Below are 288,358 nucleotides of genomic sequence, written 5' to 3' on the forward strand. Positions count from 1 at the left end.
GGTGATGCTGGCAGGGCTGCCCTGTCCTTGCATGGGCTCCCTCCATGTCTGCTGCTGCACCCTGAGCCCTGGGGGTTAACAGGCTTGGTGCTCCTTTCCGTGTCGTGGGGCGCGCTCCCTGCTCGTGGCTCTACCCCTCAGCATCTCCATTGACACCCCAGCTCCTCCCATGGTGCCCCAAACCTCCCTCCTGGGAAGCCCTGCTCCACAAGGGTCATTTGCCCATGTCCATGGATTCAGCCCCTTCCCACATTATCTCTCATGCCCGGTGAAGCCCTCCTGGTGCTCCCTTTCACACGGTGTTTGACAGCACCGCTGCCACCTCATTTTCGGGCCAGTGCTGGGCTTCATGCCGACACATCCCTGTCCCCCGCACCTCGGGTTTGGCTGACGGGAGGCTCTGGCTGTGTGGCTGCTGCAGCCTTGCCTGTGCTGCTCTACCCTCCTTCCCTCTGCCTGCCCGTGGCTACAGCCCGCTGTGCTGTTTCTGCCCGTGCCCCCTTCCAGCAGCAGCTCCCTCCCGCCGGCCCCTTTCAGGCTCCCCGGCACTCGCCCAGCACCGGCTGGCCCTGGCTGCAGGCAGAAGGGAGGTTTTTCTCCCTGCCCGGTTGCTCTCTCTGGCGTGGCACAGCCTCTCCACCTCTCCTCAACGCAGCTGGCAAGTTGTTGTGCATTTCCCCTCCAATCCCCTCCAAAACCTCCTCCTGATCTGCCAGGGCCGGGGATAAAAGTTGAGCGGAGCGCGGCGTGGAGAGCACTGGCACATCCTTCCCGGGCAGCGGAGACTAACCAGGGGCTCTGTCAGGCGGCTGACAATTTCCAGCCTAACCTGAAATCAGTCTGACAGCAGCTGGGCAGCCCACTCACCTGGGGGGTAATTTTTAAAGCCGGTAATTGGCTGTCATTGCCGTTGTGTCAGGCTATGCCACTCACCTCCAGCAAAGCCTGGGAAACGGATGAGGAACCTGCTTGCACAGAGGATGAAGGTTTCTCACGTGTGCCAGGACAGCCACAGGTAGAGCTGCATATGCTGGGCAGGACTGTCCTGGATGCTCCTGCTCTGCGTCTTGCAGCGCTGGGGAAAAATAAAGTCCCTGCTATGAACAGGAGCTGTTTGCAGCCAATGTGAAAGGGGAAGAGATCTTGTGAGCAGCTTTGCTCCAGAGAACTGCCTTTCTAGGAAGGGCAGAGAGACTTGATGGTCTGGTACCAAAGGGAGGGATGCAGGCTTGGATTCGAGGTAGTCTTGCTTCGAATGCTTTTCCCAGCCGCAGGAAGAGGCTGGTTTCTCTTGGAAATGTTGTCCAAATGTGCTACAGGGCTGCAGAGCCTCTGCCAGCAGTGGCAGAGCATGGCACTGAGCAAAACCTGAATGCACTGTCTGCAGGGGCTTCTGACATTTCGGCTGTTGTTTACATCCCCCAGTGGAGGTGAAATATAGAAACTGGGGAGATTTGAGGGGAGCAGAGTAGTTTTTGAACTACTATACCATTTTTCATCAAAGGGCAAACATCTGGACATGCTGTACAATTCTCTTCAGTAGGACATTGCATTTTCCTACCCAGCTTCATTGCCCCTTTGAGCTGCAGTTTACAAACCTGCTGTCCTTGTTCTCCTCTAGTGATCCAGCTTCCCAGCTAGACGAGCCCCAACCCCTGTGTCTCCCATGAGACCCTGTAACCCATTGCTCTCTCCATTGCATTGCAGGAGACATAGGCCAACCCAAGCAGAGAGGACTCAGCTTCTCAAGGAGAATCTGAAGCCTGAACTACGAACCCCACAAGGCTCTGTACTTACAAGGAAGCATGGGTTCAAGACAGAAAGACCTAATGAACCAGTTGTACTCCATCTCCTGGCCCTGCCAGTAGGTACCTGGTTGTGAGAAGAGGACAGATCCTGCCAAGGTGATGCTGGCCCACCAGCTTGGCAAATAGGAGGAAGATAGATGGTGGAAGGTCTCTATCTATCTATCTATCTATCTATCATCTACCTACCTACCTACCTACCTAGCTACCTACCTACTTTTCACTCCAACCTCCCTTTTTCAACAGTTACACCAATCTATTCATCTCCCTCTAGCAGAGAAGTGCCCCATTACACTGTTTGATGGTAGCATTTCCGTTTCTGAGTAGTGTTTCTGTAGGGGCAATCATCACAGTATCAAGGCATCACCTGCCTACACAAGAAAAGACTCAGAAAGTGCTCTGCACCTGTGAAATATGGTGATAAACCATTTTCTAGCTCTGAAAACAGCCAAACAAACATACAACAGATGTCGTCTCTGTAAACAATGGCTTCTTGCAGAAACTAAGTTATTGGCTGTATGGGATCCAGTGCTCCCGCTCCCCTGCAAAAGCCGCACGCTCCCGCGGGACTCAGTCCTGCATTATTTCAGGGATGTGGCAGGGCAGACTTCACAGCCCACATACTCCATCAATGCATTTTGCTGGCCAATTTCTTATCTGTCGGAGTCTAAAATGCCTGCTGCTGTCAGAGTGTTTGAACAAACTGCCAAATCCTCGCTCCGTGTCACACTGCTGGCATCTGTTGCTTGTTCTGGCAATAAACCAGTTTATACTGTCACGATCCAACCCAACAGTTCTCCTGAGTCTGTGCGGGATGACTTGGGAAGGCAGTTTCCTTTTCGTAGGGTTTTTATTAAAAACAACATCGGAGAGAGGAGTTTCTGTGCTGAGATAGTGGAAGCAGTCAGGGGATTGGGTTTTTTTATAGCACATCGTGCAGCCGGTATTTTATGTGCATTCTTCCTGCAGGGGATGGCCTCAATTCTCCTCTTCCTTCTGCAGGTGTAAATGAGGAGTCTTTTTAGTGGAGTTACCCTGCTGTGAAGCAGGTGTAAGCGAGAGGAAAATCAAGCCCTATCTAAAAAGAATTGGCAAAGATAAGGTCTTGGGAGCATGTCGGAGATTGCTGCTTCAGTAGGTACTTGAGGAATATTCTCTGTCAACCCAGACAGCGGGGCCGTCGGCAATAGAAACCAAGTTTAGATAAAAACTTCCTTAGCTATTCAGTGGAAAGCAAGGCTACGGCAGGGCTAGGCTTCAAATACCAGGGCAGCCTCCGTGGGAACCCGTGTACCTCTCAGGGGAGGGCTCGGTGCGACCAAGCGGCTCTCATGAGAAACCGGGGGATCCTGAGGCTGGCTTGAGTACAAAATGGCATTTGAAAACAGGCAGCTCTGAACCTTCCAGCAAAGGAGAAATTATTTCAAAAGAACCAGTGTCACAAGTGAATTAGACACGCTGCTTTGAAACTGAGCTTCTTGTGGCATCTCAGCACCTGAAATCTGCTGGGGGTTGAGTTGTTTCATGCTTGATGTGTCCACAGCAGCGGTTTTAGCTGTGAGCCCTCAGGCGTACGGAGGGGTGTTGCAGACCCTTGTCTGGAAGTTGTGGTCCAAGGGTTGGGGAGAATTTTGTTCAGATCAGAGTCAGCATGAGGTCCTCTCAACTATTACCTGCTAGAAGTCCAGCTCAGGGGGGGATGAGATACTCCTGGTATTTCACCTTGTGCCTCTGTCTTTTGGAAGTCTGGCCTCATTGCCCACTGGGAAGACAAGCGATTGGAAGCTCATCTAGCTCCTGCCACTGGAGTACAAGGGTTTATCTGAGCAAAGGAAGGAGAATGCGTACAGCTGGGCCACAGGCAGTGCTCAGGAAACCCCTGGCTGGGTTATGAAAGGTGGAAGGTTGACACAGAGACCTCAGGTAGCACATGTGAGAAAGGCAGCTACTATACCTTGTGCACACTCTGCCTTTGCTGGAGAAGCCTAATGCTCACCTGCTGCCCTGGGGTGCCACCCCCAGCACCCCTGCCATTATTAAATAGGACAGAGACCTTTTAGAAACTGATCCTAAAATCTTGACCATCTAGTGAACCCACTCTTGGAGACCCACCACTATGAGATGTAAATCAGACCAGAGGTGTGCTGATACAAAGCTGTAGCATCGGAGATGTTTATCCATCAGGAGACTGTCACGCTGATTTCTGTGCTGAGGGTCCTGCCCAGCAGTGTACAGGCTGCCCGCCTCACCTCTTTCCCCCAGCCCCCAAACAGCCAGCGCCTCAGCTCACTTTGCTTGTACCTTACCTCCGAACTTCAGCATCCATTGCTCCTCCTCCTCCTAGGCAACACAGTCCTCTCTCTCCTCCACCTCCTCTAGGGAGGGAGCAGCATGACGTGATTAAAAGTAGAAGGCTGGAAGGAAAGGTGGCTTTTCTGTAGTAGCAGATACAAACAAGAAAACCTACCGAGATCGTGTGCCTGGCTCAGTTTCATAAAGGTTTTTAGCTTTCGCCTGATGACAGGTGTTGAGTTAAATCACTCAGGTCATGTTTTATAGTCATTTAACAAAAAAAAAAAAGAAAAGAACAAATGAGAGATTATAAGCCATTTTCAGGAATTCCGCTCCCTTTGTGTTACGGCAAAATTTTAATTATCTTGCTCTGCACTTTGCACTGATCTTTGGACATTAAAACTGAGACCTTAAGCTAAGGATCATGCTCTAATTTGGCATTGCTGTTGCATAGTAATACAGCTCCCTTGTCACTTTTCGCAAACCTTCAATCCTTCTTCTAATCCTGCACTGGCTGTAGGGGCAGCAGAACTCTCTGCTTTGGCCGTGGCTCTTTTGAACACCATCCTCTGGATCCCTCCCTGTCCTAGGACGCCGTGCAATCAAAGTGACATTCTTCAAAGTCAGCATGCCCTGCAGAAGTATGCGTGCAACTGGTAACCTTCCTACCCACCTGAATTTTTGGTATCAACCCTTCCTTTCCTTTGAAAATGCCTCAAGAACAATTCCCCTGTGGCCTTTATCATCCATCAGAGGCCCGGAGATCCTATGGAGTCAGAAGGAATGTGAAAATATCTGTTTTTCTGTAAGTAGACCCAATGCAGTGAAGATCTGTGGGACTTTGAAGCTGAGGGAATCCTCTCCAGAGGATGTTTAGCTGCCAAAGTTTATATGGGTCTAAAAAGGGCCTGGACCCAGAGGCAGCTCCCAAGGAGTTCCTGTGCTCCTCCTCGGTCCTGACATCCCTTCCTTCTGGCCGATGGGTGGGCTGGGCTGATGCACAGCCTGCAGACACACAAAAGTGGTGTGTGCACCCGTGTCCCGCTTCTCTGCCCAGCTGCAGGGCAAGTACGTTCCTGCAGCGGGTTGGGGAGAGCAGGCGGGTGCATGAATATGTCAAGTCGCTGCAGGTCAATGTGACAGCGCTCATTTTCTGGAAGCCACAGCCAGCCTTTAAAGCACAAATGTGCCTGTCTGCTCCCTTTCATTGGAATTTTGCCCGGCTGGTTTTTGAAAGCTTTGAAAGGGCCCCGAGTTTGTACTGTGTTATGCATGTTCAATAATGCATTTCCTACTCACAATGTTTAAATTGTTATCTTCATTGTTATTTATTAAAACATCTCCAAGAATGTCTGGACATTCATGGCTCTGCATCTCAAGTGATTCATTAAAACACCCACTTTCCCCGTCAGAAACTCCACTCTTGCATTATATTGTGATCTCCGCCGCTGAGTGGGTGAGAGGCCCCGTGTAAGGTGGGATAAAATCTTTGTCCCACTCCACATCCACAGGACCGGGGTGTCTGTGCAGTCTCTTGCAGATGGATGTGAGCTTATGCTTGCAGTTCTCCCCTCTCAGCTACACGTGAGACAGCTCTCCCCTGGCGTTGACCCCTGCTAGCAGGGCACTGAGCTTCAGATGTCCTGCCCCTGTCTCCTCAGCATGGCTTAGAAGTTTGTCACACCCTGATAACCTGGCTACATGGCTTCTGGATTAGAGCTGCCTAGTGCTGAGCTCAGAAGATGGGCAGGCAAAGCTGGCAGGCACTGATACCTGCAATAATCATGATGGGAAGCTCATGTAAGAGCAAAGATAGTATTTGCAAACCCAGGGAAAGCGTGCTATCTTCAGTCAACGCTCCCCTTTCTTGCACTTGTGAGACCACACCTGGAGTACTGGGTCCAGTTTGGGGCTCCCTGGGAAGAGATACCATAAACTGGAGTGAGCCAAGAGGAGGCACACTGAGCTGGTTGGGGGCTGGAGCACCCGTGGGGAGCTGTTTTCTGTCTTCAGCTATCCAAAGAGCCATTGCAAATAGGACGGTGCCAAGTTGTTCTCAGAGATGCACAACAAAGGACGAGGGGCAAAAATCACACCAAGAGAAATTCTGATCAGGCATAAAGGAAAAAAAGATCGTCCCCATGAGAGTGGAACAGGCGCCCAGAGAGTCTGAGGGGTCTCCGTCCTGGAGGTATTCACTGGAGGCTGGACTGGGTGACTTCCAGATGTCTCCACTCTGAATTCTTACCTGGTCAAAGCTGTCTTGACTGTGCTGCTAATTCCCGGCAACATTTCATAACCAGCCCTTCTCCTAACTGTCCCTCTCGATCTCCAGGCAGAGCTTGCTCCTGAAGCTATACCTTTTGCCTCCTGACACCCTTACACAAAACACAAATGGTCAAGGAAGACGTTTCTTCCTTCCTAGTGCCACGCTTGCCAGCAGGCATCCCTGCCTAGATTTTAGTCTCCCGAATGCGAACACCACCTTGCTCTGTTGCAGGTAAGACATCCCTCACCCCAGCCAGGTATCCCAGAAGGAGCTTTGCAGGTCTGGGAATCAGGTTGCAGAGTTCCCCAAAATCTCTGGAGGAATGCCAGTGCCACCAGGTTTTGGCTTGTTCCCTCTATCCTCCAATTCAAGAGCGAGCAGTGTCAAATAAAGCTAGCAGGAGCTGGGCTTGAAAGAAGCAAAAAGAGGTGTCTCTTCCCAAAAGAGGTAATTACTCTGCCTCACTCTCTGCTGCAGGATGTTATGCTAACGTTTCCATTAAGTCTAGAAGAGGAAAACCTATGGGTAGTTACTAAGCACGAAGACACTGCCTCTGTTTCAGGAAGTCTCTGTTGAAAATGAGTGGAGACAAAAGGGATTAAGAGCAAGTTTTGTATATTCCTGCCCTGCTCTGCCGTGGCCACTGTCAGGGACAGGACCCTGGGATCCTGTGGGATCCTGTACAGATGTTCTTGTGGAGGGAATGGCATCTTCCTCACTGCAAAACTCACACCATTGCAAAAGACCTACTAACCATCTTCCATCAGGCAATTAGCTAAGACGATGAGCAACCTCAGTTTGTGTGTTTCTTGGGAGAGCATGCCACTTGCATTTCCAGGCAGCTGTGCAGGCTCTTGCTCTTACCTGGTCAGTAGAGATTTTTAGGGAAAGTGACATTTGACTATAGCTGTGCAAATAAGCACGGCTTTGGTTTGCTACAGGAACAGCAGCATTAAAAAAAACCCCGAACCCACAACTGGGGGGGGGGGGGGGGGTCATTGTGAAAGTAATTATTTTTCAGTTTCCTGCTGAAAAGAAAAGCAGAAAAATCATCTTGTTGAGTAAATGACTCAGTTTGAAAGCAAATGTTCTGTTTAGGGATCTTAAAAAAAAAAAAAAAAAGGTCTAATGGGCTATTAGAAATCTGTAAAAATAAATGGTTATTTCAACAAGAAAACCTGAAACAGCTAATTCAGAAAATGTTGAAATGGAGCCTTTGAACTTCTCAGTTTTCTTCCCCTCAGTTGAAATAACTCGCTGATTTTTGCAGTGATCCCTGACTTGGCTTGGTCAACCCAAAAATGTGTCTTTCAGTGAGAAACAGTGACCCTGAAAACTGGCTCCTTCTGCTTAGGACCACACCTAAAATGTACTCCTTCTCCTGCCACGCTGATTTTCGATTGCTGCAGCTGTACTGCTGTCCTTGCCACTAATGGCCTCTCCAGCACATCCCTGAGACACTGCTTCCCTGGTGAAGGTCTTCTAAAAAACCAAAGCTGTTGCAGGGTTGTCTGCCTCATTTCAGCCTTCTCCTCCTCAAGGGTCTTTCTCACTTTGCTTCTGAAGTGATTGGGTGGCTTTAGATACGCTTTTAGCTGTCAGGCATGCAGCGCTTGCCACGCTCCCTGCTTTGCTGCCTGGTGTGGGAATTGGCACTGCAAAAAAGCAAGAGCAGCAAGGGTTCCAAAAGCCTCGTGGAGGCCTGTGTTGTTTAGGAGGGATTATGCGTGTGCCTTGTCTGGCTGGAGGTCCTAGGTTCCCATGGTGCTCATGCAGACCCCCAAGATAGCTCCACATAGCCGGGCTTAGCTGCTTAAAGAGAGGACAGGGTGGATGCTGAGCATTTGTTTTTAATCTTGCAGTGCTAGGTGGCTACGGCGATACGCAGCAGTGGGGTGCTGCGGATTCAGAGGTTCACTCAACAGCGGCACATTTCAAGCACAGATGAGAGTGCTGGGTACGCCTGTGCCATCATGGTAGCTCAGGGCTTAGCTGTGCACACCAACTCAAGCTCCCTGGTGGCCTGCACTGAGTCCTGCACCTTAAACTTCAAGCCTGCACGTGGATGGCGTGGGCACAGCCAGCTCGAGCCCATGACGGGGTGAAGGTGGGCCCTGCTCGGTGGGCATGGGGAGATGAGCCAGGGCAGAGCAGGATTTTGCATGCTCTGCGGCAAATGGATCGCGTGTCCTTGGAAAAGTAATTTCCTCCATCTGTGTCTCGGCTCCATCTCCTGCGAGCGGAGTGCGGGGAGGATAACCCGTTTCCCTGGGGGCTGTGAGGCTGAATTCGTTAGCGTCCGTGAGGAGCACAGCGGTGTCGGTGAGGAAGGCTCTGGGGAGGGCAGCATGGTGATTAGTCACTTGTAAACACCCTCCAACGCTCGCAGGGATCCAGGCGCTCACAAAACCAGGTTGCAGGCAAGCAGAGTCACTTCTCTCAGCTGCTCTTCCTCTCAGCCCCCTCTTGCCTCCCAGAGCTGAATGCAAAATTAACACATTTATCACACTCCATCTGAAAAAAAGAGAGAGATCAATTTAGAACAGGCTGTATTTGCAAACATCTGAGCCCAAAATAATGCAAACAAACAGTTCCATGACAACTCCGCCGTTGCTTTTCATCCAAAGCCCTCTGCCAGGATGGAGTGTGCTGCCCCCTTGCCTTGCTTTTCACTGTCCTCTGGAACGTGACGCAAAATACTTCTATGCTTGAGTCTCCAGTTATTCCAGAAAAAGCTTTTTAAAAGGCATCAAATAGGATCTCAGCCAATGGCCCAGGAACATCACCAGCTGGCCCAGCAGCCTCACCTGCTGCATGGTGCTTCCCATGGTGGTTCTCTTTACCCAGCGCGGCTAGGGCGTCCTTGGTGGTCTGATCCTTAGGAGAAGATAATTTCTTCCACAGTGGACTCCCACTTCTGAACAACTGGAAGAAGCTGAGAGTGGCTGCATTGCCAGGATGGGAGACACTTTCTCTCCTGTAGGAAAAAGCAGAACCTGATTTTACCGACATTTCCTAATGACAGTCAGAAAAAGCAGTGGCTTTGGAGGTGAACACCCCACCTCTGTGAAGGACGTACAGTGCAACAGGAAGAAGCTCCTCTTCCAAAAACGGTGCTGCCAGTGCATCTAGCCATGCCCTCCAGAGGTCTGGTGGGGATGAGGAGCAACCTGAGCTGCTGTGGCCGTCAGAGCTCCCAGCCAACGCTGTCAAGAGGCTCTGCTTCTCAGTGTGCACAGTGGCGGGACTTGTTTTGCCATGGTGTGGGTCTGCCTCATGGGGCTGAGGCCCTGAGAGGTGTTTGCAGTGGAAGAGACTCCCTGTATGGAGATCTCGGGGGATCTGAGCCTGTGTGAGGGAAGGCAATGCCTTAGGAGGAGAGGAGACCTGTGAGGTGACTTGGTGGACAGTCTCTTAGACCCAGTTCCCTGCTGTAACCAACCCATAGCCATGCAGAGAGCTGACACTGGAAGGATCCCTCTCAGACAGGTTATGTTTACAGGCAGGAGTGGATGTTAAGGTGTGGAGGCAAGCGGGGAGAGCTGTTTATTTTTAATCTATGCCAAACCTTCAGAGCCAGCTCCCTTCACCATGCTTCTTTCTCAGTTCTCCTGCCGTCCCACCCTCCCTCTTGTTGTCACTGTCACAGACTCACAAGGATGATGGATGAAAGGCCTTAAAAGCAGCTGGTTTCACATTTCATCATTGTCACATAACTCGCTTTCCTCTTTGCCTGAAACCGTTCCTGCTGCCAGAAATGCCCTTGGCATCCCGAGGTGTGCTCTTCCCTCGCTGGTGCCCAGCCAGGGACGGTCTGTTGGACTCAGGTGCCTCTGTAGTTTTGCAGAGCTCCCAGACACCTTGAGAGGAGGTATTCATCACAGCCCTCTGATTCTGACAGCTGGAGATGACGGCGTTGACATCCATTGCGGGGTGAAGGGGTGACCCGAGTGTGGCAGGGACATGCACGCAGAGGTGACCGAATGGCTCTCATGAGAGAGGGGAGGGAGCAGGGCTGGGAGACCCTGGTGGCCCAGGGACATGTGGGAATGCCTTTGGGATCTCTGTGTGCTTGTGCAGCTCAGCCTTCTGCTACCTGAGTGCCTGGTAGCTCTGCTCCCCGCTGGCAGGAGCAGGGGCTCACGGGGAGGGGTGGCAGCTGGTGCAGCAGGCAGGAAGGTGACTCCTTTGGGGGATGGCACTGGGTGTCTTGGGTCCTGTTGGCACCAAAGAGGGTTCCAGTCACTGGAAGCGGCCCCCTTGATGCAGGGGGCAGAGGAAAGCAAGTCCCACAGGGACCGCAGCACTGGCACCCCTAATGCCCACGGATAACCGCACCAGGTCTCCCCATCACCTCTGTGTGCCTGGGCATGGCCAGATCTCACCCCGCTTCCCCCTGCGCTGGCAGGCTCATGTCCAAACCATGCCTCCCAGACAAGCCCTGATCCTCAGGAGGGATCTGGGCAGGGACTAGGTAGAAAATATTTCCACTGTTGCTTCTCAGGTTTTCTCTGCTTGCAGTGCAAGCAGGTGAAAAGCTGGGTTGCCACCCCCCTCACAGACAGCTGTGATTGAATGCCTAAGGAGGGGAGGGGAGGGAAAGGAGGAGAAAAAAAGAAATGATTGAATAAAAAAAAAAAACCCACCTAAAGTAAAATAAGAATCAGTGTGAAGCAAGAGAAGACATTGTAAATCAAATTGTGCAAAAGGAGGCAGAGAGCAAACACTTCAGCCAGGTCTGAGCCACCACCAGTTATTTATTCAGATAACATATTATTAGTGAGGAGAGACACTCACATCTGATATATATCTCCCAGTCCCAGAGAAATATGAAAAGGCAGCTGGCTCTGCTCCTATCAGAACCATTCCAGATGTTTTCAGCTGGTGTCAGACGTGCTGCTTGGCATGACAAAGCAAAGGGGGGGAAAAAGAAAAAGAGAAAGAAGGGAAAAGAAATGTCATCATCTTATTTTTAAAACATGAAAGGAAAAAAAAAGTCATGGCTTCCCATATTAAATGTTTCCCCTGGCAGCCCATGGTGTAGTTGTCATTAATAGCTGAAACAGCAAGAGAGTGAGCAGAACACAGGGCTCCTATTTACCATTGTTAATCAAGCACTAATTGGTAGTTTAGACATTCTTAAATTATTGTGGGGAACATTTCAAAAGTGTCAGGAGCCCAAGATCCATTCTCAGAAGTGCCTCCCAAATCCGATTTCAATGTCTGAGTCATTTGGATGCTTTTGAAAATTTTTACCTGAACGGTCACAGCTGAGATTGGAGCATAAATTTTGGTGCCAGGCGCTGCAGCAGCCGTGCCCCGGAGGGTTTGATGAACGTGACGGAAGGTGCAGGAGGAAGTGCAGTCGCCTTGTTCTACAGCTGGGGGATGAAGTTATGCAGGGATTAAGGGTGGCGTCTATATTGCTTTGTTAGATAATTCTGGGAACAACTCAAGCTGATGCGTGTCCGCACACTAGCTGCGAGCGTGCCACCCCACCAGCCCTTTGCAGCGTGCCTCTCGGGTGGTGCTTGCTGATGCCCGCTGGCACCTCCAGGCTCCTGCCAGGCCACAGCCACTCATTTTGTTCTTTGGTGATTAACCAGCCCTGCTGTGAAGCTGTGGGGGCTCTCAGGTGATGAACAGGGAAGGCATTGAGAGAGGTAATGCCTTACCTGCAGAGATCAGCTAGCCTGTGGTTAACACTGCCTGCGGAGAGGGGAGGCTGGAAGCTGTTGCAAGACCACACGTTCTGCCTTTCATCGGGAGAAAGAAGGAGTAAGCTGTGAAAGGAGCATCAAAGATAAACACAAGCAGTATTGAGGAGAGGCAAACATGGAGCTGGGATGCAGCTGGAGACAGTTACCATAGTTACTCCCCATCCCTGCAAGGAGGGAGGCTCAGGCAGCTGCCCACTGCTTTGGCAGGAAGAGCAGAGGTATCTCCCAGAGCCTGGGGGTGCTGCTGGCAGAGGGAGGCAACTCGAGGGGGACGTCAGTCTGCCTGCCCTGGGCTTAACCCCTTAGCTGTGCCGACCTGGGCAAGGAAAATGTCCCTGCCACCCTAAAGCTACCAGCCTTGAGGGTGATGGGGCGCAGTCGGGCACGCAGGACTGGGCGTTTTGCTAAGGGATGGGCGAAACTACAAGAGTGCAAAGAGCATCCAGAGGTTGGTTGCAGACTTAGCTGGGCTGTTTGTGGTGTAGATGTGGGCTTGGGAAGCTGAGGGGAAAAGAGGGCTTCTCTTGAGATTCCTGGTTTGGGATCAGGTCAGGATTTCCAGGATAATTGGCATCTCCCAGTCCACTTGAGGAACTGAGCTTCGCTGTCTTTAGGGCCACTAGAAGAGGTGCATGGAGGATCCCATAAACTGTTCACCCATCTCGATTATGCAGATTGTCTCTCTGCTTTTGGGGTCCCTGGTGCCGAATAAAACAGCCAAACTTGGGCAATGCTTTGGGCCATCAATGGGATGACACAGAGCACACTTTACCTGCACTCAGTATGAGTCTGAACCCCAGAAAAGCCAGCTGGAAAATTGAGCCATGCTACTGGACAACTATGGAGAAAGTGCAGTAACACTGGTGTGTTATCAACAGTTTGCTAGCTACCAATATACAGCACAGCACCATGAGGGCTGCTGTGGGGAGAATTAACTCCATCTCAGCCAGACCCAATACACTTTGGCAAGAAAAGGCCTTTGGGTCACATCAGCCGACGTGCACTGACACCTCCTTGGCCACTGACTGGCTTTTCCTCTCAGTAAGAGTAAGAAAGAGACATTTACATATAAGCAAGAGATAAGCAGCCTACAAAATGAACCACAACATCCTGGAAGTTGCCTGTTCAGCTCCAGCCCACCGATGGCCAACTGCAGCACGCCGGCTTGGGGCTTATCTCCTGATGGGCAGCTCCAGCATCAGCCAGACCCGCTCGTGCCGGCTGCCAGAGTACCACCGCTGCTTCCCTCGGGTGCAAGGCTCGCCTCAGACCGTGATGTGCTCGGTGCCTCGCTGCAACAGAGCTGTGTTGAGCTCACAGCCAGAAAGTTTGCAGATACAGAGATCCGATGCAGGGGTGGCCAGAGAAACCGTCAGCTGGGGAGGGTGGGTGCCAGGCAGCCCTGTCCCCTGGGAAGGGGGCCAGCATGGCACACAGGGTCCCAGGGCTCAGCACCCTCTGCAGCCTGTAGCTGAGAGCCGGGTATCGGCTGGCTCGGAGCGTCACCATGGCAGCAGCAGCTTCTGTATCGCCGCATGGCTTGGGGACACTATAAAAAAAAAAGAAGAAGAAAAAGGAGGAAAAAAAAGGAAAAAAATTAGAAATTCTAATAATTATATAAGCTTGCTGGCAGATCAGGTTTGCTGAATGCCTTTCACCTAGGAAGGGCCCACCCCTGGGCACCAGCTGAAGATGTGATTTCTAGAGGAAGCCAAGCATGTGCTCTGGGAAATCAGGTCGTGAGCATTCAGCTAGAGCCAAGGAAGGGGCTCCGCCGGCTCCTGTGCTCCTGCAAGCTCTCATTACACTAATAGGGAGCATGGGGCAGAGACATGGGTGCCGGCACCCTTGCTGTGCGCTTAATAAAGTGCCTGAAGCTCCTCTACGTATTTTTATTAAAAAAGTGTCGGTGCCTCAGCGAAAGGCGGGGGGAGATGACTAAATCGCTGTTAAGCGACATGTTGAGACATGAAATCAAGCGGAGCGCTACATTTTTAAATTAGTTTTTGACAGTCCTTTCCCCAGCATCTCACCAGGCTGCAGCTCTTGGGAGGATGCATCCGGTCCCTCTCCTGTCCCCACTGCAGCCCCCTCGGCTGGGATCCGCAGTGCCAGTTTCTCCTGTTGTGGGGTTGGGATGGCCACACTGCCTGACCTATGGTCCTGGAGGCTTAGGTACCTGGAAAGAGCTGGGGAAAGCACGGTGGTTACATCAACACGTGTGGAGGCTCCTCAGGGCCTCACCAGCTCATGTGGGTGCTGAGGCTGCTGTGTGAGTTGCCCGTGCCTGCTTCACCCCAACACGCGGCTCATGCCGGGGCGATGGGCTCTCTCTGGGACTGTCTCTCCCAGGAGATGGGTGTATGCCCAACTCCTGCTTGACCTGAGTGGCCCAGTGACGATCCCAAGTTTCATGGCTCTCAGGGATGCGGCAGTCCCATTGCCAAAGTCAACTCTGGGTCCATGCTTACAGACCAGACCCATGCACTGCAGCAGAGGCTGGGATGATGGATGGAGTGTTGCTGGGGGTGGATATAGGTGTGTGGGACTCTTTTGGCTGTGCTGTAAGCAGAGACTGGAGAGACAGACTTGTTCGTGTTGCTCAGCCCTTGCTGGGGGACAACCCCCTACCACCCACCCCCCCAGCAGAGATGAAGTGAGGGCTGAGGGATTCAGTCCAAAATTCCCAGGACTTGGCTTGCTTCAGCTTGTCTGGGGTTTTCACGTAGCGGGTTTAGTGCAGGAAAAATGGCTTCACAAGTTTGGGGGTCAGGGTTAGGAGCCTCATTAGCTATCATGGGGAAGACAGCAGCAATGGAGTGGGGAGGGGGGGGTGGGGATTGAAGGGAAGCACAGAGAGAAGCTGGGGACCTGTGCAAAGCGCTGGGTGTCTTCAGGATCACTCTGTCCCTCCTTCCCCAGCTTGGCATGCTGCAGGGGCTCTGGCGATGTCTGTGGAGGGCTTGCATGTGAAGGGAAGAGGTTGTGAGTGGAGAGTTGTGCCGCTCAAACGCTATAAATGCACGTGGGGTGATGTGCTGGTGTCCAAGGTGCAGGAGGGTGCCTGCCTCCGGAGCTGCTAGCTCATGGAGGGGCAGAGGGGGGCATGGCCATCGAAAGGAGGGAGACACTTGCAGTGGGGAGCTGCGAGTCAGCAAGGGAGGTCTCAGGAACGAGCAAAGGCACTGACGAAGAGCGGGAAGCCCGCACGGCTGTCCCTCACTGCGATACAACACATTGGGCACCCTGATGGCAGCAAGCTGTGTGTGCACGGGTGGGGGGGGGAGGCGAGGGGGGGAGCGGCTTCAGGAGGGGCAGGTCTGCAGCAAATCTGGCCGCCACCGCCACAGCACCCTGGGCTCTTGTTAATCCGTCCATGTCACGTCAAAGTGGTGTTAACACATGCTGCCCTGCTTGCGCTGTCAGGGCTGATCTCGGCTGGTGTTTCCACTAGCTGCAAACAGAGGCGAGAGCATTTCCGTCAGAGTGACAGCACGTCCCTTTCCCTGTCCCTTTGGCCTTGATGTCTTGCTTGCCCTCCTTCATCCTGCGTTTCTGTGTTGGGTAAGACAGTATTTTTGTTTGTCACATGATCACAGAGGGCAAGAGCAGGAAAGACTGGGGGATACCTAGAAATATCTGATGCAAACCCAGAGATTTGCATGTACATGCCCAGCTAGGAGCCAGCACGCGCATCCCTGGCTCTGGTACCTCAGCACACGCGTGGCTATGGTACCCCTCCTGCAGCAAGGCAGCCAGGCAAGGGGCCCAAGCAAGCTCCATGGCACACATACCCTCATCGCTGGCCAAGCAGCAATGTCTTTGAGCTTAAACTTCCTGAAAGCATCACAAGCTGAGATCCTCCTGCTCCCTGGCAGACTTTCTCAGGGCTCTTGGGCTGCATTTCTGGGCGCAGGGAGCTCATACATAAAACTTAAAACCCCATCTGCACTGCATCCCTTGAAAGCTTCTTGGATAAGAGATGTGAAGACAGTCCCCAGTGGGAAGGGAGGGAGCAGGCTGTCATCTCCGATGAGGAGGGTGTCATGAAGAAAGGAAGAGTTTCCTGCCTGACACCCGCTTGCTTCTCCTATCCATTGCTTCTGTTACAGACTATTAAAAATTAACCAAATCATGTTCGTCATTAACACACATTGCCTTTGTTCTCCAGGCTCCCAGTACCCATTTGCAGGGCTTTTGTTATATATTTTTCAGCACTTTGTCTCTTTAATTGCTCGCTTCTCTCTGATGTGCCAGGCTGTGGTTTGCAAGTCAGCTGCAGGGAACAGAGGGGCATTTTTATTGCTCCAGACTGGAAGTCAGTGAAAGAAAAGGCTCTGCAAGTCCCAGCTATTACAGCGGAAGCAGGCCCTGCAGTCTCTGGTGCCTGTGATAGATGGTCCTTACCTACTGGTGGGCAGACAGCTCTGGAGTCTTTAATGCATTGAAGGGGAGAAGGAGGGAGTCTTTTCTGAAACTTGGGCTGCCTTTGCTCCTTTTCACCCCTTTCCTCCCACACACAGACCTACTACTTTTCTCACTCTCCACTCTTGAGCGATGTAGCTGCTTTCGGCACCCCGATGCGCAGCGTGGGGCTGGGATGCGGGTGCTGCTGTGCTGAGAACCTGGGCTTGGCTGCTGGCTTCTCTGCAGGTGCTTGCATGGGAAAGAGCAGCAGGACGAGGCTGGGGGTAACCCCACAGCACTTTCCTGATATCAGTCCCTTCCTCTGAACCTTCGCTGGAGTTTAACTGGGCCAGGCAAGCCTCCTAACAGCTTGTAAGGTCTGGTTCCCCATAAAAAATGGATGCAGCGTGGTAGTCCCAGCAGCTGGGCTGGGACTGAGCAAATGCCAGCAGGAGGTGTGAGCAGCTGCCCTGTGTTTGAGGTTGCGGTGTAGGCGTCGCTGTTGCTAAAGGCAGGTGGGCATGCAAGACCGTGGTGGTCACAGGCCCTGAGATGGTTTCTCCTGCTGAAGGCTCCACGGGGAAGGGGTGAAACCAGAGAGTGCGGTCAGTAAGAGGCACATAGGCTGCTCCTGTCACCAGCAGATCTTTCTGTCTTGCTGACCTCGGAGGAAGCCAGGAAAAGAGGTTGTAGGATAGAGTACCATTGCTAGGTCTCCTGGGGCAGCCCGTCACTTGAAGCGACCAGTCACTCTGGCAGTCAGCTGGAGAGCATGCAGAGGTGGGTCGGCTGTTTCGGTGCTGATGCAGAGTGACTCAGGGCTCTGCCCACAGCTCCCCAGCGGGATGCTGAGCAGAGCTGACAGGCAAAAGCGAAACATCTGCTTCAAACCCCTGTTCTTTGCAAGCTCAGCAAGTCACCAACCAAGAGTTCACCTCTTGGAAGAGAAGTACCCAAGGGAGAGGTACCAGGAGCTGGGGTCTCTGGTTTGGGAGCAGGAGGCTGTTTGGGACTGAATCCTGCCCTTTGGCAGCTTGGGCAGAGAGGAAAGAATTAGTTTCCCTTTGTGTATGGACAGTTTAGTAGCACTAAGGTTGGGACTCAGCTCTCTGATCAACAAAAAAAGCCTGGACACCATGTTTCTGGGCTTAATTCAAGGGTTGCTGACTGCAGTTCGACAAACCGTGCTATTAGGAATGGCAAAGATAATCAGCTATTTCTTCTGCCCTCAACCTCTGTGAATCACTCTGGTGGAGGATGATCTTTGGTCTCAACTACCCTAGTCAGTCTCCTAATGTTTCTTATCAGAAAGGTGGTAGATCCCCAAAGCACTCATGTCGTAAGAGCACATCAGTCTTTGGGAAAGACTCAAGTCCCCCTGAAGATGATATACATCTTTTTCTTGACTTCATTGGGCTTTGGATCAAGGCTGGATTCATCACGGTCTCCGTATGGCAAGGTGAAGTGCCACTGTGATTAAAACAGCCAGGCAGGGCCCCAGCCATGGTGGTGATAGCCGGAAGTTTTAGGAGGGGAAAGGCTGGTGTCAGCATTCCCTCTCAGAGCTTTAATGCCCAACGTGTTGAAATTTAATAATTAAGGAGGTGCTTTCACATTTTTAATAGTCTAATAGTGTGAAATAAGCCATTCAATAATTAATTGACAAAGTCGAACTGCACATGCCAGCACCCGAGCTGAGGGTGTGGGCTCAGCCTTTGCAGACAAATGAAGTGAGAAGTAATTGCTTGATGAAGAAAAGGAAGATATTAACATAAGATTTGTCAGGTCCCTCGTAGGAATTCATCATAGTGGGTCTGGGGCTTCGAATGGGATTTGTGCTGCTAATTCATCACTAATTAACACTCTAAATTGGCCCAGGCGTGAGGGGAGGGAGGGAGCTGTGGCGATTCTAGACTTCAGTGAGAGCAAGAGGAGGGAGACAGAGAAAAATCTTTATTTGTAGGGGATGATTCAGAGGGAATGAGGAGGAGACAAAAATGGACTGCTCATGCTGGACAACATCTGCACATGCGTGTTTGTCATTGGGAAGTGTCTAGCAACGTTGACATCCACATGGATGATCCCAGTATGTCTGGATAGGGACTCAGTTCCAGTGAGAGAGGTCCCAGCTCTGCTCCTTGCTGACTCCAGTTTCCTTCCTTCTTGTCATTCTCAGGATGTCTCTGCTGTTGCAGATGTTACGACTGCTCTGGCTGGGTGAGATTAGCAATTCACCCTGACGCTGGTCCTCTGCTGTCTGACCCTCGCTTCACGTAGGGTCTGTAGAAAGAACCAGATGCCACGGTGAGGGTAGACACCTCTGGTACACAGGCTGAATGTAGCTCTGAAGTGCCACTGTAATACGTTAAATAACAAATCCTCCCAGATGCCACCTAGAAATGGCAGCTCTATGTACAGTAAAAGGTGGCAATAATTTAAGCCTGTCTCACCATGTTATCTGTCTTTCTGTCTCTGCATGTTTATTATGTGACTTGGGTCACTCCTAGTTACTTGTTACCATGTGGGACGGCCTCACCGGGAGAGATAGCTAGGGCTCAGTCAGTGTGCCCTAACCTGGCAGTTAGGGTACTAGCTAAACTTGGGGTGTGCTGTTCCCCTCCATATACTCTAATTCCCTGGCTGTTAGAGGAGTGTCACCTTTTCCATGATTTCTCTTTTCTTTATGAGAAAGCTCAAAAGCCTATTTCAGCATGATAAAACCACTAAAACCTTGAAAAATGTTCCTGAGAGGGCAACTTATTCCTTCCCAGCTCCAAGTTTATTCCCAGGGCAACAGATTAGTAGCGTTTAGGGCTGGAAAGGATCACTAGTTTAATCAATAGATTAAAAAAGATCACAGCCGTTAGTGCCAGACTTTGATTTTTTACACTGCCACTACATTTTATGTGGCTGCCTCCCCAACTGTGGCATTTTACAGCACTCAGGATACCTCTGTGTTACTCCAATCAAATTTATGCTCTAATCTTATACTATTCACTTACCCCTTTGCTGTCCCTTATCTCCTGACATGTTCCTGGATCCATGTCCTGCCGTGTTTCCATCACTCACAGGACTTACGAGGTGGGAAGCAGTCCCACGAGAGGCTGGCACCGCTTGTGTGACATCTCCAAAGCAATGCAAGGGCAGTCTCTGTGCTGTGTGCTTTTTACTTCAGGACCAGAAACTCCTAATTTTGGCTCGAGGCTGACCAGGGAGGGATGATTTGTCTCCCTGGACACTACAGCAGGATTCAGCTTGGAGTCCTGAGCTGAGCCTCTCCAGCTTGAAGGTGATGTGGACAGAGTGCTGGCCAGGCTCGGAGCACGTGAGCCGGCTGCCAGAGTCTTCCTGAATGGGACTGCTGGGATCAGGGTCGTTTCTGGTGAAGAAAAGGTATTTCTCTGCTCTCTCCCTTTCCCTGCCTTACAGCAGCTGAGCTACTCCTCTCTCCCCACCCCACCTATTTTTGATCTTTGGCTCTCCTGACGGTGATAACTCTGCAGCACTCTTAGGAAGGACAGAGTCTCAGACTTCAGACAAAGCACACTGCTGTCAGCTGCTGCTCGGAGGCAGGGAGCGCTGCAGAAAGGGCGGTGGCAAGGAGTATCTCTGCGTATCTTGTTTGTAAAGAAAAATAAATGGATATAAAGAACAAACTTGTTTTCTCAGAAAGTCAGCTCCAAAGGTCCCCTGAACTTGTGTAATCTTTTTGCTGCCTGGATGTGACTAGATATGTGGGTGGATGGATTGGGATGCTGCAGCAGGACAGGCTACAGACAGAAATGAAGGCACTGACAAATTACAGTGTTTCTTTGGTGGAGTTTATTCCGGAGACCTTGCTGCAGCTTCTAGGAAAGGGGTTACCCTTGAGGGAATGCAGCAAGTTTTTAAAGTCTCAGGAGGTAAAACCTCTCATAAAAATGCAATTGGCTTCCAGCCAGGACCCCTCTAAAGAGCATCTTGGTATGCTTTGGGCTTTGGGTTATCTGTGGATTGTATGCACAAACATACCTCTTCCTCATGTCTTATGCACTGAAAAGGAAAATTTAGGTAGCTGTTTTTATGACTTCTGGATTTTTTTTGAGATAGCAAAGCACAGGCAAACTTCACTGAGAGACCCACAAGTCCATTCTCTGGGTTCCCAGTACAAGTCTCTGGATGACTTTTCCCTAGTTCTGCTATAGATGGCTAGGAATTTCTGTCCCAGCTTTAAATTAATTAGCACACTGAAGATCTCTGTTGTTATACTTCCAGGTGGGAAAATGAAAAATCCCCAAAGAGAAGGCTCTGGGGAGACCTTATAGCAGCCTTCCAGTATCTAAAGGTGCCTACAGGAAAGCTGGAGAGGGACTGTTTACAAGGGCATGGAGTGATAGGACAAGGGGTAATGGCTTTAAACTGAAAGAGGGTAGATTTAGACAAGATATTAGGAAGAAATTCTTCCCCGTGAGAGTGGTGAGGCACTGGAACAGGTTGCCCTGGGGAATTGTGGATGCCCCCTCCCTGGAAGTGTTCAAGGCCAGGCTGGATGGGGCTTTGGGCAATCCGGTCTAGTGGCGGGTGTCCCTGCCTACGGCAGGGGGGGTTGGAACTAGATGGTCTTTAAGGTCCCTTCCAACCCAAACCATGCTGAGGTCCCCCTGGGCATTGCTGATCTAGCAGAAAGCCTTCACAAGACTATTTTTTCTACTGATCAACAGTCAGATTTTCTCTTTGGGTTTCAGGGTGAGTTGGGAGTCTTAGCAGGGTTTGAACATCATCTGTAAGCCCAGAGCATCTATGTCATCTGATAACTAATTTCTTGTAAATCTTTTGTCTTAGCTACAGCATGATTTCTGCATTGACTTGTCTCTGCTCTTATAGTGATCTAAGTGATACCCCATTTCCCATGAATGAATAATCAGACGTAGATTTGAGGAGAATCCCAGCAAACACTGAACCTTTTGTGACAATCCTCAGGACTCCATGAGGTCAACACCTCACTTGTAGCTTGATTAGAACACTGAAGCCCTTCTTCCAGAAAGCAACAGGAGATCCTGGATGGTTATCAACCATCAGTGCTATAATTTCACAATGGTGCAAAAGATGACTCTCTCTAAAGCTGATCTGGGATGCACGAGTCAGGACTGATCCAGAGGGGAATCTCCTGCCAGACTGGAAATAGCTGTTACTGAATCCACAAGGCTACCTCTTGCTGCTCCTGGGTTCTGGCAGGTTTCCTGTCCCAGAGCCAACTGAGGACTCAGCCAAGGATGTGAGCACACATAGTCCACAGTATCGTGCAAGCTTCCTTCTTCAGTGGGAATAACAGGTGGATGCAGCCCTGGAGAAAAAACCCCAAACATCTCCATCTACTTCCACAGTGAGGTTTTTAAGACAACAGAGACAGAGAATGGGCTCTGCTCTGTGAAACTGCTTGGGAGCTGTGTCTTGTGACAGTAATGAAGGTGGTTGCAATCTGAGAAGAAATACCTAAATAAAATGCCTCTGCTTTTGGTGTGTGCTGGGTACGTGGCAAGTGGTGGGGAAGAGAGTGTCACAACTGTGGATATTCCTGTCTCTCTAGGTGGGATTTCTGCTGTTTGCCATGTGCTGTGTCCTGCAGCATTTGAGCAAGATGTATGAGGATGAAGGTCTCTGGTGTCTGGAAGGCAGAAAGTCTCTAGTGAATACTTGGATCAAACAGGATTTGGCCAAACTGGGACCCATTGTACTACAAAAGACTCCAGGTTAGGAGGTGGGACTCTGCTGGCTGACAGGGATGCTGTTCCCATGCCTGTCACACCCCAGAAATGCTTCCCTGGTCTCACAGACAAGAGCCCCAGGACACATCTCAAAGTGCTAAAAGTTCTGAATCTTGCCCATTTTAAATGATACAAATCAGATTCCCACTTTCCTAACCACATGGAAGCTGGAGAGTCCTGGTTTTATTATTGCTTTACTGTACCGGCAACTCTTCATCAAGCCTATTACTTTTACATTCCTGTTTTCTGAATAAGGGAAGTGAGTAACAGTACGGTGTACCTGGAAAAAGTATCTGCAATATTAGTTTAGGCTGGTGGGTCCCTGGAAAGACCCAGTGAACTGCAAGCAAAAGCAATACATTGGAGTCTTGCAAGAAAAAGCAATATATTAGCTTAGTACAAGCGATAATGTTTCCCCGCAATAGCCAGCTCAAGCGGCTCTAATAGCTTTCTACTGACTTTCTGCTGAAATAATGACTCTTAGCTCGAACAACAGAGATGTATCTTTGGGTAGGGGAGGTTCCCTCATACCAGAGGCTGCTTTGAGCTCTGTGAGGGACACTCCTACACTTCCAAACTGGAAAATCTGCAATCAAAATGACCCTGAAATATCCACTTCGTTGACATTGAGAAGACACCTTACAGCTTCATAAATCAAACTGTGGTGAGGAAAGGAAGTGGAGGTTGCGAAGCCTGAAACTGGAGGGTTTAACCAATGGAAGGAGCACCTTGGGCTATAATGCTCGGAGTGGGCTTTATCAGTTTTAGGAGTAAGCGATGGCGTCCTGGCTGTGTCTGATAGTACGAGGATGGATGGCCTAGTAAAGTCCGGGACAGGCAGATCTACAGCTGAGCAAATAGGACTGAACGTGCAATATGTATCAGGCCACTCAGCCTCTTTTCCTCCTGGGGGGAATGCCAGCCATCTGCCATTTCACTGAATCCAGTTAGCATTCAAAATAATGGGAGTGACTTGCAGAGTGGGAAGATAAATGCATTTTTTACAAGCGACAGCGGAAGGATAAACTGCAAGGGGCTGATCTGCCATGGCTTGTGGCAAGGCTCTGTCATTACCCCCAAAACTTCTCCTGCCATGCCCAGGGGGAGGATGGCATGTGGCACTGGAAGGAGCTCTCCCTTAGACATGTTTAGTATCTGCTTTGCTTCTGTCAACTGCTCTGAAAATTGCCTGCCATGAATAATCTGTCCAGGAGTGCTCCCCATCTATCTCCCTGGGGGCTGGTGCCTTCTCCTTCCTCCTGGTGATGGGGATCAGGCAGGGGATGGGGATGCTACCAGTGCCATGGGGAGAGGTGGAGGGATTTCCCATGGGTGGCACCACAGAGCTGACACCCATGGGCAGAGTCGACAGAGCAAGACCATCCAGGGAGAAGCAGAAAGGCATCACACGTGCCTGGAGAGAAAGCTATGGTGTGCCACGGTCCCTTCCACAGCCCCGGCTGGGGTGCAGCCTGGGAGGGACCATGGTGTGGGGTAATGCACAAAGGGCAGGAACGATCTGAACCTCCTCGGTCCTGTCCCCTCTTCTCCTTCAGCAAAGCGTGCCCTGGCTGAGCAGCAGGATGGGGGTGTGATGCGGGGATGGGGGTGTGATGCGGGGAAGGGGTGACCCTGCTCTCAACCATCAGCAAAGTTTGCTGGCGGTGGCGACAGGTCTGTAACTCTCCCCCTTGTAAACACGCAGCGGCTCCTTCGTTCAGGCAGTTTTAAAAGGAAATCCAATGCGCGTTTACAAGCTCCCAGCCCATTAACGAACAGGTTCATAAAGCAGCGAACAAAGGCTAATCAATATGCTGAGTGCAGGGGAGAAGGGAGCCTGAAAGCATTTGCTAATCAGGGGGACGCTGCCGGCCTTATAAATAAGAAGGGTCTCTCTCTGATGGGGAGTGGGCCCAGGGAGCAATTTGGCACCTTTCATCTCCGGTCGCCTGTAAACGCCTCTCTCCAGTAATGAGCTCACTGCTCCCCTTCCTCCCCAGCGCGGAGCAGAGTGAGGAGGAGGAGGCAGGCGGAGCTGCCGCTAATGGTGACTTGCCACAGGGATCAATAGACGGGAAGCAAATTAACTGGGCTCCCGTGGGAGGGGATTTGTCGATATGCGGGGTGGCGGGGAGTGACACCGGATCAGATGGCTGTGCCGCTTCGCAAATACCAGCCTGTAATGAACCCCCGAGGGAGCGGGAGGAAGGGGACCCTCCTGCGTGTCTGGGATGCTGCTTTCCCGCACCTCATCCTCCTATTAGCATATGTGCTGCTTTGATTTTTCCCCCTAATGAGTTCATTGCTGCCTCTCTCCCTCTGTGAGGTGCTGCTCCCTCCAACAAAACTTCTCCCATAGATGCTCCTGTGAAGAGGGAAGGGTCCTCGGAGCCCAAACACCCCATGCTCAGGGCCCTTCAGTGAAGGTGGCCCGGGGGGCTTTGCCTTAGGACATCTTTGTACCCCTTCCTAAGAGTCTGCAGCCTCCCACCCTGTAAACGTGACATGTGCTCGGGAAAAAAGCCCTGGGCTTTTTTCTTAGCCTCATGGTCATCGTGGCACTGTGCTGCAAGGTGGGGAGGTGGGTGAGGGAAGGCTTGGCCAGGCGTTCCTCCATCCCTTCCTTCTCCTAGGTCTGGGGGAGGAGGGACTGCTTGTCCAGGTGATGGAGCTGGCAAAGCATGCTCCTTTCCCTGCCAAGCCTGGTGACTTGGTCAATCTTTGATTTTTTTGTCAGCACTCCCAGAGACTGAGGTGTCCTCAGGCCGCTCTGCTGGCAGCTGGCATGAGAGGCTGGACGACGACATTGCTCCCAGCCAACTGCTCCATGGAGTAACTACACAGACGTGAGGCTGCCACAAGGTTGGGGTTATGGAGCAAGTGTCTTCAGCAGAAACCGGTGCAGCCTGTCTGGACCGTTACTTGGCTCTGAGCAGCTCCAGCTACAAAATTAGGGAAAGAGCCCCTGGCTGGGAGCCCTGGGGGGGGGCCTGCCTGCACTCCTCACCTGCACATGGGGAGCCTGGCACTGTGGGCATTAGTCCTGGGGTTCTGCACCTCAACTGGAGCCAGCAGAGCTGGTGGGAGGCGGGTAAGGAGCGATCGCCTGCTGGACCAAGCCTGGCTGGGAAAGGGCAGGAGCTGCAAATTGTGGCAACTGCTGGAGATGTTTCAAACAGGAAATTTGTGCACAAGTAATGCTTATAACAACTTGAACAGATTTCATTATCTTCATGGTCATATTAGGCAGCCCTGGCAGAAAGGTGGGTGGATAGGACTGTGGTTAGCAGCAGGGGAGAACAGTGGGCTAAGAAAAGCAAGTTCTGAGCACGTACAGAGAGTAGGATGACCCTCCCAGAGTGCGAGTCATGTCTGCAGAGCAGATCCATATTTAGTACCTCTCCTTCACTGCAGACTTGAGGGCACAGCGTAGCAAGGCATCAGTCTGCTACTGAGACAGCCAGGGACTGGGTTTCCCAGGGCAGTCAGCCAAGAGGAGGGAGCCTCGGACTCCTGGAAGCCACTGCTGAATTCTTTGCAAGGTGAACCTTGCGTTTGGACAATGCTGAGCATTCCTCCTGGAGCTGACCAAGGAGACCCTCATGGTCCTGGAGCTGGTCCAAAGCAGAAGTCATGAGAGGGGCCTGAGTCCAGTGAGTTTTGTGGGGGACACACAAGTTCCCTGGGAGGCTGGGGAATGTGTGGGCATGTGTGCGTTGGAGGTGCATCCCTGAACACACAGATGTGGGCGTCCCACGCCTCTCGCTCTTGCTGCAGGTGGAGGAGGAAGCAAGATGGAGGCCACCAGCCTCTTCTGTGGCAGGCAGCCCGGGCAGCCTTCTGGCAGCAAGTGCTCTGAAGGAGCGGGGGTGATCTCCCGTCCACGCTGCCTGTGCTGCTCTGCTCTGGCGGGGAAAGTTCTCGCTGTGCTGGGAAGGGCTGCCCCCCCTCAACTGCCTGACAGCTCATGCATGCCCTGGGGGGCTCATTTGGTGCAGATCCAGCAGTGAGTTCAAATCACATTTAATTTTGCCCACACGAACAAAAGAGAAAATCCTGTTGTTTCTGCTACTAGCTGCTTGACTGGCTGCCCAAACAAACAGGCAAGATAAAGTGACCCTGGGCATCTCTGCTGAGCTGTGGCCAAGGCTTGATTGAGCAAATGAACCTGCAGACAGAGACCAGCAAAGCCCAGGGATTTGCTCTGCCTTGGCCGTCCTCCCTCCAAACGCTGCTGGCATGCAGAGGAGCGGAGTCCCCTAGGCACCCTTCTTCCTGGGGGACTGGGAGGGCAGGAACAGGACCAGCTTTATGGTAAGGGCAGAAGGGAAGGGAGTCCTCATTTTAGAGACCAGAGCACTGAATGATCGTCTTGCTCACGGGAAGGAGAACAGCATCTCTTTGGGAGGTACCCGTTGTCCAGCCACTGGGACTACAGCTTGTTTGCCTGCCCCCTTCTCTGCTTCCCTCTCTGCTCATGGTCAAAGTCCCCAGTGTCTGTGGGCATGCTCAGGACCATGCTGTTAACAACTTGAAAATGATCCTTCCTTTCCTCCTTCTCTGCCTTCTGCACCCTGCTTTCTCATCCCTCCATCTCTCCTTCCCATCGTTGCTGATCTCCGCCTGCCTTCCTCATCCTCCCTCCCACCTCTCCCTCCCGTTTACTCTCATCCTCCCTCTGCAGCGGAGCTGTGCCTTTCAAGCAGCCTGTTGAAGGGAATTGCCAAAGGAGCCGTTAGTTGGAAGCAAAGCCGAGGCCTGTGATGCTGAAAACAATAGGCGCGGTGATGGAGAGCGGGGAGGGAAGAGCGGGTTTGTACGATGCAGCGCTTCTCCACTGCCAAGTTCAGTGACCCCCTCGCTATGCATCAATCAGCCACGCTGTGACAGCCATTTGTGAAATGAGTTCAAGCAGTCCCATTTGCATTCCCTAATGAAGACAGTGACTTACAGGGCTCCAGCCACATTCCCCCCCCCCGCTGCCTTCAGCCCCAATATGAGAAGTATCTGCTGGGGTTTCTGCTCCTCTGGAACAGAGCAGCTCTTGCCAGGAGTGAGGAGAGAGGAAGGTGTGTGAGCATGAGGAGAAGGGACCTAAGAGAAACCTAAAGGTGACAGCAGAGGCTGGCGAGCTCCTGGCTATTTCAGGCTGTTAGGAAAGAGAATGAGCACATTGTCCCAGCAAAACCACATTGCCTTGTTGACATAGCGGGGGCTGAGTGTGAGGCTATCTCAACTCTCGGTCACTGTTCAGAGTGAGGAAAAAAGGTACAAGAATGGAAAATAAGATGGGATTGGACTCCCTGCCTCTCTTGGCCAAAGCCCTTTGAGGTTAAAATAATGTCTGGATGTGGAGACAAATTCTCCTGGGACAGTTTGGCAGGATCTTCAGGGCATTATTGCTCTTTCTCTGGTAGCAGTGAAGCCTGGCTCCTTCCCCATCACCATCCGAGCAGTTTCCCTGCACAAAGCTCTGCCCTAGCAAAGAGCCAGTGTGTGCCCTCAGGTCTGCTTGCTCTTCCTGTGGCATCCGTGCTCATGGTGTGCCTTTGCCTGGGCAGAGAGAGGGTGCCTGCACTTCTGTACTGCAGCTGCCTATGTACTGCAGCCAGTAAAGTACTGCGATGCTATAGGTATAAGTCCCTTTAAACAAGTGCTCAAGATGAAAAAAGGCAGCATTTTATCACTCTTCACCTGTTACGTGATTTGAGATCCTTGAATATAACATTTGATATAAATGCAAAATAATTATTATTTTGCAAAAATTTATTCATTTGTTTCTATTATACTCACATGCACCAAGGAGTACATTCCCATTGCCAAGCATTTATGCACAATCTCTAGAGAGAGGCTTGTCTGATGTGTTTATTCAGTGTAAATAAGTTAAATGCAGGGGAATGAATGGTTCTACTAATTGAATTTATTCTTGTAAATTTAATGACATTCTAGCCAAATGTGCCATCAAAAATGTGCATTATTTTGTTCATCTGCATGGTCACCACTGAAATTCAGAAACACATCTGAAATCCTAGTGCACAGCTGGAGGAAATGGTCTTTCCAACAATCCATGGAAATGCTGTGTGGAATTTCAATATTTGTATATCCAGAATGACTACTTGTGTTCTTATAACAGAAGGATCAGTGGCTGCAATTGTAATGATGATATGTGCCCACTGTGACAGAAAGTACAGTTCCTTAGTTTTTCTTACTTCTTGCATACCATTTCCTTTGAGGTTTAGAGTCCCTGTGCTTGTTCTCTGCACAGAGAGGATTTTAAAGTAGAGAGGAAAGGGCCAAGGAAAATCTATAGGTTTTTCTATAACTGTGCTTTATGTACGTTGTGAGAATTATATCCAGGCATAACTCAGCACCAGTCAGGCATATTTTGCTCTAATTCAAGCTGGTTTATAGCTCTTATGGAGAACTGACAGCAATGAATGAGCTGTTTGTGAGGACACTATTAATTGATTTGGAAGTCCTGAGTGGACGAGTTCTTTTTATATTTGAGTGCTAGGAGGGTCTGTTATGTTTCTTGAAGCTCTTCATCTGTGTCTCACACCATGGTGGGTCATAGATCTGCTGCAAACTTGATGTGATCCTTTTGAGCCTGTTGCGTGGCAGTTCAATGAGATGGTTCGTAGGTGGAGGAAGCTCCTGCTAGCCCTGCCGTAGGAAGGAAAATAAAGGAAAGCAGAGAACATTGTTATGCCATTGCCCACGTGCTGAGTAGGGTATACAGCTCTGGCTTCTTCAACTCAAATGGTTTTTATATAGTAGAGCTAAAAAAGGCTCAGAGCAGGGCAGCAGCAAGGATGACCAAAGGTGGGGAATGGCTTGAGTGTGAAAAGTGATTAACTGGGCTAGGACCCCCCCTGCCTGGAAGAGACAGGTGAGGAGCTATGAAATCATGAGTACTGTGGAGAAGGACAACAAGAAACAATTGTTCTGCCCCAGCATCGGGACTGGGGCAGGGGGGGGGTGTGTGTGTGTTAGAGGGAACTGGCAGGCAGCAGTTTCAGAAGAGACCTGAGGAGGTGGCTCCATGGCGGGGGCATTGCTGAGCTGTGGAATGCCTGGGCAGCGGGCATCTGGAGCATCCCAAATGTGACGGGACAACTCTGTGGAGGAAAAATCCGTTGTGAAGTATTAAACAAAGGAATGCCATGTGTGACCCAGGGCGTCTGGAAGCCAAAGGTGGCTGGGAGAGTAATCTGGGGAAATCCTGCCTTCATCTGCTGCCGGTTGGAGACAGGCTGCTGAGTGAAATGCATCTCTCTCTTACCTGATCTGACCATTACTGCATTTTCATGTCCATTACTCAAAAAACACCCTATGGCAGCTCATCTTTAAGAATACTAAACTTTAGAGAGTTACGTAACTATTAACCACTTTATCTATCATTAGGTATTATTTTAATAGTATCATTAGGTCCCTACTATGGGTTTAGCAAAACCTGGATGAGCCAAGAGGGAGAAATAATTGCAGTCCATATGCCTGAAATCATCCATCCCACTAAGGACTGCAGTTCAGCTCATGAGCTGTAATCACACCAATTAACCTTTGTTCCATTTAACATTTGGAAGGCCACAGAATTACAGTTTTCATAATTAACCTCCTAAATAGGGATGCTTCCAAAACAAAGAGAGATTCCTATGTCTCCCAGGCCTGTGAAAAGGGAGAGAGAGAACGAGATGAGAGTTATTAAGCAAAAGGAAAGAGGGATTAGTGTCCACTGAGCTCTGTTGTTGCCTTGCAAGGGGAAGGGCTGCTCTGAGCCTGCTGGGCTCGGGACCCTCCTGGACAGGCAGCAGTGCTGCACCAAGAGCCTTGGATCCAATGCCAGGGGAAGGAGGGACCTGGGATCGGGAATGAGGAAAGGGGGGACCTCCCAGGGCCTAAGTAAGGGTGGATAAAAGAAGCTCCCTTCCCAGACAGGTGGCCCCCAGCCCCTCTGGGAGCAAGTGCCTAACTGAAGACCCATGGGCTACTTGGGATCTGGTCTCTGCTGCCCCATCAGAGGGTCAGATGGCAGAGCTGGCCTCAGGGGGGGAAAAACACGGAGCAGACATTTAAGGGGAAAAATGGAGAAGATTCACTGAGCAGCAATGGGAAAGTAATTGAGCTAAACTGAAACGTAATTGGAAAATAATCATGGTGAACAGCAGTTTAACACATTTTATTGTAATCTGAACAGAAGTTGCTTTATGAGTTTGTGCTCAGCCCCATCTCGGGGCTTGTGGTGTGCTGTCTACAGTGTAGACAAAAGGCTTTTTCTGTGGCTTGGGACTGAAGCCAGAAACAGACTCTGCTCCCTCATCCTCACTGCCACCCCTGTCTCTATATGCAGTTTAGGGGCAGGAGGAGGAACCTGGTTTCTCCAACAGTGTGGGAGAAGGATGGTGGTACCTCCCACAGCAGGAGGTGGCAACTGCTGGCTGGGGGAATGATGCTGGGAGACTCCACTGGCTTACTCCATGTCGGTCGAGAGTATTTTCTGCCCATGCTTTCTGTGTGCTTTTCTGCTCCAAAGCTGCTTATGCAAAGCGTTCAATAAATACCCCCTGAAACGTGGAAGAGATGAACAAGGTAATGTGAAGAATAATGAAATGTCCCTCAGCCTCCGGGGAAGCAGTATTGACCAGCCATGGAGAGAGCTCGTAATGAGGCCCACTTTACCCAGAGAGAACAGTAATAGCCTTGCCTTCCGCAGCCCCCCCTCACCATCCCTGTAAATTGTGTTTGCTCAAGAAAATGATTTGTGCAGGAAAGGAGCCAGGCAGCAAGTGTGGACTGAAGGGGCCAGTGTGGAGGGAAGGAGAAAGGTTTGGGGGAGAGTCATGGGCCAGATGTGGCTCCCCAGGGTCAGTCACTGTTGCAGACAAAGTCTGTTGTGTAAAATGCCCCTCTGGACCCTGCTGGCCCAGGATCCAAGGGGCAGGAGACTTTGGGAGTGTGGGAGCCAGAGCTGGAGGCAGGGAGTAGATCCTGTGCTCAGTGAGTGCGACCCTCGTCCCAATCGTGTTTTCCCCTTGCCTCACTCACGTCTCTCCGTCCAGACCTCTGTTCTTTGTGCAGATGGTGTGATTTCTGCACCAGTGCCACTCTGTCCTGACAATGACCCCAGCTCCTGAGCAATGCCCCTGCCCCCAGCCCCTGCTCTGCTCTGCTCTGCTGCAGGATGCTCGCAGGATGCCTCTGGATTCAGTCCACTTGCACAGTGGATTCACTGGCCGCTCTCCTCTGGCCCCTTAACCCACCTCTGTCTGCTGTGGAGATCCCCTGAGCTGCAGCAGAGCCTCCAGCAGAGATTGTGTTCCTGGGCAAATGATAGCACCAACAGGAGTGTAACCCGGATAAACTGCGTGCTCAGCGACGGGGCTGCAGTTTCCCACCCACAGCGGCTCTTGTTTTCTAGCCCATGACCCGGGTTTCCCAGCAGCCTCTCCCGCACCACAGTGTCTCTTGTTTCAGCAGTCATGGAGATTTCTAGAGCATACCAGCTGCTCACCTGTTAACTGTGCTATCTGTTCAGGGCAGCATCCCGTCTACGTTAACCTTTATTGTGTTATCCCTGTGCCTTCCATTCCTCATTTCCATTCCTTGCCCTTTTGTTATCTGGGGAGGCAACAGGTGTCTGTCACTTTGTCTTGCTGTTCTTCCTATTCATTCCTCTGTCTTTTACTGTCAGAGGTTCCTTTGCCCGCTCCCTCCTTGAGCAGCATCCTAGTTGGGACCGGCATCTCATTAGACTGCAATTCCTTTTGCCTTGGTCCAGTGTACAAAGTGCCAGAACATTTCAAATTGATCTGGGACTCTTGTCTCACAGACAGCAAGGTTGCTGCAATCCAAGGAGCTCCTACGCCTGTGTTATATGAGGCGGCCCACATTAACACAGTGCAAAAGGTAGCTCCGCAAACTTTAGAGCTATCTGAATCCTTAAGCTGGTGCATTCAAGCACCCACACATGGCATCATCTCTTTGGCAGATGGAGAGGGAATAAGGGTTTATTTTTATTATCACTATTATTGTATCATTTATTTCTTCAGTGATGTCCAGAGGAGAAACTCCTTCCTGCTTCCGTGGCAGGTGAGAGGAGGGTACAGAGGAAAGCACCAGACAGCGGAGAGCTGAGATAAGGCTGCTAAGTGTGGCTGGGAGATGTGAGACTTGAGTGTGTGGTAGATCACAGATACAGGGTGGTCTTCTTCCCTGCTACACTCTGATGTAGTCCAGTATATGGTCAACCCAGACCGGATTTTTCAAAACTTTGTGGTGTCCTCCATGGTCTCACCCCAGCTCTTGGACAAGGTCATTCCCCCCCTGAGCTATGGACAGTCCCATGCTGGCACCCTCAGGGGACGTCCGTCTTCCCCCTCCAGGCAGGGAACAGAGGGGTTGGGTTTCACCGTGCCCTAGAGAAAATGCTCTGGAAGCTGTCAGCGTAAAGCAAATTCAAAGACACCCCCCCCCTACTGTGTTCAATCTGTTGATTAAAGCAGCAGCTGATCTTATTGTCATTCCTAACAGATCAGCGCTGAGTTTTCCAAGGCTGCTGCTGAGCCCATTGTTAGTTTGGCTGGTTGCAATGATCTGAATTTATCCTAAGGGTTTTTGGTTTTTTCTTATGGTTTTGAGCCTGCTCAGAAAATAACTTCTTTCTCATTTTGTGTTCATTGGGTTTTCATGTGGAGGAACCTGCCAACCTGGCAAAAAAACTTTGGTCATGAGTTGCTGAGGGATGCTGAAGCAAGTCAAACTAACCCAAACTCCATAAAATCAGAAAAAGCTAAACTAGGGTCAAACCAGACCAAATTCAAACAGACCCCATCAGATCAGCCTTAACCAGGCCAAACCAGAGACCTACCTTGACCTGAGCAGACCAGACATATTTGAATTAATTTTTGAGTTAAGGGGAATAGAAAGGCCTCTGGGCAGGGTAATAGGAAGTCATTTTCTTTCCTGCTTCCGCTGACTCCAGGAAGAGCCCTGCTCTGCTTTCCCTGGGAAGTGGGCCTGCTGCTCAGGTGCAGAGCTCCCTAAGGTGACATTGCTGCTTGGAGAGCTTGCCACAAGGCCACGGCATTTCAGGGGGAACCACTTTTCTTTCTGTAGTAAAAGCCATATGAAAGCAGAGGCTGATCCTTGCCCATTATTCGCTGCCTTAGGAATCTCTGGAAACAACATGGGCAATGGTACCCATCAGTATCGCAGCACTGACTGAGACTTTTCTGCTATGGCTGATGCCAGATGCTAACCTTGATTTCCTCCTACCTGGAGGTGACACACAGCCCTGATCTAAACGAAGGGGTTAGGAAGCGATGTGCCTGTGCCGCATGATCACAGTCAGCATTCATGGCCTTGCTGCTCTCTGCACAATGAGGTATCCAACGGCAATCCCGAACAGGGACGGTGAGTGTTAAATGGAACAGCTCTTTGGAGACTGGGTATTTACCAGACTGTCATTATCCATTGAAGTCCCTTATGGTTTTTTTTTTTCCCATAAAAACGAGGAAACAAACAAACAACCCAACAGAACTAATTTTCCGCAGTCTCAACTGTTAGGATAAAATCTTTGTTTTTAGACCCTCTCTTCTTCCCTGTGCTTCAAGTTGAGCTCGTTACTTTTCCCAGCTAATTAGCACGCAGCCTGCAGGTTCCACAGCATCAGCTAAATAAAAACCATCCTTTTATTTTTTCCTTTTGTTTGAGGGCTGTTGACAGACCTTTTTGTTCACTTGAAAGGTAGAGGATTAGCCATGTGAGGTTCATTCCTCATGTCTGTGTCCTGTCATCAGAGGACAGTGGGTCCCATCCATTAGCCAGGCACACATCCAAGGCAGTGTGTTGGGCCATGCTTCAGACAGGACAATGTCACAGCCAGACTCAAGGGACGAGCTCCTGGGCTCTGACTTGGCCACAGTCTAGTGCTGAGGACAGGAGCTCAGCTCTTGTCAGTCCTGGCTTTTCTTCCCTGCCTCTTGACTGTTACAGAGAAGTTACCTCCCTTCAACGTGCTTTATGTTTTTTGCACGGTCTTTCAGGAACAATCCTGCTTGGGAAGAGTAGATGAGGTCTATGAATAAGAGACTTGCTTGGTTGATCCCAGCCACCAACCTTTTGGTTTAACCAGATGGTACCTGTAAAATTCTAAGAAATTAGCCTCTAGCAGACATGGGGCAATGATACGTGTCCTTTCTGTGTGCTTTCAGGCTTCTACTAACTGACCTGGCCCCTGTATCTGGCTTGTCTACCAGTTTGTAATGGTTTAGGAGCAATGACACTCTAGACTGAGGAAGGATGAACACAGCCTCTGATGTTAATTTCTCATCATGTGGTGCCCCCTGTTTCCTTTTTATACCCATTAGGAGGACAGGGTGACATTAAGGGAGCCACAGACTGCATTTCAAAGCCTAAGGGATCCCATCTTGGCTGAACTGTAGCTGACATTTCACCCACCCTGGGCTTTAATGTGCAGCAAAGACCCTCTGGGCATGATACACAACCGTTTTATGGAGCACTGAAACACAGCATTCTCCAGCTGGGATAATAAAGGAAGGTATTTTTTTTTTCAGTGGCTCCTGTTGGAACACGTTGTGAAACCCTTTGTGAGAGGCTTTAAAGAGTGCCTTTAAAATTAATTCAAATGGCATGAGACTTGGCAGAGATTGAAGTAGAAGAAGAATGTGGGGGATGGAGAACCTCCAAACCAAGGGAAATCATTCCTGGAGCATGAGGAAAGCTGTCTGCAGGATTAGATCTCTTTCCTCTTCCCAACCCATGAAACAGGTGGCAAGACTCAGATTTCCCTCCCTGAACTTGACACACAGTCTGCCAGTTTAGTCCCAAGTCATTGGTCTGGCTTGGTCTGGTTGGTCCCAGCACACACTTAGTACTCTCCAACCACAAACAGTTTGGTGTGGACCCTCAGGGTGACCAGGTGATTTGGCTCTGGGGTGATCCCAGATGAACATCCCTTTGGGCCTACACCACCTCTGCAGCCAAAGGGTTCCCACTCACATCCATCCCACTCTACTGGCAAGGCTCCCACTTATTTCTTTGCTTCCTGTGGGAGGTGGAAACAAACACTGCCATCCCTTATAACATCTGTCCTTCTCCTCTCCAGGGCTGTCTCTGTGACTTCTCTCCTTTTTCTACCCAGTCCCACTTATCTCCTGTCTGTGTCCAGCATCACCAGTGATTTCAGCATGGAGAAGAAAGTTAAAAAATGGAAAAGACCCCCCCACACACAACTCTTTCCAGCACACACTGTTTTGTAGGAATCTATAAAATCAGGGAGTCTGAATCTATCAGTTCAAGAGGAAAGACCTTCACCCTGTTGAGCTGATACCGCCTTGCCTGTGTCCTGCTTGCTGATGCTTCGCCCCAGCAAGCCCACAAAGTTGGGCAGTCCACCTTGCATCCCAGTCCCCTGCTGCTGACCCAGGGCTGTGCTGCCCTCAAGTGAGGACAGCAAGGGATGAGGGACAAGCCGTCTGCTGAGGGGACGGCACCATTGGCAGGCACGAGACAAGGACTTCTGTCTCAGATGCTTGTCTGACTGGCAGCCAGGGCTGTTGGATGTCCTGAAATCCAAGTGTTAAGACTGGTAGAGCCAGGGCTGATGTGTTAGAGGGTTTTTGGTACCTCCTAGTTCTGCTGGGGAGCCCGGTGAAAGAGAAGGCAGGTACTTTCTGATAAAGGCTTGTTTTCTGAGTCAGATTAATGGGTAACTATAAGGAGTAAGGGGATGAAATTTGAAGATATTTGAAGATATTGAAGCATGGGAATCTGTATGGTAAGGTTTTTCCCTACATGTTGAAGTCTTCTCCAGAGGCAAGATATAACTATTAGTCTGGAACTGAAGCACAAGAGAGCTGGAGTGTGCTTTGGCCTTGGGAGAGGAGGGAGTAAGGGAATAGTGTGTGGAGATCTCCATGCTCTGCCAGCAAAGCCTTCCGGTGCAGTACAGGTCTTGTGTCATCTCTGAGCTTTCCAACAGTGGCACAATGGCACATCTATGGTACTCAAAACAAAAAGAGAAGCTAGAAATCCTACAGCTTGACCACTAGCCTGACTATGTCATCTTTTCCTTAAATCCAGCCTCATTGCTACACTAGAGCCACCAGTTTCAAAACCTTGATTCCTCAGTGCCTGCTCAAAAGTTGATCCGTATGTTAACTGTGCAAGCTGGGGTTTTCAAAGCTGGAAATATGTCTCGGGCTGTTTTAATGTTTCATCTAAAGTGGGTCATTCATTTCTGAGGAGAAGATTAGGGAAAAAAACAAACACCGTTGCTTTGACCACACTGAACAAAATTCTGACAGATGGGTGGTTGGAAAGTGCAAGTTTATATATTGGAGATGGGAATCGATGTTTGTAAAATACCACTCAGCCTAGCTAGAGCTGCCCCAGTGAAAAACCATGCATCTTTGAAAACACCCCAGTCCATCTGTTTTCTGTAGAGACCGGTTGCAGCTGGACCACTCTCTCCTCTGAAGTGCCTGTGTACGCTGAGCTTGCTCTGCCTTCCTGTGGCTCCCGCAGTCCAGTTTGACAGCACTTCCAGCATCTACAGCGTGATTATTTTTTTTTTTTTTTGGTGCAGCTGTTACTCTGTTGTATCACGGTAAATTTTTCAGTCCACAAAGCATCTTACTGCTAAAAGGTCTCTCTCCCCACCTCACTGTGCTCAGAGGGAGTCTCCCCTGGGAGTGCGGATGAGTGAGGTAAGGCAGGAGACGGCTTCCTCTCCAAGTGCTACCCTGGCTGCTTCATACGGCGAATGTGAGGAAGGAGTAAATCAGGGGAATGCAAAAAGCAGAAGGATGATCTCATGCTGCCCACCCCAAGGGACTGGCTTGCTTTCTTCCTCCGTCACTGAGCTCCTTGCTGTCAGTGAAAGGTTGCATAAGGTAAGATGTTCATTGGGAGCAACTCATTCCTCCTTTTCTGAGTAATGAGCCTGATTTGTGCTGTCCATTATAACCAGATGGACTCATGCTTCAAACACATAAAATCCCATGTAAGCCCTGAAAAATCAGACTTTAAGATCTTTGCAAATCTAGCATCCCAAATTAATGATAATTCTGCATGAATTTGGCTTTTTTTCTGTCCCTCAGTTCATCAGGTATGAAGATTATAAAACCACCTGATTCAACAGGGAAAGTGCTGATGAATAATACATTAGCACCTGTGGCATTCAAATGCTATCATGAGCAGAACTACAGAAAAGGCTTTGAGGAGAGGCTTTGTGCCCTGCTGAAGGCTGTGAATGAGCCAGAGCCAGAGAGGCTGAGGCAAAACTGGGGAGATTGGAGCAATGAGAGTCAACATGAGTAGAGGGAAAAGACTACCTGTCATTGTGGTCCGTCAGTCTGGAAACCTTCTCCCTGGTCCCTCTGAGAAGACATGGGGATACTCATCTTGGGGCGCTTGGTGATAGGACTGGAAGGATGCTGAGGAACAACCATGCCTGGATATCCAGGAATGGACTAGGTAGGGCTAAATGGGCCATCTCCATCACAGCATCCTGTCCTGTGATTCCCTCCTAGAAAGGAGCACAGGGCTGAAGGGAAGAGACAAATGGCCCTCCTGGAGGCAACGCAGTATTAAAAAAAGGAACTTCACTGAGCCCTGGCTCTGCTCAGTGTGCCAAGCTGCAAGGCAGGACAATGTCACCTAACTCACCTGTTGCCATGCTGCTGGCCTCCATCCCCCTGCTCCTTGTCCACCGCACACCCAGGTGTTAGACTGAGAGCAGTCTGCCTGTGCTCTCAGCCCAAATGCAACTAGCCTGTGAGGGAAGGAAGAGCGTGTGTTAAATATTAAGTAGCATAGAGCCATTAAGCACTTTTGAGAAATTTCATCTTGGGTGTAAAATCTTACTGAACTGCTAATCAGTGGATTATCTGCCAAACAGTAGTTTACGTCAACAGAGTGGATTATATGCTTGTGCACACAGTGCAAACAAAATCATCCCCAGAGCTGTGCTCTTCAGATGGGCTCCCTCCTTCTGTTTCTGATCCCCCCATAGACAGTTTCCAACCCCCAACACGCTCAATCTTTTCCTTTGTGCCTTGAGATGGTAAGTTATTGAAGGGTTTCCTTTCAAATACTGACACTGCAAAAGGGTAGGAGTTTTCTGAGAGGTGGCTCACATATGCAAAAAAAGAAGAGGGTGATTTGGTTCCAGTGGGATGGTTCTCCAGCTGCTGGGCAATTCAAAGCATCTGACGTACTTCTTCATATGGCACAGTGGTAATATGAGCTCCCTCTATCCCACAGAAGTCCATTACTTGTCAAAGAAATCAAAGTGATCTAAGTGATGGCATTAACCCTTCTGGGGGGTTGGATGGAGGTAATGCACATCCTCGGGTGATCCAAGTGTCCGAAACCAGGTGACTCTGACTTCTTCAGTGATATATCACCAGAAACATCAGGACATGGATCTACTAGTGTCTCTTGACTGTGTTAGCTCTTGGTGGACAGCCTAGGTCAGGCCAAACAGTGAGCTACTACTTTGCATCAGGTCAGAAGTACCTGCTTGGGAGAAAAGTATACTTTGCAATAATCTGAGCAATTTGAGCTAAAATTTGATCATGAAAGTGCCACAGCAATGGGGTTTTCCACCAGAAAGCTCCAATTTATTGAAACTCAGAGTGTGTGGCAATAAGAGCTGACTTCAGTGAATGGGAAAAAAATATTAGCGCAAGAGTATGCATTTGTAGGGAAAGAAAAGTTCCCAGATTGTCAAAACCATGATGAAATATTTGGGGCTTTCAGTTTGCAGCAGCTTTCCATTCCTGAAATGTTAGTTAATTCATATGTAGAAGAAGAAGAAAAAAAAAAAAAAAAACCAAATGAAAAAAACATGAAAGCTCTAATGGTTGAAGAGGCTGTGCAAATAAAGGTCTGTAGCCTTGGGGCCATTGGAGAGGCATGCTCACCTCCCAAGAGCCGGGCTGTCTGGCAGGGGAGCGATATCTCCCATCTCCTCGGAGGAGCATCGGGTCAGGCTCTCAGCCCTGTAGTGGCAGCCAGCTGCTGGCCAAGGGCTTCTCCTGGGCACCCTTTCCATTTGGCAGGAAAAAGACACATTGCCACTGGGCAAAGGGAAAGATGCTGCTGCTTCCTTCCCTACCGCTTTCCGCTCCTGAGTCACAGCTGGATCCGTCCCTCTCAGGCTGAGGGTAGGAGAGAGGGGAAGACATGCCGGCAGGGAGGGCTGGGCGATAGCAGCCTGTTTGCAACCCTCGATAAATGCCACGGTGCAGTCAGCGTGAAATGAAGAAATATTGCTTCTGGTAAATATTTATTTTATATCAGAAATTAGCATACCAAATGTAATTAAAAACTTTATGTGCACATTCCTCCCCCCCCCAAGTCTGTCAAATGACATCTTAGAATAACTAGTCATAAAGAATGTGGCCTAATTAGCAAGCATCCCAGCCTACTGTTGCTGTTTGATAATTACCCTACAATGAGCTTCTGAAATTAGGATTTCATTCCCCCTCTCTGCCCTCGTCCAGCCGAAGCCAGCGCTGGCTGGTTTTCACCCTCCCCACTTTTATTTTACCTTTTTCCTGGTGAATTCCTGAGTGCCTACATGCCAGAGCCAGCCTCAAAATCCCTCGCTTTGCTAAGCTGGGGATCTGTGAGTGACACATGTCAGCAGAAGCTGACCCATCACATGGGTGGTTTTTGGGAGGCAGGCACTGGGGTTTCACCTGTGCTCCTCAACTCCTCATCCAGGTGCCCCAGAGCTTGGCTGGGGCAAGAAAAGCAAGGGGAGACAGGAGAGAGGCATAGGGAGGAGCAATTAGAAAGGTCTTAAGGCAAACACGAGAGCGATTAATCCTGATCTGTTGTGCGGCTGCTTAATTGCTCATCCCTGGGCTGCTCGGGGAGCGCCAGCATGCAGTGAGCCTGCTGCCTTGTTATACAAGGGCGTGCGTGAGATAAAAAACTGGTTTTAAAGAGGGCTTACAAGTCTTAAATCCATCAGAAATGACCCATCAGTGGCAGAAAAAAAAAAAAAGAAAAAGAACCAGATGGTGCCTTGTGAAAGCCATTCTCCTTTTGTTGCTAGAGCAAAACCAAGGCTGCCTGCCCCAGCTCTGCAAAGGCTTTTACTGAGCCCAGGGAGAGGGGTTGCTAGCTACCCGGAGCCCAAGGTTCGAGGACATGAGTGGCTCATTTTCTCCTCCTGGGATTTTGGACTATCCTCCAGTGATCCCTGCTGCTCGTGCTCATGTACAGCCCTGTCTCACCCTGGCTCCATCCTTGCAGCTCCATCCCCTCAAGAAGCATCCACGGGTTCCCAGGGGCAGGGTGGCTGGAGGACAGTCCCTGGGGCAGGTCCTCAGGAGAACTACTGGGGACTCACCGCCTGCCTCAGACATCTTCAGTCTGTCTGTCTCTGCCCGAATGAGGGCCTTGCTCCCTCTCTCCCTAGGGGAGAGGACAAGGTGCTTTTAGGACCCGATTCTTCTGACTTATGTTAGACATTGACTTTAGTATGAGACAAATTACGTCATGGAAGAGTCTGTTTTCTTCACTGACTAAGCGGAGACCCCAGGGTGACTTGCTCAGATAAAAAAAAAAACAACAGTGAAATGAATCCCGTTCTGAAATCTTGTTTTCCCACAAATAGAGGCTAACCAAGACAAAGCAGAGGAGAGGGGCAGCTAGTATTAAAGAACAACAGAATTAACCACAATGGGAAGCATTTCCCAAGAGGCTTTTCAAAAGAGGCTTTTCATCAGCACACAAGAGAGGCATTGGCTTTGTCTGGCTTTGTCTGGGATGCTTTAGCAAGAGGAATGAGGGCATGAAGAGCCAAGACTGGAGAGAGCAGCAGCTGAAAGGGTCACACTGGAGCTGAGTTCCCTGGAAATTCAGAAGTGATGCTGAGGGGCATCCATTGGCACGCTGTTGGTTTTGATAGTTTGGTTGGGAGGGGAAGGTGTAAGGGAACTAGAGGCTTTGGGGAGTAACCTTGTGCATGTCTGGGAGGGCCCTAATGGCACCCCACATCTCTAAGGGCAGAAGAAAAGCTTTGTCCTACTCATCCCTTCCATCCCACATGGGAGCAGAGGCCTCAGATCCCAGCACGGGTCACTTGCTGGTGGTACACAGGGACTGGCACACTGGGAGGGCAGCTCAGCAGGAGATGGAAAGAGTGGCTGCGATGATTTTTCTGGGTCTGCAAATGAGGAGGGGCTTTGAGCAGATATGCCACAGTAGGGGCTGTGACCTTCCTTGTTGCCTGTGAATGCTGAGTCTTGTTTTGTGTGAAGTTTGAAACCAGGTTTGGAGTTCCCCAGCCAGACCCTGTTCTGCCGAGGGCGCGCTGGGGCTGTTGCATGTTTCCAGCCCTGGGGTCCACTCTGAGGCTGGGCTCTGAAGGGCTGTGGGTGCCATGAGGAACATGAAAAGCACCATGCTGCTGGTGCACTGAGACCTGCTGGAAGACAGGAGAGTGGAGGGCAGGAAGAGAGGGGAAGGGACTTGGCTGGCTTAGAAAAGTTGTCCTGAGACTCTGCAATAGCCTCTGTCCGCAACATTACGGAGACCTCCTCCTCTTCTCAGAGAGGAGAGACAGGATCTCCATGCTGACATTGCAAATGCAGCAGCCCCAGGCACTGGTTTCCTAATTGCTGTGCATGGCTGGGTCCTCTTGGGGATCCAGCAAGGAGGGCTATTGAAGATAAAGAAGGCTGGCGTTTCATTTAAGTCATTAGAGAGCTCCTCAGGGAGCTGGAGGGGAGACAAAGTGAAAGGGATGGAGTGGGGAGGGGGGCAGAGGCAGCAAGAGAGGAGGGGAGGTAGGAGACAAGGAGGGAGTGAAGGAAGGTGTGGGCGAAACAGGATGGAAATACGTGAAAGTATCTGGAAGGAAGAAAAAAGAGAAAGGGAGAGGAGAGAGGAAGGAGTGTGGGTGAGGGAGACGGGGGTGGGGTGTGATGGAGGAAGGATGCCCCCATGTCAGAGGATGAGAAGAAAAGACCTGGTGCTTACCAAAAGCACTGCAAGCCCCTTCCCTGGGGTGGGGTGTGCTGTGCTGGGGCCCTGCAGCCACCTGCTTCTTCTACCTCTCTTCCCTCCCTTTCACCCTGCTCTTCCAGACGCCTCCCCAAGTCATTCTTCTCCCCCCCATTTCCCCCTTCGCAGCCATCTCCCTCCTCTGGCTTGGGCAGCATCAGGCAGATTTTTAATCTGGGAGATTTTGACTTTCTGACAGCAGTGAGACAGCACTTAATTTCCTTCACCCACTTGTTATTTTCCTTCCCCCTGCTTTCTTTTCTTTTTTTTTTTTTTTATCTTCCTTTTCCTTTTTTTAATTATGGATTTTTTTTTTTTTTTTATTTTTTTATTTTATTTTGGACTCCTAAGCCCTTCTCCATCTCCTGCTTCCCCCTCCCTGCTTGCAGAGCAGGGGAAGGAGCAGACCAGCAGTGGGGTGAGCTCAGCATCACAGCCTCTACTCTCAGGAACTTCTGATTGGAAATGGTTGGCTTGTTTTCTTTGGAAATATTTTCTGGTTAAAAAAACGATCTTTTTCTATATACTTTTTTTTTTTTTTTTGTGGGTAGCAGATTGTTGTTTCTGTCAAACATTATGTTTTGTAGATGGAGGAAAATAACAAATATGTATAACAAATATGTACTCTCTTTTCTTCCCCTTTTTCCACATGGGGGAAAAGAGAGAAAGCTCAACAAAAATGACATGACTGAAAAAGTGAAATATTTTCATGGTTTATTTTGAAGAAAGTGATTTTTTTGTTGTGGTTGCAAAGTAAAAGAAAAAAAAGAGAGAGTTTTGATGAATTCAGCTGGCATTCTGAATAGACAAAGGGAAATACCCTCACTATTTCACTGCTATCTTGCAGCAGGGGAAACTGAGGCACAGACAGCTTCATGGGTTGGCTGAAAGGCAAGCTGTGAGTCTGTAGGAAAGCGAGGCATCCATCCTGCCTTGCAGGCAGTGCCGTACCTGAATGCCTTCCCTGCTGGCCACGAATCCCACCTATCATAGCAGCTCACTGGCTCTGCAAAGCCCAGGGGAACACAATTTTGCTCCTCCCCGAGGATGGGGGAATTGGGGAGGGGCTGGATTAACCTTGGCAGCCGTGGCTAGTTGTCTTACAGACAATTACCTTCTTCCAGTCTAAATTGCGCCGTGCTCTTTCCCCACTGCACACAGTATATTTGTTCCTCACCCGCTCTGGCTGTGTTCCACCCCGGTGCTGGCTGCACCCTTGTGCTCAGTGTGCAGTGAGCACGCCGGGCAAGAGCTGTGCACCAAGGACGTTTCTGCAAATGAAGAGGCCAGGGAGGAATGGGAAGGAGAAGATTTAATTGCTGGAGCTCAGGATGTTTTCCAGAGCTTGTAACGCAGACTTTCTCAAACACGGGATGCATCAAACCTAATTGCTCTCCAGGCTGGCCTGCTGCTTAATTAGAAAGTATTTTAAAGCCCCGTGTCAACTCCCTGCTGATAAAACCGCCTTGCAGTATGAAATGAGAACCAGCTGCCCCAGCATCTTACAGCACTGCTCGGACCAAGGCAGGAGCGCAGGATCCCAGGACCCCTGCCTGCAGAGAAACCCCACAGGGCTGCAGTGTTGTGGGGGTTCAAGGGAGCCCTCTGCCTCCGGCCAGCCCGCCTTCCCTCAGCCTGTTTCCAAACAGGACTGTCCCACAGGATGTGTGTGCTTCCCCAGGGATGAAATCCCCTGGACAGAAATCCCAGTTCAGTGAGGACATGAGGGGCTGTCATGGGTTCAGTCTTGAGGCTGGACAACATGAGAGCAGCAAGGGGCACGCAGGGGAGATGGTCCCTGGCTCTCCCTGGCGTGGAGATGCTGCCGCATCAGCCCTCCTATCTGAGCTGGGCCAAGCTGTAGCACATCCATGGGAGAGAGAGGAAGCAGTCTCCAGTGCAGCCTCCTGCCTCTGAATGTGTCCCCCTCTTCTGCCTTTCCCTGCTCCCCCCTTGTCATTTCCCACTTGGCCAGCTCCACAAACATCTTAATTTCATGCCTGCTTGTCAGGGCTGCTTTGTGAAACATCTGAATGACATTAGCACAGTTTAAGAGTGTGACAGACTGAGGAGCAGCAGCCTCCTGTGATCGCCTATTCCAGATGGTTAAGTGACAAATCTCACTTCTGATATCTTAACTAGAGAAGTACAGGAGGAAAACGTCCCCTGGGGAACACCACCCCAACCCCCCCCTCCAGCTCTCAGCCTTCGCTGGGACCAGGCAGCGGTTAATCCAGACGGAAGGAGACGTGCAGCAGATGCCGTGTTCTTCAGGGACCCTGGAAAGCTTTTCCCCTCCCTCTGACTTGTTGCTGTCTCATCTCAATTACGTGCACAGCCATAAACAGCTCAGGCAGACCCAGTGCTTATTCCTGCAAACATCTTTTGCCCAGTGACTCTTCTCACTAGTGTGAAACTCTATCACATTACCTTCAAATGGTGTTTGCAGTCTCATAGGCATGCTTCAAGCCCCAAACAATCACAGGACATTTTTGGGAAGAAACTCTGCATTCACACTGGTAATGAAAGACAAGCATTGCCAGGGGAAAGTTTAGAGTTAAAACTGAATGTGTGTGTGTGTGTGTGTGTGTGTGTGTAAGGCAAATGTAGTCCAGACTGGTGAAGCCCCTTGCTCAGGGTGACACTGCAAGCTGCTTGCATCTCGATTGCCTTGCTGAGTGCAGCTTTGCTTTCCAGTGCATCCCCTCCTGGGTCGTATCTAGTTCCTGGACTACTCCTTACATTAATGTAAGAGTGTCCTACTACTATTACGTCTGGGAGTGATAGAAACGCATTGTAGGACTACTGCTGACAGGTTCAAACTCTGCTAGCAAGTAAAACTATAAGTTTCTGGGTCAGCACAGGTGATTGTGTGCATGTGTTATTATGGATTGCTATTCTACCTCTTGAAACGCAGCTGACCCCAGCTTGGAGCGTAGCAGCTGGTTGGGAGGACAGGACAGGACAGGACAGGACAGGAGGTGGTAGGGCAGGAAGTGAAGCGAACTGCTGCGTAATTGGGGAGGGGTACTTAGTGATCACCTACAGTCGGAGTCTTGTGCCTGCCCTGCAGTATAGTAGTGTTAAAACACTTTTAGTGAATAACCTGTATAAAATGCTTCCTTTTGTCCATGCAATTTAATGTGAGTTTCCCATCCTGGCTCAGGATCTGGATCCTGAGACGATGGTGTCCTTTCTCATGCTGCAGCAGCAAATGTATGCTGGGTCTGCAGGCCACAGAAAATACAACACAAGAAGTAAATATTGAGAGACTCTGTCTTTCTATGCTCCCAGTGCTGTTCCCATTGCTATAGTTACAGCCATGTGGGTGTTTGCTTGGTAAATGCCCTCGCCTCCCCAAACCCTCCCCTACCCCCAGCATCTATTTCCAAGCTCAGACACCCCGGGGGCAGAGGCTCAGAGAGCCTTTGCTGCCAGCTCACCGTCCTTGTTTGTGTCAGTGACCTGGACAGGGAGCTGAGCAGCTTTACTAGTGTTCAAACAGGGAAAATTGTCCGTCCTTCCTGCCCTGATGCAGCTTCCCAGCCCTGAAGCGAGGGCTCCGTGCCTCCCGGAGCGAGAAGCTGAAGTTATTGGCAATAGGTCTGGGAGGTGGGAATGAAAGACAACAGCTGATTGGGAAAAAACCAGAGAGTCTGGGGAGAGGAAGTAAATCCGGCTTTTACTGATCTTACATAAAATAGCAGCAACCTGGTAGTCAGACAATTGCTTTTGTAAAATGCTTGGATTTCAATGTAATGGTTGAAAGTTTCCTGGTGATGCCACATGAATAAATTTGGAGTCTGCGCAGGTACTGCTTTCCTCCCGGCAAGACATTTGCTTTTGGTGGCAGGTGACTCACAATTGCAGCCAATGCTCTGGTCTGTGCTTGCACTCACCTACTGCAGTCCGGAGGCAAGTCTGACTTGCAGACTCCTGAGAAATGCTCGCAGGAGGCATCCATCAGCATCCTGGTCCCTGCCTGCCTTCCCCCTGTTGTGTTGGAGCACATCTGTTACTTCAGAAACATCCCTTGAGCCTCTTTGAAATGGAAATACATGGGATATGCTGTTGAAACCCTATCTTCTGCCCTCTGCACATGGGAGGCAGAAGTAGGGTTGGATCCAGCTAGGATTACTCTGGATGGTTGGAACGATTCCCAGGCTGGTCCCAAAAGAATGATAGGCAGAAGAATGAGTGCAGGGGGAACAGACCTCCAAACCCAACCTTGCCAGTGGAGAAATGTTTCAAGTTACAGTTTCAAGTACAATTTCAAAGAAGCAAGGTGATGTTCAAGGTGACCTGGCCTGATTTAGTTCCTCTGAGAGGCTCTGGGTATGAAGATTCACCTGTCCCAACCTCCATTGGTACATGGTGTTGCCCATCCCCTCCACCCACTGCCTCCCTCCCCAGGGATCCTGGAGGAAAGTGACAGGCAGAGCAAAGTGGAACCAGCAGGACTCGGGAAGACAGCAGCAAAGTCCCCAGCCATGAGTAAACTGTGCATTTCTCAGCGCTTTTAATCTCCTTATTATGGTAATGGGCTGATAACTGATTGTGTAGTTAAAATGGAATTTGACACCAGGGCTGCAGTTTCTCTGACTTCAGAGAGATGCTGCAGTAAACAACCTGGTAAAGAGCTATAAGAGCTGATGTTCTGCTTCAAACCTGTGCTAATGGGAATCTGGAGAAGTGCAAGAGAATAAAGGGAAGCTGAATTTATGTGGATAGATGCATCAAATGGCCCTGGATAAATAAAGCATTTCTTGGCCTAGAAAGGGGATGGCAAGAGAGGTCACCCTGTGGGTGGAGATGAAAAGGCATGGAAGATACAGGTTTTGTGCAAATAAAAGACTCTGGGACCACTGGCTGCAGCGTACGGTGTCTGCACAATCCTGATGCAGTGTCTGCACGTGTAGCTTCAATAGGCAACTGGCCTAGCTGACACTGATGGTCCCGTCATCTGCTTACCCCTGCAACAGCACATCACCTCCTCGTGACATGGTTCCTCTCTGCTTGGCCCAGCTGATCAGCCAGTGTTTTAACTGCACTTGAGCCTTCTCCTTCTGCTGTTTTATTAATTCCTAGCTGCTGTTTTTGTATTGTCTGCTGCATTGCCTGCTATGAGGTCTGGAGTGGCCCAGCATGTTGGCTAAGCATTTGCCCTCCATGAATTTCCTTTGAATTTTCCAAATGTTTGGGAACTTAGCTCTATTGCTTCACCTGATCCCACAGCTTTGCTCCTACCCTGCCCTGCCGTACCCTACCCTACCCTACCCTACCCTACCCTACTCTGTCCTGCCTGTCCTGTCCCGTCCTGTCCCATCCTGTCCCATCTGATTGCAGATTCTCCCGTTCAGTGTTAAGGCTTTCCCAGCAAAGCACAGTACCGTGGCTAATGTCCGTGTTTGTTCTTGTATCTCACTCTTGCCAGTGGTTTGGCATCAAGCTGTATCTCTGCGGAGGAGGAAAGGGATCTCTCTCATGGTCCTAGCAATTAAATTGCAGAGGATAAGAAACACGAAGGTGACAGGGCTATGAACCTATCTCCTTCTCCATCCCTATAAGTACATTTCTCCCACACTATAGAAAAAAACGGGGAGGAATCTCTCTCCACTCACCCTTCTGAGATAGATAGGTGATAACAGATGAGGCAAACTGTGAACCCCTCTGAACTGCTGAGTTCCCAGTACTTTTCCTGGATCCTGAAATCTGAGGAATTGCAGGTTGATGGCCTGATGGCTGCAGGGAAAAATCCTTGTACAGTCCTGCTGTGTTTACCCCAGTGAAAATCCCTGTTCATGCTCTATCAGCCACTTAGACCACTCTGTTGTCCCTTTGAAAAACAGAAAGAAAAAGATTGTCATTGTGAGGCTCTGCTTTTTTTTTTTTTTTTTTTTTTTTTTAAACTCATGATCAAGTACATTTGTGCAGGGGAAAAAAGACCCATTGAATTTCAAGGTCTTAGGCAGCAGCTATTTCCTCCATTAAGCAGATGGACATGGCGAAATGAGGGAAAGCATATTGATTGATTTTACCAAGGTCCATTATAGGTCATGTGGATATTGAAATATGAATCTGGCTTTGACATTAGGCGAGGAGGAAGCTGGACTCCCGAGAAGCTGCTGTAATCAGAAGGCACAGGCTTGGTTTGTTGTTGGCTCAGCAAGGGGGGGATGAGCAGTGTCCCCAGGTGCCACGTTTGAAGCTGTGTTCTGATGCTGCAGGTACTTCCTCAGTGCTCATAACCACCCTCCCAGCCCATCTTCCTACTCCTGAGGACTACAGGTGTAGTAGGTGTCTGTGAAGCCTCGGCCCCCACCGTGAGCACGTAGGGATGGGGTTGCCCTTGTCCCCAGGCACCCTCCGCCTGTGTGCTAGCACTGGGAATGATAGTAATACAGCTCCTTCGCAGGAGAAGCTCGAGGGCTGCACTCAGCCTGTCCCTGAGTACCGGATGTCTCAAGTGCTTGATGAAAAAGCAGTATTTATAAAGTAGTCCACTGGAACCTAAAGCCTGAAAGGTGCTTTTTAGGGGAAATACTGTCTGTCTGGTATGATTAGCTGGGAATGGCATATTTAGCGTTGAGGCTTTTATCTAGCTGCATTTAGCACCCTCGGGTAATGCGAGGTGAATCTGCAGGGTTGCACTCTTGCTGGCTTTGCTCTGGAAGCACTGGGAAGCAAGCAGGTCTGAGGGGATCAAGCTGCAATGCCCCACAAGGTTTGTGGGCTAATGGATGTCACACACACCCCTTTATTCTCAGGATGTTGACAGCAAGGAGAATTCACTGTGCAAATAAGAGCAAGTTCAGCTCCTTTAGGCAAAGCAATACTGCAAATCACTCAGCATGTGCTGACCTGTGGAACTCCTTGCCACAAGAAATTATCCTGCTAACGATGAGAATAACTTAACAAAGCTTAAGGACACGTGTAGCTAGGCAAACCAGCATGTAGTAATACAATCTTGTGATCCATGGCATAAGAAGGAGTTTCTTTTCTAGCTGTTAGGTCTGAGGGTCTTTCCAAGTTGGTTTTTTTTTTTTCAGCCTACTGAACAAGTGCGTCTTTGCTGTCAGCATTTTTCTGTTTGCACCCATTTTTTTCTCTGGGCATTAGATAGAGACGACAAATGTTTTTCATCTGTGGGATGCTGGTTGGCTGATGTACCCTGAGTCAGAGAAATGGGCTTGTGTAAATGTAGCTACCAGGAATCTATGCACTCCTCTTGCCTTCCCAGAGCTGTCAGTAAGTACACCACCACCATCTTACAGTTCAAGCCCCTTAGCCAGACCAGCTGTTGTTTGGGAGAATTTGTGACCTTCTTCAGTCCTGACAGTCAAGAGCATGCCCTGATCTTCTGCTGGGAGACTCTCCTTGTCCTTTTCAGTCTACATCCCAGTTCCCTCATCCCAAACTTCGCACTTGTCAGACACCGCCCATCAACTTGGAACAAACAGATGCTGTTTGCTGCCCGCTCAGCTGCCTCTTTCGTATCCCTGTCACTGTGGTTGCACACCAGATTCAAGGCAGTGTTCCCTGGTGTGAGCTGGGCTCTTGTCTTTTCCTTCCCCTCCACTGCGCATCATTTGTGTCCTTGTCACCTCTCTGGTGCCACACTGCCTTCTCTCCTTGCCTTCCTGGCCTCTCCTTATTAGATGTCACATCTAGAGGTTGCATCGGCTCCCTGCCTTTACACAGTCCCAGGAGCACCCATTAGCTTTAGACTTTTCCTCCTTGCAAGTCACAGACAGCCCCACTCCTTTTGGACTTAGCCTCTTATTTTAGCATCTCTTTCTCTTACAGCTGCTCTACTCATAAGGTCATAAGAGTCCTTGCCCTGTCAGAGAAGTCATTCTCTTGGCAGCAAGCAGATATTTTGCCATCATACAAGCCAGCCTTCTCAGAACAAAGCAACCTTTATTAGGCAATGGGGATGCAGCAATCCAGGGTCATTTGGCTAGGCTGGCATGGAAAAGCTCACACGCACATCTTTGTTGTGAGCACGTACCTGCAGCTCTGCCCAGCAATGACTGGGGGTCCAGCTCCAGTCCTGCACTGGGCAGCAGAGGGGTCTCCCTTCGCTGGCTGGCACTGCTCTGCGGCAGTGTCCTTTTTTTCTCTTCCCACTTCCCAAGGTGTAGGGAATCCCTGCAGACTCTGCAGAGGTCTGTGCCTGGGGATGTCCCTAAACTTGGTCCTTACCCAAAGGTTATTGCTCTGGTTTTGTGTCTCAGAAATCTACTTAAGTGCTTGGGAGAGCAGAGCCCTCCCCTAGCTCCTCTGGGAGAAAGATATGCTTCCCTAAGCAGGAATTCCCCGGGTCGCTCCACATCTCCTTGAGTATGGCTTTTCACAGAAATTGCCTCTGTCGTCTCCGAATTGACTGACACCCTCTGTGAAGTGAGCTGCCTTTTGGTAGCACTGCACTGCTGGTATGACAGGGCTGTGCATTGAGGTTCTGGGGGAAGAAAGGCAGCCTATGAATTATTTAAGCACCTCTGTTTCCGATTAGCTTATGACTAACGTTCATTGCACTAACCCCTGAGATGCTGCACGTTAAAACTACTGGAGAAAATATAATGGGTTGAATTGCTTTCTAGGTAATAAGGTACACACAGAGCTTTTGTGGACTTTTGTGTGTTTGTTTTGCTTTTAGTTTTAAATAGGCACACTGAAAGAGAACTCAGAAAGTCTGCTTAGGGATTGGGAGTCCACAATGGGCCTGAATCATTTTTCAAGGGCAACAGGGAACAACAGGGAGTGAATACCACAGCAGACAAGGGAATTAGAAAGAAATCTTCTTTCTGGTGTTACGTTAAGGTTTTAAAAGCCTTGAGACCAAGCGGTGAAGCAGGAAGTAGGGATTGCCTTGAGATAGCCTGTGGAAAGAAGGGTGCATGAGCAACACCAGCAAATTTCACATCATGTTGAAAAATAATAAAAAATAGTCTTGGTGGAGCTCAGAAGCCGGAGGCTGATGTTAGGGCAAGTTAATAAATGGCTGATCTGTACTGACCTCTTTGTGGTCTATGGCTGGAGTTGGAAACCCTTTCCTGATGGATATACAACAATCCCAACTACCTACCTCTTAACAGAGGGTGTGAGTCTTACGTAGGAGCTCAGCTACAACCCTCCTTTTAGATTGAAAAGACCAGCCCAGAACCTGAAAATGCGGAGATTTAACTAACAGTTTCATGTAGGATTTGGATACTCAACATTACAGTTTCCCAAATGATTCTTGTATCTATTAGCAGCTCCCCTTGCCAGGTGGCAGGTCTGTCTTTGGGTCATTGGGGACCACAGATATCCTTTTGTCTGCTTCCCTTCTTGCTGTGGGTCAAATGAGTTGAAAACTCTCAGCTTGTACTTCTTTATTCACATGCACTGACTGTTAGCGACGTGTCCCTCTGGATACCTGTGCTGGCTTATTAATCAACTGAGTTATATTTGCAAAATAAGGGTATGGTTCTTGATCACAAAGCCCAAGCAGCGACTAAAAAGGAAACTTCATTATTTGTCGTATTATTCCACAACATCAAAGCCAGCTGCAGCATGTTCCCAATGGTCTGAGTTTGCTGGAGACTTTTTCATTGGCTGAGCTCCCTCCAGGTAAGACAGCTAGAACAAAAGACATTTAGAACAAAAGTTTGGGGTCCAGAAGGAACACCAGAATATCCTCTGTTGGGGACCCCAAGTCAACTCCTGCAACCTCCTTCAAAATTTGCATGTAGTTCTCAAACTTCTTTTGTTTGCACATAGGTCTTTGGGTTCCTTCCCTCTGAAGGAACAATATGTGGTGGGCCTGTCAGGATTGTTTGAGACCCCACTTAGCATCAGGGGGGAAATTAAGAAAAAAAGAAGTGTATAACAATAAAGCCAAGGATTAAGGTCTCAATAACAGAATATGCAATTCATTGCATGATAAGCATTTTCAGAGGGTACTTCATCTGCTCTATTTATCTGGAATAGATGAGATTTCTCTTGTCCTTAAAATGGCTCTTCTACTGTAAGAAGAGCATGAGGTGATTATTTTACATGGAGGCATTTGCACAGTGGACATCTAAAATGTGAGCAGGAGGGGGCAGATTTTGCCCCTGGTTACAGAAGTATATCAGAACGATGAGAGCTATCACCCAACTCTTCTCCTTGCTCTCTCGTAAAGTTTTATGAAGGAATATCTTAGCTGCAGGAACCAAAGTGGTGTTTTCCAGAACAGACCCAACCAGTGAGTTTATGATCCCCGTTCAGACCTGAAAGCTTCCAGCTTCTACTGGAAGCAAAGACAGATTCAAAGCATCCCCCAAGAGCTCCTCAATATCTCTATTCATTTGAAGGATCCCACTGTGCAGTAGCTGTGCCCACCTCTTGGTACAGGCGAGAAAGCCAAGGGAACATCTGATCCACAGCTGGTTTTCCTGCCACGGGCACAGAGAGTGCTGGAGCACTGGCTCTCCCTTCCCTGCTACCCTCGCCTCTGAGGAAACCAGCTGAATCACAGCTCTGAATTTATGTGGGTTTCTGTTGCCGGTCCAACCTCATCTGAGCATCTCCTTGCTGTGCGGCGAGCGCTTGGCTTGCTGGCAGTTTACAGAGACTACGTGTCTCAGACTAATGAAATAGATGTGAGACTTCTGCTTGCTCCCTTCATTAGCTCTGGGGAACTAACTAGGTCTTTTAGCCATTTGAAGTCTCCAGAAGGTCTTCCCGTAGTCTAGATTTCACCAGATCTCCTAAAATAAGCAGGATTTTGCCTGGTCAATGTCCCCATGGGAAGCCTGCAAGGCACATGTGAAGTGCTAAAGCAAACAGCAGTGGCTTTCTGCATCATTGGCGTGGTCTGACATGAAAGGAAGCTTTGCTGCAGGATGAGCAATCTTGTAGCTATACCCTGAAATGCAGACCTCAGTGATGCCTTGACAATTTTTAGCCCTGCTTTTGTGACTGTACCACAAAGTTTGTGACACTGCTTTGTGCACCAGGCTTCCCACTGGGGCTGATATTCTTCATTCTTTGCCTGATTTCTGCAAGTGCTGCCCCATAGTCCACCCCAGGGGTAGCTGCACTGCAGCACTGAGGGACCCCATTACCTGTGGGAGTCCCTTTGAGGTAGAAGGTGCCACAGCAGTGCCTTGATGGTGGCACAAGGGAGACCGCTGCTGGGGACCAGCTGCTCTCTCTTTCTGCCATATGTCTGTTTCTGTATGCAGCCTGAGTGCAAATGCATTTTATTAAATAAAAATGTCTTTAATTGAATGAAACTCCCAAAGCTGGTTGGACTCCAAAAGCACGTCAGCTCCAGGCACTGCTTTCCTTCTCTCTTTTGACTTTTAGCTTCTTAAGTCCAAACATCTCTCAGATATTATGTCTTCTGCATTTTTAATTGGCAGGGCTCACAGGATTAAAACACTTCTGTGCTCAATTCAAGGAACAGCATGGCCTCAGGGCTGCTGCCAGCAGGATGCATGGGTGAGGCCATCCTGCTTCAAGAGAAGAGAGTTTAGCTGCACGGATGTCAGCACCACGCCATGCTGCTTGGTTTACTCACCAGAAAACAGGCCCTGGCCTCTGAGACCAGGAGAAAGGGTGTCTTGTCCTAGTCCAGCACTTCTGGTCTTCTAGTGCTCCCTGTCACTGCTCCAGAATGTAGAGGCCGGGCTGGCTGCAGAGGAAGGCCCTTCACCTCCACAGCCATCCCAGGAATAGGACGGATAGAGCAATTTTTCTGTAGCCCTGAGGCTTTTCTCCTTGCACACATCGCTCCCCAGCCATCATAGCTAGGCTTGACTTGAGGAAGGTAATGTGTTGGAATGGTACAGGCTCCTCCTGCTCTTGGGTTTCTCTGTAAGATCTTCTTCCCAACCCAGCAAGCCTTTTGTGTCTTATCTCATATCAGACAGTCCTTCCTCAGAGCGGGGTCAGCCCTGTGGGGGTACTGAAATGGAGCCCTCCAAGGGAGACACCAGTTCTGCCCTGGCCTAGGCATTTCCCATGATAATAACGCTACCTCACATCTCTGTTGTTCTGTGGAGCAAACCACCAGCAGAAGACGGTGCATGCTAAGCTGGGACTCTGACTCATCTAGAGCCACATAGCTCCTCTGCTTGCAGGGACATGACTGCCAGCCCTGTTCACAGCCCTAGCTGTGTTTATGGCAGCACTGTCCTCACGGGATGCCGAGGACAGGAGAGTGGCAAGGCAGAGAAAGGGCCACAAGCTGTTGAAAGTGTGCAGCAGACTAAAGCACTCAGAGAGGAGATGTACGGTATCTCAATAACATCTTAAAGGCATGGCACCAGTGTGTGGAAGAGAGTCTCCTCCTCCCAGTACAGCTACAGGAGCAATTTTAGTCTCCATTTTATTATGGTCACTTGTAGCAAGGTCATGAGTCTTGCTCGTGCACCCTTGGTGTTGCTTTGAGCTTTTTTTCCATAGCGACCCTGCTATAAAACATCCTACTGAACTTGTCCTCTCCTTGACACTATTAGTGTCACTCGCTAAGAGAGGGAACCTGTCCCTTTGTACTTACAGCCTGCTAAGAAATCCCTCTCCCTGGAGGTCCTCGTCCCCACTCTGCCCATGCCGTGCTGAACTAGCTGCAGCGTAGGCAGCCGCCTACCCCCCCAGCAGCTGCAAGGGACACACATGTCCTGGAGATGGCCAGATGGGCTGGCACAGACCTGGGCCATGCACAGGGTGCAGAGCAGCCTGTCTGGGGTCTTTAGGGGGTAACCAGACTCCAGCAGGACGGTTTTTTCATTCACGTGTCAGTCTCTGGCCGCCACACAAAACTCCTGGCTGGGTTCTTCCCACAAATATGCAGCATTGGAGCATTACAGAGCTATGTGCTCTGGCACTGTGCATTAGGCAACCTTGACGGACACTTAACTGTTGTTTTCAAACAAAGAAAGACAAAGGCAGTCATTAGTGCGCAGACATTATCTCATCCATCCTAGCAGTATCCACTCCCCGCTTCCTCAGCATTTCTCATGGCACCCCCTCGGCCGAGGGCAAGAGGATGGCTTGACTGCCTAATTCCTCTTCATTGCCACTAATTGCCGCTGCCTGCAGCCGGCACCAGAAACAGCCTGTTTTCTCCCAACAGTACTTTCAGGCTTGGGATTAAAGCAGTGAGAAACGGAATATTTCCCTTCTCTACAGTCAGGCTGTTGTCATTGCTAGTCTTTATTTGCCTGGGTTGAAACTTGAAAGCGGAGTGCAGGGATCTACAATCAGAGCGAATTGCTTCTATCACCTGATGCTTTCAGCACTCACCTGGACACAGTCCTCAGCCATTCCTACAAAAACTGACAACGCTTTCACAGTGGCATCATTTCTTGCAACAAAAGCACTTTGCTTTTGACAGTTGTCCACACTGCTTTTTGCAAGCATGTATTGCACAGATCATACGATGCTATCTCAAATCCCTGGCATCTTTAGTACTTGTTTCCAGTGATATTCTAATTTTTTGAGCAGGTTTGGGGTCAAATCAGCCTCACTCTATAATCATTGGTTGGGTGTTGTTTTATTTCCCTGAACACAGAGTACCCAGTTCCTTCATGCATCATTTATATTCCCTGCACCCTGGCAAAGCTCTGGCCACTTCTCTATTCCAGCCACGTTTTCAGAAATGTTCATTTTCTTTCAGATTCTCTTTATAAAAACAGAAGTGCTCTATCATCTCTGGTGACTCTGAGGATAGGTGATTTTGTAGATTTTCCACAATCTCAGCAAATGCTTTGTCTGCAGATTTAATAGACACTGCTAGGCTATGCAGCAGATTATAAATTTTAGCCCCTATTATGGTCAGTAAACTGCCAGATTTTTCTACATGTTGTACATTGCTCACTCTCATAACATAGGGGGAGCAGTTTTCTTCCAAGGCAGTGGAAAAGCCCGTTTTCCCCAAACAGTCAGACATGTTTAATCCTTTTCTCTTTCCCTCTGCATGAGTAGATTACTTACGGCCCCACGCCTGCATCACACAGCTCCCCATGCCGTACGAGTAGGTCTCATGGCACTCCTCATTCATCAGCAGCCCAGGAACAGGGCAGAGCTGAACCACAGCAACTGGTGGGGAAGAAATGGCTGTAAATCCTGAGGGTGGTCTGTACCAACAGTTTTGCAAAGGGATGTTTTCGTGCCCCTGTACTGGTGGAAGAGCTGTACTGTCACCTCGTGTGATGCTACCCAGGCCTCCCCCCACCTTCCCTGTCTTGCAGCATTACAGCAGGAGCTCTGCTGATTCCTGCTGTGGGTTTGCAGGGCATGGGCCAGCGCTCTCATCTTGGCTGGTAACCCAATTATTGCCATGCCTCACACACCATGAAGCTGCCTGCAAGTTGCTAGCAAATGCTGCCACTTCCATGTTGGAAAAATGACAGCCAGGTGGGCTCTATGCAGTTTTTTTGCCTTAGCTGGAGCATCTTTAAAGAGGAGGGTGGCTGCAAACTGAGCAGGTGAGGCATGACATGAACTTTTTTCCTCCTTCCCCATGCGTCTGTTTCTTGCTGATGGCTGAGTGATGCCTGGCTGTTTTGTGAGCCTGGACATCTCTAGCCAGGAGGTAGCTTCCCACCTTTTTACATTTTGCAGGCTGGCTGATGAGGACCTGCGAATGCTCAGCCAAGCAGCACAACTCCAGGACAGCTTCTGAGCCCTCTCCCCACCTCCCCACTCTCTGTGTTCTGGTCCCATTGCTTTCACATTACATTTCCCCCCACAGCTGGATTTTACTCCTGATTAGCTCTCCTACTCGCATGCTTTCTGCAGCTTGCAGTCAGTTCACTGGGTGGAGGGGTGGGGAGATGAACAGGAGGGGGATTGACAGAGCAGGCTGTGGCTGTGAGATGCATAGCCCTCAGCATCTTGCTTGTGCAATGGTGGGACTTATGAGTTATGGTATTGCTCAGTATCATGAAGCTGGGCACAAAATGCCTTTATTCCTGAGCCGTAAAATGGAGGCATTAGACTGGCCAAGTGGTATCAGGCAGAAACCACTGAAGCAGGAGGAAAGGCTTTTCCAAGATCCCTCAGCCCCCAGTCTTTGGGCAGATGTGACGAGGGAGGTCACACTGTGCACATCCCAGGCCCAGCGTCCCTCTGGAGACCTCTCAGCTCTGGGTTGCCGCTCTTTGCTGAGCCGTCCTGACCTCCAGAGACCTGGGAGAGGTGGGTTAAGGCAGAGCATGCCTGAGCTGCAGGAGGCCCTGAGGCTGTGATGCTGCTGAGCAGAAAGGCGGCTATTGAGTCTGCTGAACATTTTATAGTGCATTCAAGTACTGAGCCTGCTATCAAAGCTGGGCATTATCCATTTAGAGCCTTGTCTTTAAAATAAATGATAACTCTTTGAGGATGAGCTGCTGCCAGGTGAAAGAGGCAGGTTGTATGTCTGATACGGGGAGAGAAACTATACCAAGAAGGATAAGCGCTCTCACCTGAAGGGAAGCAGAGATGGGAAATCGGCTCCCAGAGCCTAGGTATCTCTCCAGACCACAGCATCATCCTGAGCAAATTTCCCAGCCAATGGTATTTTTGCATTAAATTGGAGAATTTTGAACCCCACATTCATCCCAGGAGAGAGGTTTTGGTTATGTTTTTTAAACTGCAGAGGTAAGTAAAGTGTCAGTCAGTACAAATGGTTGGGGGAGGAAAGGGGAAATAAAAAGGACTGTGATGGGTGGGGAATGTGATGCCACAGGCTCTGGCATGCAAAGAGAGGCAGCATGGGCCTGGGGAGGGAGCTGTTTTGCCAGGGAATAAATTCTGGGAAGAAGATATTGTGGGTTGTGGGTGAAAAGGAGCTGTAGATGTTTACAGATGTGGGGAATAGGTGAACAGTGGGAATATAGGAAGGTTTGCACAGATCTGCAGGGAGGTGTGGGGCTTGTGAGCCCCGGGGGGCAGCAGTGTGAGGGAGCAGTGTTGCATCTGAAGGAGGTGCATCGAGCAGGTGACCAGCATTTATGTGACAGTAATGCCCACTGTGTGCCCAGCCTGGCTCAGATATACAGGAAGAGACAATTGCTGCCTGGAAAAATGCGAGCAGTGAAACCAACCAGTAAACAAAAGGCATGATGGAAGGGAGAAAAAGCAGCCATTGTGAACAGAGGAGATGCCGCACTGGACAAGATGAATGTCCCTTTAGGCCCTTATCTCGACCCTGACAGTGGCTGATATCAGATGCTCCAGAGAAAGCTGCAAAAACAATCCTCACAACACATCTGGGCATTGGTGTGATAGTATCCCCACGAGGGCTCTTCCTGCCAGACTCCATTTGCTCATCATCCTGCACATGGAAATCAGCAGACTGAGAGCTCTTGTCAGTTTTGCTCTGGCTGATGTTGCAGCCAGAAGGACTTTCACTCATGTAACCTGCTAGCCCAGCTGGTTTCCTTCCCCAGTTGCTCTGTTCTGGGTGTACTATGGGCTCCTCAACCCTTCTGGCAAGTGTAGACCCATGAGCTATGTTCCTAACCCCTGTGCTCCTGCAGACAAGCACAGTCCGAGGTGGGGCTGGACTATACCCTTTCTAGCTATGTCTAATTGCCATGAATTGAGGGCTCACCCAGTCTCCATCCCACAGGTTTAAGCACCTCCCTTCAAGTGTAGGTAGGCAGTTGGAGCAGTGTGCCACCACTCTTCTCCTCTGTGAGGGACCATTCCCGGAGGATGGGTTAGCAGGAGTGTGAAGAACAAACCAGGTGATCCACATACCACTGCCACAGATAGTCATGGAAGGACCAACAATGCTACATGGCCCAACTACAGGGTCTATACCAGCATCTGCAGGTGCTCTAGACATTGATCCTGCTGCCTCCATTGTGCGTGCAAAAGGAGTGTTGAATAGGGAAAATAAATTTGAGGAAGCAGCCCAGGAGCAGACAACAAGCATCTGGGATTGACTGACAATTGCTGAGCAAGTTGATGGAGTGCAGCATTACCCTGAGAGACCTTTGACAGTCCCTAAGATGACGTAAAATACCAGAGTAGGATCTACAGAGCTATTGTGCATAGATCTCTTCATGGAAAACACACACTATCTGTTCATACTCAAAACAGAAGAAAATCAAACAACTAGAGAAAAACGAAAAGAAATAAAAGAACTTTCAAAGTTTTGTTTGGCTGCTAATGACAGTTGCTCTGGGCTCTCTGCGCAGGATGCTCTTCAAGAAGATTTCTCAGCAGCTTAGGTGGCCACCTACAAAAACAGAGGTGGTGAAACTCTGACCTGATAGGTTTTCTGGGCAAAGTCCCCATGGATGTGATTAGACGTGAGCCTGGGACTGCCCTCAGAAAGACCTTCCCTCTCCTCAGTGCTGCATAGGAAGTGGCAGCATAAACCACGGAGGACCTCCTGGCTTACGGCTAGTTCAGTTCCTCTGATGGAGACAGCTGAACACACTGAGGGGTGTGGGGTTTTGGTCTGGGACCTCCCACCCCCTTGCATGCATACACACACACGCATGAGCACAAGTGCCAGTGGTTTCCAAGTGCCATTTCTGCGATTTCCTCCCACTGCAGCATTACATGCCCAGCAAGCTGAAGTGGTTTTGTTCTGTCCCCCCATGCCCTCCCTCAAAGAACTGATTTTGGTGAACACACTGCACCAGTTTATTGCTATTCTTTTACATCCCTACTGTAAAAGCGTTGACCATAGATCACAGATCCACTGGCCTGTTTAACGTGTTCAGGTTCACAGCACTACAATTCCCAGGCAGCGGTAGCAGCCTGCCAGCCTCGCTGTGCCCACTCGATGGACGTGTCCCAGGGAGAGGAGCGCTTGGCTGCTCAGCTGCTGTCAGCCCTCTGCTCACACGTCCCCTCTGCTAGCACCGGGGCTGTACCCCACATGGCACATCATGAGAGGCTGGTTGGGACACACACAGCGAGCACATGGTGTGGTGAGGTCCATCCCAGTCTGTCTGCCCTCCATGCTCTGCTGCAGCCCTCAGAGGAGGTGGCTTTCACTCCTTGACCGCCTGCATCGTAGGGTCAGGGCTGCGGCGTCACCACGTGGCATGCGAGCCCAGTGGAGGACAGCAGGTCATTCATAGGAGTCGTAACGCATGAGACTTGGCTGGGCACTCCAGCTGCATTAAGGTCCTTGGGAAGATAAATCACTGGCTCTCCAGGGATGATCTCTCCATGCACCAGCCCTTTCCCTCTTCTTTCTCCTGGCCTTTAGTGTGAGCCTTCTGGATCTCAGGGAGGTAATTAAGGACACTTGAAAGCTACGATTTACGGATTTAGACTTATGCTGCCTGATTTTTTAAGGCTCAGAATTATTTGCTGCCGGGACACCGCACTCATGCTCCAGCAGCCGCTTCAGTGCCATTATGTGCCACAGCGCCCACGCAAGAGACAGCACCCAAAGCAATGCCTCAGCAAGACCTCTACTCTCCCTGGGTTATCACTGCCTTTCCCTGGGCAGCTAGGGGCAGTGGCAGCTCAGCACTCTGCTTTGCTAAGTGCAAGGCAAGGGCAATGGGTAGTATCCCTCCTTGGGCTGCTAGCAGGTCCTGGTTTGGTTTGTGGGAGCTTTATGGTTTCTGGTGCTTCATTTGGAGCGACTGGCTCAGAATACCTAATGTGGAGCAGTGAGCAAAGCCCGTTCACAGACCACATGAATGCTTGCACTCTCTTTCCCTTAACACTTTCAGGTTGTCAGCATGGAGTTTGGCAGCCTGCAGAGATCTGGGGGGGGGGGGGTTTGCCTTTTTTATCCCCACTTCAGTGTAATTGTTTCTTCAATAAACATTGTTGGTTGTTTTTGGGTTTTTTTGGGGGGCGGGGGTTGTTTGGGGTTTTTTTCAGTAGTAGCAATGCCTAGTTCAAAGCTACTTTTGAAACAAAAAAACCCCAGAATTACTCAGAAAGTTTTTAGCAGACTGGGAAAACCTATAAATGATGCAAAGGTAGCTATATCCTGACACAGGTTATTGAAGTACACTGGACTTCGTCACCCCTCACTTGGAAGAGCAAAGCCTACAGTCAGTGCAGACCACAAATTCATGAAGTGTTCCTTACATAGTTAAAACTGAAGCCCCAACATGTTCTCCCCTTCATACACATTATAACCCCCCTCTCTCAAAATAGCACCTTGGAGCTGGGGCAATCCCACTGTCCACACAACATGGATCCACAGCTCGAGGACTACACCAGCCAACTCTACACCGCTGCTCTCCAAGGCTTGCTGTGGGGCAGGGGTGTCAGAGGAGAGAAGGCTGTTTCTATGCAAAGAGTTTGAAGCAAAGTTTGGGTCTCATGAAGCTGGGATTAAATGGTCTATTAGCTTTGTGGAGCCAGCAGAGAATTTTGAGCTTGGATACTCTGGAAGTCAGAAAAGGCATTTGGGAGAGATGGGAGAAGGGCAGGATTGTGCCTCTGGCAACACAACCGTGTAGAAATGTGTTTAGCTGAATAAATTGAGTAGGATTGTCTCAGTCTCACAGAACAAATGTCCACATCCTAAAAACTTGCCTTCATTGTTGGTGACGCACATGCCTAGATGGAGGACTGAATGATGGATTTGTAGCTCCCCAATTGCTCCTAACAAAGATCCCAGTACTGATCCATGCAGTGCTTGTTATCTGTTCTGTGCATAAACAAGGGAATTCATCCTCCAGGGACTCTCAGTCTAGTTTCTTTCATTAAGAATAAATTAAACATTAAAAAAAAAAAACAACAACGTAGGAGGAAATTAAAAAAAGTGGGTTTTGGATTGGAACACATTTCTGTAAAGCTCTGACTGGAATAAGCAACATGAAGTGCAATGTATTTCAAATAGATAGAAATAATGCCCTAAATATACCAGGCTAATTAGATGTTCTTTCTCTACAAAACCACAATTCTAATGTTCCTGTCTTGCTGTAATTAAAGAACCATTTACCACGCATTGGAACTTTTAATTAGGTCTAACATCTAATAAACTTGAAGTAAACTAACAAATATTTTCTCTGTCAGTGGGTAGTTTTTAATCAGTGTTTAGAGGTTTAAAATTTCAGATAGCAGACATCAGCCAGTGCCTAAAGAGCTTGAAGAGACATTTGAGCATAACCTGGTAGCCATCGTGCTCACCCTCATAGGAACGTGTCGAGAGAACCAGTTCCAGCCTTTCCCCTTTGGTAGTTTAATTCTCCTCTGTGTGTGTGTGTGATTACTTTGCAGGCTGTATTTGCATGAGGTTTGCTGGGCTGTGGAGTGGGCTTGGGTCCCTGCTGGGTGCTGAGTGTGAGCTCCTTCCTCCTTGCAGCAGCCACCCAGAACTTAGACCAGCTCCTTGCACTCCGGCTGTAGTCAGTGGAGGAAAAGGGGATTAATTCCCTCTCAAATAGGTGCTTAAGAAAGGTGAGACCAACCCCCCACCCCAAGATTCCGCTCTTTCTCCATCAAGACAGAGCACATCGGTGGCCATCCCACATTAAATGTCTAAATTATAGATAGATGAAGTGAGGTGAGAGGTGTCTCCCCACCCTGTACCCCAAGAAAGACCCACTAGCAAGAGATGAAGATCTGATTGAGTTTACTGGGTGTCCCTGCACAGAAATCAGAGCATGGCCTACAGGAGAGCTATCAGGGAGGAGAAGACATCTCCTGGTGGCAGTGGGGTTGCAGGAACCCAATGGGGAGAGCTTGTGCTGTCCTGCTGGAGAACTGTGGTCCTTTCCTCAGGAGGAGGGGACAAGGCTGGAGGAGCTGGGACCTGGATGCTGAGGAGGATGGAGGGCCTGTGGCCACAGCTACACCTATGTGCCACATGCCTATGTGGGGTAGGGAAATGGACATGTCTCTTGGTGATGAGAGGCTGTGAGTAGGAAGGCTGAGAGTCCATCCTAAGCAGTTTGCTAAGACTGTGTTGAGCTTCACATGGCAGTAAGACAACCAGGAAAGGACATTACAGTGGCCATATACACGCACAAATGGACAGCAAAAGCGCACAGGCCGAGAACATCTGAGGAGATGAGATCACCAGGACAGACTGCATTGGAGGAGGAGAGGAATGGGCAATGGAGGAGCGCATGCATCTGCTTTCTTGCAGTGGCTCTTTCAGCGGGATCAGACCACTGTGGGCCCTTCAGGACTTGCCCTTTCAGTGAGTTTGCTATGTGACAGGACAGCCCTTTTGAATCATAACCTCCTTTATCTGTTCCTCTGGAGGGCAGGGGCATGACGCCAGAGCAGCAAAGCATAATCAACATACGGTGTATTTGCTTGCAGCACTTTCCCCAAGCATCCTAGACTGCCTCCAGAGATCTGTCATGATATCTTCTCATGTTCTGCATCTTTCAGCTCCTTTCCTTCGGGCAGTTATTTGAAGTTAATGATCCAATGATGGTCTTCTAATACAGCTCCAAGGTAACTTTATTCCAGTGCTAACAAGTCCTGAGAGATATTCCTATCCTACTTACTGTCTTGGGAAAAGAATCCCCTACCATCCTACCCCGTGGGGTGGTGGGACAAAGGGAGTGGGGAAACTGAGTCATGAAATATCTCAGAGATTTCCACATTCTCTGCAGAAGAAGAAGGGGCAGGGGGCATAGAGTGTAGGAATAAAAGAGCTATTGAGGAAGCAAGCAGAGAAGGTGGGAGACACATACACAGGGCAAAGGCTGAGGGAACGCTGTCTGGAGAAAGAGGGTGTAACGCAGGATTTGATGAAGTGGAGAAAGCTGGGAGGATGGGTAAGGGGTAAAGGCTTTCAGATTTGGCCATGGAAATGGGGTTAGGACCCTTTGGAGGGGCAGGATGAAGCCGAGGTGCTGCTGAAAAATGGGAATATGAGACAGTGTCTGTGAAGGAGCCTGGAGAAAGGAAGACTGTAGTATTTGCTTCAGAACAACTGGCAGGTGCCTGTGTTTTTGGAACAGAAGGTCATATATTTTGTGTGAAGTCTCCAGCATCTAGGGAATGACTTTAATGTAGCTTGAAGTACCAGTAAGTGGAATAAGTATGTGCCATTGCCAGTAACAATAACAGCCCTGGAATACTTTCTACCCAAGGATCTCAAAGCACTCCTTTTTATGACTTATTCATTGACTCTTTATGTCCCTAGTGAGTTAGGGGATTATAATGATCACCCACTTCATAAGTGGTGAAAGGGAGGGTAAGTGGCTGAGCTGCGACTAGAGCTGTGACTGTTCTCCTCCAACAGCATCAATTTCCCAAGTCATTGGTTGAGAGGGAAAAAGCTGCAGCAGCTGCCAGGAAAAGCCTCTGGCATCGCAGAGGGTGCGGAGGGTGTACCTGTTGCGCTTTCCTGATGTGACTGCAGTGTGGGGAAGGCAGACGCCTGGGGAACATTGAGGGCAGACCTGAGCAAGCTCAGCCTTGTGTGGGGCAGCGCGTTCCCAGGTGCTCTGGCTCCCGTGGCGTGGGTTCAGCGCCATTCGGAGGTGCCCCAGCTGCAGACCTGCTTTGAGAAACAGACTTACACCGATGGAGTGAGCCAGACAAGGGTGGTTGGTCTGACTTGAGAGTGTAGAGAATATTTGGGGTCTGCTACCTCCAACTGGCTATACCTGATGTCCACGTTGGCTCTTACGCTAGCAGACCAAAGATTGTTTATGGCACAGGTCCACACAGCTATGGGTCACACTGCAGACTGCATGCTATAGTGTGTGCAATACATACAAAGTATATAGATTTAAATGGAAGTTTGTTAGGGAAACTCATCTCTACTTGCATCTTTAAGAAGCCTACTAGGAACGTACTGGGCACTACCAACATAGTAGGCAACTTCCTAAAAGGCAGCTATCCACAGTTGTGGAGGTGGCTGTTTCCAGATGCAAAGCAAAAGCTTAAAATATTTGTGTTACAGTAAAAAAGGGCTCAGGCCCTTGGAGAAGATACAGTTAAATGGCTTGGCCAAAGCCATTGAGGAAGCCTTTGTAGTTAGTGAAGCCTATCTCTTGCCTCCTGACCCTTTCCACCAACACGACTCCCTCTTTCCCCACCTGCTGCCTTTACTGGACCTGACTGATGACAGACACGAAAACCATAGACAATCAGAGCCAAGCTCCTCAAAACGTTTGTCCAGTGTCGGCCAGCAGTCTCAGGCCCATCCGGGGGGCAGGAGGTGGCCTTGTCCCTGCCTGCGCCGGCTGGTTCCGTCTCTCAAACATGTCTAAAGCAAAAAGCCTGAACTTGCCTTCTGCAGCTGAGGAGGGGCTGGGGGAGCTGCGCGGCAGTGCTGAGAGTTATTGTTATGGTATTCATGGAGCATGTTGCTATGAATCGATATCTCACCATAATTACCTCATTTACCCATTTTTCAAATTAGATAACAAGGTTGAATGCTTGACCAGACCATTCCTCATCCATTTACATTTCCTCCTCTCCTTGGCAGAGGAGGGGAGCCCCTCTTCTATTAATTAGCAGGCCTTGGGGTAAGTGGGGTTACACCCTGAAAACCCACAGCTCCTTTTTGCTTCTTACGCCAGGACATCATCCTCAAAAGGTAGGAGGCCAGGCCAGACTGCCTGCTTGGTGAGGACAGGGGCCGTATGTCCTGGCTGGCTGCGTGCTGAGATCAGAGGCGGAGGGGAATGAGCTCACGCTCCATTCAGACGGTGACATTTCCATGGGGCAGGGCTCATCCATCATGATGTGGTGGCTGAGGAGAGCTGTTAACTGTTTCGAGCTGGTTGGCTGCTTCCTGCGCTGCAGCCAGGGCTCGCTCCCCTGAGCGGGGGATGGTAAGGAAGACAGGACACCCCCACCATGATTCAGTGTTTGGGGAACACAGAGCACCCATTTCTAGGGGCAGTGCTGCTGTTTCACCCCCCATGGTGAGCACTGGGGAGGGGTTTTTTTTTCCCTTTGTACCTGCTATTTTCTTCACGGAGGACAGGCAGACTCCCCCCAGCACATTCCCTGCCTTTGTGGGTGCTCACAGTCTGCACCGCAGACTGACATGCCCCCCCCTCTTACCTCAGGGGTGGCTGCACCCATCATCCCCCTCCATGCTGTGGCTGGGGCTTTCTTGTTTCTGTTGCTCAGCAAAGCACTCATGCTCATCTGGGTGGCCACTTGGCTTTTGTGAAAATGACACTTGCTTAAAATCAGAAGTTTTATCAGCTTCTGATTGCATCCTCGCCCCTCTCTGTGCCCCATCCTCCTCAGCCAGCCTCCAGGGCCATACCTGTTATGCGGTATTACGAACAAAGCAAATGCTTGTAGTGAGATGGTTATTAGCTCCTGCTTCTCTGGGGATGCTCCTGTGCCATTCCTTTGCTCTCCCTCCCCTGTGATGAGCAAAGGACCCCACCTTTGCAAGCGCTAGGTAAAGAACAATTAGAGAGTCATTAATCTGCAGAAGGGAGGGCAGGAGGGGCACAGGCTGCTGAGCTGCCTTTACATGGCTGAAGTGCTGCGTTTCAGGGGCAGGCTGGAGTGCAGCTTGGATCAGAGATGGGAGAACTGTCTTGTGCCTCTCCCTTCCTGTCAATTAGTCCAAGAGGTTAGCCGTACCTCCAGGGACCCAGGAGACCTTGGAGCAGCTCTCAAAACCACAAGCAGGCTCTTTGGAGACTAATTGGGGTCTTTCACCTCTTTTTAGCTGCTTCTGAGCGATGTGCTCAGGAATGCAAGCAGGAGAGGATGCACTTAGTTTGCCAGATGCTGGGAGCCAGCAGGGCTTTACCAGTGCCCTGGAGCCCAAGGGGTAATAGAAAAAGAGACCTGGGAGACACGGGCTTGAGGTGCTCTGCGGCTGGGAACAGACCCTCGTGTGGCAGGGTGGTGTCTGCAAAGGCACAGCACCCCCAGCTTCCAAACCCTGCATGGTCACCTTCAGAGCCTGCCTGCTCTTATGTCCTTCTCCATGCCCAGGTCCTCAGGTTGGCATTTGTTCATTCGTTTCTTTCACTTGGCCTCAGAGTCCTGAAACATATTGCCTGACTCCTCTGCCAGGCCTCTGCACTTTACTCAGTCCTTGCATGGGTAAAGGGGGAGCTGGGGTAGAGTGGACCCTCAGGTGGAAGCATACCCCCCACTGGACCCAGAACATAAAGGATTTGGATCCCTAGAGCTGTTGCCTCCCCCTTCCCTTTCCACCACCCCAAACACCACACTACCTGCTTAGGCCCCATAAGGAGGCTTTGTGCACAATGTTTAAGGGACCACCTGCTGCCTTCTGCACCTTTTCTGGTGGGAACATGCGTGGGGAGGCATTTATGTGTGTAGGGGAGCTGGTGTTCTGGCAATGTGCTGCAGAGGAGGAACACGTACATCCATGTGGGGAAGCACCCCTTACCCCTGCTGCTGGAGAGGGCTGATGGTCACTTCCATCGGAAGGTGTCCTACGAAAAGCGAAGGGGAAGGGCTGTCCAGAGGTGTCCTCCAGGAAAGGCATCTCCACCTGAGGAGAGGAGCAAGAGATGGGCTGTTCTGAAGAGGCACTCTGGACTGCACCAAAACACGCCACGCGACGCGTTTGAATGGCGGCTGGTTATGAGCCCCAGGGGGAGGGGGGGGCAGCAGGATTCAGGCTCAGTTATTAAGACCATAAATCATGGAGACAGTCATGGGGAAGGCTGATGAGGCGGGTGCGTGCAGCCAGGAATGCCGGGAGGGAGAGGCGGTGGGCATTGGAGGCACACGGCTTCTCCACATTGCATGTTATTTTAAGAATTTTTCATTTTTATGGCAGTGCTGTCAGTTTTCTCAGAAGAAGGGACCAAATGATTTTAGGCTCCCTGCTTTCCTGAAGACCCAGGCATGAATTCCAAGTTGCTCCTGATCAAGAGGAAGGGATGGGGAGTGGGAGTGAAACGGCATTGGCAAGGGGTGCAGGGCAAGAGCTGGAGGCAGGGACAGGGCTGGGGTGAGGTACTGAAATACCAGGGGAGACCCCACATTCAGGGCAGGGAGATGGCAACGTTTTCACCACCAAAAGCAGGAGGCAATTTTTGGTGAGGGTGGAAGTCAACCTGCAGCGCCGCTTGCAGTGGAAGATGTTGCTGTTTGAGGTGGCTGGGAGTGAGGCTGTGCAAAACCAGGTGAGCTCCAGCCCTTCGCTTTGGGCAGACCACGTGGCGCTGCTGGCTTCTCTGCTGCCTGCCCTGCTCCAGCTCCCAAACCCTGTCGTTTGTGGTCAGCTCTGATATCTCTGTGCGACGCTGTAGATATGTTGCCTGAATACCTGGAGGATACAACAGGCAGATCCTTGCCCACTTGCAGCTGTCCAAGCCTCCCGTATCTCTTTATGAGCCTTCAGCCCTTTCTGGTTAGATGCTGGGGTCTCTCTGAACTATCTGGAGCATGGAGAGGTAAACAGTCACTCAGAGCTGTGCAGCCAGTGCTCCTGGCTACTGCACTTTGCTCAGGGAGAGCCACTGTTGGGCTCAAGACTGCTCTGCGTGGCTCTGGCTTGGCTCTGGCTTTGTTTTTGGCTCTGGTTCAGAGCACCAGGCATGGCTGGAGCTGCATGGGAGGCATGCAGTGAGCTTGAGACGCAGCTCAAGTACTGACAGCAGGGCACAGGGCTCAGGCATGCTGCAAAACCTATCCAGGACATAGGGGTAGCAGAGGCTGAGTCTTGTGAGTGTAAACCTATTGCGAAAAGGACATCCCAGTGATTTTCCCTCCACAGTCTAGCTCTTTTCAGAGGCAGATAAAGCTGAGATCAGCCAGGGCAGCCCATGAGAATGTAAAAACTGGCCCTGGCATTTGAGCTGACACCCAGGCTGACACAGGGCAGGAGCCTGGCCAAGGACTGCAGCTCAGTCATCAGGCATGGGGTGGGACCCCGTCCTCCTCAGCTAGTACAGAGTGTTTTCTGATGCTCATGCAGGCAGGAGGTGATACCTTGACCTGTTTTGTGGTCTTCTGACAGACTTGACTTGCAGTCCTGCCCTCTGAGGAGCAGCCCTAGCCCTCCTGCCTCATCCACTCCCAAGGAAAGCCCCCGGAGACATGTCAGTCTGTGCTGCATTGCTCTTCCCTTGCACCCCGGGGGCTCACATGGGATGTAGAAAGGCACTGCTGTCTCTGGACTCATGGCTGGGCTGTCATGATGGAGGAAGGGGATGCCACTGAGGAAGGAAAACAAATACACAGTGCTGTCCCATACACCCCCATCACCACTGCATCCTCTTGCCTGTCTGTGGCTTCCTCTGTCCCAGAGCAGGCTGCATGGCAGTGTCTGCCTGAGGGTTTTTCATAGGAGTCTGCTGTGGGTGCACCAGAGACACCTCTGGGCTCGCCAGAGCAGCCAGGACCCTTATAACTACTGCCTTCACAAAGGACTCCCTCCCCAGCCCGCTGCCCCTCAGGTGAGCTGCAGCCCTAATATAAATATAACTGGCAGCCATGTGAGATGCAGCACCCTGCTCAATGTCGGTGTGTGCCCCAGTGGGCTCCCATGCCATGCACACACACCGGCCCGGTGAGCAGGTGAAGGCTGATCCATCTCTGTTACCCCAGGGAGCGATGTCCCTCTCCAGCAGCATGCTCCTGTGAGGAGCGGGGATGGATGGGGCAGCTCCAAGCTCCACCTGCAAAGACCTTCAGTCTGCCTTGGCATCCCCCCATACCCACCAGCTGTGAGGTATCAGGCACTGAGCTAACCTGTCCCTCCTCAAGGTAATGTGAAGTCATTAGCTAATTAAGCCCCATTCCCTCTCTACGGCAGGGAGGAGTACTGGCTCCATGCCAAACCCAAGGTGTGGGGAGCAGGCAGTGATTTCACCTTATGCTGGATGAGGTAGCAGAGCTAGCGTGGAGGGCTCCAGCATCCCGAGCCCTTGGTGCAGCAGGGGACAGGGCAGCGAGCCCAGGGGACCAGACTGCACCATCTGTCTCCTCCCATCAAGAGTCCCCAGGGCAGCAAAGAGGATCAAGATGCAGCCATGAGAGACTGAAGGGAGTCAAGGTGGCTGTCCCCACGCAAGGGGGGACAGTGCAGGTGGCAGGCCACAGAGGGAGGAGAGTTTCCCAGAGATCAGAGATCTGATGGGAGCAAAGAGCCAGGAGCAGATCTGTAGCTGGCATCAGCACAGGGCTATCGCTGACAGAAAAGGGCTGGGGGAGGGAGCCAGGGACAGTCAGAGCCCTCGTGGGGATGGATGTGTGGCGGGTGCAAGGGACCACATGATGGAACAGCATGACAGCATGTGTGGAGAAAGGCAGCTGGAGGGAGGTGCCCGCTCCATCACCAAATACCCAAGCATAATCTAATCCAACACATCTTCCCTTTCCCCTGCATGCCCAGCTGATGGACAAGGCTTTCCCAGCCAGAATCATGACCCTGCTCTGCTCTGGGGCTCACATGGGCTGGCGGGATGCTGCTGTGGTGGGCTGTAGCTACAGCCTGTATCTCTAAATCTTCTCTGCTTTTTAGGTCACTTTGTTCTGCTTATAAATCCTGGCCTTGTCATACAAGCCATAAATCTTTCTCTCCAGTCAGCATCATTTATTTTTTTTTGCTGGTATTGTTAAAATAACAGGGTCAGAATGTTTAAAATCCAGATTGTTGCATTTTCTGCAGTTTTGGCTCATAATAAGTATTCTCTTCCTCTCTGGGAAACTGCCACAGACTCATGGCCAGACAGGATTGCTTGGGAACTTGAGGGGAGAGATGAATGGGCGAAAAGGAATCCAAAGGATGTGCTGAAATGATCTGCCACTCACATAGCCCCCACACATATGCACAATCCCACGCATGCATGTAGCACACCCAGTGCACCTACACGCACACAGCCTTTCCTTCCCTGTTTTCACACACCTACTGCCTTGCTGGCACCCTGCACCTGCCTTCTCTGAGGCACAACTTTGCACAGATCAGAGCTGCATCTCCTCCCTCCATTTCTGACCCCCATATCCACCCCCAGATGCCTGGCAGGGTACCACACAAGTAGTTCCTATCCTCCCCCTTGCCAAGAAGGGCTGTACATGCAAACCTGGTCCCTACCATCCCAGCTCAGTGCTCTGCAAATTTCCACCCTCCCCAGTGCCAGAAGTACCTTCTCAGCCACACCTCTACCCAGCTGTACTTCTCACCCCTTCCTACAAGATGCTGCTGGGTCCCCATCTGGGAGGAACAGCACCTCTCCTCTGCTGCCTGCCTGGGCAGGGGGACAGACTCTGTGAGAGTTGGGTTCATGCATTGGCACAGTGGGGAAAAGCCGCTGCTAAGCACCAGGTACCAGGGCATCCCTGCACGGGATCACGAGCCTGCCAACAAGGTGTGTGTGATGGTGCAAAGCCAGCGCTCCCACGCTCAGCCAGCCCGGAGCCCACAGAAGTGCAGTGAAGCATCCCTGTGTATCTGCATTACAGTCCTCTTCTAAATGACCGTACCGCTAGTGTTTCTGCAGGTTTCATGTGAAAGGCTGTACTCACTTGAGCATGCAGTCGATACTCCTTTCGATCTTCATCACTCACTGTCTGGCTCCAGGCTTTATTTATTGCACAGCATCAAATCACTGAGCCAAAGACAAAAACGGCTTGCTCCCTTGTGGCCTTTTTGGTGGGCATTCCCAGTGACCAATCTTTAACAAAATTAGCATTGCTTCTACCTTTGGAGGTGATATTGCTGCCTGCGGTTCATGCAGGAGGGGCTGAGCCATAGCAGCTGTACAATCAATAGTACAGAGCACCGTGCAGGAACAGCCTGGACCTGTCTAGTTTCTAGCCTGCCAGCACATCCTCTTCTCCCTCAGGGAAGAATTGCAACATAAAGTCCAGGAATATACTAGTGTGTGAGAATGACTGCAGATGGGGTGTAAGGCATAGACACAAACTAAAAAGTAAAGCCTGGGTTATCAGAGGTAATTCTCAATGGTGGTGCCCTGTCCAAGAGAGCCAGAGCCTATGCTTTTAGACTATATATCATTTTATAGTCAACAACACACTGTAAGATGTGGGTGCTTCTGCAAAGCAGACCCTAAAGTTGGGGCATCTAGAACAGGTGGAATTAACAATTTACGACAAAACTACAAAGTGACAGGACAAAAGATCAGTGGCTGGAGCAGACTCCAGCTCTCTGGGTGGTATTTAACAACCTTACATGTTCCTTCTCTGGCTACCCCTCCTGCCTCATTTACCTCCCAGCCTGTGCAAGAAATAACGCCAAGTTCCTGCAAACTGGAGCCTGCTTTCCTGCCCAGCCCCTTGCCCATCCCCAGGGCTGTTCTGGTGTGTGTGCTGAAGTAGGGGGGCCCTGAGGAGAAGGTACGGCAGAGTTGGACTCTGTATCTCAACATGCGCATGACAAGGGTGAGCTGAACTTGTGCAGGTGTGAGAGAGATGAACTCTATGTGCATGCATATATATGTGTATATATATGCATGTTGCATACATATATATGTGTGTGTGTGTGTATTTGTTTAGTAGTACTTTCCCTCTTTAAGACCTGAAGATCCACAGTAATTCCAGTATCCAGTTCCCTCCAGATTCCCATCTGGAGCAGTTGTTTTTCATTATGAGAGACAAAAAAGGAAGCATTTACTAGGCATGACTACTTTGCCCTGAAGGAACCAGCCATATGTTTTGCCAGCGGGCTTCACAACTGCTTGCTGGGAGGGAAGCACAGGAGACAGAAATGCTGGGTTGGCTTGGAGGACTTTTTTGCCTTCCTTTGAGCCCTGTCCCAAACTTTGTCCAGGCAGCCCAAGATGCCACTGACTCAGCATCACTAACACCAGCAGAAGCAGAGGAGCTGTAGCTTATGTGATCCACTGGCCTACAGTCAGGGTAGGTATTGGTGCTGTTTTAATGTTTTAGCATCTGTGGAGCTTCAGCCAATGATTGCAACTTGTGGCATGTAAAACAAACCTATGTTTGGCACTCACATCCAATTCTCTTAGGTGTTGCTCTAACTACAGTGCTGGGATGAGGCAATTTTTACTTAGGCTCTAGCTGAGTAGCCCTGAAGATCTTCCAGCGCAGAAAAGACACCTTCACCCAAGAACATCTAAGGCATCGTGCGGGCCATGGCTGGCATTGCCCATTCCCTGATGGGTCTGTGGAGTAGCTGGATCCACGTTGGAGACCCTGGGGTGGAGGGGAGTACCAGGACAAGGGGACCTGGTGCCACACTGACATCCCATGGCTGCCAGTTGTTTCACACCCACTGGTTTTGGAGCTGCTGTCCCATCTCCTTTCCTTGCAGAGAGGCCAAGAGCAAGGGACAGAAGCAGACCAGCTTTGCTTAGTGGCAGCAGGAGCCAGCAGCCTCAATAGCTGCAGGCCTGGAGCTGGAAGGAGAGGTTTGGGGAAGGTGGCAGCGGTGCTGGGTAAGGGCACATCAGGGGAGGGCTCTGCTCCCTTCACAAGGTCGCCCAGCACTAAGTGCCCCAAACCTGTCTGCGCCATGTCCTGTGCCCAGCCACCATGGTGGGGTTTGAGCAAAAACTGAGAAGCCTTCCCCAGGGACCGAACCAGATGTTTTGGGAAGACCCAAGGGTCGAACACTGGTACGGACCTCAGTGTTAGGCAGCAATATGAGCTCCTCCCTGCTCCAGCCACTGTGAGCACAAATTGCAGGCTGCACCTTGTCATCCCAACCCGGCACAGAGGGACACACAGGCTCACCCGCTCGAGTACTGCAGCTTTATTTGAACGAATCAATCCATGTTGAGAATCTATAGGTTACATGGCGGGTGCATCAGGGTTGGAGGGGGTGTGGATGAGGCAACGCTTATAAAACATCTCACCCTGTTTAAAAGGTTCAGTTCAGTCCCTTTGTGTTTTGTGCTTTTAACATTGTGGACGGCTTGGTATCGTGGCGGCGAAAGGGTCCCAGCTCCGCTCGATGACGGTTACGGCACCCTACGAGATGTGGAGCGGGGACAGGACAAGACGTGGTGGCAATGAGCGAGGTGGGTGGAGAATGGGGCTCTATCCCAGGGTCCCCACCCAGGATACCGATGGGAAAAAAACCCAATAGACACCAGAGGAAACCCCTATCCTCCACAGTATCCCCAAATACACAGAGTCTGTGTGTAGCTCCTTTTGGGGGTGTGTTTCTAAACGCTTCTGTCAGGTCAAAGTATACTTTCTACTGGCCTTGGTGACCTGGCAGCGTGAGGGTGGCGTAGTCCCACTGGCACTGGATCCCACTGAAGTGGCTCACTGTTGGGCCTGAGCTGGTTCTCCCTGCCCCTTGCAAGTTGAGGACGGGATTTTGGTGTGATCCCCTCCTATGGGATCCAGGGATGACGTCTGCTGATGATCTCTCCAGGCTGGAAATGAAACACTTAGTGAGGATACATATGGAGCAGGGGGATGGAGTGATGAAGTGTGGGAAACACTGTCTGACACTCCTGGCCAAAGGCAGGAGTTGCCACAGTTGCTTCCCCATGAGACAGTCGTATGTTGGGTGATGGCCCCTTTCCTCCACTAGGAATTGTGATACAGGCAGGATGGTTCTGGCTGGGAAAAAAGACCCAAGCAAAACCATGCTGACATCAAATTTATCATCCCATCTAGAGATCAGAGATTGTCTCCATGCTGTCAGGCAAGGGCTATGACCAAAACCACAAAGAAAAGCCATGTATCTCTAGCACCCACAGCTTTTGGGGAATGTCCTGAGAGATGAATGCATGCTGTGGAGCCCTCTGGGTGAGATCGTAAAACTAGAAGTTCCCAAGAACTGGGAAAACAGGCCAAGATCATCTATTCAAAAGCACTGACACTAGGCCACTTTACCCGGCATTGATGCCACCAGTTACATCAATGCACAGAGAAGCTGGGGATGGGGAGCAGAGAAGGACAAACATCAAGGTTCGATGAGAGCAGGAGGTCACCTCCAGCAAACTCTGAGAGAGTCTTCTCCCAGGATGTTATACACCAGGGCATTCTGGAAACAACCAAATAAATGCACAGGAAAGCTCCTTTGCTCCCAGTCTGTAAATACGTTTCCCTACCAGCATCTGAATTTTTCCAGGGGAACCTCCAATGCTCACAAGTCCCTTGCTGCTCAACCTCTGTGCGGTACATGATGTCGCCTATACAAAAGACCTAAAATACTGACCCCAGCCAATGCTTGGGGCATTTCAAAGACAGAACAAAATTGATTTTCTCCTCTCTCCACAATTTAGGTGCTGAGATGACCATGCCACTATAGCCTCTCCTGGGTGTTGCTCTGTTTATTGATACCTTCACAGCTCTCCACAAAAACCTCTGTTCGCCCATCCTTCCTTTTATAACAGCTGCCAGCAAAGATGACATTTTTCCCTCTCTTCTTCTCTTGTTCTCTGCCCCATGCTGGAAAACCCTCACCACAAAAGGCAGGAGAGGGAAAGGCAGCGCTCGTGTGCTGGGACCTGAGCACTACCTCCCTTTGCAGCTTCCCCGAGGGATTACCCGTGTGGGCACAGTGGGTTGCTCGGCTTCTTTATGCACAGATGTGCTGAGGATCTGGAGCTGGATCGGCACATTTTACTAGTACAGGTCCATCTGGGAAATCTGGTCTAAAGGCTTTTCTTTAGTCTGCATCGCTGCAGGTCAAAGCCCGCTGCCTGCCACCAGTGAAACAAAGGACAACGCAGCGTGGAGCTCATCTTTCCCCTCTCCTTCTCACAAAGAACACAAACGAGCTCTGTTCCATCCTCTCAGTCACCCATGGGGCTGTTGTGAACCCTTTTCTACCTCTGAAGAAGCCATGATGTGACCCACGCTACGTCCCTGATGGAGCCAACACATGCTCTGAAGTGCTCCTGTCTTGCCGTTCCACCACCACCACCTCAGGCTGTGTCAGGGCTGGGGGGAGCAAGACGGAGAAGGTGCCAGACCAGATGTAGGTGATGCAGACTGTAACAAGTGCCTTATCAATGGGACCGAGCCCCCCATCTCCTGCAGCCACACAGCATGGAGACATGGTGAGCCCTGCTAACCTGCTGTTGGTCTCTGGAGCTTTCTCTCCTTTTGAGGAAGGATGCTTGATGGCAAAGAAGCTGAGCATGCACCTTATACCAAACCCAGGATCTAGATGTCAGGCACACACCTCACTCGGTCATAGAGGAGCAGGATGGCACTGCTCTTCCATTGACAAGAGGTATCCTGGAGATTACAGCTCACTGCAAGCTGTATCCTGTCCCTCTCTGGAACTGCATATTGGGTGAAGGTGGCCCTGGGCTGTCCTGCGGTACTCCTTGGGATGTTTAAGGCCTCCAGGGCACAAGTGGTTGTCTCCAGTTTAATGTGACCATACCAGGCTGTAAGTAGCCGTCAGAAGACTCCAGAATCCCTCTGTGGTGGGCTAGGTGGTGATGGCTAGCAGATGGTGAGCCAAACTGGCATGTCCCTATTCCCAAGGGGAGTCCTGAGAAAGACATATATACCACAGCTATCATTTGGGATGCTGAATGTACTGGGGCTATTCAGCTCCCTGCTGGAAACCACCAGCTGCCAGTTATTACCATGGTGTGTAAATTGGGCCCTGTTAAAATGCAATTTCCAGAGCTCTCCAGCACTTGTTTTTCTGCAAATGCCTTTTGTCTGCATTAAATGCCTTCCCAGGCTGAATGGGATGAGCAGTTATCAGTGGGGCTAAAGCAAAAACGCATGGTGGCAACACCTTGCTTCTCCTGCAGCCTGCATAGAGTCCTGCTACTGTACACTTGTTCTACGAACAGGGGTGCACCTGCATTGAGGGCAGCCTGGAAAAGACAAGATGTCAGGGCAGTTTAAAGGAAAAAGAGTGAGGGACCAAAGCTGGTCTCTGCCAAAGCCAGCAGTGTGAGAAGGCCTCTCTTTCGCACAGGAGATACAATGCAACTTCTTGTCCTCACCATAACGCAGGGTCCTGCTCCCTGGGTACAAGAGCTGGGCATCACTTGGGCTGTGGTACTGTGTCCCACCGCACCCAGCTTAAAGCACAGAGCCCACGGTGATGCGTCCCTCCATGCCGTTGCTGGGCCGTCCAAAGGCACACAGGAGGCAAAGGGGTGCTGCAGCATTTCCAGGGGAAGATGGATATCTGCTTGGCTCTGACAGACAAAGGGGACTGAAACAGCAACACCCTGAAGCAGCAACACCCTGAGCTCTCTGCTTTAAGGCAAAAGTTTACCTCTTTGAGTAGGGTGAGGTGACAGCCTTTACCCCATCTAGGAGTGCAAGTGTACTGGTTCCTTTGTCACTGTCAGGGGCAGGTGGGGTCCCTCAGGGCAGCGTGAAGGACCCCCTGGCTCTTCCCACAGGTAAAACTCCCTGCCTCAGCCTCACTGAGAGCTAGTGGGGAGCAGGGCTTGCTCCTGCCAGCACCTTGCACAGCGACTGATTCACACTGGAGACAGGGCTCACGGCAGCAACGGTGCGATGGAAGGAGGGAGGGATGCTTCTCCCAGCTGCGCCGCTTGCTGCTGCCAGTGACTGTCCCTCCCAGGCTGAGAAGCGCAGGGCACCAACCCAAAAGCAGGGTGCTTTTCCTGGCACACAGTGATAGGGATGGGCTGAGGAGGAGGAATCCAGACCCTGCTCTCCCTTTGGTACTAAAGCATTTTAGTGTCATTCTGGTGTAGTGCGCCCACAGGCTTTCATATAGAAAGAAATTAAATTTCCACATAGCAATAGGGAATAAAATACAGTTTGTATCATGTTTACTACACTCATTCATACATCCATAAATTATTTTTGCAAGAAATTTACCAGCCTAAACATCTGAACTTTTTCCCTGATTGCTGCCCTATTTCCTTCCAGAATAAAGCTACTTCCCGGAAGAAGGGCTCCATATTGCTGCTGCTGCTACAGCTGCTCTTCAGGCAGCACGCTGCGTGGCTCTGCTGGGACAGCTCTGCACGCATGCCAATCATAGCGCTTCACTTAAGGAGTTTCCAAACCGTTTGTACACTAAGGAAAGTTTTTCATATAGATGAAATGTTTTTTCACTCCCATACAGCTGGAAAGAGTTGCGCTCAGGTGTTCCGAATTACTTAACTCCACATCAAATGAAACATATTAGCTCCATCGCTTTCCAGTGGCTGATCTATGTGGAAGAAAAATAGTCTATTACTATTACCAGCCAGGAGTTGCCTTTTAGAGCAAGCGGCAGGAATTGATGTTCATATTGTTAAAAGCCATGGATTAAAGTCCTGTTGATGACCTGTTATTGGGACTTGCACTGAACTGTGGAAAATTATAATAAAAAAGAAGTATATTTTTCAGAATACAATGAAAAACTACAAAAAGAGGTTTCAAATGGAAGTTTCTTTGTAAGCCCCACTTGTAACTACATAGTAGCACTCACTACTTCTAATATCTACAACTTATACCCAGGAGCCTGCACACTCACATATTTTCTGCTTTATACCCTGAAAAAAAAAAAAAAAAAAGAAATTGAGTATATATCGGCTAACACCCACACAGCATTCTTCCTAATGTATTTCTACAACTACCAAGCAGAGGTCTCCTTGTAAATAAAAGCAGTCTCTTAAATTTATATTGCACTCTTCTTCTGCAGGGACTTTCATACTATGTACAGGAATAATCTCCACCATCACTGAAATGCAGCCAATTCTGGAGTGGAATAAAGCAGCTACTCGATAGGCATAGAGCAACATAAAACACCAGGAAGAGAAACACAATGTACCCAGTTGGGACTACAATAGATATTTAAGAAGACAGTCTGTAATTAAGTTTAAGGACTGTAATTTAGCCAGAACACTGTGAAAAGTGTGAGGGGATCTTTAATTGCAAGGGGTAAGGAGCATGGCTTTACATCTCACCTGGGATGCATTGCCACTGCAACGAGAATTGCCCCCTCAGGCATGGGGCTGGGGTACTAAACCACAAATACCACTGTCCTCAGAGAGGAGGGACACTGCCTCCCCCGCACCCTGTCATTGCACAGCTTCTCCTCTTGCTGCTGAAGTGCCTCTTTCCTCTGCTACACTCTCTCAGCACATCTGCCAGGGAAATTAGGTCCTTCCTTTGTCTTCAGTACTTCTGACAAGCTGAGGCACTTGGGTTAATGATTTTCCCCCAAACTCACCACCAGCTGCTTTCTAGCCAGAGATAAAGGAGCAGAGGTCTAAGTGGAAAGGGGGTCCCTGAGACTTTTACTGAAGTTGATGGGCCCATGCCTGAGAGCAGGAGAAGGCTTCACATCTGACTGGGGTGATCTGCTTGCTCTGCCCTGGACCCACTGCCACCTACGGGCTTCTTCCCCCTGCGCTGTGGGTCGGCTTGGTGAGGCACTTACATCCTCCCTCGCAGGAGCTGGCAGCAGGGCACAGACACCCTCCCTGCAGGTGTCCCTTTCTAAAAATGTGGTGCCCCTTTGCTGGCTCTTGCCTCATAGAAAATGCTTTGTCCATGATGCTGAACCTTCAGGCTGCCCCTCCCCAGCCCACAGCGCCTCTGCTGCCCACCAAGCATCAGCAAAATGTGCTTGTGCAACCCTGGCTAAGCAGCCAGTAGAAGCAAGGCCACAAGGGTCTCTGCCTCAGAGCCTAGAAGGTGAGATGGTTGCCCTGGGCTATCTCTTACCAATGGGGAAACGCTCCTGTCTCCACCTTCTGCCCAGCAGAAGCTCCCTGGAATCAGCAACGTAACACAAATGTTTTGCCGCTGACAGATCAGGAGCCATCATGAAGCACCCAAGGGCCCCTGGAAAGCACTGTCCTAGGAGTGAAAGCGGACTCTTATCAGGAGTGGGGTGATGACTTCTGGCCTACAACAATCATGGAAGAAAGGAAGAGCATCAGACCGAAAGACCTCATCTAAAAGATGACAGTGGCACTGGCTGCCTGTGAAAATGGCAACAGACAGCAAGAAGCAGAATTGCTCTTGGCACCCACAGCATCCCACAACACTGCCTGGCCCTGGGAGACAGCCAGAGGTCTCCCGGTCAAATATGTAGTGTGATTGAGGTCTGGGCTCTGGAGGGAGGTGTGGAGACAGAAAAGACAGAGTCCTCATTCTGAGAAGTACAGAAAAGCAACAGGAGCAAGGGAGACCCGTACCATCCCCTCTCTCTGGTCCCTCAGAGCTGATGTCCTTTCTCTCTCCAGTGGTGACCAGGGAGCATTAGTGCAGATGAATGCCCTTCCAGGAGCTAGAGAAAGCTGGGTTTCAAGACTTCAAAGTGGATCTCTTGGGAGTTAAATAAGAGCTTTCTCCCTCCATCAGTGGAGAAAATGAGGCACTAGCTGTTGCTGGAAGCTGAGCAATGGAGGAGGCAGCTAATACATTCAGGTGATTTTAGACAAACACAATTGTCTTGGAGAAGCTGATATATTCATCAGAAATGGGGAAGGAGCCATGGGTACTGGGGGCTCCGGTGAGAGAGCTCATCGTATATCTGTAGTGCCCAGATATGGAGTTTGGATGGGGCGTCCCTTAGGGGGAAGAGTCCCACTTAACTAAACTGCCAGAGCGTGGGCTAGTAAACCCCAGTCCAGTCCTGTGGGGCTAAGTCTGCCCTGTGCAGGGAGGTAAGTCATGCCCAGAGCTGCTGACACTTGCAACAAGGCAATCGGCTCCCATTTGGCCAGTGTGGGGCAGAACCTTCTCCTGGGCGTTCATCTGGAGCAGCATGTGCCTCCACCCTGAGGAGGTGTGCAGCAGAGGGAGACACCAGCTTTACCATTTCACGATGCCAGCAAATAAAAGGTGAATTTCCCCGTTCTTCAGTGGCAAACAAGGCCACAGTTCAGCACAAGCCCCTCTTTTGGGTCAAGCTTCCTGCCTCCATTCTTCTTGGGGCACTTTCCTGCCTGTTCCACCTTTCAGCTCCTCTGCCCACTACTTTGGCAGCAGAAGCCGAGCGCCTGCAAGACTTCACATGCTGACAAAATTCAGCCACCTCTCCCCTGAGCAGCGATGCTGTTGCCACACTTTGCCCACCCTACTGCTAATGCACTTTGCGTGCTAAAAGGCCTCAGAAGGTGAGAAGACAGTATCGGAGCTGCCTGAACTGCTGGCCCAGGGTCTGGTCATGGACACGGGACCCACTGTTTGCCTGAAGAAGGTTGAAATGCCTGACTCTTCCCACAATCCAAAAAGCTTGAGGTGGGGGAAGTTAAGCAATGGGATAAAAGACCAAAATAAATAGGTAACAAAAGAGAGGCAGAGAAGCAATCCTGGGCTTAGGGCTGAAGCAACTGTCATCCCAGCATTCACAGGGGAAAGACAATGTGCAACTGCTCACCCCTTCCCATCCCACCCTGCCCCATCCCTCAGCCCCACAGAGACACCTTTCTGTCTGCAGCTCAGACCTGCTCTCATAGTTTCTCCACCCAGCAAGAGTGCTGAGAGAGAGAAAGAGGCGCTCAGAGGCCAACACTGCAGCCGGATCCAGCCGGGACTTCTCCACCACTCAGCGTGGTCCACGTGATGGGTCCATTCCTGCTCCATCTTCTTCAGGCTGGCGGGTGAGAAGCACAGAGCGGTGGGGAAAGGTCAAAGCAAACCACACAGGGGGTAATTAAATACATGAGAGCCTGGAAGATGCGAATGGATGGAGACACTGAAGCACATGCGGTGCGAGGCAAGATGCTCCGGCCACTGGCAAGTGGGGCGGCTGCTGCCCCGCTGTCGAGGCCGGTGTTACTGCAGGGAGCTGCAGCTGGAGCGGGGCAGCCCCAGCCAGTGGGAGAGCATAGGGAGACCAGGGGAATACTGCGGTATAACATCCACTAAGCTGTGGGCTCTGCAGTAAAGAAGGTAACTGTTCTGGTAGAAATTTGTGCTTTAATATATTTTTGTTTGTTTGTTTTTTTAAAACAAGTTCCCACTTCCCTGAGGAAGCCCTGTCCGACATTCCCGAGGAAACATGGGGGTGTTTTTTTCCTCCTTCATTTGCTCTTCACTTTTCTTCATTCCTATTTTTTGTCTTTCATTCCTTCTCTTCTGTATGTTTCTGTTTCTTTCCTTCCTTCCTCTCTCTCTCTCACTCTCTCTCATGCACGTGCTTTTAAAAAAATTTTGTCTTTATTTTTTAATTTTGTTCTAGACATTACGACTTTCTCAAGGAGTGCTCCAGTTCTGAACCAGATCCCTTTGCGTGGTCATGCCTGTCAGTCTTTGGTAACATATGGACACTTTGGTGTGCCAGTGAGGAGGGGAGGAAGAGGAGCAGAGGTGGCTGAGTAGGAAAGGAGCAGGAATGTCTCGGTCCGAAGACAGGAGCGCTCGCTTGCCATCATCTGAGCAGCACGTAAAGGAAGAAAGTCAATGGGCCACAAACACAAGGGCTGTGCACAGCCGGGGCACTGCTTCCTGGAAGAGCAACCGCTGCCAGCCAAGGAGAGAGAAAAAGAATTAGTGATGGGATGGATCCAGACCTCATCAAACAACTCAGTGCACATCAGCGTTTAGCCTCTCCTCCCACCTCGAACCATGAAGTACCTCCCAGATCTACTGGAAGACCTTTCTAGCCTTCCCTGGACATTTTCAAGGCCTCCCAGAATTATTTCTTTTTCAGCTTGGGAGAAAAGGTTGAATCTCAGTTACTTTTGCAATTCAACCCTCCTTTCTTCCCCATCTTTCTTCAAGATTCAACTTGAGTGAAAAAAAAAGAAAAAAGTTTTGTTTGTGTTTTGGTTACACCTTGGCCATCTCAGGCTGAAACAGACATTTAACTGCACCCGAAATGTTGAAATTTTTGTGTTCTATTTTGATGTTTTGTTTCCCTCTTCACCTTTGGAATTAAGAAAATTGCTGAAAGTCACTCTTCCTCAACAGAGTTTTTTCCCTTCAAAAATAAGTAAGACAAATTGAACTTTGCTCACAAGTGCCTGTCTGGCTCTGGCTTGCATACTCTGAACATCTTCTCTCCTGCCCACCTGAGGGTGTGCTATCAAGGGCACAGGCAAGACTAAGGCACAAGGCACACCAGTGATTCCCACCCAAGGACTAATGCCTATGTAATCTTGCTATGGCTTCAACCTACGGTGCACCTCAGCGAGAGTGCGATTGTCTCCATTTCTGCAATGCTGTCACCAGGATGATGTGGATGGACTGGAAAGGGGCTGGTGAGATTTAGCTCAAGCACCCACTGTCAAGATCAGGAGGGAGGTGATATACAGCTGGAGTAGCTTGCTCCCATCCTGCACGTGCAATACCCTGCCTGGCTGTGCCTCTCTGCTCAGAGGGCAAGGGGAAGAAGCCCAGCCCTGCCTGGCTCCAGGCTCCAAAAGGCAGATTTTTTCCCCTGGAGAAGGACTGACTTAATGCTACGGGGGCACTTAGAGCCTGCAGAAGGTCTTTGCCCCTCCAAAGCTCCCATATCTAGGCTTTCCAGGAAATGAGATATTGCAGAAGCCTTCAGCTTCTTGGGGATGACATCCCCAACCCAACATACTGGTGCAGGTTTCAGCATGCTGGTGTCTGGCAGCACAGTCCCTACAGGATCTGGTTGTTCCTGTGAGCTCATGACTATAAAGAACAAGTTCAAGGTCCTGACAGCCCTTGTGCTAATGGAGTCGACCCATCTTGTTGAGTGCCACCAACGCCTCAATGTGCTCTGAAATTAGCTGCACATCCCTAGCATGTGCATTCGTGTATACACTCCCACCGACGCGTTTTTTCTCTGAGGCATGCACACTCTCACCCTTATTTGGTCCAATTGGCTTCCTTGGACAGTCCCCCTTTTTCAAAGTGACGTCATCGATGGCAATGTCCCCCTCGTAGCTCGTGCCCCGGACACCTTCGAAGATGATCTGCAAACAGAGCACGGGACAGAGCCCAGCATGAAGCTGCAGTTGTGGGGGACCCTTCCCGTGCTGGGGGGCACTGCGGAGGTGAGCAGGGCACAGACCATATCTGATCAGGTCCACAAGTGAATGACTCCTTTCCGTGTCTCCAGTACACACAGGATCTGAGACCCAGACCCCACTGCTTACAGGACCAACCCCTGTGTGCTGAGCGTCTGTAGAGTAATAAATGAGCATGCAGAGCTCTGCTTTATTAAGTGTGCTGCACTAACAAACCAACCAATACTGAACAGTGCTCGCAAGAGTAACTAAATCCTTATTTATTATTTTAAAGTACCCAAAAGCAAGCTGGGCATTTTGCCACAGTGCCACAACTTATCGGCCTGCACGGACCCAGCTCTCACAAAATAACATACTGGGCAAAAACATCAGCAATAAAACATCCAGTAACAAAGCAGCCCACTTCCTGGGTATGCATAAACAACTGGATGAGCAGATCCAGAGTGCCCGGCTCATATTCACAAACTGTCCTACAGTCCTAAACCAAGAGGACAGTGGGGGTGGGCTCTTGCAGCACATGCTCAAAGCACCTCTAGCGCTCAAAGTCACTTTATACCAACAGGGCAGCATCCCCCAGCTGCTCAACACCGAGACCTGTCACACAGACCTGGTACCAGAAGGAGCTCTTTCCAGACCAGCAAAAATCAGAAAATTTATAGTGCCAAACGGATGCTTGCACATAATGACGTTGAATGGCTTCAGAGAGAAGTGGATTTGATTTCTGTGCATCCATCAAGCTCTTGCCCTGCCCCAGTGACCCTGGGGGTGGAGAGGTCTCAGTGCCCTCCCTGTGCACGACCAGCCCCTGTGCCACGGAGTCAGATGTCTGCTGAGAAGTCTCCTACAGCCCATGGCACATGGACAGGACAGGTGGCAGGTGGCTCCTTGGCTGTGGACCTGACTTACCTGGAAGGGCCCGGGCGGGTTGATGGGCACATGTGCTTGCTGCCACATATTCCCCCGGTTCCCACTGAGTGACCAGACCTGGGTGTCGATGGCTCGCTTGTTCCGCACACGAACTAGCAGGTTCAAGGAGCCTGTAAGAGAGAAACCAGGTGCTGGCATGATAGGGCAGGCGGGTAGCCCAGCCTGCTGGGCTGGCACCCGGCGTAGCTCTGGGGCTCAGCCTTGAGCCACAGCTGTATGCCCCAGCCGGCCCAGGGACAGCCTGCAGAACTGGTAACCTCTGGAGGGAACCAGCTTTCTCCTGGCTTGATGGGTAAGTGCTATTGGAGCATTTCATCCATCTCGGCTATCCAAGGGAGGACACAGACATAGAGGAAGACAGAAAGGACAGGATGAGAAAGAAGTCTGTAGCATGGCACAAGAAGGGGGTGGCAGAAATGCCAGCTGCAAGGGACCTCTAGAGGCATCCCATCCAACCTCCTCCTTGAAGTTGTCTCCAGCTCTACATGAGGGCATGTAGAGCTTTGCCTGGCCAAGTCTTGAAATTCCCCGAGGAAAGTGACTTTTCCTAATGTCCAGTATGAACCTCCAGTGCTACAAGTTGTGGCCGCTGTTCCCTATTACATTGTCTAATACTACTGATAAGATTTTGGCTCCGTTATCTTCGAAATTGCCCTTCAAAGAGTTGGGGGCCAAGGGCTGATAGCAGCCTCCTCTTTGCCAGTCTGGGCAAGTCCAGATCCCTCAACCTCTCTTCCCCAAGACTTCTGCTCCTGGCCCTTGACCCTCCTGACCGCCCCTCTGTTGGACCCACACCAGTTTCTCTACATCCCACTTGAACTGTGGAGCCCAGGACACATGTTTCCCTCTCCCCGTTCACCACTAACACCTGACGTATGCTATGCAGATTACAGCCCTCTCCCTGCCCTGGCCCTGCCCATCAGCTGCAGCAATACGACTTGTGTCCTCAGTCGCCAGCTGCCCTGGAAGCAGCCTTGGAGTGAGCAGCCGTTCTTTGCTTGTGCTAGGTGGCATTGCCTGTACCACACACACTGCCTGTACCATCCCAGCCCCGTGTTTTCAGAGAGACACAAAGACCCTGTGAATCAACGCTGACTTTAAGTTCTTTCAAACAAAGCAATTCCCACAAGGTTTCATCTGCCATTAAACCAAAACCAAAGCCAACAAATCTCAACACATTTCCAGTTCTCACTTTGAAGTGTCACAACCTCCTACCCTCCACCACCAAATGAAACCATTTCAGTTTGTCTTCCTGCAGCATCTTTTTAGTAATCCCCTCAGCTGACTTTTTTTCCTTTTTTTGTTTCAGTGAAAAAATATTTTTAAACATTAACTCAGGGTTGACCTGAAACACTTTATCTCTCTCTTTTTTTTTTTTTCCTCCAATTCAGCTGGCAAACCAAAAGATCAATCACAACTCTAGTCATGCTGTTGCTCATCAGAGTTTCTGGTCTCCATACACAGACATATTACACCTGAGAGCAGAGAGGCAGTAACAACCCTTACTTATAAGTCCATAGTCTGTCTGTGCCTGGGATGCTGCATTCCCACCTGGGGAAGCCCTTCTGAGAGACATCAACGAGAGCTCAGGGGAAGAGACAGGGAAAGAAACTTTCCTATATAACCTCCCTCCTTCACGATCCCCTGAAATTCTTCATTCTTGGCATATCGGCCTTGGGGGCACTGTGTGAAGGACAGGGACCTGGAAGTACCCCCATCGAGTACCTGGCTGTCAGAAAGCTCTGATACATCACAGGGAGTTCAGAGATGCATAATAAAGACGATAAAATGTTTAGATTCTGAGTGGCTGACTTTTACAAGAAAAGGTTAAAAGAATGAAATATGTGTATAATTTAGTGAACTGAGAAAAGAGAGGCATGTTATTGCCTGGAAATATTCAGAAGCGTTAGCAGTAAGTCTGGCTGAGAAAACTAGATGAAGGCCTGACCGGACAGGGAGAGTGTGTTCAATTCCTTTCCCCGGTGGTACCCAGTTTGGGATGCACACCACAACCCAAGAGGAGGAGTGAAATAACTTGTTTCTCTCTCTAGAGAGAGAGACCAGCTCACACTGCATGACCTTGGGGAGACAAAGGCAAGTGAGTGGGATCTTCTCCTGGAAACACAGTGCCAAGGACGAGAGAAGTCACTACAGGAGCCTCTGGCAAAATCAGCTTTGAGCCGCTGGTTTCCTGGTGTCCTCTCTGCCCTCAGGAGCTTCCTACGAGGGAAAGCCTGTCTTAAGAAGGATACCTAGTCCTCATGGAGACCCTTGGCCAAACTGATGGCCAACACAGGATCTACATAACCCCATAGATCAGTGTCAACAGGAGTGTGTTCAGAACAGCTAGTTACAGATGCCAGAGCTGGTAAGGTGAGGGATTGAGAGTGAATGGAGAATATGAAGCTGCTAGCAAGCAAGGATTAAAAACAACCGTTATCTATTCTACCCTCATTTGGGGACTTGCAGTTAGGATCTGCCGTGCAAGAGCCTGGCTGAGTAGCCAGCACTGGGACAAATCAGGCAGCAAATGAACTTTGATGCCCTAGGAAAAAAACGAAGGCGAGATAGAAAGAGACCCAGAGAAGCATCTGGAATGCAAATTAGTGCCCCCAAAGCACTGGCTGTGAATGCCTGGCCTAAACCCAAACCAAGCCTGAGCAATATCCTGGCTGACAGCTGCATGTCCTGACAGCATCAGGAAAAAAGTTTCAACCTTTTGGCCCCTAAATTCCCTAATAGAACAATACTGAATATAAGCAGGCATTCTTCAAATGGTTTGCAATTGGAAAGGAAGCTCCCTTATCTGCCCACAACATGCAGTATTTCACCACCCCTGTCTACACATGGAAAAGTGAAAGTCAGAACAGATGAACAGTGTGCCCATGACTTACAAATCAGAGTTGTGGAGTCAGATCTCATAGCCCTACCTGCAATCCCTGCCAAGTTACAGAGCCTCCCTGAGGCTGGGAGAGAACCACACCACCCCCCTTTCCCAGTAATGCTGTCACTGGGAATGTGCTTCTGGGAGGCATGGCAGAGACTCCAGGACCTCAAACTAAACAGGGATGAAGTCTCTACCCCATCTGAACTAGGTCCACAGTGTTGTAGATGTGAAAGATTCTGCAGGTCTTCTAGTTTATTCCCTTCTGCCATGTGTCAGTCTCCCACAGGCTGCCAGTCAAGTTTAAGCGCATGTAGCCTGTGAAGGAGGTACTTGAAAATGAACCTTCAGGTCTGAGCTCCAGGCAGAGCCATAAAGCATCGCAGTCCTGGACTGCAGAAAGCTCCAAGTCATCTTTCCAGTTCCTCAGAGCTTCTTTATCTCCATCTTCCAGTTTGGCCCCAAAAGCCAACTGCAAGATGGAACAAGTGCTGCAGGCCTTTGTGTTTTCCAAGGGAAAGCTTTGGGTTCAGGCCACTGCCCTAAAATCAAATGTTGTTCCAGGATCCCACTTACAGTCATGAAAATCCATAGATTAAGTCTCAGGCTAAAAAGGAGGTGGACACTATGTAGATATTGACATCTGTAGCTCTTGACCTCTGGTGAATTCACACCTGCCCATACCCACCTCCATGCAATCTAGCAATACCCATCTTGTGCCTTATTAACTATCTTTGCTCCCTGTGTAACTTTCAGCATGTCACACAAGTTCAGACCAAACTAGCCACCTGATGCTTGTAAGGTGCCCTTCCTAGAGCACAGACTATATATCCAAATCCCACTTTGCAGGAGGTGGCCAATGAGTGGTCCACACATGTGTGGGGTGTGAGGAGCCCATTCACAGCTGTGAAATGACTTGCCACGTGATCCTTAGCAAACTGCTTTTACCTACTTTTATCTGCTGACATGATAGGATGATAATTAAGAAGGATAATAACATTCATTCACTTAGAGGGGAACTCAGAAGCATAGCAAACATTTTACGAGACCTGAGCAAGAAGACAATAGGGAACAGAAGTGCCTGAGCTCTTCTACCTTTCCAGTGGTCACAAAATGACGAAGAACGAAAGTGGGACCTGCTGTCCAACCTCCATGCCTCCATCAGTGGAGATGTGAAAGACCCATCTGGGTTGTTCTCCAGTGCCAGCTGTTGCAGCCACCCCTTTTGCCTGGTTTTATATTACAATCATGCCTAGTTTCCTGTATCAGAGTCCAAATCCAGCTGGCCGGTTTTGTTACCTACTTCTGTCATTGTCTCCCCTTCCCCATCTCCCCCATCAGATGTGTCTGGCATTTCCTAAGGGCACCTGCTGGTGAGGGACACACAAAGACAGACCATCTATCTGCTGCTAAATCTCTCCAGCTGACCAGAGACAGACAAACACAAGGGAAATCCCAGGACACCAGCAATCCCGTTGTTACCTCTCCCCATACAAGGCAGTCTTCGCATTTGTCTTGTAATCTGTATTATCCGTTCTTTCCAATCAAAAGGGTGAATAAAGGCCAGTGACGAGTGATGAGGAATCAATTACAGGGAGAGTGAGCTGTACCTTCTGCTGGCTGCCTTTAAGACCAGACTTGGCATTTCAAAAGAGTGGCACTCACACAAAAGAGCACCAGCTGGGCTGCCAGATAGAGTAGCCCAAGGGATGCCTTTAAATGTTACCTTCTCACAACAAGAAAAGGTCTTCTCTCAGTTTCCATGGGATGGGGACTTCACTGTTGCACTGAATAGCAGTGTAGATCCCGAAAAGCTGGCGCAGGCAGCACTGGGAGGGAGGCAGGGTCTGTAGGGGCAGGGCCGCAGGCACAGTCCCTGCGGGATGGCAGAGAAGGTAGAGGTTTCCTCAAGAGCTCTCTGTGGGGCAGCTGGGGGGGTGGTTAATGAGGGGTGATGGGTGGGGAAAGGCCGAGGCACAGCTCAGTTTATGTAGCTTGGATGAAAGGTGGGCAGCTGGAGCGGCTAAGAAGCAAAGGGAGGACAACGCTGAACGCTGAGAGATGAGGTGCTGTGCCAAGTGCAGCAGAGCTCCGTGGGATGCATAGGGAAGGCTGTCGGGATCCACAGCCAGGAGCTGGGCTGGCTGCAGGCTCGCACATAGCCTGGTCTCACCGTGACTCCCTGCTGTGCTCCTGCAGGATCCCTGCTCCAGCATGGCGTGATCTCAGGAGATCAGCTATCCATGCGAAATCCTGGCTGCAGCCCCAGTATAGGTCTGGTACCTAACTGGGAATCCAGGGCTAGAAGCCCCTGTGGAAATTCCCATGGCATATCAACTGCAGGCAAGACAGATTGAGATAAGAAGAAGAAACTGATTCATAGCAAGAGATGTCCAGTGGATGGAAGGAGATACATGGTGTGGGGAGGACTCAGACCTTGTATAGCCTGGCAGAGTCACTTGCAGACCCAGTATGAGAGCTAAAACCAGGCCAGGGAGAAAAGAGCTCTCACCTTTCTAACAGGGGCTCTGAGCACTTCCCTAAGTGTGGTTTAGTGTTAACACCACTGATCACAAACTAAAACCCCAAAGCTTAGTGTAGGCAAATGCTAGGACTGAATGACGGTCCCCAGAAAGAATCTATTACTGTTCATAATCCTCGCAACAAACACAGGTCTCTCTCCCTCTCGCATTTAAATGGATGTTGATGAATAGCAGTCAGTGTCAGGCTGGTGTTCTCAGTTACAGTGCTGTGGGGGAAAGTTACTGCTCTGAGAGCTAGAAAGCAGAGGGTGGAAAAACAGAGATGGAGAAATAATATCAGCTTGTACTGACTCATAATTTCTAGTTGCCTTTGTGCCATGATAGGATGTATTTACTCTTTCACAGTCTTTCATGATGCTTCATACATTAGCATATGTGGAGTAAGAATTAAAGCCTCTCGGCTGCTTTCCACTCCTAATTACCGAAAACTTTCTCTCTACATGTCTTTAACTGATGTCAGCTTGATGTGCAGGGTCCCCTGTTTCCAGTCACAGGGTCAGTACACAGACCCCCTTCCTGCAGCCACTGCTTCAATAACTTCAAAGCGGGACAGTTCAGAGAGCTCATCGATAGGAAGAGAACGGAGTCTTGGTCAGAGTTTGGAAAGCACCACTATCCCACCTCTATTCACGAGGCATCCCCACTGGCTTAAGAGAGGCACTGAGCATGTTCAGTGCTGTGCTGCAGGCCGGCTAATTGCTATGGGACACTCTTTCTGCTTCATTACGGTGGGGAGGCTATAGTGAAAGGGATCAGGGGAATCAAAGCCTCCAGTTCCCTGCTGTGCCTGGGACTTTCTGGGGATATAAACAGCAATATGGTAAGTTTTGATTGGCAATGTTTCCCCTACAACAAACCTGTGAAAATTACTTATATCTGGCTACAGGGAATTTTCTTTGGATTTTACTGTGGATTTAAAAAAATCAAAGAAACAAACACATTTCCACCTCTGACCTCCTAAACCACCATCAAATGAGGATGGGCTTGAAGCAATATCCCCTGACACGGCAAAGCCAATTGCACAGATTGATCTATGATCCATCGCTATCTCACCTGTCTGGCATGCATATGAATTTTGGGACAGAGGGAATGGACCAGCAGAGAAGCAACAACACTCTACTGTAAAGAGGAAAAGCGGACACGTGGCTGGACCCCCGAGGGGGGACATGCTTGTTGGGGGGGACCTGGGGCATGCAGGCAGTGTGGTAAATGCAACGGTATGGTCATGTCTGCCTCGTGATGAGGAATGGGAGTGCTAACGGGGGGGAAGGCAGGCAAACTACAGCTACAGCTCCTTCTCGCCAGCATATCCCCACCTGTCTGTGTACATAGAGAGCAGATGGTGATATGGTAGGAGCAGACTTGCAATGAAGCTATGCTTGAGCTCCTTTGCTCATTTGATCCATGGTCTAATTAGAGAAAGTGTTAGCACAGAAAGATGAACGATACAAGACTTCCATCTTTGATGCTGTGTACGGAACAAAATCCTGCCACCCCTTTTCATGGAAAATTCCCTCAGAGGTTGTTTGTGACCAGTAACAGGCTTTATATGCATGGACAACAGGATGTGGTTTATGGAATTCAAAAAAGGGAGAAAAAAAATCTCCATGCTCCATAACGTTAAATTTATGCTATCTCAGAGTGACAAAGGCCCATCCAATATGCAGCCAGGGCAGAGTAGAGAGGTGGGTAGAGAATCTGGCATTTAAAAGACAAGAATCAGGAGTCCTCGGGCTTTTTGCCAACTTCACGTCTCATCCGCTACACCATCTTGCTTAATCCCATCCCTTTCCCATACTTAAACATTTTGCAGGGGACACTGTGGACAGACTATGTCCTTTCCTACAGGACAGATGGGGTGTCTGACTCTCAGCCCCAAGCCCAGCTGTGTTTTCAGACCCCCCGGATGCTGCCGCCAGCAGCAGCTCTGCTCCCATGTGCCAGCTCACCGTGCTGCTGTGCTGCGTGGTGCCTGCCCACGGCCAGCGCCGGAGTCATCATGGCAATTCGCAGCAGATCTGACCACGGGATCAGGCTAGGAGCAGGTTCCCTCTGCCTATCACCTGCCGAGTAGTGGTCCCGCTTGCCTTCAGTCCAGACACTCAGCCGAATAGTGACCAGGTCCTCAGTTTCCCCACACCTTCTGGAGACCTCCTGCCCTCTGTAGGCAGAGGGAGGCAAGCGGGCAGGATGGCGCATACTACTCTCTCAGCTGGACGCGTGCTTGTTTACAACCCAGCAAAGCAGAAAACAAACGGCATTGTGAGCTGAGCGAGTCTCCAAACACCTGTGCTCCAGCACACGTCCCCCTCCCTCGCCAAGCCCAGCGGGGAGAGCGTGCACTCAGCCTGTGGGGACCAGGCAGCCTCTCCAGAGATTGCTCCTCCCAGCCCCAGCTCAGGGGACAGAAATGCTTTCCCAGAGAGGGAAGCACCCAGTAATCTCAGCGTCAGTGATGGGAAGGACCTTAGTGAGTGTCCCCTGCTTGCTTACTGAGTAGGATGGTGCTTGACCTGCCTTGTTGGTCTCTTTGACCCCTAGCAGACCCAAATATGCTGCCAAGCCCTGTTCCAGCACGGTGATGCTCCATTGTGAGATGGAGATCCCCCCTGGGGTTCATCCTGCCTTGCTATGACCCCCTCCATGCTGATATATGCAGCACGCTGTCAGAAGGTGCTGTCTGGATGCAAAGAAGCCCCCATTTGCTCTGTGTCCTCTGTGCCATGATAATTCATGCTAACACTCCAGCTCCTTGCGTGACTCCCTCCATAACCAATATGTGTGGTAATTTACAGTATCTGTCTGTCCATATACCTCACCACACAGAGATTCTTTCTCATGGGATTTCTCACTCTTCAGGAAATACCATCAACCCCAAAAGGGAGGAATTTGCATTACAAGAAAAAACATATATTTGTTGGAAATGTCTCCTGTTGTTTTATGCTCCAGACCTGCCTCAACAGCTTGTTTTTATCCAGAGATCCTTGTAAAGGCTAAGGATGTGCACCCTCTCTAAGAAGGAGAGGATATAGCTGTGGAAAGAAGTTCTCCTGGACATTTTGAGCAGAACTCCATCTCCAGAGATTGAGAACAACCTGTACCACCCCTGAGCTAGGGCTTGCTTTTGCTCCTAGCAAGGATCTCCCATACAAAAACACAGACAGGATGTTGCCTGCCTGAAGTCATGGAGCAGGACGAAATATATCCTGGTCTAAATGGAGTTGTACAACTCCTTTTCTATCCATCCAGCCCTAAGAAAGGAGCTATGACCTTTCCATAGCCACTGCTTCTACCTACATAGCCAGAGAGTTCGTCCTTGCTCTTTGGGAGCTCTCCAAGCAAGCCTTCAACAATACAATCTACGTTAAATGCAGAGCAGGCAGAAATAGACCCTTCCCAGACAGCAGTGTTGCATTCCTTGCTGAGCTTGAATAGATAAACTAGACAGTTGGATCAAATCCTTGGTTTTGTCTGTTTAACAGAAAAAAAAGCCTCATCAGTGAAATTCTGTTGGGAGGGAAGGTGTACTAAAGGTGCAAAGTGTCTGGTCAGGGAAAGCTGGCTGTAGTAGCAGAAGGAAACACGGTTTCAGCAGAGCAAGGGGAAAGGGTGATTCAGGGGTAAGTTCAGAGCTGGTCACTCGTCAGGGCCACGGCTATGTATGAGCCCAGCGCTGCGTCCGACTCGGCCCCAGGCAGGGCAGAGGGAGCCCCGGGTGCTCAGCACCAAAATGGATGCCACTGCCTTTGTGTCTCTGTGCAGCTCCTGGCAAGCTGGATGGGACGTGCCCGTGGGGATGCACCCGCAAAGCCCTGACTCCTCCAGTGCAAGGTGGGCAGCTTCTGTGGGCAGCAAAACAGACCAGCCCTGCTGCCTTTATTGTGGCCCTAATCCTCCCAAATATGGCACCATCTTGCCCTTAATTTAATGAGCAAATGTTTGACTATTTCTGCACCACTTCTCGTGGACACATGGGACAGGGGGACAGAAGACATGTGAATTAACCTTTATGGGGCATGTGATGGGGGGCCCCGGCTTCAGCTGCCAGCAAAACCACCTGCACAAGGGCTTCGTATGTACAGACAGGGTTCCAAAGGAGGCCCAGAGGGTGATTTGGTGGGATCAGACTCCTGTTTGTCCTGAGTAGAAAGACAGCTAGTGTTGGTCTTTGTCAGATACCTCCCTCTTCTCACCTGGCAGCCTGCATCGCTCACCGTTATCCTGAAGTTGACTGCTGTAGATTCGAGCATCTAAATTAATCTGAAACCCCAGAATGGACTGTCTGGATTATGGTCCAGGTGAGTGAGCTGCAGCAGCCTATATCTTTCTACCCCTCCGATGTTTTCTGGAATCAAGCTGTCTGAAGGCAGCCAGGCAGCTCCTTCCCTCTTACTGTTGCTGTACCTGGTGGTCCCCAGAAGTGCTGGGTGCTACCTTTGGGAGGAGAGGCCAGCCTGGGGGAAAATGGAAGTACGAGGAACATAGCAAGAAGGAGACCATGTGTAGGCAACTTTTCCCACCAATTCTGCAGACTCAAGAAGCGGAGTGAACCATAGTTGCTGTAAGGTCTGCTTGCTCCTTGTTCACCCTCTGTTTCGTGACACGCCCAGATGCCTCCAGGCAAATGCTCTCTCTTCTCCCAGCTTTGATAACGGACCCTTTCATCTTTGCCACCAGAGACAGCTGGGTCCTTTGCGCAATTCATGTGCTCAGCTCTCAGACTGAGAGCATGCACTGTGCTCAGCTCTCTCAGACGAGCTGAAACAGAAGTCTGCTTCATAGACACTGCCAGGTTTAAAAGAGCACAACAGCCAGGCAGGGGGAGCGTGCCTGCCTCCCTTCTGTGGGCAGGCTTTGCAAAGACCTCAGCTAGGGAGGAGGGAGCCTCCCAGAGCCCCGAAAATTCAAGTGGTGTGTGTGGAAGGGTTCCTGACAAAAAAGCCTGCAGAAGCAGATGTACTTATCCTGAGGAATACTTTGCCTGTCTCTTTTCTATCCCTGTTAACAACCTGTTTCCCCATCATCACCCAGTCTGTGGTCTCTGAGTCCCAGGAGCCAAGCACAGGGCAGCTGCAGGGCTGCAGGGCTTGGAGCAGATGGGCTGTTTCAGTGCGATGCAGAAGCCAGCAAGACAGCAGGAACGAGCAGCTGAGATCACATATTCTTCCTGTTGAACTGAAGACACTACTCAAAATCTGTTCTCCGGTCTCCTCCTCTGCCAAACTCAAGGAGATGTGAGAGGTGAATGTTTCAGGCCTGGGAAGTGGTTTGCTGCAGGAAGGCTTTTAGAGTAGTAGTAGTTCCCAGCTTTGAGGCAGGATACATTATAGCAAGAGACTTCTTTCCCATTTCACGCCTGGCTGTACTTTCACCAGAAAACTTCCACTGGACTAAGACAGTGAGACTCCCAACCTGGATCTGCAAACTCCTTCAAGTGCTGGGGTGCCTGTCCGCCCTGCAGAGCTCTCTTTGGGAGAGGCAATCACTCCTGGAAGTAATGGTGATGACTGACACTTGTTGAGCATTTTTTTTATTTTCTGGGAAGCATTTTAATACATGTTACAAAGTCATGTCTTGTTAAAGTTCAAGAACAGATTGGGATGGTTGCACAAGTAGCACAAGATAGTTGTGCACTCTGCCCACCCCCCTCCCCAGCCTTTATCCTGTCAGAGCACCCAGAGGGGTCTCCAGCTGTGCACCCAGAATGACCAACTTCAGCCTCCGCTTGTACAATTGTGAAATTGTACACTGGTGAAATATTTACACTGGTGAAATAGTTAATGGTCCATAGAGAGAACAGAAGAGTGACCTGGGAATGCTAAGGAAGTAGCTGGATATGCACTGAGAGGTCCTGTTTCCTTTTAAATGTCTGTTAAGTTTTGTATCTAGCAATTTCACGGCCTGAATAATTGATGCAACACCTAATGTCTCGGGAGATGATCAGGTTGGAGTACATCCTTACAGCTACTCAACCTTGTGCAAGACAGCTGCTGCAAGGCAAGTCTGAATGGAAAGACATTTTGCTGTGAGCCTGGAGGAGGGGAGGGGGGATCATAGCCACTTCCCACCAGATGAGTAACAGTGACTCAAATCAGGTGAGCAGGAGCAAAGATGATATGTGGGGATTTAGGGCATCCGCAAATTGAACTGGTGTCAGCAATCTGTGCCCCTGACAACCTTCCCAACAAGTTCTGCAGCAGGAAGGTGGTCAAATCATGACTGGTCAGACAGAAGAAGAGGACTTTTGAAGAAGGCAACATTTCAGTGGCTATCTGCACTGGGAACTTGATTCAGTGATGCACTTTTAGTGAGGAGCAAGGAATGGCGGGAATCAATGCACCCAGATTCAAGATACTAAGCAGGATTCCTGCATCAGCATGAAGACACGTTATTCGTGGAATAAAAATGACACACAGTCAATCTACATCTGAATACCTTTCCCTCCTCTCCATACCTTCTTCAGCTTTACACACCAAGCTCTTTGAGGGATGAGTCAGTCCTACATCTGCAAGGTGTGTCAAGCAGGCTGTTGGTGCTCTTTGTAAGTAAACATCCAATGAAGGTATAGACACATAGTATTTACTGGGCTCCAGCAAGAGTAACTAAAGGGAGTTCTCTGCCCCTTGTTATGCAGGAAGTTTGATTAGATGATGTATTGGTCCCATCTGGTCTTAATAATCTTTAAATCTATGGCTCTAATCCAAAGTTCACTCAAGTCTTTAGAAAAACAATGACTTCAACAGTCTTTGGTTCAGAGCCACTGTATTGAACCTACAGAGGCTGAATGACACTTTACAAATACGTGGTTATCTTGCCAGGTATTTATAATCCTTGCTCATGATCATGGTATTTGACTAACTTCCAAAAAAACCAAACAGATACTACCAGAAGAGACCACAATCTATCCAAACGGTCCATACCATAGCCCACAGGAAGCTGCTGGATGTCTGCATAAAACATTAGTCAAATACACATCTATTGATGGAGGAATGAGTAAAGCCAAGAACCCATCTGAATAAATGGAAAGAGTATTAAAAAAATGGAATAATTTTTTTCATTACAAACTGTTCACTTAAATCTAACTGCAACTTGTTTTCAAGAGCCTAGAGGGAAATGAATCATACTCATTAGGAAAATCAGCCTCCCTTCAATTTATCCAGTGATGTAATCTCTACCGTGGAGATAATGGCATGGATTTCACGAACAATGCCTTTGTGTATATGGTAAACTTTATATATCCAACAGAATGCAACAACCTCCAGGATGCCACCTGTATAACTGTGTGCAGTAGCAGGGTGCTGTGTTCATAAACAAGGTTTGTGTAGGAATGAGGGAATCTTAAAAAAACGATGTCTTCAGGGTTCAAATTTCTTTGACATTGACATAGCTGGTACCTATCAGTCTGTGTGACCTGACAGCTCTGACTACTGTCACTTGTCAGAAACAAGATGCATCCACATGGCATCCATGCTAGCACTCGCTCCTATGTGTGATCATACACCACAATCTCTCAGATACACCTTTGCACTGGTCGCATTATCTGAGTTGAAGAAGTAAAGAAGCAATTCAGTTTGGCAGGCCTTCCAGATCTGTGTTTCCTACTCAGCAGGAGGGCATCAGTGGTGACACCACCAGTGTAAGTGGCCTGCTTACAATCCAATTACCTCTGTGAAACAGCTTAAGGCTTTCTTGAACTGGGATGATGTGGCAAGTGATCTGATCAGGTCTCATTGTTTCTAGTGACTCAGAACCAAAATCTCTCTTAATCAAGCCCAAGCACTGTTCCTCACAGTGTCATGGAATGAAATGGAATGGAATGGAATAGGATAGTTCAGTTGGAAGGGACCTACAACCATCATCTAGTCCAACTGCCTGACCACTTTGATCACCTCTCTAGGAAGCCTGTTCCAGTGTCTGACCACCCTCTCAGGAAAGAAATGTTTCATAATATCTAGTCTGATCCTCTCCTGGTGCAGCTTTGAACCATTCCCACACATCCTATCTCTGGATACCAGGGAGAAGAGCTCAGCACCTCCCTCCCTACTTCCTCTCCTCAAGATGCTGTAGAGAGCAATGAGTAGTTTACAATTCCATTAGAAGCTTCCCATCCTGATTATACATAGGCTAGATCTAGCTGGGGTGGTCAGATAAAGTCTATGTCAAGACTAAGCTGGAACAAAAGCACCTTTAACTTTCCATTAGTTTCATGGATGCTGGACACATGCCAGAAAATAATCCTGTTCCCTGATTTCTGGGAGAGGAACTGGCCAAGGTAAGACCATGACACTGCTAGCCCAGAAAGGAGGCTCAAAGTACAAAAATTGCAAGCCAAGAGCAGGGACTTCAGACATTGCATTCAATCAGGCCCAGCTCTTGAATCCCAGGACTTGCCAGTTTCACTACAGGAAGCAGCTGAACAGTCCCATCTTGGGATGTACCCCAGGGCAAGAAGGAGTCTTTGCCTTCTCCCTTCTCTGAGGCCGTATCTTATCACAAGCCTGTGTGCAGTGATTACTGCTATTAAAAACACCACAAACATAGTTTGAAAACAGTCTACTAGTGGGCTCACAAATCAGAAGGCTAAAAAAATTGCTGCTTGGGTGCATCTTACATCACTGCTTTTATGTAAGTACCCCTGCGAGCAAGTAAACTCTTTGACCCAAGTGTTTTCCCCACGAGCACAGTCACTGGCTCATGAGATAGGGAGCTATAGCATTAGTAATCACTGTGTACCATGGGGACCACAAAGGCTACACAAAAAGTTAAATCCACTGTGGCTGAAATTTCCTTGTCCCTCTGAGCATCCTTCCTCCTGTGGTCTGACCATGACGGCATCTCTTGCTGCAGGGTCTTCAAGAGCATCCAGGAGTGGGCAGGAGGCTGTGCAGATCATAACCTGGCTACCACCAAGCTAGGAGATAAGAGAGAGGTGGCAGGGGACTGCGGTGCGAGCAGTCTGTCGGGGACAGTGTGTCCTCAGAGCATCCCCCTCCTAGGCAGCCCCTGAGAAGGGAGGAAGAGGACTCTGATGGCTGAAGCAAGGATTTGAGGATCTGCTCCCAGCTGCGATGCTGACTCACCAGGTCAACTCAACAAAGAGGCTTTTTGAACTTGGTGACTGGTTACTGCCTGCCATGGCTAGCTTCCTCTGCCAAAGAAAGCAAGCGATTCCTCATTTGATATATCTGCGCCTGCCGCAAGCAAGACACCCTCATCCTTGAATGCCTGGTGGAAACGAAATTTCTTTCCTTCCCCTCCCTCTGATTTTGGTGTTTGGGCTGGCGGGGTCATAGGGCAATGCAAATGCTCGCTCTGCAGGGGGCCAAAGGAAGGAAAACCGATGACCAAATAACTCCAGAAGAATGGGAATTGCCTCCAGGGAGCTCCCCTTCACCCTGCTCTCTCATCAGTTGAGAGATATTCAACATCACCCTGCTCTGCTAGTTGCTGAATATTTTATACCATGGCTACAAACGCTCCATTTGTATTCTGTTTCTCTCTTTCGTCATATCTATTATAAACGAGTAGTGTCTGGGAACTCTCCCAGGGAAGATTTGCCTGGATGGCTATGGATATTTTATAGTCAAATTGTGAGAGTAAACCAGCTTTGAAGTCCTATAGAGGGGGGGGGGGAAGGTAATAAAAGGGTTATTAAAAAAATAAATAAATGTCGGGATTTTATACTGCTTCTTTTCATAGTGACAGAGCTTTGTTTTGCTCCATGATGGAGCTGGAGCTGCTAGGAGAGGCTTGGTCTGGGAGATGTCCTCTTTCTGGCACTGTCTGCCAATGGGAGCAATGTGATATGCTCTTGCTAAGTGCTACAGCTGGCTGAGCAGGGCTGGCATCTGGCTTGGTAGGACTGGGCTGGCACTAGGTGAGCCAGGGGTTGGGGCTGTGTCTGCAGGCACCAGGGATAGCTGGCTATATGGGAAGCGGGACATGAACCAGGGTTGTAGACACTCCATTTTTATCTTCATGTTGTCACATATGTGATACAGGTAGGAGGCCAGGGTCTGTCTCCTCATTTGACAGAAGTCCTAGCCAGGAGCCCTGTATCTGAGAGAGGGCACTCTCCTCCAACCCAGAGCTAAAGAAGAGCTGAAGAAACCTGCTTTGCCCTCAGGCAGGCTGCCACTTCCCCAGGGGACTGAGAGGACTTCAGCCACCAAGGGCATTGAGCCTGGCACCGTCCGAACAAGCTAAAGCTTTCTGGCAGGGTTTCACAACCTCCGTGCAAGCAAAACCAGCCAGGGAGTAACCAACGTGCATTAGAAATGTAGACCAAGCCATTAGACCTGCTGGTGAAACAGAGCGTGTCCCAAACGCGGGTTGTGCCAGAGTGCTGCCAGCGTGGCAGTAAGGAAAAGGACCAAGTAGCCTAAGACTTAGTAAGTAGCATAGCAGGAATGATGAAACCCAGACAATTTTAGGATTACTATGCATTCTGATTTTTCCTGGAGAGGTCTCAGTTTCACCCTGGTGCCCCGATAGGTAGAAGAGAAGCCAAAACGATTGCAGAATATCATGACTGGCCCTGAAAGAAACTCTGGAGTAGAGAGCAGATACAAGGTTCTGAATTTCAATTTGCAGACAGATATATTGTGGGTTCACTAGACCAAGCCACATATTCCACAGGCCAAGAAAAAAAGAAATTTTTCTCATTTCTTTCTCTTTCATTCTCTGACTCTATCGTCAGTCTAATTTTAAAATAATTTATTCACTCTCAGCTCAGCAGCACCCACCCTGGAAATCATCATATGGCATTAAATAGTCTACCCACCTCGCACAAATTTATCAGTCCCTTTGTGCGACAAAGGGAAAATGGGGAGCAGGCAGGGGCAGCAACATAAAGTATGAAGGAAAAATCAACATGTATAAAAGGTGTCTGAAGCCAAGGAATAGAAAATGGCACTCAGCAGCTTCTTACATCTTATGAGTCACTGTATTTTTTGCTCTGGGCAATTTGTGGGTGGAGCAAATGAATAAAGAGTTAAAATGCTAAAAGCCAAAAACCCGTAATGAAGTCCCTGGCATTTCCAGTCCACCCCATCTCCAGATAGACCACCACATGAGAGCTGAAAAACAGAGTTCTCTTCCAAAAGCAAGCAAAAGCTGACAGACTTTTATTTTCTCTGTGAAATGAACTTGGAAATATGACACATAGCTGTATTCCTAAAGGAAACAAAGCAAGAGACACCTCCTCCCTCCTCATCTTCTTTCCTTGCCTGTCTCCCACCGGTCTGGGCCACCCTTCATTGCAATCACAAAGAATGAGATCCTTTTCAAAGCCTCCAGGACAAGATGTGCAGGAATTGGGCAGCAAGGCTGACTGACCACAACAGACAACTGCAGGGAACAAGGGAGTTTGCCAGCCAGCCTTAACAGCTGGACTCGGTCAGCTAAGCAAGACCAGCAGGTCCAGGAAAACCGGGTGTGAACCAACACTGACAGTGCTCTGCCTGAGCAACCTGCCACCGCCGGCGTGAAGACAGCACGGGGCAGCCTGTCTGCAGGGGGGAATACAGGTGCGTGCAAACACCTCCGACCTAGCTGGACTCTGAGTGCAGAGAGCAAATATGAGCCCTCAGAGGTAAGACAGAGACGGAGACCTGCTCAGCGAACCACAGCCCCTTACACCCTTACACCCACGGGGTCAGGGTTTCAGCTTCGCCCCCTCTGAGAGAAGGACATCCCAGATTTTGCAGCTTAACCTCTCTGCCGCACCACACACACGCAGAGACGTGATGGCTGGACTCGGGGAGCATGTTCGCTCCCAATGACATCAACGGTGCCAAGGCAGAGAGCTGTTAATTAACCCCGTTTATTGAAGGGCGGACACATTCCTGCCTGGGCCCTGATTTTTCAGTCAGGCTCCAGTCCAGCAGGTGATTAATAACCCAGCGTGCTGTGGGAAGAGTGCATCTATTATTCAAATTAATGAAATTATAATCAAGAGGTGACGAATTAGCAATTGCTCCTTGACTGGATATGGAAACTCATTAGTGTGCCAGGCGCTTCTGGGGTGCTCGCTGCACTCGTAGGCTTATGGTTAGAGAGGAGAGGGTCAGGCAGAGCAGACAGCCCCTCAGCACAGCTGAAGGAACACGCATCCTGCTCACCCCAAAATAGCTGCGGCCACTGAAAAGCCCTCCAGTCCCACGAAGCCCCTCCACCTCCATCTCCTCTCCACGAAACAGACTGCTCACCTGGTGTTCTGCTGCCTGGAGCAAGGTGGCTGTGGCCGTGAGCAGGGGAAATGTGTGCACAGGGGAAATGCTCTTTTTTGTGGAGGGTAGGGAGCCTTATGCTAGAGAAAGAGCGAGCCAGAGGAGGCAAGGAGTGATGGCTGACTGCAAGATACTGCCCTGAGGATGGGCTGCAACAGCCTCACAACCCTGACACTGCTGGGGTGTAGGTAAGGGACAAGTATCTGAAAGCAACAGCCCATCCTGTCGCTTTGAGCACTGGAGTAGGGCTCATGAATCACTGGCCGCAGGCATGGCCGGTGGAGCAGAGGCTGGAGGTCTTTCTCGACAGCCTGCACCAGGCTGGGGTTACCCTTCCCTGGAGGGTACTCACCTATGTGCTTCCCATACATGTGGTAGTAGAAGGAGACGCAGTAATACTTGGCAGTAATGTTGTAGAGGGGGCTGATGAGCCGGGCTTTGTCTCCCGTCACCCGGGGCCGGGACGCCTCGATGAACATGTAATAACCTACAAAATGAGAGGGAAAAGTGGGGAAAGGCAACGTGCACTGGGTCTCCCTCCCTGAAGCGATGGGATGCTGGAGGCCACTGCTCCTCTGAGAGACATGGCCTTGCTCAGCACCCACTGTGATCCCAGCCAGAGACACTTCCAGGATGTCCGCATTGCCTCCCCTGCCTCTGCAGTATTTCGGGGCGAGCAGGAGAGCCGGGCATCAGCAGATCCACTGTGAGTGCATGCACCAGATGAGTCCCTGAACATGCACACACACATCTGTCTGGGTGCAAAATGAATCCTCCTCCTGCAGCACGAGGAGCCCCAGAGCTGACTGCACTGTGTAAGGAGAAAACCAGAAAGAGGAGGGAGGAAACATTCCAGCCTAATTTCTCTGCCTCAAGCAGAGGGAGAGAGGATCCGGTATATCTGGCCTAAACAATATTGTTATCTAAAGAGAACAATACCAAAGTAGTTGTTAACGACCCAGGGAGGAACAGATTAGCTATTTGTTGGCATCGTTTTCAATGCTCCATCGGGCGGGTGTACACTAATGGGAAAAGCCATTTCCTTAGCTGGCCATTGGATGTTTCCCATTTTTTCTGAGTGCAAAAATTTGTGCTTGCATACAAATTTACTTTCCTCATTAGAGAAAGGGGAAAGTAATATCCAGCTAAAATGTGAGCATGTACTCCATGCATAGCTAGCATGAGCAATACACAACACCAGTCTCCTCCAGCTAGAGGTGAGGCACTTGCTGCCACCCTGCAGGCAGCTCCCGCCTGGTCTCTCATGCTCCTGCTTGGTGCTAAGGAGATCTGTTTGCCTCCCAGAGACCTTCTTTGAGTAAACAGCTGGCTAAAACCAGCAGGGCCGTTTCTAGGTGTTAGAGATGTTCTCCTACTTATTTATCCTTTTTTGACTTCAAAACAAGCATCAAATGGGACAAGGGCATTAGGCATCAGGCAATTAGCTGGTAACAAGAACTAATGCTCACACTATTCCCTTAAACAAAGTCGTGGGCGTTTTAATTGTGTGTTTAATGCCAATCAGTAACATGCAAATTAACTGCCTGCTCCCTGCACCCCGTGCAGAGGAGAATCGTGTTGTGCGGAAAGCAGATCAGCACTCCACCAGCTCCCAGAGCCACAGGGCTCCTGACCAGCCAAAAAAAACCCAGACGTGTGCCTACCCTCCGGCGTACCACTGATGTCCGTTGGGGGCCCCGTGTTGACGGTGCGCTTGGGATTCTGGGTCAGGGCATTCTGCCGGGTCCAGTCAAAGTTGTCCATCTTGTCTTGCACGAAGCCACAGATCTTTTCATCCTCAAAGCGGCAGGTGTTATCTGCGGGGAAGGGAAGGGGCTGGTCAGCTGCGGCTTTTTAAACCTCCTCCCCACGGCTGCCTGGGTGCTTGCAGCAAGTTGCACAGCACTGCTACGCCACCACCACAGCTCTGCGTCAAGCTGGGGACAGATGGGCAGCCCTTGACCTCAGGAGGAGGCTGAAAAGGAATATATCCATGATTAGTAGGAAGGTTTAATCCAGGTTGGTTGATGGCTGTGATGTCGAAATGGAAGAAGGTTATTAGGGCTAAAGAGAAAGAGAGATTCTGCTTGTAGGTCTGAAGGGGTAAACGTAAAGGAGGATAAAAAGACAATTGAAGGCAAACAGGCCACAAGGGCTTTTAAACCAGAACAACTTGATGGTAGAATAATTTCCTCAGGAGAGAGGAAAAAGCACCAGCAGATGACCCCCCCACCCCCTTGGGCTGTGTATTAAACTAAACTATGGCACACATGAAAAAAATCAGCTGTGGAGAAGAGGTCAGCTCAGTGCTACAAATATGTCATTTAGCTGGAGTACATCCAATTTATACCAGCTAAAAGGCACATTTGATATTGCAGCCTATGCTGGTTCCCCTAACAAAATAACTCGTGTAGGTAAAAGATTTTTATGTAGGATGAACCACATGTGCAATAGAGCTCAGTTTTATTACTACCAAAAGACAGCCACACCCTACAGCATTATTGTAAGATAGGTGAAAAATCTTGTGCATAGACATAACCCAATATGGATTTGCAGAGATTGGAATGAATTGTACTTGACTAGGCTGAAGATGGTAACCTTTGTAGTAAAAAGGTAGTTCCTGAGACACAAAAACAAAAGCCAAGAACCAGCTTTGCACTGCTGACACAGCAGGAGAGGGATGGAGGAAACAGGCAGAAGAGAAAGAGAAAACAGGTCCAAGACCTGATGTGAAAATTGCTTTGTGTTCTGAAAGATCCCTGGGCAGAAACTGGAGCTGGAGAATGGGCTGGGAGTGGGATCTCAGACCTCGCGAGTGGCGCAGACACGGTAAGCACAGATCTCTTTACCTTCTGCCTCTATACAAGAGTAAGGAGGTGTGCTATGAAACTGAAAGATAAAGTACTTAAAAGCCAAGAAAGAACACATACAGAAAGGAAAACAAGGCTCTTGCTAAGGGCTTGGGCTGTGCTAGAAACCTCATCCATGGCATGTTGGTGCAAGACTCAATTTTTTGGGGTTCACACCCACACTGCTCCTGTTATCATGCCCCAGATGAAGAGAAGCCCAAATGCCTGCTCCTGCACTCCTGTATCTTCAGTGACGGTTTGCTCTGGTTCCTGGACAGGAGACTGTCTGTCCTGGCATGGGTGACTCTGGCAGGACATGCAGAGCAGAGTGGAGTCAGCAACCTATGGGCTTGGTGCCAAGGATGGGATGGGCAAGGGAAGCTTTCTGCGATGCCAGGGCCGAAAGCTCCAGACATGGCACATTGTGATGGTAGGAGCTTCACACACCTGCCGGCACACCAAAATCTGCCATCTTGTACCAGAGAAGAGAGACTACCCATGAAATGAACAGCATCTTGACTCTGAGATGCTGCACCTGCTGGTTCCTATCCTGCAGCTAAGGCCCTCTCCATCCCCTCCCATTTGGAAGTGAAAATGACTGTTATCCAAACAGACATCAAAAACCTGCAGACACGTGTGGTAGGGAAATGGGGTGTCCATGCTGTTGTTCCCCCATCTTGCCTCTCTCCAACATCCCATCAAAGCAATGAGAAAAGAAGAGGCAGTCTCCTGCTGTGGCCTGCAAAAAAGGTCTTTGCCACCACAGGTTGGGCACTGTGCTGCAAGCCACAGGCTTGGTTCACGGACCAGGGCAGCTGGGTTTTCTGTAAGCTCAGCAGGAAACGCTGCTCCTGTGAGCTGAGCACAGCCATCGGGAGCTTGGCTGGGCTGGCCACTTAACTGCTGATTAACCCTGGCTAAGTGCTTTCCGTTCAATCCACTCATTTCTAATTAGCATCCTAATCCAAATTAGCCACTGCTCCGAAGTGCGGAGCACAGGGGGCCACATGGCAGCTGGAGCTGAAGAGGAGGGAGAAGCGGGCAGCAGAGGACGGGGCAGATGTCTGTGGGGTCTGAGGCAGGGCCCATCCCCAGCACAAGGAGACTGACAGGGAAAAAGGTGAGGAAGCAGCTTTTAAGGGTCCTTCCCCAGCCCTTGTGGCTGAACCAGACACCCATTGGTCCTCAGAGGAGGGGCTGGAGCCCACAAGCTTTCTGATATTGCCAGGTTGGTCTAACAGCCCAGCTTCTCTCCATAGGACTGAGGACAAACATTTGCATGGCTCCAGCTCACAGGTTGCCAGCTGCACTTAGAAGACACTAGTTTTCTCTTAAAATTGCATTATCCTACACAGCAGGATTCACCATGACTGTCCTTTTGCAATCAAAGGGACTGGGATGGTTTGCAACTCTGACCCTGTTGTGCATGTGGACCTTCAGGGGAAAAAAGTGACATCTTTCTCCAGCACAAAATTCCCTTAGCAGGGAACATCAGGTGGAAAGCAGAGCTGAAAGGTGTAACACAGAGGCCAGCCAGGCAACTGATTGAGAGGGAGCAAACCCACAGCGGATGAGGCACAGAAACCAAAGGAGAGGCAGATTAAGGAGTGTCCTGGTTTTGGCTGGGATATAGTTAATTTTCTTGCTAGCAGCTGGTATAGTGCCGTGTTTTGGATTCAGGATGAGAATAATGTTGATAACACACTGATGTCTTTAGTTGTTGCCAAGCAGTCAAGGACTTTTCAATTTCTCATACTGGCCTGCCAACGAGAAGGTGGGGGACACCCAAAAAGCTGGGAGGGGACACAGCCAGGACAGCTGACCCAAACTGGCCAAAGGGATATTCCATACCATATGGCATCATGCTCAGTATATAACTAGGGGACTTGGCTGGGAGGCAGCATGGCTCAGGAACTAGCTGAGCATCCGTTCTGGGTGGTGAGCAATTGTGCTGTCATCACTTGTTTTGTATATTCTATTCTATTTCTTTTTTTCTTTTTTCCTTTACTGTCATATTAAACTATCTCAACCCATGAGTTTTACCTTTTTCTTTTTTATTCTCTCCCTCATTCCACTGTGGGGGGAATGAGCGAATGACTGTGTGGTTGTTTCAGCTGCCTGCTGGGTTAAACCATGACAAAGAAAAAGCCCAAGCTCAGGTGAAGATCAGAGCGAGCCGTGCAAGACAAGAGGATTGAGGATAATATTCCTGGCTCAGCGTCAAGGCCTGGTCATACCAGCTGATGGACTACTGTGCCTCATTTGTAAAAAGCCCCACACACCCATGGGATGAGACTGCTCAGACAAGAAGGCTTGAAAGCTTGAAGAGAGCTCTTTTAATGCCAAAACAGGGCCCTGACTCCATCCTCTCACTCAGGTGCAGCTACTTCCAGAAGGCAACACTTCTAGCAGAAAGCATAAAACAGAGAAGGGTCCTATGCACCATAGATACCACAACATGGTCAGACTTATGTGCAACACCATTTGTGGTGTGGGAGTTTTATAACTACAGCACATTGCCTCTGCTTTGCTTGGGATCTCAAGGCACTTTGCAACAAGCAATGGACAAGGCTTTTTAACATCTCTATGAGGTAGCAATGCTTCCTTCTATATACCTCCTGTATTACACGTGGGGGAACAGATGCATAAAAGTATAGAGACACACGTTTAAGGTCACAGCAGGCAGTGCCAAAGCTGGAAACAGAACCCAAGTGCTCTGACTCTTCGTCCTTTGGTTTAAAATGAGCCACAGGAAGGCAAAGATCTGGCATTTCTCTGAGCTAGAAGTGGAGGTGCCCCAGAATAGCTAGATGTTCAGTGTGGTTTGGGACACGGCCAGCATGTTGCCTCTGGATGATTATCAGCAAGGTTCACCAGGAGAAACCTGGCAGATCCAGCCAAAAAGAAAACCTTTAAATGACCTGCTGTGTCTCAGAGGCCACAGCGGTGATCTAACTGTTGACCTCAGTTGTGTGAAGCAAACCTTCTTGCGGATTCACAACATCTGCCAGGGATCCTGGCTCAGCACTGCAGCGCAAAGGAAGCTTCCTGTTTAAAAATTAAACAGTGGATTTAAATATTGAACACAGAAGTTGTTCTTTGGATTGTTAGAGGCGAGGTGGAGGTGGCAGGGGAGCTGGTTCCTCAAAGGCTGGAGTTAGCGCTGTCTTCACCAAACAGATTTCCTTGGCAGGCTTTGCAGTGGCAGCAGCTCAAAGTGCAGAGATGTTTGCTCCTGGTTACAGACACCTCCCTGCATTCCCAGGGGAGGTACCCTCTGCCATGGCTATTAGCATTTCTTGTTGCTTTGCCTTCTTGAGAAACATAATGGAGGTTTTCATTTCAAGTCCTTAGGGGGAATCCATCCCTGGTCCTGAAATTCTGGCTGCAAGATGAATGCAAAAAATAATAATCCTATTCTAGCTGCAGACTATGGGTGAATAGCAGATGGAGCGCACTTGAATAAAATTGCCTTCGTCATTTAGCTGTGGTCTGATGACTGAAACTGGCTTGGAGCATAAGGGACCATGCTCTGAGCCTTAGCTCTGTTGCAGACCTGCTGCATGACCCACAGGCTATCGCCTTCTCTCTGGAGATCAGTTTCCCCATCTAAAAGATGAAGACAATGAAAACTGTATTGCAAACTCAAAGTACATTGGGATCTAAGAAACAGCATTTAACAGCCTTTACCATGGTAAGTTTCTAAAGCATTTATAACCAGTAATGGAAAAAAGCTTCACAATACCGTAACTGGTTGGGTCATACTGGATTGCCATCTGCTTTAATATCTCCATCTGCAACTGGGAATAATATGGCCCAGACAATCCTACTTGCCATCACGATACAAGGAATTGGTGGCTTTCACCATTTTTAACCTTCACGTTACACACATTCCTGAGGAATGGGCACAGATTTCAGGAATCCAACTCTAAACACCAGGCTCACATCTTATTCTCACATGTTCATACCGGGGCAACAAGCTCAGATTCCTCTAGACTATGAGGTGTTATAAGAGACAGGACACACAAGCACCAGACAGTAAGCAATGAGCCAGGGTAATCTACAAAAACCAGCATCTGGTACTGATAACCACCCACTGCACTTGTCCATGATCCCAAAACATTTTAGCACCACACACAGCCGGACTACAGATATGAGAAATAGCATTGCTTCTCTGGAAGGGCAAGACATACTGGCCAAGAGGAAAAAAACCAAAACCCAAACCAGCAATCCCATACGCTTCCTAATGCCCTCATCACCAAGGTTGCAAGACTACATCTGCTAGAACCAGGGAAACCAAACCATCCACTGCTGATGAGCTGGACCAGCTTGTGGGAAAGCACTGCAGGGTTTGGATTAGAAAATGAAGACCATATCCAAATTAAATTGCAGGGGAGACATAAGAAGGACACAGCAGATCCCCCAGCACTGGAATTTAGTCATGACATTTAAATGATTGGTTATTCTAAGAGATCTTTAAGGTAACATCTTAGATTAAGATAATTCTAAGACAGGTTTTTTAAAGACAAAGTCTGGTTTTTAGAACCAGATTAACTGATTTTTAAGAGTTACAGTCAGTCTTACTGCTCACCTCTAAATACTTGAAATCCTCAGTGTCTTTTGTTCACTTCCTCTGCTTTTACTTTACTTTTGCTTTATAACCCCAGTACCTGGCTCTGTAAGCATGCCACATGCATGCCTGCCCCAATGTCATTAACATCTTATTAGGCTGAGAGAGAAAACGCATGAAGAAATAATTGTATTAAGTGACTCTCAGAGTTTGTAAATTAATCACCATTGTGCATGCCCTTGGATCAGGCTGCCAGAGGCATTAATCATCTAATCTTTGCCTTTCATTTGAGAGCTCTCAATGTTTGCTCCCAGAATTTGGCTGGGCAGCCTAGCGTGAGGATACCTTTACAATCTTGTCCCAACTCTTTTCCCTGGGGGTGGTGGTACCAGGGGAAGTGGGGGAAAAAAAGAGGTAGTAGCAGGGATTTCCATGTTACTGGGATGAGAGTCTGGGAACTGAGCTGGGGCACAGAGACAGAGCTGAGAGCCTTTGGGCTGATATTGCACTGGCAGCAGGTCTGAAAGGAAGGGTCATCTCTGAAAGGAAGTGTGGTGGGTGTAACTCCAGGCAGTCAATCTGACGGTGTGAACTCATGGGCAAGACCCTGATGACTGGCCCAGAGGTCCCAAAATCCAGCACAGGCTGGATAACTTGTATCAAGGTGAAACCCTAAGTGTTGGGTTTACTGTATGAAAAACAAGCGTGGCTGAGTTATCCTCCACCATAGGCAAATTACATGCAGTCGTTCTGGTCTCAGTCAAGCTGCCAAAGCAACCCCAAGTGAGCAGTCTGAAGGCCCAGTTTACAAAAACCCCAAGAGATTGATACAATTAGGACTGAAGTTGCTCTGGCTTTACCAGTGATTTATGTAGTGTAAATGCAAGTGGCCAAAGGCCAGATTTTGTCACTTCCTCCAGTGGACTGGGATGCTTGCCTCCTCCAGCGAGTACTGACAGACACATTCTGGAGTGAGTCCCCAGCAATACACTCAGTGTTTCCCAGTGACGCTTCTATGGAGAATCATAGAACCATAGAATGGTTTGGGTTGGAAGGGACCTTAAAGATCATCTAGTTCCAACCCCCCTGCCGTGGGCAGGGACACCCTCCACTAGACCAGGTTGCTCAAAGCCCCATCTAGCCTGACCTTGAACACTTCCAGGGATGGGGCATCCACAACTTCCCTGGGCAACCTGTTTCAGTGTCTCACTAACCTCACAGTGAAGAATTTCTTCCTTATAGCTGATCTAAATCTACCCTCTGTTAGTTTAAAGCCGTTACCCCTTGTCCTGTCACTACTTGCCCTTGTAAATGTTTAAAGAAGATCAGAAAGTGGGGAAAAGCAAAGCGAAGGGATCAGGAATTAGAGCCACAAAATCACTCTAAGAAGCTCCTGCTCTCAGACAGAGTATGGTTCATCAAACCATTCTCAGACTGTGAACTTGCAAGAGTGAATGCCTCATGGCTGACTTAACAAGATAATTCCATACCCTGACTCCTGTCTGCCATTGCCTAATCCTGGCTTCTCCTTCCCACTGCTACCCTGCAGTGCAGCAGTACCATTTGCCTACACATACACAGAGTAATAGATAAAAAGGCTGAACGGTGATTCAGCAGCAACAGGGAGAAAGAAACAGCTACATGGAACCACCTGCTCTTCATGGACCACTGGCAAATAGTCTGCCCATCTCTGCCCAAGAGCTTTGCCTGGGCTTATATGCAACAATCAAAGCAAAGGGACTTCATTTCACCCCCTGAAGATCACTCCACCACTACTTACAGCACACTAGAAATCATCTTTCATGCTCAATGGGCACCATCATGTTCTTGTTAAAGACTGTGCTTCTGAGACATTCTGCTCTCAAAATCAAAGGGAACTCCGAGTGCTCAACAAAGATGGGCCTGCATCTTGGCAGGAATCACTAGAAGGTAAATAAGAAAGTAAACAGTGATGACACTGGAGGGAAAGAAGAAGGGGACTGTGCTCAAGGAGTGTGCAAGAAGAACCAGATCTTAGCTGGATGTGTTGGTTTTGTGTGGCAAGGTTTTGGCAGCGGGGGGGGCTACAGGGGTGGCTTCTATGAGAAGCTGCTAGAAGCTTCCCCTGTGTCTGACAGAGCCAATGCCAGCCGGCTCCTAGACGGACCCGCCGCTGGCCAAGGCCAAGCCAATCAGCGCCTCTGTGATAACATATTTAAGAAAGACAAAAACAGTTAGAGAGCGCTTTTGCAGCCAGAGAGAGGAGTGAGAAGATGTAAGAACATCTGCAGACACCAAGGTCAGTGAAGAAGGAGGGGGAGGAGGTGCTCCAGGCGCCGGAGCAAGATCCCCCTGCAGCCCGTGGTGAAGACCATGGTGAAGCAGGCTGTTCCCCTGCAGCCCATGGAGGGAGGATGAGGGGGTGTAGAGATTCCACCTGCAGCCCGTGGAGGACCCCACGCCGGAGCAGGTGGAGACACCTGAAGGAGGCTGTGACCCCGTGGGAAGCCCGCGCTGGAGCAAGCTCCTGGCAGGACCTGTGGAGCCGTGGAGAGAGGAGCCCACGCCAGAGCAGGTTTGCTGACAGGACTTGTGACCCCGTGGGGGACCCACACTGGAGCAGTTTGCTCCTGAAGGTCTGCACCCCGTGGAGGAGACTCACGTTGGAGAAGGCCGTGAAGGACTGTCTCCCGTGAGAGGGACTCCATGCTGGAGCAGGGGAATGATGAGAGGAGTCCTCCCCCTGAGGATGAAGAAGCGGCAGAAACACCGCATGATGAACTGACCGTAACCCCCACTCCCCGTCCCCCTGTGCCGCTGGGGGGGGCGGAGGTTGAAGCCGGGAGTGAAGTTGAGCCCGGGAAGATGGGAGGGGTGGGGGGAGGTATTTTAAGATTTGGTTTTATTTCTCATTCCTTTACTCTGTTTTGCTTAGTAATAAATAAGATGAATTCCCTCTCTAAGTTCGGTCTGTTTTGCTCATGATGATAATTAGAGAATGATCTCTCCCTGTCCTTATCTCGACCCGTAAGTTTTTTTTCATTGTACCTTTTCTCCCCTGTCTAATGAAAGAGGGGAGTGATAGAGTGGCTCTGGTGGGCACCTGGCCCTCAGCCAGGGTCAACCCACCACACTGGAGAATGCTCCATACCAGCCTGCAGAAATGTCCAGTGGTATCTTTCCTGGCCAGAAGAGGATGGGGGGATATATATTCCTCAAACACAGCTATTTTGGGGAATATTTAATAAGCTGCTTACTGGATGCAGATTACTAGTGTTAGGGACAGGGTGCGTTCAAGATCACAGCCTATCCAGTCACTGAGATATCAGGTGTGAATGGGAGGCGTATCTCTGGTATATTTCTCCTGGCAATAACTTGAGGTCCAACAAATGGCATTACTTACTAGAAGCATTAGTTTATGCAATTTCATCCTCTTTTGGGGAAAAAGATTTGGCAAAGCCAGCTGTGTACTCCAGCTGTTTGACTTCCCTGATCTGCTGGAGCACTTCACTAACATGCATTACATTCAAAACATAAATACAAAGGTCTTGGTGCTTACCTGTTGGGTTGGGATAGTTGATTGCTGGAAGAGGAAACAGAAAAACAAGTCAGAACAGCTAATACTCCCTCAAATCGCAAATGACAATCAAAGTCTGAAAATAAAACACACATCAAGAAAGATCACAGATGCACAAATCTGCTAGCAGCATCCCTGTGAAACAGCAGTGCTTAGTGTCTGCCTTGGTGATGGAACAAGATACTGTCTCTCTGATCCAAGCAGCAACAGATCTTAAGAAAACTGCACCTAAGGGGTCATCCCAGGATCGCACAGGGGAACCTTTCTGGCAACCCAAGCAGTTTCCTTCTTCCTGGAGCACCCACTGGGACAGCACCCACTTAGATACCAAAGCTTGGTATATAAGAAGGAGATCAAACCAGTTTGAAACACTGTGGAAGTTTAAGATAACAGGTATGCTGGGGACACCAGACATTGTCACTCCACAGGACAAGAGGGTTGTGTAAAATCATGCAAACATACGAGGAGGTGGATCTGTACTTTCTGCTGAAATACAGGGTCCAGACTCCTGAGGGGAGTAAAGAAATCATAGGGTTGTGGGAATGGGCAGAGTTGTGAGCTGTTGGGATGCTGGGGAGAGAAGCATGGTCAATGTATATCAATGGGATGATCTGGGACTCAGGCTATTGGACAGAGCAACAGGTTTACTAGCGACTAGTCAGGAAAGGAATTGTGCATTCAGCTCTGGAAAGAACTGAAGACCCCTGAAATCCTCTCACTTTTATGGGCATGTGGCTAATATGCAGTGTCCAATGGCTATCCTCTAAAAAACATGCCACTGTGCCACGGGAGGCTGTAGCATGGCTTGACTGGGGACTGGGATTTTGGGGATCTGCTGCCCACAGAGCAGAGAGTGCAAGTCAGAGCTTCTGAGCAAAGGATGAGTGGAGACTGGCCCTCAGAGGTCTCTACCTATTGCTCTGCATTGATGGCAACAACCAAAATATAGTCAAATGTGATAGCACTGTGCCATCAAAACTCCATAGAGCAGAGACATTCACCCAAGGGTCACAGGAGACAACGTCTATGCATGCCCATGTCCCTAGGCCTGAGGCTCGGACCTGCTCTCGTAGCCAGGACCGAGGAGGAGACACCTACGTTCCATGTACCGGATGATGCGGGCAGCCATATCTCCAGCCCCAAAGCTGGTGATGGGTGTCAGGCGAACTTCATAGCTCTGAGGAACTTTCAGGTTGGGCAAGATGTGCTCCAGCAACAGGCCCTTCTCCATTTTCTTCACGGGAATGAAGGTTTGGATAGTGTTTCTCTGAGCCAGCTGTATAGAAAAAGAACCCACAGTGTTACAAAAATCCTGAAACTGGAAACCTCGGGGATCCTATCCACCATCTAACACCCAATTCCTCCTCTTCCTACACAGATAAGTATACCTGGTTTATCAATGATATCTTAATGTAGAATTGGTTTGAAAATTCCCACCCCTGGTACAGAACAGTGACCAGGAGCGTGAGCTCTTCCTGAAGGAAAGCCTTGGGGTCCTCCTGACTGGGGGACAACTTGAACTACAGGTCCTGGAGCAACTCTGTTGGAACCAATGTCTCCAAGAGGGGAGGAATTAGCCCAACTCACGCCCACTAGTACAAAGGTCCTGTGCACATACAGTGTGACATTTTGCCAAGATACCCATCAGTTCACAATCACCGCTGCAGAATTCATTCATTTGCTGTCTGGGCCCTGTGGCATTTCACTTGGTGCCTTGCTGGGACCTGTCTACTGCCATGCTTCCTCTGCACCCTTCCACAGGATCCACCCTTAAATCCTAGCCCACACTGCCTCCGCAGACCAGAGCAAGGGATCTAGTTCAAGTCAGTGTCCTCTGGAGTCACCCATAGGCTCCCTCTTTCTCTGGTGCCCACTGAGGAAGAAGCTGAACCATGCTAGCTAAACCATACCGTGCTGAACATTGTTCAGTCTGCTAAGGCAGCAGGGAAGTTTCAAGAAAACAATGGGAAAAATATCATTGTCAAAATCACCACCACTAAAAATGATGAATTACGTGTCAGTGAAACTTCCCTGCCACAGTCATGCTTGCTTGGCGGGGGAAGGACAAGAACAAGGATTGCATCGTGAAGGTACAATTTCCTGCCTGTTGCTGTGAGTGCCTGGATCCTTGTGGCAAGATTCAGTCTTGATGTGTTATTGAGGATGATGGTCCTGGTAAAAAGACCTTTGTAAGGGCTCTCCATGGCGCAGTGTTCACTATCCCAGATGCTAAGCCTCCCCCTGCCTTTGATACATCCTCTAGGCTGACAGGTTTCATCGCAAAGGCAATTCTCCTGACAGGCAGGCTCAGCGTTCATCATTAACTCCAAAACTACAGGATGACTGGTACAGGGATACAGGGAGGAAGGTTTACAGCAAAACTGTCAGTGTGGAGAGTGTGGGGAAAGAAGATGGAGTGAGGGCACGGCAGGAGTGAAGGTCATCAGCAAGGCAGGGCAGGGGAGCAATGCAGATGTGGTGCTTGGTAAAAACAGGCACATGCAATCCTTCCTCTGCCTGCCTCCAGCCCTAATGCATAGAACCGTAAGTTCAAACTCAGAAACGATGTTTGCCACTGGAGAGCTTCCCGTGCCAGAGCCCTGTTCATTTTCAACATGGCCAGGACCCACCTCCTCACCTGAGTTGATGTGCCCACAGTTTGGAAGATGCTCCCAAGTGAAGAAGGGCTGGACCAGATCTTGCCATAGTACCGTGCTGGGGCAGGGACTAGCTCCTGGAAATCTACGGCTGCATGTGGTTCTCACAGTGAACAACAACTTTATACCGGTCATATAGATTGTACCTAAGAGACTTTTGTACCTAAACAGATCAGGGTGCAAGTTGCTCAAGAACTGCTTTCTGCACCCTCCTCCTCCTCCCCTGGGCAAGATGGGTCAGAGGGCCAGTGACTGCCCCGGTGCCTTCCCCCAGCTCGGTGCCTTCCCGCAAGGCACCTGGGAGCAGTCCCAGCGGGCAGGATCAGGGCAGTGCCTCTGGGAACCAAGCATGAACTTGGCACCGGGATGCTGCCAGGATCCATTCCTATCACCAAGGCCCCATCTGCATGCACACGAGCTGGGTGCTGATCCAGCTGGCATGCCTACCGCTCAGCCTTCCCATCTGCCAACCCTCCGCACCGCCGCTCTGCCAAGCAAGAGCAGAGCTGGCTCCCAGCGGCAGGAACCTCACCTGGGATCATTAGCATCAGACCCCCAGTTATCTGGGAGGAGAGGAAGGGTCACCAGCCAGAAGCAGGAGGCTGGAGTGGTACGGCTCCTGGCATGGGGCTTTTTGGGGAGCGGAGCCTGACTGTGGGGGGCTGGCGGCAGCTCCTCCCCACAGGCTGCCATGAGCCAGGGGTGCTGGGAAGGCAGACAGCAAACAGGGGGAGGTCAGGAGCCATTTCCCTTGTCTAGACATAACCTTTAGAAGAGAAACAAAATGGAGAGCTGGAGAGAAGCCTGAGGCTGAAATTCAGACAGTGTAAATTCCACCTCAGCTGGGAGTTAAGTGGAATTTGGCTATCTAAAGCCTCTGGGAGCAATGTCAAATCACCTACTCTCCCACATCACCTAATCCAGGAGAAACAGAGACGTCAGCCTCCAGTCTGGACTGCAAAGCTCTAGATCCCCCAGTTGAGTCTATCCTCAGGGGCACGTGGGTTTAACCAAATAAATATCTGGCTGCCACCCAGACATGGCTATGAAACAGAAATTAATAAAGGCACATATGGCCCCCCAGGGGGCACATCCTGCTTCCCAGGAGAGACCTGGATCACTAGGTAATGGTAACGGCAGAGCCTGGGCCCAGCATGTACCTCCCCGCGGAGCACAGGGGAAAAGTTTTGCAAGGGTCTCTTCCCTCCACCAAATACTTCGGACCCAACTCTTCTCTCAGCCTGTGTCCTGTCTCTATTTGACCTGCAACATGGGCAGACACAGCAACTGGCTGCCAGCAAGGCTGCCCTCCGCACATCCTTACTACAGTCCCTGCAGTCCTGGCATCCTGACAGAACTGGCCCGGGATGTCTTTGGACAGACTGGCTCTTCTGGGGGAAAAGCAGCATGGGCCAAATGTCTCCCCTGGGCTAGCTACAGCCATCAGGAGAAAGGGCCAGGTGTGCTGCCAGCACAGCTCAAAGGGCATGAAATCAGTGCAAGGGAGAAAAAGGGAACAGGTCCAGCTAGCCACTTGCTGTGTGCATGTGGAGCATGTGGAGCAGGTGCCAGCTTGTAGTCACTAGCACAGGTCCAGCAGACAGAGACGTTAAGGCCAAGGTCTGGCTCTGCCTCCCCCTCCCTAAACAACCTTTGCCTCCCTGATTGCCAGCAGCAGGTCTGTGCAGAGCTGCATGCATCAGTCCAGCAGGAACCCATTTTTTAATCCTCTGCTTCAATTGCCCACTGTTGCCCTCATTCTCTTGCTCCATGTGTCCTCTTCTCCCATGCTACCCTGGTATCTTCTTCCCTCCATCCCCTCCTCAGCCTCCTTCCTCTTGATCACGCTGGCCCAGTGCTCCAGCTTAATATTGCTGTGGTGCAGTTAATAAAGCAGAGGCAGGCACAGAGGACAGTGAAATGCTGGCCACCTTATTAGAGATGCTGAAGCCTCAGTGGAGGATCTCACGCAACAAGCTCATTCATCACCAGGTTCAGGATGCTGCCAGTGGGGCCAGAACAAGAGCACAGTGCAATGCACTGCCTCATCTCTGCCTTCACCTCCTTTCATTTCCAATAATCAGAGGGAGGGGATGGGAAGGGAAAAAACAAACAAACCCACAGTTGCCACCAGCTGGCTGTGAATAGCACACAGGCTGCAAAGGGGAGAATGTTCTTACAGAATGCATTTGCTAAAAACACCTTACAAAGGGCAAAATCAGCTCCACATGGGACATATGTATTCACACGCACAGTGTGCAACCTGTCCCTTTCCCCTGTCGCTTGTAAGCAGTATTAGTGACTAAAGGAGAGCACACTCACATGCTCACATGTACTTAGCCATCAAGCCTCCAGGACCCGCAAACTAGGTCTGCCCTTTCTCTTTCCTCACCATCACATTCTGTTGGTAGGTATTGTCTGCCCAGTGCCCCGTCTTATCATCTGAGCTGGCTCATGATGCTTAGAGAGTGCTTGACCCACTGTGGCCAGCCGAGACAGCTCATGGTCCAGGAATATACACAAAGAGCCTCAGAAAGAAAAGCAGGATGCCACACTACCCCTGCCCCCTGCTTCAATCCCAGCTGGGATGCTGTCACAGCAGAGGGCTCTGAAGTATGAGACTGCCACATCGACATTTTCTCTTTATGTAGGTTATTAAAGGAAAAAAGGATGTTGTTTCAGACTGCATGATATTTAAACCAGGTACTTATCAGCTAACAGACATAATAAAGCCAAAGGATATTAATAAACACATCTGTCAACAGTTGACATTCCAGTCCTGCTCAACAAACCGCAGCACGGATTCACGAGACCATGATAACCTACCTGTGCTGGGACTTGGCGTGACCTGCGTAGCCACACATGTGGTCTCACAACCAGCTGCACGTCAAGCAGCTGCATGCTTGTTTGAGGGAGAAATTAGAAAGAAAACCTGTTTCATCAGCAAGCCCCAGGGAATTGTTGCAAACACCAGCTAGAAAAACGTACATTAAAATCATACCGATTCTCCAACAAGCTGATTGGAGCAAAGGAACTGCTCTGCGGGCATCCAGCTTCCCAGCATTGCTATTCACTCCTACCACTCTCTCCTTACTTGTCCCGCTTCCTCAACAACTTCTCAGCTCAGGGCATGAGCGCTAGCTCTGCTTTGCAGTATCTCCCTCCAAATCCTTTTCACACACACTCACTCTCTCTCCCTTTTTTCTCAGCCTCATTCTAATTCCCCCGGTTGCTCCTTCCTGCAGCGCAAACAAGACGAGGGTGGCTGCACACACTCCCACTCCATCCTCGCCCGCTAACCACAGACGTGGGGCACTGGGAAAGCTCCCAGCTCCCATCCCCAGCCACACCAGCCTCTCCAAGGGGAGAGGAGACGGCAGACGAAGGCAGGCTGGTGTGGCACAGCAACCTCGCATGCAGGCTCCCTCCCTCCGACAGGCTCTTCCTTGCTCCCCATACAGCTCTGCAGAGGAGCCCAATAGACCAATGCTGTGGGGCATTAGGCTGAGTGCCCCCCACCCCAGCCCTCCTCTCTCATCTGTGAGAGTCAGGACACTCTGGAGAGCGGATGTGCACAGGACCGGGAGCTGTGGGGAGCCTGGTGGTGCAGGAAGCACAGGTATCTCAAAAAGGTCGGAAAAAAGCATGGGGCAATAATGTGGACAAAATAATCTTCAACTGCCCATGCAGCTGGTGGGCTGCACTCTTCAAGAAACCAGCAATCTAGGTGGTCTTCAAAGCTCAGTGCCCTGGCAGCAGTAGGTGTGAGGCCATCCGTCTCTCTCGTGCCTAGGAGAACAGTCTGTCTCAGCCAAGCTGCCCAGTTTCTCATCAGGCATAGACATCCCTGTTTAGCATGGTCCAGGGGCCAGGAGAAGGTGACAGCAGCAGAAGGGCACTTTTCCTCTGACAGGCAATGCCACTCAGGGTGGGAAAAAGCCTCCCATTTTTACCAGTTCAGCCTGTTTGCCAGGAGTCTTGGACACATTATATATCTCTGTCCTAGAGTGCTGCAGACATCATCTCACATCAGATTTCCCCTGTGGCTGTGACTGCCATGAACTCATCCCAACAAAGTCCAGCTAAGACACAGCTGCTCCCTGCCAAAGGGAGTACTGTTCACAAAGACCAGAAACAATCGCACCATTGCCCTCAACATGATGGGACTGGCAGCGTCTGAGGCCTTAAACTGGTGACAGCCAGGAAAGATTACTCCCAAGCACCCCATCCTAGGGACTGGAAGGGGCTGAGCTTTGCTATAGCACTGGTAACAACTCCTGGGATGAATATGGGGCTCTGCAATGCAAAATACCCTCAGCAGACATGCCTTGCCCTCAATTTCTGCCCCAAATGCACCTCCAAATCTACAGGCTGCCTTGGAGAGGTAACTTCAAAGAGTTTAGAAGCCATGGACTTCTTAAAGTTTAAAAAAAAAAAAAAGGAAATGATGATGACAGGATTTATGTGGCTCAGAGTTTACAGTGTCAAAGATTGAGAGCAAATTATCCAAGGGCCAGACTCACTCTCCATTGCTGGAGAATGAAAGTCCAGGAGATGAGTTCCATGGGTAGAAGTAAGATAATTGCAAATTCCTTGAGAAAAGAGGAATGAAAAATGCTCAGAATCAGGGGCAGGAGGGAGGTGGGGACAGGGAATTTTAGGAACCTCTCCTGAACATGAGGCTCCAATATTTTCCACAATGATGGAAAAATGTGCCATAAATCTGGCCCTTCTCTCCCACTTCTTTCCACTCACTTTCTGACACACAGCAATGGATTGAGATTCTAGTCCTTGAAGTCACCTTGGCACCACAGGGCAAAGCAGAGGAAGATGGTTTGGTTTTGACATTGCAATTGAACACCACAGATTTGATTCTTGCTCTCAGTATTCTGGCAGAGGGATAAAACCCCTCTGCACTGGCAGCTGCCTCCTATCCTCCAGGAGTTCAGAGGAGGGAAAAGCACAGCCACGTTCAGGGACACAGCAGGAGAAGCACACTCCTGGGTGACAGAGCTCAGTCCCCTGTCACCACAGGGACTACCCCTGCTTATTCATTTTATGAATGTACAACATCCCATCTTAAAAGCTGTTCCCTTTTGGCCTGCTCCTCCCGCTGGATGGCTGTTCCAGAGCCTGACCGCCCTAATGTTCTCATTTCCAGCCTGAATTTATTCACAAGCAGCTTGCACCCAGTTGATCTTGTGCCAATATTGTCCTTTAGCTTAAATGGCTCTTTTCCCTCCCTGCTGCTTGACCCCCTGATGTTTTTATAGACAGCAATCACACCACCTCTCAGCCTTTGCTTTGCTAGGCTAAACAAGCTGAGCACTCTGTGCCTCCTCTTGTAACACAGATGCTCACTTTCCCTGATAGACTCTATAATCCTTTTCTGCATGATCCCACTTGCTGGAGTTCGGTATCCCAGCCCTGTATATAGGATGCAGTAGCACCTCTCCACCTTGCCTGGAAGTACCTCAGGTTCACCTAGGAGTACACCTTTCTCACACCTGCATATTACCAGCAGCTCCTCAGAGTCAACTCACCCATATCGTTCCTCCACTTCAGTCATTTCCCACTGATGAGCTCCTAGCATGTACAGATTCCTCTGACAGCACTCTCCACGTGCGTGACCTTGCATTTGTACCACTGCATTTCCTCCCACCTGAACCACTCAAGTAGTTTTCCATCTTTCAGTTCTTCCTTATGATATCCTGAGGTGTCATTGCCTCCCAACCTGGAGTCAACTGCACAAAATTTGAGCAGCGCAATCTTAACAGGGGATTCTCTGGCTGGGGAAGATGCCTACCCACTCTGGAAAAGCCATTTGGGTAAATTGTGGGGAGTGGAGAAATTTGGTTTGGATATGAAGACAGTCACTGTGATGTTTCTTTATAATCTCTCATCAAATTTCCTGTGCCTGTCCGATTGGATTAAAACATTTTTCTGGGTTAGTACTTCATCACCATCTTAGATAGAAATGATGTCAAGCATTAACAGCATCAGTTAAAGGGCTAGGGTAAGTTTAAACTTGGATTTATTTCATTTTCCTTGCTTGATAACCATTACTCATTAGGTGTTCCCAGAGCAAATAATCACATTGCAAACATAAAATTGGCATTTGCCAGACAAGCACACCAGTGAACTCAAATTCATGCCTATGTTGTTCATCAGTCAAGCACACAGGTTCAGATCCTGGGGTTAAGCAAGCATGGATGGCCAAAGCAAATCTATTATTCAGTCCAAATGAGGAGTCCTGGAAGCTTTTAATTCTAAATTGTCCTTATCGGGATGCTCCCTTTCTGGGCTGAAACATCCCCAGCTCCAAAGAGAGAAGCAACTGTGACCTTCAGTGGCTACCGAGGACAGCTGGAGCCACCCAAGCCAGGAGACAGTCTCTCTCTCTTCCTCTCGTACATGCAATCAGCTGCCCATCCTCATTAGGTGCCAAGAGCAGAGGTTTACAGCTTCCCAGCGAAGCCAAATTGGTGCTGTCATGAATTACTGTAAGTGCTTGTTCCACACTCTTCAATAATGTCTTTCATTAGGGGCTGATCAGAAAGCAATATGTATTTTATTAGCATATGTTCCCTGGTCTAAGAAGAACAGACCTAATCTTCACTCTGTCAGGGAAACAGTCAAGTAAAAGCCTTAACTGAGACACAGCACGACTGGCAACTTCATGAGCCATGGGCTCACTGGGGCATCGCACAGCTACACATCCTGAGGAGGGGAACCCCAGAGTTAGAGGAAAAAAGGGGAAAACTAGCACCTGAATTTGGTGATGGGTGGGAAGGGAGGGAGAGCCATGCACTCCCCAGTCTGTGCAAGGAGCCACTGTGGTTTGTACTGAGCTAGACAGGTTACGTGTATGTCTAGCCATGCTTGTTATCTCTCCTCTACTGTCTCACAGCCATATCTTCAATCCTGAAGGCACACGCAGTCCTTCTGTTCAGACTGGAAGCTCTACACTGCTGCTGCAAGATCCTACCCGTACACAACTATGCACTGCAGAGCCTGAAATCACCTACGTCTGCAGCATGGGCATAAGCTGAATAAGGGACAATATCCCTCATGTTGCTCCACAACCCTCTCCTGCAGAGAGCAATGGTTCCAGTCTCTTTTGAGCCTCACATCTGGAAATCAGCACTGCTCGGTGCCTTACTGGATCCAACTTTAAACCCATCCCTAATCTCAGTGAGCACAGGCTCCTCTTCCACCCATTTCCTTGCACTGCACACGACTGCCTGCAGCCAGACCCATGTACATGTCTATGCACCATGCCGTCAGCACTTCTGGCTCCAGAAGGAAAAAGCATTCTGGCTCTGCATAGCCCAAGTTTGCCCAGCTACACTTAGGTGGAGCTCTGAGCCATTTTGTCTATAAAATGGTTGTAACTTACAAGGGAGACATGCTCCACCAAAAGGACTTGCCATCTCCCACACTTCCTTTCTTGGGTTCTCTACAGACCCTGGCAGAGCCCTCTGTTAGGGCACCTTTACCCTTAAAACCAGCAATTAATAAAGGATGGGGCCACTGCCTACTGGAGCAGAAATAGCCTTTGTATGGGACTCTGGACTTCCCAGTCTGGTACATGTAATGAAGATATATAGGTAAGTATCGTTCCAGAGCGTATAGGCCACCCCTAACTCGACTGCATTTGCAGTCCTGTCTCTAGTAAAGAAGAGGCAGGCAGCACAGCATACACAGGGAGAGCCATAAAGCCCTTCACATTGCTCCATGCTGCCTGCACTGGCAGCGTGACTCTGTACGTTTCATTTCTTTATGAAACACAGTCAAAACATCTATCTAGTGCCTATTCCTGCCTGTTTGTCACTAGCTACGAGAGAGGCGACGTCTCTCTTCCAAACCCTTCCCTCTCCGCTCACACTCTCCTCTTATCTCCAACAGGTTCTAGGAAGGGAGAGCCAGGAATAAAACCCAAAACCAAGAACAAAACCAAAAAAGGAAACAGAAACAAAAGAAAGAAGAGGTGGGAAATAGGAGGGAGAACAGGGAAGGTGAAGAAGGTGCACAAAGAAAAGACTCTGAAGCAGTAGGACGAACATGGGCTGTCTATTGAAAACAACAGATGAGCAGAGTAAATGGGAGGAAGCTGCATCACAGCCTATCTATAGGGACTCTCAGAAAGACTCAATAACTAGCATGTACCCCTTGAAGCCACCAAAGGAGTGCGGATAAGAGATGCACACAAAGCACTCACTTTTATCTTTGATACCTGGCAAGCATTTTTCATCCTGTGCTCAGCTTTGTAAAACACAAGCCAACAGCCTGCTGGATACAAACAGGCACAATGGTGTGAAAACAACATCGCAAGCCTGCAAGGCTGATATGAGGGGTACATTGGTTGGGGGGAATGTGATTATCTCTTCTCTCACATTCTCCTTAGCCTGAATGAGCACTGAACAGTGGTGTTAGGAGCTAGAGATAGATAAGATTTTGCTACTAGATGTGCTTTAAGATCATATGAGCCTTTCCAGAGAGATTATCTGTACTGTTCTTCTCAGGCACTGTAACTATTCCAACCAGAGCTAAGAGTGGGAAAACTGTTTTTAATTATTCCCTTGCACTGGGAAAGCTAAACAATATCCCGCTTTCTCCCTTGCACAGTCAAGAACTTGAATTGCATTAGGAGCAGTGCTCATGAAAAGACTAAGACAAAATCTCTGCTGCAAGGCACCTTCTGAATGGCAAGCCACCTTGTAAAAACTTCAGCTACCATGGTTTGGGCAGGTTACCTTACATACTTTGGATAATCAGAGAAGAGAAATGGTACCATGAGGCATAACAAACCTGCCACCACTCATATTACCAATTTTCCCAACTAACTGTCTGCAAATGATCTGTGGACCAGGGATAACCAGCTCAGGAAAACTATGAATCATACTGAAGAGCAATTTGCAAAAAGACAGAATTAATCAGACTAATTCATTAGTTAGGGATTGTTTGTTAAGCTCTTGTAGAAAAAAGGGAAGTCTCAATAGCGGCATTGGAAGATGTGAGGCAGACCTAAGGGGGAAACCTCATCCCACAGCTCCCAGCCATTTCTGTTGAACTCACCTGACCCATCGGTGCCAGTCAGGCCTGTATCGAGCTTCCCTGGCCAGCCTTGTAGGAATCACACTGATCCTCTGCCTGACAGGGATAACAACCACCATGGCTGGGCAGACACCTCCGCCTGCAGTGAGTCATGCCCAGGAAGAAACTCTCTTCCTTTCCATTGGGTGAAAAAAACATGAAATGTGGAAAAAGCTCCTTGTTTCCCACCCCCACCAAACATCCAGCTGTCCTGGAGTCTTCCCTTACAGCACAGGTAGAAAAGACCTTGTTCTAGCAGGTCTCATCAACACATCATACCCCATGACAGATTGCTAGGGATGAAAAGAGAGATGTCTCAATGTGCTGTCAGCTGCAGTGACTGACATTGTGTCCCATTTTCAGGCAGCAAAGAACACAGCTGCGGCAGGATTCTGCCCTCTCTGCTCCCAGATGCCTGTGGCAAAGTTGCTGTTTTACCCCCAGGTCCCACACAGAAGTCTCATTAAGCTTCAAGCACAGCTTGTCTATCAAATGCTATTGATCAGTCAGCTCTCCTTCCACCAGTGTGTGGCTGCCACTCAATCCCACTGCATGTCCCAAAACTCTCCTCCTCTTGAAGCCTAAAAAGGCAATGTCACCTCTCCATTCTCTTGCTTTCCATGGCTTTGCACCATGATGGCTGTTGGAACTATCTGCCAAACACACCTCCTGTTGACACACTGGCTTCTTTCTGCATCCTTTTCCACCTCCCTCAGGGCTGAGTTCTGCACGGCATCACATATGCCACTAGCACAACTGAAGGTAATTGACTTGAGAGCACAAATGTAATCTGCCTGTTCTCACTGCCTGAACAAAAGTTGAAATAGAAAAAAAAAAAAAAAAGAAGAGTGCATCAGTGGGGGAAAGGGGAGATTTAGAGCTGAAAAAACCACCTTTTCCTGCTACAGCAGATGGCTCAGCGGGCAGGTGGAATTGCGTTGATTTGACGTTGTCCCATACGACAGCAGCCTGTGATCAGACAGCAAACTGGCAGCGAAGGCAGGCAAAAAAGATGATAGGATCAAAGAGGCTGTCCGGCAGACGTGACTTATGAGCTATTCTACGACAGAAGGTCAGCTTTGAGATTCAGTCCTGGGAACATTGGGAGGCCAAGTCACTGCAGTCCCCAGTCCTAACACCAGTGAGACTGGACCAGCACAACCCATATCAAGTGAAATAATAAACAGTAAAGGGATGTGCCATTTGTCACGCCCCACGAGAGTTTTGATCCATGCAGCATCTCACATGCAGCCAGGGCCACCATCCGCTGCTTCCTGGGAAGTCACACTCCCTTCCTCGGTGCATCCGGCTGGGACTGTGATGCTCTATCAGGGAGGAGGAAAGAAAAAGGGACTCACACGTCCCTTTTCGATGTGCCCTGTCTGTGCACTGCACTGGGGCACCAAACCAGGCTGTCCAGTTAAACAGCCTCTCAGTAAGAGGATTACTCAGTGGACGTGGCACCACAAGCCCTTTCCCTTTTTCCAGGTAACACCAGGTGAGTGCAGCACAGGTCACATTTTACAAGTCACAATCCCATCCTTTAAGGTTTTCATCTTCAATTATGAGAAGGAGTTAGGAAAACAGCCCTGGCTGCTTTTTAGCTAAGCTGTCCTAAAACCTCACTATATCACCTCCTCACCTCCTGCAGCATCCCCCAACTTAAAACCCCACTGCATCACTAGTGGGGGGATGCACAGGATGGGGTCACTGGGGACACGGTGCCCACAGAGCAGCGGGATGAGGGCGATGGACCCAGGCCTGTCGGCAGCCCTGCGTCAGGTGGTTACCATGGTGATGGCAGCGTTGCCCAGACAGCATGTAATCCCCTGGAGCCAGCAAAATGTTAGCCCCTTGGTCTGTAAAGCAAGTTCAGTCACCTCTGCCTGCTTGTGCAGAGCTGTCATCTTTCCTAGCTCTTGGGATGCCCCCGGCCCCGATGTGCAGCCCTCAGGCCACCCCCTAAGACACTGGCTGCTCAGTTTCCTGAGAAGCTTTGCCTGAAGCCAAAGCTGCATCTGCAAAAGAAAAGGGATTTTGTTCATTTCCCAGAGCACAGAGCTGGGCTGTGACAAGGGCCACCACCCACTCAGGTACACCATGACCTGCTCGGGAACACTGCCTTTCTGTATTCACAGCCCTTCCTAACCTGGGGCCCAATAAACAAGTGGGCTTAAAATATTTAGAGGCAGAGAAAGCAATACTGTGCATGTGTCTTTTTTATACTCTTCTCCAGGCACTGCCTACTGCTGAAGATGGGAGGAGACAAGCTTTTGGCATGAATGTTCTCACTCCTGATGAGTGCAGGGCTGGGTGGATTAACTTGCTCTGGAAGTTTGTTCTACCCTGATTGCCCAAACTAACTGTTTATGTTATCACAGGGTTGCTTACAAGCATTGGAAGATGCATCCAACTTCACTAGGCTGGGTTCTTCATGGGCCAAGGGCCACACACATGAGTTCATCAAGCCATGGTGTTGCACGAATAGGGGAAGCGCAGTGGTGCGAGTTAACAGTGTTCTCAACTAAACACTTATGTAAAAGACTATGGGCTGGCGTACTGCTTGCTCATCCTCCCTTTCGAGTAGTACCACCCCTGCTTGGTGTGAAGGGAGCGAGTGAGAGATGTCCCTGCCTGGGTTTGCGTGTCCTTGGAGCAGCATCCAGCTCTGCGCAGCAATGAAGCCAAAGACAGGCATCAGTTGACAGACGCTGCTGAAGCGGGCTCAGAGGAGAGCAAAAGAACAACTCAGAGGTAGAAAGGAAGTGATACAGATCTGCAGCCCATGGGCCTCAGCATAAAACTTCTCCCGCTGCGCTGCGCTGGCCATCAGTGGAGCTAACCTTCCACTCTAATCACAATCATTAAATTCCTGCTAACGCCCCTGTCCTATGTCTGTCCACACTGCTCTGTTATTTGTCACCTCCCCACACGGTGAGCCCGGCTCCCCACTGCTGCAGCTCTCATTAATGCTGCTCTGACTGGCTGATGAGGCAAGCGGCAGCCAGCTCCGGAACCCAGATGAGTTTTGTAGACAGCAGGGGATGTTTATCCAACATGGAGGGGATGAAAGTACAAACAGAGAGACCATACAATTACTCAGGCATTGCACAGGGCCACTCTCATTAAAGACGGTCTCCCTGACAGGAATTAATCTGAAGTGACAACCCAGTGAGCTAATTTAGCAAATGGGTCTGGGGCTTGGCCCGGTGCAAATTACAGGGGTCTGTCTGGCAGGTAGAGCTGAGCCTGCTCCGAGGAGGGAAAAGGCAGGAATGTGTTAAACTGGCCCTGTTCTGGCCCGAGCCTGTGTATCAGAAGGTATGGAGGAGACAGCAGCCTCAGGTCTCCTTGAGGGGCACAACGAAGATTAAACTTCCCTACTGCACCAATACCTTCTCCTTCCTCTTTCTCCTGCAGCCTCAGGTCACAGATGGGTTCCAGCTCATTAAGTGCACAGTAATTCTGCCACTATCCCCTGTAACCGTAACCACCAGGCCAGCTCAGATCTTTCCTCCAGGATGCAACCTGCTTGCAATATTAGATGGCTTTTCTTTTCTCTTTAATGTTAGAGGAGAGCTCTGGGAGGGGATAAAATACACAGAGAGAAACAAGCAACTTAAAAGGCTTTTTATTTTTTAAGCAAAGATCTGGTTTGGGGAGGCTGCTTTGAATCCCCAAGCAATGAAAAACATTTTCAGTTGGAGCGCAATGCCTCAGTGCCTTTCTATGCTGCAAGAACACATGGAAGGAAAAAAGATGAGCAAACAAATACCCCAAAAGCCTCATGGCATCTGCCCACAACCAAACCACCCAAGGCTGTGAACTCATTAAGTTCACTGGCTAAGGTGAAGTAAGGTGGTCGGCATTTGTATCAGTTGTCTCGGAGCAAGAAAGGACAAACCTCCCAAGCCACCAAGGACAGGTGTCTGTGAGGCCCCTGCAGTTCCTCAGTGGGGATGTTTTCCCCTCTGAATTGCCACTCAACACAAAGCCACTGCCTAGCCCACCTGACCGATGTACTTCAGGAAACAACAGCCTATTTGTCAAGACATAAAACAGAGGCTTTACGAGAAGCTTGCTCCACATTGCTATCGTATGTGCTTTGCCTGGGTCAGTGGCTCCAAGCTGTCAGGCTGTTTATTTGGTTTTAATCGAAGGTTAATTCTTATTCTCCTGGAACTGGTACATCTGCTGTGCTGCTAGCCTGCTCCTCAGCACTGGGAACAATCAGCTCCTGTGGAAATGCACCTGCTCATCTTGCTGGGAGCCCCCATGCATTGCTTAGGAAACCAAATTCCCCCCAGACTGCTTGCAATCCCCCCAGGAATGCCCAACCAGCCCTCAGAAGCTGTTGAACAGGAAGAGTTGGAGGAGCCACAGCACCAGCCAATTAATAAACAGCACTTTGACTCTCACCCAACCCCATTTTCAGCAGCTGCAGCAAGCAAATTTAATTCAAGGGTTCCCAGGTGCCTTGCAAAGCATCCTGCTACTTAGGGATCTTCATACTACATATGCCAAGAGCTCTCCAAGCAAACTGTGGAGAGCAGCAAAACATTTTACAACCAATGGGCATCCCAGCTGGTTGCCCTTTGGATTCCAGCTCATCAAGAGTTAATGTCTTCTAGACAACCCCTCACCACCCTGAGAGTGCATGCTGCTCCTGCCTGTTCATCCTTAAGGTGCTGAAGAGCACCTGCCACCAACCACTGAGGCTGAGGAGCTCCCAGAGCTGGAGGAGAAGGTGAGTTGGCTGGCTGGGTAAGCTTTCATCAGCTTGATGCTGGCAATAAATCAGTCGTGACTGGCCGCGTGTAAGGCCTGTTTTCATCTGAGGAGAATACTTCCACTGCAATCCTAGCTCTCTAGGAGGATTTCTGTGCCACCATGGCCAGTGCCTGGAAGCTAGCGTATCCAGTGAGGAGGGCGCACAGGCAAACAGTGGCTCCTCATTCAGGCAGACAAATCCCCTTTCTTAAAAGCTCTCCAGCCAGCAATGTTTTTAAGCTTTTAAGCTTTTCAGGGTTGTATTCAGTAATGTCACCGTGTTCTGCAGTCCAATGATGGAACAGCAGGACACGAAGCTCAGTGCAGCACAGAGAAGGTGCAACGAAGCAGCAAAGCCTGCGGGATGTGGACGAGGGTGACGGCGCAAGGGAAAGAGTGAAAGGTCGGGACGTGTCACAAGGCTCCTCTGGGACAAGGAAAGGAAAGGAAAAGGGCTCTGTGAGACCTCAGTATATGGCACATGGGGGCGGAGACCTCACCATGAAATGCAAGTGTCTTCATCAGAGGAGGGCCAGGAGGAGGCAATTACATGAAAGCCTTTTCCAGAGTGTTTCCTGCTTGTACTTGACAGAAGAGGGAACAAAACTTCTCTGCTTCCTCCTCTCTCTGCCCTCCCTTATTCAGACACCACCACAGTGGCACCTGTAGCCATTTCTAAGACACTGCCCATACGTGAGACTGGGCTACAGCAGGGCTGCGATACAACACTCCTCTAAAACACATCACTGAATAGTCACAGCTATGTAGTAATGCTGCAAAAGAAACATTAACAGCAGTAACCGATGGGATATGAACAAAACCAGGGAGGGTTAAATTCACATGGGCACTCAGCCTCCTTCATGTCATAACTTAAAGCAGAAATGTGATTTTCCCTTTTCTTGATCCCTTTCAGTAGGAGCTCAATGAGGAACAGATCCAAGATTACTTTTAGGCACTGTACAAAAGGAAAAACCCTCAACATCACTGGAGAAGGATAAAAATCACAAATTAGTTCATTGAATTGCACTGCTGATAATAGCAAAACTCAGCCAAGAGGGAAGGGGTACTATGACAAACTGCCTTCATTATTAGAGGCTCCCCTGTGTCCTGTATTATTATTAAGCACTGACAATGTGCTCCGCATGGTTTGAGTAACAAACAAAGGCTGTCCCACCCCAGAGAGCTCACAATCAGAGACATAAAACTGGAGCCTACTGTGCAGAACTAGACAAAAGAGACATTTGGATCTTTTTAATTATTTTGTTTTCTGTCTACAGTAAACAAACTTTTCCTTGCAAAATGCATTTGCTTCCAAGCTATCACTGAATGGCAAGAACCACCAATGTTAAGTGTCCATATTTTGAAAAAATGTTGAACGTGAGAGCTTTGCTGACTGTGGATCAAAGTAATCCTACTAGGTTAACGTGCTCTTTAAAAACATCAGACTCTTTTCCCTAACCTTCTCCAACAAGTGATCTCTTCAGATTTCCCTCAGTTCTCCCCCTCCACCCTCTGATATGATTTCTCTTTAGACTCAGAAACCTTGAAACCCACTTCTCTTCCCCTGCAGAGTTTATACAGTCCAAATAGCTTCATTACTGTGACAGTATGAAAGCCCTTCTGCAACACAAACAGTCGATGACTTTTTCCTGCAGTTCCTGCCTGGAGAGCTCTTCAGCTTATTCCCTTTATTTCATATGAGTGAGGAGGATGGAATTCCACTCGCTTGAATCTTTGGCCTGTAAAATCTACAATACCTACTAATGACTGTGGCGTTTTGTTCACATTAAAACCCCATTCAAAACACTGAGCATGAGCAGTCCGATGGGAGGCAGCAGGGCTTTGAAAGCTCTCGATCATACCCAACACCAGATGTAAAAACGAATGCTGAGCTGCGCACTTGGCCTGTCTCTTCCATTCGGTGGGGAAGGTGCAAGACCATCTGGATGTGGCAATTTCATCACCTTCAGCTCTTAATCGGCAAGGAGACGTCAATGTAACTGCCCCCTGAGAGGTTCCTCTTCCCAAGGGCACGTGCTAAGGCTCCAGAAGAGCAGACCTTACCTGCCGGACTTCCAGTCGGTACTTCAGGATGGGATCCACAGCATCGGGCTCCTTCTGTGTCCACTGCAAGACGTAAGAGTAATTCTTGGATTGCTTCTGGCTCAAGGTGGGGTTGGGAGTGTCATAGTAAAACTCTGGGCTGTAAGCTTTGGCTGGAGTGGAGAAAAAAAAAAAAAAGAGGAAGGAAAGTAGAAGAGGGGGATCAAGGGGAACATAAATTACAAAGAGATGTGGTGAGAGTGCAACAGCTCCACTTGCCCAGCTCATCCACTTGCCTTTGACATGATGGACACCTTTACTATTGTAGCTGGTGTTGCACTGTTGTGCTATCGTTCTCTGTGAATCACTACTGCTTTCACAGCTGAACTACTGGGAGGGTTAGCAGCCCTGCAGTACCAGTGGGGCATGACCGACACCAAAGAAGGCGGGAACAACTTCAGTTCTTCAGCTGGAACCAGCTCTAATCTTTTCTCTCTTACTTTGTAGTTAAGATTGAGGTAACAGCTTTAAACTGGCATTTCTCCTGTTTCATCTGCTGCTTTACAGAGTCTCCTGCTAACAAACCCTGAGGAGAGATCATTTGGCCAGTAGGTCACAGGAAAAGTGTTATTTATCACACAGGGACCATGGCATTAAAAAGGAGACCTTGCTCCCTCTGCATCTCCCCTGCCTCGGCAACACAGTGCCCCAGCCTCTTTGTAACACGACAGTCAACTCGGCAGCAAAGAGGATGCTGACCTCAGCCTGAGTAAAAACAGCGGGAGCTTTTGCATGGGTGGAGATATCTTTTTCTAAACCCACGTCTCCCCTTAAAAAACAGAGGGCAGCAGGAGGAAGGAAAAGACAGGAGAAACGATATACCAGAGAGAAACTGGATGATTCAAAGAAGAAGGGATTTCCTGTCATTTCCCCAGCCGCTGCTGTCCTGAACCACTACCAAACAGAATTCGAAGGCTACTGCCATGCAGCCCAGAAACTGGTGGACTAACGCACAGGGCCCAGAAGCAACTTGAGCCCTTAACCACATGTGGTTTTACCCTATTTGAAATTACCTTCATTTCACCCTGTGCACTTCAGTTTTTGGCAGGTCCTGTCCTGGGCTAGGCAGGAACTGGACCTGAACAAAAACGCTCCTTTCTGGGTTCAGGTCCAATCTGGACCTGCACAGACCAGAAAGAAGCCTGGGCAGCAAGGGATGCCAGAGAGCAGAACTGGCATAAACACTGTCTCCACCAGGCAGTTGTTTGCACCTTTCCACTTGAATCACAGGCCCTGCCATTCTATGTCGTTATAATTAGGCTCAAAAGGATTCAATGCTTATTTTTTATGAACTCAGATGGATAATATTGATGTTTATTTCCAAGTCCTTTTTTTCTTATTATTTTTATTGACTTGAATTTTTGCACAAGCAAGAAGTTCAGAACCACCTCAGAGACTAATTGCTGCTTATTCAACTTGTATTGACTGTGGAAGTCAAGCTTTGTAATGGATTCCGAAATAAAATCAGAACTGATGATAATCATCATCCTGCATGATATTAATTCCTTATTAATTGACTCCAAGATGGAAACGGAAGCTAAAAAAAACCCAACAAACCTTCTAACAGAAATGCAGCACATCGAGATACTTTTGGAACTTCCTTTCTGGAAACTTTTACCATTGCTGGAAAGTTTTGTCTTTTGCTTACAGCTGACAGGAAGAGCTGAAGGTTACTCACTCCATCTTTCACAGCTTTTCTGTGCTTGGGGCTAGTGGGAGTGCAGGTGGCGACCAGTATGGGCTGCCCTGATAACCTGCTCAAGGGGAGCGGGTTGGATGTCTCGCTATCCTTCCCAAACACCTCAGAACGCTAATCTCACATCCATAGAAGAAACTAATCCCATCCTGGGCAGATTTATGAACTCTGTTTCCAGTACATCTGAACACCTCACAGTCACAAATGAGTCACTACCTCCCTGTCAGATAGGAAAGTTTATGGTCCTTCTTTCACAGAGAAGGACCAGAAACAGACTATGCCATCCCCCCCTGCTCCCACAGGATGGCTGTGGCTGATGGGAATTAAAACTCCAGTGGTCCTGAGGCCAAGCACAACAGCCTAGCCACTGGATTATTTGTCAGGTTGCTCTACAGGCTCAGAAGGTCTAATTGCTTTGTAACTGTCCAGGACACAGGCAGAGAAGTCTGGAGCTAAAAAGCCACCATCAGATATCAATGCCTTGGAAACAGAGAAGGGATGCAGGAAAATAAATGCTTGCTGCTTTCCTGATGAGTGCTCTCTAGGGATGAACGCTGCTTTTTGCTGAGGGGATCTTCTCTTGTGGGGCACAGCATGGCACACCAGGTGGTAAAATGTATTTGTTACTACTTCCAGCAAGAAATTCAGATCCTGGGAGCATTCCCAAGCTTGCTAGGGACACAGTTTGCTCTGGTGGCTCAGAGTGGGATATGATTTGCCATCACTTAATGACATGAAAGTTGCAAGCATATGAAGAAAGGGTAGAGAGGGCCAAAGCTCTCAAGCAAAATCCACTGCCAGACAAATTCCAGGAAATCTCAAGGGGTGAGAGCAAGGTCCTGAAAAGAGGCCCAAACACTAGAAGTAGTCTGGGCTTCCCCGTTTCTGAGAGCATCTCAGAGTTACAGCATACCTGAGCTTTTCCAAACCCTAGGAAAGATTTGCTTCAAAATCAGGCCTCTTTGGATGTTATTTATTCTCATTTGTTCAGCCCTGACTTGAAAAGTATTATAAATTGGCCCTGGACTGAAAACCCAGTATTTTGGCTGAATTTATTGCTTACTAAGGCAACTTCATTGGAGACCTTGTCGAGAAACTGGTGCCCAAGTCAAATCTGGGGTCATGGGAAAAGCAGATTTAATGATCAGCTGGAGAGGCTAGGTCAGATGTGTGGTTTTAAATGCTATAACTCTGCCATCCCTCTTTGCAGTTGCAGGTGCTGAAGAGGAATCCTGTTATGGTGCCTGCTGGATTCACAGAAAACTGTGAGCAGCAATTCCACTGAGTACCAGTACCTATTCCCAGCTCATGTTTGTCCTAGCAGGCATCGTGAGACACAGACAGACAGGAGACACAGGGAAGGTACAGAAACACGTAATACAGTTTGTTTGTTTTTAAAGGAGAAATCAGATATTTTGGAGCCTGTTGGGGCCTTTCACTCTCCCTTGGTCAATACTTATCTATGATACAGGTTGTCCAAGCTTGAAAGCTGAAGGCAGTCTTAAGTCCTGTACCTTTCAGGCAAGCAAACACAGCTAAAATGTACCAGTGGCTGGCACCAACTGCCCCAGGTCCATCCCAGGACTGCCTGAATGATGGAGGCAGATCTCCCTGTTGGCTTATGGAAAGCCATCCCTTGTGAACACAGTGCCGTGCACAGAGGAGGCAGCAGAGGTTGCTTGTACTGGCCCCAGTTTATTGGGAGCAAGCTTCCCACCTCCGTGACCGCATCCAACAGCTCGCTCCAATGTGTGCCCTGTGACTTACCAGACACCTGGAAGAGGCAGGTGGAGACCCCCACGTCATTGGAAATGCTGCACTCATAGCTACCGCTGGTCTCCCGGCTCACGCTGTCCACCTTCAGCTCCGAGTAGTCCTGCTGCTCTGCCAGGGGCTGCGCCAGAAGGGTCCCGTTGAAGCGCCAGACGGAGGTGGCCACCTTCATGGGGCTGCCCTTCAGCATGGTGCAGCGCAGGGTGACGCTGCGCCCCATGCCCTGGCGCATGTCCTGGAAGGCCGGCTCCACCACGGGGGGGACTGGAGACCAAACAGAGCAACAGACAGGGACGCTGTCAGGGAACAGCCGTCTCGCTCAGCACGGTCACCCTGGTGGTGCCTCTGAGGAGACAAGCACCTATGATTTCCAAGAGGATATTTATTTTCTGGTGCGAACTAGGCTTCATCAAACCAAAAGCAGCAATAGTCATCTGACATCCCCTTCTGACTGGGCTGTGGCTACCTCCCACCTCCCTCCCATTTATTAGGTAGGGGTGGCCTTTAGCAAGCACTCATCCCACGGTGAGACACTGCTTGGAGGAGCTACCAAGCCCTGCTCTTTCACGTGAGAAGTACAACTCCAGCAGCTGAGGGCCACAGGTTGGATTCAGTCCTCAGATCCTCATCAGAACAACCATAGTCCTCGTACCCAGCATAAACTGCACTCCCAGAGCAGGCAGGTATGCTCCTAAGCAGTTACACTCCTGTTCTTCTGGTCAAGGTCTGACAGGTTTATGAGGGACACCATGTTCAGATGGAGGGATACGCACTGGCTGTCCCCACAGAGCACAGACCTGAAAGGGTGTTAAAGCGCCTCTCCCAAATACATCAATATAACACATTAGGGACTGGCTACAGGGACTCTGGGTCCTATTTTTATCTCTGGCAACAATTCCCCGACATTCATCTTCACCACAGATGAAGGTGGTGCATATACTGCCCCAAAAGTCTTGCATGCACAGTGTCCCCTCTCCCAGGGACACAGATGCATCTGTGTGTACACAGCGTACGAGTATCCCCTCCACCTGGCAGCCCTTGTTTGACAGTGTTTTCCAGGTACCTGTTCTCAACTCTTAGCCTCTGGGCCCTTTGCTGCACTTAAGTGGATTAAAAGCAGCCCTTGATTGAGCTCACGTTGCCGTGCTGAGTGGCATGGTCAGCTCATTACAGATGGCTTTGCTCGCAACGTGTCTCTGCGGGTGCTCCAAGTGCTGACTTGCCTTTGGCTCACACGTCTCCCACCTCACAGCGAGAATAATGTGAGAAGTTGTTTGATTAGACCTAGTGCCATGGATGTGTCATCTCCATCCCTAGCTGCTATCCCATTTCTTGGGTCACATCTGCTCCTTAATTGAAGCCGGTGGGGTCTCACATTATAATCAAGGCCAGCTGGTGATGCAGGAGAAAAAAAAAAAAGAGAAAAAGGGGAGAGAAAAAGAGAAAGGAAGGCTTAAAAGAAGTGGCACAGCAGCTCCAGATGTACTCAAAGCAATCTAGGAGGAGAGCGAGCAGTGGGAGAGCAGCTTCCCTCACTGCACCGAGCAGCGCCTGTGTACGGAGCTGGGACAGAGGAACAGAAAAGGTCTGAAATTGGAGAAAGTGCCCCCTGCAAGGATGTACGCTGCAAGGAAAGTGCCCCCCTGGACCTCACCGAGGTAGCCTCTGGGGCTGGTAAAGGGTCACAGAGGAGCAGGGCTGGGACAATCCAGATGCTTCCTTAGGTCACAGGAACAGCAGGGCAGCTAAGGATGCAGAAGATATTAAATGTTCTTCAGCTGGGAAATGGGATTTACTTGATTTGCACTGGGATAGGCTCTGGGCCTATGTTATCACCTTGAGAAGGGAATGTCTGAAAGTGCCTATACAGTAAAAACTGATTACATTTTCTCCTCTTGTCTCTGGCACTAGGAAACACCCAAAGAGCATTAACTCTGCAGGTAGTCCTGGAGCCCCTGGGTTTTCTGGAGAGAGCGAGCTGAAGCAGGTGATATCATCACTGCAAAACATGCAGTACTACGCCGAGGGGCCGCTATTCCTGAAGGCTGCCAGTGGTTATGAAAGCAAAGAAAGGTCAACAGCAATTACAGAGCCAGACATCAGCTCTGGCCTCCAACGCCTACTGGAGACCCCACACTTCTTTAAGTAGGTTGTACACAAAACAGAGACCCACCACCAAGACAGGGATTCAGTCTGCAAATCCTAGCAGATAACAACACAGCTTTTTCTCATCCCTGGCTTAAACACAAAGGAAAGCTTGTTTAAATGAGCCTGTGCTCCAGCTACCCAGAACTGGGAACTGAACAGCTCCAGTACACCTGAGAGAGTGGCTGTCTCGGAGCAGAGACCTCCAACCTGACTTCTGCACAGACACCTTAAGGGAGCTGCAGGAAATTATAATGATTTTCCAGGTGTCTCTAAAACCCACAGGGAAGAAGCATCCTTACTGGCTGTAAGGAAGAAGTATCTGGCTATTCTGGATCACTAAGCTGCCATGGTGCTCTTTGGGGAACTTGGGTATCAGCCCCAGTTTTTAGCCCAGTTCCAAAGGCAGGTCCTTGTCTAGAGCTCCTCAAATGCCTTTCTGTATCTCTCCTGAATTCCAGTGCATGCAGCTGAAGTGCTCTTTTAAGCAGCAGCCACATTGCAGGCAGCAGGGTGCTACGCTTCAAGGAGGAGGTAAAAAACTTGTCTGCATATACAAGGCTTTTGGGATCCCCTGGTAAGAAACACAGCAAACAAATATAGACAATTACTGTTTTCTCTCAGCACACAGCTCAGCTCTAGAAGAGCTAGCTGGCAGGAGGAGTGACAAAAGGGGTGAAAGAGGGCAGCACATTACCGTTTGAGGCAATGTTGAAGGAGCAAGGCTCCTCCAGCAACCTTGTTAAGATGCAGCTGCTATGAAACACAAGGCAAGGCAGCCTACCTTCACAGCAGAATTATTGTGCAATAGGAGAAAACATAAACACTCACCTGCTCGTTAGGAGCAAATCAAATCAGCCAAACACAGGTGACTTACTCCAGCATGCCAGGCACCCCAAAGCAAAGGTGGGCTGTAGGCAGCTCCCTTGCTGTGAGCCAGAGCGGATGCTGTGCACTGAAAGGTTGCTAAGCTAGCACGGTGTTCACGATGATGAAGGGCAAGACTGAGCGAAGCACAACAGAGAAATGTCAGCTGTCAAGGGGTGTTGCTTTGTGCCCCAGTAACCTCTTATTTTCTTGGTTTTACTCAAAATAACCAGGACTGAAATGCTCATCCTGCTAGATGAGTGAGAAGTGCACTGGCTGTGGAGCTGTGGAGCTGTGGTCAAGTCTGTAACTATTTGTTTTAAGTCTGGTTTTATTTTAGCCTTGAGGAAGAGAGAAGTGTTCTTCCTTACAAGAGCCAAAGTTCTTGCAGGACAGACCTGCACTGTTGTGCAGTGAACTCCTTTCACTGTTACTGTGCTGTCCTGCTTGAGCACAGCTCAAGAAGGGGCACTCAGTGGTCTGTGCGATGCTGTCTGATGGCTGCAGGTTCCCATCAAATTCAGATGCCTACAGAAGGCAGAGATGCTTCTTTCACCAACGATGAAGTCAGAGCATCCCAGGATGGCAGTGATGCACTACAGAAAGTTTTTCACTTATGGAGTAAATACAGAAAAAAAAAAAAAGTGATTTTTTTTTTCCCCACTTTAAAAAATGGGCATGTTGTCATGAGGCTGCTCAATCTGATATGGATGAAAGGCAAAGAAAGGCTCATATTGATTGGAGTAGACTGATGCACAGAAATCAGTGACAAGCTTAAACACAAACCAACATATGCAGAACAGGAGAACACCAAGTGAACAGACCTCGCATTAAGAGCTCAGTCAAGAATTGAGAAGGTCGAAAAATCCTAGACACCACAGTAGAACACTGCTATGCAAGACACATGCAAAGTCTGCTTTCCCACAGTAGTTTGAAGACTCCGAATAGCATATCCTGGTCAATTCCCAAATGCTGGTTTGTTTTGAAAGGACTGTCAGAGCTGAGGAGCTCACTCATAACCTGCTTCCTGACTCACAGGCAACCCTTTCCCCTCTGTAGCCACTCTGACCAGCGACTGACAACAGCCATCGCTGTAGGTGGTCAGCTGCCCACATTGTACTGCTGGTCTATGCAGCTGCCATGGGCTGCTGCACTCTCATTGTTCTACAGGGATTTACTTCCCACAATGCATCCTCTGCTGCAAAGAGCACCACGGCACAGCAATATCTGGGCAGAAAGAGGGGCACAAGCAGAAAGATGGCCTGCCTGAGGTCGCACGAACTGGCAGCATCAGACAGAAGCAGTGCAGGAGTTCTATATCCTGACTCACACTTCAGTCCTTAGTCCAGGCTTCCTCCCCTGTGAAAAACACCCTCTGCCCTCCAGAGTCAGTCATCATTTACATTTTTATTTAAATCTAGAAAGTGCATCACATAACACAAGTGATGCAGATAGCAAGCCTTGCTAGATTAGAAAGCAGCTTTATTTTCAGCAGCTCTCATCCCACTCTGCGGAATGACTCCCCCTCCAAGCTTAGCCATGCAATCACAACGCTGGAGGGACTCCTGCTTGTAGCGTTCACCTTATCACCCATGTGAGAGCTAATTGACCACTCACTTGCTGGATTAACATTGCAAAGGACACACAGATAACCTGGTACGAAAGACTGCATCTTCTGGTTAGTTACAATTATTAGCTGTGTTTCATTATCCAAAGTGGCTAATGACACCAGGCAGTAATCTCTCTCTCTGTGAAAAGCAAATCAGCACATGCTGCTATTAGGGCGTTACGAGACCTATATGACCCCATCCAGCATCCATTTAAATTCTGATAAGCACCCTTCTGCAGTCTTCCCTAATCTTCCCTAGACAACCAAAGCTATCCCAGCAAAAGGTGCCTTCCTTATCCAGTCCCTGGTCCCACAATTTGAGGCAATAAAGATGTCACAGGCATCAAAGATACTGCACCCCTGCTTTCACAGCAGGTAGAAACTCCGTGGTTTCAGCTCCTGGAGAGACCAGAGCTCTCCACTTGAGCAAGTGGGAAGCTCCTTTATTGTCACAAGGCTGGGAAATCACAGCTGAGCAATTCTGTTCCTCACAACAGCACCCACACCCCAAGATGGCACATTAGGCTCTAGCAGTTTTCCATGTGGAGACAAATATCCAACTAATATTTACAAGCCCGGTCTCATCGGCTTATTTCTGAGAGATGATATAATTGAATAGTTAGAGGAGGGGAGATGGAGGAAGGCTTGCTCAACCTACTTCAGCTAAAAGCCAAGATCTCTTTCTTTCATCTTCTAACCCTTTTGCCTTTGCACTTCAGCCTCCCCCTGTATAAAGAGATAAAATGCGTATTTTTTTGCAAAGTGCTTGAAAGCCAAGTTGCAAGTATTGTTATTTCAAACAAAACAAATTTGAATACATTTTCTTCTAGACAAGTGGAGGGACCAGAGAAGCAGGGCTCAGAGCAGAGGCAGCTTAGTTCTGCACTAGCTGACTGCTTTTAAAAGAAGAGCAAATGAAATGTATTCACTACCAGCTTTTCTGCTTTCTTCTTCTCTGAACTTTCCAAGCCAATTAGCTCAACCGGTCTTCACCTTGTTTTAATAAAGAGGGATTTACTAAAGGATTTCCTCTTCTGCATGACGAGCTGTGCTGATTAATACATAAGACCTCTAGCTCACTTTACGGAGTGCTTTGAAGAAAGTCCATCCTGGGTGGGAATTTCCAGACCTTCTGCCTCACACATATGCCTCCTCAAAAAAAAATCTGTCCCAGACATGCTGGAACTCCGCTCAGACTCACCGCCCAATTAATTCATGTTAACAAGATACTACAAAGACAAGTATTCTCCTACAGTGTAAAGCTACCTCATTCCCATGCCTCACTTACCTTCAAGTGCCTGTTTCAAAACACTATGCTCCTCTAATTGAAAAAGATAAGTGGGAAAAGATGGTGGACGTACACATACACATTTGTATGTGAAATGCATGCTGATAATCCTCCTCTCACCCACATACCACCCAATTAGCAAAATTCTGCACAAGAGAAATAAAGAGGGTGAGAGAGTGGGCATTTCAGAGCTAATACAAGACCAATGGCATAACCCAAATCTAGATTTTTTTTATTTTTTTCGCCACAGACTAACATAAAAATATCATCTCTAACTCACAGTCAATTTTGCTAGTTATAGCATGGTGAAGCAGGATGACAGCTAGGGTAGATCTGGGATTCTCCCGCCCACCCGCATACTCACAGGAGGGGACACCTCCATGTGTAGCAGTGTCAGACCACCAATTCTCTGCTCAGGTTCTGCCTCTGTCTTCTAGAAGATAACGAGATGTCAGCTCGTAACCATGCATCCATTATTACATGCTTCTGTTTAACAAATTGGGCTGGCAGCGACATGCCATTCCCAATAGCATATAAATAGTTTAGATACAAACATTCACTAACAGTCAGCCAATGATACTCTTTCCCCAAAAGCATCCCATATGCATTAGCTTTTGGCAGAGAACCAGTTATCTTACTACTCAATAATTCATAGGTGAGCTACTCAGCTGGGTAGTTCTGGGAATAAAGAAACTCATTGCCAGAGCAAACTAAGGAAAAGAAAAAAAGAAAAAATCAGCCCACAAAAAAGAACTAAATGAGGTTCTTCTTCCAAAACAGAGAATCCACATCTTTCCTCTTACTTCAGAGTTTATCAGTAGTTTTTCTTACCATCTAACCCAATTCCCTTGCTGCAGTTTAAGCCTACTGCAAGTCCTCCCCATAGGTGTTTTTATGTCCTAGTAATCAACTCTGTCCTATCCTCTGTAGCCCACAACCTCAACAAATACTAGGAGTGAATTCTTAGTTCTCTTCTCCTCTCCCAAAGTCCTTTACAAGATGATGTTGACATTTTATATACACATGTGTGTATGTATATATATCTTTACAATTCTCCTTTCTTTCCTTCCTCTGCTCTTCAGGTGGCAGAAGCACAGCTTTAGTTCCTATTCAGATTTTGTTTTCTCTGGGCAGAAACACTGTCCTAGAGTTTTAAACACCAGAGGAATCACATGCAATGAGTTTGGGAAAGGATCAAATAGAAGAGAAACTTTGACTCTACAGCTCTGACTCTCCTCACGTGCCTGGCAGAGACAAGCCTATAACAGGGCAGAGATCAACAGGTACCATTTGCAACCTCACGAGCAGAGCATGAGCTGCTTGGCCCACTGCAGCAGAATGCATTCCCTATGCTTCCATCCACAGTGTAAAGAAGGGAAAATAGAGGGAAAACAGCAAATCTGTAATTGTTGTCCTAGGATAGGCCCTCCACATTCCTGAGAACTTGGAACAACTAAGAAAGGACAGATCATCCCCCCCTCCCAGTTTGACAGCAAACCTGGAGCTAGCTGGAACAGGGCTTTAAAGCCCAAATTTATCCCATCTAACTTCAGGCTCTTCTTTGAGGCACCCAAGTTAGGAATGCCACCTCCCTCCAAAGCCACTGAGTGAGAGGGACATCTCCAGAGGATGACTTGGATAGTAGGAATCCCTAGTTGGCATTACCCCTCTCCATCCTGTGCCTGCACAGGGAGCCTATGGTGATCCCAGCCCTCACATCTCTGCTAGGTAGAATGAATGCAGACCGAAGTTAATGCTTTTGTGACACCTGCACAGAAGTGGCCAGTGCCACCCTTCTATATGAACTTGTCCACAAGCTCTCAGTGCCTTGTTTAATCAGTTCATTGGTAAGCAGAGTCAGAACATGCATCTGAAATTTGGGCACCATGTCCAGCTCTTGGACAGGACACACCTCCTGTGTTTAAGCTGCTGCATGCTGCAACAGAGCTACCCTGGGAAGGAAAACAAGATACCAGCCTGCAAATATAATGATAAATCTTTGGACTCCAGACAGCATCCAACTAGTGCCACTGCTAGGGCTCATGTCCAGAGTATGCAGCTGCTGCCTACAAGGAATCAACTGAGTTTTCCCTTGTCTCCTATGGAGTATCTCACCTACAACCCAGAGGGGCTACCAGGCCAAGGTGACTGCTGACTCCAAGCAGCAATCTGACAGCAACAGGCTCCTATTCCATCACCAGCTGCCTGAACAATTCAATCACCTCCATATGTTTAGACCCTTTTAATAGAAGAACTAAAAGTTAAGAGCAAGGAGGCTGCAGGAGAAAGTGCCTCTGAGAACTGCAATCCTGTCAAAATGGAGGAGAGTCCCTGCTTTAGAAATGCAATGATTGTCAGGGCCACAGGTGGTCAGAGCCTTCTGCTCACAGCTGGGCTACAGCATTACCTCACCTTCTGTTTTCAGTTTGAAAGCTAAATTGGGAGCACTAGATGATCCCTCCACAGCTGCTTTCCAAACTGGCAGGCAAAACAAGAAGCAGAATAGCCAAAAGCAGAAATCTTGATTACAAAAATCAGACCTGCTTTAATGATGGGGTGGTGGGATCAGAGCTGGAAAGGGAAGAGATCCAAGCCAGAAAGAGCCTGGTAGGGGAAGGAGGGCCATCCAAGGCAATTATGATAACCAAATATTAACCAGCACTCCTTAATATGTTTACTTTTAATTCTTTGTCTGTACTAGTAAGCAAAAAGGACATGAGGCAATGCTAGACCAGGAAGAGTTAATACAGTGGTTGTCCACTTATCTACAGAGTGGAAAGAGGACAAGCCTCTCCATACAAACCAGGTTCTTCCTCAGCCTCTCCTTCAGGCCTAGTAGGGAATTTGGACCAAGGAGGAAGAACTCAGCACAGAGCAACACCCAGTTGTCCATCACTTCTTTATTTGCTGCCATAGAGTTCTGCTGCCAATCGCTTAACATCCTGCTCCACTAACTGTCATCATTACCCCATTTTTCCATCCCTCACCCTTGATTGATCTTGATTCATCTGGGAAAGATGACGACAATGAAAACGTAACCATTCAGAGAAAGGCTGAAAAGGATGCTCAAACTAAAAGATTTATGGCAAACGTTCAGTCTCATAGATGAAGCAGCTGAGGTCAACAGATATCTAAGCAACTTTTCCCTAAGAATTAATGTAACAAGGGGGGTGGTGCATACAGGAACTTAAGAAATGCATGCAACTTAAAAACACAGGATGAGTATATACAGCATAGAGAAAGGAGAGGCAAGAACATTTTTTACTGTAAGCATTTTTGCTGTCACTATCTGGATGGTTACCTCTTCATCATTGTCATCATCATCTTCAGATGAATCAAGGTAGATCAAATCAGTCATGGGCAAAGGATGGAAAAATGAGGTTAGGTTCAGGCGGCCCAACAGATGAAATGGCTGAGGCCTTTCAGAAAAGTGACCGGCTACAAAAAGCCAGCTGCCACATAACCACCATCTCTGCCATCTACAAGTCCTGTCTTCCCTCTCCATCCTTCACACTGTTACCTGCATGCATTTAAAATGTGTGAATTTCGTAAGTGCCTGTGTCCAAGTCCACCTCAATTAATTATGAAAAAACTGCTTTATCTGTCATATCAGTAACTGTCACAGCTTTTCATCAATGTACCTTCAGCAGATTGCTAGTTACAGAGAATCATCTCCCTACACTTTATTCCCAAAACTGTTAACCACCTATGGAAACAGCAGAGGATTTGGCAGTCCCATTTCTTCAGGCCTGGATAATACCACCCATCTCGAGAAGGGCATGGACTCAAGCTATGGAGGACTTTCTTCCCCCTTGAAACCTCATGTCTTCTCTCTACATCGCCACTGTGTTTCCAGAGAAGCAGCAGCACACCAGCCTCGCTGCTGAAGCAGACACGGCCCTGCAGCTCTCGTCTCCCCCTGCATTAGGAAGAGCAGTGTCACTTCTGAGAGCCGCAGGTGTTGTGGGCTCCCAGAAATCACCCTCTGGGGCTCGGGGTCTCCTCTGCAGCAGAGGGCACAGGAAGGAGGCCAATGACAGAACTGGCAATCATTCAAGGACAGCAGTCTGCTCCCTCGACCTCCCCATCTGGCTATCAGCTCTGTCCCATCTCCTCTGGACTTGGACCAGGAGAGGGAAATTTATTAACAGTCCCGCTCACTGGATAAATCTGCTCTGACGTTTGATTTCCCAGGCTGCTTCTGTGGCTGACCTCAAACTGGGCCAGCACCACAGGAACCATTTGGAGGAGCAGCATCCCTGTAATGCGGGCACATGCCTATCTCACAGACACTTTTTCATGTTGACTGAGGAGGACTTAGGCTGTAGCAAAGGTGATATGCATGACAAGTCGGAAGTACACACTCCATTTCTTCTCCTGATGCCTGGACCAACAAATAAATGCCTGAAGCTGGTTCCATACAGTTTGTCGTTCACATTCCCACCTCTCCTGGGACACAAAAAGTAAGGCCATTACCTTCCTCATTCTCACCCACTGCATCAAGATCTGAAGGTGGATCCTAGTCTGAGTCAGTCCATCAGCAATTATCAGCCTGAGGGGTTCCGGCAGCACACACTGTAACGTGGCATACGGCCCGTTCCAGCCTCTCAGTCACAGATAATAACACCTCCCAGAATCAGATACCCCAGGTGAAAAGAACATTTTAAACAAGTTTCAGCAATGCTGAGCCATCCCACTGCAGTGGGCAGACAGAGAGAGAGTATAATTCTGTGTACAGCACTGGAAATAACCTGCGTGGACTTAAATCTGGGAATACATGTGGCTAAATCTGTGATAAAAGCCAGAGACGATGGAAAGACAGGCTCCTCTAGGTCCTGTTTATAAGGCTCTAGTGGGATCTGTATACCCTGATCTGAATTCATCAGTGCAAAAATGGCAGAACAACAGACTAACAAAAGATCATAAAAATCTTAAAAATGCCGTAGAAAATAGGAAAAGATGGGGGGAAACTTCATCTAGCCAGGCCTTTGAGGGGAACTTGGTGATAGCATTCTGCAAACACCAGAGGAGATAAAATTATTCTGTATCCTCCATGCATATATTGCCTATGGGAGTACAAACACGAACCAATTGGGTCAATATAAGCAGAGGAGACCTCAGAACAAACAGCAATAAACCTTTTTATTCCTCACTGATTCCAGAAAAAAACTCATGGAAGATGAATGTGGGATGCAACTTTACAAGTTAGAAAATGAATGATGATTAATATAGTTTTAGGGGTCCTTGGCAGACAAACTGGGTAGCGTTTGAGAAAGCAACGAGAAAAGTAACTATCTTGTCATAACATCCTCAGGCATTAGAAAGATCCTGGCTTGCTTCCACACGACAGACTAATTGAAGATGTAATACTATTCGAATGCAACCCACATTAAGCAGATTAAAACCACATTAACTGAAAGAGTTCAAAAAGAAATTTTAAACGGGTGCACGCACCACTGAGATCTCTCTAGTGAGAAGGAAGACCTTCTCTAGGAAGACCTCTCTAGTGAGATCCCTTATGAACCTCTTAAACTGATGCTATTTCACATCTTCATCAAGGTCAAAGATCCAGCCAGCAGGTCAGCATAGCTAAAGCATATCAATTATAAAGTCCCCCGCTCAGGCTGCGTAGCCAACATCACAAATAACCACATTTTGTGTCTGAATGACCTTACATCCCTTTGCAGCTGGGGTGACTGGGTGCAGACTTTGGCACAACTCTGGGATGTGGCTCGTGCTTTGCTTCCTTCTCTCCACACAAAGGCAGTGCTTTAATGTGCAATAAATGACAATCACCATCCTTAAGTGCCTATGGCAGGATAAGATATACAAAAGAGGACAAAATATGCAGCAGGTAAATAACATACTACAGAGATACATCAACACAGGACAACTTGGTTTGTTTGATAGAATAGGCTTAAGGTAACTGCATTCAATTTATCTTGGTTAATGTAAAGGTCTGGAAAGAAAACTGTTGACGAAAGAACGCATCACTCTTGTTAGAAAAGAGACAATGACTCCAAGAGGAGCCAGAGTCAACGTAACCCAGTGAACATCAGCTTTCAGCTTAATTCTGTACTCCAAAGATGTCCAAATCTTTGGATGATTGAGCAAAGCTTACTAAATGTATTGTGAGATGGGCATCACCTCTGCATTGGTGAGATCATTTTTGAAAATCTGTTTAATACAGGTGACCATGCTGCCAGAATGATGTTGGAAAAAAAAAAATAATGAGAAGAGGGCTATAAAAATGAATCAAGGGCTGGAAAACATGCCTTGCAGCAAATGGCAAAAGAGACTCTTTCTGGATTGCATACTGAAAAAAAGACTAAGAGATTACTTGTTCTGGTGTTTGAGATTACACAAGAAAGAGACTGCTGATAACAAATAGCTATTTATGTGAGAAGACAAAGGCATAAACAGAGCTTGTAGTTGGAAACCAAAATGAAACAGGCTTAGATTAAGTCATGACAACTGAACCATGAGAGTAAAAAAATTCAGGAATGAGTTACTGAGGCACACACTCAGTTCTCCGTCACTTCAGTCTGTGAGTAGATGCTGCACTGAAACTGTACAAATAATCCACGTTTAGATCAACAAAGATAAACTCACCTTGTTCCTCAGCTCCACTAGTGAGACAAACTATGCTTGGCATATAACTAACTCTCCTGTCTAGACAAACAGCACAAAATAGTTAGAACAAGATTCAAAGAGCTTTTGTTTTCTCATAAGGATAAGGAAGCTGAAGTCCCAGCACTTTGGGTAGGCGGATTGGAGCACATAAGCTTCTCCACGTTTGTTTTTTGGTTTGGGTTTGTTTGGTTTTTTTTAAACCAACAACCCATCACAAAACCCAACTCTCTTTCCTCCTCTCTTTAAAACCTCTAGGTAGTTTCATTTGCATCTTTTCATTTATACACGTGAATTGGTTCCTAGAAAGCTAATCAGACTGAAAACTTGCCTATTTCCATGCATAAACTTGGACTTTTGCAAGGCCTCGTTACAAGTAGCCCAAGGGGAAGAGAAAAATCCCCAAACCACAAAATCCCATTTTGAGTGTTGCTCTGTTTTTCTCTGACCCAGCCAATTGCCACCATCTTCTCATCCCTTTAGACACATTATGCTCTTTCCAGCAAACCACCTTAGATGGAGGGCTGCTCCTTTCTCCTCAAGCCCCAGTTGCCCATTTTACAGCACACCAAAATGTTGCCTAAAGGGCCTATATTTTGCATAAGCTACGAACTGCTCAGAAAATCTCAACAGACCTAGCACTATTAAGCCCATCTATATTGCATTAAGTTGTTATTAGCTACTGCATTCTAGCTTATGATTAGGAGAGTAAAACATTTCTTTGCAATCAGCAATTGCTAAGGAAAATCCCTGTTCAGTGCAAATGCCACTGTTGTTTATTGCTTGCTTGACCTCAATCACAGCCACTGTCGGGAACCCCTGTTAGTTTTGGCACTCCAACCAATTCCTCCCATCAAATGCTTGGCTGAGTTGGGCCCAGAGTTGTAGCATATTTGCGACAGATGAGATTTACAACGCTCATTTCATCAGATGTGAGAGCAGGTCACAACAGATCAAGAGCCTATAAAGGGTCAGCTGGAATGGCCTTCAGTTGCCATTCTTTCTTTAGCCAGCAGGGATTTATCCCAGATGCTTCTCTGCCACATAAATGGAGTCATTTTCAGTCTCTTCTACATCTCATTCATCCCCTTGCAGCTTGGCAAACAAGCAAACAGTCTCAGAAGTCAGCTTCCTCCCGGTCAACAGTAATGAAAAATTTCCATGGTTTCCTGCGATCATACACGACCCTAGAAACAAAGACTCCAAAATCATACAAAATGCAACAGGTCTGCATGCAACTAGGAAATTTAGGCACGTCTGTCAGTTCCTGGGACCAATGAGGGCTTTGCAGGTTCATCGCTGGTTCATAAAAGAAAACTGACTGTTTTACCTCAAGTCCTGCAGGCCAATTAAATTTGAATCAGAAGCAAAAGCTGAAATGAGGTAGGAGCATGTGCACACACATGCTTATTTGTGTTTGCAATAGAGAGGCAAAGAGGAATAGAAATCAGGAACTATATGAAGTGAAATAGGGTGAGAGGAGTGCACGTTGGAAATGTGATCTCTGCTCATTGAGAAAACACTGTTTCCTGGCTTTGAAGGAAACAAAAAAATAGTTTCTCAGAGACTGGCCCAAGTGTAAAAGCACAAACTAGTAAATGAAGAGTTTGTTTTCCCACAGAAAGCTCCAAAAGCCCCCTATGCCATTCCTAAAAACTGAACCCTCAGCCTCCCAGTACAGTGTCCCATCACAGAACTGGCAGCAGGAAGACCTGAAGGGATGTAGAGAAGCCTGAGCACCTCTGAAATTTAATTAACATTCAAATAGTTTCCCTCTAGGAGTGAACATAATTGATGCTGTTTCAGAGCTTGAGGTCAGGATGGTCACGGCTAATTACCGCCCCCTTCTCCCCCCCCCCCCGCCCCCGTCCCGATGCTCAAACTAGAGCTTTTGTTCATATCAGGAGTGACTCAAGGTCTTTCTTGCATAACCCCCCTCCTCAAAAGTGCCATAGCTCCTCTGTGCATTGCCTCCATGTGCCTGCCACAGTCCTCAAGTGGGGCAGGAGAAAATAGTTCTGCTCTAGTGCCAGTGTGCCGGGAGCAGCTGAGCAATAGCATGGTAGCCTGCTCCTGCACCCTCATAAGTGCTGCTTGGCATGGTTTATGGCCCAAAAACCATGGGAGAAAAGCACAGACACAATGCCATGGCACCACATAGCTTTTGCTGGGAAAGAAGGTGGAGGAAAAGAGCCTCTCTGCTCCCCTGGCACAGGTCTGTGTCAGGTGTGATGTCCTATGCTCCCCTGCAGGTGTGGACGGCTGCTTTCACTTCTCTCTGCCTCAGACTCTTGTGCAGAGACTGAGGTATCATGAGAAAATGAATTGCTTTTTTTGCCTGCTTGGTATCTTCCCAGTTCCCCTATTGAGTTGTGGTCCGTGGCATCTCTCTCCCCACAGCTGGGCACTCAACATGCTCACGTCCTGGTCACAGACAGGCAGAATCTGATAGGGACAGGACACTCCCGTTTCCTGTCCTGTGACCCTACCCTTGAAACATGAGAGCTGACAGCAGTTTTCTAACTCTGTCCATCTACCATCTCCCTTGCCCCATGTCTCCTGATGGCAGTGATACCACATATAGCGCATGCCTTCCCAAATCTACTTTGCTCAGCTGTCAGCAGCAGGTCTCTGTTTTGCTAGAACATGTATACAAACCTTCCCATCCTCTTAGCTCTCCTATCCCCAAGTCTTTTCCGCTGGCTTTTCTCTTTCAAATATACCCACTACACCCAGCCCATACAAGCAGGTACCATCTTCTCTGTTCCCTAATGCATCCCCTGTAAAATCAGATCCCAGTCCCATCCATCACCTCTGGCAGAGAATATCCTGCCACCCCACACTGCAGGATCCATGGCCCTTTTTCTGCCTTGTCCCAGTTGCCATATCCCCTGGACTGGTGCTGTGCAGACCAGGTGAGAAAGGTTGACAACAGCTGCTGTGCCAAGCTTACCATCTCTGACCTCCTACTGAGTGGAAGTAAGTGCAGCAGAAGTACTCACAGTGTATGTTAGAGAGGAACCTGCGTTACATCCCCGTGCAAACAGAAGCAGAGCCAGGACAACCTCTCCCTCCAGGCAGGCTGCCTTGATGCAGTCTGGGTACCACCAGCTGTATTGCAGTTCAGAGATCTTTGATACAAGTGGTTTCACCTACAGCCTAAACCCAGACAACCACAAGGCTCAAAACCAAAGCAGTTTCTTCAAAATGGCAAGATGGGAAGCACTGGGAAAGCGTCTGACAGTATTTCAGCAGCAGTATGCTCCTGTGGCTTAAAGACAAGGACACGCTTGAGCGAGACTCAAACATGCACAGCCTTGCAGGATGCCCAGCACGAAGCATTTGAGAGGATTCTGGAGTTGTTTTTTATCCCAACAAGTTGATGTATAGCTAGGTCCTGCAGGGAAAATAGCTGCCATGGCAGGAAAATCTTAAAAGGAGCGTCTGAATTAGAACAGCATGAGATGTGGTGCTGAGCCCTGAAAGGGCCACGGTAGGTGAGCAACTGTCCACAGAGAGATGACCAAGACTGTCTGCCGTCCACTGTCTATACAGCTCTCTGCTTTCCTGACAAAACTGTATAACTGGATATCTGTCTCCCTCAATAAAATTAAGTTGCTCTTCCTGGAGAGTCTGGCCAAAAAACAGGATAATGGCAGCTTATGGAAAGTGTATTTGTTTCTCCCAACAATATCCGAGAAATGGATTAGCTGATTTAAACCAGTTCTCTTCTGAGCAAATTCATCTCTCTAGGCAAGGAGCTCTCACACAAGCTTTTACTCAGCCTGTCGTTACAACTGCAGAGGTGTTTAGAGATGAGCAATGAGCTGCACAAAGGCTGAACGGCAGTGCAGGCAGGCTGCAATCTCATGTAGCAGACCTAGGTCCCCTCTTTAAGGAGGGCTCCCACCTTTCTTATACACATGTCTGGGTATCATCCTCTCTTCTTTCATGGTCATTTACGCAGGGCACAGCGAGGAGGCCTCCCGGTACTTTGCATCTGACATGTGGTGCCGCAGACTGAACATGCCAGCTTTGCAAAATCTGCTCCCCAGCCTCCTGTGAATTCTCTCTGCCATCTGGGTGTTTTGCTTTATGTCTCAAGTCTCCTATATCTCCTGGCCACCACAGTGTGCAGACATGCTCTGTCAGACCAATTTCAATCAAAGAGGTAAATCCAAAAAGCTCTCGGGGCACAAGGGAGACTTCTCAAGCGAATCTCAGTGAGTGGCAGCACACGGGAACCTTCCCCACAAGGCAGCAAGCAGGGAAGAGACCGGGGTCCTGCAGAGCAAGTCCTAACTGCTACACACCGAGGGGAAAAGATTCAGGGTAGCCAAAATTCATACAACCGCTTTGCTCTGTGAAAGACGTTTTCCTCCAAAGCTGCATACACCAAACGCTATAAAAAGCGGCACTGGGAGTCCTGGAGCTTGTCTCCACAAACATAAAGGTGGTCACAAAGAAGAAGGTTTTAGCTAAGCATCCTTAGCCTGTCAGACTACCTGCTCCTCAAGGCCACGAGGCTGGCAGGAGGGTAGGGCCAACAAGTCTTAGACAAACAGGAGCCATCCTCTTTTCAGCTACATTTGGTACAACCCCATCTCAAAACCCACTGTAAGTGCTGCCACAGCTCCGTCTGCCAGGCCCCAGAACCAATAGATGGTAATTTGTAAAACAAATCTGAGGCCAGCAAAGCCTCTGTGGTTGTTACTGTGCTCCGAACCGTGGCCATTTGGGTTTACAGCCATGATGGAGTAAAAGTGATTCCTCCTTCAGCCTGTCCTTAGACTGACAACTCTAATTACTTGTTAGCAGCCAAGGCTCTGGGAAGCCGAGTGAGCAATCCTCACGCCGTATTGCTGAGGACAGGGCTACGTGCACAAACACAAGCTCTAAGCAACTTAATCCTAGACATAATACTGCAAGCAGAAAGTGTGTTGACAATCAGGAACAAAACTTTCTGCTTTAATGGGAGGAGCAGGGGGGGTTCTGTGTATTGATAGAAACACAGAAATAACTTTCAGCTTAGTCACACAAACCTCTGCACAACAAATTAGGGGATAAATAGGGAGGATTTCCATCAAAGTGGGACCTAATAACCAGGTCATGCTTTGTTCAGACTGGTAGTTTGAGGTCTTGCCCATGACTACAAATTATTTTCTTCTTTTTGCTAACGAAGGTCTCCAGGTTTGCAAATACTGAATTTGCAGAAGGCACAGTTTTCCTGTGGTTTTGAATACAGACATATCTTCCTGAAAATATCAGTTCATTCTTAAGCCTCTGATGGTCTAAAATGAACTAGAACATCCCAGAGCTCTGGTTGGTAGTACAGCCTGAGGATTTCCTCCGTTGGGAGCAAGACCTGTACCTTGTAGAACAGCAATACTGAAGCATGAATGGAAGGGCAGGAAATCCCCAGTCACTACAAGGGTAGAAAAATCACCTTCTTCCCCCAAGTTAGCTCCTGAACTGCACTCCTCAGCTTGGAGGAGGGTGTCATGCTGGACTTCACTGATGAAAATATGAAAATAATTTTAAAAATTAAAACAGTCACTATTAATAAATACACTCAGAAGTGAAACCAGCCAAGTCTAAAATTCTTAGCAGATGGCTCCATACTCCAGCTCACATGGCCAAGCAGCAAGACAGATAAGCCAGCTCAGTCACAGATATGGGTCAGCTCTAGCCACAGTGAGTCTCATTTCTCTTAGACCCCCTTCACATAGGCAGGAGTGCTGCAGGAAGCTCTCAGGAGCCAAAAGCCCAGTCCTAGCCACTCTGCAGAAATATCTCTATGCTAGGAGCATGTCTCAAGAACACTTTTAATGGAACAGTTAATATCCAAGCTTATGTTTCAGAGGGGGCAGGGTACCAGCAAAGAGCATGGACATTGAGCTATGGCTTCAACAGTTGATCGAAACAGTTTAATGCATTTCCATTTCCAGTTGCGTGGATCCAGCAATGCTTCTTACTTATTTACAGTATCACCCCCTCCTCTCCTCCCTGCTCTTCTGTTTGCTACATAGATAACATGGGAAATTGATGCTGACTATTGCCCGCCTGATGTACAGCATTGCCAATGGGTTCAGCAGGATTTTAAAGAGGAATGAATCAACAGCGTGTGACCAGGAATAACAGTTGCCAGTGTGCGAGCTTGAATAGGAAAACATATCTGTGCCCACCTGAACATTAGTTTAAGTGACAAGGGCAACAGATGCCCCAGCAGGACATATTCTGGCTGCCTTACAGATCAGGGCAGAGCCAGACCTGCTGGTCACCAGCCCTATGACAATGCCTATGTCTAGGACTATGCAATGGCTCCTGAAGTCCTGTTAACCATGATAACTGCCCCTCCAAAGAGAACATCACTCTACTTTCCTGATTACACCTAATATTCCCTGTACTTTGGAGATAAAGCACAATAATCCACCAGCTGTTTAATGTGGCAAAACTACCTAAGGGCAATAAGCGTAATTCTTTGGAGATCAATCCCAGATGACTGTGGAATGTTATTTTAGATCCAGAAGGGGCCAAATTCACAGGCCATGTTATTCCAGGAAAGGAGACACTCAGGTTAATTCCTTTTCTAGTCTTTCCTCCCACCAAGATATCACCTGCTGTGTGACCCAAGGATGAGAAGCAGGATCATCTTTCAGACTTGACTATCCAAAACAAGGTCAGCCCTACGTAAATATCTCTTCCTTCTTCCCTTCTTTCTCTGGGCACTTAGAGACACCAAGATTTCTTCCAAAGACAAAAATGGCACCAGCAAAAGTCTGCTTATCCAGCCATCAGAATTTGGTGAACTAACATCTCTCAACAGAGGAGACAAGTGCTCTGCTACCAGGCTTTGGTGGTTATCCAAAGAGGGAAAACCCATTCAGGTGATCGAGCAAGAGCTTGAGACAGCAAGTAGTGAGTGCTGTGAGGGAGGATAAACTGATCTGTGGGAAAATACTGGAGTGGATGTATCAAGGATCAGGTATGATGAGGAGTGCAGGGTTGAGCTGGACTTTAACTGAACTGTCCAGTAGTTTATGACATGCTGGTCAGGACTGACAAAGCATCAGAGTTGATACAATATCATTCAAGCAGGATAACGTACTAGGATTGCAATTTATACCACACTGTTACAGAGGCTCTAACACAGCAAATGTAATATTCACCGTGATAAGACAGTCATCTCAAAGACCAATTCTAGCAACAGCTAGAGTTTAAAGTCACTACTAATCTTTGTAATTCATGGAAATGCTATTTTGACCAGGCTTTTAGGATACATGGCTAATTTTTTTTTTTTTTTTTTTTTTTTTTTTTTTTTACAATTTGTTATTATATACTTGCTAAATTTGTATCTGGGTAGCATCCTTTTCACTGATTCACATATACACACTTTCTTTCCTCTGTTCATACATATTGGCTCAAATGACACTTTGTATTCCAAAACCCAGAGTGCTGCACATATTCAAGCCCGGGGTGTATTTTACAGGCTTATGCGATCTCACCTACAAGGGTGACCCACCCCCGATCTTCAACCCACCTCTGCAGAGGATTCATTTTTCTGCTAGGATTTTTCCTGAGTGAGTACGTGTTCCTGAAAAAAGCCTTGACAATAGCATTAACAATAGCATTGACATTATTAACAGCAGCACTCTGCCCTTCCATTACTATTTTGATTTCAAGATTTCAAAGTGCTATGTTCATTATGCCTCATAAATCCTTGAAGAGATGGGTCAGTTTTATTCCTGTTTTGAAGGTATGGGAAAGACGACAAGAAATTGTCACTCCAAGTGGTAGCCAGATTCCCAGGAGTTCTGACAAGCCCAATTTCTCACTCTAACCAGTATATAACATTTCTTCATCCTAACCACAGAGCTATAAGGCTGCAACGACTTTCATGAACTTATTAATCTTTCAAAGCTCTACAGGGCAGACCAAGAAGTCCAGGGAACAGACCATCCAGACTGTCAGAGAGCTGATGATAGACAATTACAGCTCGTAAGATAAAAGGAAAGCAACTTTTTCTGCTTGCAAAATACAAAAAACAATAAAAAGCCCAAACACTTTTTTTTTGACAGCTGACTTGTTCTTTTTGTCTTCTCATTCTCTTTCCACTACTGCAGTGCAGTTGGCAAAGCCTATTTCTGGGCTAGTTTGTTACAATACAGCACTATATGCATGAGGGTGAGGGGAGAAAAAGAAAAGAGAAACACAGAAACAGGTTCTGACATCTAATCAGATCTGCTGTATTGATTTTGCAACTTTAGCTTTGGAGCAAATCAGAGAAACAACCACATTATCACCCAGAATTCGCTCTTCCCTTGAGTGAGTCAGTTCAAAAGGAGCTCACACCGACACATAAAGAGGCACGCATGCATGCACACACACATGCACACGTGTGCGCACACCCGTGTGGACACACACCCCACCCAAGCAGCTCTCTGATGGGATGCCAGGCTGGGGTAGACGGGGGAAGCGCTCATCACGGAGGCTGCAGGAGCCACACGATCCCTATTTCCAAGAAGATGAGAATTCCAGAGCAAGTCACCAGACTAATGAGCTACCCACGCTGGAGAGCAGCATTTCAATTAACCACAGCAGCCCCCGCTGCAGCACCCACCTCCTTCCAGCTGCATGAGCAAGGAGGAGAGGGATAAACAGGGACTGTGGGGGTTTTTTTTGCAGTGGAAAGGGGCAGGGAAGGTGTAGCCTATAAAGGGGATGAGGGCAATTCTTGCTCTACTTTCTTGATTCAGAGTTTGTTTTTCATGCTGATGGAAGGAGCAAATTGACAGCCCCGAAAGCAAAGCTGCCTGCTCAGGCACAGAACAGGCAGTGCCACCGTAAGGTCCTTCCAGAGATTCCAGGCAGGAGGAGACAGCTCAGGTGTACAAATACTCAGTATGCACCCAGCTCCAACTAAGGGTACACAAAACTCAAGGAGAAGGGAAGAGGGCCATTTGGGTGGGCTGCCGCATGGACCACACCACTATTACTTGGGTGAGATCACAATAAAGCATTGCTTGGCCTTGGGAAGAGCTATAGGAAGAGTACGTTGAGTTGCTCTTTACACAGAAGTTCATCACATCTTTGCCTTCTTGGTGGTCACATCAAAGGCTCAACCCCCAGAACAGCTTCTGGCTTGTACCTACCATCTTTCTTGTGTGGCGAGTCATGTCCTCCCGCTCCAGCCCAGAATTCAGGGCTGTGATCCCCTTCCAGACCACCTAGTAAGCCTGAATTCATCCCAGGCTTGGCACTGCTGCTCCCTCTGCAGGGGCAACGAGGGTCAGCGAGGACCACACAGCTTTCAAACACCAACACCAAAATGGGGACACCATCAGGTGTGGTTCTTTGTTCCAGAGTGAGATTTTGCTGCATCTCCCATCAGTTCTTAGAGTGACCAAGAGTCACCCTCCCTGCCATGCACTGCCATGCCCCATACACCTGACCCAGACTGCCTTCTAAAACAGCTTAAAGCAAGACCCCACACATTTCCATCCTGCTTAAGGGAAGCTTCTCCACACATACTTACCTGCATGGAAATTGGCACACATTTGCCTGTCCCCATCCTGTAATTTAATTCCTGCCACGCTCCTGATTGGACAGAGATAATTTTAAAAGGGGATCTTGGAATATTCTAAGTGCATGCAGGACTTTGCACACCTCCGTTACTGCTGTGCTCCTAGCAGCTCACATCTTTGAGCAGTGTTTCTGGTTGCCTTCAGCCAGGTTATCCGCTCTGGTCGCACTTCTTCCTGGGGAGCGAGCGTGGCAGCATGTCTAACGAGCACTGCGGTGCCGTGTGTGGAGGCTTGTCAGTCACAGCCCAGAGGCAGCGCACCTGGGGGCAGATTGACCTGCTCCCTACCTATCCCACAGCTGCCAAATCCACGCTGCTCAGAGGACTCTGCGAGAGTTCAGCAACGGCACTATCCCGATGGGACAAGGTCTGCAGGGAGGGCTACTCCTACAGTCATGGCTCTTTCCAGACCAAGGCATTTTAACCAGCTGCCTTACCCCTGTCTGATTCAAAGTCTTTAAGGAGAGAGCACAGACCCCCGCATATCAAAACACACCTCCAAAGCATGGGAGCTGAGCAGGCACTCACTTCTCTGGAGGGAGAGAGAAATCACTGCAGGGAAAGGATGGAGATAGTCGCCCAAGGCGGACACCAGCAGCATCCTTCCCTCTACATTCACCTTTGTGCACAGATATCGCCTTCAAGCAGAGCTGGGAGCACCACCCGTCGCTGAAATCACTCAATACACCATATGCTAAGAATCATTTTTCTGTTACTCACAGCTTTATTGCATGAGAACTATTTGGAAGTATGCAGTCCTTATTAGGGTCTGCCTAGCAGTGCTTCTCGGCAAAATGTCTCAGGTATGTCCAGAAATGGCAGCTGGGGTAACTAAGCTGAAGAAAGAAAGCGTTGTGGCGTGGAAATGGTCTAATTAACATTCATTTGCTACCTTTTCAGTGCTTGACTTTACAAACTTACTAACATACCCTGAAGGTATTTTACACATATGTATTGCACACAAGCACACACCTGGTAAAGCTGCTGTTCTGCACTCATCCACTGATGGGGAAATGGAAAGCATTATATACAACCACACACAACACCTCTCCCTTCCATTTGCAAAACGCTGGCCGTACGGTATCCTGCCCTTAGCCTTGTGTAGCCAGACCAATTAAACATAAACTCTTCAAAGGTCCCTAGACAAAAGTGATGTGTCTGCTCAGCCCAGTAAGATAGGTCAATTCTGCCTGAAAGCAAGACTGTGTTAACCCTGCTTCTTCCATAGGCTTTTATGTACACAGGCATTCAGACAGGCGCTCTGGTACTGTATGGTTATACTCACACTGCACGTTGAGCTGCACCAGGGCTTCCCGGGGTCTGATGTTAAAGCCATTGTACCTGGCTGTCTGACACTTATAGGTTCCACTCATTTCTCGGCTCACACTCTCCAGGCGCAGCTTCCCATCGTATGTCTCCATCGTCATTGTCCCTGAAGGCATGGGGGTTTCCTTATCTACCCGGGACCAGATGATAGGTGGCTTGGGCTTCCCTCGAACCTCGCACTGCAGCTCAGCCCGGGAGCCCTCCCGGACGGTGATTGTGGACTGACCCTTAGGGACACTGATGGTTGGTGGCACTAAAAGGGAGACAAGAAGGGAATCGTTTTACAGTGAATTTCCAGCAAGTAAGGAATATTCTTGAGATGTTTGTGTTCGAGTAACATCAACAGCTCTGAGCTCCAGAGGTTTCCACTTAACACACTGAAACCCCTACAGGAACATACTGCCCATGTAAGTCATCCTACAGGGTCTGGAGCCGCAGGGCATCAAGGAAGATCCAACAATGTATCCCAATGGCAAGTACTAGCTGTATTGGGACATTCTCCCAGCTTCCACCCCTCTGGTTGCAAAATGCTATCTAGCAGCAGGGCTAGCACAGAGAAATCCAAAGGCAAAAGCCTCTTTGATCTATTTCTCTACTTTTGGTCAGTGAGTTTCTCAAATAGAACTGCCGTCTTTCGACCAAGAAACAGGAGTCGTATCTGTCAAGGTATCTGATTCCCTTACATGGGTCAGACCGAAACTAAGACTTACAGGATTAGTGCTTGTAGATCTCATCTCCAGCCTTATCAGACATCCAGGATCTCTGCTAACTCCTAAATCACAGCCAGGAGCCAGCTCTGTTAAATGCCTTTGCTTACTTTACATTGAGATTTATAGTGCAGTAGTTACCTCTGGCTCACTCGAGCAAGAGATGGGTCCCAGCAAAGATCACTTCAGGCATCGCTTCCAGGCCAGGCTGGGAACAGCAGAACTGCTGCTGAGCTGGGGCTAGAGCTGGAGGCACAGTAATGCTCAAAAAAAATCCAGCTATCAATTGACCAAAAAAAACTTTGCTGATAAGAAAAGCTCAAAAGAAATCCAATGACTGCAGCTAAAGGCTGCAGAGGTGTTGGTGGGAAGAGCTTTGTTGTTCATGTCCCCAAGTCCAAGAACTGAGGAAAGGCATGTTTGTACTAAACCCCATATAATAACTGACATTTTATTTGTATTAGGCTTCAGAGTTAACACTTCAACTGATGTAAAACAGGGCTGTAATCATTTTCTGAAAGCTCCTCATTCAGCCTCTCCTACTGACAGCGGCAACACTTGGATTGACACTTCCATAGCTGCAAGGACCACATACTTTGTTTCCATTTAAATCAAAGTTTAGAACTGCAGAGGCTGTAACAGGCTGGTCTGACCAACGTTAGCTCAATTCAACTCCAGCAAAGCAGAGTGTGCTATGGTAATTGCACACGTTACGGCCCACAGCTGCTTTAAGAGCAAATTTAGGATGGCTCCAGCCCAATCTCCCTCTGCAGTGACCTCCCTATGGAACAGGGAGGCCATATTTTCAATTTGCAGGTCTCCCGTGGGCTGGGGAATCTCATCACACCCTGTCCTGCACAGTGCAAAGGGATGACAGCGCTCTCGGTGCCCAGCACTGCCAGCAGCTGCTCACCTGGCGAGAGGCAATTTTCTCCAGGGGAAAAAGCTGTAAATTGCATCTGAAGATTTTTTTTTTTTAATTAAAGCTATCTCCTCAGAGCTGCTTAGTGGAGGCGGCCACCTTAGTGAGCTCAGGCTTCACTCAGCAGGGAAACATGGAGCCACCGCTGCCGCCCTCCTGCTCTGATCCTGCGGTCTGGGGAAAACCCGCTGGGATTTTATGCAGGAACCACATGTCGGAGGCAGCTCATGTCTGTTCATGGGGATGCCGCATGCTGGACAGCCTCAGCTGCTGCATGAAGAGCTGCTCCAGTGCAGATGGCCATCTTCAATCCCTGGGTCACAAAGCAGTCTTGCTGGCCCAGGATGCCAGAGAGGCGTGACAACACCCCAGGCTGCCCTCCTGTCCCTCCCCATCAGCAGCATCCACATGAGCACGTGGGACTCAGCCTCCACCGGCCAGGCCAGAGCTCGAGGCAACCTGCCACCGCAGCACCTCCTTTGAGGTAGAGGCCAGCTGGGACCTGGATCAACACCTGCACCAACAGAGACTTGGTGGGATCATGCAGGGTCTCCCAGCCCTTTGCAGCCTCCTACCCTTACAGTCTTAAACACAAATGCACTCTGCCATCTAGTGATCTTGGGCAAAAAGGATTGCTCCTGGCAGCAGCAGCCACACAAGGTCAGGAGAGCCAGCTTTGCACCAGGACTGGGAGGTTGCCCAGGTTTTATTCCACGCTGGTACAACGAGGATGGTGTCTGCTGGCACAGAGAGCCCTACTTGCCAGCCAGGGCTGCCAGCAGAAGGGAAGCACCACCCTTTGGTGTTTAGTAGGTCCATGGCACAGTCAGGGCTCGGTCTCCAGGCTGCTACTGAGCACTGGGCACAGTCCCATTGGGAGCAGGCTGGCCCCAGCATTTCTCTGGGGAGAGAGGAGCTTCCCAAAGCAAACACAGTCACAGCACCTTCTGCTAGGGGGATGAAGTGAGCAATGTCCAGAATCAAGACCAGGATCAGCCTGACCAATGGATCCAGCACAAGCAGTGACTGCGAAGAAACTTTCCATGAAAATTCAGGACAAAATCTGTGGGCAACTGGCCCCCTTGGGAGTCCTCACCAGATCACTAGCCCAATGTTGCTTTATGCCATACACTCGAGGTCCTGAAAGGCAACAAGATAACATGGGTGTAATGGAGAGCAGAGCTGGACCCACCAGTTCCCCAGAAGCAAAAAGGCAGCCCTGAGACCCTGCATTTCAGTCCTCAAGGTGACTGACAAACACACTTATGGATTAGTCCTGTCCTCACCAAGCCATGGAGTGAAGCTTTGACCCTGATTTTAAAGGGGGGAGGCATTTATAACACTTGGACTCCTATAGAGAGTGTCCAAGACAGATTGCAATTGCAATCCAGTAAACATTAAAGCTCTTCACACAATTTGCTATGACAGATGATACCAATCTCCTGGCCACAGCTCTGAAAAAAGGGACATTCCTCATAAGCAATGCCAAAGAGAAGAAAGAGCAGCTTTATTTCTCTTTTACTCCCTTCTAAGCAAAGGGACATTTGAAATTTGGTGAAAAACCATCCCCTCTTTCTTCCTTCACAATTTAGAGGCTCCTTTGAACAATCACACTCTAAACCTGTCTCTGTACTTTTGACTGGACTGCACTTTGGACTTTTCCCAGGGAGAAAACATTAAGGAAGATCTGTTTGGTGCACAGCACATCTGGCAGAGGATCTGTAACTATTACTCATTTCCAGTCTCAGCCAAATGCTTGCCTGAGGATGTGATACTTTTTCCCACTGGGATTCAAGATGCTCATGAGAGGTCCTTCAAAAAAGCCAGAGGGATAGGGGTGGGGGGCAGCTAGTGATGTCAGCCACTGTCCTGGGGTCCCTAGCTGCCACAGAGAGGCTCACCTGTCTCTGAGGAGATGTTCACCTCCACACTGAGGTCAGGAATGTGTGCTCCCTGGAAGGTAGCCACGCACAGGTAGGTGCCGTAGTCACTGAACCTCAGGTCAATAATCTCCAAGCTGCAGGTCACAGGTGGGAGTTCAGGGTCATTCCTGGTGATGAGCAACCGATCTGAGAACCTAGCTGGTTTCCCATTCTTGTACCAGGAATAGACAACTTTCTCCTGGGGTATAGCATCCACATGGCACGAGAGCTTCAAGTCCTGCCCTAACTGGATGGTCTCACTCTCTTTGATCACATCAGGGGTGATTTGAAACGTGGCATTCTTCATGGCTGGGACAAACACAAGTGCAAAACTGGTTAGGGACAGCAAACCATCTTGCATGGGACAACAGCTCTTTGCTCCTCAAAGGCAACATCTCCATGCAAAACCTGCCTCAAGACCTCCCCCAGTTATGTTCCCACAATAGATCCCCAGGGCCTCACATCTGGCAGTCTGGGATCATTCTCTAGCCCAGGACAGTGCTACAGTCTGGGATGAGGCTGCAAGCAGTGCTAGCACAACTGCTGGTCTGGGAGCAAAGAAACTTGCGCAGCAGCTTCTCCAGAATACTAATCTCTGCGAAGTATCACATTCACCCTCAGCTGTACAAGAACAGCCAGGAGAAATGCAAATCAAGCCCCTCCACCCTGAAAACCCATACACTGGGAAAAAGAGCAACTTACACCGCACCAGCAGGTTCACCATCTTCTTTGCTGGGTTCCCCACGTTGTTGATGGCTGTGCAATTGTAGTAGCCCGAGTCCTCCACACGGATCCTCCAGAGAGTGAGGTTGCCTCCTTGCACAAGGCTGTTGGGAGGCATTGGGCCAGGAGAGTGAGACCAAACCACCTCTGGCAGTGGGTCACCGCCCGTCAGAGAGCACTGCATAGTGATGTTGTCACCAGGGTTGACCACCAGTGTCTCATTGACAGACAACTTCAGAGCAGGTGGGGCTGGAAGAGTACAAAGAGGGACACTTCGGAGCTTGAAAAAGACCGACCCACTTGCCTGTGCAGAGCTTCGCACTTCACAGGATTTGTTCTTAAAGATGGCTGGTTTGAGTAGGGAGAGCTGGGGGGATCCAGCAATTCATTACAAACACAAGGTGTTTGTGAACCTAAAGCATTATCATTACAGTGTCTTTGAGTTAAAGCACCTTGCTCTGTCATAGTTCAGAAACACTGCAGGCAGGACCTCACACTGCCCCAGAACAGAGGTCAAACCTAAAACACTCCACCACTAGTGCTTAGGATTGGGCCACAAGGTAGGTATGACGTTTTAGCAGTGTTAGTGTAGGTTCTCTACGCTTAGGACTCAGATCAGAAGAAACTCCTGATGAACCCCTTTGCACAGACAAAATTCAGCAGTGGAGAATCCAAGGCTAGGGACTTCTTGACTCCTGATGCAAACAACTGCAGCAAGGCAGAAGGACAAAGGAAAGCTGCTGTGGCTCTGCATTACCTACCTGCACTGCATCCAGCCCACTCCCCTGCAGACATCACAGTGCCTTCTGTTCTCCCTGTCACTCCCCTGACTCTAGACAGGCCATGCAGAAGCATCACTGGAGAAAAAGCTCAACAGATAGCTCCTACTAGAGCACCTGTATCATCTCCTTTACTGAAACACTATTGTATGTACCACAATTAGTCTGCTTATGTCTTGGACAGAAACAGCACACTGGGCTGAGCCCTGAGAAAGAAAGAAAAAAAAAACAAAACAGGACAACAAGAGATGCATTGTCATAAGGCATGGGAAGTCTTAACCATGAATTGAGCTTAGCATTTCAGGACCCGAAGGAAAGCATGCTGGGAAGCTCTCTGGATGTCAGTGTTTACTGGACAGTTCTCACGGTCCCAAGGGAAGGTCAGGCAGAGCACCAGGTGCATGCCCAGTCACAGCCTGCTCCTTCTGCCTGACCACCAGAGCTCCACCCTGATGGAGAGATGAAGGAGAAAGGACAGGCTCAGAGGAGCCTGCTTGAATCCAACAGTTGTTAATGTTCAAGGACAGTTGGGATTAAACTGCTCCTCCTCTCATTCAGCGTTGCCATCCCCAAAAGGAATTCTGGGGAAGGTCTACCATTAAAAAAGGACCTTAGCTATCCCATGATACGCCTCTCCATCTTTCACATCCAACAAGATGTCTTTGAGAGGCAAAGCCTTTGCTCAGTGGCTTGCCCTTGCAGCTCAGAGCCTGACACAGAGGACCAGGAGCTGCCTGCACCATAACAGTCCATGAACAGCAGCTCTGCATCCACTCTTAACCTCCTTCATCTCCACAGGTGTCAGATACACTTCTCTGTAGACCTGGGGGCTATAGACCAGGTCACAGAGATTGTCTTTCATGCACAACTGAATAACTGGGATTGATTCAAAATAACTAGACAACCTCTCCTTTGAATACCCTAGCACGGGTTTTGGTTTATTTTATTTCTGCACCCTTCTCACTACATCCCCCTCCAGGAACTGATCAAAAAACCTTCCCTTTGTATTCTCTATTTCATCCCACGAAAAGCCTTTTAAAAGCTCTTGTCAGCACCATCACTGTCTCCATCCAGACAGAGTTGAGAAAGTAGCAGTCCGCAGCACAAAGGCGGGGAGTATGTTTTAAGTAACAGCCATAATAATGCAAAATAAGACATTGTTCCATATTCATGAAGCCTGATTTAACAGCATCATTATTTCTGCCTCTTCTCTCCGTGGACCCCACGTTAATGAGCTGTGCTAGATTTGTGTTGGATCTCTGAATTACAGCCCATACAAACAAGGCGAGGAGAACTGCTCTCTCCTCAGCACCAGCACCATAATTTAGCAAGGCAACTACTGCCATGCTGGGATATTGCTTTGAATCAAATGTCCCCTCCCTGGCCACAGCGCACGCTATTTGTGCCAGAGGTGGCCAGCTGTGCCTAAGGAAGAAGGTGGCTCCTCTGCCACCTGCACTGGTCATTTTGAGGCCAGCGGTTGCAGTCCTTGAATTTTAGGAGGCCACAGCCTGCGCTCAGAGCCTTTGACAGGTCTCTTCGCTGGAATCTTGGAAACAGTGTGCAAGGATTAATGCGAGCTAATCAGCAAAGGAAGGATTTGTATGTCCTCCCCAAGCTCCAGGTGGTGTCATGAGGCTCAGCGAGGCCCAGGAACACAGTAGCTCAACTCACCGTGGTTTGGTGGGGCAGGACACAGTCCCGTCACTAACAGGCTGTCAGATGAGCATAGCTGATACCAAATAGCTGTTCCTACCCTCTGACATTGAACTGGGCTTGAGTTCACAGGGCACACAGACAAGCTGACAGATGTAGCGTCTTGCTTGGGAATCTCTACCCATCCCCATCAGAGCCAGAGAAAGGCTGAGACCAGCCTATGTCCAGAGATAAGACATCAGAGTTGGAGCACAAACCAGAAGAGGTCCCGCGGGCTCTGGTTAAGAATTAGGGATCTTGTGGTGTTTGATGTGCAAATACGTGAACAACACTCATCTCGCCCAGCAGTGACATGTTCTGGGCAAGGCAACCCAAAAAAAAAAAGTGACATGCTGGTGTGAGCACTGCCTCAGGGTAGGTTGTGTGTGCATGCAAGAGGGAGGCAGGGAAACTGCAAAGCTGCCACCCACACAGCTCCAGGCAGCAAGCTCCCATGATGTGCCCCAAAATGGAGCCCTGGCTGTGGCAGCCTGTGCAGCCTCCCACTCCCACTCCTGTCAGCAGACAGAGGTTAACAGTCTGCAGACATTGTTATGCAGGAGATGAATCTCATTTATTTGTAACCTGTGGCAATTCCTTTTGTTCTTGGCTCAGAAAACCTGATGGCGGAGTCTGCTGAGCAGCAAGGGGACCATTAAAAACAAAGAGTCGCTTTCAATTCCCTTTGAAGTCCAATTTGCTGCAGAAAAACTGCAGGAGAATTAACCAGCTGGGCTGCTTAATTTTGCAGAAATCAAGGAAGGGGAAAACATCAGCCTGACCCTGCTGGAGCAAGTGATGACAGCCCGGTGCTGAGGTGGTCCTGTGGCTCTGCAGACCCAACCTGCTGGTCTAGAGCCACACAGCAGCAGCAGGACAGAGGAGACGCAGGCGAATCCTCCTTCCCATTAAGGCTGCGGACGGAGAACCCATCCCCTGCTGCAAGGGCCAACCTGCTAACGCAGAGCTGGGCAGAAGCACGTCTCCTTGATGGAGATCTGCCCAAAGGCCACTGCCAGAAGAGCCAAAGTGAACCAGCTGAGGAACAGCAAATGAACCGGGAAGAGAAGATTCCCTTGGCCTGACATGACCTGACCCACTAATTCCCCTCAAGGTCTGTAGTAGTTGGGTCTATAAATATTTAAGAGATCGATTTCCATGCACCTCAGCGCCCTTTGGGCCATCCTCGGTTGCAAAGACAAAGGCATCCTGAGCAAAGCTGCTCAGGATTCTGTGCACAGCCAAGGCTACAGAGGTTGCTAAAGCATGAGCACAAGAGGGAAAGAAAAGACCTATGCAAAAGAGGACAGAATTAAAGATTTTTCTTTAAATATTTTCTCACCTATGCACAATATTACCTACAGGACAAATAAGCCAGATAACAGAAGTATATTTAACATGAAATATTATTTAACACAAACCCTGCTCACAGCACAATGCCAGCTTCATTTTCACCTCCAGCTTTTAATGCAATTTGCTAGGAACACATTTTCCATGGCCCTTTTGAGCTTGTGGTATCAGGCTCCACTGTAACTATATAGCTAAACAAGAGAAAAATGACTAGATATATATGCTACGTGGACCAGGTTCAGACCTGAGGTAAGTACCTAAGAAGTTGGTGTAAATTCAGCCATATCACTGGCTTCTGATCTGGCTACAACCTGAAAGTACATTTTTCCCCATTCACTCAGTAAAGGGGCTGGACTGAAATGAAGGGTAGTTTCCCTGTGCTTGGGCTGGCAGGGGGGGAGTGGACATGAAGAGAAATCTGATTTTCTAACTCTTCAAAGGTAAAGACACAACAGGGAAGAAGAGCTGTATGAAATCCGTTCTTCATCGTGAGCACAAGATAAGTTTTTAAAGGAAATATTCCAGCATTCACTACAGTCTAATCCTGAGATAAACTCAGGCAGTGGTGTGAGCTGCTGAAGACATGTTCAGAGATCTTACTACATAGAGAATATTTTTTCTGACTTTAGCTATAGTTCACTTTCTTAAGATCATTAGTTTTCTTCTTTCTACATAAAATGATGCAACTATTGCTCAGCACCTTGGGCTCAAGTCAGATCAATAAACATAATTTATACAGTATCAACAATACCCCATCAACAGTTGGCAACATCAAAAGAGTTCTGTTTCCACTGCACAAAGATGACACAAGGGATGCAAACTGCTTTGTGTTACATTAGAGAGGTGAATAATTCAAACAACTACAATGCCTTTCTTTCTGATCATGGAATACCCCAGGGCTGGAAGCGATTTTCCTGACATTTACTTATTATTTGAAAATATTCAACACATGTGGGGGCTTTGTGGGTGGTTTTTTTGTGGGTGTGGTTTTGGTTTTGTGTGTGATTATTTTTTAATGGACAGGTTGCAATCAGGTCCTCGCAAGTATTTGGTACATGATACTCGCTTATCAGTCAGTTATTGCAGGTCAAGCAAGAGGCACCAAATTGATTCTGTTTGCAACTGGAGGTGCACTCAAGCACTGCCAGTATGAATATCAGTGTACAATTCATTTATTGGGAAGGCACAGGAGCCCATCGGCACCAGCAGAGCCTGTTAGCTGGGCAGTACTGAGAGCACAGCCTGGCAAACCAGGGCAGTCACACACGAATTAATTATTTGTAAGAACTCCTGCCGCATCTGCCCCGCTTTAGACTGTATCAAATCTATTTTTAAAGTCACTTAGAATTATAAATAAATAAAACAGTGTCTGGATTAAAAACTACCTAGTGCCTCAACACCTACACGTATTCTGTTTTAATGATCTCATGGCAGGCCTGGCCAACTGTACACAGAGCCACAAGAAATTAGAGCATCCCTGGCCACAAAACTTCTGTGTGAAAGATTTGTAATCCCAGCAGCCATGTATGTGAACGTGGGGTGCTGCAGGCCCCGGACAGGGGGCTGTGTTACCCTCCTGGAGGGGTAATGGCTGTTGAGCAAGCAAGAGGTTGAAGGGCTGCAGGGACCCTCTGCATCCCCTCTTACCTGTGGTGTTTGTGAGCTGGAAGGTGATGGATTTGTCAGGGATGCTGCAGACATTGCGGACGGACACCTGGCACGTGTAGCTGGCGTAATCCTGGGGCCGCAGGTTCTTCAGCTTCAGGACTTTGGTTTCGCCCTAGGAGTTGGGAAAAGAGTCAGGAAAAAAGACAGAGGTGTACAAACCACAGCTCATCATTGCAAGTCCATAACCTGTCCCAAAGTTTACAGGTTACCAGCAGCTCCTATCAAAACCTCAGGGAACTGTACAAACTCCAAGCCCCCCTAGCTGTATATAAAAGAGACAAAATGTTTGCAGGATTCTACCTCCAGGATTTCTAAAAACACTCAGCAACCAACTGACATTTAACCTGAAAGCACGCCGAACAGGTCTAGGCATAATTTCTCATCAACTGCTGTCAGAATCATCTTGTGGAACTTGAAAAACCTTAAGTGTCCAAGAACAGACCTTGAGATCTCGCATTGAGATGTCAGTAGGAACCCAAGTGATGTCACTGGGGTCTCAACATTGCAAAACCAAAGTAAAATCGGAGCCAATTCAGGCATTAATGCTGGCCTAAATGACAAGTTCAACAGTTACACTGTGAAAATTTGGGGGGGGGGGGGGGGGGGGGGGGGGGGGGAGGGAGGGGTGATAATTCAGAGAAATACTCAAAGGACCCTAAAAAGCTTTCTGATCTCTCTTCTCCAGATTCTAATCTCATTTATGATGGTGTAAATCCAGAGTGACAGCACAGACTTTGATAGCCTTTTCTCATACTATGGTAACAAAGAAAATCACTCCCTGGCACTCCATTAGTTACTGGCTTGTTACAGAAACAGAATCAAGTTGTTAAATTAACAATAAATGCATTCTGTAGATTTTTATTTATGGAATGTGGAAAGCTCTGAGACGCATCCTGTGGTTTGTACACCCTGCAACTCATATGTCTTCCCACGACAGCTTGTCGCTGTTGTTCTCCTTGTGTTTGTCTAAATCTCTTTTGGAGAAACCATTCCATAATTGCCTGCAAATGTGAGAAGGTGTCGGCATGACAAATCCTCTTGAGGACAACCTCAAGGGACTGGACAATGAGCTCAGGGATGCTAATATGCAGAGAACAAGGATCTGAACTGAGTAAATTAGAAAGATAAATACCTAGGAGACGAATAACCCTGTGAAAGTCCTGTCCCCTGAGATTTGTTTCTATGCCGCACAAATGATGGCATTTACAATGTGCATGTCAGCTACTCACTTACAGGGTCATATGTATCCTGTTTATTGATTAGTAAATGTTGAGTAAATGTGTATAAAACTTCAGCGTAAATAAGTTTTAAAAAGTTTAAACAGTAAAGTCTTCACCTCCTTTTAATGTAGAAGCCTACCCAAACCTGACACTGATACCATTCATCTCTAAGACAATATTACAAAGCTCTGTGAAGGGTGCTTTGTTAAACATAGTTCATTTGAGCACCAGCAAGATTTTCCTCTCCCAATAGTGTTGCAGAGGTGTGTTTTCATTAACTTCTACTCTTACCAACATAAAACTCACAGGTTTATGCTGGTGCTACGGAGAGGACTGTAAGGGCATGCCTGTGTGAGCATGGCAGTCCTAACACCCTCTTCTCAGAGCTGGGAAAGACCCATCCTGGTGGGAGCGTTGCCTGACAGGAGCTGCAGGATGCTGGATCATTTACACATTAATGCTGCAACACGGTGAAATTCTGCCAGATGCCTTATTTCGCTGAAGAAAATATCTCAAGTCGTAAGACATCCTCTCATAAGGCAATGTCTCCTGTTAATTACACAGAGCTTAGTGAAAGCTGGAAGAGCCCATGGTGGCTTCCTCTAAGGCCAGGGATGTCCTGGTTGGATGCCACACAGCACTGGACTAGACAAAGCTCTCTTCAGAGCCCAACAACAGTGCTGACCTACAGCGTTTCTGCAAATCTCCAGCTAACCTGCAGCTCTCTCCTCTCTTCATCCCCCTGAATGTTTCCATTTGGCTGCCCATTTCCATGACCTACAGAGACGGCGTGTTTCAATAAAATATGAACACGACTACATTAACTGAGAGGTTGCCTGGAGCATCGCTCAGAAATCAAACTCGGCCAGAATGTGCTCACAGGGCCCAGCTTTGGGAGTGCGAGGAGGTGCGTGGGATGAAACGGGCACCCTGGGCCCTTTCAGCCCTCCCTTCCCACCCATCACTGCCTCATGCTGCCGAACAGCCTTGCTGGAAGCACTGGGGCTGGTTAGCATCTGAAGGACATTCAGAGCCAGAGCTCAGCTTAGGATAACATGCCCAGAGTGCCTGGGCAAAAGAAAAATTCCCCTCCATCTCCCGCTGTGTTGGTGAGCTAATTACCGTGAAGAAAGTGGCGTTCATAGGAAGAAGTCTACCATAGGCAAGCAGGAGAAGCAGAAAGGATGTGGATACCCTGTCACAGGACGACAGTCAGAAACTGCCTGGGCAGTTGGTCTGCCTCTGTTCCTAATGGCCATTAGGAAAAGTTCTTCATCATTTCCCTCATGGATCCCACAGCAATTCCTGCCAGTCACTCACACTGCTGAACAGGAAGCAATTCCCCTGATTTATGGAGCTTGGGCGCTCAGTTAAGAAAAATAAAAATCAGTAATGGGACATAGAGACCCAATCTTGGAATTGTTTGCTTGGATTTTAGTCTCAGCCATCCAACAGCCACACAACCTCATTAGGGGAGCTGTGATCTGCTCCCAGGGACAGTGCCAAGAAGGAATTTCTAGGCTGTCATGCTCCCTCCTGCTGCTCTGCTCCTCTTGCCCCCTGGGAACCTGCATGCAGAACTAGGCTCTACCAGCCCTTTTGGAGACAGTGCTCCTTGCAGCGGGCACTACCCTCTCCCCAGTATCATAATCCACACAGGGAAAAAAATGTTGCCCACTACTGAGTGCCCTGCATCAGCAAGATGCTCAACACAAGCTGGTGGAGGTTTGGATTTTTTCACCTGTGTGTAGAGGGGTTCATAGATGTCCACGCCATTGTCCTGACTGTGGGAAAGTGTCTCAGCTCCCCGTTTCCAGATGAAGCGAGCTGGTGGGTTGGAATTGACAGTGCAGCGGAGGAAGACAGTCTTCTCCTGGTAGAAGCTGCCACGTACATCACTGATGGTCTGATGAATGGTGAGAACAGGTTCATCTAGATCTGGAAGGAAGGTAAGGAGGGTCGCAGCAGTTGTTAGTGAAGCTTGATCTGCATGTACAGCCTGCAGAGCAGATGATGCTCCAGGCGCCATAGAGGAGAGGGGAAGCTCCCACACATTTGGCTGATGACAACTGCTGAATTAAGAGCTGATCTGAGGGCAGGTAACACAAACAATATCTAACAGGAACAGATAGGAGAAGCCAAAATTGCCCCACTCACCACACAACCTTCAGAGAATAGAAAGCACCCTCTGGTCTGCAGATCCCATGTGGTCCTCAAGCAAACTGCCTGCCTGTCACACGCCTCTCAGACCGGTGGGCTGCTTCACCTTCCCCAATGACACCCCATACCCCAAATCACTGCTCTCTACTTCAGTGAAAGGTCAGAAGGATCCCAGGAAACTCTGCTCCATCATCATTTCTTCTGCTCCCACTTTCCACTTCCCAAATCCCTCCTGAAATCATGGGGCTAAGCCCATGGCTGTGAGATGCCCACACAAAGGGCATGACAAACCTTCAAGTCAGTAGAAGTTAGGACAAGATCAAGGAGCTGAGATGAAGAGTCAGTCATCTTCTAGACAGGAGCAAGTCTCATGGCGTGCCATGGGAACACGAGATGCAAAATGCTGTGAAAGGTATGTACAATTTCTCCCTCTTCCTATTAAAATATCCTCTGTGTATTCTCTTCTTTTCAAGTTCTATACTGACTCTCCCTCTTCAGCAAGTTCTACTCACTGCATCCCTATCACCCACCCCTAAACTGATCATATTCTTTTCTGTTTTCTCCTTTTACAGAAAATGCTCCTTCCAATTCCCTCACCATACCTGTACCAGTCGTGCAGCTGTCACGACTGGGTCCATGGTTATCAGTCACTTCACTTGCAAGGACACAAGCAATAGCCCTGCAGGGAGCATACTTTATCCACCCAGGGCACACTGTTCCCAAGGGCTGCCCTCCAGCTAAAGAAGTGATCATTTTCTTGGGCTTTTGCACCAGACACCAATGTTTGAACATCAAGGAAGCATGGGGAAAACCTCAGAAGGGTTCTTCTCCCAGAACCGCTTTGAGACTGATTGGGATTAAATGTAAAGATCCCATTTGACAAGATGGGACCCTCAAACTGAAATCTGTCCCCGTGCCGTTAAGCATGTCATATAAGGCATCTGTTGACCTCAGCTGAAACAATTCTACATTTTCATCAGTCTTATGACCCCACCTTCAACTGCAAGGAAATTGAGGCACACACACCCAGTATTCCCTTGTGCTGCCAGCACTGTCTTCTGCACAATAACAGAGAAGAGAAGAACACGTAGTCATCACCTCCTGCTCTCCTATGCCATCTAATTTTCATTATATTTTATTTTAGAGATTTGTAAGTTTGGAAATCTGACTTCCAGAAAGGAAGGCGGAAGTAGGAATGAGTTTCTGCTAACGTGTCATCCAAATAATGCATGTTCTCTGCTGCATCACAAGTGTCAACTTGTGGATCTGCATATTTTAATGAGCTGTATGCTTCATAGACAGCAATTGTAATGGAACCTGAGGTTTGTCAGCTATGACCACACCCTAGCTCAGAGATATGAGTAGAGCCATTAGCTGAACAATAAGGTACAAAAAAAACAACCCCAAAACAAAAAGCCACCAAAAAAACAAGGCTGAAGAAAAACATACACAGGTGGAGAAAAAAGGCTCCTCTCTGTACAGTGCTATCTCCGTGTGGCCACAGGGTGACTGAATTTTACACCAAGTTTTCCTGGACCAGGACTTTGGGCACAGTCTCTCCTCTTTTCTCCTTCTTTGTCCTTAACCCTCCATCATTTGTTCACACTTTACATGGGTAACTCTGTAGCTACAATCCTTCTGAGGCTACATTTCTCAGCAGGATGCATGGCAAAACACCTCCCTTACTGAACAAACAAGATACTCACCCTTCAGGTCTCCTGGCTCCCAGGTACTCCCCACACAGAAAACAACATCTTCCTTTCAGTTGCTAAACCTTTCCTCCCTTGAATTTTTCAGCCTTCTTTCGTAGCAGTCAGGTCTAAGTCTAGCCCTTCAGAGAAAAGCTAAAATAAGACCTACGACAACATGTATGTCCTTGATGTACAAGTAACACCACTGATGTCAGTGAGCTGCACAAATGATAAATTTGGCCCAAGGCAGCTCATGGAGATGATCACATGGGATGTTTCATGTGCAATGTAAGCTTGTAAACATCCATTCTTTCTTTTTCTTTACTTTCCCTTTCTTCCACATGGAAATAGTCCAAACAGCAGCTGCCTCTCTGCCAGTATCTAACCAATACTTTAAAACCTCACTCAGTGCCCGCTTGGGGCAAAGGAATAATGTGCTACACAGGTTAGTGTTTCCAGTTTAATATCCTCTTGGCATCCTGGCACCAGTCGCGCTCTCTGCACAACCTTGCGGTCTAATACTAAAAGTATGAGTGAGGACTCGCACTAGTTGTCAAATACACCAAGGTTCACATGAGGGTGATTACTTACCTCCAACTACAAATTGGGATGCAGGGAAAGAAGGGGTTTATTTTCAAATTCTGGTTCATTCAGCTGAAGGTTGCCTGGGTGAGCGTTCAACAAAACCTGTGGCTTTTCCTATGTGTTCCCTTGTACCTACTGCAAATACTAGCAGAAAATAGTGTCTCCTCCCCAAAAACCAAGTGAGCAGAACAGAGGTGCATTACCAAGTCCATCTGCAGAGTAGATGTTAGTATGAGAAAGCCCTTGGCCACCCCATTAGCCCCATAGTTCTACAGGTCAGAGCTGCACGAGGGACCACGGGACACTACATCACTCTAGCTCCAGCCTGCACCCCAGAAGTAAAGGGAGCGTCCTCAGGGCATAAAGAGATTCATGCCACAGTCCTGTTCCTAGAGACACAGGCTCTGGCAAGGTGTCACACTGAGGCTTGAGAAAAGCAAGTTCCTTTTGCAATGGAGAGTTCTCATATGTCTCCACCACATGTAGGAGAAGAAATGGGCAGAGAAGGCAAGTAGATATAGGTGGGTGTCAGAACTCCTCCAAACAAAGCTATGCAATGCCCATGAAGAAATGCTCATCCTATCCAAAGTGGCTGCTGCAGAAGCAGTGTATTTTCCCAGCCTGCAGGATGGTGCTCACACTACTCCAATACAGGGTAGGGCAAGGAAGGGACAGAGATGGGAGCTGCTCCAAGACATATAATACAACTGCAGATCACAAACCTACCAAAGCCTAAGGATGTTCAAGTCTACAGCATACTTTGTGAGGGTCACATCACCGTAGGGCTGGACAGCAGGACTAAGAGGAAGCAGTCAAGCAGCAGTTGCTGTCTGCAAAGCTCTGCCCGGACTCCAGGCAGCTATCGGGGTTTTGAAGCCTGGAGATTGCTCCACTGACAGATAACCACAGTGCATCTCAGCACAGAAGATTGTTTTGCTAGGAGGGTGTGAACAGGTGGTGACAGGTTCTGGGAGAGTTCCAGCTGCTTTATCATACTTTCCATCTTTTTAGCATCAACATCTTGCTGGCATTCTCAGAAGATACGAGTGAGAAGAAGGATTTGGTGTTTCTCAGGTTGGAGAAAACTGGAATAGTGGATAGCCAAGGACAATGAGCAGAATGGTAATCTTCCCCAAGAGAGCAAATCTCTTCACAAGTTGCCTAGACCTTAAATCTTGCATTTCTCCTATATGGAGCTTATGGAATAAGTTTAATTTCCCTCCCTTCTGGCCACAGCAGTGCAAGAATAAAGAGCACTAAGCCATCATGAGAAACCTTCAAAACTTGGGGCCCAAGGTGGAGAACCACTAACAGCATCTCCAGGACACAAGAAGGACGGACATTGCAACCAGCCAGAGAAACACTGAGTCACTGAAACCAAGGGGTCCTCACAGATTCCTTCATGTTCATCCCTTCACAGGTCAGTCGTCTCAGGTGCATCCCAGAGTATTTTGCTGTTCCCACCACGCTGCAGAGGTAGCAATGCTGAGCACAGGGCACTAGTTTCAGGAATGCCCCAAGCATCTGATGCACTACCAATTTCAAGAAGCATTGGTTTGCTTCAAAATGAAGACAAAGCAGAAGCCATCTACAATGCTACGTCCTAGACAAGTGCTAGGGACCTCTGGAAGTGACAGACATCATGGCATCTAGATGACTCACATGGACAGGCAGTGCTATCTGCTTTGCGGAGGGATCTAATCTCCTAGGAGAAAGGGACCCTGGGGACACCACACCAGTCCCTTTGCTCCTGAATCAGGTGCGTGTGGTCCTAGAGCAATGCAGCTCCCTGCTGGCCCCGCAGCGAGGCAGAGACATGCAGTAGAACTGTGGGAAGGTCTGGGTTGCCGCTAAACGACTTACACTGCACATCTACTCGAATGGACTTGATGGCAGGGACCCCAACCCCATTTTCTGCTTTACAGTAATAGCGGCCCCCCTGCAGCCTTTGGATCTTCTCAATCCGAAGGGTCTCGTTAAGCACTGACGTCTCTTGGAATTTGTCCGATGCGCTGCCAGCGGTTTTGGTCCATCTCACCTGCACGAGAAGAACAAGAGAAATGCAAGCAATTGGTGACACAAACTGGAGATCCCAGGGGACAGCAGCACTGCCTTTGCTCCTCTTCCCCAACCTCCCTAGCCATTCTCAAAAATGGGCCCTACAGCACCACCAGACCTTACCAAAGTTCAACTGCTGGTCTCAGTAGACCAGCTGCTGACTCTCATCCATCACTTCCACATCTGAGTGTCCAGGATAACCCCTCAGTTCACCCAGAGAGACACTTCACATTTACCACTCCTGCTCTGGTCCTGTAAACCCAAGAACTTAGTTAGTTTTATATGACTACCTGTACAGCACAGGACTTTCAGCATTAAGCCTTGGGACCCCATGTGGCTGGTAGGGCAGCAGCAGACACCAGCTCACAGCTACAGAGCTTTTATTGCAATCAACACTCTTTCATCTTTCTCTGGACAGAAAGGCTATTTCTGCTGTTTGCTTTTCTAAGTAAGAGGGAGAAAATGCAGTTGCTATCTGGCTCTTGCCCCTTTTCCACAGGGAACCCCTGTGTATGTTATTTTTATAAGTCATCCTTTTGCAGTACACAAGCTTGTACTTTGATTTTAAAGATACAGAAAAGGAAAGAAAAAAATCCCTTCAGATTTCAAGCTATCTCTTGCATTTTTTGTCCTTATGTTACATGTCTTAAGAGCCTGGCTTGTGGGGGCAACGGAGCTGCATGTTATTTCATAGTAAATGGTGACAAGAGGACAGGACTCCTAAAGATTGAATGATTATTCTTATGTCTGGAATGAGGTACAGCCCTAGCAGTGGCGATACAAGCTTCCCCCCTTGTTTTCTGCAGTCCAGAAAATGAAAGGGAGAGATGGCTTTTCTCAGCCCATTGGTTTCTCGTAGCTGCAACCTCCCTTCTAAAGGTTGCTGACTGGTGGTCTCCCACACCGGTGCGCATTTAGGCTCTGGGACTGAGATCCAGCAAGATCAGCCAACAGAAAGGAGATAGACTTTCCATTCAGCATCGGTCACAGTTGAGATGGACCAGATACCTTGACTCCTTCCCCCAGACTTTGCCTACAGCTCACTACCACCACCTGATTGATGTTGATGCTCTAGAAAGAGCAGGAGTGTCTACATCCCATTCCCAGAGCGCTAGGCTGAGCAGACTTTCAGAGCTAATGACCATGGATTTATTTAGCCTTTGTAGGCTTATTATGAAATTGTCTGAGAGCCCCAAGACTCTCAGAGTTTCCTGTTTGCAAGGACACTTCAGCCAGCTCTTTAATCGTCTCAATTTCAACCTCATTTAAGTATTTTGGCCACATTTTCATACTTTAATGACTGGATCATAGAAGGGAAAAGAAAAGATTAAACAAAGGTTAGGATAAGAACTTAGCTGGGGAAGAAATTCATCTGTGAGAAGGGAGAGCAGAGATAGGACACAAGCCACATTTTACATGCACAGGCTCCAGCCTCCCCGATCACACCTGGTTCCACGCTCTGGTGTCCCCTGTGCATGTCCAGGCAATGACAAGCCACAACGTTGCCCGCTAGCATGCTGTCTGCATCAGGCTCTGCTCCAGCAATCTCTCTGGCTACTCAGGCTCAAATCCTCACAACCTGCCAACACCTTCCCACATTTTCAACATTCTTAGGCAAGGCCAGCCCTACCGTCTTCCTCATTTCTGATGTACACAGCTATCATCTGCTCATCACTGTCACGAGCCTAGGCTGGTCATTTTTGCTGGCCTGGCTCAGATAATTTCCTTCGTATTGTTTCCAGGATATCCTTTGATGGATAAGCCATTTCAAATCCTGTTGGCTGAGTCTCCCTCTCCTTTGTCATCGCCTCTTAGCCAAGTAGCTCCGCACAAGCAAGTCCACAGAAGCGTTGATTAGCGTATGCAGATGTATGGCTTCTCAGCACGAGTATCTTTGGCAGGATCAGGGAAGGGGGCCAAGACGGCACACGTATTGCGCTTGGCTCCCTTGAGTGTATTCTGGCACATCCATCCTCGTAGCACGCACCAGCTGCCACTCCTACCACACTCAGTCCCAGAGCGGGCAGAACCGTGCTCTGGTCCAGTATCTCTATAGACACATCCACACTAACAGCAGCCTTTATGTGGAGGCTACAAAGAAGTGCCACAGGGAGCACAGGTGACAGGCAAGACTGAAAGTTTACCTGTGGCCGAGGGTGTCCTGTGACCAGACACTGCAGGACCAGCGTGTCCCCCTCCCGAATTGTGTAAACGCGTTCACTTATGTTGTCTTCCTTCACCACGCACGCCTGCCCAGCATGGATGATTTGGGCCTGAGCAGGAGCTGTGGAGAGGAAAGAAGAGGTAAAGAGGGAAACAAGCAGCACCCCAGCCCCTTACACCCACTGACCGGGGTGGCTGCTCCCACAGCAGGGTGGAAGAGCCACCTCTTAAGCCACAGAGGGGAAAAGCCAAAGAGTTCTGGGTATGAGACACAAAGGTCTCAGGAGATATAAAACTGAGCCATTTTCCCCATCTCCTGGGTGGCTAGTATCAATTGTTATTTTAAAACCTTTCGTCGTGTTGGGATGAGCAGCTCTAAGCACTGAACAGCAGAATATGGAATTTTTTTGGTGGACCCTCCTGCACAGGCTGAGGACCAAGAATTCCCTGCTCTCATCTCTCCCAGAGAGTACGTGCAAACGGCTAAAGCAGGGACCTGGTCAAATCACAACTGCTCTACGCCTGTCTAAGACAGGCCTGACCACTATGATTTACCTTGCAGGGGACTGGGATAACTACCAAGCAGAGACGGAAAGGTCCGTGAAGCTCTGTGCAGCTTTTAGCACACGTCCCTAGAACAGGCATACCACACGTTGCAGGAGAAATGAGTCTTTCCCAAATTACACAGGAACCTACCTCAGCCCTGAGCCAGAGGAACAGCCTCTGCAGGATCGGGGGACTCAAAATCTCTAGGGATCTCTCCAGCTAGGGCTCCAAGCGGAGCCCAGTTACTGCCAGGAAAACAAGTGAAGAGCAGTGCTGTGGAAAAATACGTGGAAAGAAAGTTCCCAGAACAAAGTTTAAAAACTTCATGCCCCCCAAATGGCAACTATGTCCCACTGTAGCCCTGACCAACAGCAGGGAGAGAGAAGCTCCAGGAAAACAGGGGTTTTTAAAGAAAAATGCCTCTGCTCCAGAGTCCTGTGCAAACGACACTTAGGGCCCTACTCCAAAAGGGTTTGTGTGATCACTGAAATGGCTGAGATGTATTGAAGGTGACTGTGCTCCCCAACGGGACACATGTGCTTGTTTGAGGGGAAAACTCCAGTCACACTTCAAGGAACAGAGAAACCCACAAATATGTCTAAGAATTAGTGCCTCAGTGACAGTCCCCCAGGGATACCTCCCCGTCTTGCTACAACACTTCCAGCTCTGGAGTCACAGCTCTAGCTCCCATTAGTGAAATACAATGCAAATGAACAAACCGCTGTGGAGATGATCAAAGGGTTTAAAGCAACAAGCTTTAGCAAGCCTTCTGAAACAAGCACAGATTTTGCACAACCTGTTAAAGCTGAACTGAGCACGCACTTTTTTCTCAAGGTTAGTTTGAAGCTTCAAAGACTACTTTTTCAATTTCTTTCCCCCCCCCCTTCATTCTTTTGGCATAATCAAAATGCTCTAAACCCAGTCACCTGGCCAAGGAAGGTGCTCAGATTTACGCTGGTTTAATCCACCAGCAGCACAGACCTAGGGCAGGCTGTGCTGGGGCAGTGGAGGACATTTGCCTTTGAGGTCAGCCTGTACAAACTGGTGTCACCACAATGCCCTGATCAAGTAGCAGTGACACAAGACTGGACACAGGGCTAGTGGGCAGCAAGCTGCTCTTGCTGCTGGGGCTCCACAGCCTGCCACGGCCACCCAGCACCCAGGCAACAGCACTGCACGTGTAGCAAGCAACTCCCTCTTTTTGCATCTCTTCTGTCTTTCCAGTGAGGTGGCACTTTGTTAAAATCATTATTACTGTCCAAACTGTTGACTAACAGAAGCAACATGTGTATTTGAATGATATAATGTCACAAACACAGCCAAATCCCTCAGCCTCTCCTGTCTTCTCCTTCTGCAGGGCTCCCAGGAACGTGCCTGCCATCACTTGAGTATCACGGAATGCTGAAACCGACTGTCAAAGCTTCACTGATACGACTGAGCAGACGAGTGACCTTCCCCTGCCTGGATGGCAGAAGAGTCTTGTTGAACCCAGGAGAAAGCAGAAATCTATATGTGCTTACATACATCTGTGTTTGTATACACATACATGTATGGACATACATACAGGTATGTAAATATATTAAGTAAAATAGTGACTTATCAGAAAAAAAATCATGAATGCTTTTTAAGAGGAGTAATCCAGAAGCCTATATAACCTTTGCCAGTATGCCTTAATCCAAATGACAATCCCTTTCAGCCCTGGGATCAGACCTCTGCAGACCTGCCATCACACCTTTAACCCCATGTGCACTGCAGAGCATCGCTCAGAGTGCTGAGACTCAGGCTGTGATGCTGAAAAAAAATCCCTGCTCTATGATTAAAAGAGAGACTCTGTCCCTTCCCATCCTGTACCATATTCCTCCCCATCCCTGACCTGTGCTGCCTGCATTTCAGTGGGGTCCTGGCACCCTGCAGCAACAAAACTCTTACGATCTCTCTTCACAGTCTCTGGGCTGCATTTGCCTGCTGGTGGCTCTATTCTCCCTTTGCAAACATGACCTTGCTGCAAAAACTAATTTCCAGCCACCCCAAGGAGAATCAGAATATTTATCTGTAGCTCTAGCTCCCAGTGAAATGTTTCCTTAAGTCACTCTGTTGTACCCCACATGGTATACAACTTAGACTCTTTTTCCTTTGGCCATCCCATATCCATAATTTAACCTGTCTTCTGCAACTCTCTCCTGTCACTCACCTAAAGGCATTTCTACATGGGGAATTTCCACAGTAAAATCATTAGGTACAGTGGTACAGGATTAGAGGGGTTTTGTGCAACTGCTCTGGTGCCAAAATACCTTGTGGTAATTTGTTGGTGTCTGAGTTTGATAGAAATATTATTTAAACTAATCCTTATATGGCACTAATCTATGGCAAAACCCTAGGGATAAGCCCTGTGTCATAATTTTGTCCTCTCCTCCCAGATTCTCCCTAGTTCCACCAGGCTGTAATGAAGCTTACAAGCAAGGGTGTGCACATCCAGCTTTGTTCGTGGGTGTCTTAACCTGCTTGTGTTACCATCACTAGTACCTTTCAGCAATATCCATTGGAAACAGACATTCCCTTACGTGAATCCCCACTGTTTAAGCTGTAACATCTCTCTTGCAATCATAGCACCAGGTCCCCAGTAGAACAACCACCATTTTTCTATGTCTTAAGCCCCATATGAACACAGATCTCTCAAAAGGGATCTCAAAGCCTGGGGTTGTCTTGGAGAGAAAAGCACACGCATAGATGGCATAGAAATCTGGAAACTCTGCCTTTGGTTACAACTTGACATTAGTGAAGTGGTGGGGGCTGAGCAACAAACCAACCCAGCTCTTATGGGATTGCATTAAATCACAAGAGGAGATTCGGGAAGGTCTCGGTTCCAGGCTCAGCCTGCCACAGCACACAAAAGCTGGGAAAGTCACCCCACACCGTATTACAGATGGGCAGAGACATTGTGAGGATTAATTGCACTTTTAATGTGCTTGAACAGAAAGAATACATTATTGTTTGACATCATCCCAGGTCTCCTGGAGGATTTCAGCATGCAGACAGTTTGCGCATTGCCAGCACAACAGGATGGCAGGACCATGCCTGTCAGAGTAAACAGTTTCACAGAAGGCCCTAGGAGGGAAAAGAAGGGCCAGAGCAGGTGCTGGAGATGAAGCCATGATCTCAGCTGTTCTCAGCAGTGCTCCATGAAGAACAACCTATGCACAGATACAACCTGCCCTGCTAAGTCCTGCTGGAGCAGAAACCCTTTCCCTCAGGCTGGCAAACCCTAAAGCAGAGGTCGAAGGAAGACCTCTGATGACCTCTGTGGGGAAGAGGGGACAGGTTGCTTCCTACTCTTTTTCCCCAAAATTTTGGGGGACAGATACATCATCATTTCCCTTCCACTTCCATGTGACAGATCAACTTAGCAAAGGCTCCCAATACAAAGTCTTCCAGAGAAACTGGGCCAGCCAAATATTGAGTGCCAGAGGCTTTACAAAGGCAAAATTCAGGCTCTGAACATGCAGCATTAGGCCCTTCCTCGGCAAAAGGCTGCCTTGCAATGCAGTTGGCCTCTGCACTGAGATTTCCTACTATGCTTTCACTTGATATATTTACACATTAAAACTAAAGGAAATTGGAGTGGATAGAATAACTTTATTCCCAGTGCAGTGTACTGTACAATGTTATTATTACTATAATCTGGAAAGTTTATGAGACTCTTGGTGCTTAGAGGTTGCTACTATCATTAAAATGCAGAAAAGGAGAGAGAAATGGTATTTTGGAGAGGACTGAGTGATCTGTATTTGGTTCACAGGTCTAGCCATTCATCTTTTGGAGCCTGAGATCCCATGGCTACAATGGCAATGATGAGAGCTCCTTCACAGAGAGGGTGGTGAGCGACAGATGGTGCACCGACACTCTCTCAGTCATAGTCAGCAACCATAGGGGCAAGGCTGCTCACCCCTTTTGCAACACAGCATCAACTACACTTTGCTGCTGCCTTCTTGGCAGGCTAACACTAGCCATCACTGTTAGACTCTGCCCCACCACCACCTTTGCCACCTGCAGATGTCCTGCAGACAGTCTCAAGGAGGAAGAACTTTCATCTCCCAAACTGCTGGCCCAATACCTGCAGCTACACACAGAGGGACACTGAATCCACCCATCTCTACTACCACTCTCCTGCAGGGTGGGGAGAGAGGGAAGTTGCACCCAGAGCTTTCTCTCTTCCTCAGGCTTAATCTACCACCCTGCTTTGCACGGCAAGTGATACCCTCCCATACATCTGCTGTAATTATAATTCAGTCTCTTCTGCACATAAGACAAGCAAAGAAGCCAGGGTCCTTCCCCATCCCTGTTCACAGGCTCTCTGGACTCACGTTGCTCAGTTACATGGGAGCAAGAGTCAGGGGGACATCAGATGCTAATCTGTTGCTTAAACCCCTGAAGAACCTGCCCATCTCCTTCCCTCACCCTTCGCGTCCTGAGCAAGCAGCATGTAAGGGACACATCTTGAAGGCAGTTCCCAGAAAGGTAAATAATACATGGTGTTTATAGAGCACATGGGGTTGAATAAGCATTTAATTAAGGAAATCCACATGTGGCATTCCTTGCTGAACAGCCACTCTCAGTAAATGCCTGTCCACAGTGGAACTGCCCTGCGGCACCATTAGTTACAGACCCTGCATGGCAAAGCACCCAGGGAGCATCTCAGGCCTTGAAGTCACTGCTTTAGTTAGCATTTTATCCCATCTGTTCATGCAATACACAACTCTGCTCGAAAAGCAGGGACATACAAACACGAAGACCTTTGAGGAAGGGGTCATGCCCTCTTAGCAGAGCACAAAATTGAAGAAAGCGTACAAGTAAAGGGAAGAGACATGCTAGCAACACTCAGCAGGAGCAAGGAAGATCTAGTAGGGTCTGCAGGGGCAGCATCCTGACGGTCAAACAAAACACCTTGCTCATGTCTGCTCTGGGAGGGGATGGCAGCTGCCTTGTTGTGTGCTCCATCACTATTCAGCTGGTCGCATTGATTGCTCCACTGTGGATGAAGACCACAGGCTTTGCTGAACCTTTTGACAAAACAAATTAACCAGGCCAGCTCCAGCCCACAATGCAGGGTATGATATCGATGGGCCATTTGAAAAGGAAAATTCACTCCAGCTCGAGGACGATTATGGAAATAATAATACACAATCAGTGTCCATTAACATCGTCAGCAGGGCTGTGGATCAATAGCGTATTAATGGCTGAAGGAAGACCGCCTATACCTATCAGCAGTTAAGACCAGCACAATAGCAGAAAGAGAGGAGATGGCAGTGGGTGTAATCGAGCCCAGGCACTGGATGTCTTTGCGCAGCCCACCCAGGGGAACCCATCACCACCACTTTCTGAACATGTTCCCTGGCTGCTTGCTTGGGAGCCTCCTCCTCCTCACCTCAGCCCCTCCCAGCCTCTTTGCCCAGCACCACAGCAAAGGGTGCACAGCCCCTGCAGGGAGCTTCCCCAGCTGAAGCTGTCCAATACAGCTTAACCTTAGGCTCCAACTTTTAATACAAGGCCAGGTTAATACCATAGCACAGAGAGGCAATGCAGAAGCCTCCAGGGATAGCTGAGGAGCAAAGTGCATCCATGGTCCCAGGTCTCCTCCCACTTCTTGGTCTTTTCTCTTGTCCAACCTCCTCTTGACTCCTCTAACATTGTGCGCTGCTTGGGCAGCTCTGTGCTGCTACAAGGCTGTCCTAAAGCAAAAGTCACCAGGAAGCCCCCCCTTCATACTCACGCTAAGGGCTACAACCCCAAGCAAGATGGATCTCCACCGAGGCTCTTTTGCTCCCATGCATGAGTGTTCTCACTGAAGCTCAAACCACGTATGCTAAAAAAATAATAAAAAAATTCTACTCACTGTATTCCTGGCCTAAATTTGCAGCAGGGAACATGTCATATTTCAGCAGCAAAATGTCTCTGACTCTCTTGGTATTTGTACACTGATCATGACTAAAACAAACATCAATCCACCCACAAAAGAAACAAAGCCACTTCAAGATATGCAAAGCAACCACATCTAACCCTACACAATACTCCATAGCACTCTTGAGCAAGAAGAGAAGAATAGAATTTTCAATGGAAGTGCACAGAGAAATGCCAGAGTTGTGGAAAGTAATCACAGAGCATGAAACTTGGCTACTTAAAATAGCATGGTTTTTTTTTTTATTTATTTGGAAGAGACCAAGACTGTCTTTACATCTCTGGCTGATTGCATTTCCAGAAACAGAGTTTCCTTTTGCAAAGCTCAGCCAGATGATTTGCACGGTCTTAAAATAACTTTTTGCTTAATCAATGCCACTTCCTTGAAGCATCTCTATAGTTTTGGTTCTTTTAGAAAAATTCCAGCAACGAATCACGTGAGATGTCATCAATAGCAGGTACACCCCCCAGTGACTGCAACACCTGCTCCCGAGACCTTCGTTCAATTTAAAACTAAAAAGGTATTGTGTGCTTTACTAAAGTATCAAAGTCACCAGATCATCACTGACACCCCTGCCAACCCCCACCTCAACTGCCTGCAGTGGCTCAGTAGTCTTCCTAGGTGTTCCCAAAATTTTCTTACATAGCTGCACCTAGCTGTCCACCTAGCTGCAGAGTACCAAGCAGCAGAGCAAAATTGATTGGCAACTTTGATAGGAATCAAAGGACAGATGTTACACACAGAACATTATGGTGGCATAAACTCTGCATCACTGTTTAACTCATATGCCTGAGTGGAACTTGTGTAGATGACTCAATGCCAGCAATATGAAGTAGGTTGTCTTCAAAACTTTAGGGGTTCCAGATGTGGTAGCAGTCAGAGCCTGCACCTCAGCAACACTGTCCTGGAAGCTTCCAGCTTTGGTTAAGAAATGAAAAAAGCATGTCTGTCTTGTAATAGCCGTAAAAGAGACTATCATCTTTCCCAACCCGCTTCCCCTGTGCCAGCTTCAGGGCCCAAGCTCTATCTCTAAATCTTGCTGCAAATCCCAGTGAACCACAGAGTCACACTCAGGTGAGGTGATCATGCCAAGCTGAGTGCTCAAAGCATTGCACTTAAAAAGCCGTTTCTTGTCTGGGTGCTACTTAAAGCTCCTAAGTGTTTTAGGGGAAAATGCAAATGAGACAAGCAGCTGGGGGCAGAAATCAGGCATCTTCTAGTCTGGAGACCACTGACAGGCTGACTCGTAAAATATCTGAAAACCAAACAGTCCAGTCAGAGAAGAGAAGGCTGCAAAGAGAGGAACTCAACTGGACATGGGCAGCACAGACACTCACTTATCCTGCCCATGTGCTGCAGGAACAGTCCCCAGAAGACAGGCCAGCACCAAGCTCCTTGGCAGGTTTGATTCCTTGCCTCCCCCACCAGGTCTCCAGCCCCCTGAGTCAGTCTCCAGCTGCCCCATGCACCCACCACCCACTGATGGAGAATAAACAGTTACAGGCATCCATAAAACCTGCTAACCCTCTGGCCTTTGTAAGCCCTCGTGCTCTCAGCTTCCAGTGTGCCCATCACCAGGGGCCTCCAAGCAGCCGGTTCAGCAGAGAACCAAGCCCAACTCGGACAGACGGGAGTCAGCTGCTCTTCAAGCATTTCACACTTCTGCTCTCCCTGCTCACTCCTCCATCGCAGCACGCAGGAGCCACTGAAGCTGCACGCCCCACTCAGCCAGGAAAACTGCCTTTCGCAGGCATGCTGGAGCTTGTCAGCACAGGTAGCAAAGCCCAACAGGCAACATCCCCAGGATCTGCTGCTAATAACCTTTGCAAGCTAATGAGCTTTGCTCAAATGGCCCCAAGGGTTTTGCCCCTCTCCTCTTCACTGAATTCAAGATCAGCTTATTCCCAAAGTCACTGTTGGTGCTGCTTGTTCCACCTCCTTTCCCTTTTTATACTTTCAGCCACTTTAGTACAACAGTAACTCTTCAACAAAGAGGTCCACGCACGCAGATCTATAATCCAGTGTACTTTGAAACTCAGCTGTTGTTTCATTGCTGGACCATTTAACACAGGACATGAAAGGAGAGCACAACAGACACTTCATCCCTTCAAAAGGGAGAAAAAAAATGTCAATTTGCTAATCATCTGTCAACTATATTAGCAGCAAAGGTGCATGAACTCTAATCAATGAATAACTACAGGCTCCTTTTCATATCAAAAGGGAAAAAAACATCAGGCAACAGCTGTGGCTCCTGAATCATGAAAAACAAGGAAAGGCAGAGGGAGTGGTTTCAAACTGGGTTCCCTGGCTGGCACGATGCTCCAGACTTTGCTAGTGAAGAGTCCACCAAAATCACACATACATGCTAAACCCCTCTCCTGGTAACACAGAAAGAGACAGATTCAAGTTCTAAGTATTCTAAAAATAATAGACAAGAAAAATAACAAAAACTAAACCAGAATGCAATCAGAGTATGCTAACACAAACTGGGTAAGAACAGTATTTCCATGAAACTCCAGCTGGTGCTGTTCAAAACATGCTAAATCTTGAGGCCCAAATTCTTCAACACCAAAGTGAAAACTAGGGTCTGGTGAGCAGGAGAAGGGTTGGCAGAGAAGAGCTATCGGAGGAGAGGACTTCTCTAGATGGAGAGCCAAGAGGGATGCTGTACGCTGAGGGCTGCTAACCCCAGAGGGTGGGTGCATGGCTGTGGGGTTAGCAAAGCAAAGGCATTTGGGGTTTTCACCGGCCCGTGCCCCAGCTCTCCCGCAGATCTCCCTGTCCACATGACTGAGCAGCTCCACCATTGTCAGACAAGCTCCAGCAGAGGCACAGAGCTCGGTACAGACCACAAAGCCCATCTGAGAAGCTGGGTAAACACTCAGGCACTGAATCTATGCTAAATTCCCACCTGTCACCACTCTGCTGCTTCCAGAGCCCCATCTAGCCAGCTTGGAGGGAGCTGGGGATGTGAGGGCAATCATGCCGTGATGGCAGTGCAAACATTCCCTCCACGTAGGAGAAGAAAGATTCAACAAATGGCCATGTTTACCCACTGCTATACCCAGCCTCCACAGAAAGTGAAAGGCTATTTCAATTGTGAAATGGAGTAGGGGTGGGGGGAAAAAAAAATCACTGCAGGAGCCCGAGAGTGATAAGAGCCACAAGAAAGAGACTGAAATAAAAGTTTCCCTGAAAGCCTGTTTTGTTCTTGCCATAGTTAGAAAGAGCTGGAAATACAAAAGTTACCCTTATTTCAAGTATCTAAAATCCAATTTTGCTACTGAAAAGTGGTGGGCAGCAGGGACTTGTCTCTGTCCAAAGCGCTGCACAGCAGTACCCATCCCATGGGCACTCCAGGTCCCCTGCAGCAAAGTCAGTTCCCAGGGGATGACAGCACGGTGGCTGCACAAGGTCAGCTCTCAGCCCCAAGCCATTTGGTGGGGGACAGGCAGCTGCGGCACAAACCCCAGCACAACCACTCACTGGCAACCCTGGCAGAGATGCCAAGGACCCAGGGGACAGCAGAGACTTGGCACCCCTCTGCCAGGTGCTTATCTGTTCCCGGCAAGAGCAGGATTAGAGACAGGGTGCTGCTGATGATACAGGGATGCTGCCGGTGATACAGCCGCTCAGTGGAAAGAAGCTTTTGTGCCCAAATGAGCTCCCATACAGGCCCTCACAAAACACTGATGCTTTTATCCCCCAAGCAGTGCTGTTAGGTGGGGAAATGCTGCTACTGCACACTGCCAGCTGGGGAAGATAAAGAAATGAAATAGCTTGTCCATCGTTAAGCAGGAAGCCTGAAGCACGGCCAGGGATCAATCCGTACCTAATTCCAGTCTAGCACCTTATAATGCAAAGGCCAAACTTTAGCTTCCAACACTGCCTAATACAGCACTAAAAATTCACATTCACAGGGAGCGGAGGAAGAACACTTCTTGTGCAACACAGAAGGGTTTACTCAAGAAAAACTGTTTTCCTCTGGATTTTCTCCCATATCCCTGTTCACCTGCACAAGGAACTTGAGCCTGAGAACTACTGCCAGCAAGCAAAACGACCTAGAGAGGGAAAAGCAAATATGACAGTTCAACTCCACCCCAAAGGAAGAGAGGGAGCACTGAAAGGAAATGCCAGCAAATTGTCAGCAAAGCTGAGGCAATGGGGGCTGCGTGACACCCCTGGAAATCAAGCCAAGTAATGTTTTATCTTGACAGCATCCTTTACATCCCTGCTCTGCCTTTGGTGTGCAGAGTCCTGGAAAGTCCCTAGTTCTTTCCCTCTTGAGTACCAATAATTAATAACCACAACCTGGCAGACAAGCGAGCAATTCCCTCTGGTTCCGATAAGAGGAGCTGACATCTCTCTAACCCCAGCCACCTCCATTGTTTTATTCTCTTTGTTTATTGATCCTTTTATGCACATAATGCAAATTGACATTTAATAATTCAGCTGAGTTAATGGTGCTTAAATATTAAAAGGCTTTTCTCTTTTAATTAGCTGTAGCAAAATAGGCAACAAAGGAGTGCTAGATAGATGCCATTTAAAATGCTCTTGTCCAAGTTCCTTGGCATTTTTCTAGGGACAGGAAAGAACAGTTCAAGGGAAATTTTGTACAAGTCTCCTACTCTCACTAGGAGGGTAACTAACTCATAGAAGCATTTTCAGAGGCTTTGATTCATAGAGCATATTCATCTCTGTCAGCTCTTTGTTTTCTCTCCCTTCTGTTCTTCTCCTAACAATGACAGAGGGGAGAGGAAGGAGGGGCAGAGGACAGAAGAAAAATCCTTCCCTCTAAGGAGTGCCACCACTGGTGACCAGCACCCATGTAACACAGTGCAGATGCAGTAACCCCTCCTTGCCTCCGTAAGGCTCTGCACACAGGGAGCATTTTCTGTCACTCTGCATCTGCCACACGCCACTCGTGCAGCAGATGCAGAAGCCTTCTGATATGTCATTGCAACACCTGCAACCAGGTGAAAACAGAGCTAAAAAGTACACATAGCTAATCGAAGAGTTACGAACAGCACAGAAATCTTGCAATTATTCCCTGGGGCAAGAATAACTAATTCAGGAAATTAATTTAAGATCATAGTGACAAAAAAATATTCCAGATGTAACAGGGCAAGGGAACACACATTTATATCTCTTCTGTTCATTATGCCAAGGGTTGAGAATGAGAAGGAAGATACACTTTAAATAATCTTTAAACCTCAGTCTCATCTCAGCTGGAGCCAATGGCAGTAATACATCTTAGTCATAATGTTGCTGGTGTATGGCATCACAACCACAAAGAGCTGGTATTATTTGGGATGTTTTAACTGCGCATACCTCCTCGCTTAATTAGCTCTCATTTTAAGTCCTGGATTGGTGCGAGTTTGGGATAATGATCTCCCACCTGACCCAGAGTAAAACCATGTAGTCACAATAATTAGATATAGTAACTGTTAATAACTTAGTTTAATTACAACCTATTTTCTTCAAAATTAGCCTAGACATAAGATTTCAATGAATTTTAATTACATGCCACATTTGAAGAGCCTGTGCTATTGCATTATTAAGTTAATTCCAGGCAAAGAAAGAGACTGACAAACACTAAATTCCTTACCGAGGACACTTAAAAAAATTAATCTTAATTCAAGCCAATTAATAGATTGACTTGCAAATTCTCTGCAAATTCATTCTTCCAGTGAGGACCAAGTACTGTAAATCTGTAGAGGATAAGCTGCATTTCACACATAACAAAGAGATCAAATTCCCAGTTTATGTGCAAAGTTATGCTCATCCTTCACAGCAGAGCAGCTAGTTGCATTTCCACAAAGCACTGAAGCCACCGCTCTGAACCTGCTGGGCAGGGCATCATGGCAAAGGGCGTTCCCACGTGCAGTGGCACCCAAGGACTTCAGGATCATGGGAGAGGGCAGAGTACTGGTTCTTCTGCCCAGGAGTGACAGAGGTGTGCAACACAGCCTTGTTCACAACCAGCATCCCCCCACGCACACAGGAGAGGGCAGTGGTGCACATACCAGAGTTAGCCCATTATACTTTTATGACTGATTTTAAGGTGCAGAAATTTGGATGCAGGAACTGCTACTTTATCTCCCCTTGCACGCAAATGCTAGAGGAGGGTCTTTCACAACCCTCTTAGACTTGGGGTACCCCCTGCCAGTTGTTTTGGCAGAACACGGGGAACCCCTCCTTGCCTCCGTAAGGCTCTGCACACAGGGAGCATTTTCTGTCACTCTGCATCTGCCACACGCCACTCATGCAGCGAAATATTCTTGACACCATAACAAGCAGTTTGCATTGTTTCCCTTTAATAGATTATCCACCTACTCCTCTCCAGCTGTGCAACATGTCTGGCCACACAGCCTCTCCCAGGCAGGTACTCCTCAGCCCAACATTCTGCTTATTGTTGCTCAGGAGACTTAGGAGGTGATGGGGGAGTAAATGCCTAGCGGACAAGTTGCATCTCCAGGAGTTTTCAGAGCAATAAAACACAAGCCTGTTTCCAGCCTTTTCAGCACCAAGTTACCAACTTTGGCTTTCTGTAGTCTCCCTTCCATCTGCAGCTGCTCTCAGTAAAATAGGGCCACTCGCTGGATGGATGTGCAATAAACTCACCCAGTACTGCAAGGCTGTTCCCACAGACGGGACGGGCTTGGGGCCACCACTACAGAGAGCTCCGCTCAACCACAGGTGCCAGGTGTTGGTCTCAGGAGCATCCCCCACCCCCTGCAAAACATGAGTAGCTCTGGCATTGCCACATCTTGGCTACACTGATGGGGTTCATTCTGACAAACAGCTGCAGCAGCTCAAACAATTAATCTGTTTCAGGGAAGGAAAAAAAAAAAAGGAGGGGAAAAGTAAAATGGACTAGTAAAGAGTTTTGCACAAAAACCCCATCTGATTACAACTGAAACACAGGCAAGGAGAAGCGAGGCAGGCTGATGCTGGCTTGGCCGCTCCCTGGTGAGAGACTGTTGGCAATGAACTTGGGAGCAAAAGTTCCACAAAGCAAGATTATGAATTTATTACTCTGCATCTGTGCGGAGTCAAAAGATCGTCTGAAACACCAGAGACTTGCAGCGGAAATTGGGGAAGCGCTAATGCACATGGGATGTTGTTTAAAATAATTTCTCAGCTGGCTGACTGCACAGGGGGTAGAGACAGAGATTAATTCTCTACCCGAGATCATGCATTTGTGCAAACATTGTTGAGCAGCTTGTTCAACAGGGGATTCGGGGACTAACGCAGCCATATCAAAGCGGCCAGAGTCTAGCTGACAGCCTTGCAAAGGAAGCAAGATGATCTTTGACACGAAGGAAATAAAACTCTGAGAGACTGAAATGCTGACAGGCACCAGCCTCAAAGCTGAAGTGTGTCTGAAGAGGGAAGCTCTTTAAAGACTTTTGTTCTCAAACTCTCTTCTGCAAGAGAAAAGGCTTTGGCCTACTTAGGCAAGGCCAAGGGCAGGCTAAGACCTCAGCATATTTTAAAATCGCTTATCCTCAGCTCCACTTAATGTTCTCTTGATATTAGTAAGAAATTTCATTATATTTAAAGCACTCCTGGGCCTTCAGCTGTTTGTGGAATGACACAGAGCAGCCCATCCCATAGGGAACAGAATAGTCCCTTGGTCTCTGAAGGGGACAGGAGGAAAGGAAACTCCCAAGGACAGCAAAGTCTGAAACCAGCCTCCTTTCTTAAAGGCCTGAACCAACCCAGCCTGCGGCAGAACACCCTTGGGCAAATTAACACGAAAACTAGTCAGTGGGCTTCCCATCTAAAAGAAAAAAGTGTTTGAAGAGGGGAAGAGGCACAGTTTCTGAAAATACGCGCTTACCTGAACCTCCATAGTGTGCAAAGTTGAACTGCCATCCTCTCAATGAGGAAGTCCCTTGTGCTGCCCATCAGGCAGGGAATTGGTTTACCTTCTAAAAGCTAGTTTTGCCCCCAGGTTCAGCCTGCTCCAATTTTGCACAAAGGGGAAAGAGTCCCAGAGGAGCGTAGCTCTCCAGTAGCCCACCAGACTGCTGGCTGACAGGGACTGTGGAACTACTTCCCAGGGTTTGTCCTGAAAGACACATCACCCATTTCCAAGGCACCACCATTTTGTTTCACTGAGAAGGGCAGCATGCCTATCTTGGGGCATTTCAGAGCTCAATGTGACAAAAGATTGCTTCTGTTATAAGTTACATTGGGGAAACAACCAAGAACCATTTGAGTCTTGCAAATCACTTCTGCTAATCCTCATCTGGAGGGACACAAGTTGGCCTGGACAAGCTTATTGAATGGGCTGAGGTAAAAGGAAGTCATGCCTTGCTCCAGCAATGGGTGCAACCAGGGCTGGCTGTTCTTTCTTTCACAGGGCAACAAGCATTTGTACTGCTGGACACCCAAAAATGAGCCACTGTCACACATTACAGTCACCATACCTTTAAACTTCTCTCCCTGTTTGATCATGTCCTAAAACAGGGGGGAGAACAAAAAGTTGAGTTATCATCCATGTGCTTTCCCTGTTGCTGCCTGCCAAGGAAGGGGGCAAGGAGCCAGCTGAAGTATCTGGGGAGCTACTCATTAAACACCAAAGGATTTCACTTGCAGCAGCAGAAGTGTTCCAAACCACCAGCCACCATCGAGCACTGACAACAAATAGCTCTTCAGGACCTTGTTAACCACAAAGTTTTTCAGTCAAACTATCCCAACTCCACACAGGAGACATAGCATCCTGTATTTTTCTTAGTTACATGGACCTAATGGTCTTCAGTTCATGGCCTTCACCTTCTACCACTCTTATCTATCAGTGCTCAACTATGACACAAAGGAAAACAGAGAGTGGGAAAGAAACCCAGAAACCGAGAATAATCTTCAATGAGCAACTACGCAGTAATTGACTTGATGTGTGACCTTGGGCAAGCACATTCTCCCCTTGGTGTATCTTTGTCTCCCCATGTGTCATTTGACTAATTGCAGTACTGTGTCATGCAGGGTACTTTAAAGCTTATTGTTTATACAACTTTTTGAAGACGCAAAACACCATATAAGTGCTAAGTATTATTGTGGTTATTACCTTCCTCACAGGGGGGTTGTGAAGCTTCGTAATTAATGTCTGTAAAACAAACCTCTGTCATTGGATGACATGCTAGAGAAGCGCAGAGGATTAATATCCTCAGTAATCTGATGTGGGTTTTACTGTTCTGCGCGACACTTAATAAAAAAATAATTAAAAACAAACCTAAGCTGATACTGATAGGAAAGATGAGGAGGCAGGGCCGGATGCATGTGGGGACAGACCGCTCTCCGTTAATTAAGCCCAATACCATCAAGACAGTGCCAAGTATTTTCTTGCTCCTGTTGATAATCATGCATTAAACTTAAAGCTGATTTTGGATAACCAGAACTCTTGAGCACCCCAAAAAGACTCGCACTGCAGTAAGGAATACGAGTGAAGCAGCACAGCTCTGACCCCACAATCCTTTACACAGTAACTGCTGCCTGGGGAATTGGATAGACAGAGACCAAACAGGTGCAGGTATGCTTAGGGACCCCATAAGCACCTAGGGCAGAGCCAAAAAAAAGCTGGAAACCCACCCACAGGGCCCCACTTTCATACACCCCAAGTCCCTGGTCTCCAATCAGTAGCCTGGAGAAGAGAAATATCACTCCTTTGGCTGTGCAGGATTCAAGTCCCCCAGAGCACAGGCAGCTACCAGTCCTATGCATCGAGAGCCACTAACTCAATGGCTCTGTAAAAATACATACCAATAGCTTTATATTTCTTCAGTATGAGAAACGTAGTTCCTGAAGTGTTTTGCAGTGCAACCACTGCCATGTGCAACAGAAATGGAGAAGCCTTTGGAGAGTTTCCTGGAGAACAATAACCACTCACGAAGGAAAATTTCTGGCCATTGCTTTAGCTGCTTGAGTACTAGCTTTCTTCCCAGCACAGCAGATGTGGACAGAGAGTACCCCCATCCCAACACTCCTATACCTGCATTAAACAAAACAGCCCTCCGGGTGCTTCACGTGACTGAGTTCCCACCACATGTGCCCTTGTACGGGGTGGGAGAGGCATGGGCTGTCCTGCCTTTCCACACACAGGTTGCAACAGCAGCTCCCTGGCAGACTCCAAAATCAACAGTACACCTAAAGCAGCGCAGATTTTTTTGCGCAGCCGTTAATTAGGCTTCAGTCTTATTTACTGCATTTGTCCACATGGTTTCTTCTGGTGCCAATTCGCTTAGGTTAACACTAAAGTGATAAAAGTGATACTGGTTTTCCCTGCACACGTGCATACAGATACACCAACACTTTCCAGAGGCAAGTGGACCAACAGCAAAATTCAGAGGAGCTACAGAAAGAGCTCAAGGAACCACACATATTACAGATAGAAGAGTCCCATGGCACTTGCCAGGTCATCTGCAAGCAATCCCTACAGCCTGCTCCACAGTGATGAGCCTGATCAAGCTTTAAAATGTCCCCAGAGATGCATCTCCACAGCTGCTTTCATGTTTGCATCAAGGAATTTGTTCTGGCATTCAGCCCAAGTTGTCCCCACAGACAGAGAGTTTAAGTCAGGATGGAAAAACAGGACCCAAAGCACCTGTCTTGTAACAGGCTTGTTATCTTTTTGTTTATCACTTGAAGGCACACAGCAATGGGATCTGAGCTCACATCACATATTGCAGTAATAGGTGTGATTATCAACGATTTTTGTCAGGCATGATACACCACCACAGCAAGAAATACACCCATCCCTTCTCTTTAGAGGGCTTCAAGCAATGATGGGAAGCAGACTACAGCACCACAAGAGAGACAACAGCCACTTGAGGAGTCCGTGGGATAGGGTGGGAGAAGGAGAAGCTAAACAAACACCCTTCTTTACATAAGAGGCTCCACTCAATACTCACTTTTAAATCCTGAGAAACCACTTCCCCTCTACACTGACTCACTTGAGACTCAAAAGGAATACAAAATGCGTGTGGCACTATGCAGCAGTGTAACATCCCTTCTCCTTTCTCTGCCCAGTGCAAAGGATCAAGTCAAACATTCCCTCATCATCTTCAGTTTTACAGGGGAGGAGTTGGAGGGGGTGTGCCTCATTGGAGGATGTTCTGCTAATCCTTGTTATACATGACCAATAAGGGCAAAGGATTAGCATCACCAGCTGCTCTGCTAGGAAGTGCAACATGGAAAATTGGATGCATATATGCAGTGTGGAGCCATTAGGAAGAACTGCCTCAAACACCTCCCCCTCCCCATATTGCAGTTCATCATTCCCCATGTCATGCCCACTGCACTCCCCTTCAACACAGCCTTTATCTCTTCTCTCCTCTGCAGCCTGTTACTCCAAGTGCCATTTCCACTGCTGAAACACAAGCAACACCTCTTTCCCATCTGCACTGCTGTAGAGCATGTTACTCTCATCAAAATCATCCAGGGCAGCTGGCACATGCTGCCGAACGAGTAGAGAATTCAGCACCTCCTGCAGCTTGCCCTTAGAGTAGAGATGCCAGACAGCCCAGGTGTAAGAAGTCACTTTACCTAACATTTCACTATCATTTGTCATATCAAAAAGACTTTATAAGTACACAGGTGGGCAAAGGGGGCTGCTTCTATGAGCAATAAAACACAGCTTCCTCTGAGGTGGAACACAGCTAGTTAACAAGGGCTCAGGAACATTATCTAATTGCTCAGGCTAGAAAGGGAAAAGCAATCTAAACTGATTTGAAGCTTCAGAGGGAATTAGAGAAGCAGAATATAATTACCCAAGTCGGAATTTGGCCAGAACTCATGGGGGAAAAAAAAAAGCATGATTCTGGTCTTTAATGACCACAAACAACCAGCAACTTAGTTTTCCATTCCTTTCCAGAGTGGTACAGGCATGCATTTGATCTCGTTCATGCTAACACTGCTCTTTAAGAAGCACCTTTGAGGTAAGGAAAGATGCAGGGGATTTACACCAATGTAGCTGTCAATTACACTGCAGCTCCATGCTAGAGGGACCATACTGTCTCACATCACTCAGGTAACCTCAAACTTGGGAATATGCAGATTTTCAGTTCTTGAACTTCACAAGTTTTAAAATCCCCCAGCAAATCTTCAATAAAGTAAGTACAGGCTACCAACCAACTGCAGCCCATCATTTTTCAGAATACTCCATATCTGTTATCTTCAGACTTTTCACAAAGCACCCATGAAAGAACAGCAGGGGTTTTTATGGCTAGCTGTTGGCTGCACAGCTCTGGGTCCATGCATGTCAGCAGCACCGTCCTGGGCTTCTGCCCCAGCAGAACATCTTGGTGAAAAAGGGCTTGGTCAAACTCTGCATCCCCAAGGCGCATGTCAGTACTGCTCTTAGCAGATCCAATGTCACAGTGAGAAGGTACCAGAAAAGCATGCATTATAAAGGCTGTAAAGCCTTCCATCTCATTAGCTCTGGCATGCTGTTACTTTGAAGTTTCCCTGGTATTTTACAAGCTGTGAGAAGCAGCCAAGCCAAATCTGGTCTGTTTTAAAGGACAGCCAGACTCTCACTCAGGGACTCAAAGACTACACAGCTGCCTGCAGCTCACATGAAGTCCCTATGTGGGATGGGTCATGGGTAAAACACTACTTGCAAAAAGCTGCCAGCAATGCCAGACTGGCCCTTTTACATCTCCAACCTTGCAAGTACCTGTGAACAAGTAAAGACAAGGTTGGTGTCCTTCTGCTCCAGTCTACCCCGAAACAGATGCAAAACACAGCTCTGACAAGGTCTGAGCCTTGACTATTCCTGTCATGGGCACAGCAGGAGCAGGCTGGAATGAACAGAAGTCCCTACAGAGCAAAGCCCGTTTCTCCCGTTACCCTGGGGAGGGGTCTTGCCCCATGGCAGTCATCACCAGCCCTAACTTTGAGAGCTTTGACAGGCAGCCTTCACAGAAAATCCAACCCTTCATAGAGAGAAAAGTGTCACAAGTTAGAACACTTAAAAACCACGTATCGAAAAAAAGGAAACCATTGGCAGTAGGCTTTGCTCCCCACCCTCTGTCACACTTCAGTTCTTAATGGTAAAGCAGGGTGGTGGGAGACACTGGTATCTCCAGTCCACTGTAGACTGAGTGAAGCGCTGGTCACAACCGCTTGGAAAGTGTCTTGCACTGACCTTGGAAAAAGGTCCAGAGGAAGCCAATGATGAGTCTTCTGTCTCTAATACGTATGGATCCAATTCCACCTTCTGCTGCAAAATTGTAACTTTCACTGCAGTCGATGGGAATTACACCTATTTAACAGACGGCAGAATTGATTTTGTGATCTCAGGTGTCTGGGCCTGCAAGATTTCCAGCCCACATAACTTTAGATAAAAATCCAGCAAACCCCAAGATAATGAAGTCTTTGAGATTCCACAAACACTGCCTCACTGAGCAAAGCTCAGAGGTGGCTGGAGCTCGATGCAATCACAAGCTTCTGCTAAATTACCTTGGGCCAGAAACATCACAGATCAGGACATTTCCAGCCAGGCTAGGGACTAATGTCATGAGAATTGCTACCTAAGGGATATTTTTATTGCTACTCCATTGCTCCTGGGCAAAATGCAAAAGGGACAATGTGTACACAGAGCTACAATTCCCATTTAAGAGTTGAGCCTATGCTTCACATCAAGCTGTTTGACTTTACTCTGCAAGCTTTGCTTGTCACCGTGCAAATGCAACGATGTGTTTAAGGAGATCCTGTTAACAGACAGAAAGAGTGAGAAAGACAGCAGGAGCAGCTGTCACCTGCTAAGATGTGGCTTTGCAACTTAGTCAGTGTCACATTAAGGACTGTGAAGTGCCTGACAGGAGCAAAGAAAGGTCATGGATATATATTTCGCTAGTGGGTATTGGCACTTTGATGTCAGCACCCCCGGGAAATGGGAAGACTCCTTAAGCTTTGCTCCCCTTTGTGTTCTCCTTGCTGAGCTTCTGAGGGCAAGAGGCTGCTGCTGGAGCCAGCAGGTGCCCGGCAGCTGGAGGAGTTTGATGGAGAGGGCAGGACAAAGACCTGAGGCATGAGGACAAGCATCTACTCCCTTTCTCCCATCATACTAAATATTTTCTGTGGCATGGGAAGCCTCACCTCACCATGCTGAAAGAGGGACCACCTTCCTCCCTGCAGCAGTGGGGAAGAGAAACTGGAGCCATGGTGAGCAACAGGGTGGGAGCTCAGCAGGGCTCAGCTTGCAGTGCCATCCCACAGCAATGCCTGTTCCAAACCTAAAGGCTGCCCTAGAGTCCTAAAGATGAATTAAGAGTGTTCAAGCAAGACTTTGGCTTGCAATCCCTGTTCCCCTTGCAGGACGCAGCCTGTGCTCTCCTCCTCCCTCAGGAGCACTCAGCAAGCGTTACTGCATTCAATTCAGCATCCCTTCTCCATTAACAGTAACTCAGTACCAGTGGACCCTACGGACCTGGGTGATGCATTGTTCCCGCTGCGCAGAAATTAGATTGTTTAGCAGACACACTGGCCACAAACTGCGTCATTTTGTTGGCTCTTGGCCATAGTGATGGTCGCCCACTAGGACGGGGAGTGAAGGCAGCTTTCAGGGAGCGGGTCCTGCTGATGGCCCACTGCTTGTCTCCAAAGACAGACAGCAGAAAGAGGTGCTCTGGCACCCTGCAGGAGCCTGCACCATGCCTGGAGAAAGGGAGGCGGGGAGAAAAAGGAAACAGACGCGTCATCTCTCTTCTGTAGAAGGCGAGCAGTTAGACCGAAGGGATTTGGATGACTGTCCTTCCTCACAGCCTTACCCAGGCCTCTCATTTGCAAAGGGACAGATGCTCATGCCCTCCCAGCAGGCTGGTCAGCAGCTGCACAGGTAAGGGAACCAGGCACAGACAGATTAAGGATTGTGACCAGGATGCTCAGAGAGTCAGCAGTTCAAACCAGGAGTTTACTATACTCATTTGCTCCCATAGCTGTAGAAATCTTCAGCAACGTATGGCAAGGAACAGCCTCGTTGGTGCTCATCCTGGCAATTTCCAGTCCAGCAGCCCAGTTGCACACCTACCAGCCTCCCATAAAGGGAATCACGGTACAGAAAACACCACGGCCCTCAGGGCCTGTTTTCTGTACGGTATCCAGCACACGTTAGCATGGTCTGCCTGGTGCATCCCTCCCCTATGGTAACCACTCACTTATAACAGCTCATGCCACACAACACCCCAAAAGCCTAGAAAAAGAGGTGCTATGAGATGGAGGGTTTTACTCCACTCATGAACAACCCAATTCGCTGCTAGAGAGATACAGCCCCTGAGGAATAACACTAGGGAGAGAAGTGATGAGCAGACAGTAGGAGATGGAGACAGAAAAGCCTTCTTTGTGTTTATCAAACTACTGTCTGCTAGCCACCTCCTTGGCAGTGGTGGCATTTATGCTGTAAAGCAGTGCCTTGAGGCAGAAGCCAGCACTCCTGGAGTAACATCAGCACCCTTCTGAGATGCAGAGTGCAAACGCCTTGTCCCCACAGGAGGCCATGAGCACACCCTTGCCAGTTGCCTCCTCAACTGCAGGTCTATCACTTCCAAACTGCCCGAACACATGGAGCCCCTCAGCCTCCCAGAGCCCTGTCTCACACTCCCCCAGCTCTGCAGACTGTGTTGCCTGCCAGGAAGGGCTGCAGTTTTGCACTGCCTGAAACACCCAGGTGCAAAGAGGAAGGAAACAAGCGGAAGGGGCAGCTGGAGATGCAGGACATCTAGCCCTGTTGGCTAGACATGTGGCCAGCCCAGCCATGAAAACCAGATGGGGAGGCCGTGCGCCACAGTAACCGCCAGCGCTGCCCTCCCATTAACCCAATAATGCACATTACAGTAGGCTGGATCCTTCAACAGGGAAGGCACAAGGTGTCCCACAACCTCTTCAACAACAGGTTTCAGGCTACTAAACACATGACCTGTGATAGACTCCTATTCATCCCTTGAGCCAGATTCCTCAAAGTGAAGGTTGATCCTTGCACGTTAGCATTTACTGCTTCTGCCTTTGCATGTTCCCTCCTTCCTCGTAAAACTAAACACATGTAGGCTGTTTCATGGTCTGTCTCATCCAAATCAGTCCACTCACCACAGAAACGCATCCACGTGGGGGCAGAGCCCAGCAGCAGTTTAATGGTGTGTTGCAGTACCACTTGAGTAGGGCAGGAGAAGGAGGAACATTAAATATGCCTCACATCAGACATTAAAATCCTTCTGCAGTCATAAAAAGAAAGCCCAGAACAGAATATAAACCCATGGTGGTTTGTTTGCTGGGGTTTTATTGGAATCTCTAGGTAAGCAGGCAAGCCAAAAGACTAATGCAACGGTGGATATTCACACCAGCACAATGAGCAAGACAGCATTTCACCATTCACCTCCCACTGATGCTACCAAAGCATTGGGAGACGCTCCCATCTGTTCCCAAACCAGGGATTTCCTGCTGTATCCTGTGCTCTTGCCCCACAGCACTGCATAGGATGCTCACAGCTCTACTTTGATGCAGCTGAAGAAAGAGAGAGTAAAAAAACCAAACTAGCAGCTAATGGCAAAGGGCTCCGAGTGCCATTGCATATGCACTGGTGGCAATAGTGCTGCTGGGCAGACACTGTTACACCAGTTCCCACATAAAAGGCATGAGTTAGAGACCCAGGGAAGGCAGCTTTTCAGTAGCTGTAAGGGACAGCTGGTGTGTCAGAGGCTGAGGAGGGTGGGAAGCAGTGGGGACTTCCAGCCCAGATACAGCCCCATCATAAGCTGTTAGCACTCTCGTGGGTGTGAGTGCTCTGGGAAGGATTTGCCTTGAGAGGCCACCGGAACCAGCCAGGTCTGTAAATGGCTTTCCCAGGGCACCATGGCAAGAAGGAACTCCAGGTTCATCTGGCTGGAGACACACATGCTATTGTCCTTCCTGCCAAGTCCAAATAAGGCAGGAAAATGACAGGGTTTGTTTGGGTGAAGAGTAGAAAAAAAGGAACAGCCTGATCCAACTGTTTGGAAAGAATTAAAGATACTCTCAGAGATGAAACATCAGGGAGCAGCATCAGATCTGCCTGGGGAAAAGGAAGTCTCTGCTCACTGGGAGGATGGTATTTTGTTCAAAGACCAAAGAGCAGTTAAAACTCAGTCCTGTGCTCTGTATCCAAGACAGGAATGGATGTGGTAAGGGAGCAAGTTTCATCCTGCAGAGTGAGAATTATCTTGGTTTTCCTTGGATTGCATTTCTCAAAATTTTTCTTCCCTCCACCCCCCCCCAATCCCTTCCATAACTGAATCATGCCTCTTCTGCAGATGCAAGGCTGGTGAAGAAGAAGAAAGCATCCAAGCCAGGAGCCTGAAAACTTCAGCTCCCTGCAAAGCAAAGGGGACAGAAAGACAGCTTTGAATCCACTGAAGCTATGTGGGCTAGAGCACATGTGCCTGGCAAAGCTGCTCCCCTCGGTCCTCTCCATTTCTCACACAAACTTCGCTCACAGGGAGAGAATGGAAGAGTTCCCATCACCACTGCTTCCTGGCCTGCGGGAAGCCAGTGTTTTTGCCACAGTTCGCTGCGCAGATGACCACAATATAGACCGTCCCCACACTGACTCCAGCGTACAGCTACACTTGATGGGAATCTGTGATCTGAGGACCAAAACGTAAACTGCTGCTCATGCCAAAGAGAGCTGCCAGGGTCAGCAGCAAGGGCCAGTGGAGGGATCTGATCCCTCTGGTGTCGTGGCATCAGCCCCAGAGGAGGAGGAGGTGCAGCCCCTGGAGCCTGTCTGTGCATACAGGCTTGTGCAGCATCAGATTCAGAGCTGGAAGAGACTGAGTCGAGCAGTGCCCTCCCCACTGAGTCACACCAAGCCCCCAGCAACATGGGCAGGCAAGACATAAATAGGCAGATGCAAGTGAAGCTTCTAAGGAAGGCTTCCTCTAGCATTTCAGGGGAACTAACCCTGCCAGCGGTGTTACCTCATTAAAAAAATACAACGTACAAGACATTAAATAGAACACAAGAATACACCTCTACAGAGACGGTGGAGGGAAGAAGGTGCTGTTTTCCATAGTCCTGAACCAGACAGAGCCTGATACACTTTCTAGGAGAAACATGATGAATCAGTCTTGCACAACAGCAGGGACACCAAGAGGCTGTTATTCTGGGGACCTGTCACAGACTGCTGTGCATCCCAGGGACACACTAGGTTTCTATAGATACCTCATATACTTTCCCAGTAGGCATTTCCAAGCCATACTCCAATATGTGCTACAAAAGGTTAAACATTAATTGGAGGAAACAGCTTGCCTCAGTCCTTACGATAACTTGTGAGTACTATGCGTCCTTCCCTATCCCCTCTTCCCTCAGCAGGGGAGGGTCACTGACAGCATTTTTCCCCTACAACCAAGGCAAAGCAGCCCCCAACGACCTTCCTGCGTGGTCCTACCCCAGCAGTCTCCTCCCGCCAGGTTGCTGCTTGGTGCCGCGCACAGCAACACCCATGGGAGCAAGCACACAACTCGATACTAGCTTAGCGCCATCTCCTCAGCAGATTAGCAAAGCACAGCTTGCTTTCTTTGCTGCAGGAACCAACACTGCAGAGAACAGGCAAAACGTTAAAGACAACAGGAACAGTGCCGTTCCCTCCTCCAGCCTGTGCCACAGTGCAGGAGGAAGGAGACAGTGGAAGGACAGGGCAACACATCCAAAGCAATGCCAAGGACCTGCAGCTTGACAACTCTGTTTCATGAGTCATTCTTCTTTCTGCTGAAGCCCTGGAAACTGGTTACACTTAGGGCAGGGTTTGGACCAATTAGCTGGCCTGAAAGGCTTAAAATCCTGCACCTGATGGGAGCCAATCACTGGCGCATGTCAAGCAAGTGGCACCTTGGATTTTAATTGTCCCCCTCTAGCCCACGTTGCTCAGAAAGCCTGGCACAGCACTTGCTCTGCCTGTTGTCCAGAAAGCCATGCTACAAGCTGGAGAAACGGGGCTCTCCTTCCCTTGGCTATGTGGCCGGCAGCCCTCCTGCAGTGGCTGGCAGCCTTGCCAGCGGGGCAGAGGAGCCTGCTCTCTGCCAGCCCTCCCTCCAGCACTCCAGCAAGCCCTCTGCTGACTATAAAAGCAGCAACAGCACACTCCACAGCCCTGATACTGTTAAATACTCCCCTAAATACTCGAAAATGCTGCTGTCATTGTCCCCTCACGCTCCCCTCATGCCGTCGACTGCGGGGACCTCTGCTTGACTGCTTTAAAAATCTCATAAACTTTCCCACTGTTTCTCAAAGCTGGAGTTACTGCTCTCCACGGGACCTAGGCTGGTTCCCTAAAAGTTATGGCCAAGTCAGAAATAAACGTGGTTTAAAAATTGCACAGACTTAAGATCTAAGATGCTTATTTACTTCTGCCTTCCTACCCCCTACCTCCCTGTAAGTGTTTCTGTGACCATCACTAAATTAAAGTAAGCATAACAAGGCTGAGAATTCCAGACAATTTTAAAAGATAAAACCAGCATAAGAAGAATCAACCCGTCCTATCACTCCCCTTTACTCTTATACAAAGGAAGGTTTTCCTCTCTTCTCCTCCTTACTAAAAGGATTTTTCCACCTTAGGCTCCCATATTTGGACAAGTAATGGAAAACAGACAGCATCGTGTCAGTGGTTAATATGGTCAGCTGAAGTTTAGAGGCCTCCTCCAGTTCTTACATATTTCAAGGTGATGTATTTCACGACACAACACTGACTTTTCTGGCCTTTTCAGAGGCAGAGTGCATGCTCCTATGCATAAACAAGAGCTTTCCAAATCACCTCCCCATCTCTCCAACCATGACTTTACAGCTCTCTCGTCACCAAGATAGGCTAAACCCCAAACCTGGAGGTCTCAAGCCTGACACGGGGACCAGCAGGAAGTAGTTGGCATCAGACCTGCTGGTGACCCAACAGACACTGGAAACCATGACCCTCCTAACCTTGTCATGTTTTTCACTATTATTGAGATCAAGAAAGAATCAGGATACAGCAACTCCTGCAGTGGGCTCTTAGAGAAGCAGCACCCACACTGGCCATCTCCAGCAGCAGCAATTGGGCTAAAGCAGTTGTGAGCCCAGTTGGTCCACAAGTGAAGCCCACTGGTGGAGAGAGCCAGCCAGCCATCCTCAAAGCAAACCTGTTCCTCAGCCAGCACTGGCAGTGCACAGAGGGAAGGTGCAGGCAGGAGGTAGGGACCACCTTTGCTGTCTCTCCCTGGCTTTTTTAAAGGCTCCAGGGAGGGAAGTCGTTCAACCCTCTCCTGCTAGCCTTGCCCTTCAGGGCCAGCAAATGTAAAAGTGGACTGAACTGCAGTAAAGAGGACTTCAAACTCCAGGACTGCTGCCGGGCTAGTACTTGATACCTCAACATGAAAAAGTCAATAGGATATAGGGGAATATATGTGTGCAAATGCATACACCTAATGGCACAAGTCCTCCTAGGAAAGGGACCTCCTCTCGTCCCTGGGCAGCTTTGACATGGCAGGTCTGTGCTTCCTCCCTGCACGGGGATGCAAAGGGCTGCCACAGTCCCCCGGCAGCTGAGTCTGCTGCACTGCCCAGGTAACCCAGAGAGACAGATCGAGGATGCCCAGCTCAGAGTTTAATCAGACATTTTTTTTCAGCCAGTTACCTGGATCAAGCTTGATTTCCACTTGAGAAGCACCACCCCACAAACCCCCACGACGGGGGCCCCCCCTCCGTATACTGTGCAAATTGGAATACAAATCAGAGGAAAAAGCTTTCCTCTGTTTGAACAAATTGCTATAGATTCACCCCCGTCTCAGGTCAGAGCCCCCGATGGGAAATATTTTCACTGGCTGACTGCTAATAGACTCTGGAGCAGCCATTGGATCAATACCTGAATAAGAAAATTAGCCAAAGCACACAATCTGATTTTGCCTTGTTTTGAATTACAGCAGGTTTGTGTTTATTTCGCTCCCTTTTCCCTCCTTTCCTCTCTAGCACGCTTCCCCCGTCCTTGCTCCCTGGTTACCAATCTATCAAATCTAGTCAGATTTGTGGGAATATAATAAAGTACGTGCAGGAAGATGTAATGCCTTTTGAAAACTGTTTACATGCATTAATATTTCCTAGTGAAACTGCAGCACTGCCACTCCCTCAGAGGAGACAGCTCAGGAGCAACAGCAAGATTTTCACATACACCCCCCTCAAAAAAAAGCCATATGCAAACAATACAAAAAATCCGCAAAGCAGGAGCGGGGACTGGCAGCACACTCACTCTCAGAAAACCCAAGGGGTCAGCAGTGACGTTTCTACACTGGGAATTAAAAAAAAAAAAAAGAAATAATAATAATAGTAATAGCAGCAGCAGCTCAGTCCTTTCATTCGATACTGGTAGCAACGGAGATGTGTAACTACACCTGGGCTAGATTTCAGATGCACAGAGGGTGCAACAGACAGTAGAAGTCATCCCTGTTCTTAAAGACTTCACCAGTAAGGTAACAAGCAAAGCTGACACCTTTCACAGGGATTCAGCACTGTGTTTCTGGCAGCTGAGCACACGCATCTTCCGAACTTTCCAATCCTTTCTTGTTAGTTTAGAGCCTATTTCATTTTAATCTGGAAATGACCCTACAAGAGGGGGAGAGGCAGAGAGAAAGAACGCAGATACTAAGCACATTTAAAAAAACCTACCAAACCAACTGTTCAGATAGGGCATGTTGCCCAGATAAAATTCAGTGGGAGTAAAATAATGCCTTCTACTTCCTACCCCAGCATCCCACTCTCCATGCCACCTACAATTGTGTCAAATGAAGAGAGAAAGCACGACTCAATCTTCAGCTTCCCGCTCCAGCACGTCACGCTGCGAAGCAAAACCACCAACCGGGCACCCATGGAGAACTCAAAGCGTAAAGAAACCCCAGAGCATTCAACGTGAGATGAGGTCCCACTGTCACATTAGCACGCAGCAAGTGGCTTTGAACTAAACAGTCTGAGCGGGACCCGACATCCCCTTTACAAAGGTTCCCTGAGAAACTGCACATCTTTCTTCCTACCCAGTCATTTACTGCTACACACCAGGGACAGGGCCCTCTTCTCTTGACATGGTGCACAGGACAGGGCACCTGCTGGACACTCCCCAGGTATCCCAACAGAGACCCTGCAAAATGCATTTGTGAGTGTAATAAATATATATAATATATGCACACACATACACACGTGTGTGTACATACATATATGCATACACATATAGATTTTACTCCCTGTGGTATGTGGCCAATTTTTTTTTTTTTACCCTTTTCTACCGTCTCTAACCCCATGTTAGTTTAATCTTTATGTTATACTCACAGAGGAATACTAAGTATAACTATTACCAGAGATTATGCTGCACATAATGGAAAAAATGTACAAACGTCTACCAGTATATCTTCAGTTTTTCTGCTGGCAGGCTATGCCAAGAATGTGCTAATTACACCAGTGTTAATCAAAGAACTTTAAAGGGAAGGATAGACTATAAAGCAATCCTTTCCATAAACATCATGTAGCAAGGACAATCTCATTGAAAGAAACCAGGAAAGACTTTTTTTCAGGAAGCAGCACTTACATAGTGGAAGAAGTCCAGTGGGGGACCACCAAAATAGTCAGGCAGGTGGAATATATGGCATATGAAGAAAGGCTAAGGAAAGTTTGGGTGGGTTTGTTTATTTGTTGGTTTGTTTTTTCCCCAAGCCTTAAAAAAAGACAAGGGAGATCTTAGCAGGGGTTGGGGGAGAGGGAAGAGGGACACAGAGTCAGACTCTCCTCAGAGATGCATGGTGAAAAGAAGGGCAAAAGCCACAGGACGCAACACAGGAAATTCCTTTTAGCCATAAAGACAAAAAGTTTTTCACCATGAGGTGGTCAAAAACCAGTAGAGGGGCACAGAGAGCTTATTGACCCTCCATCCTTGGAGATGCTCAAAATTCAACTGGATGAGGCCCTGAGCAACCTGCCTTAACTTCAAAGTTGGCTCTAACTTCAAAATAGCCCTGCTGTGAGCAGAGGGTTTGACCAGGTGACTTCCAGAGGTTCCTTCCAACCTCAATTATTCAATGAACTAATCAAGTTAAGAACACACTAGAATGGCACCTAGACAAGAGGGTTTGTTCTGTGCCCTCGCCCCCTCCAGTGGGGAAGAGAGGCCACACCACCTTAAAAATAAACACACACCTTGACTCAAGCTAACAGATTTCAATTTAGAGATGTAGAAGCAAAGTAAAATATCAAAACCACCAACGAAGACTGTCATGGACATTAGACTTATTAATAATGTATTTTTAATTTGTTTGGGGGTTGGCATTTTTTTGTTTTATTTGGGGGGGGGGGAAGGGGATGTTTGTGTGTTGTTGGTTTTTTTAATTTGTTCCATTATTGCAGATGTTGACAGAAAGGAACAAGGATTTTTATGGTTTAGGGCCTCTAAACCAGCCTGCAGTCCAGGCAATAGGAATATCTGTCCATCCTTTCACTGAGATTCAGACTGAATCCTCCATTACTTCGGGGCAGGATTATATCTCCAGGCCTTGGTGTCTCCCAGAAAAAGGTACAGGGAATGGAAAGATGCCACAGGTTAGATGCAAGCTTTGTCCCAAGGAAACTAAGCTGTAGGGTTTCTTATTCCTTTAAAACAAACATGGATTTCCCTCTCCCCTCCATCTACAGCGTTGATTTTCACCATTATGAAGTTACTATATTGTTTTCCCCCTAGAGGACCATAAAACCCCAAAAGACCTTCTTGGAAGGTGGCCACAGAGATCCCCAAACAATGCAAAACATCACCACTTTTCTCAGGCAGGGATTCCCAGGGAATCTAGGGGATTACCAGAGAGACAAGAGCAGTTTTCCCCAAACGGATGAATGATGCCTTTGCTGCAATGCCTACAATCGTACTGATCACCTAAGGCACCTCACTGCCGCTATCTGTGGGCACGCATGCTCCTGGGGGAGAGCCACCAAATACTGGAGAGGACCAACAGACCAACTATGAAAGGGGAAGAGTCACATTCCTGAGAGACTGGAAGGAAACAAAGAAAGGTCACTCTACAATTTAAGTAGATGAAGGCTTCGTGCAATTCTTTTCTTCAGTAAAGAGAACTGCCCTTATCTCTATTCAACCTAACCATCCCCAGGTGCTGCAGAAGTACTACAGTTTTTCAGTTATTACTCATGAGTTACTCGAGAAACAACAAAACACTGACCCAGCAGCAACACACGTTATGAACACACAAGTATCACAAAGAAACAGCTTCCTCTCTCCACCCTGGGAAGTTTAGTGTCCAGAGGTTGTTCTGTCCTGGAATACAGAGGAGTTGAGTTTTGGTTTCATTTCAGCATCAGCACTGGCCTGACAGGTACCCCAGCTCCAGGGGACACACCAACCCCAGGGCACCCAAGCACTGACAAACCTAGAGCCCACACTTCTTCCTGGAGGGCAATGAGAAGATGGACAAATAATCTGGGAATATATCTGCCCAAGAAAGAGGTAATAAAAAAAAAAAAAAAAAAAAAGAGAAGGCGGCAAAGATGGCAATAATGCCTGTGTGACGCGGTTCAGCCCCAGCCGGCAGCTGAGCACCACGCGGCCGCTCGCTCACCCCTCCACCGGTGGGATGGGGAGGAGAACGGAAAAACAACGGCAAAGCCCCACGGGTCGGGGTAAGGGCCGGTTATGGGATGGCAAGGGGGAGGGAAACAACAGCAGCAGCATTGGTAACGGAATGTTCACAATGGGTGATAACACCGGGCAACTTACCAACCCGACGACCGACGGGACGCTCAGCCCACACTCAACCCATCCCGGAGCCGACTGGCTCCTTTTGTAGTCACAGCATGACGTCATGTGGTATGCAATAGCCCCCTGGCCAGCTTGGCTCACCTGTGCTGGCTCCTTGGGAAAATTAACTCTTATCTTAGCAGGACACTGTGTTAGGAATATCATGGACTGAATTTGTGTGTGTAAATCTACACAGTTAGTTGCCCAAAGAGGAGGGTGAGGCTGGCAAGGTGTCTCTAAATAGGAAGGAAAGCAGAGTGAGGGAGCACTGGGAATCTGGAAAGCTACTTGAAAGGAAAAACAAACCAGCTGAAAGTAAGTTTTTTCTCTCACTCTTGCTCTAAAATGGAAGCAGTGATGACAGTTCACGCCAGCAGAGTAAATGCAAGAGCAGAGATTGTTAGGATGGCTACAGAAGCAGCCCTGGAAGACTGCAGCCCTGCCTCAGTTCACATCTGACACCCAGGAGCTCACCCTTGAACCCAAACTCCCAGCTCCCTGATGACCACCAGGCTAGGTTCTCACCCCTGTGAGATGATACATTTAACATTAAATGTGTATGAATAATTACAAAAATATTAACAGGAAGGAAAGGAGAGAGATGGACACAGCAGAAAAGTCCATCTGCTCTGGAGTACGTAGCAGGGCAATCAAAACGCGTTATGCCTAGGTCCTTCTCAGATATTTCTCCAGGAGTGACAAATATAGTCCGGCTACATTTGACAGAAAGAGCCTAGATTCACAGCAACTTTGGAGGCCTGTATGCATCCACACAGCTTCCACAGCATACAAGGTATTTGGAAAATAAAGACCAAGAAAGCAGAGGCAGGGTGAGGACCTACAATGCTGCCCAGACCCTTATGCCTCCCACACAGAGAGGCTGCCCTGGACTACATGAGCCACCACAAGAACCAGCCATAATCCCAGGAGGTGGAGGACAGAAATTTGTCATGCAAGGCATTACCTAAGGGAACATGCCTTGGTTGTAAGGGCAGCACCCCCCACCCTGCTCAGCTGCCATGTGCCACCAGTCTGTATCTAACCCTTAAAAGTCAACCATTCAGATTAAAATCAGGAGGGTCAAGTTGCAAGTATCAACCCTCTAAAACAGAGACCAGTTAACAAGCACAGCTGGTCAAGCTACATACATGAAGACCACGAGGTAGACCGATACCCCAGTAAGGGAGAGGGACACAGGTAAAGCACTCTGCTATGCCGAACTCTCCGGTCACCATTCCTTCAGCAGGTGCTGAAGATACTCCTGGAGAAGCGCAGAGTGTTCAAAAGCTTTGTGGAAGAGGGTCAGGAAAATACCCCTCACCAGCACCATGCCTGCTACTTAATCTTATTCATACAAAAAGATCAAACCAAGCTTCCAGCTGCTGTTTGCCTTCAGCACTATGACTCAGTATAAAGGTATCGATGGCAGCATTTCAATGCCACTTGGTTTTCCCTTGCTGCTGCTTCAGCGGTAGAATTGCTGTTGTATTTGGATATTGGCATGCGGGGAAGCAGGGGAAAAGGGCTTTCTTCAGTTGCAGACCTCTTGCAGGATTTTGTTTGCATACTCATTTTATGTGCAAAAGCATACAGTTGGCTTTGCAAAGAAAGCTTCTCTCTCACAGAGCCAATATGTGTATTTAAACTAAGTGATAATGTATCCTTTTAATACAGCTTTTATTGTTCAAACAAATATTATTTTAAGCAAAGTGAATTCAGCAAGGATTCTGAAGGTGAAACAACAAGAACCAGGGGAAGAGAGAAAGCAGAGAAGACAGCAAGGACAATGGAACAAAGACTCCTCACCACTCCAAAGCCAAGTGAGATCCTGAACACTATTTATGTCCCTTCCTTCTAGCTGTACTTTTTAAGGCCACCAGAAAAGTTAGGGAACAAATGTAGCTGACAAAGGCAAGGAGAAAAGATTTCAACCAGTGTAATGCAATTAAGCAATGGAAAGGAAAAATTCCTCTTATCCCAACACAACAATCCTGCAGGAAACCAAAGGATGAAGAAAAAAAACCAAAACAAACCCAAACAACTCTTGCCAGCTACCTCCAATTCACTTAAAGACAGCAAGTCATGAGAGTGACAGGCTTGCAGTCTCCAGGAAAGGATACTCAAATAAAATCATATACCCAAGAAAACAATCAAAAACTTTTGGGGTAGGAAATATTGTTTTTCCCATTATTACAGACTGACCAATGAAAGCAGAGAAATGACTTGCAGAGAGTTGAGCTCTAGTTCAAGTATACTAAGAATTATCCCATTCTGGAATAATCACAAGCATAATCCAAGCCCTCCAGAGTAGTGGGGTTTGAAACCAAAGTGTCCAGACACTTTTCAAGCCCAGAGAAATGAGGAATCCCCCTACAGAAACCACCATCTCGGAGATTAGATCCAGAAAACCCTGACTACAAAGTTCAGCGCCTCCGGCAGCATCTTACCTCGCTAGCCCGAGTCCCGAGGCGCTGCACTCTGGTTGTACAAAGAAACCATCCTATTGCTTTATGAAGAGGGTTCACACTCAAGGATTTTCTGTGCTTTGATGACAGATCTGCTGTCGGGTTCTCTGACAGCAGCTGACCCAGGGCAGCTCAGGGGCTGCCCGAGAGAGTGGCAGCAGCCCAGTGACCACAGCAACCAGCCGTCAATGTAAAGATGCTCACCAATGCATCGATGTGGAAACTGCCACAAAACTAAAACGGTCTCAAGTCAAAATTTAATGGTGATGGGAAAAAAAAAAATCATATGTCCATGAAAACCTGTAAAATACTAAGACAGGACACCACACAAAACCTGAGGTTGCCTATCTATGCTCTCCCTTCACATCCAGATGGAAATACCTCACTAAAATCACCAGCTTCATCTTCAAAACATCTGTCCAAGGCAGACAAATGGCACCACCTTCCATTCACACAGGCAGAAGGCCAGGAGAAACTAACAGACCTGGTGGGGGAGTTTTTTGTGATTTGTTTTAAGGCTTTTTTTTTTTTAAACGTACTTGGCTTACACTGAAGTCTTAAAAAAAAAAGTCATAAAGAAGGACTGACAGCGACAGGATCCAAGCCATTACATGCAGCATTTCAGGCCAGCGTTTCTACCAGAGCAACAGCTCATCTGGATTTAACTCCCTTGCCTTAGAATTAAAATGCTATCTACATGAGTAGCACAGCCGAGCCAAAAAGCGTAGCCAGGAAAGCAAATCCTCTGAGATTTCCCCCCACCCTGCTTCTAACTTCTGTTTTCACAGAGGATCTGAGGAAACACAATCATTCCTCCCAGCCAGACAGTAGCAGAGGCTGGAGTCAAAGTCAGCTTTTGCTGGTGGATCACGGGCACAAGGGCTGCCTGCTCACACCCCCATGGCTGCATCGCTTCCTTCTGGGCTAACGAATAAAAAGTCGCCTGTGTCAGCAAGGCGAGCAGGTGTGGCAAAGCCCACGTGAGAACTAAGACCTTATATCCACAAAAATTCAATCAGCCAAATATGCCTCAAAGAGTAATTACTATAACTTTACCTGGATATGACAAAAAGGGAGAAATAAAATACAGGAAAAATCAGAAGAGTTAGTACAGCAAATGAGCCTCTTAATTACAAGCTATTACCCACTCTACACCACCCTGGGATTTGGGATCCAGCATCCGTGTTACCGACAGCTGCTTCCCCACAGACAATGGCAATGCTCACAGAGCATCCAGGACCTTAAAAAAAGTGTGTAGGAGTACATATGCAAAATTAAATCCTCCTGTCTCTTGCAATGGGGGTGCCAAGACTAGCCCCCTTTTACCTGACCCTGGAATTACAGCTATGAGCCTCTGGGAAATGTGCAATCCTGTTAAGTCAAGGCTTCCGCCTGGCGGGGATGGCAGTTCTCGCTTGCTCTTCCCATCCCTCATTTTCAACAGCAACAATGTCACGGGTATTATCATGAGGCCAATGAAAGACAGAAATATTCTCACTCCTAGAATTTACACACCATCAACAGCATCCATTTCTTTTCTCTCTCTTTTTTTTTTAATCTAGCAATAGCTAGACGCATTTCTTTCTCATTTCCCTGTCTACCTCACCAAGCATATCACAGATCCTAGTACTTTTTAGCACCTTCCCCTGCTTCCTCCTTCTGCAAAGATTTTATTTAGGCCTAAGCAGCAAAAAGCTCATACGGTGGTTTCCTTCCCCCACTCTCCTCACTTACTACTTCCTTTAGACTTGCTTTGAGACAATCAAATGCAATTCTTTAATTAAAATCCTTTTATTAAAAACTAGCTCTGCTGGAGCTTTCCTGCACGCTGCTCTACACAAGGAAAGAAAGTTTGCGATGCCGTGATGCAGGCCTCGCTCCTCATTTTTCTCTACTGCTCTTTTAAGTGTCTGTGCAAAATGCCCTGCTGACCCATCTGAAGCTAAGTGATAAGCAGCTGATCTACTGTGTTTTACCGAATGTCGCTTATCTAAAACCATCTCCTTAAGCAAGCCATATGCTGCAAACATACTTTGAAATGTCTCCATAATAATCTAAGCAGAACTGTTTGTCAAATAGCACACGCACTACTGCTGGCCACTTGGAATAACCATCAGCCACAAGTAGGTACATATGCTCATTGTGATCTGCAAAAATCAGCATGGCATCTTTGCCAAGGCTTAGCAAATGCCAGAGTGGTTTCTAGTTTCAATAACTACCGTTCACTTTGGCTAATTTCTCCTTTTACATGGAGTTTCAAGACTGATTACCAACCACGGATAAGTAACAAACTGCTCCTTTCAATTTGTTGTGGTGATATTCACGCCTTTTACCCAACATCCCAACATGAAAGATTTATGGTATTAATCATGCACATCATAGTAAACAGTCATTCTCTACTGTCGATTGCATTTTTCTGCTGGAATAAGGATGAAAGTCTTGAGCTGCTTATCATTTGACCAGCCAGAAAACAAACTATTATTGTGCTATTTTAACCAAAGCTGGAGCTTAGTTTCTATGGGTAACGTCTTCAGATGCAGCTACATGGTTCAGGAGCTTGACTATCCCATTTTGAAAAACAATTTAGAAACTTAATCACAGCTAAATGCAGGGCTTGTCTATGCAAGGAATTATTCAGGAATAGCTTTTCAAAATGAAAGATTAATTCTAGACCTGTTGTCTAGAGACTCTCTTTCACAACAGCAAGCTGCCTTAAGCCAGCTTGCATTCCCTCATTGCTTGCTCGAAAGATACCACAGAGCAAGAACAACCCTGGCATTTGTCTCGCTAGAGTTAGCTACCTCAAACCAGTTGCTGCTAAGCCACTGCAGCCCTCAAGCTTCCAACTGCACCCCACAATAAGCCAGCTAGTCGGTTTATAGTGATCACTATCACTTGGTTGCACAGCCAAGAGTTGAGTCTGTCTGTGCTGCAATCCAAAAGCAAGCATGAACCTGGTGCAGGTGCCCCACAACTTATTTATCAAGGACTGGAGCGCAATATGGTGCTGCCAGGTGACCCCTGGTGCAGGGGGCTCAGCACACACCACAAACCCCACTTGGGACGTTTCATAGATGGTTGGAGCACAGGCCAGGCTGAGCTCCACGCTGTTACAGCTGTACTGTGGTCAGTAGCTGGCACAGCTAATCTAAAGCTAGCTTGAGAGTGCAACCACAAGTTACAGTCCTACTTTTGCGTAGGGAGAGCGTACACGCACCTTAAGTCGATATGTTTACAAAAACATCCCCCTAACTCCACCATCTCATGGCACCGGAAAGCTCCTGTATTCTTAACCCAATTTCCAAGTATTTCTCATTTGTAGAGGTAGAGGGAATAGCAAGGCGCTGTCTTTCACTACACCTTGAAATGGGGATCTTCCCAACCTACAGCTAACACCACTGCCCACTTTCGAGTCCCAATTTCCAGAGACAAGAAGGTCTTCTTATTCAGCAATTATTTGATGATTGATCAATATAATCTCCTTCTCAAACACATACTTGTGAATTTTAGTTGCTCTAAACATAAAAGAAAAAAGGTGTCTTTCAAAAAACAAAACAAAACAAGAAAAACAAGATCATTGGCATTAATTTCTTTTGGCCTGCATTAGCATTTGGGTAACAAACACTAAAGATTTCTTCTTCCTATCTTCATACTTGTAAGAAAAATAGGAATATGGCTTAGCACGTACTTAAAATAACAAAACGTGTTGGAATATTCAGACTTTCCTTTTGCTTCTTCAAAAGCTGTGCTCTGCTCTGGCATCCAGAATCCTTGATTCTGAGATAACTGGATCAGAGCCTGTTTTCAATGGCTTATTCCATCTTATTGAGGATGTATTTACCTTGGATCTATCAGACACAGGGATTGCACTTAATTCCAGCTGCACTTTACCGGAGAGAAAAGGATGGTTAACTCTGCTGTGTTCGACTCTCCGTTCTGCCATAGGCAAATCACTTAATCTCCATCTTATTTCCCCACATGCAGAGTGGAATAACTCTAGGCAACAGGGGCATTGTAGAGGTGGAAGTTCATAGATATTACAGTGATGGGAAACACATAAACCCACAACGAATACTACCTGTGCGCTCAGAGTGATTTTTTCAGGATCTCACAACTGCAGTGGAAATGCCCCAGAGCAGTTCAGGTTTCTAAACACCCCAGCTGGGTTCCCTTGACTGGCCCGGGAGTTCAGTCTCCCATCCCCAGCTGGCTCTTGCTGCTCAGGTTACTTTTGTGAGTCTCAATTTCTCACATTTCCACTATTTCGAAGGATGATCTGAGTCAGAATAATCCATTTATTAAACGTAGCGAGAGACAGTCATTCTTCACTCCAATTCTACAAATGCTTTTTTCCACCGTGCAAGGCACGCAACAAGCACCAGAAGGTGAAACAGCATTTGTAAGCGAAAGCCATTTTGCCATGTTTGTCAAACATCTGTCTGAATCACATCTTTGTTTTGCCTTTTTATTTCGTCACAAAGGCACACAAGAGATGTGCAAGATTCCCATCCACATTTATTTTGAAACAATTTATGCCAATTAGTGAAGGACCATTTCCTTCCAAACAGGAGCAGCAATGGCAAGCAGCTACTCTTGTATTAAATGTCCACCTGCAGACATCTTAAAGCCTCTCTCACAGCTTGACTTTAGCTTTCAAAGTTATGTCAGTTCTTCCTTAGGTGACATTTGCTAATTTGTCTTTAGAAACTGCTGTTCTTACTGCACGTTTGTCAATTGCTATCCTTATTCTGCCATCATTTTCATTTACACGAACCCAGCAAAAATATCTGCATGCCATTTGTCCTACCCTACAGCTCACAGCAGAGAGAAACCACAAGCCAGCACATCACAGCCAGACGGATTTTTAGTTACATCAGTGCTGTCTCCCCTGTGAAAGCTAAAGCAAAGGGAAAACAGCCAACACCGTGTCCCCGAGTGATGGGGGGAACATGAGTGAAAGCAGCAACAAGGCAGCAAGAGGCTGACCAGATCCATAAAAGCTGCTTGAGATCCTTGCTCGCCACCTTCCTGGACCCTCTCGCTGGAGGTCTGCAGCCCAGCACAGAGCCATGATCTGCTCACAGAGCCGTGCTGGTGACTCCAAATCACCAGACTGCTCCAGCACCACCATTGTCCCAACTTATTTGTGACCACTGAAATACATAAATGTGTCTACACTGCTGTTCATTATTAGCACAATAGTAAGAACACAGCGTGCTTTACAGAAGCGTACAAAGGGATCATCCTTCTCAGAGGAGTTTAAACATTACTAGACCATAAAGCTCTCTGTAGATTTTGGGAATACAATCATACAAGCTTACACTGGAGGAACCATATTGTCTAGTCTAGAAGAACAAGTAGAAAAGTTAAAGAAATAATAATTTATTATTAGTATTATTATTGTCAGAAGATAATGGTGCACTAAGGTAGGGCCCTCAAGTCATGTTTTCCCAAGAGCCAAAGCACCGGCATCAATCGAATTCCTCTGCCATGGCACCCTCAGCTCTGCTGCCTTACAGAGCCCAGGAGATATATCGCAGCACTAATGCCCTCACCTGAACACATCAGAGGCCCCTGTGGCCAGCTGCCACCTTGCTGTCTTCTTTTCTGCTCCTGCCAGAGCAAGGCGATGCACGAGGGTCCCTCTTCCCTCATGTCTGTTCAGATTCCTTTAACCCTACCTTCTTTTTTTTTTTTTTGTCTAAACCAAAACCAAACAAAAAACCCAAATGAACAACAACAAAAATAAAACACCCCAAACCATAAACACACACATATGTGAATAAAAAAGAAATGGAGAATATGTTGAAAAAGCTAACTCAGGATTTAAGAGGCCTGCACTCACTTCATTATGTGATCTTTGATGAGAAATGGACAAGACGCTCCTGGAAGGAAAGAATTCCTGCTCCACAGGAATATTACAAAGGAGGGAGGAGGGAGAAAAAAAGATCATGAACTGCTTGGATACAATGTGACAGAGCTTCAGACCCTAAGACAAACCAGAGAGGGATGCAAAGCAGCATGCAAGCAGCCAGCACCGAAAAAACTGGAAGCAGCTGCTCCATCCCGGAGTTCACTCCCGTGAACTTCGGGCTCCCTCCGGCTCTCGGGAAGACGGACAGGCAGGGTTTTCCCCAAGTCCACCAAGGTGGCAACGGAGAGGACGAGGTGCCTCCGGGCGTTCCTTGGCGCTCAGCCGACGCTGCCGAGCCCAGGCCGGCCAGCCCGTCACCCGGGGACGCGCTGCCAACCCGCCCCACGCGTGTCCGGCAGCGCCGCGCAGCGCCCCCGTTCCGCCGGGAGACGGGCGCTCCCGAAGCGGCGTTTCGGTTTCCATAGGGTTTGCCCTGAGCAAGTCCCGGCACCCCCCAATCCCCGGGGGGAAGGGGCGCACCCCCGGGCGCCCCCCCCACCCCCCCGCCGCCGGGGCGGTGCAACGCCTCCCTCTGCCGGGCAGCGGCGGAGCGGCACGGCCCCGCCGCCCAGATGTGCCCCTCGGCCACAGCTGGAGAGGAGCCCGCAGCCAGGACGGTGAAGGAGGGGCACCTTCGTTCCCCTTCCCTTGGGCGGAGGGAAAGCAGGAGTCGCCCGCAGCCGGTGCGTTGCACCTGGGCAGAAGTCAGGAAAACAAGCGGGGAGTCAAAGCCGTCATTCCAAGAAACACCCGACGCTCTGCCTCCCGGCAAGTCCTGTGCCGGCTAACCTGTTGGTTCTGACCTAACTTTTGTAGAGCCAAGATCAGCTGATGCCTGGGATCTCCCATTCCTGGCTCCACTTCTCAAGTTGTTTCCTGGCTCTTTAACGCAGCGCTTTTGATCATCAGCTCCACAGGTTATCACAAATTTAATTTCTTCTTTTAAACACTAAGCAAGTGCTTGGCTATAAAAAACAAACCCCTGTTGTTCCTTCAACCCCTTCCCCCCAAATGAAACACAAATGAAAGCTTTTTTCCTTTTCAAAGCAAGTACTTTGGATCCTAACAAAGTAGAGATCTCACCAGTTAAACATGGGCACAGAGACATGAAACGTGCACACCCTCCTCTCCCACCTCTTCGCAGCACATCACACTCTCTGGTGGATCCTGGAGGCCCTGCCAGATCTGCATTCTGCTGTGCAGCATCAGTGCCATATCCCCCCCCCCAAGCCTGGGGGACACTGGCATGTTTTCTCCTTCTGAATTTAAACCTGTGCAACACCAGCAGCTGATGACTGGCAAAAGGTGGCCGGGGCACGGGCAGTTGATGCATTCGCCTTGACTGCTTGACAGCAGAAATGGTCTCAAATTTTCCTAATAGTTTCAGTCTGCACAAGACCTGGGCTACCAGCTATAGTCCAAAAAAAATCTCATTGTATTACCAGATGCAGTTACCCACCGCATCGCCGAGAACAAAAGAACGTTTTCTGCTGTCTCTTTTCTGGAAGGAGCCCATCACAAGCTGAACGCTCATCTTCCTCACTGCGAAATGCAGCCCCCTCTGAGAACACAACACAGCAACCCCTCTGCACAAAAAATACCAATATCTCACCTACCCTGATGAGAACTTCACCAATCAACTGTCTCTCCAGAGCTACACAGGCAAACCAGTTGACTGTGGACTTACCTTTTGCTGGCTAAAGAAACCTTTTGCAGGTAGGGTTCAGGACATTTCCACAAATGGAGTACGAAACACCCTCCACCCCAAGCAGTCTTTCACTAGTAGAAATGCATCTCTCTGTATCGCTTTTGCCAGCCCATTGACATTGAGCAGAATGCAATTTTTCCCCACCCCTCAACTCTGCCCTCCTCATAACAAGTCGTAGCCACGCAGACAAGACTCTTAGGCATAGACTACGCTTAACGAACCAAGAGAGCACAGTATGTGTGGAGGGAGGGACTGGGAGCCTGACACTGTGCTATTCAAGAAAGTAGAATAGCAGTGACTCCAGTCTAAACACGGACAAAACAGTAGGGCTTCTGGTTGATGGGAAGTGTCACAAGATCTCTGCGTTTCAAGCATGGAAGTCACTTTGTCTAGTACCTTAAAAATAAGAACAGCATCCTCAGCAGCACAGCATCCCTTACTGACACTGCTGAATTGCTGTCTGTCTACTGAACCTCCAAGGCCATCTTCTGCTGCATCTTCCACTTATCAGGAGCCACTTATTATATCTCCCTCCCCTCTCTCAAACTCATCGGAAATATATATATATATTTCAAAAAAATCCAGTGCAAACCTGACACGGTGATAATTTTAAAAGCTATGCTGCTCTTGTCAAATTATTCAACATCTGTCTTCATGTTCCCACAAAAATTAGCATAGGATGGTGGTTTCTGATGACACCTATAGTGAAATATTTTGACTTCTACCAGCAAGTTGCAAACAACCTGTCAAGAGGATAATGTCAGTTTTCTAGTACTGCATATTAAAGCCAATTGAGGGCTTATCTGGTGTGTGAAGCTTCTGACCTGACCTAAAAACAGGGGCTCTGGTGTCACAGGAGGGTGAATCTGACACACTGCAGCTGGAGAACAGCAAGGCACGCTGAAGCACAGGGCTGGACAGATTTAATGCCTTGACCTTAAAGAGCTGCTAAAGAACCATGCAAATCTTGGACCGACCCTGTCCTTCGGTGAGGGCTACTTCCATAGCCCTCCAGTTACAAAACTCATTTGTGTAACCAAAAGGCTACAGCCTCAGCCACCATAGATTGAAGGGTTGGACAACAAGGAGAAATGACTGAGCAGAAGGGATATGTGTGTGTATATACACACACATATATATATATATAGTTTGGAGGACCACTGCGCTCATAAACCACATTTTGCAAACAGAGCCAGCCAGGAAGTGGCTCACAGGAGCCAGCTCCACCGCTACTTTAGCCAGCGATCTGCTCACTCATTTGTGAGGGCGCAAGGTTGGGCACAGGGTGCCCTGGGATAACAGCAAGGCAGCTGAAGAGCTCCTCATCTGGACTCCTGTTCCCACTGGCAAAACAGCCATAGGTAGAGGCAGAGGAGAAGGACTGATCCAGGTCACCAGGCTCAAGGTTAGCATCAAGTGTGTCTGTGCCCCCAGAAACTGGCAGCAAAAGACAGGCATGCACACAGGTTGCAAGAGGGTGTGAGGCATCCTGCATTAAAACCTCTAGGAAAAGAGGCTTTTACTCTACAGGTGAAAGGAGCAGGAAACAAATCATGTCACGCGTACATGAAATGAAAAAGTACGGATGTTCACGACCTAAGCCCAGGATATGTTTTACCATGACACTCCTCCATTGCAGACACAAGAGCATTCTTCCACTAGATTTTTTGGCTGCCTGTAGTGGCATTTCACAGGTGATTCAGTGTGGTGGTGTCTCTTTAAAGAAAGAGCTTTACTGGGTCATTTATTCCCCACCTCAGAGGCCAGGGCAGGACTACTCCGTATTTTAAGTGCTTCACCCCCACCAGTTTCAAGTGCCTGAAGCAGTGCAGCCCACTCAGCCCCTCTGATCATGGTGCCAGGCAGCTTTCCCTGCTGCCCAGTCTAAACCTGCTTTTTACTCACTTTCCATCACCTTGCTGTAGCCCCTCGTCACACACTGTGATGCCCATTCCTGAAACGCCTTTTCTGCAGATGAATTATGAGAGGCAGGGGACAAAACTTCGTGCTCTTTTATTCAGCCTGAAAGGCTGCTGCTGATCAGCTGGACTGCGCTAGTTGCAAGACAACCCAGAAATGTTAATTATATACTGCACATGGAGTAAACAAAGCAGCAGCCCTGTGTATGCTCTGAACCAGAGCTACACAAGTCCCGAAGTCTGCAAGGCTGACTAGGAAGCAAGAGGCATACTCTTCCCTTTGGAAGCCCTCCCTATTCTCCCCTATCAGTCTAATTTATAGCCTTTAAGTGTTGATAACTCCAAGTCTGGAAAGGCAAGTCCCCTTTCTCCTTACCTCTTCCTACCTCCCCCCCAAATTCTGACCTTTCCTGGAGATCTATTACAGCTTCCTCCTCATCTTGACCAGCAGCATTAATGCACCAGGAGTGAAAGACACATGGAGTTTGGGAAATGGGGTACCACAAAAGGCTAATAAAAGTTGTCTTTTGGCAGTCTGCTGAACTGCCTTCCATATCAGGCCAGCTTTGTCTTACTGCAACAAACAAGGCTGAAAGGATGGGATCAGCTAATGAGGAGAGGGTTTCAGACACACTTCAGTCATTACGACAAATGCCAATTTACATAACAAGCCTCTTCAGGTACCAGGCTAAAAGCACCTTGACTCCTAATTAAATTGCACCTCCATTGCAAATGCTCCTTTCCCAGAAACCCCCTTACACACATTTTATTTATACCATTCATCTCAATAAACCTCTCCCACAACTCCGCTCTCCTAGACAGAGGTCTTTTGTGCACATCCATGTGGGTGTATTATTTAAAGGGTACATCACATGGATACTTTATCTAGTTTAATCTGATTTAATCTCAGCAGATTTACTAAAGTGAAATATATTTATAGACTCATATAGATGCCTCTCGTCATCTCCATTGCCATAAATAAATATTCAAAAGCAGAAAAACAGATCTGAAACATGATACTTGAGTTCCCATAATTTCTACGTTAAGTGCCACATGAGACTGACATTCACAACACAGAACACTCAAGTACAGCTTAAAGCTATGGTGAGAGACTAACATTTAGGACAAATCAAAGTGGAGGGGGGCAGTGGGACTAGTTTCTAATCCTACCTTAGTTATCCTTGCAAATACAACTGTATCAATCCAGCTATGCTCGAGCCATCAATAATAGCAATCTCGCATCCAAACAGACAGCGCTGGCTGCTCAAGGCATGAAATCAGTGCAGGGTAGTGGACTGACGGCAGGATTGGGAAAGACAATATGAAAACTATTAGTCACTGTAGAAGTTTGCAGATAACGCTGCTCTGGGCTGCACTCAGACAACTGTGTATTAAGGCTCCCGATGGTCTCAACAGATAGTTTGAAGAGGTAGGGGAGGGTAGTGGAGGGAAGAGACTGGATTTCTCCTTTGTGTAGTTAAGTAAGAGACTAGATAGAGGTAGTGTACCATTTTGGCTTAAAAGGATGCCTTCATCTCAGTGCATGTCTATATCTGTGCTTTCTTTTGTACACAGCTTCTCCAATCTCTCTCAGAGAAAAAGACGCAAACATCAGTAAGTTATTCTGAAGATCTAATTTAGCATCAACTCTATCGAATGCAAGTTCACTGAAGTGGATGAAAAAATACAACAGGCAACTTTCTAAGGCACATTTAAGCAAAACCAGTTTTGAAGTGGTCCATCTTGCTACGATCCTGAGCACAGAGGCCATTCTACAGCAAGTGACAGCTACTCAGCAGCAAGCACACTAAAACAAAATAACAGAAGTTTGGCTAGAAGCAGATTACCTGTGTTAAAGGATTAAATAACCTGCCCTGACCAGGTTTCTGTACCACAAACTCATTCTACTCCTCATCTTTCCAACCTTCGGAGTGTCCTACAATTTTCCTCTGGACATGCAGACTGGGAGAAAACACGTATACTGGGAAGAAGAAAGAAAAAAGAAAGGACGCTAAACACCCTCTATTTAAAATGGTTATTTTACAAAACGGACCCAAACTCGAACTAACATCCCAGCCCTCATGGAGAAAGGAGGAATTGTTTCCATTAAAGAAATACATCATTAAAAAGTGACCTACAAAGACTTAACCATAGTCAGTGAGACTGAACTGATCTTTGCCAGAGCTCACACAAGAGACTGGCTGCATGCTGTTAAAAAAGGGGGAGCGGGGGGGCTGGATTCTCTCACTGGGGTCTCTCTTCAGAGCTCAGAGAGCTTGGCTTGTTAGAGGCAGAGGCATGCCTTCCAGAAGGACTTTACAGCAACGCACAACTGAGTTGTAAGCCAAGATAAAGCCGGCTTGTTATGAGAGGCAAGTCTTGTGGGTTGCTTTTATTTATTTTTTCCCAGTGTATTGGAAATGCAGATCTTGTAAAGCAAGAATTAAGAGAGGGCTGGGAAAGGGGGGCTGCACGGCTGGCTAAAGTAAATCCCGGCTGGTCTCTCAACCCAGGGCTTGTGCTCGGCGGGGGCACGGGGTGCCATCCCCAGCCTCTGCCCCCTGCCCTCCTCTCTGCCCTCGGAAGCTGAAGGGCTGCGGGAACCCGACCTCTCAGGGGGACACTCGTGCTCGCCAATTGCCACCCTGCCTGCAAACAAGGAGGGGAAGTAAGCACCATAATTGCAAAAGTAATAATCAATAATAATAATTAATAATAATAATTAAAAAATCAAGCAGCTCGGTATCAGCTGTACCACAGACCACCCCCACGGTGGAAAATCGGCAGCAAAGTTCAATCGGGTGTAAAAGCAGCCTCACCCTTCGCCCCCGCGGGGCTCGCCGTGGGTGGTGCGGGGGAAGCCGGGGCAGGGCGGGGTGCCGGCCCCGCCGAGCCGGGGAGCACCGCCCCGCACGCCGGCTCGGCGGGGAGCGGGCTGCCCCCGGCAGCAAGGGAGACCCCCGGCAACCCGGCACGGAGCCCGGCGAGGCAGCGGCGGCCGCCCTCCTCTTGGCTTCGCCGTGCCAAGGTGCTCCTGCGAGGAGGCAAACCCGCAAGGGCAGCGCGGGGAGCGGATCCTCCGTCCTCCCCCTGCCCCAAAGAAACTGCAACTCGGAGGTGCTCCCGGAGCCGCGCCGCCGCGTTCCTCACGCCGGCATCAGCGTGGCGTCCCCACGCGAGGCGGGTGGGGTGAGGGGAGGCAATGCCGGGGCCCGGGGTCGCTCCCCGCGGCAGCTCTCGCTCCTCCCGGCTCCGGGCGCGGCCAGCCCGGCGGCAGCCTCGCCAGCGGTCCCTGCGTGCCATCTCGGCGGACTCGTGAATCGGAGGCGGCCGGGGGTTACAGCGAGGAATTATGAAATAGCTACAGGCGCTGGGAGCCCTATTGCTGCGTAAATCTCTCCGCTCAGGCTGCGACGAGCTTCGCCGGCATCATTTACTTTCTCCTGCAGGTGCTTTTTAACTTTGATCCCACCGCCGCCGTCTGCGCCCGCGCCCCCCCCCCGTCCCCGTCCCCCCCGTGTCCCCCCCCCCCCCCCCCCCCCCGCAAAACAGCGACCGCGACAACATCTCTTACCGTAAACCCCTTGTCCCCTGCTGTACACCGGCACCAGAGACAGGAATAAAAACAAAATCAGCTCCATCTTCAAGGCAGAGCCTTCATCGCCGGCGAAGAAAAGCAGCCAAAACAGCCCAGGCAGCATCCGGCGGGGGAGCGAGGAGCAGACGAAAGCCTCCCGAAACGCCGCCCCATGCGCCCCGCTCCGCGCCGGGCACCGGCGCCCCTCGGGCGGAGGAAGGGACCCCCAAACACACTGGGGCCGCCTGAGGATAAAATTTAAGAGAGAGAGAAAAAAAAAAAGCAAAAAAAAAAAAAGGGGGAGGGAGAGAGCGGGGGAAGGAGACAGGGAGGGCAGCAAAGCGGAGTGGAGCGCCGCTTCCCCTCGCCAGGTTGCTCAAGGATCTCCAGGAAAATGGGCAGCCTCGCCCGCTCTCGGGGTACGGGGAAAGGCCAGCCCGGCGGCACCGGGCAGGGGCAGGGCCCGGGCCGGCCCAGTGCTGCCCCCCGGCCGCTGCGGGAAAGGGGGTTTCTTTGTTCAGTGGGAGCCGCCGAGCGCTGTCCCCGAGTCCCGCGCTGCCCGAAGTGCTGCCAACTGGGGCCAACTTGGGAGAGTCCTCGCCCTCCCTCCTCCCGACGAGGCTCTGGCCACAGCCCCAGGAGCGAACGGGGGGAAGAAGAAGGAGGTGGAGAAAAAGGGGGGGAAGAGAGGGTGGGGGTAGGAGCCAGCTGCTGAAAGGCGGAGGGAGAGATAGGTGATTCTCTCTCTCCTCTTTTTCCAGATCTTCTGGGGAGGGGATTGTTGTAATTAATCAAATCCAGGAAAGGTTTTTTTATTTTTTTTTTTTTTAAAGCGGCTCCCAAGAGCTCCCCCAGCTGCACTGCATCGCCCCAGCCAGTCTGAAGGGAGAAGCAAACGAGGAGCAGACAGACCACGCACCCTCGCTCCGCCTGCAGCTCAGCCCGGCTCTCCTCGCCTCTTCCCCAGCCTGCCAGGTCCTTCTCCCTTCAAAACTTTCTCTGATGTTGTGTGCTGGGCTCGGCCGGGTGCTTCGCCTCCGCTGCTTGCCTGCTCCGCCCGCCTCGCAGATGATTTGCGGCTGTAGAGAGGTCCGTACCGCTCTCCCTCGACGGCTGCCGGAGCTCCTGGTGGGAAGTAACAGGGGCTGCAGCTGGAAGGGAGCCGACGAGGAGGGACAAGAAGCTGGAGAAAGTGGCTGGAAACCGCTTGGCAGGTCCCTGCCCCACCGCTTTTTCCTGCAGCGCCAAAATCTCCTGCAAAAGTTGTCGGGAGCGTCACCGCTCCCCGGCCGGCCTCGAAGCCCCCCGCTCCGCCGACCCCCGACGGGACGTCCGAGGGGCACCCTACCGCGCCCCGCCGGCCGGGCTGGCCTGGGGCCGCCTCACCCCTCCCTGCCTGCTGGCTCTGCCGGGTGCGCCGTATTTTCTTCTCCTTTGGTTTTCCAGGTTTTTCCCCTCCCCTCTTCACCATTTCATTCCCCTTCGGTTAAAAAAAAAAAAAAAAAAAAAAGAAAAGAAAAAAAAAGAAAAGAAAAAAGAAAAAAAAGAAAAAAAAGGAGCCAATTAAAGCAGCCGTGCTTGGAAGAGCCCTGCCTCCTGCCCAATTCTGCGAGCCTCCCCTCGCCCCGGCCCAATTAGAGACAACACCGCAGGGTTGGGGAGAAAAAGGGACTTGCTTCGGGCGGAGAGATCAGCCGTGAGCCCGGGGTCCCTCCATCCTGAGGACACTCGCGGCAAGGTCGGCTTCTCCCGGGTGGGACCTGAGATACGAAAAGCCCAGGGGCAGCGGGGGACTCGGGGCGGGGGCGTCTCCTGGATTGCATGGGCAGCGAGCTGGGGTGGGGGGGCAGAGCAGGTTATGGGGGGTCTCCTGTGCTAGCGCTGGCTAGGGCCAGCAAAGTTTTTTTGGGCCCCCACAGGTAGGTTGCAGGCTGGCGGGTCTGCCTTGTGCATGGTGCTCGGGAGCGGCGGGGGGGGGGGGGGGACGACGACACCCCGGTGGGGCGGGGGTGCTGTACGGGCCCCCAGCCTGGTGCGTGGCTGCGGGGGTCGGCGATACCCATGGGACTGCCGGCCCTGGGCTGTGCTGATGCTCGTACATAAAACCTGGAGCGGGGGAGCTGTGTGTTCCCCCCCCCCGCCGCGCAGGGCCCGGGGCGAGACCTCCGGCCGGCCGGAGGAAGGAGATGCTGCGCGACGGCCCCGGGCGTCACCACCGGCACCGGGGGGCTCTGCGCCAGCGCCCCGGGAGCGCCGTTGCGGAGCCCTGCTTTGCCATCCCTGTCTCCATCTGCTTTGCTAGGGGCATAAAACGCCGCTTCGGGGGAGCCTAGAGGCGCTCGCCCCGCGGGGCTCCGGGGCCGACGAGCCCACTCGTGCCTGGCTCGGGGCCGTGGCAGTGAGCCCAGACCGTAAAGCGGAGCCAGCGCCGTGGAAACGCCTTTTAGCGGGGCGCGCTGCTTCCCGGGAGCAGGCGGGCTCCGGCACGCCGCTCTCCCGGCGCTGGCTCCGCCGAGGCTCCCGGGGACGGGCTGATGTGCCCCGTCCCTTAGCGACGCCGGGTCTCCTCCGCCTCTTCCCCGAGGCTGGTTCCTGCTTCGGCCACGCGTGGACTTGGCGGCCCCACGCCGCTCATGGTGCTCCTCTGCTGCGCGCTGCCCCCGGGTGCTCCCTGCCCCACAACCTCTGCATGAATGTCTGCTCGCCACGGTAGCTAGCGAGAGGGGCTGTACCCGAAGGGAAAGCGGATGGAAAGACGTACCCCAGCAGGCACTGAGTTGCCGTGTGAACAATTCACTCCCTGGATAAAAATGTAATTAAAAAAAAATAAATGGTGAGAGATATGGTCCAGAGAGCGGCTGGCTGCTCAGTCATGCTCTAACAAACAAGCAATTAATAGATATAGCCGCTAATTAGTAAGCAGCTATTCCTATTGTAAACGGTGCTCCGCGGGAGAGAAAAGCGACAGCGTGCAGCAGGAGGAGAGCGGCGTCACGGCCAGGGCAGCTTCGCCCCAGTGACCGGCATCCCTGCACGCAGGCGGCAAGGCAAGCGGATTTCCCGCTGCACCCTATTCCCTCACTTGTCAGGATGTCGCCAGTATAAAACTGCTTGGTTTGGTTTGGGTTTGGTTGGTTTTTTTTGTTTGTTTGTTTTTTGTTTTTTTTTCTTTGCATTTTTTCCCCTCTATAACCGAGCTAAGGGAACACTTCCCAAGAAACTGTGAGCTTTGCTCTCTGAGGTGTCCTTTCCAAAGATGACGGCGTGGAGCAGAGCCCTTATGAAAGCACCTGATGTGAGCAAGTTTGTTTTTTTAATATGATAAACCCTTATCTGAGAAGGATTTAATCCTTCCCGCAGTGGGTGGTGGCAACATTAATAAAGGGTGTATGGGTCGAAGGAGGCAGCCTGCATTAGGAGGACAGGCGGAGCAGCCCCTTTGCCAGGACATGGGGAGAAGCAGGAGCTGGTGACCATGAGACAAAGTCAAATTGTCTGCATCTGCATGAAGCAGGCTGAAAGCAACACGGGGAAAAGAGATGAAGAGATGCTTGCAGATCCAGGAAACTTCATGGTGCTAAAAAGCCCATGGAGACATGAGTCTTGGTTTTTTCTACTCATAATTTTGAAATAAGGATATTTATGGGGCATTTTGTAGCCTTTCATTTTATTTTTTTTTCAGGGATTCTCATTAGATTATGGATTAGTGCCTCAGAGTTTGAACAAGTATGAGTTACATATCTGGGTAATGAGTCTAAAAAAAAATTAATCCCGAAAATAAGTGCTTCACACCCCTTTCTTGTGTTAACATTCAATGCACATGGTCATGTTTCACTGGCACAAATGCTTATGAAAAATGAATTTCAAAGTAAACTGCCAAAGTATGTGAAACAACCCAGCTTTCTCTTAGCAAATAAAAGTGTTTGTGCCAAAAGTACCTTTGAACTCATCCAATTAGGGAACAGTAAAAAAACTATAAAGTGAGACTGTTTGTGAGCAGTCCATTGAATTAAAGGGAAAAATAATTGGATAATAAATAATTAGAAAGAGCTGTCATCTGTCCATAGATATTCTGAGTGGAAAAAAGTACTGCCAAAACCCAAGTACCTAACTGCATTTGCTAAATAAGGTAATTAATAATTATTGGTTGAGGCCTAATAAATCATAACATTCATAACGATGGTGTTTCCAATGGGTGACCTCAAGCCAGCATTCCCATGCACACTTGCTAAGCAATGTACTTGTCATAAAGAAACCATACCTTGTAGTGATTCTACTTGTCAAAAAGCAAAGATGAGGGATTTCTTTCCTCCCCCCAGTCTGTTTCTGCAGAACATATTTGTCCCATCTTTCCAGCTGGGAGCCAGTCTCTCCGGTCCCTTCTCAAGACCCCACTTGTCAAATGAGTCCTGTCTCTTTGAAATATTTATATGTACTACATCACCTATATTTCACAGCTATGTCAAGAGGTTGACAGTCTCTGGGACAGATGTGGTGTTCAAAGAGAGCAAATCATATATAGCACAATGTCACCAGGCAAGAGACGATTGAAAAACTGTGTGAAGCCAAGGTCCAGTTGCAAGAACATTAATTCTCTTTGTGTCAATGTTTTCATGCTATAGTCTGGTGCAGTCTGCCATTTATTTCTTTTCTGGGATGATGCAGCTATCTCTGGGCCCCAGTGATCTCTTGAGCTTGTGGCTTGACATTTCTGTCATCTCTTTCCTGTTCATTTTCTTCTCAGCACCACATCCAAGAATGTCACCAAGATCCTTGAGGTTTGATCTCTCCCTCCCTCCCTCCACTATGGCAGTGAGTACTGCCCAGCTGGAAGCTGTGCTGCAGCATTTCCCTTGCTATGGCTTACTAAAACGGAGTAGAAATAGAAAGTAAGGAGGGAAAAGGAACACAATGAGGCACCTTAAATGGAATGGGCACAGCCAGGGTGACTCCAGATGCTGCAAGAGAGGTGAGAGTTGAGAAGGGCAAAGACGGAGGACGCTCCAGCACTGCAGCAGATGTTAGCAGGGAGATGGGAAAACAAGGGAATTCTAACTGCAGCACAGCTCTGCATCAGGGAGCTGAGCACGCAGGGGTGCTCCTGCGATGCTGCTGTGCCAGGCTGAGCTGGGGCAGGCTCTGCAGCAGCGCAGCATAGGGGCAAGGGTCCGACCCGAGGCAGCGAGATAGGGCAGCAAGAGAGCCAAAGAGAGGGAACCGGGAAAGGCGAGGGAAAGCTGGCGTGCATGGGGAGGGGGAGCCCCGTCAGACTGCTATAAACAAACTGGGGGCAACAGCACAAAGTACTCTGCAAAGCACAAACTACTGGAAGATGGGAAAGCATAGGCAAGGCTACAATGACAGGATGCATTTAAACTGTCCACTGTCTATTTCTGTTTAATTGGTCTTCACAGAAAAACTGTAAAAAAAAATTTAAAATGCTAGTTTGTCATTCTGAACTGCTGGAATCAGCATCTCCTTGGGACACACACCACACACCCCCCAGCCTAGAGCAGTGCTTCCCACCATCTTTAACACTAGGCTGGTGCTGTTACTGTTCCAGATCCTCCTGGGTATCTCCTGCTTCCTATATGAACCATGCCAAGATAGGGCTATAAATCCCAAGGTCTCTGCTTTGCTGTCCTCAGTTCTCATCTTCACTCCAGGGAATACACCTATGCTGTGCTCGCTTTCTTCCCAGATGCATTTTACAACACTAGTAGTACCTCTGAGCCTCTTATGAATTCTCTGCTTTTTTGATTAGTTCTCCTCATCACAGAGAGTGTTTGGTACTTGAAAGGAGTGATGAAGAGGGAGTCCATCTCTCTTCCTCACCCAGGGTATTCATCCTGCCTGAGCTTTACCACCCTTCCTCCCTAACACTTCCCTGATGCAGCCAGTCTCAGGGCCATGCTGGGATTTCTGGCAGCTGGTTGCTATTGTATTGGATTTTGCTATTCCTGCCTTTACCTAATTATATTCTGATAAACTTCTGTTTCCTGGTTAAGGCTTATGGGAAAGCCATTGCAATCCCTTGCCCCTGTGATCTCAATGTGTGGCCACTCTTCTTTCCTCAGCTCAAGTGCTCGCTCTCTCTCACACACACACACCCCCCCCACCATCCCACTTCTTGTGCACTAAAACCATAGGCTTTTAACTCAACATTTTGTACCAGTTTCTATGCTTTTTAGCCTATATATCTAGTCTGCCAGAGATCCTGATGGTTTTTTGCTCTTGTGCTTTAGGACAGATTGGGGCTGGTATGGGGGTGCAGACAAGTTTCTCAGCATCCCTGGGAGCTTCTTTTTCCTGTTTCACCCTTTCTTTCATCTTTTTTCCCTCTCTGCCTCCTTCTCCTCCTGCATTCATGCTTTCTTCTTCTTTCGCACCCTCCTTTTCATCTGTAAAAAGTGAGTTAAAAAAAAGTCAAGCTGGTGTTGGTCAAAGGAACTTGTTCTCCCTTTTTTCCACTTCCTTTCATTGCCTCAGCCCCCCTTTCCTAGCACACGTCTCCCAGAGTGCACTGGAGAGGGATGCTTTTTCACAGAGAGCGCATACAAAGGATTTGGGCATGATTCTCCCCTGTTCATGCTCTCTGCCACTGCCAGCAAAGGGTGCATCGATTGCAGATTTTGTCAGTGCCAGGCAGATAATCTGAAATCTGTGATCTCTGCCCTGTGGTGGAGGTGGTGGTGCTGGGGAGGGTAAAGGAGCTACTCCTGAAGCAGATGCCTTCAGCCAGAGAGTTGTGTTTGAACCAGTTGTCAGCACTCCCAGGAGAGTGTGCTACTTGAGTGTCCCTTGAGAGGTTTTAGACACAACTCACAGAATGGGGATGATGGATTGGCATGAGTCAAACTAAAATCTGCATAGGACAGCTCTCAGATGGGACCTTGCTGTTTAGGCCTTGGTGGAGACAGCCTTTGGCCACATTATGTCTCCTATGGCCTGACATGAGGAGGAAGCCATCCTGCAGAGTCACTTTTGTGAGAGTGCTCAGGTAAGGCTGTGGGCTTACATGTCCCGAGACCTCTTGTTGGTGAAAAAACACCCCAGGTGGTACCTCCTCACCTCAGCTGCCCAGTGGTCACACTTGTTTTTGGGAAGCTGATCTATTATCAATACATTGACTTCAAATTACACACAGGAAGTTTGTCAGTCCCTGGTTGCTCTCAGGCGGAGCCACCCACACTTCAGGAAGGTGAGCATCTGTGTTTTTCATGTAAAAAGGAAACTGCAGAGAAAACTATTTTCCTGCCAGAATCTCCCCTCGCCACTGATCCCGGACCACAAGAGATGGTTACAGAAAGATTCAACAGTGTGTCAGGCAGGCTGCAGAAAAGAGCATGCAATTCAATGCCTGAAGCAGCCCCACTACTTTCTGGGGAACCAGTGGTGCTCATCACTGGTGCAGTTCTCCACCAGCTTCTCACTGTAACATGACAATGAAGAAAAATTGAAATCCAAAGCTGTCAGGAACCTATGCACACTGCCACTGTCCAAACAGCTCAAGCAGTCAGACCTTTACTGCTATGGGCTTCGTTCCACCCAGGAGAATGGGCATGCAGTCCCCAGCGCACCTGGGCATCGCCAGCTGTTTTGGCTGGAGATATCTGAGTCAGCCCAGTTCCCAGTGGAGGCTTCCTCCTGCTCTCTTTTTGGCAGCTCTCCAGCTGATCGTTATTTCTCTCGCAAATCCACTCTCCTGGCCTGACCCATCTTCCCTCTGCCCAGGCTCCTTCCAGGAGAATTATAAATAAGCACAACTTCAACCTGAGTTTTGGAAATTCTGGGGCCAGAGCTCTTGTGGGAAACATAGTGGCCCCAATGTACCTATCATCTCCTCCAGAGGTACTCAAAGCTAGATGTGGACACTCATGTTTTAATTCAAAATAACTTTTATGGCCTGTTTTACTGTCACACCTTGCTCTGCTTGTACGTATAGCCCAGGGTGGCAGGTGAATCCATCAAAGGGTTTCCAGGCTTAAGGAGAGAAGGCAAGGAGCTGCCTTACAGGGCAATGCATGTCTCAGTGCCGCTGAACTTCCCTGCCTTGGGTCTGTAAGCTGGTGAGGACTGAAGGGATGGAGTGCTGCAAGTCTTACCCCCACGAGGGAGGACTCTGAGCTCATCTGCTAGGAGCCTGGGTCTCTCAGCCCTCATTTACATTCTCCAGCAGTCTCTGCGCACATACCACTTGCATATACACTATTTCATCTCCATGTTTTGACCCTGTATGACTTTAAGGAAACTTGGATGCCTGAAGTCCAAGCGTCAAGAGGAGTGTGGAATGCAAAAAACCAAGGGTAGTTGGCCTATCTGACTTAATCCAAAAGCCACTGTCTTCTCATGACTCAAATCTAGCCCATGGTGCAAAACTAGCCCACAACACTCGGCTCCTCTAAGTGAGTTGGAGAGTGAAACCTCTACGGTTAACTTGTGCAGAAGTAGTTTCCATGTTGGATGCTGTATAAGGTCGATGAGCTGCCCTTACAAGTTACTATTGCCTCTTCATTTTCAGGTGGTGTTGACTGCTGCTGGAGCTCTCAACTCAAGAATCCAGTGATTTTTGTCTTTGTGTGAACCTGTATGTACGTGCACACACACACACACACATCCTTTCCCCTCTTGTCCAATGACACACCACAGCTACATTTTTAACAAACCACCTGTTCAAGTCAAAATATCTTAAACAATTCTTTGCACAAATCCAGAAGTTGCAAAAGAAATGTGCAAAGAAGAGAAAACATTTGTAACTGTGCCTGCTGAAAGGATGCTTTAAAACACACACACCACACCCCCCAAGGCTTGCTGCTCCCTATCTTTGGGGTGTTTTGGCAGCACAATTCCACGTTGCCTCTATGCTTAAATATACTCACATCCTTAAGGCACAGTCGCATCCTTGTCTTTCCTCTGTAACTTGATCCATTTTAGAAAAAAACATGGTAAAAGACTGTTTCAACTTACCATGAGTATTTATAACACAATTCTCTAGCAAACCAGAGTCAGAATTAAGTAACAGAGTAGAACTAAGTAACATGAGATGGTACATACAAGAAATTAACAGAAAAAACCCTATTGGGAGGAAATTATAGAAACACCAACCGCATTTATCAAGGTGTGTTTCATTTGAGCTGCTCTAATCATTTTAGAAAAGCTGGGGCTGAGGCTACCTGGGGACACAATACAGGTGTGCGGGTGCTGTGCAGCACTGAAGTGCTGGAGAGGCACAGGTTACCAGCAGAGCTGTTCCTGCCAGGATCACCCATCTCCCCGCTGCTCCCAGGCAAATGAATCCGCACTTCATGTGGACAGGTTTTGCTGGCAAAGCCGTCTCAGTCATGAATTGCACCCCTGATCAAAAGTGAGTATCAGGGTACGCTCCTCTGCGTGAGGCAGGAGGGGATGAAACACAAAGTGTGACTCACCCAAATTCAGGCAGCGAGGCAGAGACATGAGCAGAGCTGGAACAGTGTACCTTCTTCCCTCATGTCTCAGTGCGGCTGCAGACAGACAGCATTGCCACTGAACTGTGTATTCCAATGTATAATTACTTGCTTATTAGCTGGCTAGCTCATCATGCCAAGAAAGTTAGCGGGAATGTGGAGCAAAGACATTTCTCCTCTTCCTGTCTTTCAGACCAGAGAAGAAATGACAGATCACATAACCTGCTGGGAACCTCCACCTCCTCCACCCTTTATAGGCTGGCAGAGGTTGAAGTTTGATTGATTTCTTAGTTACATGTAGTCCTCAGAAGAAAGAGAAAAAGAGCTAATCATGCTAGCCTGATACTAGAGCCAGGGACTCTGATGGCTGTGGCTATTACCGCTCCCAGAGTGACGTGCTGGGCAAATGTGCCTGACGGGTGACCTTGCACTGAGCCGTGAAGATGTTGGGAGCAACCAGCTCTACCACACACTGTTGCACAGTACCTCACAGAGTGAGAGGAATATAACATAGAGAGTCAACCTGACGTAAAGCCAAACCCAAGGCCACTGGAGCCAAGATAGGGTTGGCTTACCTATTTTATAGGCGGCACGTTTTTTAAAGCTTGAAAAGGTAGTCCCCTCTGTTGCAACCTCCCTCTAGGCGCTCATGAGGCACTGCAGTATTTTCATGCACATCCCCTCATGTCTCGAGCATTGCACACTCGCCCCGTGGGTTTCTGAAGAAGTTTCTCTGTGCAGCTCCCCAGGTGGCTGCACACCGGCGAAGGGTGAAGCGATTCTCCTTGCTAAACCAACCCCTGCATCCAAACTTCCCCAGGAAAACCAGATAAGGGTTTTGAGTAACAGCAGCAGACTTCTCTACTAGCAAAGTCAAACAGGAAAATTAGTGGAAAATAGCATAATTTTTATATGGACCAAATCATTCATAGATTAGGAGACAGAAGGAAACACTGCTGGTCTGACCTCCTGTTCTAATCAGAGCACATTGTGAGGAACAACTTCTAGTCCTGATTTCTGAAAAGCCAATAATAAACCATTCATTTGTATTTCACACAGAGCAGTGCCATATTCCATCAGCATGCACAAACCGATATTCTGAAGAACAATACACATTTGGGATCAGATTTACAGCTGTTCAGTAGCCTTCAGATTTGCAGGTAAACCACAGTATCTGACTTGCTGGAAGGTTTCATGGCATGTGATGCTGGCACTGAGGAATAAATACCTCTGGTTTTCCCTCTCTGATTTCTCCTGGCCTCTGGCATCTGAGGGAGACTGAGGGAGACAGGAGTCAGCTCTCCACCCAGCTTCAGGAGGGACTGGGAGAACCAGCAAGATCCAGGAGAGAGGGAGCAGCAGGTGGGAAGCCAGGGCAGGACTGACTCAGGAATTAGTGGGGGCTGGCAGAGAAAGGAAAGGGTGGGAAACGCCCTGGGGGAGGGATGAAAGAGGGACAATGGGGCAGTCTGAAGCACGGGAAGAGAACCAAGGACTGGAAGAATGGTGTGAGCAAGCGGACAACTGAAACTTGAGGAAGCCAGGATGTAAGCTGGCGCTGCCACGGCATCAATGGAGAAGGGACTGATGGCCCCGGGTCAGGCCGAAATGGGGTCCTGGGCCATGGGCAGTGTGGGGGCAAGGCCCAGGCCAGGGGAGCTGGGCAGTGTCCTCAGGACCCTAGCAGCTCTGCCCCTTCTTTCTGCTCAGTCAGCCCTTATTTTTCTCCATCCCACCTTTTGGCACCCCCTCCCTTGCTTCACACCCTGCCAGACTTCCTTTATGGTCCTGCCCTTGCAGGGAGCCGGAGTGGTTGGAGGGGCTGATAGGAAGGTGAGGGGGGAAGAGGGTGAAATGTGCCTACCTCTGCCTGAGGAGCCCATCCAGCTGCCCTGGACATACCTGGTCTAGGGGATAACATGGAGTTTGACCACCCTAGCTGACAAGGCTGAGCTCATCCCTGCTCCAAACATCCCATGTGTGGTGTCTCATGTTAAATACCCTTCTTCTTTCACCATGCCTGGAGAAAGTACCTCTGAGACACTAAAAACAGCAGACATTTTGATGGAAGATGCCTGAGAAAGAATATTTTACAGGAACCAAGAGATGCCTGTGTCTCTGGAAAACGAGCATTGGCCGATCAAGAAATTACCAATAGAAATTTCTCATATTAGCACTTTTTTTTTCCTTGCTTGTCTTGGTGGAGAATCACATTTCATTTTCAAAGCGCAGTTCTACATTTATGATCCCTGATTTACTAAATTGCCTCTTGCAGAAGCAATGTCTAACCTACCTTTATTTAAGACTTTGCAGGATAATGTGTTTGTCTTGGACTCAGAGAGGGTCACAAAAAAGTGGCAGATGCTGCAAACATATTGAAATGGAGGTAATGTAAATAACTTTAGATTCAAAATATTCCTCCTTAAGTAACTAAACACTTTCAGAAAATATTGTATTGTTAGTGAGGCTTAAATCTAAAATCTTGAAGCAAGAGGAATTTTATTGTCTTTCTACTTCTTTATTTTTTCTTAACAGGGATCAAAATCAACCTTTCAATAAGCCTTTCTTTGTAGTCAAAATAGAAGGAGGTGAAGATATCTCTATAAACAGAGTTGGCTCAAGGCTTATCAGCAGGGTAGGCAAAATTTAATTTTGCAGCCCAAGGATTTTCTCTTCACCCTTGGGCAGGCAAAATTCAGCTGTGTGGCAGCAGCAGAGTGGGTCCCTCCCAGGATGTGTTTCTCCTTTTCTACCCCCTTGATACTGCACAACTCAGGGGGAAGGCCTGGACAGTCGGCTTCTGCCTGCTGCAGTGTGCTGGTTTTGGCTGGGACAGAGTTAAATTTCTTCACAGTAGCTGGTGCAGGGCTGTGGTTTGGATTTGTGCTGGAAACAGTGCTGATAACACAGGGATGTTTTCGTTACTGCTGAGCAGCGCTCACACAGAGCCAAGGGCTTTGCTGCCTCTCACCCCACCCCACCAGCGGGACGGCTGGGGGTGCACAAGGAGTTGGGAGGGGACACAGCCGGGACAGCTGACCCCAGCTGACCAAAGGGATATCCCATACCATATGGCATCTTGCTCAGCATGTGAAGCTGGGGGAAGAAGAAGGAAGTGGGGAATATTCAGAGTGATGGCGTTTGTCCTCCCAAGTAACCGTTATGTGTGATGGAGCCCTGCTTTCCTGGAGATGGCTGTACACCTGCCTGCCCATGGGAAGCGGTGAATGAATTCCTGGTTTTGCTTTGCTTGCATGTGTGGCTTTTGCTTTACCTATTAAACTGTCTTTATCTCAACCCATGAGTTTTCTCTCTTTTACCCGTCAGATTCTCTCCCCCATCCTGCTGTGAGGGGACTGAGCGAGCAGCTGCATGGTGCTCAGCTGCCAGCTGGGGTTAAACCATGACAGTCTTTTTTGACAGTCAACATGGGGCATGAAGGGTTTGAAATAATGACAGATTTGATTGGAATGTGCTAGATTGAATTTATAGCTGTTATTGCTGTTTAGGTATTAATTGACCGGCTCCTGTGCTTGCCATGGAGCTTGCTTGCCTTACCATATATTAGCATCTAGTGCTCGTTAGTGGCTGTTTTTTGATTTCGCTGCTTGCTGTAGTGCTGTACTGCTTATCACCTTACAGTGCTGTGCCTGGGAACATTTTGATAACAGGAATGGCGATGTGCCTGGGCTGGCAGATGGCCAGGGCATCGCTGCTGTTTCTGTGCTGCAGCAGGTACACCTTGAAGCATCAGTGTCTGTGTGTGAGGTCACGCTGGAGCACCTCAAAGCATGTGGCCATGGAAGAGCCCATGACAGAGCAGGTTTACTTCTGAAGAGACTGTGCCTGTGGGTAAGGCCACGCTGGAGCAGTTATATCTCTGAAGGCATTGTGACTCATGGAGAAGGCCACGCTGGAACAGGTGCGCCTCGAAGCGACTGTGGCTGTGGCTAAGTCTATGCTGCAGCAGGTATACCCCTGGAGAGACTGTGGCTCATAGATAAGGCTCCACTTGGAGCAGGTACACACCTAAGGGACTGCAGTCTGTGGGTAAGTCCAGGCTGGAGCAGTGGCAAGGGGAGGAGTTTGTTGCAATGTTAAATCCAATGGTCTCGACCAGCACGTGCAGCTATGGCCATCCCCAGCTCTTTCAGCCCAGGAAAATGGGGCTGCTGGTTGCCCCTGGCAGGCTCCCACCTTTGGCAGCCAACAGCTTTGCCCATGCCTGAAACCAGTCCTGTCTGTAATGAGATAGAGAAACTTGCACCTGCAAAGCCGAGCCTGCAATTACTATCTTATAGCTGCAAATGTAGCCTCCCACGTAAATGAAAGGATGCAGATAATTGGGTTATCTTGTATAAAACAAATTCTTCTGCCCTATAAACTATAGCCAGTAGATGTGATGCAATCTCACTGTGCCAGGCTGGAAAGAGGGGTGTTGGGAATGGAGGTGGCTTACTCAGCCCCAGCAGGAGAGGACTTCTCCTGTGCCCTTAGCACACACATGATCAGGGGGATCGTGGCATTCACCCATATGCCCCCTCCCCATTTCAGCTCCACGGGAATACAATCACGCTGATGATTTCCAGTGAAATCAATAAGAAAGGTAGAGGGCATCAACAAAATCATTAATAATTTCTCTCAATTATAATCTAGTTTCTTCAAATACAGCTGTTGCTGGAGCCTCCAGCCAGAATTAATGATACGGAAAATCTGAAGGACAATAAACAGTGTATTTGTGAGCTAAAGGGATGTGAACAAACAGTAAACAAAAAGGAAAATGTCAAAGGGGTTAAATTTTTAATAAACTACTGCTCCAATATCGTTTGATAAGCTCTCCTTCAGATGTTTCACAAATATTTTCCCTTGCTTTCAGACTCAGCCTGGTCTTTTTCAAGCCAAACACATTTCACAAGACGAAATTGTAGAGGAACTGTAATGGGCCTTTAAAAGAGAAATAGATTGTAACCTTATTCTTACGCTTTAAAAGCAATAACATGAATGCAAGATTACACATTCCTCATAGCTGGGATTCCTCATTCCTTGTAGGTACACAGCCTGTCCTGTGTTCAACACGAAGCTCATTGGTGTTCAGTGGTTTCTGCTGTTTATAAAGTGAATCAAGCAGGTACATTCTGCAATTGTTAATACTAAGGGTAATACTATACACACACACATGCATCCATGCACATAAGCACAAAGAGGTTGATACCAATCTAAAAATATTTTGTATGGCAGAAAGAACACAAAAACATTGTCAGCAGAGTTGTTGGAAGATGTTAATGGGAGGTTCGCAGTCTTGGGCACATGAGCATAGGTTTTAATCTGTGTTGATCTGTCCAGCCTGGGCAAAGACTGCATTTACCCCTTTTAAAGTGCTTTATCAAGTGCTTTGGGATGAAAAAGACCACAATCCTTGTATGTCTTAAATAAAGTAGCCAGCAATGCAAATGAAAAGGGCACATTTATGAAGCCAAGGAAGGAAAGGCTAAGTTTTCTTAGCCCTGATTTCATGTCACAGGTGCATTTTTGTGACTTTTGGACTTGCCAAGAGTGACTCAAAATGCAGAATTTTGATTCCCCCCAAGACACAGAGACAATCAATCACTGATGAAGGGCAAATGCTGAATTCCCAGTATCTAGCCTTCCCCAAGAAAGCCTGTCGGCTGTGTAATGCAAACTAATCTGTTCCAAGCATCAGCTTTTTTGTTTCTCTCCCTGGTTCACATATATACACACATCCAGTGGGAGACAGAGAGAGACAAGGTGGGGCGGGAGGGGAAAGGCAACATCCACACATATCAATGACTCTCTGGCGAAAATAGCTAATGCATGGAGCTGGAGTTGGAGAAAGGTGGGACTACTCTGCAATTGTCTTGGTGAACTGCAGCCAAGATCAGTCTAGAAATAAAACACTGCATGGAAGACAAAAACCAGGGCATGTTTTTAACTGGCTAGGGGGAAAAAATAGCTATAGATTGTGGCTGGGAGAAGCAGATGGCAATGAATTATGAGAACAGGGCACTGCTGCCGTTGCAGCCGCTGCTGCAACTGCCACTGCTCTCTCCCATCTGACAGAAGGGCCTCTGGGCAGCCAGAGATGAGTCAGACTCATGTGTGTTGTACAGGCATCTCTGGAGAACCCCAGTTTTTCCCTTCATTTGTGTCACACTGCTTCAGGGTTTGAAATGAGTTGCACAGCCCCTACATTCTGTGAGCATCCTTTCCCCTCTCACTATATCTTTCCTGGTATCTGAGCTGCGGCCAGCCCAGATCAGCACAGCATCGCTGGATGGCATCATGCAGGAGGGATCCCTGCAGTCTCCAAGCAAGGGTGCCATTAGCATCCTCCGAGTGTTGCACCAAAAGTCCTGAGCTAATGCCAAGCTGAGGAGGAGCAGCATCTGAGGGTGCTCACACTGAAGCCACCTTGCTTGCACTCCTTAGGAAGACCTGCAGGCTCCACCTGCCAACCCAAGGATGTGCAGCTGCCGCTCTGTGAAGCTTCAGTTTTTGGAAAACCCACTTAAACATCCAGGTTACCCATTAGCACTGCTGAATGGTCCCCATTGACTCTGGGAGACATCTCAGCTCTTGACCAACACTGGCCCCAACCCCAACAGATGAAGCAGAAGGACAGCGTTTTGAACTGGAGACTGGCCAGAACATATCCAGCGTATCCCACTGCACAAAAAACTGCTGGCTGCTTGCAAAGGAGAAACTATGCCAGCAATGGCATCCTGGATTGCTCTTTTTACACAAGACTTAGCTGTTGGTTTGAAGCTGATGAGCAGTTTCCTATCCTCTAAAGACTATTCTAAGCTCCACAGAGACCAGTTGTTGAACAAGCTCTGTTCACACAGAAGAGCAGCAGCAAATCCATTGCACCTTCTTAACTAATGGCTTCCCCTTGTGGAAAAGAGATTCCTGAGGAAAGAAACAAGCAGTTCTGTCTCGGCCACCACGCCTGACCTGAGCCTGCCCGCAGCAGGCTGCTCCCCTCGGCACGTGGGAGGACAAGGGGCAGCTCTCTGGTGAACTGCTCTGCCCTAAAATACAGGGCTGCAGGCTCAGGGCTGTGCTAGAGGGGAGATTAGCTGGGTGAGGAATTATTGCTCTCTGTGCTTTGATACCTTCTGGGAAAAAATTAGGGATACTTAGCTGCTGTCATACAAACATTTTATGCAAATCTTATCTTTGTCTTCTGCATACTGGTACATAATTTGCATCTGATTATCAACTTTGGGTCTATTGTTTTATTCTAAACAGAATTCCTGCTGCTGAAAGGTGTTGGATTGACAGCCGTGGTGAATAAAGTCATCTCTCTAACAAGGGGGAAGGAGAAGGACAGCTTCCCACACAGGGCTCCGCCATTATTCCCCAGCCAGGGCCAGCAATGAGGACGCCAGCCCTTGGCCTCTTCTGAGCCTGCCAGCTGATGCAGAGCAGGCTTGTGAATGTGGAATCCCAGGGAACTTTCTACAAAGGCAACCCAAAATCCTTCAAAAAGGAACAGCTATTCTGTTGGGTCAGATTCACATTTGTGCTACACACAAAGGGTTCCAGTACCTAGCTGGTTCTGAAGTCACACCCAAGGATCAGAAGAAAGTTTACACAGTGGGATCTTCATACCCAAAATCAGAGCCTTTACCCTGTTGACCGAGAGGAGAGGAGAATTTTGTGCTCTCTGGCACATGCACAAATATTGCCAGCTGGATATAGCCTTGTCTCCAGCAGCAGCAACACACTGAGTCCTTTTCTTGACTGTAGTGGGGTGTTGTCCTGGTCTCAGCTGAAACCAGGACAGGTATCTTGCTTTGTGTCACAAGGCAAAAAATTTGCCTGGGGCTAAAGCGTCTCATGTCCACTGGTGTCAATGGCTTGACTTCAGTTTACCCTGGCTGAGAATTTGGCTCAGTTACACCAATTAGCTTTTTGCGAAGCCCCATGTAGAAAATGATAACCAGAGATCATGGTCTTTTAGGTCTGCAACATGTGGATCTTATCAATTACTTCCTCTGTCTCTGGAAAGATACTTTTCTTTTGTCTTGAGTAGAGGCACAGGACCCTCCCTAGTGCTGGGGAAGCACTGGCAACTATTCACGGTAGCTACATGATGAGCTACCAACCTACCCTGCAACACATGGCTGCCTCAGTCAAGCCAAAGAATGAGGACAAATGAATGTTAATCCTGATCCTTAGGCTTCAGCAGTCACAGCACTGAGAGATATGAGTCTGTCCACTTGACTTTGGGATGGATGACTGTTCTAGCTGTGTTTGTCCTGTCGATAAAGTATTCAGCCCCAGTAACAGCTGCTTCTGTAAGAGTGCCAGATTAAGACAAATAATGCAGACTTAGTGCTCTTTACGTGGATTGCACGGGCTGACCCTGCTGCAGTATGCACACCCACAAATCTTCTCAGCTCATTACCTCATTGAACACGGCTGCTCCTCTGTGAGGACAGGAGCCGGGTGATACCTCGGCAGAATTTGAACATGACATGCTAAGTCAGAGCTAGAAATAGCTGACTGAGAGCTCTGGGTCTGGCCTGGCAGGGAGGTGGACCCTGTCAGAAAAATGCAGCCTCAAGAAGGACATGGGGCAGCCCTGCTGGACAGGACCCTTGGCTTTCCTGTCATTAAGACATGCTTCATTATTTCTGCACTTGTTCTTTGCTAACACACTCTTAGTATTTTGCTTCTCTCTTCTGCACAGCCATTTCTGGGTTAAGAAGGCAAGAGTATGCATTGTGTAAATAAAGTTTGTTGTTTTCCTTTGAAGTATGTCGGAAAGCTTTGAAAACCCAACTGTAGCTGTTCACAATAATCTCAACTTTCTGCTCTATTTCTCTGGTTAACCTTGCTGACTCAAAACAACAAAAAGCATAGCCTGAAGGAAAGAGTGCTCACTGCTTTCTTAACTTTCCAATGGCATTTTACTGGAGATATTTTCTTTTTGTTAAGATCTTTGAAGTATATTCCTCTCTTTCTGTGTGGATTCCCATTGAGACTGAATGGCTCTCACCAGCCTACTTCCCCAAGCATGGGGTGGGAAGCATGACTGCCTTCCCCAGGTCATAACAAGAAGGAAGAGTCAGCGAGTGGGCTGCTGAGATGCCAGCAGTAAACAAGTCAGCACAGTGATGTGTTTCATTTTCTTCCCAGAGGATGGTGGGAGTGACACTTTCCATCACACATATGTCCCAGTTAGAGAGCCAAGATGTGACCTATCAGGTCACCACTCTGCCAGTCTAGTAAGACTCAACAAGTGTCTCTTTCATATTGCTTTGCATTCAGCTCAAGAGGTCACTCTTGACTCAAGCAAACTTTCTTCCCCCACCCATGCTTGCTTCCCCTGCCCCTAGATGCATTTACAAACTAACTGCCAGAAGGAAGCGATGGGAACTTCACATCAAGGCAGGATCCTGCCAAGCTTTGCTAAGATAACTGCCTGGCTGAAGAGGGTGAAATCTGCCAACAAGATAACTTGAGGGAAAGCAGACACCCTTCCTTATTCCCCTCCTGCTACAGTACTCCCGGACAAGAGTCCATCTCCTTTCTCGTCGGGGTCCAAAGGACTGCAGTTTGCTTGCCAGCCTCAGACACTTTTCTCAGGAGGGTTTTCCACATGCTGGTCAGTGGCTTGTGGGACAACCATCCCATGCCTGCAAGGCATAGATATTGCTTCTGCTGAGGTACAAATCCTGAACTTGAAGAATGTGATGGAGAAGGGCATTTGTCACACCATGAAGTGTGTACCACACCACCACACCGTATAGCAGGCTGAAAATAGGAAAGACACACAGCTGGGAGATGTTGCTGCCAAGACTTTGTTGAAAGCCATGGATAGAGCAACAGGGTTCATCCCAACCAAGTGAGCAGAATTTAATATCACTACCCCCTGCCTCTGTCTCATCTCTAAGGAAATCCCTATTTTTTCAGGGGAAGATGAAGAAAAAAACCATGTTCTTCCTCCATAAACCTTAGCCCTTCCATCATAGACATGATGAATAAAGGGAAGGAGAAAGAACCGTATAAACAGGCCCCTTGAACATAATTGAAGAACCAGGCTAATTTGGCTTGTCTTTATGACAGGCCAGAGCCGGGCACTAGACTTACCCACAACAGATAAAGATGAGTAACTACATAATGAGGTTAAAATATTCATTAAGCTAATTGCATGTTAATTAAGTAAAGGATGCTATTAGGGATCCATTGAGCTCCATCTGTGTGTGCAAACAGGAGTGAGAATAATCACACCAGAAAGCAGGAGAAGAGACAGCGACAGTGCTGGGGCTCCTGGCACACAGGAACCAGGGGTGGAAGGGACAACCAGTGGGGGCAGCTCCGGGTCCCGGGGGAGCTGGCAGCTGTGAAAAGGAGGGTGGTCTCGTCAGAAGAGGGGGAGCTGGTAATGAGAAACTCTAGGTGCTGTTGCCAGCAATCAGATTGTGAATGGGCATATAATTTCCCAGCACTCTGCTTCCATTTCCAGATATGTAAAACAGGAACTATAGGTGTCTCCCAAGTGAGAAGATTCATGAGGAAACTCAGGCAAGGGTCTAGCCAAACTTACCTTCACTATTGTATCTGTTGATTTTATCAGAATTGCTTGCAAGGGCAGAGATCCATCACCCCAGAAAATGCCGTAGGACTCAAGCCAATAGGCTGTAAGGAACTGGAAAGGTCCATTTTTGAAAATGGCCTACAAGAAGGCTAAAAATAAGGAGGCAGAAATTACTCTTGCATTTAAACTTCCTCTGTCAGCACCATGGAGGACAGTTTCTAATAAATACTTCTTCAAGAAAAGGAGAAAAAAATTCCATCTGACATAATTATGGCCAATGCTCCATAAGGCAGAATAGGGAAAATGCCTACATATTTCATGTTAAAATTCATTAATAATGGAAGGCAAGGATTAAATTATATAACTGCCACCTTTAAGTTAAATAATATTTTCAGCAGAAGAAAAGGGAGATCGGACAACTCCATAACCAACACGTTTATTTCAGCATATGAATAATTTAGGCAAATCATACAACAGCTTTTTAAAGGGGAGAAGATTCAACGAGGAGGTTGGGTTAGAAAGGACTTGCACTGCATTTGGAGATTTGAAGGACTGGAAGAATAATTCATATTCAATCATTCATTTGATTAATTTGTCCTTTCTTTCAGGCCATTAATGGCCAGATTGTTCTTTTCGCAAATGCACTTATAGTTTGAAGTTACTGAAATAAATCTGGTCCATGGTTCCCCTTGAGTGGCCAGTTTCTGGCAAGGAGTCACTGCACAAAATGGAAACCGGTTTGGATGGGGAGGTCATCTCCCAGTGGGTTTCTGATCTCGGACCGGCTCCTCAAGTATTTTTTGCCATGAATCTAAATTTAATGTGTCCTTATTCTCCTGCAATAATTGTTTAAAATTTCTGCTTCCCCAGGTAGACCTGCCAGCTTACCCCGTTCATCCTGTGCTGGCACAAAGCAGAGGGTAAAACTGGAGTGAACATGAATGAAGCAGATTCATATAAAAAATTTCAGACCATTATTCATGAAAAATTAGTTTATTGTGTTAGCTTGCCCCCAGTGAAGCTGGCATTGATCCAAACTACCCTTCTGATGAGTGGGAAGGAGAAGAACTGCCTAAGTCATTCATATTTCTGCCGAGAAACCCGACAGATGATGCATTATCCAGGAGCTGATTATTGTCATGGTGTGGTGGGTTGACCCTGGCTGGGGGCCAGGTGCCCACCAGAGCCGCTCTATCACTCCCCTCCTTCTCTAGACAGGGGAGAAAAAGTGCAAAGAAAAACTTGTGGGTCGAGATAAGGACAGGGACAGATCACTCTCTAATTATCATCACGAGCAAAACAGACCGAACTTAGAGAGGGAATTCATCTAATTTATTACTAAGCAAAACAGAGTAAAGGAATGAGAAATAAAATCAAATCTTAAAACCTCCCCCCACCCCTCCCATCTTCCCAGGCTCAACTTCACTCCCGGCTTCAACCTGCGCCCCCCTCAGCGGCACAGGGGGATGGGGAGTGGGGGTTACGGTCAGTTCATCACGCGGTGTTTCTGCCGCTTCTTCATCCTCAGGGGGAGGACTCCTCTCATCGTTCCCCTGCTCCAACATGGAGTCCCTCTCACGAGAGACAGTCCTTCACGGCCTTCTCCAACGTGAGTCCCTCTCACAGGCTACAGTCCTTCACGAACTGCTCCAGCGTGGGTCTCTTCCATGGGGTGCAGACCTTCAGGAGCAAACTGCTCCAGCGTGGGTCCCCCACGGGGTCACAAGTCCTGCCAGCAAACCTGCTCTGGCGTGGGCTCCTCTCTCCACGGATCCACAGGTCCTGCCAGGAGCTTGCTCCGGCGTGGGCTTCCCATGGGGTCATAGCCTCCTTCAGGTGTCTCCACCTGCTCTGGCGTGGGGTCCTCCATGGGCTGCAGGTGGAATCTCTACACCCCCTCATCCTTCCTCCATGGGCTGCAGGGGGACAGCCTGCTTCACCATGGTCTTCACCACGGGCTGCAGGGGGATCTCTGCTCTGGTGCCTGGAGCACCTCCTGCCCCTCCTTCTGCACTGACCTTGGTGTCTGCAGATGTTCTTACATCTTCTCACTCCTCTCTCTGGCTGCAAAAGCTTTCTCTAGGTGGGTTTTTTTCTCTTTCTTAAATATGTTATCACAGAGGCGCTGATTGGCTTGGCCTTGGCCAGCGGTGGGTCCGTCTTGGAGCCGGCTGGCATTGGCTCTGTCAGACACAGGGGAAGCTTCTAGCAGCTTCTCACAGAAGCCACCCCTGTAGCCCCCCCGCTACCAAAACCTTGCCACACAAACCCAACACACATGGGCAAAACACAAAACCCCCTGTAGATTCTGCTAAGTGCTCAAACACATGTGCTCTTCTCCACAGCCCCAGAACCTCCTAGGCACACTCCGGCTCATGAAAGATGCCCAGGAGAACTGGCACAGCCCTTCCTGCAGGCTCCCAGATAAAACCAGCTGCAAAAGTTAACCAGATTTCTCTGAGCGGCTGGAGCTGCTGGCAGGAGCTTGGTGCAGGTCTTGGGATGCTGATCCCTGCGTAACAGCAGAGCTCTGGCGCCCAGAAACCATCCCTGTGACTGACTCAGCAGGAAGCCTTAATCCTGATAATTTTACGGCTCTTAGAGTCCTACGCCTAATGATTTTTGTCTGGAGTGCCTGCCCATTTCCAGGTAGATAAATGTCTGTGTAGTGAAAACAGAAGCCCTGTTTGGCACTGAGGTGCCTGCCAAGCTAGGGATCTCAGTAGGAAGCCTCAGGGCTCGGTTCAGTCTCCATCCCACATCTAGAGAAGACTGTTTTGCAGCAAAAGGGACAGACAGCAAAGGATAGACAAATGCACACTGCCTCTGCTCTGTCTGCAGTGGGAACAAACAAACAACACCTGTCTCCAAGGATGCTAATTAATTCTGCACCATATTCTCTTCTTTCAAAGAAAAATTAGAAATAATAAAAACTTCTGAAAACATTTGCTGTAGGTTTGAGATGCAAGTGAAATCCAGGGAGTTTATATGTGCATGCAAAAGGGAGAAGGAGCAAGAACAGATGAGAGTGGGGGTACAGGTGAGCAGGAAAGACTGTTATTTTATCTGAACTGCTTTATGGGCTAGATGACCTAATAAGTCTTTTCCATCTCTAATTTCTCTGCTTCACCTATCCCTAGTTTATCATTAAGGAATCACTTATGCAAATTCAATTAAGTATTTAACATTTTCCTTCCTGTAGCTCCCTGCTTCACTGATTCTTCATCCCATTTCAAATCTCAGCTGACAACATCTCTTACCTCTCTGGCTCCCATTTCTTTCCCCTTAGACTATTAACTGAGTGACTGTGTGATGTAATCCACTGAAAAATTTGGGGTTTTCACTTTCTCACAAAGGAGAGGCAAAATAAGGCTGTAGCATACTGCATTAGCAACGCCCAGCTTGCTGCTGCTGGGTGCGCAATCGTATGCTGCAAGAACTTAGCACGCTGGCCTGGCAGCTCTGGTGACCCCAGTCCAACGCTGCATTAAGTCAAGAATGAAAATGAGGTTTTCCTTTCCGTTGCTGGTGTTCACTTCCTGGGTACGGCATATGGGGCTGAGTTTAGCAGAGTGCATTTGTGAGCTTAGGATGGGAAGAAGCAGGCTGTGGCGTGGGCCGAGGGGGAGGAGAGCCGTGCATGAGGAGTTCAGGGCTGGAATAGCAAAAGGTGAAAGGGTTGCAGGATGTACAGCAGTGATGTGTAAGTGCCGCACAGTCTCAGCCCAGAATTATGGCTCTTTTGGGTTTTAGGAAGGAAATTTTAACTGTTTAGTACCTTGGGGTTTATCATCCTGTTCTTTCTGCCATTAGTCTTCTGGGTTTTTGCTCTCTCTGGCATATGCTACCCTCCCTTCCCATGTGCATGCTAATGCAATTGTATGTAAACTTGCCCAAGTTGAAAAGCAATGTTCTAGAAAGGCTCAGGAGCGAGTCCCAGCTAAGTACATAATTATATAGTACTTGGAGTAATTTTCCTTCTCTGAAAATGCACATTGGCTCTGATTTTCCTATCTGCAGATTGTAAGCTCATAATTAGCAGTAAATTACTCACACAAGTGACAAATTTTGTGGTTTCAAGTAAACAGACGAAATACCCACAGTTTACAAATTGCCTCTTGGTGCCACAGACACCTGGCTTTTCCCACTCCCATCTATCCCACTTGCGAGAGGGATAGGTGGATCAGAAAACGTCTCTTGAAAGACCGTGGATCATGACATCAATTACCGAGTTACCACAAAAAGCTATAAAAGGCAACTGCTGAGCTAATGCTGGCCAGTCCCTGAGGATGGTGTGGCTTGGCTGGGTGTGAGCAGGAGAGCGTGTGGCAGAGGCATCCTGGGAGGAGAGGGTCCCCCTGCAGCCATGAGTCCAGCCTGCCTACCCAGAGCATCTGAGGACATCAATAAACCCTTGATGTAAAAACTGTAGGAGATATATCCGCCCCTCTGAAGCAAGGGAATGCAATACACAATAACACGTGGTTTGGGAAGCTGCGGCAGAGCACTGGGGGGAGGTGAACTTGCTGAGCTATTGTGGAGCAAGGGCCAGGGTAAGCACCAAGGGTGGAACAAGCTTCTTAAAATCCAGGCTGGTCTTGGACAATGCTGTATGATGAAGCAATACTGATACAGTTTGTTAATCATAGTTAAACACATATTTAAATTGCACTGATAGCCGGATGTCTTGCTGGGGGATAGCCCAGACAGAGTGGGTGGACTTCAGGGCAAATGAGCCTATGATTTTCCAGTTTTAAGAACCATCAGCTGAGGAATGGCTCCTGGAAGAAGCCCCAGAGATGGGTGCAGCTGGATGGAAAATCATCTGTCCTGACTGGGCATCTGTCTGAGGCTCAGAGAATGGCAACAGGCCCATTCATCTGGCTAATGAGCAATATGTTTTCAGGGATCTGACGTGACGGTCATCAGTATCTCTACCACATAGCAAGAAGGTGTTTCAGGAAAAATTACCACAGCAATTATCAGAGAGGTAGAGATGACAACAGAAAAGAAATGACATTAAGCAATGCATAAATACAAAAGAGGGATTATTGGAATGTGCAGTTAGGAGCAGAGGAACAGAAGGAAAATGTGAGGAGAAGAGGCTGGGTGAGGGAGGTTGGGTGGGTCTGGAGCAACTTCCAAGAACCAGTGTGTGCAGTGGCAGGGTAAGCCCTGTTCTCCGAGCTGGGACACTGTCATGGATGCTGCTGTGACAATGTAGGCATGAGCAAAAGAAAAATCATATCCTACTTTCAGCTTCATTGGAAATTTGGGGGGGAAACCACATAATCTACTCAGCAAGCAGAAAAGGACAAAAGAGGAAAGGAAAGGCATTAAAAATGGAACTGGGGAAAAAAAAAAAAAAAGAGAAAAAAGGGAGAGATTACATGAAAAAAATTGGAAACCACAGCTTGCAGTTGGTCTGGTATTATAATCCTTTCATTATTACATATTAATATGTAAGGGATGTTTGCAGGGAAAAGATAGGATAAAACAATTAATCTAGAGCATCCATCCAAATAGAGGCAATTCTTTCCTATGTGTAGTATCATGTGAATACATTAGAAACAGGGCTGATCACAGAACCATTCAGTCACATTTTTAAAGGTGGACTGAAATTTTCTAAAGTGTGTGTGTGTGTGTGTGTATATATATGTCCTTGAATAGTAGTACTTCGCAGTTTTGTAGCAACTTCCTTCTGAAGGACTCAAAGGACTTTACAAAAATGAATGAATGAAGTTTCTCCAGCCCACTGTGAGGAAGATAACTACTCTTACCTTATTATACAAAGGGGAGGAGGGGAAACAGCAACACAGAATAGTTAAGCAATTTGACAGAAGTCGCACAGTACATCTGATGGTTTGAATGAATTTAAGATTGAAGTTGTGAAGTTGCTACAGAAAGTACACAGCCTGGCTGATATCAGCTCTAAGGAGAATGAGGGGGTGGCAGATGTTGCAGCAGCCCTCTGAAATAGGTGTTTGGGAAAGCAGAGCAGGGAGTGTTGGTTACCTGCGATGAAAACAAGGCTGGAATGACAAAATATCTGAAAGTTGCAGATATAACAGGGACTCTGGAAGGGCATTTGCAAAACCACTTCAATCTATTAGCACTCTTTGAGCACGTCAGCAAATATGGGACAAATGAAAATTGTCTGCCTGTTTTCACATGGATTTTCAAAACATTCTCGACAGGACCCAAACAAGAGGGTAGGCAATCAGGTATTCTATTAATGAGAACATCATGCCGCGGCAAGCAGACAAGCTGGCTAAGCGTCTGAAAAAATAAATACGTAATTTAGCATCAAGTTTGCTATTTCCAACACAGCAAAATATTAATAGCAGCATGCATCTAGAAAGATCTGTGTTGGTTTGTAGATTAAAGGACAATGTGGTAAAAATAAATAAGGTGGCAATATTTGCAAATGGTAAATATTCTTTGTCAAACCTAGAGAAAGATGTGAGGAATCAACCACGGAACAGTGTAAAATTTCTTGGTAAAGAATGCACCTTGGAAGGATTCATTTGAAGTATCCGTATGTGTTCCCAGGTTCAAAATGAGTAAGATTTTTTGTCCTCCAAGGCTGTAGTCGACATCCCTGTAGCACCGTGCTCTCTGGGGTCAAACAGTGCTCTCCATTTCTTGGGGCGTGCATATGTAAGAGGGTGGAGTTTCTTACTAAAACTGGCATGAGATCAGTATGTAAGTGCACTATGTCCAGAACATTGTGTTCAGTTTTGTATTCAAAGAAAATTATAGCAGAAATCAAAGGGGTCCAGAAATAGTCAACACAATTGTTTCAAGGCATAGCATGACTTCCATATAGGAAGCAAATTAAATGGCAGGTGTATTTATTTTAGAAATCATATAAATAAAATAGTCATTCAAAATAGTTAGAATAAATTATGTAGAAAAGCAAATTCAATGTTCCTATTTACCTTGTCTTTCACACTCCAGCACCAAAGGCACATCTCATTAAACTGAGCGATAGGGAAAGTACTCCATCAAAGGGAATACTTTTCCTCAGGCATCCTCATTCACCTGTGGAAATCTCGGCTACAAGATATCTCTGAGGTGCAGGGTGTGGAAGGATTCAAATAAGGAGGAGATACTTGTGGATATAGAAATTTTCCAGATTTACAATAGGAGAAGTTAAAATACAAATGATGAACATAAAGGCTTCACACTATAGTGTGTAAGCCAACCACTAATGAGGGTGCTAGGGAAGACGCTTCCCTAAGCAACGGTTATCCTTAACTGTCCAGCGTTAGATCCTGTGAGCCTTCCTTTGTAGCTTCTGGTACTCGCCAGTATCAAAGACAAAATACCAAACAAATGGCTAATTGGCCAGATCAGACATGGCATTTCCCGTGTTCTTGAACCTTCTTCTCCTCTGTTTCTTTCAATCCTCAAGGCCACCCTTCCTGTCATCTAAAGTGCGTGGTGGTACCGCTGAATCATTTAACATTTCTATCAGTGGTTTTTTTGCTCTTTTAAGCAATTGAACTCATGGTGCCCAGTGTCAGGCTCACTGCCAAGTTTGACTTGACCTGGTCACAATTTTGCAAGCACTGTCAATGCCAGAGCGACAGCTGAAATGGAAATTTTAATGATGTTAATGAATAAAAGCTTAAGCTGTGCTTCCTGCACCTGGGCAGCAAAAGTGCATTTATAATTACTTGCCAAACAAGCCTCCTGGCTGCATTCTATCTGCCCCAGGCAAGCAGTTAACTGAGGTTCTCTCTTTTCACCAGGATTATTTTTGAGTGAATACTTCTGCTAGTGAAGGGTGTTGGACTGGCAGCTCTCGAGACTGAAATTCTCTATTATGTGACAGAAGTGAAAAAATCTGTAACAACACTTTTTATTAGGTCACCTAGTTCATCCCTCTGTCAACACAGGATTGTTCTCTAGAATATATTCTTGAGTGATTGCCCCCCTCTGCCCCGTTCTCCCCTGCCCCGTTCTCCCCCTGCTCTTAAATACAAATCCCTAGGTCTTTTCCATTTTGCTGCACATCTCTGATCCTCACAGTCTCCTCCATACTGACACTATAGGAAAGAACCCTGTGTGTATGCATCTTCCAGGATCCCAGAGTTCATCAGAGAAGGAGCAACAAGAGAGTTTGGAATCTGCACGGAAGATACTGAGAAAATGTCAGATAACAATTTTTGTGGGCCAATGTTTTACCTCACAGATGCCTTCTGAAGGGAGACTTCAGATCAAAGTTCTTTTCCTTGCCCTAATGCTAATACACAACTGGTATTGTTCAGATGACCACCACCTTTTTAACAGCAGACCTCCCTGAGAACTTGTCATGGCAACTTTGCCTTTGTTTAAAGAATTGAGAATTGAGACACAGAGGGATTAAGTGACTTGTCCAATCTCCCAGTGGGTGAAATGAGTCTAGATTCCTCCCTACCTTCTAGCCCAACCCCTTAAAGCCTCTTTGAGGACTGGTTCCATAAAACTCAACTGACAGTGAATCTTTGCATAACACGGTGGTGGTCCCATACCAATGCAGTAAGACCAGAGGAGCCCTGGGCTCAAAGAATTCATCCAAGGAACATAAAGTCCTAATCAAATCCTGCATTGCAGAGATTTCTGGGCATTCCAGCCTCCTCTTAGCCCCTTCTCCCCTTGCAAATTGCTGGAGTACTGGGTTTATTACCCGAGTATTGTAACATAATGGTATTTCTTTCAGAATAGGTCTTTCCCTTGTGCCAATGTTAAATCAACAAACAGAAGAAAACTGGAGCCCGCTTAGCCTCCTGAGAAGAGATGTGACAGCTGTTGCTATTTAGTACATGAATGGGAATAGGAGCAGAAACTACACTAGGGATGACCAGTTTACAGAGATGCATTTTATCTCTTTTCTGAAATCTTGTATTTACAAATCATTGCAACAGCCAGCAGCAATTACCAGACACCCTTTCTTATCAGACTCCCTTCCTGCTACCAGTTCTTGTCCTAGAACAGACCTGGGCTAAACATCTTCCTCCAGAGAGGCACCCTGAAACCCCTTAGCTTTGAAGGAGCATTAGACCAGTATAGAAAAAGGCCAAGATTATTGTCCCGGCCATGATCCAGTTTGATTAACAGTTGGGTTCCTGCCACTTAATTCTAGACATTGGCTTCATAAAAGGACCTTAGCTGGCTAGTGTCAAACAGTAGCCAGGTGTGCTCAGTAGGGGAATTACAATTGACTTATTCATTGCTGTGATAGTGCACATGGATGGATCCTAGACCATGTGCTGAAAAACACAGGGCATCTTCTGCTCTCGCTTCCACTAGAAAGCATATGCCCATCATGCAGTGCAGCTCATGCAGAAACTTCCAGGCTTGCACGTCATGCCTTAGCTGTGGTTTTGAAGGCACAGCAGCTGCACTGTGTGGTGCTGGCTCCAGGGAGTTGGTCCTGCTGGGAGCACTCTGCTGGCATTGCTATGCCACTTCCATGACCTGAGCTAATGTTTCCACGCAGCACCCTGCTGCTGGGCTCTGTTGGCACTCCAGCACAGCAGTGCACTGTGTCGTATGGACGTGCCCTCAGGTCACTTGCCAAAGTCATTGAGTTCCTCCCAGCTCACGCCATGGCAACTATGCAGCATCCAGCTGCGTTTATTGAAAAAGAGGACGATTACGAGAGATGTTACTGACAGTCTCTAGGAGCCTGGGCAGGAGAAGGGCTGGTTCAAGGAAGTCAGAGCATGAGCAGAGCTTAGAAAGGCATCTGAGTCTGGAGACAGCCTCTGTGGGGATTTCACTGTGCAGGAGAAAGGTACGTACGTGGACCAGATTCAGCAAAGAAACAGAGGACAGTGGAAGTGCACCTTTGCTGAAAAAGAGTCAGGCATTTAAAAGACGGTGAGAATCTGGGATGTAAATACTGGTTGTGTCAGATGTCTGGACCAAGCCTGGCCACCTGGCCTCCTTCTGTCTGATATTGTTACTTTGCGTTCAGCAAAACAAGGTCTGGCCAGCTATGCAAAGACACCTGGAGCCTGCCCCGTCCTGGAAGAGAGGCACCTGGCTCCCAGCCACCCTCACGCACCACAGAGCAGCCAAGGACAGGAGCTGTGAGAACCCTGGGGCCTCGTCCACACCGTGCCCACAGTGCTCATCCAGGATCACACAATCTTGTGCCCTGGCACAATTCATGCCCTCTCTAAGTGAACAATTTCCAACAGAGTAACACAAGTGATTCATTCTGTCTGACAGTCTTTCACATGTAAATATTTTATATTCCTATTGAATATTTTTGGATGATTATGAATTCTTGATGTGATGAGGACCTTGCTATGTATGAGATGCAGGCAGCAGCAAGGACTCAGCAAGGAGGAAAAGCATCCAAGAATAAAAAATAAGATATCATTACAAACTACAAATTAGAAAGAGCTGGGATAAAAACACAGGCACATATCACTCTTCCTCCCTCCTCTGTCTGAACACTTTGAGAAATTGACTGGAGCTCACATAAGGACCTTTGCACATGGATAGATGTGGAGTTGGCTGCCTCTCTCTCCTTCCCTCCATTTCTCTCTCTTCTTCTGATTTAGTTTTAGTTTCTTTATTCCTGTTGAAAGATACAACACCAACACCCCAAGGGACCCAAGACTGAAGTCACTCCAGAGTTTCTGCTCTGTCTTCAGTTTGACTCTGTTTCTGCAGTGCACCCAGAAACCCAGACTGCACCTCTGAATCCATGCAGTGAGTCTAGACTGAAGGTGGAGAACTTCTACAAAATGTGAAAAGATCTGGAAAAGACCATGATTACTTTTATACCCCTGGTATTGATAGTGGCAGTACAAGCTTCATGTATGAGTACCGAAATGTCTCAGAGTCGACAGGAAGGACCTTTGCTAGGTTGCAATGATCTCTTTCTAGGTCTCAGTGATCCAGTTAGTCAGTAGGACTTGCACACACGCAGAAGTGAAGGGGTGAGAAATGATAAGTCTCAGTCAAGTTAGGACAGAGTTTGTAAGCAGAAGCATATCCTCTTGATTTGGACTGAAATAACTAAAGGTATGAAGTAGAATTAATGTTGTTTGTCCCCATGTATCCATACATAAGCCTGACTCCTAACAGTCCTCCCCATGAGCTAAGGAAGGGATTCATATTGCCAATCGTTTTTTTATTGCCCTGACTAGCAATGCATCATCAATGTCTGGGGGTCACCACAAGTCAGCTGAGGCCTCACCTGCTAGCCCAGAGCTAAAAGTATGTGGGCCTAAGACTATCCAAAGGGCACACAGTTTATGTTGTTGGTATGTCTAGCAAGATTAGGAATAACACTCTTTCCAAGGTTTCTCCAGGATCCTGGTTGTCCCTTGTCCCTGCTCCCAGCAATTGCATCTCCGTAGAAATCCCACGACAAAGAGACACACTGCTATCTGCAGAAGAACCATTTCTCAGAAGCCTCTAGGGAATAGCAAAGATACCTTTGCCTTATTTATATAGTGACAGAACCTTATTTATGTGATGACAGAAGAGAAGCTAGCATTGTCTTTGCAAAAGTGGAAGCTAATTTGGACAGGCCTAAACTAAGAAGTCAACACAGAAAATGCTTACCTGTCTCACGACCCATCTTCCACACCAGTCCACCTCTGCTCATGCATCCATAAGCGGTTGTCTGCCAGAACAGCCCCCCCATGACTGTCTGCTTGCCATGTTGCCTGCAGAGACAAATCATCCCACTGTACACAAGGGAAATGTGGCTGACCAGCACAGCGAGGGGAGTTCTCAGCTGAACAAGCCCAGATAAGGATTGCACAAAGGACCCTGGTTATCTGGTCCCTGTCATGCTGGCATCAAAGTCCTGCACTGAGCGTTAGGGTTTCCACGTGTCCCCAGGGTGCGGTACGCTGACTTTGCTTGAAGTGCAATTTAAGATTGATGAATTCACAGGTTTTAAATCAACTGCAAGCATCCGGGCTGGCCCCTTGATGAAGGCTATTAACTTAATGAAACTGAAAGGCTGTGAAGTCAGATAACAGACATTAGAGTCTTTATTTACCTAGAGATTTAAGGAGACCTTTCTGAGGTAGCACACGACTTCTTTTTTGAGAAGTGTAAGCTACCGCCTAACAGCACTTTCCAGGCACATGTACACACACTCACACGCACTCAGGCTGCCAGGAAGGCACTGTGTGTTGACAAGTGCTCTTTCCTTCTCAAGCTGGCTGACAAGTGGCGTGTTGTGACAGAAGAAAGGCTTCTTTTAAAAGTACAGGTTCTGCTCCAGAGGCTGTCCAGCACCAAAGGAAGGACATCCAGTGAACACTGGGGTCTCATATAGCCAGCCCCAAAAAAATGAAGCAGGCGATTAATGGATGCTCTTTACTGGGTATATGCAAAGTCACTCAGCAAGTCAGCAGCAGGGCAAGGGCAGAGGCCAGTGCTCTCAACCGCTGCCTGGCTGTGCTGGGCACCGGGCACCACAGGTTTCCATTCCACACTTCAAAAGGAGAGCCAGAACAGCTCTCCAGCTGAGTGAGTGGAGATTTAGTAGCAACTGGGAACCCCCTGCTCCCCACCTCATGGTTAATGCATACAGTATAGCACATGTGTGCTCATTCTGTGCACAAATGTTGCCCGTTTCAACTGCTATGCGAAGGAGTCTCTCTGATAAGCTCAAACCGTATGTTTCTTGCCTTTCCCCTGCTTCCCTACACAGCTACAGTGACAGGGTGCACAGTTTGAATGCTCCGGTGGCTGCACAGGAGGCGGGAGAGGCTCGGCCATCTGGCTCACCGCTTTCGGGAGGGAGCGGGGAGCAGCAGAGCAAGCGCCCAGCACGTACAGCAATCCCCAGGCCCCCGCTCGCACAGAGGCAACGCTGCAGCCTGCCCTGCGCGGCATCCCGGCATCACTGGCAGCACCAGGGAAAGAGCAAGGAGGATCAGAGTGGAGGATGGAGGGCAAATAGATCTAGCGACACCCCCAGCCCCTTGCCTCCTCGCCAGTCAGCTCAAGAAGGAGAGAGGGTGTTTGGGGAAAAAAAAAAAAATGCACCAGCTCCAATCCCTGCTTTCACTGCAGCCAGCTTACACGGTGCTGAAATCCCACCAGACTTCATGAACCACACAGATTTGCAATGAGAGCTGTTAGGGCTATGGCGTAGCCTCCTACAAGGCATTAAGGATTTCCTGCTGCTGACGTAATTTGGAAGAACAATCTTAAGTGAACCATTGGTGGTTGGATGTGTTCGTAGTTATGCATCCTTTGTCCAAAAAGATCCCCTTGCTCACTCGCTGAGGTGCAACAGGGCAAATTCTTTATAGGTCACTCCTATCCTGGAAATCCCACTGCAGAGCCTGGCTTATCTTGCTCAAATGTACTTGGACTCCTCCCAGCACCAGACAGAAGGACTCACAAGCATGTGATAGAGGATTTAAGTGTCAAAATAACTGAGGAGTATTAGGGAATTTATCGCTGCTAAATGACATATGTTTCAATTTGCATGAGGTTGAGGACTATTCCATTTAAGCTCTTATGCAGATAATTTTTGCTCCTGTTCACCTAGATATAACCATGTCTTTTCAGAAAAAGTGCAGGGGTCACTTTCTGAAACAGTCTTTCTATTCAGTTCTCTTCAGAAAAATAAAAAGGGAGCAGTTAAAGTTTACCTTTTAAACCCTTTCCAGTTTCCAGTTTTCTTCTTTTAGTGATGTACCACCTCTTTGGATTTTCCTGTGGGCTGAATGCATTAGTTAGTCTGCAGCAAAAGGACTACATTTAAATTCCAGAATAATCTTCCATCTGCAGGAAGTTGAAATCAAATATTATATCCAAGTTCTTGTTTATGGGCACAGTGGAAATATGCACATATATATATAAAAAAAAATATATATATATAAAGCCAAGAATTCGTTGTTAGTATAATTGAAATCTTAACAGTGTAATCCAAGAATAATACTCCAGATTGGACTATAACAGAAAAAGGAAGCATACTTCTGTACAGAAAAAAACCCCTCAAAAATAGTAATAATGCATTTGAAATATCTCAGTTTGCACCCCTTTTCCTGGTGTTATGCTCACCCTTCCACCGCTCTTGTGGGTCTTGGTGGTGGTTTCTCTCTGATGGGAAGGGATGGGGGTTGTCATGGTGTATTATCAGCATCTGGAGTCCTTCACTGGGAAGAATATGATGTTAATGTTGATGGTTTCTTCTTCCTCACTCTAGGGTCTTGTTGGAGTCTTTTTTTATATGTCTGCTTTTACACTTTGCTCTTTCTTCATCAGTTTGCAACTCCAAATTACATCCAAATTTATTATGTATGGTGCATTTTACATATACTAGATACTTGTTCCTTGATCTCTTTGTGGCCCAGAATTACTGATTTTGTCCAGCTCCAGGACATTTGTCCAGCTGCATGTCTTTAACTGGCTGTTGCTGAGTTGTTTCTAGCCACGTGACTTCCAGTGCCAGCCTGTGCCCCATCTCTTGCCATCCCATACCTGTCCCCTTCTAACCCACATCCTGTGCCCCCACTTCCCAAGGCCTGTTGTCAAACCAGACTTGCATTCCTCTGTGGTACATCATGATGTTAGAGTCAGAAATACGGCTATACTATGAAAAGATAAACAAAAGCAAAACAAACTGGCCGTAGCTACCTGGTAAATTAGCAAAGCTGTTGTTACAGCTAAACCAAGTACAACAAATCTGCAGGCAGGTCAGGAAAAGCTCAGGCAGAGCAGGCCTGACAAACCTCAGCCTTGAGGTCTCGCAGACTCAGTACAAAGTCTGTGACCTGTTACTAGCAATGGCAATATCACATCACAGGGCTACAGGATTGCCCGAGCTCTTTCTGGAACTTTTTATATAAAGTAACTGGACTTTCAACCAAAAATGCAGAGCTTCATGCCTATGAGGCTGATAGAGATCCACCTGCTGCACAGCCCCGCTGGTGCTGTCTGGGCATTTTTGCCTTAGTATTGTTCTTCACTGTCACAAAAATCTTCAAGACCAAACACAAAGACAGGGAGCTTTTTCTTTTAAATCCCTGTGGCTTTCATTCCTCCTACTCACTGTCTGCCACCTCTAATTAAAGTGCAAGGACCATGTCATGAGGATGATGAGGTTGTATCCGGACTGCAAAATTTGTTTCCTAGCCCTGTCACCAACTTACCGACTGACATCAGGCAAAACCACAGTCTGTGCCCTTTGTTTTTCCCTTTGTAAGGAAAGGATGACGTTGCTTATATATCTGCAGAACTTTTGGAGCAAGGACAGATAATGCATTGACCCGGATTTGCATATGTGGTCTGACAATTCAGACCGTGAAGGAAGTGGCTAAACCAGAGTAATTCTCTGACCAGTTTTTCACCGGTTGTGGTCCTGGGGACAACCGAATGGCAAGCCTAGGTAATCCTCTAGGGATTATCCCCCTGCAGGGGATGGTGAAAGCACAGTGATTTCCTACTTTTCCCATATCCCTCACATGCACAGTGCCAGGGATGGGCTGGGAATAATGACCTAATCCACAAGACCTGTGACAGCTGAGTACAGGGAACTCCTCAGCAGTCAGGTACCCATCCCCTCTGGCAGGATAACAGGATGGAGAAGGTCTGATAACCTTGCAGAGAAGCAGTAATAACAGCAATAAGAGGAGCTGTCTCTCCTGCAGCCTGCCTCCCAGAGCAAGAACTTCTTGCTGAGGCTCTCATCCTAATTCACTGCTTCATGCCTCCCGGGCTGGAACTACAGAAGCACACCATTGTGCTCAGAAACATTTCTAGTGCACAGCTGCTGGCTCCATTATTAGAAAATTGTGCATTATCCATTGGTGAGTGACTTGCGTGTTAAAAGTCACCCATGGGGCCCTGTCCCCTGTGCACGCAGGGTGGTGCAGCCTTTGGTTACTAAGATCTGGCACTTTTTCTCAAGCTGCTGCAGACCACGATTCCTCTCCATCACTGCATCACGCTGCCCACTGCACTCTAGCCATAACGCTGCATACTGGAGGGCTACTTCTGCTCACAGTTGTTGCTCGTTCTCAGACACATGTTCTGCAGCAAAGGCAAAAAAATACCATAATACAAGTAATTACATCTCCTACATCTTACCCTTCAGCATTAGGCATAATTAGGGACCTGGGTGTAGTCCCATATTGTCCTGGTTTCAGACACATATCCTAAGTCAGGATTGTAAATTTTGCCTTTACAGCACAGCTGATAACATATCCTAAGTCAGGATTGTAAATTTTGCCTTTACAGCACAGCTGATAATAGGTATCAGAGAAAAACCCAGCAAAAGTACAACAAAAGGATAACCATTCCTGCCCTATTCCCTGATGGAGGCTTTCTCCCCTTTGTTTGTTGCGGAGCCAGAGAAATAGCAGACTGACTGACTGTCACATTTCTTCTTTGGGCCTCTGAAGGCCAACTGGCCCTCCGAAGGCAGCACCCTTTCTCTTCTCCTTTCTGGTTTGGGAGATAGCTCCTTCCCGTGCCCTCACCATCGGTTTTCACCCTGCTTGGCAGAAGCAGCCAATTCCCTGTGTGGCCCAGTCTATGTGGGTGGGGGAATGGGACCCCCTTACCTTGAAGGCACTCTGGGGAACTGAAGGGGAACTCTAGCAGATAATAACCAAACCAAACCCATTATTGTTTGTGAGAACAATAATTATTAAATCCACTGTGAACTACTCTAACCTACTACTCCTTTTCCCATTCTGCCTGGATACATGTCCTAGGGGCGCAAACGCAGCTTGAAACGAGCAGCCACCCCAAACTGGGATCAGCTGGAGTTACCTGAGCACATGCCACATCTGTAGGAGCAGTGGGGGCAATAGCCTAGCATATGGGCAGCCCCCTTGGGATTACCTCCAGCTACTACAGAGTCAAGATCAATACCCAAGGTGGATTTTACTTCTGTTTTGCCCAAGAACAAACCCAGAAAGCTAGCTACGAGCCCCAAAGAGGACCATCTTCTCCTAGCTGTGAAGGAAAGGTCTGTGTTGCCTGCTGTCAGGCAGGGAGAGCGACAGCCACGCAGGGCCTGTGCAGCCACGTGCTCCTCAGAGAGCAGGGAAGCCTCCCAGCTCCTGGGTGTCCAAGCCATCCACAGCCCTGCCCCAGCCCTGCCGTCCACACCATCTCCACCCCCAGAGGGGAACTGGATGGTGCTTCTCCAGCCAGGCTGGCTCTGCCCCACTCTGTCATAGCTGGATTAACCCTCCCACTCAGCTGGACAAGCTGATTAGTTAAATAACTTGTTTCATCCCTCTCTAGGGCTTTATTTTTCATCTGTCATTTTCCTCTTTATTACCATAGTAAGCCTCTGCCTCTTCAGCTCTTTCCACACCCCCCACTTACTGCCCCCTCCATTTCCCCTGCCACCAGCCCTTACCAGCCTTTCCCAGCTGAGGTGAGGGAGCAGGGCCCTCCCCTTCACCGCAGTGTGGTATGTCCCCATATCCTTTCACCTTCTCCCTTCAGACATTCCCTTTCACACAGTTAATCTCCTGTTTATTCCTCCAGCACTATTTCATACTCCCTTCTGTTTCATCCCCCTGCAGCCACGTTGGCCCCATGCACAGGACTATGCTCGAAGACCCTGGTGCTCCTGCACGTGCAAAGGCAGTTGGAGGCAGCCTGTCATCTTGGCATCTTTCCTCACCATGCATGGTAGCCTTGGGTCAGGAGTCAAGGAGGAAGGTATATGCAGACAGTTGCCCTGTAGACAGTTTGCGCATTGGTACTCATTTCTGGCCAACAGGAGCTTTGAACCATGGACTAGAGGCTCCAGGAACTTGCAGTCCATCAGAACAAGAGGGACCAACCCCAGCAGCCTTCCTAAGCCTTTTGCAGGCCCAGCAACACCGCCCCCTCAGCTTCCTTCCTCATCTCAGCAGTTTGAACATGGCCTAATTTCTCCTTCTTGGCTCTGTCTAGGTTGTTGGTTACCTCATCCTGACCACTGCTCCCTCCTCCTGCCATCTCCTCTCTCTGTTGTCCTTCCAAGTGCCTCTGCACGTCTTTCTCCATCTCTGAGCAATACAGATGAACCCTCCAAATGGTGGGCAAGTGAAACGTATCTTTAGGAAAAAAAAAACCCTCGAAAAGAGCCTATAATTATGCTGCCCCAGTGGCTGCCAGCAACAGCCCTGATTGTTTTGATTGTACATTGTGACCCCTTTTGCCATGCTCCATCTGTTTGTTTTTATAGTCTGTGAATTTGCAGCAGCAAAAGGACCATGTCTTCTTATTTATATCTACAGGGTCCCCTGTGCAATCTGCCCCAGTCCTGACCAGGGTTTTGCTCTACAAGAGAGATAAGTAAGAATAACAATGAAGAGTGGGAGTTGCAGCCAGCAGCACAGCCCTACTTTTGGAGCAGAACAAGACAATTAAGGAAAGGATTTTCAAATAATCCAAATGAAGAATACAAGGGAATAAATATTTAATACTCGGTCATGCAGCTTCATCCTCTCTAATAATCCCTAATGTTTCTACAGTGTCTTTCAGAAGGGAGCAGTGCATAAAGGGCAGATGCAAAATGTGGCTCCGGCAGGCAAAGATCCCCTCTCTTCCCCCAGTGGGACGGTGAATGTGCAGCTACACCTGAGACACAAGGGAGTCCTTTCAGTCAGCAGCCATATCCGTAACCACATGGAGCCCTGTTGGAAGGATATATTCTGCTTAGGCAGTAGCAATGGCTATAGTTCTTATTCTTACTCCCCTTGATTCCAAGGGCAGGATCATGCAGAGATTACGGATTTGTAATACAGTAATGCTCTGTTTAAAATTAAATAAAACCAATTTCCACTTTTTGCAACACAGTCCACGTTCGTCTCTGTCTGGGGGCTCAGCAAGTATTGTGAGGTGCAGAAGAAAGTATTCTTCATGTGGAGAGAGGGTGCACTGACCATAGCTCTCCTGCAAAAATTTGGCATCCCCCAGACCATTTCTCTTCCCTCCTCTTCCCCAGGCTCTTTCAGGTGCCAGGCTCCACTCAGGAATTCCCAGCAAAGACCAGTGCCAGTATGATGAATACTGGTGACCAGCCTGGGTCAAAGGGAATTGAGGACAGTGGGAAGGGACAGAGAGATTGTCAGTGCATTGGGCTGGCCAGAGAGAGAAAGAAGGACATGCTGAGAGGCTGTGTGTGCATGTTGGAGGATGCAGGAGCCAGCGCCTGGGGTACCTGCAGGTGTGAGTATTTTGTCTGCGTGTGTGAAGAGAGGGGAGGATTTCAACATTCTGGGTTTTAAACCTTTTTGCCCTTGTTTGATTATCAGTTGCGATTATAAACCAAAATTAACAAGCCATGCTCATGCTAGGCAGGTAATATCTGCGCACAAAAGGAGACATATATACAATAGGGAATGGGCCACCCACAGGGTGTCTACAGCCCTCTGCCTTTTCTAAGTGCAAGCTCAGTCTAGTTTTCTTCTTAGTAGTCTCGGGCTAACTGCAAGCAGCTGGAGGGAGAGGGGAGAACTGTTACCCACAGGCTGTATCCCTGTTTCTGAGATTACATGAGTGTACTTGGGTGAAAATAAGTCCCAATGGCCAAGGATGGATCCAGATAAAATCTCACTCTGGGACCTGAAATGTTTATCAGGGATGACATTATCTTCCAGAAGCTTCAACAAAGGAGCTGCCATATCACATTCCCTTCACAAGCTCTCTGGATTATATAACCCTTTGCAATTTTCTGCAAAATCAAATGTGTGTATGGAGAAAGCACCTGGTTTGTAAGGTGTTCTTAAAATGTTTTTCCACAACTCATTTTCAGGTCCTACATCCCAAGAGGAGGACAGGCTGGCATTTCAGAAAGGCATTTTTCCTCAGCAGTTTCCATGTGACCATGAATACAACACTGCATAGTGGCAACCTTGGGAGGAGAAAGGAGCAAAACAAAGAATTGCTGAATAATCCAGGTTGGAAGTGACCTTCCAACTTCTGCTCGTAGGATGGTTAACTTCAAATCTGAGTTGTGTTACTCAACGCCTTGTGCAGCTGAGTTTTTAATATCTTCATGGATGGAGATCCCACAACCTGTCTGGGCACCTCTCTCATGACCACCCTCATGGTGAAAAATTTTTTCCTTATGTCCAACTGGAATTTCCCATGCTGCAACTTGTGATGACTGCCTTGTGCCTTCTCACGTCTGGGAAGAACACCTTCACTATCAATCCTTTTAGGTACTAGGAAACAGCAATTAGATCTCTCCTTTGCCTTCTCAGCTTAAGACTAAACAAACTGAGTTCCCTCAGCCTGTCTCTCTGCACGGTGGGCTGCAGCTCCCAACCATCCTGGTGGCCCTGCACTGGACTCCCTCCAGTTTGCCAAGTTCTTTCTTTTACTGAGAAATCCCAGACTGGACACTGGGCACCAGATATGTCCTTGTGAGTGCCAAATAGAGGGGAATAACCACTTCTCTCAGTTTGATGGTCAGCTCAGCTTTCCAGATCTGCCCCTAATAAATCCACGTCCTGTATGTGTTCTCTGCAGTTCTGTGCTATGCATTACATACAAGTCAGAAAAGGAAGAGTTTACTGGTGAGTGTCAAGCAAAATTTCTTTTTATACTAAGCAAATGAAAACACTTGAAGTAATTAATATTTGAAAATTACCACGAGGGAAGAGATTTTAAATGTTCAGTAACAGTTAAGGGCAAATTGTGTGTGTATGTGTGCATGTGGGATGTGAGTAGGTGGCTGAGTGGGTGTCAGTGGCACTAGAAAGGCATTCTTGATGATTTTTAAAGTAAAAAACATTAAGGATCTAACAGTATGAAATAGCAATTATTATGAAGCGTGATCTCATTTCTGAATCTGGTATGAATTTCAGGCTCTGCAGTTATTACATTTTGAATAAATAGCAATTAACATCTAAGGCTTTTCTATTTTTTTTTTTTTTTTAAAAACTCCTGGCTACCAGACAAACTTAAGCCATTCTAAAATTCAAATACCTCTGAAGAGAATGTCAAGACCCCTACATCACCACTAATGGCAAAAAAAAAAAAAAAAAAAAAAAAAAAATCCAAAGCATTTTGTTCAACTTTGTGATTTTGCTGTATCTTCCTGGACTGACATGCACTGACCACTCATGGGTTGTGATTTATTGCAGTGCAAAATGACTGCAAATCTTGTACTGACTTTGCAGTTGGTTTGTATTTCAGCTTCTTGTGCTAGTGCCTCACTGCCAAGTTGCCAAGTTTAAACTTTTTTCCCCTTGCTTGTACAATAAGACCCATAAAATAGTTTTGCAGACCATGTCCTACTGTCAGCAGCATTGAGCAAGTGTTCTTTGTGCAATTCATTGCCAATGATACAAGTGCATACGCTAAGTCTCCAAATTGTGCCTGCAGCAGCAGATGTGGGATGCTCCCGCTGCCACTGGAACTTGTGAAAATGCAGTGTGGAGATGAAGCATGGAGAGCTGGAGCTTCAGGTCACCCTTCCAGGGCTGTGTTGGTGCTGTAGGAGGCAGCACTGAAAACCAATGACAATGTAGTTACCAAAGAAAACAAACCTAATTCTCAGATGGTAACATTTCCTTTCCCTGGAAAACCCTTTCTGACCCATCTTCTTCCTCTGATGTCTCCAGTCAGGATGTCTAACATCTACAATTAGAAAAAAGCCTTGAAGATGAGATGAAATGTCCACACCAATGAACGATACCGTATTTTTTTTTTAGTTTAAGAGCTCCTTAAAAAAATTCCAGTGTAAGTGTTATTTATGTCCTGTAGAACAAATGTAAGGGAATGAACTGGACACATTCATGTTTCTTTGTTATCATCTACAAGTCCTGTAGGAGCAGTCTGTGGACTGCCAGGAATCCACACGGCTCAGATGATTGAAAACCATTGCAGTGATGTACGCAGAATAGATACACTGGCTGCAGAGCAGCGGTTGGGCTGGTATTCAGCCAGGTATGAAAGCTTCTGAACAGACAAAATATTTCAGTATTAACCTCTGTTTAATAGAAAGTGCTATTGCCGGAGGACTTATATATGAGTTTCACTTCTGAAGAAGAAACAGTACTATAGGCCACTTGATCCTGAAACATATTAACCTTACTAAGCAAGTAGTGCAAATAGACTGAGACTGTGTGCTGGCTGTTTTAAGGTAACCTCAAAGGATCTTCCACCCCTTTCCTTGGGAGACTATTCCACAGCCAGATAGATGCTCCATCAAGATTTGCCTTCAGACTGAATAATGCAGTTCGCTGTATTTTATCCCCTTGCCCCTGTTTTACATATTGCCTCCATCTATGCTTTTCAAACCTCTTCTGAAATGTGCTGGGGTACATGCAATACCCTCTGAGTGTGACACTAACGCTCCATTTGTCCCATTTCCTGTATTCCTGCTTGACTCCGCATTACCCTCTGCCAGGCACAGCAGGGGGATCTGGATGGAAGAAGTTTCCTGGAAAGTTTCCTTTCTGCAAGTGCAGGATTTTCCTCCACTGCTGCAGGGATGCATCCTCCGTTGCGGTTTTCAGAGGGCAGAAGCAGGGAGCTGAGTGGCATTACTGAATCTCTAATTCGCTGCCATTAGCAAAGATCACATTCAAATGCTTCTCCCTTAATGAAGCATTGGCTGTTCCTTCCTGGCGTTTCATTAAAGTGCAAGCTGGAGCAAGCGAAGATGCACTGGAGTGAAAACAGGGAGAGAGGGGCCCCAGCTGGAGCCCTGTGCCCTCCCTCAGCCCCTCCAGCCTCCTGCAGCTGGACCCCTCCCCCAGCTCACAAAAGATTAAAGCAACTTTTTTTTTGTTTTGAGGGGTTTTTGTTGTTGTTGTCATCGCCTTTTCCCAGTGCCGTGCCCATCGTTCCAAAGAGAAGAGTGAATATTTGATTGCAGTAATTAGTTAATCAGTAACTGGCATAATTTTTTCCCTGATTAATGTTTGAATAATCATTGCAGCCCTATCTGTAGGCAGTCCTGTTATCAGAGTCACTTTGAAAACAGCTTTGAAAAGATAGATCTGCATCCTTACAGATAAAATTAGACAGGTCAGATGCTCCACCCTCTGAAAACTGCTCCTGCACTGAAGTTGGTCAGGGGGAAAAGAGATCAAAAATGCATTCTCTTCTCCCGGCTCGCTCATTTGCACTTCCCTGTAAGTGCCATGCTGGAAGGACATGGGGAATGAGTCCACATGGAAAATTTCAAGCTCACAGGGCAGATGGAAGCACAGGATGGGCCTTCCTGAAAATGAGGACCAGGGAAAACATTCATACAAAGACTAATCTATCTCTGTCCCCAGAGTTTTTTCATTGCCCCAAGGGAATGCTGAAACAGAGCGACCGCATGCTTATCTCAGGGAAGAGTAAGCTCAGTGTGGACACCGTGTATTTACACGCACACACGTATATATATGCTTATAATATTATACATATCTATATACAATATTTTTATATATAATGCATGTTTTATATATGCACAAGAAAAACATTAAAACTAACTTCATAGAATGAAAACAATGTGATCTCCTCCTTGCAGGAATAAGTCCAATTCCTAAAGTGGTGTTAAAGTTCAAAGTCAGCCCTGCTCTGGAGGGATGAATAGCACTCACTGGGGATTGCTATAAACAGGCCTGGGTGAGAATTTTTCAACTCCAAAAAAATTTTGTAACAAATTATTAATTCTGAAAAACTTAAGCTGTCCAGAAGAGAGTTTCCCAGTCTCAGGAACAGTCTTTTTTGGTTCCTGGGTGGTATTTCTAAGTGAAATGTGAGACAGAGAGAGTTCAAGTGAGTATATGCAATGCTCAGAATGCTCAACAAGAGGCAATGCTCAATGGGAAGGGCCCAACTTTCAAAACCATGGCCTCTCCAATTGAGTTTGGAAACCTGGACCCCAGTTTTACTCTTCCCTGATCAGTGCTGTAGGCTCTGGCACATGAGCTATTCCAAGGGTCTGCTCCCAGTCTGTCATCTCTCCCCAAAAAACATGAAAGACTGAAAGTTTTCTATGTTTTTGTCACTGTGAAACAGGGATATTTCTGAAATCCTGAAAATGGTGGGAGGATGGGGTACCATTTCCTGACAGCTCCACCTAGGCGACCTTGCAGAAATTATAACATCTGCAATGGGCACATCAGTACTTGCATGATGGGCCCGTCAGCAGCTGTGACTTGATCCTCAGGTCACAAAATCCAGATCGAGAAGACAGAGGGTATTTTCCCAAGGAACATTTCTGTTTATTTGACAGAATGCTATTGGAGGTTTTTTTAGCCACCGTAAGCTATCAACAACAGCCGTGGGAGACTAGTGATCCTTGCTGTGTCTGTTACCAGTGGCTAGGTAAACAGATCATGATCTGCTAGAAGAAAAGAGTGAGATGTGTACAGCAAGTGGAGAAAATGCCCCCTCTGTAACCGGGGCTATCACCACAAGGATGAGCTGGATAGAATAAAATAGAGACATGCCCAAGCATCCTTTCCCAGATACAAGTCGAATCTCCTCCTTGAGCCAGTTCTCAGAAAACCACAGCACTGATGTACATCAGGTGGAAATCAAGGGGATTTTTAGATTAAAGAAGAGACAAGCAGCATATTTGTGTATGAGGACTGACACTACATCATTCAGAAGAGCCGGACCCAGCTATTCTGTGTGACCCCACAGACATTAGCAGGAAAGGGCTGAAGGAACCTCCTCTATGAATCCTAGTCTCTATGAGACTAGGATTGCCTGTAATACATACAAAGAAATATATTTAGCGACCTTACAGTGTGATACCACAAGTAAATCAGGAACAATGCAATTCAGTTACAATCAGACCATCTTATCTTTATCTAAACTATGTTCTCAGTTATGTTATAACTTAAGCAAAAAATTGTATCTACTGACTTCTTGGCAATAAGGCCATTTCTTCTGACCTTTGGCCCATGGAAAGCTTCGAGTCATTTGTCTCACACCTCCAGTATTTCCTGGACATTTAACTTCCACTTAGCCTACCTAATGCTGAGCTGACAAAAGCTGTCTTGGTAATGGGTACTCATATGTGCAGAACTACTACCTATACTCCTATCGTATTCTGTCTCTAATGATTATTGTATAATATTTCCTACTTTCTCTTACGCTTAATACTATACTTAGACCTACTAAAAGAGTCAGGATTAAATGACATGTGAACAGCTATCAAAATGGATAATGCTATTCCCCTTGCATCAGGAAGACTCCTGGAGTGATACAGTCTGACTGACCAGTGCATTTGTAGTCACGAGAAACCAAGCAGGCAGATACTGCCTCATTTCTGTCTCTGGAGAAGAGAGCTGCTTAGATCTGCTTTCTGGCTGCTTAGCATGCACTGGGCATCCATAGGGGTGAAGAAAGTAGCACCCAAACAGTGATTGGAGAGGAACCTTGGACAACTCTGTTTCATTCCTGGACTTGGAAGAGCCAGGTCGTTTACTAGTAAAGCCAATAAAAACTATGAGATTCATTCTTGCTTATATAATTTCAGAAATAGATCTCATCTTCCAAACACTCTTTCTGCCTTAATAATTGACCTGGTCCTGCCAATACAGAGATATCTGCAGGGGGGAAAAGAAGATCATTCACTGTGTACTCATGCTCCTCCCAGTGTGTATGCACGAAAGACAGAGGGTCACAGACTCCCTTGTCCATTTGTTTAACTAAGGGAATTTCTGACTGGAGCTGCCCAGCAAACCCAGGGCTCCCAGACTGGGGAGAGCTAGGCCTGCTGTCCTGTTCCTCCTGGTGGCAACTCCACAGCCTCTGGAGACTCAGACTTCACTGGAAATGCAGGGACCAGAAGCAGTGTTAAATTTAGACCACGTTCATTTCTGCTGTCTGAGGGAAGAGGGAGCAGCTGCCTATGCCCTGGATCCCACATCTGAGCTGTCTCTCCCTCACGCTTGGATGCTTGGGCATGCGGAAAGTCTGGGAAAGGACTAGGGCTGGGGGCAGAGGCAGGAAAGCTGGAGGACCTCTACCCACTATCATCCTGAGGGAGAATCTCCCCAGGCTTGGATGTATTTTTAGTCTGTTCCATCAGCAACAACAAACACAGTCAGAAGTAATAACAGGGATTTTGCTGTGTATGAACTTGTTATCACAAAACGTAATCTCTCAATCAAATTAGAGCTGTGTTCAGACATTCTCTTCACTGACCTTGGGCTCATCAAGAGAAAAACATTTCCTTCCAAAAGTGGCCTGTTCTTCACTCAGCCACCTAAGCACGTTCCCCTCGTAACTACCTCTTTAATCTGTAGATGCCTAACCACACCTGCCTAACTCTGTCTGAGTTGACAAGTAAGGTCAAAGCAGCTTATGATGTTTTCTTTAACATGAAATGTCTCATAAAACTGACAGTTGAGTCTGTTTAGTATCGATGTTCTTGTTACTTCTGTGCCCAGGCCAAATTCCAAGCCAGAAGAGTTACAGCCTACTCTGGATTTATCCTATAGTTTCAGATGGCCAAGAGTACCTCTTCTTTTCATGTTCTTAAATGATGTGTAGCTATGAACTGAAAAGCAACTGCTATAGTTCACAGCAGGGCTAACTGAAGTTCAGTGCTGGGCAGAGTAATACCAGTATGCATGATGTGTAGTAAGTTGATGAAGCTTGTTAGATATCTTGGGTGTTAGACATCTTGGGTGGAAGACACTCACTCATCATTTACCTAGGCATAACTCCTCAGGCAATCAGCTCAGGATGTCAGACACCCTCCATCCCAGAGTGCCAGTGCTTAACAGCTCACACGGAGCAAATAGCTACTGCACCTGCTTGTTTGGCCAGTGCTCCTTATGATGAACGTTTGGGAGGATTTCCTCCTGACCCCTAAGGCTGATCGGACAATTCCCTGATGCAGGCGAGCTGGATCTTTGTCCAGTGCTCCAGCAGACTCGTCAACTCACCTAGCAGAAGTTATAGGGCAGAGGTACCAAATGACCCTGCCGTGTCCTTAACTTGCCAGCATGCATAATTCACCTTCCTCAGCTAACCTGCAGTCCTTCCACCCTTCTGGTGACTGTATCAGCATTTGCAATGCAGAGCACTCCTTTAATTTTATTTATTGAGTGACTGATTTGCACAGCAGGGCATCCCTTTGTTTATTCTCCGCTACCGTTGTTACCTTTAATGAAGACAATGAAGAATTTAAAATAATAATTAAAAAATATATCTCCCTTAGTTACCATGGCAACAAGCTGGAGCTTTTTAACACTGCCACATATTCCATCTGTTTCTTTCTTTTAAATGACAAAACAGCTTCCTCCCATACCAGCATTGCATGGAGGAGAGGAGGTTCTCAGGTGGAGGAAAACAGAAATTCCAGCTAACAAACAACTCACATTACTACCCTGAAGGAAAGCCACTTTCTAGTCAAGAGTTGTTTCCTCCCACCAATGCTGTCTAACAAGGCTTTCTCTACACAAAAAAGGGCACAGGTCTGTTAACAGTCAAGCCTCCGGGACTTCTCTCACTCCTCCATCGCCAGGGCAATAGGTACAGTGGTGAATGTCTTCCTCCCTTATCTCCACCTCAAGCTAAATTAAACTCTGTCAGCTGAATGTCCTTCAGCTTGGTGCAAGTCTAGACCTGGGTATGACTGAGCAGTTTGGAAGACAGAGAGCAAGAGCATTCTTGTGATATTGCGAGAGAGATGTTACAACAAAGTGCTTTCTGATAGATTTGAGGGATGTGGATTAGGGGTAAATAAAATATCATAAAATTATTATTTTCTAACCTCAAAGTTTCCCTCACTGCTCTCTAACCCAGATGTCCTGGGTGGACTTTTTTCTTTTCTTCCTCTTTCTCAGACTGTTTTGGGGCTTACCCCAGCCCATCCCCGTTCCCAAAAATCTCTTAGCTCTCTAAAATGAACTGGTCTTCTCTCTTCCCTTGGGCTCTTAGTTTTGTTGGCAGATAAACCCTCTCCTCCTAAAGACTGGCTGTCTGCCACTGCTCAGATGTAAGTCACACCTGCCTCCTGCTTAGCATCTGACTCACGGTTTAATCTGGAATCATTTGTTATATGAAGTCTCCATCTGCAAGATTTTGCTCTTACTTGTATGGATGTAAAGCTCTTACTTGTATGGATGTAGAGCAATTCTCCCAGATTTGGTGGAGACACTCTGCCTTTTATGCTTGCATTACCAAGACCAGGACTATGCTCACATGTTCCATTTGGTCTTGCAACTGATAGTCCACAGAGGAACACCAATGGACAAAACTGAATGTTTAGAAAGCAGGCTGGGAAGTGACCTTACATGTCCAGCAAAAGCAAACCTTATCTTCAGAATCAAAGAGGTCGTGGTCTCTCTCCAGCTTCCAGGGTTGTTTTTTTTTCCCATTATCTAAATGTCTCCTGTAGTCTTCAGTCTTCCTTGGCAATAGATTTTGCTTTTTTCACCTTGTGCCCCAGCATTTCTCCCAGAGTCCAGTTTAACCACCCAGAATTTTAGTTTCAGACAGGCTGTTTTGGGGTTTTGCTTCTTCTCATACAGTCAGTTTATTGGTTCCTTCTGTCCTTCCAAATAAACAGCAGATTGCAGTGAGGAGTGGAGGGGAAAAGCCTGTTGGTTGCTTCTCTCTGGAAAGCAATCTGAGAGTCCACCCAGTGATGGAGCAGCAACCAAGCCTGAAATGAGAACCATCACCTGGTCAGCAGAGGTTAATGCCTTTCACTTCTGCATATATGGATCCTGGCTAGAGCCAGGTCTCATCTTGACCACTACTAACAGACACTAGAATACCATCCTGATGGCAATCTCTGCTTTGGAAAGATTCAGGGCTGAACAGCAGAGAAATGGGACAGTCAATAGCAGTGATGTATCTGCAGAAAGCTTGGAAGTCACAGCAGACTGGAGTAGAAGAAGGTGCTGTAACACTGACTGTAGTTGCCTCAGGACATGACTAACAGGACAGGCACCTGGTGGAGTTGAAGGGACAACTATGTAGTGGTTGCAGTGTAGAGAACTGTGACAGAAGCAGCAAGACTGGTGTGAATGAAGGATGAATAGGAAGGTCTGAGTATGGTCATACAAGAAGGAACAGCAGAAGAGCTGTAAGAACAACCGATGTTGATGGCACCAAAATGACATCACCAGGATCACAACATATCTACAGGTAGTTTCTCAAGAAACCCAGAAAAACACTGGAAAAATAAAGGGATATGATTTTTTTGTTTTGATCAGCACTGGTGTTCTAGCCCTGAAAGATGTCAGTGCAGAGACAGAAATATCATTAGCCTTTCTCTGCCATGCAGAGACTGAGATGCTCCTTCTCTCCTTCTCCCCTCATCTCACTCCATAACAAGGAGGTTCCCAGAAATGCTATTAGTTTACTGGAGAATACAGAAAGTTATGAGAGCAGCAGGGATGTTTGCCTGTAACCCTGATGAGCCATGGAGCCAGGGCTGAGGAGTGGTGAAGCTTGTTTGCTGACCAGCCCAGTGTGCGAAGCATGGTAGAGAGTTCCTCAGTGAAGCAAGAACTGGACACTGTTGGATGAGAACCACAAGAGCTGAGTGGCCTATTAACAAATGGGATGGAAGAACCACTTGACGAGTAGTAGAGGATGGAAAAATGGCTGGTTTTGTCACACCTTGCCTTGGGTTTTCTAAAGGCAATGTGCAATCTCTGAATGATAAACTACCAGCAATGTGGTTGATATCAGCCTTAAGACATGTTATGAAATCTTTGAGGGGCAGAAGGGGAAAACAGATCTTTAACATCTTCTGTAATACGTGTGAGCCAGGAGTGCTTGGGGCAGACATGCCACCATCCTGCCTTGGACCTGCTGTTTCACAGTTGTCCATTACGGGGGATTTTACCCTTTACCCCAAGGTGTCCCTTTGCATCCATTGCAATAAACAGGGCCCTGGAGCCAGATGGTCCCATTAGCAGTCCTGATGCTGGCAAGACAAGAGCACAGCACTTTACATTGTGTATAACTGATGGTTGTGCTGCTAAAGAAGGACAAATACGATAAATAACCGTGGAAAAGAAATCTATGGAGATGGATATTCTACTGTAAACCATATGTCTCTGTCCAGGGCTACTGCACAGTCATTACTGAAAATGGCAGGGTAATAAAAAGCAAGATTTCCTACATTTTCAATAATGTTTTCTGACTACCTGAAATATCAAGTGTTGAGAGACTGGCCAGAATTTCGGCCCTGGAGGCCAGACAAAACCTCCTCATGAAACGCCTTCTGGGACCTTTTGCTAAAAGGAGTGAATCATTGCTGTCGGCCAGCACTTGCCTGGCACCAAGTCCTCCTCCTCCTGCTGGTGGTGAATCTGTGCCTCCAAAAGAAGCCAGTTTTCACTGCAATCCTGGTGATCATAGAACTAAATGTATTGGCCCTTGGCATTAGCTGTGCAAGGATGGAAAACTTACTCAGAGGAAGAACACATGCATAAATTGAGGAAAATACAGAATACTAGTGCCAGGAAAGAGTTAAATCCCCAGTTTTCCAGGATCCCTGATGACAGAGTCAACCCATCAAATTCCTTTCTCACTCACTGATGAGGATGTCCTATGGGTAACAGCTTCTGGACACCCATCTATGAAACTCCACTTATGGCTAGACATACCAGTTCAGGTATTCCTTTGCAGGTCTTCCTCTAATCCCCGCAAAATCACCTGCCTTCACTCTCTTAATCCAGCTAATTATTCACCTCAATTAACATCCCTACAAGGAGGATTTACCAGAGGTATTTCTGCTCTAATAATGCCCTGACCATCATCTTTTGCCTCAAAGTCTTCTGTGACAGCTGTCATTGTTAAGCTTTCAGTCTATGTTGGCTCTCTGAATTGCTTGATTTATATCTTCTGCAGCAAATCCTTACAGGATGAAAGCTAAAAGTGCTTAGCAAAGCAAGGACCCAGATCAATGAAATCATGAGTAAACACAATATGCTCCAAGTTAGAAGCAGTGCTGTCCCTTTACCTGCATCCAGGGAGACATGGTGAGTGGGACATTAATTAACTGTTGCCCCCAAACACGAATGCCTTCTGCAATTCAAAAGAAATTCTTTTTAATCTTACAAATCTGAAATCCAAGGTTATAGTGGTTTATTGCCCTGTCACAGAGAGCACTATGGGTAGGGAATCCATACAAATGGAAACAGAGTAATTTCCTCCTGTACCTGAGTAGGTGTAATAAAGAGTCCTTCTTCCCTTAGAGCTCTGGCTCTCAGGCATTGGCAAGCTGGAAGATTGCCATTTTACTAGCAACTATGGATGTAATAGGGGTTTTCAGTTGGATTTCTGCCCCACTGGGTTCGTTGAAGTGAAACATTACAGAAGAGAGGAACATCTGCAATCCCTCCTTCCAAGCCTTATCATCTTCTCCTAGCTGCTAAGAGGAGCCAAAGGATTTGTTCCCCTACCTGTCTTCGCTGAGCTATTTTTCATAGTGGACAGAGAAAGGCTTAAATGTTACAGATGGCTGAAAATCTTGTGGCATCAGCATGGAATGGCTGTTTCTGTTCATGCTAATAGCCCAAAATGAACAGCAGCAGCAGCAACACGCCATTGTGAGCCTCGTTCCAGTCCCTTTAGTGTCAATCAACTGAAAAAAATGAACCAGCATACCTGATGTCAAAGAGAGTCCAAGGCCTTTTTGGCCCAAATCTCCCACTGTTACTAAGACTGCTTTGGCTCCCTCAGTGGTAGCAATGGAAAGCGAGAAGGCTCATCCAGACAGTTGCCAGCATTGTTAATGTGTTGTTTAGCAAAGCTAGACCTAAGTGGCTGTATAGGGTATTTGTGTGTTATGCATAGCAAGGGAACTATGAAAAGCCTCTTGTTGTGTTTGAGACCATTTGGCTACCAGGTCCCATTAACTCAGCTCTCTGTGATAGCTTGGAGCCCACAGGTCAGTGTTGCATAGCCTTTTCTTCACTGTATGCTTTTGGAGCAGCATTAAAGGTGACTAGCAGCTGACTAACTGCTTTCTGTCTGTTAACCGAAGCAGTAGATGAATGCATAGCATCCTTTACATGTGAGCTTTTGGTTGGAAGACCTCTCCATCTGGCCTTGTAAAAGTCTTTCCATATACTCAGTCCCTTCATGCCCTGCCTCCTTTTTTCTTACTTCTTCCTATTATTAGAATGCAGCTGCCTCTGGTAGGATGAGAAACCAGCTAGATTATATGTCTGCACAGCAAATGGATTATTTTCATTCTCACATCAAGTAATAGCTGTAAATGCAGTTACTTGGTGCAAGAGCACCTGTCACTGAAACCCATCACTGGAGCCCTGGAGCCCTCTGCTCCCCACCCTCCTCCGTGCAGAACAGGTATTTGCCAGCAGACATTTGCATGCACGTGTGTGTCCTCTCTACAGCCTTCTCTGTAACGAAGTGTGTAAGGAGGTGTTCAGCCAGGCCCGTGTTTGAACTGTTCATCTAACAACTGAAAAAGTGATCCTTTAAACAAAAGGGGAAAAAAAGAGCCAGTATGTTAATACATCAGGAGATGCATTTGTTGGAGACAGATTCCAGGGGGCTCCTGAGATGTTGAGCTTAGCTAGTATTAAGTGACAGGGCCTAAAACTCATTTTCCATGTTTTTCTGCAGATATGTTTTTAACACCAACCATGGTTACACCTTGGACTAGCATCCTAGGAAAGCAGATGGGTTTTCCTGGCATCGGGTTTCCTGGGCTTTTGGAGGCTACTGCATCCTGTTGTTAGGGGAATGTATTTTCCAGTGCCATAATGGGATTCTATCTATTTCCAAATATAATGGCTCCCTCCTAATTTTCAGGCATGAGGCACTGCCAGGCATGGCTCAGCCTGACACCATTTTACTACAATGCACATGTGAAAATAGTCTGATTTCTTCATTGAGTTTCCAAGCCAGGAATTAATTGAGCCAAGAACAAATAAATAATTCCTTGTTTATTCCTCAGTTAAGCTTTGCTGCTGTTGTCAGGCCATAACAGGTCAGGGAGGAGAATTGCTCTCTGTGCCTCAAAGAAAATATTACTTGCCATTACAGAAAATTAATAAATGGCAGGACTCCAGAGTGGGAAAAGGACTTCTCCTCCTCTTTTTAATTTACACTAGTGTTTAGTAATCTTTCCCCCTTAACTACAAGTGGTTGGAGTATCACTACTACTTTTTGAAACAGAGGAAAACTTTAAGCCAGAAATCACAGAAAAGATAAGATGCAGACCTTCCCTGGTGTTTTCTCCCACTTTGGACACCACAGAGGTTCCCCCATGGGGAAGCTGTAGAGGTCAATCCTGGCTTCAGGAACAAATCCAGGGACAAGATGCCTGGAAGCACTGAGTTTGTGAGCTGAACACATATGTTTCCATGTAGAAGCACCTGGGAGTTAGAGTTCAACAGAGCATCATTGCCAAAGTAAAGCCATGGGATCTGAAACACAACCTCCTTCTGAAGGTTTTCTTCCTTTACCACCACAGTAGGAGGCAACAGGAGTTGCTGGTAGCTGCAGCTCTTCATTCGTAGGTGCTTTTGAAAAGCTCTTTACCTTGTGATTCAGTTTCTGATCACCAGGAAGTTTACTCTTGGCTTTACATCATGGGTGAGAATCAGTCTGAAGACCAGGGACATTTCCTAGCAATGTGAGCACTGCTTCTACATGGTGAGCCCTGAAAGGAGACCTTTCCTTTGGGCTCAACCTCCTTTGCTGCAGGTTTCTTCTTTCTGGCAGCTGAGGAGAGTCTCCATGGTCTCTGTCCATCACGGCAGAAGATAGGCAGCTTGGGAGCCTACCTTGTGTTTCACCCATGGAGACACATGCATTGCTAGCACCCACCTCTGCCTGGGCAGTGCCCTGTAGTCCTGTGCTTGAGCTCTCTACACTACAGGGGCACTGCAAAGGCACCTTCTTGGCTAAAATTGCTTTTTTGGAACAGGCTAATTTAGGGCGGGGACACACAACAGTCCTGCTGCAGCAAGGGAGGTGCCCAGGCCATCTCTCCCTGCTCAGAGCTGCTCGGGATGCTCTGCTTCTCCGTGAGACAAGGGGCGGCACCCGGACTCTGCTCCATGCCTCTGCCAGCCCTCCCTGCCTATAGCATGTGGCTGCAGTGCTTTTACCTTGATATTTTACATTTCTATTCTGCTTTTAGTTTTAACGTTGTTTGATGAGCAATGAGCCCCTTCCAGAGCAGTGGTAAGCACCACTGAATAATTCACAGTTGGTAGAGCTCACCTGTCTTTATGCAACACGTAATTTTCCCCCGGCTTTGAGACGAGTATCTCGTGGAGAAGAACAAAGTGGCCATTTAGTGGTGTCCACTAAAATTATGCAAGAGTATAGGGCAAAAAGCAAAGTGAAAACCTGCACTAATCAGAAGTGTTAGGGAGATTTAAAGAGCGGGACTGTAATTAACCAGGCAGGAATGTGGCCAGGAAACCCTGTTTAGTGCCCCACTCTCTTTAGGAAAGGACCTGAATTTTCTGTGTGCAGCAAATAAGGGATTTACCAGAATACTAAGAATATAGAATCATAGAATCATAGAATCATAGAATGGTTTGGGTTGGAAGGGACCTTAAAGATCATCTAGTTCCCCTACGCCCTGCTGCGTGTAGGGACACCCTCCACTAGACCATGTTGCCCAAAGCCTCATCCAACCTGGTCTTAAACACTTCCAGGGATGGGGCCTCCACAATGTCTCTGGGCAACCTGTTCCAGTACCTCACCACTCTAACAGTAAAGAATTTCTTTCTAACAGCTAATCTAAATATATATAATATCCCCATCCCTATATGACAGCACATTCTTGGTATAAGTAGAAAGGTATTGCTTGCCACCCATGGTCTACTGCCCTTGCTACTTAAAGACCCCAAGCACTTTGCATTTTGCCAGCCACTTGGAATATATATACTAGCTATAAAATGATACTTAAAGAGTTCCCGCACTTTGTACAAATGCCTATTTATGACCTGCCATCAATGTTGTTCTACAGAGAGGCATGGGGAGGGGGGATTGATGGAGCACTGAGCCTAATCCATCAGTCACTTTGCTACAAACTCTAAACAGATTTTAATTGTGTGGCCAGATTTACTCCAGCCATCTGTATAGCAAACATGTCTCCCCATTGAAATAGAGAAATACTTTATCCTGAATGCTCTTTTGCTATGTATATATTGTATCAATGTCAATAAAAAATTTGTCACAGCAAAAATGTAAGCCTGTCTGCTGCATAACTGAGAGCCCCAATGGAAGGCAACACTCCCAGATTTAATGCTGACTAAACTTCTCAGTTGCACAGGAAATTAATGGGGCTGGGGAAGAGCCTTGCAATTAGAGGAGCAGGGCTACAAATTCTTGCCTTGCTGTTGGCTTGCTTTATTGGAAAGATCTCAGTTCTCCGAGCAGGACTGGGCTGATGGCTGGGATTGCTCGGAGCTTTTATTTCTCCTCAGAGCAAGCAAAATAAAGCCACTGGCACGACAAGCTTGCCTCCATCCCCTGCTCTGCCAGAGCACCCTGGGTTGTTCCCCACCCAGAGCTGTGGATTTACTCCCCGCAACCCCTTTAAACCATGGCATCACTGCTGAGACTGCCAACATGGGACCCAATTAGGTGGTGCTACAAAGATGTTGATGCCTGTGGTCTGAGATCTATCGGCTCATCTCAAATATCCCCTGAACAGCCATGAAGTGGTAGCAGCTTTTAATCACCGCTGAGCTTGACTCCGTTCAGACCATTTCCTCGAGCTATCCAGTCCTTTTGTCCGCCTCACTTCCACGATGATTAAAACTCTGTTTACTGCAAGAAGACACTTTCTTCTTTAAATTTTATTCCTTTCCTCATCACTAGCTATAACAGAATTGCTCCTGAAGATCCGTAGTTTAAGTGACTTTCATGTAACTTGCCCCTCTCTTGTGGTAGACTCAGCCTGCCACCTCAGATCTCCAGACTGCCCAGCACAGTCACCACGCTCGAGACCTGGTATCCAGCCCTGCCACAGCTCAGCTCTGTCTGGCACTTGGAGAGGCACCGAATTACGCCATAGACAGACCCTCTCAGCCACTCACAGATCTGTTTTAAATCAGGTAGAACAGTTTTTCTTTGCAATTCCTAATGCACCTGCTAATGATACGTAGCACAGACTAAAAGTGCCCAGTATAGCCTGAAAGCTGGTTTATGCAGGAGAGGTTGGTCTCTGGGACTCCCATGAGTGCTGTGCAGGTGAGAAACACTTTCTCTGCAATCAATTGACCAGTGTGTGCAGGTGTCATCTTTGCTATCTGTGAAGGTGCAAATCCTCCCAGTCCTATCGCATCCACATTTGTATTTTTCTCCTGTGACATTGTGGGTACCACTCGCTCATCTGTTGTGATTTTGGGTTATTCACACAGCTGATGGCACAGGACTTTAGTCTAATTAACCTGAATGGATGCTGGTGTGCTAAACATCGTGTACTCTGATTTATAGAGGATACCTCAAAGGCTTATCCTTGCAAGGCTTTTCAGAATCCAATTTGTTTTTCACTTTCTGCTGTTTGCTTGTTTCTTGGCATTTCTCTCTGGTGGACAATGAAAACAGATGCCTGGCTTTCACTTCAGTTTCCAGTCAGGTTTACTCTGAATTTTGTGCGCTAACAGAGTAACATTTGTGTTGCAAGCCCCCAAAGGGTTTTTTTCCTTGTTTTTAAGAATGTTTCTTTCATGGGATTTTTTTTAATGAATTGCTGTGCAATATTTTTATTGGTCTGTGGTATTTTTGGGGCACACTTATTTCCAGCAAAAGCTGTACTGGGGGTTACTTCCAAGCCTTGGCGCTTCCCTTAAAATGGTGGTCCCTGGGCAATAGTTATATGAATCTAAAACATTCATCACAGGCTTCCTGTGTGCATGAAGGGAAGAACAGATATTGACAGTCTCTTATCTCTATTTCTGGCCAGCCTTGCTTGGTATCAGGGCAGCTGGTTCTCAAATCGCCAGATGAACCCAGACTTCTGCGCTGTGTGATTCAGAGACGTCTGCCAGAAGAAGAAAATAGTAGGTCAGTGTTGGTCCTTCTGTGTTCACTGCACAGGCGAGAGCCTCGTCTCCTGGGTGATATTGAACAACCCAGGAATGACTCCAAACTCCTCAGGCTTTGCTCTCGCTAGGCTGGCGGCACAGTTCGCCCTTCTCCCATTAGTGGTGAAGTGAGACAAGGAGTGTGCGGATGCGAAGATGAGAAGGGATCCCAGTGAGGCAGGCAATAGTTTGGCAGTTAAATTTACCATCAAAAACACTCTAATGTATTCTAGAGGCATTTTAAGTGCACTGCATTAAACACAACTGGTAATACAAAAACAGAGCAGAAATATGCCTTTGATTTCCTTGCCTGTGTTTTATTGCTCTAGTGTGTGCTCTGTAAACCACATGAGCATTTGCATCCAGGGTAAGGCATTAAGTGACAGTGCAATTCAGTGGCCAATGTTCCTCCCTCCAGGCAAGTGGGTCGGAGGTTCAGATTTTCCTTCAAGCTCATACCTGCTAGTAGGACAGCAGCAAAGGGCTGGAGGGATAAGTTGCTTTTTGGACCAAGCATTAAACACAGAAACATTGTGAGAAGCAACAGGATGAAAATGAGGATGCACATCACTCATTGCAGAAACATTATAGCAGAATACATACATCTGACACACAACAAAATTTATTAAAATGACAGTACAAAGTCAAGCACTGAAAAATTAGGGAAAGGCAGAAATCTTCAGGCAACCATTAGTTTGCTCCCTTATGCTACACAGTGGCTACACAGTGTTTTCCCTGCAGGGCCCTGTTTTATTCTCTGCATAAGGTAGGCAGTGCTGTCTTAATAAATAGCATTTCATTATTTCCTTTCTCCTTGGCATTTGCTCTGCCGCCTGCACGGTCGGGTTCCTCATCTCCTGTGCCCCTCTCCCCTTTCTTGGTCCCTGTGCTCCCAGCCCTGCTCCCTTCCCCTGCTGGTGTCCCATGCCAGATCCTCTCCTTAGACTCAACACCAGGTCTTGCTGCCCCTTCCCATCAATACCTCTAAGACACCCTGTCCCATTAATCTAAGCTCCTCTACATCTTCCTCAACCCACATCCAAGGGTCATCTGTGTCCCTGCAAGGTCCCACCATTATCTCCCCACCCACCCAACCTCAGCCACAGAGGACTGGCCCCCCACAAGACCCTCACCCAACCAGCCTCAGTTGACCCCAGGGGAAGAGATGGACAGAAGGACCAAGGAGTCAGCACTGCATCCAGGGGCTGCGGAGGTTGGACTGTGACATGGGGACATGTCCTGCAGAGGGTTTGCATGCCAGCCTGGGCCCAGCACTCTGCAATACAGGCAGATCCCCTGTTCTTATCAGCCTCCGAAGGCTTAAAACACCCAGGGGACTCGGCAGCTGACGTCCCTCCTGCAGGCTGTGAGCCCGGGCCCCAGCTATGATCAAATGTGGAGGTGTCCATCTGAGCTAATCATCTGATGAGCCTTTTGTAGTCAAGACAGAGAAAACACAACAGTCCTGGGGTATGATTCACCCTAAGCAGACCCTTAATATAGGTCGGCTGAATTGCTCCCTATGAGTGCCACTGACTATAAACAGAAATAGAGTGCATGAAGCTATGCAAGATGAATGCCACTCTGGTGGCCAGGAGGGGGAGATCACACCATCATGTAGACACAGTCTCCGTCTCCACAATCCAAGTCCCAGCCTGACTCCTTGATCCTACTTCCCTCACCCAGACAATTTTTTAGGCCTAGTCTCCCTGCTCATCATGTCTCATTCTTTCACCCTTCTCCAGATTCCAGCCTAGTTTCCCTCTCTCTCTCGCTCTCACGAGCTACCAGGTGAAGCTCCAACCCTGCTCCCCCAGCAGCCGCTGAAAGCTGGTTCTACATAGCTACAGCCCTTGTACAGCAAATTCTGCATAGTCTGGGGCATCAAACACGTCCAGAACAGACAGACTTTTTGGGGAACATTGCTTCTACAATCCAAGTAGTTTCCAGTAGGCATGTGCAAACTGTAGTTTTTTGGAAGCCAGATTTGGTGCAGGTTCATGAAGGCACAGAGGGCGCATTCCCAACTCAGAGACTACTCAACTGCTCAATTTCAGGTCCTATTTCCACAGCATGCTGGATACAGAACATTTAAAGAAAAAAGCCACCTTTATTTTTTAACATGGACAAAGGCATATTTTTTTTCTGGCTTCATTCTTGAAAACTGCTACATCATTTTGAATGAAACAGTCACAAATACATGTACCCCAGAAAGGAAGACTGAGTAACCATGAAAATTCTCTGCCTAGAAAAGGTCTTGCATAACTAAAAATAAGATCTTATGATGGGAAATGCTGGACAATCTTAATTATAGGTGAGGCTAACAACCTGCACATAAAGATGAGACACTGTCAGGAATTGATGTGTCAAAAGAAAAGATGCAAGAATAAATGCATTACATTAAAGAGCTGTAAATCACTAGTCTCTGATGGCCCAGGCTAAAATACCCCAAAGGCGCCTAAGAAAGAAATTTTGAAGGAAAATAAGTAATATCTCAATAAAATTAGTTAGCTGGAAGATAGCAAACATCAAGTCTACCATTTTCAGAAACACTAGGGTTACTCATCCCAGGAAATACAAATCAATACATCTTACTCTGGTAAACAAGTTTCGCAATGAAAATTTAAACCATAATTACAGCACCACTGATTGAGATACGTTAAGGTCTAACAAGCAAGTTTTCAACACAGGAAAATCATGTTTCATTGGTCTATTGGACTTCTTTGGATAAAAGGCAATGGAGAAATGGTTGCTACAGGCTATTGGGTTCCTACAGAACTTTTGACAAAGTCTTTCTTAAGACAGAATTGCATAAATTAAGTAGCCAGAGGCAAAGCAACATCATAAACTAGAGCAAGGCTGCAAAGCAGAAGAAAATCAAGAGGAATAAATGGCCAATTTTCATTATGGTAAAACACCATTAGTGAGATACAATAAGGTTTAGTACCAGGGAATCATATTATTTAACATAGTCATTGGTGATCCTGAAATGGGAACAAGCAGCAAAACGAGCTGATGAGGTCCCTTCCTTTAGCCAAGGCTGTGGGGGCTGATCTGGGTGCCTGGGCTACTCAATCCTCCAGTGGGGCCACCACCACCAGCAGGACAGAACTCAGGGCTACAAACCTCGCTTAAAGCTGTATTTGCGTACACTGCTTTCACAAGCCTGCAGCTGCTCTGTTGCACCTTTCCAACTTTAATTTGAAGTATAGCTGGTCTTCAAACAAATGCTCCCTTAAAAATCACTGATACTACTTATGAAGCACAACCTTCCCTCCTGGGGAAGCACAACCCACGCTGCACTCACTCTGGACCGTGAGGATCAGTACTTGTACCAAGAGGGTCTTTTACTGGAAACCTTTGCTTCAAACTCTGTAAAACTTCCACCACGTTCTTAAATAGCATAGCATCATGTATATTTATAGCATTATAAAAATTAAAGTAGTCTTTTTACTACCACCAGTCCACTCTAATCAAGAGTCAAGCCAACCCAGGTCCTTTGTCCTGGCACATTTGGATAGGAGATTCCTTGAACTCCCTGCAGGGGCAGCCAAACTGAAGCCAGTTGCTCTGGAGGGTGGCTGCTTATAGTGCCTCACAGGTCTCTGCCTTTGAACTCTCTGCTTAAAGTTGCTGAGGACAAGGCACCTCTAATCCCAGCAGCTGGGCATGCATCCATAGATCACAGCTCCCATTATCTTAGGCCTGACCCCATTTTTTGCTGTTGCACAAACAAATCTCCCAGATTGTGCATACAGTGGGTAATAAACATGCCTTCTGGTCCCATGTATGCATCACTGCTCAGTGTGGGGAGCTGATGAGGAGATGCTGTCTCTGTTTCTCTGTTGGGATTTTCCTCTTCTCTGGTTAAGTGGGAATTGCAACAGCCAGGAGCATTCAGAAGCTCTCCACCCACAGCAGCTCCCCACAGCACTGCAAAGGGGGACATAGGGAAGGAGTGGAGGTGGAAGAAGAGGCGACATAAACTTGTCAGGAAGCAGAGCCAGAAATGGGAAGTGTTCCTAAGCCCTCACCTCACATTCAAAATGGTCAGGCTGGTTTGGAGGCTGTAGTTCTGTGATAAGGTTTGGAGAGTGCTCTGGAAAGAGCTGGACAGTCCCCAGCTTGGTGTCTTTGCAGTATGACGGCGATGTGCTCTGTGGCTATTCATCTGTGGGCTGTGCCAGCCGCTGGGACACACACTGCCCTCGTGCTCCGATGGGGCTGTGTGTTTCGGAGGTGCTGCTCTCTCCTCTCTACGTAGTTATTTCCTTCTTTGCCCAGTGTCCTAAGACACTCAAGTGGAGGTTGTGGGGATCTTGGTGATCTGTCTGCTCATAATCATTAACTGTACAACACACTTTGAGACTGCATTCACCTCCTTTCCCCCCTCTAACGCACCTCCTTGATGTATAAGCCACCAGTCCTTCCTCCTGTCTGTACAATCTGATGTCTGAGCTCAGATTCCCATATCGAATTCATATTTTCCATGCTTGACTTCCACAAGGCTCCTCCCCTAATACCACACTTTTAAGAATTGAACCTCAAATCAAGATTTTTTCCTGTTCTCAGATAGCAGAAAGAATGAAACATTTACTGTTCCTCCAGCTATTTACAAAGGCAGGCGGACGTTCCCCTTCCAGTGAGGACAGGACATATTGAAAACCACTCTTCAGGGCTCCTAAATAAAAGCAGCCCCACAGAGCGGCCAGCTGAGCTGAGCTCCAGCGCCACTCCTCTGCCCCCCCCTTTCCCTTCTCATCCCTTTCTCCAATTCCCAAGCTGCAAAGGGCAGCAAATCTTCAAAGGTCTGGTCCTGACTTGCTGGAGTGGGAGAGTTTGGTGTCCAGCTTGCAATGTGGGGTCACTTCTCCTAGTGCCCAAGGCAGCATGGCAGGCTGTTTTGAGGATGACACCTCAGAAGTAAGATGGATATCTGTGGTCTGAGTTGGATGACAGCTCTCTAAAGGATTGAAAAGAAGTGTAAGAGGACAGTCGTGTGGGCCTGCAGCAGGGGACCAGCCCCCTGATTAATATGTTCACATACAGGCTGGAAAGCAAGCCTTCCCCTCCTGTCCTCATATTTGACTCCCTCAGAGACTGGGCATCCCTCACAGCAAGGAAAAAATGGTCAAAAGCAGGGCAGCTCAGAGGCACTCAGGTCTCCCTGGAGCACTATGCAGAAGGTACCAGCCTGAATGTGCACAGTTTAAAAAACCTGAGCTACCTACAAGAGAGACAGTGCACAGAAAAAAAAAAAAAAAAGCAGCTTCTGTATTTGTGCCATGAGTTTTGTGCAGGGGAGTCTATATCTGGGCTTACATGTGCCTGTGACTCAGTACCTGCTGTAAATAGTTGGGGTACAGGGGAGGAGAAAGAGGCCATCTTTCCCCATGCACAACTGAAGATCTTGCTAGCTAATTTGCAGGCAAGGCGAGGTGGCAGGGACTGCTGCAGCTTTCCATGCTGACCTGGCATGGATGGATGTAGGTCATGCAACTGGCAGAGCACATCAGGATATCTGCTGTCCCCTGACAGCCAAAGCTAGGAAGAGCATCTGTTCTGTCCCTCACTTAGACCCAGGGTGGAATTGTGGCTGGCCATCGACTCACACCTGGGAGTGTTTTGGTTCTGTGCATAAACCATCCCTGGGGGGAAGGGACGCGCTTCAAACACACCTTCTTTCCACAGACAAGGTGGTTAAATTAATGCATCTGGTGATATAAGCAATTGAGACTGTTAGAAACTGAGAGTAATTCCCGCCATATTTTTTTTTTCTAGTTTGCATTGGAAAAAAAAGGACTAGAAATCATTTTGGGATATTTTTTTGGATCTGATTTTCTGAGAGAAGTTCAT

General features: G+C 48.2%; 1 protein-coding gene across 3 annotated transcripts; it reads right to left on the reverse strand.

The window, feature by feature from the left end:
• Positions 1-81,899: 81,899 nt before the first annotated feature.
• On the reverse strand, positions 81,900-226,152 carry MDGA1 (MAM domain containing glycosylphosphatidylinositol anchor 1). Of its 3 annotated transcripts, none has more exons than XM_075750085.1 (17): positions 225,540-226,152; positions 178,667-178,806; positions 176,328-176,502; positions 171,770-171,966; positions 168,788-168,920; positions 163,296-163,565; positions 162,573-162,902; positions 159,002-159,295; positions 135,589-135,858; positions 132,087-132,238; positions 114,598-114,775; positions 113,482-113,505; positions 104,201-104,341; positions 102,877-103,011; positions 84,847-84,977; positions 83,778-83,886; positions 81,900-82,459 (listed from the first exon to the last, which is right to left on the reverse strand). In XM_075750085.1, exons 1-17 carry the CDS (start codon positions 225,664-225,666, stop codon positions 82,368-82,370), a joined length of 2,898 nt encoding a protein of 965 aa, XP_075606200.1. In that variant the 5' UTR covers positions 225,667-226,152; the 3' UTR covers positions 81,900-82,367. The 3 variants fall into 3 exon arrangements, with proteins under 3 accessions (XP_075606200.1, XP_075606199.1, XP_075606202.1); XM_075750084.1 differs by having other exon boundaries at positions 104,189-104,341; XM_075750087.1 differs by lacking the exon at positions 162,573-162,902 and having other exon boundaries at positions 104,189-104,341.
• Between the last annotated feature and the right edge of the window lie 62,206 nt (positions 226,153-288,358).

Source organism: Balearica regulorum, chromosome 3, assembly GCF_011004875.1.
Source record: "Balearica regulorum gibbericeps isolate bBalReg1 chromosome 3, bBalReg1.pri, whole genome shotgun sequence".
NCBI classification, from domain to species: Eukaryota; Metazoa; Chordata; class Aves; order Gruiformes; family Gruidae; genus Balearica; species Balearica regulorum.

Coding starts and splice junctions, on each gene's coding strand:
- MDGA1 (XM_075750084.1), bottom strand. CDS start 225,666: ATGCTGCCTGGGCTGTTTTGGCTGCTTTTCTTCGCCGGCGATGAAGGC. Junction 176,503..178,666: donor CAGGACACCCTCGGCCACAG/GTAAACTTTCAG, acceptor CTTCTCGTGCAG/GTGAGATGGACCAAAACCGC. Junction 168,921..171,769: donor ATGAACCCCTCTACACACAG/GTGAAAAAATCC, acceptor CCCAACTCCTAG/GGCGAAACCAAAGTCCTGAA.